At 42.5% G+C, this 245335-nt stretch overlaps 3 protein-coding genes and 2 long non-coding RNA genes across 13 annotated transcripts in view; 2 read left to right on the top strand and 3 right to left on the bottom strand.

Annotated features, from left to right (window-relative positions):
- Positions 1–28432: 28432 nt before the first annotated feature.
- Positions 28433–153872, top strand: CC2D2A (coiled-coil and C2 domain containing 2A). Of its 7 annotated transcripts, none has more exons than XM_043906156.1 (37): positions 28433–28590; positions 36025–36084; positions 38455–38538; positions 41125–41302; positions 59099–59187; positions 59518–59619; positions 65267–65368; positions 66087–66251; positions 69925–70087; positions 71746–71882; positions 73750–73881; positions 81781–81990; positions 83056–83162; positions 85876–86016; positions 86138–86294; positions 87501–87742; positions 90271–90448; positions 101698–101854; positions 106072–106219; positions 109304–109442; positions 112429–112632; positions 115899–115991; positions 118108–118199; positions 121650–121817; positions 124657–124762; positions 125113–125222; positions 126159–126255; positions 127722–127820; positions 132363–132539; positions 137002–137205; positions 139323–139412; positions 141135–141248; positions 143557–143691; positions 149154–149276; positions 150766–150824; positions 151640–151814; positions 153378–153868. In XM_043906156.1, the coding sequence occupies exons 2-37, from the start codon at positions 36046–36048 to the stop codon at positions 153564–153566; spliced, it is 4905 nt and encodes a 1634-aa protein (XP_043762091.1). In that variant the 5' UTR covers positions 28433–28590; positions 36025–36045; the 3' UTR covers positions 153567–153868. The 7 variants fall into 7 exon arrangements, with proteins under 7 accessions (XP_043762091.1, XP_043762092.1, XP_043762093.1 ...); XM_043906157.1 differs by having other exon boundaries at positions 41179–41302; positions 153378–153867; XM_043906158.1 differs by having other exon boundaries at positions 41121–41302; positions 153378–153867.
- On the bottom strand, positions 37805–39693 carry LOC122696324. Its single transcript, XR_006341735.1, has 3 exons — positions 39555–39693; positions 38905–39127; positions 37805–37923 (listed from the first exon to the last, which is right to left on the bottom strand). It is a non-coding gene; the product is annotated as an uncharacterized LOC122696324 (long non-coding RNA).
- Positions 153873–160785: 6913 nt separating the features above from the next.
- FBXL5 (F-box and leucine rich repeat protein 5) lies at positions 160786–215288 on the bottom strand. 3 transcript variants are annotated; one of them, XM_043906154.1, is made up of 11 exons: positions 215164–215288; positions 196077–196292; positions 193242–193337; positions 191758–191944; positions 189432–189614; positions 186596–186721; positions 182486–182634; positions 181698–181780; positions 180229–180954; positions 168432–168580; positions 160786–161577 (listed from the first exon to the last, which is right to left on the bottom strand). In XM_043906154.1, the coding sequence occupies exons 2-11, from the start codon at positions 196209–196211 to the stop codon at positions 161501–161503; spliced, it is 1911 nt and encodes a 636-aa protein (XP_043762089.1). In that variant the 5' UTR covers positions 196212–196292; positions 215164–215288; the 3' UTR covers positions 160786–161500. The 3 variants fall into 3 exon arrangements, with proteins under 3 accessions (XP_043762089.1, XP_043762087.1, XP_043762088.1); XM_043906152.1 differs by lacking the exon at positions 215164–215288 and adding an exon at positions 204480–204665; XM_043906153.1 differs by lacking the exon at positions 215164–215288 and adding an exon at positions 204480–204665 and having other exon boundaries at positions 182486–182631.
- A 12965-nt stretch (positions 215289–228253) lies between these two features.
- LOC122696145 lies at positions 228254–235084 on the bottom strand. Its single transcript, XR_006341697.1, has 2 exons — positions 234953–235084; positions 228254–228542 (listed from the first exon to the last, which is right to left on the bottom strand). It is a non-coding gene; the product is annotated as an uncharacterized LOC122696145 (long non-coding RNA).
- Positions 235085–243438: 8354 nt separating this feature from the next.
- Positions 243439–245335, top strand: part of FAM200B (family with sequence similarity 200 member B) — a 7743-nt gene continuing 5846 nt past the window's right edge. Inside the window, 1 exon segment of the mRNA XM_043906150.1 lies at positions 243439–243541. The gene's annotated coding sequence lies outside the window, so the exon portion shown is untranslated.

Raw genomic sequence — 245335 nt, 5'->3', positions numbered from 1 at the left:
GGTGGGAGATATGCAAATAAAACAAGGAATTCAACAGCTATCGTCTCTCCCATCTCATCTTCAAAACACCAGTGGTATTTGCAATCAGGAAGGGGTAAAAAAAATTTAGAGATACCCTGGGAGTGGTAATGGAAGTGAAGAGAAACAGGTTTCAGAGATTAGTCAGTAGGTCATTTTCTTAAATTCTTTATCATGATAGTGTCTCAGGACAAACATTTGTCGTTTTAGTTTTAACACAAGTAAGGGCACGGCTTTACATCGTAATAAAATATTGTTTCTCATGGGTTTCCCAGGTAATGAATTCTAATAAAGCAAAGCATATGACCACTGATTTACAAATGAGTTAATGGAAGGAGCGAACAGGAGGAAGGGAGGGCATGAGCAAACATCTGAGCAAATAACTGTCCCGTCTAAGTCTCACTCACCCTTTAGTTCCGCTGTTCTCAGTGTCAACACCGTTCCCCACTGACCTGCAATTCCTCAGACAGTCTCGCCCATAATACCCTCACGCCCACTCCCCTGGCCAATAGTAATGGTACTCCCTAGCTCTCTCTTTTTTTGGCATCCTGTCCATCCTCTATGTTCTTTGCTCATTCATATAATAAATATCATTCAATGTCTCTATGCGTGAATCATTGCACTGAGTTCTGTGACGATAATACAACACCAAGATGAATTTGGGGCAACCCCCGCCATCGACTTTCTAAGGAAGTAAGAAAGGAAACAAGACACATGCAGACACAAAAGCCCTAGAATTCTGGAAATAGACATCCTAAAAGATGACAAGCACTAAACTGGAGATAAAATACTTTGGAAGGAGTGCTGAAGGCAACTCCAAAATTGGGATGTGAGAGAAAAAACAACTAGGGAAATCTCTGCGCCCTTGGCCTGAAGTGACAGATGGGACTTGGAATGGCCAAAGCAGACGGAGGGCACTTCCAACAGAGGAAACAATGGGGAGAAGGTGTGAGAGTGAGGGCAGAGACCAAAAGAGGGATCCATAGGCCGTATCTGCAAGAGTCTGGAATGGCAGCCTGAGAACTGGAGCCTTTCTTCATAGGAAAGCGTGAAGCCCTGTGTGTTTCGGAGCTGGACACTACTATTATCAAGGGTGAAGTTTACAATGATCACGCAGCTGTACCTGTGGGCAATACTTCCTTCTCTCATCTTGCAGATCTATCTTGCTTTCATCCTTTGCCTCTGCCTGCCACGCATTTTCCACTCACGGTTCTCCTTCTGGTCTGGGAGGCCAAGGGCAATAAAGATTAGAGAAGAGAGATAAGAGGTGGTTTGAGATAGTCATCTGTCTCTAAATAGCAGCTGAACCTGGAATTCCAAGCTATAAAGTTGTGTTTTGTTTTTCTTTAAAGAAAAAAACAACAACCAGCCAACAGAAAAAGTTTATCTGGAGAAGAACAAAATACAGACCCTTTGGAGACTATGGGATTTGCTGAAGAACAAAATACAGGCCCTTTGAAGACTATAGGATTTGCAGAAGAAACTGAAGAGGGAGAAGTCACGGAAGACAGTCACGACCCAGAAGAGTATTATGTAATTTAAATTTTCTTCTCATCATGATCCTTTAATGCATTCATTTTTTGGACTCCATTTTATTTACTTATCTCTTACATGTTTCTTGCAAAGCCTATTTTGAGTTTTTAAACTGAAGTTTCTTTAGCTGGAGTCTTGGTTCTAGGCCAAGAAATGAATTTTATTTTGAAATATCTGGCAGGATTGTGATGGGGATCAGAGAGCTAAAGTGGGAAAGGAAAGGCTATTTTGGTTTTAAAAGGATAAACTTTTAAGCAAAAGCAGGTGTCTTTTACTCCTAAAAAAAAGTGACAGATACAATATATTCACTTTTCCCGATATTTGTGTAAAGAAAGAAGAACGATTTTGGTTTAAAAAACTCCAAGTCCCATTCCAGTCATTCTTCCTAAGAGCTGACTTGTAATGAATATGTATCAAGAAATGTTAGTTGACAATGTACTGTCTCTTTCCATAAAGATTTAAAGCCACTTGGAAAAATTGATAAAATACAGAAAGGACACATGGGTCAAAAGAACATGAGAACAAAAGGGCAAAACAAATAAACAAAAATGAAAGGATGAGATTAATACAAAACTGTCTGCATGAACATGCATGTACCTCCATTATACATTTACAGAACACGTGTGTTTCCTTGTATGGGAGTATACAGAAGAGTATTCCCAGGTCATTCATCATTGTGAATGATGTTGTTTGTAATGGGAAAAAAAAAAAAGATTCCATGAACTTTAAATATACTTTTTCTCAGCCGCTCAATGAAAACGATCATGGACATTTTGTATGTAAAATACATTTTAAATATTAGTTATTGTTGCTTTGGAGAAGAGATTCTCCAGTATTCCAGCCTGGAGAATTCCATGGACAAAGGAGACTGGCGGGCTACAGTCCATGGGATCGCAAAGAGTCGGACACAACTGAGTGACTAACACTATTTTTAGTTTATACCTTCCTTTCTCTCTCCTTCTGTAGTTCCACTATCAGTAGATGACATCACTACTCACCCTGTCACCAAAGCCAAAACCTAAGGGATATCCTGAATGTCTTCCTTCCTTTCCCGGGTAAATTTCATTCACCATAAGTGTTTATGGTTCTAGCCCCTAAGAGTACATTTCTGAATCATTGTAGCTTTCCATTGCCAATGCCAAGGTTTCATTCATACATTTACCATCTCTCCTCTGAACTAGTAAAAAAAAAAAACAAAAAAAAAAAAAACTTTTGATTGAATCTTGACCCCTGGCCACAATCCTCCAATCCATTCTCCAGATTAAGCTTGATCTGTCCTTCTATATAACATACATGGTCAGGTCACTCCACAGCCTGAAAGCCATCAATGGCCCTTCAATCTCTACAAAATAAACTGTTTCTTGAAACCTAGACATCATATTAAAAAGCAGAGAAATCACTTTGCAAACAAAGATCTGTATAGTCAGACCTATGGTTTTTCCAGTAGTCATGTATGGATGTGAGAGTTCAACCATAAAGAAGGCTGAGCACCAAAGAATTGATACTTTCAAACTGGGTTCTAGAGAAGCTCTTGAGAGCCCCTTGGACAGCAAGGAAATCAAACCAGTCAATCCTAAAGAAAAGTAACCCTGAATCTTCATTGGAAGGACTGACACTGAAGCTGAAGATCCGTTACTTTGGTCACCTGATGGGAAGAGCCAACTCATTGGAAAAGACCCTGATGCTGGGAAAAAAAATTGAGGGCAGGAGGAGAAGGGGACAGCAGAGGATGAGATGGTTAGATAGCATCACCAACTCAATGGACATGAGTTTGAGAAAGCTTCGGGAGATAGTGAAGGACAGGGAAGCCTGGAGTGCTGCAGTTCATGGGTTCACAAGGAGTCAGACACAACTTAGTGACTAAACAACAACAATTTGAATTTATTTATTTGCTACCTGACATGTATATCATTTTTCTGGTATTCATACCCAGTGTCCTCCTAAAGGACCACCTTCCTTCACATGCTACGTCTTTGAGCTTCTAGGTAGAATCAAATTTTGCAGTTTGTAAATCTCAGGCCTGATAAATCGAAGCATAGCATTCTGCTCATCAAAATAATTCATTCAGGTAACTCAAACAGAACTGCGAGACTTTGCTGGTATGTCTATAAAAGAGACTCTCTTTCTTTCCCATTGGGCTTGACCCTGTGAGACTGTAACAACCATATTACAGTCACAAAGCATGAACCACACGAGAACAGAACCATGCGCAGATGGTGTCAGAACACAGAGATAAAGGGAGAAATTTAAGATCAACTGGATCTTGATCCAGACATGTCTGTAATAGCCAGCTCTTCCTGTGGACTTTTCAGTTATGGCTGCCATCAAATGCCATTTCAGTTGAGTCTTATTGAGGAGAGTATTCAGTCATTTGAAAAAGATGTTATCCTTCCTAATATTATTGCAAACAGCCTTTAGTTAGGCATTAGACTCTTTGGGATCTAGCCTCTGCCTACTCTTTCCTGAATATTTAAAATTTAGTCACTTATTATGTATTAACCAGTAGGCAATTCACATTTTCATCTCAACCAATAGATTATATCATATGATATAAATGTGTTTTTAATTTCCTTTTTTAATGCTTCTTGTTGTGATAAAAGTCACATATATAAAAAATACTATCTTAATCACATTTAACTGTACAACTTGGTGGCATCAAGTGCATACACATTTTTGTGCAACTCTTAACCATCATCCATCTCCTGAATTTTTCACCTTCCTAAACTGAAACTCTGTCTCCATTAAGCACTGAGTCCCTGTTCCATCTCCCCATCCCACCTTCTATGCCCCTGACATCTACCAATGTGCCTTCAAATTCTAGAAATCTGACTATTCTAGATAACTTCTAGGTGAAAGTGAAAGTCACTCAGTCATGTCCAAGTCTTTGCAACCCTGTGGACTATACAGTCCATGGAATTCTCCAGGCCAAAATACTAGAGTAGGTAGCTATTCCCTTCTCCAGGGGATCTTCCCAACCCAGGGATCGAACCCAGGTCTCCGGCATTGTAGGCAGATTCTTTACCAGCTAAGCCACCAGGGAAGCCCAAAAATGCTGGAGTGGGTAGTCTATCCCTTCTCCAGAGAATCGTCCTGACCCAGGAATCGAACTGGGGTCTCCTGCATTGCAGGTGGATTCTTTACCAGCTGAGCTACCAAGGAAGCCCTATACCTCACATAAGTGAAATCAAACACTATTTTCTGTACCTGCTGTATATTGGAATGCATTTTAAGGTTCACTTAATATATGTCCTACAAACAGATTGTACCTTCTTTTTTTCCCTCTGCTATACAGTGAGTTCTCATTAACTATCTATTTTATACATAGTGGTGTATATATGTCAATCCCAGTTTCCCAATTTATCCCAAATTCTTGCAGATGGAGAGAGAAATAGTACACCAAAAAAATCCCTGTGACCATCCTGTGTGTTAATCAAGACTCTTAAGATTATAACAGACAGAATCCAGTTCAAACTGGCTCAACAACAGGGAACTCAATGAAGTAACATTAAATTCTCGAGCCATCTCTGGGTTCTCATTCATTGTCACCAGGAGTTCATGTCTCCCCATCTCACAGATGGGTTCTCCCCAGTGTAGATTTCACTATCAGGCCAACACCTGCCATTGTGACAAAGACAGCCACCAACAGCTCCAGGTTTGCATTTTGCAGTCTCAACGGAAGGAATATATACATTTTCTCTTTCTCTTTCTCAGTGCTCCTAGCAGAAGCTCTAAGGATGGCAGCCCTTTATCTCTGGTTGGTCCTGCTTGAGTCATGAGTAAGCCCCTTGATCAATGATTGGCTAAGGAAAGGTGGCGTTCCCACTGGCTAGTCCATGTCACAGGTCCATTCCTAGAGCGAAGGACAGAATCAGCCCCACCTGAGTCATATGGAAAATAAAGGCTCCAGGTCTAGAGCAAGAGAGCTTATTGATGGTCAGTCAAAAGCAACAGGTGGCCTCTTTAGGCTGATTTCAGATAAAATCAAAACCATATTTATTTTGTCTGCATTATACAAAATCAATCTGTTGCCAGAATGGCTTTTCTCTGAGATAATCTAACTTTGCTCCTTTGTCCATGGAATTCTCCAGACAAGAATACTGGAGTGGGTAGCCACTCCTTTCTCCAGGGGATCCTTCTGATCCAGGGGTCAAAGCTGGGTCTCTGGCATTGCAGGCAGATTATTTACTCTGAGCCACCAAGGAAGACTAGTATTTTGTCGGACTTGCTCAATATTGTGCCCTCTACAAACCTGGCATCTGAGATGATCACTCAGTACAGGCTGTCTTCATGCTAGCTCCCAGGTGACTTTCAGTGAAAGAATGGATTGCCCTCAATTGAAATCTTCTTCTTCCCCTCCAATCTTCTGATTTTTTACACCAATAGCCTAATATGTACAAAAATCTATGCAATTATCTTTGATAATTATAAAAAAGAAGGAGGAAAGTATCCTTGGAGATTAGTCTCTTTGTAGAATCAAAAAGAAGAGCCAGTAAACCCAATGCCTTCCTTGGCCGGCATAATAATAGCACTGCTATGGGGCGCTGAAATGTTATCCTAGTTCACAAACTGGTTGCATCACTTTCGTCATGTTTTCCTTCTTGCTTCTTGAGAAATCATCAATTGATGCCTAAAGGCACAAGCAGCTGCCATTTGCTCTGTGTCTTCTTTGTAACCGGTACCATCCTGGGTCCTTTTAACATTGAACCTTATTTCCTTCTCAGGAAAAGCAGTGCTTCTCCCACTTCCATCTCCCCCTCGAAAGAGCAGCATAGGATGGACATGTCAGGACCCTCAATGCTGGGATGTCGCTTAAGAATGACAAGAGAGGAGATCAAAGTGAAGGCCACCTACCACAGTCTCTATGGGTTCTTCTCTCCATTGAATGCTCCACTCAGCACCCAAACTAAAAGGGATTTCACTATAGAGAGGTCAGTGGAACAACTGGATTCAGAAAGGCAGGCAAGGTGAAAAGAAGCAAGCAGAAGCGTTAAGGTCCAAGCACTTGCCAGGGCGGGAACAATCACCACCCGAGGTCTGGAGGGGAGGGGTGTGACAGTAGACGCTGAATGCAGCAGAGAGTGGGAGACTCGGAAGAAGACCCTCCTCCAGGAAGCACGCCTGGAGTAGCACCTGGCCATGACTCGAACCAGGCAGAAGTGGGGAGGGAGCCAAGGCAGGAAACTCTGACCCTTCTCTCCTCCACCCTCCAGTCTCCTCTCTCTCTCCTTCCCCAGCCAAATCCAACAGCTCCAGGAAGTAAGGGAGGCTGGGCAAGGCTGTGTGCAGAGAGGGGCTTCTCGGGAAAAGAACTGTGCTAGGAAGGATAGACAATTGAAGAGGAGTCAAGAATTGGGGTGGGAGCAAGTGGAAATTAAACAGCACAGGATAATACACGTGGGGTTGGAATTCCTGCCCACTTCACCCCTGCTCTGTCATGAGCACACACACACCTTACTCCCTGCCTCTCAAGAAAACGTCACGGAGACCCTGTTTCATAGACAGATCATTGTGCTATGAGGGAAAAGCTCCATTCCTCAACTGTCTTCCTTTCATGCTGGTTAATATACTTCCTACTTCAACTGGTAACTAAGCCTGTCACCATTAGGACATGCTCAAGCGTGACCAAAATATTCACTGTGGCTAGACCGTGCAAATTTCAATTAGCAAAAGCTGCACCCACCACCCTTGCTCCGCACACGGGACAAAGACTGGCCCTAAGAGACTGGTGCCGGGTCCGTGGGTCTGGTTTAGTTCTGCCGAGGAGAACCCAGGCAATATTTTACCATCATCATTATATCGCAGGCTTAGAAAAACCAGGCAGCCTGAACGCCTCTTGGCTTTCTTCACCAGACGGTCTCTGCAGTATATACCTGCTCACACACACGTGCGCACATGCATGCGCACACACATACACACACAGCCAGGAGCATGCAGGACCACACTTTCCATGGGCTTCATGCGTCCCTCAATGTGGGACCAAGATCAAGGGTAAGATGTACCAAATATGTTAGGTGACCAAAGAGTTTTCTGGAGAAGAAAATTTTTTAAAAAAATGAAATTTGCCATGAGGATTGCTTCAATTCTGTGCCATGGTTTCCAAAAGACACACCTCTCTTCTTTCTTTTCTACATCAGCAATACTGACATTTGAAGACAGAGTATCTTCGTTCTGCGGTCTGTCTTGAACATCCTTGGACATGTAGCAGCATCCCTGGCCTCTACCCTGGGGTAGTAGGAGTACCCAGCTGCCTTCAGTAGCAAACAGTCAATAATATCTCCAGACACTGCCCAATGTCCCTGGGGCAAAATCGTCCCAGCTGAGAACTTCTGTACAGTACATTCACAGTGACAGTCTATTCAGTCCCCACAATCTGTTTGCCAACAACCATTTTCCAAATGATCTTTTTTTTTCACAGACATAAACAAGTGGCTGGTTACTATTTCAGGTAAGATACTGGCTCCCTTCTGAGAACCCCTAGCTGAACTGTATCCTGTCTTGAAAGCATGCAAGAAGCAGCCAGAGACTATGCCCTCATCCCCATTCCCTCTCACCTTAGCCAACATATTTCTTTTTTGTTTTGTCTAGGATACAAAACTCACAGAGTTTCCAACTTTGAAGCACATATTCTAAGAAAATAATTGATCGTGTGTACAAAGATTTAATTATAAGAAAGAGCCTGCAGCAAGGTTTATAATATGGAAAATTGGGAAACAGCCTAAGTGTCTGATGATAGAATCGTGGTTAAATGAGCTGTGATACATTCATCCAGCAGAATATATACAGTGTCATTAAAAGTGATGAGAATGGAAATGCCTGGGCACCATAAGATGTTCAAGAAATATTAACAGAACAAAGTAGGTTATGAGAGATTCTTTTCAGTGGTCATCCCATTTTTAAACTCTTCTCAGTGATTATCCCATTTTTACAGTCTGTTTGCATGTGCATAGAAAAAGTCTGCATCGAAAGTAGTTACTAACAGAGTTTTTTTTTTTTAATTTCTACCCATTTGATCTTGAACTTCAATTTTTATAATAAATATATTTTACATAAAATTTTTATATAAGTTCTTAGATAATCAGGGTCATCACACATGATTACACTTCCAAAGGATTGCAGAGAAAAAAGTCTAAGGAAAAAGATCTCGATACTATAGGCTGAAGTATGCATGAACACCATCTCTGAAGTTTTCTGGTGACACAGCTGCCTGTCCAATCCAGAGGATTCTTTAAAGCAAAAATAAAGCAAAACGATCCTAGTTTATATATATTTTGAATTATCCCACCCTAACTTAAACAGGGAAGGAAATGAGTCTTGAATTGACATCATTTTATTGTGTTTTTATTAGTCAGGAACTATAAATCCGAAGGGTTACCCACAGTATGAAGTCATTTAGAACCAAAGCGTTTCCTGGCTGGCAAAGGCGTTTATGAGCGGCCATATAAAGAAGCCTGGATTGTGGCTCAGCTCCAGGACCATCATGGAGGTGGCAGGATTTATGGAACTTAAGCCTTACTCAATCTGGTCAGAATTCCAAGCAATGATCTGAAATCACTGAATGCAGAAAAATCATAAATTCTAAGATGTTGCAGCCATTCTCTTAAATTACAGCACTATCTTTTACAAGATTGCTTGTGAGATACTTCCCCTGATGAAATAAACAACGGGAAAAAGCTGTCTCTATAATCTCTTCCTGCCACAGCTTCAGACAACATTCTTAGCATGGCAGTGCATCTCTATTATTACTGAAATTACTCTGAAACAAGGGCGTTGCAAGGATTTTCTGCAGAAAACCCCCAGGTTTAACTGCACAGTTGGTCCTTGCTATGTCCATTCCGCTTCAGCTGATACTGCGGGCTGATCGGAAGGGGCTCAAGCATCCAGGGATTTGGGCATCTGCAGGGCATCTGGAAACAACCCCTCGCTATACTGAGGAACAACTGGATTCAGAACTAAAATTAAAGTACAGCTGCCTGAAGTGTTCCCATGGTCAGATTATTGGCAGATCATAATCAGATGGTTGGAAGGTGAGGTGGTCAGAACCCCAGATACACATGCTGTTTAATCGCTCGGTCATGTTCTACTCTTTGTGACCCCACAGACTGTAGCCCGCCAGGCTCCTCTGTCCATGGGATTTCCCAGGCAAAAATAATGGAATGGGTTGCCATTTCCTTCCCCAGGGGATTTCTGGACCCAGGGATCGAACCTGCATTGGCAGGTGGATTCTTTATCACTGAGCCACATGGGAAAGCCCAAACCAGAATACATATACATCAATATATAAAGTTAAATACATACCCAAGAAGTCCTTATCCGCTTGACTCCTCCTAGGCATAAAATTCAGATTAAATTCAGGATGTCCAATCAAATCTGAATTTCTTCTAGTGCAACAAATAACTGTTTAAGAATAAACCAAACATTTACCTGGGTGCCCTGTATTCTTATTGCGTTAAATCTGGCAACTCGACCCCACTAGAATTCTTCTGCAAAGGCATGACATGAATCCAAGTGACCTTCAGAAGGGCTATGCATTAATTTCTCCTATAATAAGAAGCAGCTTTCCTTATGAGAAGGGATTCTTAGATTCCTGAACATCATCAAAGAGTCAGATTTAACTGAATCAGAAAGATGTAAGAAAAGTTGGATGGAAAGTCAGAAGACAGAAGCTCTAGTCCCGACTGTTGAGTCTTGCCCCCCAGGCCACAGATCTGAGACCTTACACCAAGGCCTCAAAAGTGGAGCCCAGAATCAAGATCACCTTCGAAGCTGACTGAGCCCCTTTGTAAACTAAGCCCATTATTAAAAGCCCCCTGATCATCACTAACAAGTTTCTGGTCTCCCAATTAAGAAAAGATGCCCACTTAGTAAATATACTATAGTGTCTCAACCAATCACCTAATGCCAAGCATCCAGGAATTTACTTTGTCTTGAGGCTATAAAAATTGGCCATTAACCCACGAGAACTGTCAACTCTCTCCGGTCTGTTGGGAGGTCAGCCCACTGCGTTCACAGTGCTCGCATCATCTCTGCTTTTTCTTCTTAATAAACCTGCTCCCTTCTGAAATGCTCTATATCTGGAAATGCTTTTCCAACCCGTGCTCGGACTCCCTCAGTATTGGCAATTCCAATAACCAGCTTTGCATGACTTTGAGACAAGCCCCCTAAACCCTGTAAGCCTGTTTCCATAGTACAACCAAAGCAGAAAATAAGTGATTACTGTCCTTTCTCTGAACTCACAGCAGACATTGCTAATCGATCACAGCATTCCTTCCCACTGTGTCCAGGGGCAGCCACAGAATACTGCTTGGCAAAATCTCCAGGAGGCCACCATCCATGGACAAGACTACACTCTTGACAAGAAATCCACTTGCCTTCCTTGAAATAAATGAGCCAGCTCCAGTGAAAATTCGGAATCCTTTGTGTTCCAAATTCAACCCTAAATGGCAAGATCATACCTAGCTTCATACGATTAATTAGAAGCAAAACTTGACAACTACCTTCTGATGTAGATTTTTTTTTGCCTTATTTATGTATTTTTTTTCGTAAACTTTTTATTTCGTATTAGGGTATGTCCAATTAACAATGTTGTGATAGTTTCAGATGGACAGCGAAAGGTCTTAGCCCTACGTATACATGAATCCATTCACCCCCAAACTTGCCTCCCATCCAGGCTCAACAGAACGTTGAGCAGAGTTCTGTGTGCTGTACCATAGGTCCTTGTTCGTTATCCATTTTAAATATAACAGTGTGTACATATCCATCCCAGCTCCCTGGCTATCCTTTACCTCCATCCTTCCCCCTGGTAACCATAAGTTTGTTCTCTAAGCCTGTGAATCTGCTCCTGTTTTGTAAGTTCATTTGTATTATTTCTTTTTAGATTCCACCTATAAGGAATGTCATACAATATTTCTTCTTCTCTGTCCAATGAAGTAGATTTTTCTTAACTCAGAGTAGAAGAAACGGTCAAGGAATCCTGCCTTGATCAGACCTTGTAGGAACTGTCCTTGAGACCTCAGTGGAGGATGTGGCATGTCCAGATTCCCTCCTCAACGTTGCCCTTGATTTTTCTTCCCTCCCTCTGCATTGACCTTGATCCCTCTCCCCTTCACATCTGTTTCCTTCTATACTCACAGGCTCCTCATATGACCCCTGGCTTCATCACCTCTGTGTGTCTTTTCTATGTTGCAGATTCTTCTTTCTCATCATTTCAGCCTCTTCTGGCCATTCCCGGTCTTGGGCGAGGTCATGGTATCTTTCTTGCTTCAGTGCCCGATCTCTGCCTGATTCTCTCCCCATTTCCCAGTTCAAATGCCCCAGAGGGAGGGTCTCACGGCTTAGCTGGTCCCTGCTTGCCAAGGGGCCAGTCTGGGGATTGGCTATGTTCTGAGTCAGAGCCCTCCCCTGGTCCAGCCAGCCAGGACTGGAAAGACCTGGAATAAAGCATGACTGCCTGGGCGAAACCCATCAGCATCTGTTAGTGCCTTTGTTTGTCTGTTTTTCATTCTTTCTTTTCAAAAAGGTCTGAAGGGCAGACACCATGATGTACATAACATCATAGGATTTCTTGAAGACCTGAGTTGACCATGTATGTGAAAAGTGACTGTTCTAACTGGTTTCTTCCAAAAGCAGGCCCAGAGGCAGGGACCTGAATGTAAGTAGCTTATGTGGGGGGTGCTGAAAACACCAATAAGGTAGTGAGGAAGCGATGGAGGGAAAGGAAAATAGCTCATATGTGTGTGTTACTAGGCAATGACCACAGTAGCTGAGAGAAGCTTGTTCCAGAGGGAAGCTGGGGAAATGGGAGAAAACACACAGCCCAGAATGAGCTCACCCCCAACAGCGCGGAAGCTGCAGGGTCTAAAGACCGAATCCCAGGAGTCCTTGGTGGGCGTTGCTTTCCCAGCACTTTGGACGTGCCCTAGTGGTGCTGCGGCACAGTGGATTCCTGAGGTTCTGCCAAGCCTCCTCCAATTGCTCAAATGGTCAAGAAACTGCCTGCAATGCAGGAGACCTGGGTTTGATCCCTGGGTCAGGAAGATTCCCTGGAGAAGGGAATGGCAACCCACTCCAGTATTCTTGCCTGGAGAACCCCATGGACAGAGGATCCTGGGGGGCTACAGTCCATGGGGTCCTAAAGAGTCGGACAAGATTGAGCGACTAACACTTTCACTTTCAAGCTTCTGGGAAGAGGCCCCCCAGGCACAGAGAGGGAGATAAGACAAATGAACAAGCTTCCTGAGCTCCTGAAGGTCTAAGGAGTAGAGGAGAGGCGCTGATATCACCTGCTGCAGCCCTCTGTCAACTCTCAAATCAATGTCACCTCCATGAGGGTGGGGAAACAGTGTCTGGCACATAATAGATGCTCAATACATATTTAAGGGATAAGTGAAAGAATGATAGAAACTTCTATATAAATGAATGTAATTATTATCGGGGCTATGTTGTGGATCCTTCTTGTTTGTTTGCCTTCTATGCTCCTTGGAAGAAAAGTTATGACCAACCTAGACAGCATATTAAAAAGCAGAGACATTACTTTGCTAACAAAGGTCTATCTAGACAAAGCTGTGGTTTTTCCAGTGGTCATGTATGGATGTGAGAGTTAGACTATAAAGAAAGCTGAATGCCAAAGAATTGATGCTTTTGAACTGTGGTGTTGGAGAAGATTCTTGAGAGTAACTTCGACTGCAAGGAGATCCAACCAGTCCATCCTAAAGGAGATCAGTCCTGGGTGTTCATTGGAAGGACTGATGCTGAAGCTGAAACTCCAATACTTTGGCCACTTGCTGAGAAGAACTGAGTCATTTGAAAAGTCCCTGATGCTGGGAAAGATTGAAGGTGGGAGGAGAAGGGGACGATAGAGGATGAGATGGTTGGATGGCATCACCGACTCAATGGGCATGAGTTTGAGTAAACTCTGGGAGGTGGTGATGGACAGGGAGGCCTGGCCTGCTGCAGTCCATGGGGTCACAAAGAGTCAGACACGACTGAGCGACTGAACTGAACTGAGCCAGTGAGGGCTTCCCTGTGGCTCAGCTGGTAAAGAATCTGCCTGCAATGCAGGAGACCTCAGTCTGATCCCTGGGTTGGGGAGATCCCCTGGAGAAGGGAAAGGATACCCACACCAGTGTTTAGGCCTGGAGAATTCCACGGACTGTATGTATAGTCCATGGGGTCGCAAAGAGATGGACATGACTTAGAGACTTTCACATCACACATAGCCACTGAAGGGATTAATAGGGTTGGAGATGGGTAAAGGGAGTGTTAACCAGGGACAATGGAACAGCAGCTGGTACCAGAAAAGGGCTGGCTTTTCACACCAACTCCTCTTCCATCACTACCAGGACTCAGACAACGCAGAAGAAACATCTTCCTCCTACATACTCTTCACGTTGTATTTTAATGACTTCTTTTCTGTAATCTTTGTATTCATTTCAGTTTTATTTTCAGCTGAATACAATGGTGATCAAGGGAGGAGGGGCGTATTTGTCTTCCTTCCTCAGTCCTGCATTCCCAAGAACAACCTGGAGCCGTACTCTTGCTTAACCCCCAACCCAGCCAGGTGGCAAACAAGACGGCAGCAGTGAGTGTGAGGGGACAGAACGAAGCCACCTCCACTGATAGCGGAGGTGTTTCCATGCAATCCTGCTTCCCTCCTTGGACATCACTAACCCGCTTGTAAAATACACTCACCAGTCACGAATGGGACAAAATACGGGCTTTCCCACCAGTGGCACAAAATCAAAGAATGCAGCTTGGATGTGAGGCTGAAACTAACTCTCCAATGGTCACCCCAGTGTCCAGACCTTGGGGAGCATTTGCCCCAGAGAATCAGAAACTTCTCTGGTCCTCAGAAAGGACCAAGGTCAGCTTCACCCTGGGTCAAGTTCATCGAACCCCACATTGTCCATACCGGCAAGTGGCCCTTTACACACAGCCCACTCCCAAGAATGACACAGAGACCAGTGGCTCATAGACCCTTGTCATCTCACCAGACAGAGATGTTCTCTCCCTCCGCCCTTTGGAGTCATTGAGAGATAGAGATGGGCGATTTCAAGCCAGTAAGAGACTCAAAGTTCTTGTGTTTCAAGATGGCAGGAACTTAGGGAGAGGGAGAAAACTGATGCCTTCCCCATGCATCTAAGGGCTGAAAATTTATGTCCTATCAAAAGAGCTGATCTGAAAACCTGTTTCTTCTTTAACTCTCAGTGAATGGATGGGAGCAAGTCCGCCATTGGATATGCAGAGGGAATTATTCTACAGAAGAGTCTTTTGCAATTTCTCTTTCGTCCTGTTACACATCAGTGTGTTTAGGTCTGTACAGAAACCACCAATCTATAGCTAGAATGCATCTTCTGTTCATTCCATCTCTCACACTAGTGCTGTTAGGAAACTCTGCAGTCAGCGTTTAGCACAGGAGTTTGAGGATGTCAAGACCGAGGCTCGAATATGCCAAAAATAAAGCTATTTCTTTGGAAATGTTTCTTCTTTCCCAAAACAGGGAGAAAATACACTTCTACTTTTGCTTCAAGGCTGACTTTGATGGCAGGAGAATGGAAAATGGCCAGCTTACTTTTAAGGGACTGACCTCTAGTGGCCAGCAATGATAACTCCTCTACTAGAAAACAAATTTTCTGACAAAATCCAAGAGTGAGCTTGGAGACACTTTTTTTTTTTTTAATGCCCAATGCTTTTATTTCTTAAGGAAGATAATGTATATTTACATTTTTTCTAAGTTTAATTTTGAAATATTCTAAAATATTGTTAACTATTTCAGATGCTCATGTATTAATACATTTGGGAGAAAGTTTTCAACAATAGTGTTTGACATAAAAATTATTCCTGACTAGTATTGATACCACTTTTTTTTTTTTTTTAGTTGGAGGCTAATTACTTCACAACATTTCAGTGGGTTTTGTCATACATTGACATGAATCAGCCATAGAGTTACACTTATTCCCCATCCCGATCCCCCCTCCCACCTCCCTCTCCACCCGATTCCTCTGGGTCTTCCCAGTGCACCAGGCCCGAGCACTTGTCTCATGCATCCCACCTGGGCTGGTGATCTGTTTCACCATAGATAATGTACATGCTGTTCTTTCGAAACATCCCACCCTCACCTTCTCCCACAGAGTTCAAAAGTCTGTTCTGTACTTCTGTGTCTCTTTTTCTGTTTTGCATATGGGGTTATCATTACCATCTTTCTAAATTCCATATATATGTGTTAGTATGCTGTAATGTTCTTTATCTTTCTGGCTTACTTCACTCTGTATAATGGGCTCCAGTTTCATCCATCTCATTAGAACTGATTCAAATGAATTCTTTTTGATGGCTGAGTAATATTCCATGGTGTATATGTACCACAGCTTCCTTATCCATTCGTCTGCCAATGGGCATCTAGGTTGCTTCCATGTCCTGGCTATTATAAACAGTGCTGCGATGAACATTGGGGTGCACGTGTCTCTTTCAGATCTGGTTTCCTCAGTGTGTATGCCCAGAAGTGGGATTGCTGGGTCATATGGCAGTTCTATTTCCAGTTTTTTAAGAAATCTCCACACTGTTTTCCATAGTGGCTGTACTAGTTTGCATTCCCACCAACAGTGTAAGAGGGTTCCCTTTTCTCCACACCCTCGCTTGGAGACACTTTAAAGATCATCTTTCTCTGTCCAGTTCATTTCTCAGTTACAGAAGAGGAAACAGCTATCCATGAAAGATCAGGAACTTGTCAGTGGTTGCTAAGGCCAGACTGGAGGCAAAGTCTTCTATATTTCATTTGGTTCATCTCCTCCCGTTGCCCAGCACATATTTAAAAGCTACCCTTCCATATATTCTGCAATTAATAGACAAATAAAACTCTTTCAAAAAACTAAAAATAGAGTCACCGTATGATCCAACATTCCCACTCCTGGGCATATATCTGGAAAAGATAAAAGCGCTAGTTCAAAAAGATATACACACCCCAGTGTTCATAACAGCACTATTTATAGTAGCCAAGGCATGAAGCAACCTAAATGTCCATCAACAGATGAATGGATAAAGAAGATATGGCATATATATATATGAATATTACTCATCCATTAAAAAAAAGGATGAAATAATGCCATTTGCAGCAACGTGGATGGGCCTAGAGATTCTCAAACTAGGTGAAGTAAATTAGAGAAAGACAAATACTGCTATCACTTATATGTTGAATATAAACAATGATACAAATGAACTTATTTACAAAACAGAAATAAACTCACTGACATAGAAAACAAAATTATGGTTACCAAAAGGAAAGGGTAGGAAGAGATAAATTAGGAGTTTGGGATTAACACATACACACTAATACATATAAAATAGATAAACAGCAAGAGCCTATTATACAGCATCTGCTTGCTAAGTTGCTTCAGTCATGTCTAACTCCCTGTGACCTTATGGACTGCAGCCCTCCAGGCTCTTCTGTCCAAGGGATTTCCCAGGCAAGAATACTGGAGTGGGTTTCATTTCCTTCTCCAGGGGATCTTCCTGACCCAGGGATCGAAGCCGGGTCTCCTGCATTGCAGGCAGATTCTTTACCATCTGAGCCACCAGGGAAATGGTTATTGTATAGCACAGGGAACTATATTCAATATCTTACAATAACCTGTAGTGGAAAATAATCTGAAAAAGAATACATATATATGTATACATACATACATATATGTTAGGCCTCCCTGGTAGCTCAGATGGTAAAGAATCTGCCTGCAAGGCAGAAGACCCAGGTTCCATCCTTAGGTTGGGAAGATGCCCTGGAGAAGGGAATGGCAACCCACTTCAGTGTTTTTGCCTAAAGAATTTCATGGACTGAGGGGCCTGGCAGGCTATAGTCCATGGGGTCACAAAGAGTCAGACATGACTGAGTGACTAACACTTATATATATATGTGTCATTGAATCACTTTGCCATAAACTTGAAGCATTGTAAATCAACTATACTTCTTTTAAAAAATAAATTAAATAAATAAATAAAACAACAAACTCTTATTTCAGGCAAACTTTCTATGACTTGCCATAAATCTAATTGGATAAAAGTGGTTAGATATTTCAACCCCCTTCTGGGTGGTAAACAGCTATAAGCTAAGAATTTTTTTTAATTATCTTTAAATCTCTAGTACTTTTCACCATACTTGTCACATGGCATATATTTAATAGATATAAATAGATGGGCAGTTTGATTTTAATTTGAAATTAGACATCAACCAAAACTGAAAGTCCCTTGCCTGGTTCTCCAATTAGCAAGTGGCAGATCTAAAGCTTGAGACCAGCGGTTCAGTTTTACACTAAAAGCCACCATCCCAACACCTTGCCCTAGAGCCCCCTGCCACTGAGGATGGCCTTCCTAAATTTCACAGAAGCAACCTTTCTGACTCTCTGAATCAACGCAGCTGATTCAAGAGGAGACAGTATTTTTCAGATGCTCAGGCAAAAGTTTTTGCCCTCGAATAATGACCCAATAAAAACAATCCTTCATATGTTGGTTCATTCCTTCAATCATTCGACATGTATTTTTTTGAGTGTTTACTATGTGTTGGGAATTTCCCTCAGTAATGAGAACCCACTGGGAGAGACTAAATGATGTCCCAGCCACCATGCTAGGAGTAAGCCCTGGGAGAATAAAGAAAGAAGGCAGTCTTGATACTGATGACAGAGCTTTCCCCAGGGTTAGTGGAGACGTCAATTAGGACTCAGCCCTGAAGCTTGCAAGCATAGATCGAAATTTTGAAGAATTTATGAATAAACCTCAACATCCCTTGATAAAATAACCCAGGTTGGTGGCAAAGAGAGAGAGTCTTCAGATGGTAAGGGGCAAAACTTGTGTTTCTTTTCCCCAACCATCATTCTTAGAATTCATTTGGTTTTTGAAGATCTAGCAAAGTCTACCAACACCATCATACTTGCTTCTGAAATTATTCTTCATCTCCTTACCCTTCCATCCCAAGCATGGGTATAAACCCTTTCTTTAATTTCCCACAGCCCAGATGAGGCCATATTGGAATCATTACAAGATTTTACTGAAGTCTCAGGAAAAAAAAAGAGGAACCACAACAGTGTTTTTAAAAGGTAGCAGCGATACATGGTGGCACCTGAGACCTGTGGGCACCCTCCAGAGGTTGGCCAGACTCCTGTAGGGTTGCTTTCCTGTCTAGCCCTGGTTAGGTGGCATAGGGCCAGATCTAAACTTCCCTACCACCCCAAGAAATTCCTCAAGTGTGCCAAAGCCCCTCAGAGTCCCAGCCCAAGACAGCAGAGCGGTGCATGATGACAAGAGTCTCCTTTCCCTTTCCCCCAAATTCCACCTCTCACCTCGTGAGAACACCAGCAGCTTCCTATTTACAGACGGCTTCTACTCCAGAAATCTATTCGCTGGACAGTTTTTTGGAATCAGCCATGCATTTCCAAAAACATCAACAGTTATTCAAATCAGAGGCAAGTCCCAAAAAGTGCTATTTATATCCTGCTCCATCCAAGGATATAATGGACCAGCTAAGGATGTTGGAAATGCAGCTCTCCAATTTGGCAGAAATCAGAATGCGAACATAGATGCTCCTGCGTGTGTGCTTGCTAAGTTACTTCTGTCATGCCTGACCTTTGCAACGCTATGGATTGTAGCCTGCCGGTCTCCCCACCCACGGGATTCTCCAGGCAGGAATACTGGAGGGGGTTGCCATGCCCTCCTCCAGGGGATCTTCCCTACCCAGGGACTGAACCTGTGTCTCCTACATTTCCTGCATTGGCAGGCGGTTTCTTTACCACTGTTACCACCTGGGAAGCCCACAGATGCTCCTAAGCACTCTCTGTATCCATATATCATTTGTAGCAATATAAGGACCCAGAGCCCCTACCAAATCTCCTGCATCAGGAGAGAAAGCGTAGTTGCCAGGGAACTGCGGTTGCAGAGACAAGAAAATTCTTGACCTGGAATCAATAGAGTAGTCATTGCTAAATTGAGTCCAGTAAACTCCCTCTGTTTCCTGAGTATCTTTAGCATTTGGGGAATTTGAAGGAAATGCAGTCCAATTCGTGGCACCGTAGGACATGAGAAAATAATAGACAGATCAGAGTGCAGAGTGAAACCGAATATAGTGTTTTTTATCAAGAGATATTGACAGCCACTCTTCTATCTAGTGATCCCAGCAACTCTCCTTGGACAAGACCTTGTTTCATTGAAGGATCATTTGAGCACCTTTTCTTGATTATGCAACTAAAGACATGGGGACACCCACTGCCCTGGGAAAAGGGGACATCACAGGATTTTCTGTGACATGACGGATGCTGTCCTTTCCAAGTGCCCCTTGCATCCTTGACATCAGTGAATAAATCTGCAAAATATCCTGGGGACAAAAGAGATTTAGACACTGACTTTCCTGCTAAATTTAGACAGCACTTAAACCTCTCTGATAGAAGGCCTAAACAGATACTTCAACAAAGAAGGCATGCAGGGGGCCAATAAACACAGGAAAGATTCTCAACATCATTAATAATGAGACAAATGCAAATCAAAACTACAATGTGGTATCACCTCACACCACTCAGTACGAGCATCATCAAAAAATCTACAAACAATAAATGCTGGAGAGGACTGGAGAAAAGGGAACCTTCCTACCCTGTTGGTGGGAGTGTAAACTGATACAGCCATTAGGGAGAACAGTATAAAGATTCCTTTAAAAACTAGGAATAAATCTACCGTATGACCCAGCAACACCACTATTGGGCATACACCCTGAGAAACCACAGTTCTAAAAGACAATTGTACCGCGATGTTCATTGCAAGACTATTTACAAAAGCCAGAACGTGGAAGCCACCGAGATGTCTATCAAGAGATGAATGGATAAAGAAGATGTGGTACATGTACGTGATGAAATATGACTCAGCCATAAAAAAGGAACAAACTTGAATCAGTTCTACTGAGATAGCTGAATCTAGAGCCTATTATATAGAGTGAAGTAAGTCAGAAAGAGGAAAACAAATATTGTATATTAACGCATGTACATGGAATCTAGAAAAATGGTATTTATGAACCTATTTTCAGGGAAGCAGTGGAAACACAGATGTAGAGAATGGACTTGTGGACCCAGTAGGGGAGGGAGAGGGTGGGGCGAATGGAGAAAGGAACATCAACATACATACACTATCAGGTAAGATGGATAGGTGGTAAGATGTTACAGTGTAACACAGGGGGCCCAGTCTGGCGCTCTGTGATGTCCTACAGGGATGGGAAGGGAGAGGGGAGGCTCAGGAGGAGGGGAGATACACATGTAATTATGGCTGATTCACTTTGTTGTATGGCAGAAACCAGCAAGACATTGTAAAAATTGAAAAACAATAGATAAAAAAACAACCTCTCTGATGGACGTGATGGCCTTAATTGGATTGATGAAGCAGAGGGGATACTTGGCACCCTGAGGAGGAAGGCAACAGGAGGAGAGGAGGCTGTGGGCTGGACTGGTGATGTGGGTTCCAATCAGAACGCAGATGCTGCGGGTGCGGGGAGGGGCAGGGCGGAGGAAGGGATGTAGTTGCTGATTTAGGCATAGCTGTGACTGAGCGCTAAAATCTCCCCAGAGGCTGCACCGTATTGGTGTAAACCACATTGGAGAGACCAGAGCTCTCTGCACCCCCAGCACTATTAACATTTCGCCACAGATCATTTTTCCAGCGGGGAGTTGGCTGTGGGGGAGGGGCCATCTTGTGCGTTGTAGTTGGAGGATGTTCAGCCACATCCCTAGAGTCAGACACGACTGAGCAACTCACACACACACACACACACACACACACACACAGGCGTCTACCCACTCGACGTCAGTAGCACCTTCCCCAAGTTGTGACAACCAACAGTGTCCCCAAACTTTGCCATAGGTCCCCTGGGATGGGAAAGCCAGCACTGGTTGAGAAGCACCATTTGGAGCAGAAGGCAACTTGGAAGCTGAAAGGTGAGGAATCTAGGTAGAGTGTTTGGACCATCAGACATATCAATGATGCTGAAGGCAAAACTGCTCCAACTTCCTGGAACCCTTCTCCTTGGTAACCGGCTAGATGCCTCTGCCCTCCCCCATCCACTGCCTCCTGGACACAGGACTACCATTTGATTCAAGTCAGAATTTAAGGACTTTGTCAGAATTCGTCCTCAGAATTTAAGGACAACTCCAAGTGAAAATGGGGTTTCAAGGAAGTCCTTCTGATAAAAACAAGCATTCTCAAGACACTATTAAGAAAATGAGACTCTCATGGGACTTCCTTCAAGGCGCAGTGGATAAGAATCTCCCGCCAGTGCAGGGGACACAGGTTCGATCTCTGGTCTGGGAAGATCCCACATGCCGCAGGACAGCTGAGCCTGTGAGCCACAGCTTCTGAAGCCTGCATGCCATGGAGCCTGTGCTCACAACAGAAGAAGCCACCGCAAGGAGAAGCCCCTGCACCCCAACAAAGAGGAGCCCCTGCTTGACACAACTAGAGAAAAGACCCAGCCCAGAAAAAATAAAATTTAAAACAAGAAGTGAGACTGCCCTGATATTTGTGCCCTAAGCTCACAGGTAAGACCAGTGAGATGCACTTAAGGGAAGTAGCTAGAGAAGAGGATGTAAAAATTGTAGGGAGGGAAACTTTTTGAGGCTTCCCAGGTGTCTCTAGTGGTAAAGAAGTGAAGTGAAGTGAAAGTCGTATCCAGCTCTTTGCAACCTCATGGTCTATACAGTCCAGGGAATTCTCCAGACCAGAATACTGCAGTGGGCAGCCTTTCCCTTCTCCAGGGGATCTTCCCAACCCAGGGATCGAACCCAGGTCTCCCACATTGCAGATGGATTCTTTACCAGCCGAGCCACAAAGGAAGCCCCAATGGTAAAGAAACCACCTGCCAATGCAGGAGACACCAGAGATGTGATTTCCATGCCTGGGTTGGGAAGATCCCCTGGAGGAGGGCATGGCAGCCCACTCCAGAATTCTTGCTTGGAGAATCTCTTGGACAGAGGAGCCTGGAGGGCTACAATTGATAGATTCGCAAAGAGTCAGACACAAGTGAAGCAACTTAGAGCTCAAGCATGCAACATTTTCAAAGAGAAAAATACTCAGACTAGAGCCCTAGTTTTCTCTATGTAAGAGCATCTCCAGTCATTTCACATTATGACATGAGTCTCTAAATAAATTTAATCTTACCGCATTTTATTCCCAATAGCTCAGACAGCTCTCTTAGGAAGTGGGAATGTTGTGAAATGAAGCAAATGAGAAAAAAAAAAGTGTTGCAATTCAACAAAGGTTGGAAATCATAGCCCCGGAGGAACAAAATTAAATGCTTTAATGTCTATAAAATAAAAATAAGCCACATAACCAATATATCTGAGTCAGTAAATGTTTCTCTCCATTTGCTATAGAAACAACAGGCTCAAATTTACTGGAGTTCGAGTTATATTTCAAGGAGAGATGTATATAGTTCAGTAAATTGGAAAATATAAATCAAATGTTGAAGAATGCAGTTTTATAAAATTTATGATTCAAAGGTGATTCTTCAGCTTCCAAGTTGAACCTTATTTTAGTGATGCATGTTCCCTTGTGAAACATTTTTCTTTCATGGAGAATAAATCAGCTACAAGCAAAAATATTTTAGAACTCCAAGACCCGAATAAGAATGACACATTTGTCTGAAGTTGAAATTGTGTTCGACACGCCCAGGTGTACAAGGCATACTTTAGCCATTTATTGACTGAAACAACGCACCACTGCAGCTTTTATCCGAGCCCTCTCCTGGCAGCATAATGCTTTCATCTCAGGTACTATCATTTTTCCATGTTTATTCTGGTGTTCTAATCTCCCAAAGGGGTTTCTAGTGCATCATGCTTTAGTGACATTACCCTTGAAGGCATTGAATGCATTATTCTAGTTTCTTTTAGGTATACATGTAGAAATCATGTGTCTCAGAGTCCCATGTAAAAAAATAATGACTAAATTTCATTCATCAATTCATTCATTCATTTATGTATTTATTTAAAGATATGACCACTACGGTTACTATTGATGCATAACAAATGAGCTCCAAAATGCAGTGACTTAAAAGAGTAATTTTATTATGCACATGGATTCCATGAAACAGTAATGTGAACAAAGAACTGGTTGACTAATCTCCACTCCATAATATCTGGGGCCTCAGCTGAGAAAACTTGAACCCTGGGAGGTCAGTCAAAGTTTAGGGGCTGGAATCATCTAAAGACTTGTTCAGGTGCATGTCTGGAGCCTTGACTAGGGTGACTCAAAGACTAAGACTGGAAATGTAAAATGGCTCAGCCACTTTGGAAAACAATTTGGCAGTACCACAAGAAGTTAAATATAGGATTACGATGCAACCCAGAAATCCACTGCTAGGTATGTATACCCAAAAGCACTGAAAATGGGGCTTCAAACAGTCTTGTATGTGACTATTTATTGTAGCATTATTCACACTAGCCAAAAGGTAGAAACAGTCAAGGGTTTATCCGCAGATGAACGGATAAGGAAAATGTGGAATATTACTCAGCCTTCAAAAGGAACGCTGTGCTGGTGAGGGCTGCAATGTGGATGAAACTCGGGAGCCTTATGCTAGAAGGAAAGCCAGACACAAAGGAACACACTTTGTGTGATTTCACTCAGACGAAATATCTAGAATAGGCGAGTTCATAGAGACGGAAAACAGATTAAGGCTACCTGGGGCTGGGGTGGGGTAGAAATGGGGATTTATTGTTTAAAATGTAAAGAGTTTCTTTTTGTTGTGTATGGGCTATCATCTTTTGTTATTCTGGCTGGTCCAAAATAAGCTTTGTTTCCTTTAAATAAAAAGAATTTGTAGTCAAATAATATAGTTAATATATTAATTTATTAATTATTTGATACAGATTCTTTTTTTTAAACGGGAGGATAATTGCCTTACAATTGCCTTAGTTTCTGCTGTACCCAGCGTGAATCAGCTGTTTGTCTACACATATCCTGTCCCCCTGGAGCCTTCCTTCCATCCACCCCCATGGCACCTCTTTAAGTCATCACAGCGCGAGCTGAGCTCCCCGGGTGATGCCGCAGCTTCCCACCAGCCACCTGCTTCACACATGGGAGGGTATGTATATGTGAACGCCACTAAGGAGTAAAGCATTTCTGTTGGGGTCATGAAGTCTTAGACAGCGACAATGGTTGTGCAACATTGTGAATGTAACCGATGCCACTCACTTGTACACTTAAAAACGGCTGAAATAGCAAACTTAACGCCACACATATATTCATAACAAAAATGTCTCACCAGGTACAAGCAGTTTTATGGACAAGTTCATAAAACAGATAATGTATGTGTGTGTGTGATAAAGAGAGAGACAGACAGAAGCAGAGAGACAGAGAAAGACAGGGAGAGAGAGAAAGAAAACATATCTGTCTTCCTTTTTAATGTTAGAATATGCTTTATTCTCAAGAACAATACAGGAAAAATAATAGGCCAAACTCAGTAAGGAACATTAAAGCCAAAAAAATCTAAATATGAGTAACAATATCCCAACAATTAGTTTTTAAAACATCTTTACCAAGTTTAGTGTATCCTAGGAATGAAAGAAAAGTTTGACATTGTCATTGTGATAACAACATTAAGAGAAGCCTTATCATGGCCCTCTGGAGTAAGTACTATTATTAACCTCATTTTACAAATGAGGACACTGAAACTTTGAGAAGTTAAGGAATTTGACCACAATCCCTCAGCTCTGAGATCCAGCATCCAGAGTCTCTCTCTTCTCTGCTCTTGACCTGCACTGGATATGGTAGATCTCAATAATTTCTCCTTCATGTCTTTCATCCAAACTTTTCCTAGCTTCCACCTCTCTGTGCCACCTTTGAATTTTTAAATCTATCTTTTACATCACTCATTTTCTGTCCAGCTCTCTCATCCATATGTTAACCCATCCTTTGCCTTAAATTAAAAAATTAATATATATATGAATATGACTCATACATATACCGCATTGCAAATCAACTATATCCCAATAATTTTTTAAATTCATGACTTTATTATTCACTTCTAAAAGCTCTAGCTGGTTCTTTTTCACTTTTTCCTGCTCTTTTTGACAGTATCGCCCTCTTCTTTCATAGTTTCAAAGCCTCCTTTTAAGTTCTTTAATGTTCCTTGTTTTTCTCTGATTCTCCATAGGATCACTGTATCATCAGACGTTCTTGGGTATCTATTGCACCCTCTGACTGTCGGTAGACTCCTGACTGTTTCCTCCTGTGTGTCTAATTTTGGATTGTGAGTTCACCTTGAGAAGGTTTTTTCGTCATCACGCAGTCGTGTCTGACACTTTGTGACCCCATGGACGGCAGCATGGGTCAGGTTTACCTGCAGCAATTTCGCCTGGACTGCTTGAAGGTGCGTCTCTCCAGAGAAGTTTTGTATCTGCCCTTGGGCACCCGACAGGAATACAGTAGCCTGAGCCCATTTTTTAAATGTGTCCCCTGGGGAGTTCTTAAATGATGTAGCATAAGTAAGGCAATTCAGGAACCTGGTGCAGGCCAGTGGTTATGAATTCCCCAGAGAATATTTCCCCTGCCACATGCAGAGTTGGTGAACCCAGACAGAGCAGTTTTCTCCTGGAGTCCCGGCACCCGCGCTGGGTCACAGGCCCTTTCAATTGAAAGACGTCTTTCAATTCTGAGGGTCTTCTTTACGTTACTTCTTTGACACATTGTACTTTTTTGTTTTCTTGACTCTCTTTCTATATAACTGCGAGTTGCATTTCTTAACCTGTGACCCTCTCTGTTTCTCTGTATTGCCTACCTAGACAGCATATTGAAAAGCACAGGCGTTACTTTGTCAACAAAGGTCCATCTAGTCAAGGCTGTGGTTTTCCCAGTAGTCATGTATGGATGTGAGAGTTGGATTATAAAGAAAGTTGAGCGCAGAAGTATTGATGCTTTTGAACTGTGGTGTTGGAGAAGACTCTTGAGAGCCCCTTGGACTGCAAGGAGATCCAACCAGTCCATCCTAAAGGGAATCAGTCCTGGGTGTTCATTGGAAGGACTGATGCTGAAGCTGAGACTCCAATACTTTGGCCACCTGATGAGACGAACTGACTCATTCGAAAAAACCCTGATGCTGGGAAAGATTGAGGGCGGGAGGAGAAGGGGACGACAGAGGATGAGACGGCTGGATGGCATCACCGACTCGATGGACATGAGTTTGAGTAAACTCCGGGAGTTGGTGATGGACAGGGAGGCCTGGCGTGCTGCGATTCATGGGGTCTCAAAGAGTCGGACACGACTGAGCAACTGAACTGAACTGAAAGGCAAAATACTGCTTCTTTCATTGAAGGAGCCAGACATGCCTGTACCTGGGACCTGTTATTTGTGACTACTCAGTTCCTCACGAAAATAATGTCCTGTGTTTTCCAGTTTGATGCCAGTGAAGGTGGGACTATACAATCCATGGAATTCTCCAGGCCAGAATACTGAAATGGGTAGCCTTTCCCTTCTCCAGAGGATCTTCCCAACCAGGGATCGAACCCAGATCTCCTGCATTGCAGGCGGATTCTTTACTAGCTAAGCCACCGAGAAGTCCAAGAATACTGGAGTGGGTAGCCTATCCCTTCTCCAGCGGATCTTCCCGACCCAGGAATCTAACCCAGGTCTCCCACATTTCAGGCAGATTCTTTACCAGCTGAGCCACCAGGAAAGCCCTGTACTTGATTAGGGCCCAGCTTAATGACCTTACTTTAAACTGATTACCTCTATAAAGAGCTTGTCTCCAAACAACGTCACATTCTGAGGTTCTGGGGATTAAAACCTGAACATATCTTCCTGGGAGACACAATTCGCCCAGCACACTGTAGGGCAAAACCCTGAGTCTCTCTGAAGTGCTGCTGAGCAGACCAGCTCCTGTCCTCATTCTGGTGCCTACCCGACCCACCCCACCCCTCCCCCCCCCCATACACAGATACACACACACACAGATGCACACACACACACAGATATATACACCCAGGCACACATACATGCACAGTCACATACACAGACACATAGACACAGACTTTTAGACGGACACACACACACAGATACACACACACGCATAAATACACACATACAGATACATGCACCCAGACACACACATGTACACACACACAGACACTCAGACAGACACACATACACATATACGGAGACACACACAGACACACAGATGCACCCACATACATATACAAAGATGCACACACAGAAATACATACACAGACACACACAGATACACATATACACACAGAGAGACAGACCCAGAGACACACGCAAACCCACACAGACGCAGATACACAGACACGAACACACACAGAAGGACCCAGATACACATACACACGGCCTAGAACATTTGGCGTGTGGCTTTCTTTGGCCTGTTCATTCCAGTCCTCAATCATTGCCTTTGCCTCTTTTCCCATTTCCTTTGCTTTTTGAGCCTTAACAGTGATCTCCTTTTTCAGTAAGTTCAGGGTGACTCAGAGAATAAGCAGGGTCATCTCACACGTTCAATTTTCTGTGTTTAACCAGAGAACAGTCCACAGCAACCTCAGGGAGCATGCAGATAAGTCAGACATCCTCACCCTGTAACAGGACCTTTCCTGATTCTAAGCCACCCATCTCTGAGCATCGCCTGTCATTGATCAGAAATGCCCGGTGACCGATAATGTAAGTGAGGGGGCTGCTCTGAAAATTTGGCCTCATTTCTGCCCAGGGCCCCCAGGCTCATTCTCTTTGTGCTTCTCCTGTAAGCTGTGCGCCTCTGCTCACCCTGGGTATGTGCCTCTCTGCTGGAAGTAACCTGTCGCTTTAAAAGAAAAAAAAAGGCTGCGGAGTGACCTTCCTTAGGAACGGGTTGCTAAGCGGGTGTTTTTGCTGAGACGTGGCTGCAGCTTCCCAGGGAGCAGCCCAGGAACCGCCCCAACACTCAGCCTTTGCCCTCCGGAATTTTTTAGAGGCATCATCAGGGAGAGCCGTCTCGCTCCACGTTCAACCCAGAAAGCGGGATCTGCAAAGTGCCCTGAAAAGTTCCTTAAGGTAAATCAGTTCTTCCCGGGAGCAGTGCTGGAGCAGTGGGGTCCTGCTGGCAGCTAGCAGGCTTGGAGCTCAGCCTCTCCCCGGGATGCCCTGAGCCGATTTAATGAATTGTAAATGTAGGAGTCCTTGTTATTATTTACGCTTTACTTTCTGAGATGAAAACATGGAGCGTGACTCGGGCTGCTTTGATTAGAGCCACTGCCTGGTGCCTAGCTTGCAGGAAATGTAAGTCCAGCTCATGACAGCCCCAGGGGAGAATGCCTTCAAAAATCTCCCTCTGCTTCCTTCCTGGGACATGCACGTCACCCTGTTGCATTCCTGTCTCCCGGAAGCACTGGTTGCAGGCTGCATTACTGGGTCTTTTCATGCCAATCGGTTCAAGGAGCGAAGTACTAGTTACTGCAAGCTTCACTTTCCTCAGCATTAGACAGGAAGGACCGCTACAGACAAAGGCTGACTGCTCTCGCCAAGAGACAAAGAATTCTATCAGCTGCGAATTAAGCTGATCCTTTCCTTTTGTTGCAAACAGGGGCTCTGAAACGCTATTAAAGTCTAAGGGGAAATCCATGGATGTTACTGGATGTTCATATAACCTTTTCTGCAAGTAAATCCAGTACCAGAAAGAAATCTCTGGCAAATGGATCTCCTCGAGCTTATTTAAGGAGTCATTCAACCAAACACGCATTGAACAGCACCAGGGCACCAGGCTTCAGCAAGGTGCTAAAGTTTAGAGTGTGCAAAAGTGGGCCAGACCGGGTCAGGAGCTCAGAGTTTGCTGGAGAGGTAGACCTATAAACAGATAATAACAGCACAGCGCGATAACTGCCATAGGAGACTTATGAAAGGCTTTGAGTGCTCAAAGCACAGCGGGATGACCCCCAGGGAGCGCCTGGGAGCACTTCGTTCATCCAGTGAATGCACTGGGCGTATATCACATCCCACAGCTCAGATGCAGTGTTTATATGTACTCTTTGGAGACCATATTCACTATATTGAGCTGATAAAATGATTCTATAAAGCTGCTTATCACTCACCTTTTACTCTAGGAAGCAGTGGCTGGAAGAACTTGGAGAATTAGGTAAAGAAATCAAACAGGGTATGTTTGGACCAGAGGTCCAGGCTTTAACAAGATAAGACAGAAAAAGCTAAGTGCTATCCATGGGTTGAAAAGGCTCACGGGCGTGAAGACAGAGGAAGGTTTCAGAAACACCCTAAAAGGAAACAGAAAGGAAGCTGCCCTGGGCCCAGCTGAGGTACGGGTGAGAAGCGTTATTCATTTCAGTGACTCAACGTTGAGAACCAAAGGTGGTCATGGGAGATTTGATGTCACCTAAGGTCTTTCTTATGACTCCATTCCCCTTTATTTTTTTTTTTACCTTCCCTATAACTTTCTTCTACTTTCCCCCTCTAGGATCACCTTTGCTTAAAAATTAACACTTTTCAGTATTGAGAGCCTGGTCCATGATGGGCAATTTACTACATATAGTCTATCATTTGAAAGAAAGTGAAAGTTGCTCAGTTGTGTCCAACACTTTGCGACCCCACAGACTATACAGTCCATGGAATTCTCCAGGCCAGAATACTGGAATGGGTAGCCTTTCCCTTCTCCAGGGGATCTTCCCAACCCAGGGATCGAACCCAGGTCCCTGCATTGCAGGCGGATTCTCCACAAGCTGAGCCACAAGGGAAGCCCAAGAATACTGGAGTGGGTAGCCTATCCCTCCAGTGGATTTTCCCAACCAGGAATCGAGCGAGGGTCTCCTGCAGGGCAGGCAGATTCTTTACCAACCGAGCTATCAGGGAAGCCCTGAGCCATGGAGATTCTATCATTTAACCCTAATAAAACAATCACTTATCTAGGTAGGAATTATAACCACAGTTTACAGATACAGAAATGTATCTCAGAGGGCTGAAGGTTTTGCTCCCAGATCACCTAACTGAATGAGAGCTGGAATTTGAACCCAAGTCCGTACAATTGTTTACAAAGGCCTCACTCTTTCTATAAAACCATGTCTTCAGTGTTCTGGAGTAGGGTGCATATATTATATTATCTTTCTTTCTTTCTTTCTGTTTTTAATGGAGACATTAGAAGATCGAACCTATTATGTGACCTTTTAAGCAGCCAAGTTTGAAATGCCTCGCATACAGCGCCACCCTTTTCGTTAACTTCCAGTACTTTTTCCCTGCGTCCTATATAACCTACCACAAGACAGTCTGGGTAGGACTGATCACTTGATGGCCCTCGGAGAGGGTCCAATTGTTTGGGTGAAGGTGTCAGTACGTTCCTTGAAGAATATCTTTGGTTTCCTGCATTGAGTTAAACTAAATAAATCAGTGACCTAAAGTAGCCAAAGTCCTTTCACACGGGGGTAGTGCTCTGTGCTTTTCAGTTGTAAATACTTCCAGAATAGTGGACTAAGGGAGACGAGTCACTGACATTGCAAAACAAGAGTGAATGTTGAAACAGACAGGTAGGGGGCTGTGGGGGAGCACTGTAGGGGTCAAGTTCTGAACAGGATGTATAATAACCATAACTGCGAATCGTGGAGCCATCCGAGCTTCACCTCAGGGCATCCCTTCATTGCCTCCCGTGCACAGAGGCCTCTACTGCTGGCTGGAAGTGCTCCTGCGAGCCCTAGTGATAAGGTACATCTAGAGAGAGCACAAATAAGGCTCCAGTGAATCACAGCTCTCATTTTGATGTTGCAGGAGGAATATATTATTAATGACACACACTCAATACGCATGATGATGACAAGCTGCCTATTAACGTTAGGGAGTATTGATTTGTTTCCTCAGCAACAGTGTTCATAACAAGATAAATTTTGATGTCGTTTGATTTCCTTGGAAACTCATTCAAAGGTAATGATCAGGAATGCACGAGGAGGAAAAAAAGTCAACCCCATTACATTTTTCATGTTCTGCTTCTATTTCTTTCATATGTAACATTTTTAACTTATGGAGGATCTTTTTTTAGCTACTAAAATACTGCACATTTCTTTTGTTTCCACTTCATAATTACCAGAGTTGCAGTTCAGAGAGTTCCCATGTCCTATAGCATTTTATGCTGATTGTCTGCCCTCTGGTTCTCTCTAGATTACCTCCTCACCCTTTTATTTTTCTTTTATAGAATTTCAGATGCTTTATTTCCCTTGAACTTTCTAACTCCGCGTTAGGGTCAAAGAAAGCTTGAGTGCTTCAGATGAGCTGCTTACATGACCAAGACCAGTTAAGATTCCAACTCCACAGCTATTAAGAAGGGCTTATAATATGTCAGCCCTGCCACTTCCCCTGTGTTCTCTCCTTTAATCTTCTCAGCAGCTCAAGGATGACAATGACGCGCCGAAGGGCTCCAGAATGTGGCCAAGGAAGACACGGCCAGTAAAGAATGATTGAGTCATTCATTCATAAACAAATGTTTATCATGTCTACTGGGTACAACAGTCCTAGGCTCTGGGGCTAAACAATGAGCAAACATTCCTGCCCTCCTGCAACCTGTGTTCTAGTGAGAATGGGCAGATGATAACAAATAAATATATATGTCAACTGGTGATAAATACCATGGAGAAAGAAATCTCTATAAGGTGGCTGGGGAGCTCCAAGGGGGTCAGGGGTGGACGGCTATTGTAAGCATTCAGGGAGGATGTCTCTGATAAAATGAAATGTGAGCAGAGCCTTGAGGGAAATGAAAGAGAGAGAGAGTCTGAAAATGCTTGGGAAAGCAAGTTCTAAGCAGAGCCAGTAAGACAGCTTGGAGCCAAGAAGATTCAAGTACAGATCTTACAAGGCCTTTTAGGCCATTGAGGAATTTTGAGCTTAACTCTAAGAGAGGGAGGTCACTGGAGTATTTTGAGCCGAGGAATGACATGACCTCACTTACACACTAAACAATTCACTCTGGCTTCAATACAGAGAATGGATTGTAGGTAAGTGAGGCTGGAAGCAGAGAGGTCAGGAGAGTGTCGCTCAGTCGTGTCCAACTCTTTGTGACCCCATGAACCATAGTCCATGGAATTCTCCAGGCAAGAATACTGGAGTGGGTAGCCTTTCCCATCTCCAAGGGATCTTCCCAACCAAGGGATCAAACCCAGGTCTCCCACATTGCAGGCGGATTCTTTACCAGCTGAGCTACAAGGGAAGCTGAAGTCAGGAGACTTACAAAAATGCCCTGAGAGACAACAGTGCCAGACCAGGGTGGCAACAGTGAGCCATTTAGAGCTGGCTGGACTCTCAGTATAATGTGAAGGTGAAGCAGGCAAGGTTTCTGATGGATTGATGTGTCGTGTGAGAGCCACAGGGGACTGAAGGATGACTCCAAAGTTCCTGGCCTGAAGGGGGAAAAGATGGAGTTCTATGCATTATAGCATGCAGTTGACACCACCCTTATGGCAGAAAGTGAAGAAGAACTAAAGAGCCTCTTGATGAAAGTGAAAGAGGAGAGTGAAAAAGTTGGCTTAAAGTTCAACATTCAGAAAACTAAGATCATGGCATCTGGTCCCATCACTTCACGGCAAATAGATGGAGAAACAGTGGAAACAGTGGCAGACTTTATTTTGGGGGGCTCCAAAATCACGGCAGATGGTGACTGCAGCCATGAAATAAAAAGACGCTTACTCTTTGGAAGACAAGTTACGACCAACCTAGACAGCATATTAAAAAGCAGAGACATTACTTTGCCAACAAATGTCCGTCTTGTCAAGGCTATGGTTTTTCCAGTGGTCATGCATGGATGTGAGAGTTGGACCATAAAGAAGGCTGAGCGCCAAAGAATTGATGCTTTTGAACTGTGGTTCTGGAGGACTCTTGAGAGTCCCTTGGACTGCAAGGAGATTCAACCAGTCCATCCTAAAGGAAATCAGTTCTGGGTGTTCATTGGAAGGACTGATGTTGAAGCTGAAACTCCAATACTTTGGTCACCTGATGAGAAGAACTGACTCATTTGAAAAGACCCTGATGCTGGGAAAGATTGAAGACAGGAGAAGAAGGGGACAACAGAGGATGAGATGGTTGGATGGCATCACCGACTCAATGGACATGAGTTTGAGTAAACTCCAGGAGTTGGTGATGGACAGGGAGGCCTGGCATGCTGCAGTGTATGAGGTCACAAAGAGTCAGACACGACTGAGCGATTGAACTGAACTGTGCATTATAGCAAGGAAGGCTGCAGGACATGCAGATTCAGGGTGATGACAAGGAGCTAGTTTCAGGCATTTTGTTAAGCCAAGAGACCGTCTCCCCAGGTAGTAGAGTGGTAAAGAATCCGCCTGCCAATGCAAAGGAAGTGAGTTCGATCCCTGGCTCAGGAAGATCCCTTAGAGAGGGAAATGGCAACCCAACCCAGTATTCTTGCCTGGAACATTCCAGGAAGAGAGGAGCCTGGCAGGATCACAAAGAGTTGGACACGACTAAGGGATGGAGCACACACACAAGCTAAAGGCAGGTGTCTGTCGAGCATGTGCATACTTGAGTCTGGAGTTCTGGGGACATGTGTGGGCCTTGGTCTAAATGTGGGAGTGTCAGTAGACAGACGGTATTTAGAGCCGAGAGACGAGACAAGCTCACCAAGGGAGAGAGTTGAGGGAGGCTCTTCCCCAGACACTGTCGCATGTGGTGCTCACCAGACCAGCAGGTTGAGCGGGAGAAGTGGTGGGCAGGAGGTGAACCGGGAAAGAGTGTGCCTGAGAAGCCAAGGAAAGAAGCTGCTGCTGCTGCTAAATCGCTTCAGTCGTGTCCGACCCTCTGCGACCCCATGGACTGCAGCCTACAGGCTCCTCCGTCCATGGGATTTTCTAGGCAAGAGTACTGGAATGGGTTGCCATTGCCTCCTCCGCAAGAAAAGAAGGTATTGCAAGAAAAAGAAGGCAATGGGTCACTTTCTTTACTCACCGCCTCTGATGGGGCAACTAAGCTGAGAGCTGAGGGCTGAACATGAGACACGGCGCGGCGATGCAGGGGTCCTCATGAAGAGGAAAAGCTAAAATGTCACATAACCTCCTTCTCCTCCTGCCTCTGTAACTCAGCTTGCCCCTTGCAAAGCAGATCACGTAGGTCACGTAGTCTCAGAAAGTGGGGACTCACCATACTAAGAACTGGAGCTTATCTCACCCTCCCTTGTCCTGCTCTTTGCAACTGCCCAGCCCCTGCAACCTTGTTTAATCACACCTGTCCGTGTAAAGGTCAGGTACCCCTCTCCCCATCTTGACTGCTGTTCCCACGCACGTGCAAAACCCCTTATTTTAAATCAGCCTATTAACAGCTAGTGTTGCCCACTGTAGTCTATAAAAACTCTGTCTATAAAAACTCTGTAACCCCTTTGTTCGGGGCTCAGAGCTTGGAGTGTTAACTCCTCTGAGCCCGCCGGTGTAATAAACCTGAGTCCTCCAACTCTCCGAGTGTGGTGTTTGGTTTCTCAAAGGCTGATTTTTGCAACACTCAGAGATGCTGGCAAGAGCACTGTCAGGGACTGCTGGGCCCAAAACACTGATTTGGAAAGAGAGGGTCTGAAGAGTTCCTCGTAGAGGGCTGAGCAATTGAGTGAGGGTAGAAAGAGACATGAAACCCAGAGAGAGCTTTTTTTAAGGAAGCAGCCTTTGTAAACAGATGGGAATGAACCCAAAAAGCAGGAAGAATGTATTATGCAGGTAAGAGGGGGAGACCGTCTGAATCAAGGTCCCGGACGGGGAGAGGGCAGAAGCAGTACCCAGGCAGAGACCCTTGTCCAGATAGGAGCAGGACAGGCCACGGGAGCTAGCGGAAGGGGAGGGGATGCCATGACTCAGTGGGATGGGGCAGGGGAGGGGAGAGGGCCTCTCTGGCCTCACCTCTTTGCCCTTGAAATGAGAATCAAGGCCAAGAGCAGAGAGTGAGGAGGGACAGGACGGTGGACATTTGAAAGGAGAGGAAAGTGAACATCACTCAAGCATGTCCGACTCTTTGTGACCCCAGGGACTGTAGCCCGCCAGGCTCCTGAGTCCATGGGATTCTCCAGGCAAGAATACTGGAGTGGACTAGCTGTTCCCTTCTGGAAGGGATCTTCCCAACCCAGGTCTCCTGCCTTGCAGGCAGATTCTTTACCATCTGAGCCACCAGGGAAGGGAGAGGAGAGGCTATGAAATAATCCTTCCGGAGCTAGATTTCCACCAGGGTCGTCGGACACCAAGGGCAGAACCCTCTCCTGAGACCCGCCTCCTGAACAGGAAAGCCAGCTTCCTTGCCAAGCTCGTGGGGACGGAGGGACCAGCCTCCCTCCTTCTCCTCTGGGGTTCATGTCCATCAGGCCTGGGGCCTAAGAATGCATTCCTTGGGGCTGGACCGTCTACTCAGCTCAAACACTTCCCTCGCCATCAAGGTCAGCTTCAGAGTTGTCAATAGTAAGAAGAAAGAAGTTTCACTGAGTTCAACGCCCCTGACTTCTCTTTGTTCTTTGCCTGTCAGGGAGGAGCCACCACCGAGAAAATGAAGTCCAAGGAAGAAAAAGTGAAAATAATTACAGAGGTGAGTGGTGGTTTAGATGCACCTGATGGATGTCTGACTGTGTGTATGCACAGGTGTGTCACACGTGTTGGTGAATGAGGAAGTTAGGCCAACAACAAGCATTTCTTGCACACCTACTGCGTGTGTAGGGCTTCTGCAATGGCTCAGAGGTAAAGAATCCACCCGCAATGCAGGAGACACAGGAGATGCGGGTTCGGTCCTTGGGTCAGGAAGATCCCCTAGAGAAGGGCATGACAACCCACTCCAGTATGCTTGTCTGGAGAATCCCATGGAGCGGAGGAGCCTGGTGGGCTACAGTCCATGGGGTCACAAAGAGTCGGACTTGACTGAGCATGCTTTGTCATCATTTCCTGAATTCCAACAGACAGTAGTTCTGAGTTACCACCTACAACAGGGCCCAGTTCTGCTGAAGCACCTGGTCTCTAAAAAATTCAACACGAGGGTAAAAATTATACATTATGACCACTAATAAAATCCCCACAGAGTCCTGCAATTTCTGACTCTTTTTGTGCAAAACATCATTAAACACTGTCTGGAGCAGAGGAGGAAGCCCAGCCCGTTTGGAGATTAGAGACCACCAATCAGGAAAGAAAGTATTCCTCTGAGTCTTCGCTTCTCTCTTGGCTCCAGAGCTCAGTAACTTGAGACCACGGAGGCAGAAATGGGACAATATGCTGTTTTCAATAGGTACTTCAACAAGCCTGAAGGAACCAGATCAGATCAGGAAGATTCACTTTAAGCAAGATAAGTACTAACAACTTACCTGCATCTACCTGTGTTCATTCATTCATGCAACAAAGACGGATTGTGCCTCTGGTCCCTGGCCCTACAACACTGAACAAAACCCTGAGTCCTCTTGGAATTGACACTCGGTCCAATCTGAGGTCCTATTGCACAGCTTTCCATTGATGGAGGATCAAAACTTGATTGGAAAGCCAAAAAAAAATTACGAAGATTTCTCACAAGTCCATTCTAAGTCAATAGAACTTTGACTTGAATTAAGAGCCACAGTTGCACGCTCAACATGAATGTCTTATAATCCAAGTTGGTGAATTCCTGGTAAGCCCTGAAGAAGAAGGCTTAAAGGAGGGTGGGGCTTGCACCCAGTGGATGTCAGATCGATCAGGTCCTGTAGACAAAGGACAAGCCCAAGCCATGCACCTTCCCTGGCTGGAACCTAAGATCCCCCCTCTGCAGTTAAGGTTCAGGTCTCCTCTAACCTGACGGCCAAGGACACTGATGTGTGGTTAGCACCTAGCCCAGCAAACTGCATGCCATTTCTTAGAAACCTTACATGATTCAAATCCATGCTTTGTGTTCCAAATTCCAGTAGAAGAACAGAAATTTTCCAATTTTAGGACAAATCTGTCAAATCTGGTATACCAGGAGAGGTTCTAGATTCATCTTGCAACCTCTTTTACACCCAGAGGTGCTTGTGCCCTGGTTTGAAAAACTCAGACTAGAAAACTTTAAAGCTGGGAACTGGAGAAGCTTCAGTTTTAAAAACTTTTGACCACAAATTTAGAAAGCATGACGTGGAAAAAAAAACCAAATTGGAGCTATTACAGGATGTCTCCCTTTTCAAAAAGACCTGCAAAAATTTCCATTAAGTCTAAACATCCATGGTGATTTCACACGTATCTTCATTACCCTCTACCTGATTGTATGGCTGGGAGCAGAGAAGCCCAACCCTGGAGACCCTCAGGGTGATTCTGTCTTCTTGGGCTAGGGGCTTCCATCTGGGTCAGAACATAGGTCCTGGCAGATCAACTTGCTGGTGGCCTTCATGACATTATGATTTTTGAGGGAAGTCACCAGGCACCTCTGTGCCCATAAGGCCTGGAACACAGTAAAAGTGAAAAAGTCACTTGAGTCATGTCTGACTCTGCAACCCCATGGACTATATAGTCCATGAAATTCTCCAGGCCAGAATACAGGAGTAGGGAGCCTTTTCCTTCTCCAGGGCATCTTCCCAACCCAGGGATCGAACCCAGGTCTCCCGCATTGCAGGTGGATTCTTTTACCATCTGAGCCACAAGGAAAGCCCCCTAGAACATAGTAAGCACCCAGTTAATGCCCCAGGCCTGAATGAGCACCTGGGGCCATGGAATCTCCAACACCATCCCATTGACCATCTTTCCGTTTGGATACAACTTTTCAAGAATGTGTCTGTTTGGAGCAAAGCAGATGGTGGCTGTGTAGCTCCGTCAACTGCCCCTTCACCACATTCAGCATTAGTGGGTGCAGGGTCCAGACCAAGGCGGTCATTGGAACACCCAAGAATCCCACCCCTCTTTCTTTCTTACTATTTTTTTCCCAATTTACATGTACACACTAAGTGACCACACTTCCATTTGCATTTTCACAAAGGAGTTTGTTGACGACAGTGAGGATGCAGAAGAGGAAAGACAGAAGAAGCCCTCGAAGGTTCCAAGACAAAAAAGAAAGAAGCAGGTAGGGATGGCAGAAGCCCGCGTCTGCCTACTGGGCTGTCGGTTAAGAGCCCACCGCATATGGAGGGGCCACGCGGCCTCCTGCGGGTACCAGCACTTGGGTTTCTCTGGAGGAGACAGGGATGCGGGTGGGTGGTCCAGGTGAAGGACCCCATGTGGGGCTTCATGGGTGACCCTCACCATGAAGCCATGGGCAGTGTTTGGAGCATCTTTCCCCTAAGGTTTCTCGCATCCCTGGAGAGAAGTTTAGAAATGCTGGAAAGAGGCCCTTCAGTACCGTCACTGTCAACCACAAATCGGCACTTGCCGTGGCTGCTTGCCATCTGCCTCTGCCAGGATTAAAGCATGTGCTGCTGCAGCCACTGACCTCCAGCATCCCCTAGAGGAGGTCAAGGTGGAGAGCAGACGTGAGGCGCTCTGTGCTCCGAGAAACTGGCAGGCGAGGTCTTTAGATAGTCAGATGTTCTCAGGAGCTGATTTTATGAGCCCACTTCTTATATCTCCTCATATCTAGAAAAGCAGTAAACTCCTTCATGGTGACGATTGTTTCTCATGACTAGCAGAAGCTTTACGAGACCAGCAGAAACATTCTACAAAAAAAAAAAAAAAATACGTGCTTGATTGCGTGTATCCACCCTTTACCAAAATCAAGAATATACCGTCTTTTCCCCCTCTCTCTTTGGAGCAGCTTCTCAGAGGTGCTGTCGCCCAGGCTGCAGTCCTCATTTTGGCCCAAATAAAACTTAACTGGCAGCTCCCAAATTGTGCATCTTTTTTTTTTTTAAGTAGACATCATCAAAGGCCATAAACTAAGATGTGCAGTAGATGGCAGTGCAGGATAACAAATCCTGGGAACTCCCACTTTCTCCAACTCCAAGCCCAAATTCCGCCTTGGTTTAAACCAGAGGCCAACCCCCTTCTCCCCGAGCGGAGTGCTGGCTGGTGGTCCAACCCCTGGCCCTGCTCTGCTTCAGAAATTTCCCTCCCTGGCTTGGAGCATCCCGGAGCAAGGTCCACCTTCTCAAGGTAAATAGATGCCCTTGCAAAGGAGTCGTCCCCTGCGGAGGGAGGCAGGAAAGATCTCGTGGAGGCGCGGTTTGCTCGGGAAAATCCAGATGCCAGCAAGGGAGGAGGAGGGAACGCCATTTTGAGCCAGCAGTCACGTGACGGGGCTGCCTGGAGGTGGGGGGGGCCAGGGAGGTGGGGAGGGCAGTGTGAGGGCTGAAGTCTGAACCCTTTTCAGCCTCCCCCCCTCACCCAGCACCATCCCATTGGGATAAACCGGGCCGAGGCGCCTCCTTCTCTGCTGGTGGATGGAGCGGCCGGTGGGGGTGGCGAGGGGAGGGAAGCGGTACCCGGCCAGAAGGCTGGTCCCCTGGCCAGTCAGGGAGGTTTAACCCTTCCTGCAGGGCCAGCCCGGGGCCAGGGAGCCCCACGGAGGCAGCAGATGAGCCAGCGCAGAAGCAAAGAGCTCAAGTCCCCAGCTCCAAGGCCACGCTCACAGTGAGCAGGGGTGACCAGGGTGGATGCGCAGCTTAGACTGAGCCGGAGGAAGGCGTGGGGATGCAGAGAAGGCAGCCCCAGGCGTGCGCTTTCCAGAGACAGGTCTCTTTCCTCCACTGCGCAGGAGCCCCGATCACAGACCACGTGCAGTCTTCCGGGCTTTGTGAGAAAGCTGGGGGAGCGTTTCTAACCCCAGTGGCACGTCAGAATCACTAGGGGATTTTTTTTTTTTAAATCAGATATCTCAGGTCTACTCCAGGACATTCATTTAAGTCAGAATGTCAGTGGTTTACCAAGTGCCTGATAGGTAGCAGCATCTCAGTGAATGGGCTTTTTGTTTCCCTTCGTTTACAGTGAGGAAGGAAGGTTGGCAGTTCACTAACTCACCCAGAGTCCCGCTGTACATCGGGGTTCAGAGGCCAGCCTTTGGCTGGTCCAGAGGCCATCACTCACTCACCTCACCTGTGGCCTTCATTGCTCCTTCTGCTCACCTGCCCACCCTCCTCTAAAAGTCTGGGGGAGGAGTCAGAAGCTGGTCTTCGCCTTAGGTTAACCCAGGACATTCTGACTGCTTCTTTCAAATGGGTTTCCCTGGTGGTTCAGTAAAGTATCCGCCTGCCAATACAGCAGAAGCAGGTTCGATCCCTGGGTCAGGAAGATCCCCTGGAGCAGGAAATGGCAACCCACTCCAGTGTTCTTGCCTGGAGAACCCCAAGGACAGGGGAGTCTGGTGGGCTGCAGTCCATGGGGTCACAAAGAGTCAGACACATACTCTCTCACCAAATGAGTTGAAGCTGGGATCAAGTAGTTGGATAATTATTTTTCTAGTTCCCTTTCCTTCAAATTTCTACAGAGCGCTACGCATTGTACCTAGAAAAAGTGAAAACACTCATTTTATTTTAGGGTGCCTGGGTCGCTCTCTCCAATAAGAAACCTCTTAGAGAAAGTCAGGATCACCACCGCTTCCTGTGGGGTGAGGAGGGTCTGACCACAGCGACCCAGGTGGCAGAGACCATGATTATCTAGATCTGAGTAGGATCGAGTCCTGTCCTTTTGCTAAGTGACCCACCTCATCCCGAGACAGGATCTGAGTCAACCAAAGCCCTGGGAGCCACAACCTCTGACCCTCTGCCCACAGCTGCCGGATGCCGGCCGCGAGGAAATGGTGTCGGAAAAATCCCCTGTGGACGACCAGCAGGAGCCGGGGCAAGAGGGCTCTGACACCCGCCTCCTGGGCATGACGAGCCGGCGGGGCGCCCGGAGTAAGTGTCTCAGCGTTCAGTTCATTCAGTATTTATCTGCTGCCTCCTGTGATTAGCACGGAGCAACACGGGGACTTGTCAGGGGGATTGTTTTTTTTTTGGTGCGTGTCCACCACCCTGCACAACACTTCACCCCAGTTCTGAGAGTACATTTCTAGGTTAGCATCTGTCTGGGAGACAGGATACAACCACAGGACATAGTTATATAGCTACAGAATTTTGGAAGCGCTCAGTGAAATAGATATGGTGCAAATAATCAGATAGGTAGAAATTCAAAGGCAGGTGAAATAGCAAGGCATATTTGTCAATGATGGGACTGGAATCAGATGTTGGAAAATCTGAGGATGTCTCTGAGGCTCTTGGAGACCTTGCCGCTTGAGGACCCCTTCTCTTACCCCTCCCCCAACCCCTCCCACAACACAAACACACTCAATTTCCACCCCAGGAACCATGGCCTGTATTTTACCACAGGATTACTCTTGCTCATCACAGTGGCCGTCGTTCATTATCGGCTCAATGTAGGGAAAATTATTACCCCTCACTTGTTGCTTTTAAAAAAAAAATCTATTTGCTTAATTATTTGGCTGCTTCGGGTCTTAATTGTGACATGTGGGATCTTAGATCTTTGTTGCAGCACGAAGGATCTCTGGTTGTGGCATGTGGGATCTAGTTCCCTGACCAGGGATTGAACTGGGCTCCCTGCATTGGGGACTCTTAGCCACTGGACCACCAGGGAAGTCCCTGTTGCTGTTTTTGATCAGTGGATTAGACCAGAGAAGAAAGTGTGTTACACTTCTTAGCTGTTACATAATTATTACTCAGCTGTTACCCTACTTCCCTGTAGCTAAGCTAGGGAGTAAAATACCTATTGGAAATTAGAAAACTTTTGGAAGCAAGCTCATCTGAAGTCCGACCCTAAGAAAAATGCTGTTCGCTTCCGAGAGCAATGACGCAATAGGACTGGTACAAACAACTATAACAGAACCACGCTTTAGCCCACGCAGCTGCTTCTGTTCCTGAATGCACAGAATTATTCATTACCGAAGGTTACAGTTTATCTTAGTGTGCGCAGGCTGCCCTAATATACTATACCATAGACTGGACGGTTCAAAAGCACCAAACTTTTATTTTCTCACAAATCCTGGAGGCTGGAAGTCCCTGACCAAGGTGCCCATGGGGTCAGTTTCCACTGAGGCCTCCCTTCCTGTCTTGTACGTGGCTGCCATCTCCCTGTGTATTCCCTCTGGTGTCTCCTCCTAGAAGGACACTAACCCTTTTGCATCAGGGCCCCACCATATGACCTCTTCATGACCTCTTTAGAGGCCCTATCCCCAAATACAGTCACACTGAGGGTCAGGGCTTCAACTTGTAAAAGTTGTGGGGACAGTTCAGTCCATAGCACAACTATGGAATATTTAATTGTTTTAAATATTTTTAAGTTCAAGGGGGGAAAAAATGTCAGAGTGTGTCCAGGAATAAAGGCTCTGTGAAAAGTGAATTCTTTCCTTCTTTCTAAGATAGGGGAGATAATGTTTCCATGTCACCACAGGGGTGATTGTGAGGATCAAATCAAAAAGAGGATGTACAAGCATTTTAAATAGTGTGTGCTGCCTTGAAGGTTTAAATAATATGCATTAGCATTCTAAACTGGAGATTGAAATGGCAACCCACTCCAGTATGTATACATATATCCATATATACATATATCCCCTCTTTTTAAATGTCCCTTCCCATTCACGTGACCACAGAGCATTAAGTAGAGTTCCCTGTACTATATCCTGGAGGAGGGCATGGCAACCCACTCCAGGATCCTTGCCTGGAGCATCCCAGGGACAGGGGAGCCTGGCGGGCTGCAGCCCACGGTGTCGCAAAGAGTCGGACACAACCAAGCAGCTAAACACACACACACCTGTGCTACACAGTAAGTTCTCATTAGTTGCCTATTTTAAGTTGCTTCAGTCATGTCTAACTCTCTGTGACCCTTTGGTCAGTAGTCCACCAGACTCCTCTGTCCATGGGATTTCCCACCCATGTCTCTGCAAACGGCATGATTTTTTAGCGAAAGGGATTTCCATCATGCAAGCATGTTTTCTACTCGACCCCTGTTCTTATTTTTCCCCAATGAAACTGGAAACATGACCTTATTTCCTATACTAACAACATTTCAGCTCATCTGTTAGGTTGTATATGTATGGTTATCAAAGGAACTTGGATATTCTCAAAGTAAATCTGATGTCACCAAGGCAACTGCCGAGAATCCTAAACATAGTACCCTTGGGGAACCCTATTCTTCATTATGAAGATTCAAAGCTACACAGAAGTAAAAAGTATAGTGAAGCGTATCTTATCCAAGGATTAACAAGATTTTGCCACATTTATTTTTCTTTCTGGTCTTTGCCAGAGTATTTTTAATTATTTTAAAAAAACATAAAGTTTTCCATCTAAATTGTTTTTCAAGATACAGTTCAGTAGAATTACCTGTATTCACTCTGTTGTGCGATAGATCTCCAGAACTAGTTCATTTTGTAAAATTGAAATGCTATCCCTGTTAAAGAGTAACTCCCCCTTTTGCCACCCCGGGGCCCTGGAAGCCACCATTCTGCTCTCTGCTTCAGTGAATTTGATGACTTTAGATATGTCTTGGGCTTCCCTGGTGGCTCAGTGGTAAGGAATCCACTTGCAGTGCAGGAGATGCAAGAGACCTGGCTTTGGTCCCAGGGTTGGGAAGATCCCCTGGAGGAGGAAACGGCAACCCACTCCAGTATTCTTGCCTGGAGAATCCCATGGACAGAGGCGTCTGGTGGACTCCATTCCACAGGGTCGCAAAGAGTCAGACCCAACTGAAGCACCTGAGCACGCACACACAGATACCTAGTATAAGTAGAATCATACAGTATTTGTCTTTGTGACTGGCTAACTTCACTTGGCATCATGTCTTCAAGGTTCATCCACATTGTAGCTTGTGACAGGGACCCCTTTTAAGGCTGAATAATATCCCATGTATAGACTACCCTTGGCTTATCCATTTATCCTTCATGGACTTTTGGGTTGCTTCTCCCTCTTGACTATTGCTAATAATGCTGTTTTCAACATGAACATGCAAATACCTCTTCAAGATCCTACTTTTAATTTTTTTTTGGATGTATACCAAGAAGTGAAATTGCTGGTTCCTATGGTATTTCTGGGCTTCCCAGGTGTCTCAGTGGCAAAGAATTCACCTGCCAATGCAAAAGATGTGAGTTTGACCCCTGGGTCGGAAAGATCCCCTGGAGAAGGAAATGGCAACCCACTCCATTATTCTTGCCTGGAGTAGCCCATCGATAGAGGAGCCTGGTGGGCTACAGTCTATAGGGTCACAAAGACTTGGATATGACTAAACACAAGCAAGAACCAATATGGCATTTCTATTTTGAATTTTTTGAGGAAACCATCATTACTGTTTTCCATCCTGGGTGCACCAAAATTTTACATGTCCACCAATAATGCACAAAGCTTAGAATTTTTCCATATCTTCACCAACACTGGTTGTTTTCCTTTTGTTTGTTTGTTTGTTTTTTAATAGTAGCCACCCTCATTGGTGTGAGATGATATCTCACTGTGGTTTTACTTTGTGTTTTTCTAATGAGTAGTGATGTTGACCATCTTTTCATATGTTTGTTGACGATTTGTATATCATCATTTCAGAAAGGCCTATCCTTTGCCCATTTTCTGATCAAATTACTTGCTTTCTTATTATTATTGTTGCATTAGAGTTGCTTACATATTCTGGGCAATAATCGCTTATCAGATATATGATTTGTAAATATTCGCTTCCACTCCACACTTTGTCTTCTCTGTTCACTGTGTCCTTCAAGGCACAGAAGTTTGAAGTATGTTAGCCTTTGTCTACTTTAGCCTTTGTCTATTTTAGTCTTCGTTGACTATGATTTTGGTGTCACATCCAAGAAATCATTACCAATCTCAATGTCAGAAGACTTCCTCTGTGTCTTTCTAGAAATTTTATAATTTTAGGTCTTACATTTATGTCTTCAATCCATTTTGAGTTTATTGTGTAAGGTAAGGGTCAACTTCATTCTTTTCCATGGGGATAGCAAGTTTCCCATCACCATTTGTTGAAGATACTGTCTTTTCCCTAATGAGTGATCTTCACATCCTTGTTGAAGATTATTTGACCATATCTGCCAGGTTTTATTTCCGAGTTCTCTATTCTATTTTATTGGTCTATATGTCTGTCTTTATGCCAGTACCACACTGTTTTATTTGCTGTAGCTTTGTAATGCTTTGAAATCATGAAGTCTGAGACTGCAATTTTGTTCTTCTTTTTCAAAATTGGTTTGGCTATTTCAGGGTCCCTTAATATTCCAGATGAATTTTAGGATGAATTTTTAATGAGAAAAATACCACCAAGATTGTGATAGGTATTGTATTAAATCTATTGATTGCCTTCAGTAGTATTGACATTTTAATGTAAAGTATTTAAAGTATTAAGCTTTCCAGTCCATGAATAGAGATGATTTTCCATTTATTTGTGTCTTCTTTAATTTCTCTCAGCAGTGTTTTACAGTTTACAGTGTGCAAGTGTTTCCCCTCTTTGGTTAAATCCATTCCTAAGTGTTCATTGTTTTCATGCTATTGTAAATGCAACCGTTTTCTTAGTTTCCTTTTTTTAGATGTTTCATTGTTAGTGTATAGAAACACAACTGATTTTTGCATATGCATTTTTTATGCTGCAACTTTGCTGAATTTGCTTGTTTCCACAGTTTGTGCATGCATAACTGTGTGTGTGTGTATGTGTATGTGTGTGTGTATTTGTGTGGAATCTTTAGGATTTTCTCTATATAAGACCATGTCATCTTATACCTGGAGGAAACCAGAATTGAAAAAGACATATGTTCCCCCAATGTTCATTGCAGTATTATTTACAATAACTAGGACATGGAAGCAACCTAGATGTCCATCCGTAGATGAATGGATAAGGAAGTTGTGGTACATATGCACCATGGAATATTACTCAACTATAAAAAGGAATACACGTGAGTCACTTCTAATGAGGTGGGTGAACCTAGAGCCTATTATACAGATTGAAGTTAAGTCAGAGGGAGAAATACAAATACCGCATATTAATGCTTATATATGGGATCTAGAAAGATAGTACGGATGCTTCTACATGCAGAGCAGCAAAGGAGACACAGATGTGAAGAAGAGACTTTTGGACACGTTAGGGGAAGGAGAGGATGGGGTGATTTGAGAGAAGAGCATTGAAACATACACATTACTGTATGTAAAATAGATAGCCAGTGGGGGTTTGATCCATGATGCAGGGAACCCAAAGCCAATGCTCTGTGACATCCTAGAGGGATAGGGTGGGGAGGGAGGTGGGGGAAGCGCTCAGGAGGTCACAGCATGCCTGTGGCCGATTCACATTGATGTATGACAAAAACCATCAAGATATTATAATGTAATTATCCTCCAATTAAAATAAATAAGTAAATATTTTTAAAAAGGCCATGTCATCTGCACACAGAGATAATTTTACTTCTTTCTCTCCAATTTGAATGCCTTTTGTAACTTATTCTATCTTGGTCTATTGGATCTGTTAGTACTCTAGACTGGGGAGCTTATTAGCAGCAGAAATTTATTTCTCACAGTTCTGAAGCGTGAGAAATCCAAGATAAAGGCACCAGCAGATAAGGTGTCTGGTACGGAGGGTCTCATTCTTGGTTCATAAGTGGCTGTCTTCTTCTTGTGCTCTCACATAGCAGAAGGGGCAAGGGAGCTCTCTGGGGTCTTTTCATAAGGGCACTAATCCCATTTGTGACAGCTCTACCCTCTCATGACCTAATCACCTCCCAAAGGCCCCACCTCCAAATACCATCGCACTGGGGATGAGGCGGGAGGACACAGCCTATGGCTCTTACCGGATGCTCGGGTCTGGGTTTGTAGCCCTGTGTTGAGTAGAAGTTGGGGGTGGGGGGGGGGCTTCCTCGCCTTGTTCCTCATCTTGGAGACGGTGCTTTCAGCTTTTCACAACTGAGTATAATGTCAGTTGTGGGCTTTTCATGTATGACCTTTGCCATGTTGAAGTAATTTCCTTCTATTCCGAGTGTGTTGAATGTTTTTATCATAAAGGACGTTGCATTTTGTCAGATGCTTTTTCTGTATCCATTTAGGTGATCGGGTGGTTTCTGGCCTTTGTTCTGTTAACGAGGTGTGTTACATTGATTGATTTTCATATATTGAGCCCTTCTGGCACCCCTCCCCAACCTGGGCTGGGACTAATAAAAGGTTCAAGAGGCTGTTTCTCATGACTGATTTATAAACACTACTTACCTACCTTTTTTCTAGGCAAAACCTCAGATTTAGTGGTTTCTCTATTCCAAAAAGATTTATGCCAAGGAAGTTGTGGAACTGTTTTAAGCTCTTATGATTTCATTGTATTTTTCTTCCTTAAACACTTACTTGTTCACCTGAACCGTCCTCCTCTCCCCCAGAGAGAGAAAAAGAGACAGAGGGAAAGGGAAGGAAGGGAAGGACAGAGGGAGGAGACAAATGATAAATCTGGCATCCTTGAACTCTGAGAGTGAAAGAGGAAAGAAAGGAAGGAAGAATGAAAGAAAGAAAGACAAACAGATCATAAATCTCTTCAACTCGAGAGAGAGAAAGAAAGAGGGCAGACAAACAGATGATAAACCTGACAACCTTGAACTCTGAGAACTTAATGTTCTCAGAGTGTGCTAAGCCAGGCAGTAAGCTTTCTGATGAGATTCCCATCAAGATTCCTCATTCTCTTTTCTTACTCCATTATGTTGCACAAGATTAAGAGAAATAAACATTCCAAGTCCACAAACATTCCCCGACAGCAGAGACACTGAAATCAGGCTCACTACTGCTTGTCACTACTTTTGGTCATGGGACCTGGAGCAACAACCTAGACTCCCTCAACTGCAGGAGCCTCGTTTATAAAATGGAGATCGTAAAAGCCTTGGCTTCATGCAGCCATCGTGACAATGAAATCAGATGATACACAGCAAGCGCCCCACAGAGGGCCTGGTACCTACATGGTCACCTTCTCCAACTGGAAGAAGAACTTCATGCTAAGTAACCAACACAAATATTTCCCTCTTCTGAGGGTGAGGGTGATCATACGCAGGCACTGTCTTTATATGCATTACGTTAACTCCGAGCAGCCCCGTCATCAGGCGTTGTTTTATAGTTTTGGAAATTCAGGTTCAAAGAGAACCAGCCGCTGTAGATGGTAGAGCCAAAACTGAAACTCCAGTCTACACACGTCAGGAAAATCCGTTCTTTTTGGTTTTGCCATTGCTGTTGTTGTTGAAGTGTCGTTGATTTACAATGTTGGGTTAATTTCTGCTCTACGGCAAAGTGACTCAATCGTACATATATATACATTCCTTTTCATATTTTCCATTATGGTTTATCACGGGATATTGAATATAGTTCCCACAAATTATCACATTGATACTAAATGAATTTGTGTTAATAATTGCTGCACTGCAGCCTCATTCTACACGCACAAATCTTAACTCTGGTCTTTAAAGATAATGGTCTACAGTTGCCCCGGGAAACTGCAATGCCGTCTGTACTTTGCTCGTGGTCGTGCTCTGGTTTCCCTGCGCTCACTCACCACCCAGTGACCACAGCCACCCGCCCACCGCCTCCTGCCAGCCAAGTGTCCTGGCTCTCTTGCTGCTGTTCACGCTCTAAGTCGTGTCTGTGACCCCACGGACTGCAGCACGCCAGGCTTCCCTGTCCTTCACCATCTCCCAGAGTTTGTTCGAACTCCTGTCCATTGAGCTGGTGACACCACCCAACCATCTCATCCTCTGTTGTCCCCTTCTCCCCTGCCCTCAATCTTTTCCAGCCTCAGGACCAGTCAGCTCTTTGCCTCAGGTGGCCAAAGTATTGAAGCTTCAGCTTCAGCATCAGTCCTTCCAATGACTATGCAGGACTGATCTCCTTTAGGATGGACTGGTTACATCTCCTTGCTGCCCAGGGGACTCTCAAGAGTCTTCTCCAACACCACAGTTCAAAAGCGTCAGTTCTTCGGCACTCAGCCTTATTTATGGTCCAACTTTCACATCCATACATGACTACTGGAAAAACCATAGCTTGGACATGCTCACTTAGGTCCAAATTTTTGACTTCCTCTTATAGGTCTGGCCTGTTGCTCAATTCTATGATCCCAGCTCCTGACCTTGAACCTATGACCTTCTCTATACTGTAGCATCCCTACAGGCTACTGCACTCCAAGTGTTGTCAAGTCCAGATTGTCTTCAGATACTTAGGTACAAGCATCCTTGATGATCTGGCATCCCCCACTGCTCCAGGCACATGCCCAGAGGGGCCACCTCCCTGATGAACAGCAGTATAAACACACACATTGAAAGGTTCGGCTTCTAATTGCTATTCAAACATACACATAATCAACGACATAGTCAATGACATTCCAAATAAAGATAGCATTGCGCTGAACGGGTGCTTGTTCCAAATCAAATAAACATTTAGGAAAAAAGTACACATTTCTGCCACAATTCCAACTTGCACCATCTCTTAAGGGAGGAGCTATCAAATGCTAAGTAGTTTCTTATGAACATAAATTTCTTCATTACTGACATCTGTTTTCCATTCATTCGTGTTGCTTTCTCTGATTAAAGCATCATTTCCGAGCCAATTTTTCAGTATTGATTGCAAATAAAGTTCAGAATCCAGTGAAATTTGATGCAAATGAAAGAAAAACAGATCATTTGTTATAGGCATAGTTTTTAAAAGTCACCAAGAGCTGGAAAGACTGACCCAGGAAACAAATGTTATAAAGTTCAGTACAAGACAAAGAGAACCACCCAGAGGAGCTACTCTTGGGAGTTGCCTTGGAGCCCAGCAGCTGGAAAAGGAAAGAAGATTCTAATAAGAGGATGCACACTGATGTAGGAAATGTCAAAAGTTCATCCACGCTGGAGTTCATGACCTTACAGGGTACTGGGAGGGGCGGTGAATTATTGTATTAAGTAAAATATTTACATAAGTAAAAATAAATAGTACGCTATATTTCATAACATTTTTTCCTGAATATTATGTTTGACATCTTAAAAGAAAAAGAAAACTTTCTGGTTGGGGAGACACTAGCCAATTGTTTAGAAATTTAGAGACAGCAAAGACCCCAGACTGGAGCATGCCTGAAATGCTAACTAACCAACCCAGAGCCTTACCCCTTGGGTCTGGCCAGTCGAATCCCAGGAAGCAAGAGTCCTCTGCCTGGATCACTGCAGGGCCAGGTACCCGGCAACAAGGGACCACCCCGTACCTTAGAGCCCATCAGAACAGCTCAAACTGGCCCGTCCTAACCTGCTTACATTACTTTGTCAACAAAGGGCTGTCTAGTCAAGGCTATGGTTTTTCCAGTGGTCATGTATGGATGTGAAAGTTGGACTGTAAAGAAAGCTGAGCGCCGAAGAATTGATGCTTTTGAACTGTGGTGTTGGAGAAGACTCTTGAGAGTCCCTTGGACCGCAAGGAGATGCAACCAGTCCATCCTAAAGGAAATCAGTCCTGAATATTCATTGGAAGGACTGATGTTGAAGCTGAAACTCCAATACTTTGGCCACCTGATGTGGCCACCTGATGACTCATTTGAAAAGACCCTGATGCTGGGAAAGATTAAGGGCAGGAGGAGAAGGGGATGACAGAGGATGAGATGGTTGGATGGCATCACCAACTCAATGGACATGGGTTTGGGTGGACTCTGGGAGTTGGTGATGGACAGGGAGGCCTGGCATGCTGCAGTTTATGGGGTCGCAAAGAGTCGGACACGACTGAGCAACCAAACTGAACTGAACTGAACCTGCTTGCCCTGCCCTGCCTTCTCTTTCCCTCAGAAATCCCACAAAAGCCGTGGTCGAAGCCCTCACCCACTTCTGTCTTCTCCTCCTGACCACCTCAATGCCTTTCCATGTGCCCTGCATGGCACGCCCTGCCCCCTGGCTACAGAGCCTCTCCTCTGTCTCCGCTTGTGGCCACACCTGACTGCCCATCTCTTAAAAGGACTCAAAGAATATTAAACAGACCCATCTTTATCATTGGGCTTCCCAGATGGTGCTAGTGGTTAAGAACCAATGCAGGAGACATACAAGATACGGGTTCGATCCCGGGATTGGGAAGATCCCCTGGAGAAAGGCATGGTAACCCCTTCCAGTAGTCTTGCCTGGAGAATCCCATGAACAGGGGAGACTGGCAGGCTACAGTCCACAGGGCTGCATAAAGTCAGACACGACTGAAGGGACTTATCACACACACATCTTTGTCATGAGTTATCAAGAAAGGCATCTTCCCAAAAACTCCGTCATAGCAAAATTTCTCCAGGGTCATCTACTCCCATTCTTTCTGCAATCTTGAACTTTCTCCTCTAACTGAGATCCCCACTCCCTGTCGACCCCATCCTTGTCGAGGTGCCCATGAACCACGCATTCATCTAGGGTCAGCGCTTCATCTACCTTCCTTGACCTTCAGCCACACCCCCCACACCTCACACTTCCCGTCCTCTGCAGTCAGCTCCTGGACACCACTCTCCTGGGTCTTCCTTCTCCCTCCTTGGCTGGACCTCCCCACCTCCTCGCAGGTTCCTACACCCCAGCCTCTAATAGTTGGAGCCCCTAAGCTGGGTGCTCAGCCCCCTTTCCTTAGTCAACATTCATTCTCTCTGTCATCTCGATACTTTCAATTTCAGCTTCTAGATACTGTAGGTATAACTGATCAGTCCCCGATTTTTGTCTCCAGCCTGGGACTCTTTCAGACTAAATGTGAACTACCTACTCAAAGCCACGTTTGCATATCGCATAAGACAGCTCGCATTTTAATAGACTTGTGGAAGTATAACTTGCATATCATAAAATTCACCTATTGTAAGTGTACAATTCAACGACGTTTAGTAAATGTCTAGGTCTGTGTAACCATCACTACGATCCGGTTTCAGGACATTTTCATCACTCCAGAAATCCTTGATGCCCATTTGCAACCACTGCCACCCCCAGCCCTAGACAAACACTGATTCGTTTTAAATATATTCCCACAAATATGCCTTTTCTGGACATTTCATGTAAACAGAATCGTACAATATGTAGCACTTTGCGTTTGACTTCTTTCCCTTAGCAAAATGTTTTTCAAGATAATAAACGTGGTAGCATATATCCACACTGTGTTCCTTCTTATTGCTAAATTCTGTTCCATCATCTGGATATGTGTGCATACATTTTATTTACATTCACCTGGTGATGGATATTTGGATTATTTCTAGTTTGGGGCCATTATGAATCATGCTTCTGTGAACCGGGTCGTATGATGAATGTATGTATTTAACTGTATAGGAAACTGCTAATCTGTTTCACAAAGTGGCTGTATCATTTCACTTTCCCACCAACAGTTTGTAAGAGTTTCTGTTTCTTCACTGCCTAAAAACAACTGATTTTATCCGTCTTCCACTGCAGCCTTTACAATGCATGTACGGTGCGATTTCATTGTGCTTTTAACTTGTATTTCCCTAGTGACTAATGATATGTTTCAGATGCTTATTAGCCACTTGTATGTTATCTTAGTAAACTGCCTATTTAATTTTTTACACGTTATTAATTGGATGCTTCATCTTACTGAGGAATTGTAAGAGTTCTCTGTACACTCTGGATACAAGTACTTCATCCGGTCTATAGTTAGCAAATATTGTCTCCAAGCAAATGTCTAACCTTTTCACCTTCTTTGTTTTATAATCGTGTTCAGTTGTTTATTTTCGGCTGTGCCGGGGTCTTGTTGCTGCATGGGCTTTTCTCTAGTTGCAATGAGCGGGGACTACTCTCTGGTTATGTGCAGGCTTCTCACTGCGGCGGCTTCTCTTATTGCAGAGCACAGGCTCCAGGGTGCACAAGCTTCAGTAGTTGTGGCTCGCGGGCTCAGCAGGTGCAGGCCCCAGGCTCTAAAGCACAGGCTAATTTGCTCCACAGTATGTGGGATCTTCCCGGACCAGGGATCAAACCCGTGTCTCCTGCGCTGGCAGGCAGATTCTTTACCACTGAGCCACCAGGGAAGCCCCCCTTTTCCAAAACAGAAGTTGTTAATCGTGGTGAAGTCAAATTTATCACTTCTTTTCTAGTGCGGAGTGTATCTAAAAATTCTTTGTCAAACCCAAGGTCATGGACATTTTCTCCTGTATTTTTTTTCGGAAGTTTTCTCTTTTCAGCTCTTCCATTTAGTTAGGTCCATGAACTATTTTGAGACAACCCAAATTTTACTTGGCTGAACCTGAGCTTCTGATCTCCTTCTTCCAACCCTGAGCTGTTTCTCCTACAAAACACTCTTGCAGTTTCAGAAGCTTTACCTCCTATTTCTCTGCTTGGAAGTCTCTGAAGCTTGTTAAAGCTGATCATGAGGGTGGGAAAATCCTGGTCACCTCCATCTCACTAGAGAAGACATTTCATCTTTTCTGTTGTTGCTAGTCATTCAGTTGCACGTCCAACTCTTTGCAGCCCCATGGACTGTAGCCCTCCAGGTTCTTCGGTCCTTGGGATTCTCCAGGCAAGAATACTAGAGTGGGTGGCTGTTCCCTTCTCCAGGGGATCTTCCCAACCCAGGGATCAAACCTGGATCTCCTGCATTGCAGACAGAATCTTTACCATCTGAGGCCACCAGGGCAGGATTGGAGTGGACTGGTGTGGGTTGCCATGCCCGCCTCCAGGGGATCTTCCCAAGCCAGGGATCGAACCCATGTCCCTCATGTCTCCTGCATTGGCAGGCGGGTTCTTTACCACTCATGACACCTGGGAGGCCCCAGGGAGAAAGATTTCATAGCTGATGCTTGAACTGAATTCTCTAAGCCAGTGCTCCCGAGTGGGTTGGGTAGAATGTGTATTCATACCCTGTCAGAGATTAACTGCCACAAAAACATTTCAAGCTCAGAAGCTTTACCTACTGTTTTCCTTTTAGAAATTTGAGAAGCTTGTTTGAGATGGTCACCCTAGTGTCTCCCACACAGCACCTGGCCCTCCTGATGCTTCTGTTGTCTTTTCCACTCTGGCCAAGGCAATGTGGAAGGCTCAACCTGAGGCGAAATGGTCGGGTCAAAGTGTATCTATGATGTTCTTTACCACTTTCCAGAGTCTCACTCAGGCCTGTTGGAAGCCCCATTGTCCTGCGAAATCACCACGATGATGCTGGAACACAGGCACAAATGGCCAAGCTGGTGGGGCTGGTCTTGCACAGACAGATGGTCCCTGTATCTGCTGGCTGATGCTGCCATGGTGAAGTATCGTAGATGGACGACTTGAACAGCAGACGTTGAGTTCTCACAGTTCAAGAGGCTGGGAGCCCAAGTCAGGGTGCTGGGAGCACTCCCAAGTCAGGGTGCTGGGAGCACTCCCAAGTCAGGGTGCTGGGAGCACTTCCAAGTCAGGGTGCTGGGAGCACTCCCAAGTCAGGGTGCTGGGAGCACTCCCAAGTCAGGGTGCTAGGAGCCCAAATCAGGGTGCTGGGAGCACGTCCAAGATTGTGGAGGGAAGATCTTAGAAGCCTGCCCACCTGTCCATAGAAACAAGGTCACATCAACTCAGAGGCAGTAGATGAGAAGATTGGAAAATTATTTCAAAGGGCAACGCCTTTTTTATTAGAAGGGGTGTGTGTTTTCTGAAGAGTAAAGTATCATGGAAGTGGTTTAGAGAAAAATGGACGGTGTTGATCGTTTGACGAAGTCTGTAAAGAGAGAGACGTGGAGTGCAGTGAGTGTGGGTGACGGGAGAAGGTGACACAGAAGATCTGGGAGCCACTCGCAAACATGAGGCTGATGAGGCTCTGAGGCTCACAGGTCTGCTGGGCAGCCAGGGAAGTGTTGTCGAATCTATTAATACAACCCCTGCTGCCCCTGATGAAAAACATCCCTTGGCTGAAGCATCCTTATTTCATACCAATGGACATTATGTATATATATTATGTATATACTTTTAACGGAATGTCTTGAAATTCTCTCACTGCCCATAAGCTCTTGCACATGCTCAAATCAAATCTTTCAAAATTCGAAGAATTATTTTCATCGCACTCTTTCAGCCTGACATCTCTCACACCTTCACATTCCTCCACGCATTTTCCTTTTCATTGATTTACTGCTACAAGGTGCCAGGTACAAAAGTCGCCATCAGAGTCCTTGCCATCAAGCAGGTCACATTCTAGCTGGGAAAACAACATCTCACCACCTAGTTGTACAGATCAGATTTAGAAATCTCTGTACCCTCCAAATGTCTTTCACTAACACCGAGTTTATTTTTAAAAATTGAGAAAGGACTACTTTTTACCCCCTCAACATTTTCCAAGACTTTTAAAACTAATACTTGCTAAAGAAGCCCCTTCAGTTTTGTTATTCAGAGCAGATGGTTTTTAAATAAAATATCTTGTCTCTTTTAAATAATATAAAATTATTCTAATGAACTCCATGTTTGTCGTTTTGTTGTTGCTTAGAGCTAAGTTATGTCCAACTCTTTGTGCAACCCCCATGGACTGTAGCCTACCAGGATCCTCTGTCCGTGGGATTCTCCAGGCAAGACTACTAGAGTGGGTTGCCATTTCCTGCTCCAGAGGATCTTTCTGATCCAAGGATCAAACCTGCATCTCCTGCATTGTCGGGTGGATTCTTTACCACTGAGCCATCAGGGAAGCCCCATGGAGTTCATTAGAATAACTTTATGAATGATATCTTGTCTCTTTTAAAGAATAATTCATAAAATTATTCTAACAATCTCCATGTAGGCAGCAGCTATTTTAAGTCAACTTGAAAAACTAGATCTCTTTTAAAAATAAAAGAGGAGGGATAGTAAATAAGCAAGAGTATTTTTTTTTTCATGTTCAAAGACATTGCTTCTTTCTGGGAGCAGAAGGCAGGGGGTGATCAGCCAGAGAGCAGGGGTCCAGTCTAGAAATCCTTTATCTGCCTAGGTGGTCCATTCACACTTAGTGACACTTAACCTGTGCCCACCCTGTGTGGTTGGGGACCGCAGAACTGAGGGGAGGAAGAAGGTATTAATGCAATAACCACACAAATACATAAATTCAAAACATGACAAATGTGAGACAGAAAAAGTCTTAGGACTCTGACATGGGGATATGATCCACCATGGGTAGATGGCCTTTAAAATGGGAAATGATGACTTGATTTTTAAAGTTGGCTTAAAAAGTGCCAAAGGCCTGTTCATGGAACTAAAGGAGATTCTTGTAAAGAACTTGAACCTCAGCCTGCACATGCAAGACATGACCTTTAAGATGATTATTTCAGGCCTTCCACCCGGCATGGAGGAAGCCTCCGGCAGGTGGTTGGCACCCGATGAAGTAGGATTTTACATCCTTCTGTCACACGAAAGGAAGCACACTTGGCCTCGGCACCGAGTGACTGGCTGCAGAAATAGCTCCCTCTTCTGCACAAGCAGAGGTGAGGGGTCAGCACGGTGGGCTCTGCCCGGCATGGCTTCCTCGCTCCCCACTAATAAAGCATCTTTATTAGCACCTGCTAATAAAGCATCCTGCCTTCTCTCTTCTTCTTTCACTTGTTAGCCTTCCTCCTTTAACAGGGCAGATGGCTACAGGGTCAGAAAACTCCTCTCTCCACACTCTCTCGCTCAGAAAAGGTTTTTCTCAAGTGTCAGCATCACCAGGGTAGACACACTTCCTCAGTCTCCATCTCGGGCGCTGGACCCCTTCCTGGAGCTCAACATGCAGGACCAGTACACGTCCCCATATCCTGCCGGCATCTCAGACTTGTCCCAGCTCCGATTTACAGAAGTCAACCAATCACCCTCCTCACCAGTACCTCCCAGGCTGGCATGCCTCCACTTTTTTCTCCCTCAGGAGCCCCAAATCCATACTTACCTCGGCCAAAACCTCAGACACCTTTGCCTTCTCTAAACTGGGGGTCCTCCAACTTGAGTCCGTCTTAAAATCACCCAGATGGCAGCTCCACCTACAGGTTCTGATTCAGTGGATCTGTCTGGGGTCTGGCCTGAGTGTTTGCTGGTCCACCAAGTGCCCAGAAGGTGCTGCTACTGGGGGAATTAATGCTTGCCTCGGGCTTCCCTTGTGGCTCAGCTGGTAAACAATCTGCTGGCCACGTGGGAGACCTGGATTTGATCCCTGGGTTGGGAAGATCTCCTGGAGAAGGGAAAGGCTACCCACTCCAGTATTCTGGCCTGGAGAATTTTGTGGACTGTATAATCCATGGGGTTGCAAAGAGTTGGACACAACTGAGCGACTTTCACTCCCCATCGTCACTGGGAACCACCGTATCATCTTCTTGCTGCCTCTTTGCAACCATGCCCACTGGCTTCCTCTTTATTATCCCAGCCGGGGTCTCTGCATCTCCACCCCAACCGTCCTGTGCCTGCAGCCCTGGGTGCAGGCCAGAAAATGCTGCTGCTCCTCCTCTGCTCTCCACGTCCTTCAAGGCACCCCACCACATAGAGAATATATTCCAGTTTCCTTCATGTGACATCAGAGACTCCCCATGACTTGACCCCAAACTCCTTCTGCAATCTTTTCTTCTACTTCCTCCCAGTAGAGCCCCCTCTCCTTTAAGTATCATAACATTCTGTTCCCCAAGCCTTTTGTTGTATTCCTACCCCTTTCATAATGGTGTAGAGCATTGGGGGATCAAATCCTAAGCATTGTACCTCCTGAGTACACAATTGTCGTTCCGGTCACCTTTTTGAAGATTTTTTAAAAATATTTATTTTTATTTATTCATTTGGTCTTGTTGGCTTTTAGTTGCAATACACGAGACCTTTCAGTTGCAGCATGTGGGATCCAGTTCCCTGAAAAGGGGTCAAACCCAGGTCCCCTGCTCTGAGAGCAAGGAGTCTTAGCCAGTGAACCACAAAGACTTCCCTTACTTGCCAGTTACTCCAGGGTCTTCATCTTCAAGATGCCTGGTGAGTGATCCCTCCTGGCAGGAATGGCATAAAGTTGATGAGAAGATGCAGTCAGTCAACACATTATCACAGAGCCTGGGACATAATAGCTAAACGACAGTTCGTGATAATTTAGGTATAGGTTTGTGCCAAGTTGCTTCAGTCATGTCCAACTCTTTGCAACCCCATGGCCTGTAGCCCACCAGGCTCCTCTGTCCATGGGATTCTCCAGGCAAGAATAGTGGAGTGGGTTGCCACGCCCTGCTTCAGGGGATCTTCCCAACCCAGGGATCGAACCCAGGTCTCCTGTGGCTCCCGCATTGCAGGCGGATTCTTTACCGCTGAGCCACCAGGAGTTTATGTACAGGTTTGATACTATGTACAAAATAAATGTTGTCTGTTCGATATAGCCCAAGGCTATGGCTTGAGCCTGTAGAAAAACTTTCTCTGATCGAAGCTATCAGTGCTGTTGAAAGTCAAACCCCAAAATTTAATCAATAGTCATTCATTCATCCAAGGAGCCTATTGTCAAATCAATAAATTCGAGAGCCTCTTCCCAATGGTAAATGAACTGGTGTGCTTGCGCCTTGAAAAATCAAGTGTCATTTGTTCAATTCTTAGTTAAGTCCATGTGTCAGCCCTGGTAGGACCGAGGTTGTCACTATCCGTCTTAAAGAAGCCAAGACACGTCCTTATTACATCAGATGGGGGAGGTTGTTCAGCTTTATCCCATGATGGCTTATGTGAAGTTCTAAATTTGCAAAATAAAATGACATTCTCTTATTATTTTTTAATCTAATCTCCCCTTGGGAAGAAAAAGATGTTGTTTTAAAGTAATTTTCTTGTATTGTTTTAGGCTTGCCTCCAATCCCTTCAACTTCCAGAACAGGCTTTGCAGAATTTTCCATGAGAGAACGCATGAGGGAGAAATTACAGGCTGCAAGGGTGAGAGAAACCGCAGGGATATTTTTCTCGGTGCCAATTACCTTGCTTCCAGTCTTGTCTAGCTTGATTCGTTTGCTCAAAACGGCGTGGATTTGAATACTGTTAAATTTGTTTTTCATGCTCTAAAGGTTAATGCAGCATTTAACTAGGAGCACAGATGCAAATTACACTTAAGAACAATGTAATGTCCTTTTTCTAAGCCATTGTTTTTACCTCTTAAAGAAGCATAACATGCGTATTTTACTGATTGATTTCCTCCCGAGATGGTGACTGAGGTTTTCATAGCATCACTGACATTACTTAGCAGTAATTTTCTGTTTGACTTTTTAGTCCAAAGCAGAAAGTGCGCTGCTGCAGGAAATCCCCACCCCTCGGCCCAGGCGCTTCCGAAGTCCCACCGAGAAAGAATCAGAGACGGAATTTGGCACGGAGGTGAGAAATGGGCCATCCCTACTTTGTGACCAAAGACAGTGACGCCAAATAGAAATGTTCCAGCAAAAGTTCTAGAACAGAGCTACGCACAGAGGGTGTTAAACACTCATTAATAATAATAGCTGCTATTTATAGGTGCTACTGGGTGCTAGGCATTTTGCCAAATCTTTTCCCCATGTTATCAGAGGCCCTTATCCCAACACCTCTATGAGGTGGGTACCATGATTTTCGCTCACATTTGCCATACGAGGTTCAGAGGGCCTGCCAAGCCATCCCCAGGTCACAGAGCACGTATGTGGACCAGTCAGTATTGGATTCCAGCTCTGTCTCATTCCCCGTGTGTCTCATGGGTCAGCGTTGCTGGGTCCATGGATCTTGCTGGGAAACAGAGAAAGAGATAAGAATAGAATCCAATTGTGGGGACTTTGAGCGTTACACCAAGGCGCCCCGATGTTTTTTTCTAAGCCATGGAAAGCAATGGAGAATAGGATCGGGTGGTGGTCTGAATGCACCGGGCTGACTTGTGTGAATCTGAGATGCTGGTGAGGCATCTCAGTGTGTTCCTCTAAAGATACACAGAGAGGAAGGGACCCGGCCTGGAGACACAGATTTAGGAAGTATTTCTACTGTGGTGAGTTTTGAAGTTTTGAGGGTGTGAATGACGATGGTCCTACACTTGGAGAAAAGCTGACAATAAAGCCCAATGAGGCAAAGAGGAAGCCGGTTAAAGTCAGAAAGTTGTATCAGCGATGTGGCTGAAGGACCAACACATCTAGGGTGGAAGAAGGAGCAGAAAGAACAACAGGGCACATGGCTCAGTGAAGTGTTTGCAAGTTTAATCCAGTGGTGTGTTAATGATGATGGTTTTGGTTGTTTTTAAAGTCTAAGCATTAGGGATATTTCTGGAGCAGTCACAAATTTCTTAGATGATGCCTTTTCTTTTTCTATGATGAGATGTTACAGATTTTCATTTACCTATATTCATCGCCAATAAGCCAGAGATTGCGTGATTACAGGGAAAGTTGCAGTCGTGCTCATGGGTTTTCAGAACACTCCGTCGGCCCCCTAAAATGGCTTTATGACAACTGGCTACTCCGTTCTACAGGGGACACATTTCTTTTTCTTTATTTCCAATTTATTTTCTTCCATGAGAACCATAATTGTAAGAGCCATAGTTCTAAAGTATTGGAAAATAAAGAAAAAGTACCAAGACTTTCTTGGTGAGCCAGTGGTTGAAACTTCATCTTCCAATGCAGAGGGTGAGGGTTTGACCCCTGGTTGGGGAGCTAGGATCCCACATGCCTCTTGGTCCAAAAAACCCAAAACATAAAAACAGAAGAATATTGTAATAAATTCAGTAAATTCAATAAAGACTTTAAAATAGTTCACATCAAGAAAATATTATTTTAAAGGAGAAAGTCCCTAAAATCCCATCATTATGACACAAACACTTTGGTTGTTTTGGTGGGTGTGTGAGTAAGCATAGGAGGGTGTGGTCTCCCATGTCTGGGTTGTCTGCACCTTCTTGATGGATAATCCTTTCACACAATCATGATAGTTCTCCCTTGTCCAACAGGCCATGAATGCGATATCCAAATCAAGTTGGAAGTTTTAGAAGTGAAAAATATACTCCCTTGGCTTACAGAGGTGTTTATTTCTCTTTGTGAACAGGAACTTGACCTTTTGTCTAACCGAGTGCATATCCCCTAAGAGCCATTCTCTGACAGTGAGGCAAACACCACCTGCCTTGCCCTCAGACCTGATCTCAGGTTTCCAATGGAACGTATCACTCACAAGCACACTTATTCATGTACATAGCTTAGCCCAGAAGAAGAATATAAAAAGCAGCCGATGTTGGGCCTGCGGGGCAGAGAGCACATGAAAATGCAGGTGCTGGACTCTAGCTGCCCAGCACTAAGTTCTCGCAATCTCACTCACCAGCTGCATGACCTTGGATGTCTCTGAGTGGTAAATATAACCCCCTTCCCCACTTCCCACCTCTTTTTTTTTTTGCTGCGTTGGGTCTTATTTGAAGCATGGAGGATCTTTTGTTGCAGCACATGGACTCTCTAGTAGTAACGTGCAGGCTGAGTTGCTCCACAGCAAGTGGGATCTTCAGTCCCTGACCAAGCATCGAACCTGCGTCCTCTGCATTGCAAAGCAGATTCATAACCATTGGACCACCAGGGAAGTCCCCTCGCCTCTTTAAAATAGGGATACAACCCAGAACCTGCTCCTTGGTATTGTTTTGAGGATTAAAGGAGTGCATACATGTCACAGGGTTTCACACAGTGCCTGGTTCATGGGAAGCCCTCCCTCCATAGTTAGTAGCTAGTGTCAGAGGCTGTAGGGTCAGAGCAAAAAGAAGAAGCCGCTTGGGAATACTTGGGTCAGGAATCTAAATCCATCAGCACAAACCTATGCTAAACTCTTGTTTCCATTTCACTTTATCCTCAGCAGATTTGTGATAAGAGAACAGAGCCAAATACTCATCTCCAAGAACATGTCAACAAAGAGGTGGGAATAACACAGAACATTTGACTCCTTGGTCTGCACTAGGCTTGACCAAAATGTCTCTGTTCTGCGGACCTAGTTCATCGTCCCAGGTGCCCCAGGTTCTGACCCCTGGACACACTCTACCTGTTGCCAGCCTCTCTAGGAGGCTCCTTCCTGCTGGGTGTCCAATGGGCTCTGAACACACAGCCGTGACAGTCACGGCCCACTCTCAAGGACCCCCAGTGGGGATGACAGACAGGTGATCAGACAGTGGGAGTGCAGGGTGGTTAAGATCCACAGTGGGTGCCTTGAGGAAGCCTTCGAAAGGGCACTTCCCTTGGAGTCAGGTTATGTAAACTATGAAGTGTCTTGGCTTAGGCAATGGTTTCTTGCCTAAGGCATTGTTTTCTTATCAGTGACTCAAAAACACAAATGGCAAAAGTATAAATCAATACACTGGACTTCATCAGAATTAAACACGTTTCCATTTCAAAGGAAACCAAGAAGAAAGTGAAACGACAACAAACACACAGAATGGGAGAACTTATTTGCAAGTCACATATCCTGATTAGTATCATGCCTGATACTGAGAGCATATGAAAAGTCAGAGCTATCTGAAAGACTTTCCAGATTAGGATGTCTTTAGGGAATTAAAAGTACTGACTAGTAGTTAGAAGAGAGGTCAGGGCTGGAGCTATTATATTTTGTAATTATGCTTTGGTAAAAGTAATGAGACTTGAGATTGTCTAGCTCAAGCTAGAAAAGGATCATAGAGCCTTCTTGGAGGTTACAACAAATTCAAGGATGAGAAAGAATTCCTAGCTGGACACAAGCACACGTCATCATAGGCATTCACTTGAAATTGAATATTATTACTTTAAGCTTTTATGAAGATATTATAGATGATAGTTCTTTAAAATTTAATTCTGCAATCATTTGAAATATATTTAATGGCTTTTCTTATGCTAATATAATTTACTTTAAAATATGTTGAGATTTTGATAAAAATTAAATTACCACCACTTTGATCAAGTCCATACATATCATAGTAAAACTGTCAATCTTATAATTTTAAAAGATACCAAAGAAATTATTGTCCAAACCTACTGTCCTTTCTGTCAAGCAAATACAGAAAGAGATGGAAAGAAACAGAAAGAATAAAATACTGATCTCCACCTACACATGTTTGCCAAGTGAAATTTTACCTACTTATTTTATTTTTTAAACTGCTAATGTTAGACTTTCTGCCTAGTCTTCTGTTTTATTATCAGTCTTTGAAAGTGAAAGTGAAGTCGCTCAATTGTGTCCGACTCTTTGCAATCCCGTGGACTATAGCCCACCAGGCTCCCCCAACCATGGGATTCTCCAGGCAAGAATACTGGAGTGGGTTGCCATTTCCTTCTCCAGGGGATCTTCCCGACTCAGGGATCGAACCCAGGTCTCCTGCACTGCAGGCAGATGCTTTAACCTCTGAGCCACCAGGGAAGGCTTGCCTACACAGAGTTAAGCCTCTCATCTCTCTGATCGGCTGACTCCTTGGCTTATTTATGTTTTCAAACATAAATCAGTCTCTGTCTTGGGCTCTAGGAGGTAGGGGATTCTGAGGCAGACAGGAGCAGAATGGCATCTTTAACAGTGGGCGAGAAAGGTGTAGCCTTGTTTTATGAGAAAGACTGAACTTAGCAGACCCTTAGAAAGCCTTCCTGACCTTTCCCTGGTGGCTCAGTAGTAAAGAATCTGCCTGCAAGCAGGAAATATGGGTTCGATCCCTGAGTCGAGAAGATTCCCCTGGAGAAGGAAATGGCAACGCACTCCATTATTCTTGCCGAGATTTCCCTGGAGAAGGAAATGGCAACGCACTCCAGTATTCTTGCCTGGGAAATCCCATGGACAGAGGAGTCTTGTGGGCTACGGTCCATGCAGTCACAAAAGAGTTGGACACAACTTAGTGACTAAACCACCACCACCAATTTTTAATGTTTATCCTTACATTACATAATACTCATCTGCTTCTTTCCTTGTCTTCAAAACAGCCACTTAAAATTCTGGAATTTACCAAGACAAATATTAACCCTGCATTGCACTGTGAAATTTATTCATTAGCACTGCTTCAACTTTTATATAATTGAATGCTAGTAGTTAACTATTTGGGCTTCCCTGGTAGCTCAGCTGGTAAAGAATCTGCCTGCAATGCAGGAGACCCCACTTTGATTCCTGGGTCGAGACAATGCCCTGGAGAAGGAATAGGCTACCCACTCCAGGATACATGGGCTTCCCTGGCGGCTCAGACGGTAAAGAATCCATCTGCAACCCAAGACCTGGGTTCGATCCCTGGGTTGGGAAGATCCCCTGGAGGAGGGCATAGCAACTCAGTCCAGTATTTTTGCCTGGAGAGCCCCATGGACAGAGGAGCCTGGTGGGCTACAGTCCAAGGGTTGCAGAGAGTCGGACACAACTGAAGCAACTTAATACGCACACACAGTTATCTGTTTAAGCTACTACTGCAAAATGAGAAGATGGAGGAAAAGCATTGAATCGTACATAAGTCGGAATTGTATGTATTCTCTTGATATCACGATAGATTGCACCCAACTGATGCCCTCATTTTTCTTCTTCCCATTGCTGGACATTCAGCTGCACTTACGTGGAATTTCATAGTGCCTTTAGCTTGCTGCTCCAAATATTTCTAGCTTTCATCACAGAATGTCTCTGGATAAATGCCTGAGGGGGCCCACTCAGCCATTCTGAGATTCATACAAAACTGAAAGGGCAGGGCCTGGGGCAACCCTCATCCACTTGGACTTATTGACAATCAGACATGGTTGACGCTCTTCATCATAGACTGTTTGGAGACGATCCTCTGTGAGCTGGATAATTTATTGATCTTTAGGGTGAAATAGCATTTCCATTTGGGGATTTATTGATTGTAAAATTTTGTATTCATCTAGTCATGAGAGAGACAGAGCTGAGGAAGAAAACAATCAGCCACTTTACCATTCAAATATATTTGTAAACATTTCATTCCCTAGAAATGGTGAGACGCATCAATGGTCAGAAGATAAGCCTTTTGAGGGTTAACGCTTGTTTTTTTTAAACATCCTCAGTTTCTTGATTTAAACGATGTATCTGTTATTTTTTTCCACTTGTATAGCTGGATAGAGAGGTACAAAGGACTCAAGAAGAAAATGACTCCCAAGGTTATTCAAGAGTAAAGTTCCACGATTCTGTACGAAAAATCAAGTCTAAACCCCCGGTGAGAAATCCTGTCTTTTAAAATCATGCTAGCTTTAAATTATGCAGGCTTTAAATCATGTATTTTATTGATTTGTTTCTGTGTTTCGAAAATGTTCAATGAGAGATAACTATACACATAGGCTGACTCCTACTGCATGAAATATGCAAGAAAAAAATATGAGGAATGATTCCTACTTTCAAATCCTAGAATCTTATGGAGAGCTTAGAAAGCTGCCTATTGTGGGGAAAGAAAAATGCCTGGAAGGGCAGGAAATGTTCTTGATAAACTGATTTGTTCAGCTGTGAAGTTGTTACCAGCTTTTATTATGGGAAAAAGTGAGATACTAATTCAAGAATTAAAACAGACCAGCAATGGTATTTTTTCAAAGTTTAACAAACTCTGTCTTGCTCATAATTGAAAGTATCTCAGCACTGGCCTATAAATCACTTTTTGGCATTTTAATCATCTTTTCTAAAGCTTTTAACTGCTGTAAATAATACATTTTTGTGTTTGTAGGAAGGTAAATAATTGCTGATTTATATTTTTTAAAAAGTAACTCATTAAAGTTACTTAACTAAGGAGGCCTGTCGTATCTGTTAAAGTTCATTACCATCAACAGGTAATGTGTTTAGGAAGTCTGGAATGCTCTTAGCATCCAGCCAGCTGTCAGTGAACTGCACAGAGCTTATCTCAGCCCAGATAGTCTGAAATTCTACTCCTTGCTTCCTCTCTGTAGGTTCCACCTGGCTTCCCTTCTGCTGAGGAAGCGTATAACTTCTTTACTTTCAACTTTGATCCCGACCCAGAGGAGTCAGAGAAAAAACCAAAAGCCAAACATAGACATGGAGCTAACCAAGAGGAAAAGGAAGGAGAGGAGGAAGAGCCGCCTGTGCAGGAAGGAGTAAGCAAAACAGTATTTAGTATAAAAATAGTGACGCGGAGAGGGAAGATGTTAACCGTGATGGTGATCGTGTTGGCGGTGATGGTGGTGATGATGGTGATGAGGGTGATGGTGGTGATGGTGATGGTGGTGATGATGGTGATGAGGGTGATGGTGGTGATGGTGATGGTGGTGATGATGGTGATGAGGGTGATGGTGGTGATGGTGATGGTGGTGATGGTGATGGTGGTGGTGGTGGTGATGGTGATGGTGGTGGTGGTGGTGATGGTGATGGTGGTGGTGGTGATGGTGGTGATGAGGGTGATGGTGGTGGTGGTGGTGGTGGTGATGGTGGTGGTGGTGGTGATGGTGATGGTGGTGATGGTGATGGTGGTGGTGGTGGTGATGGTGATGGTGGTGGTGGTGATGGTGGTGATGAGGGTGATGGTGGTGATGGTGGTGGTGATGGTGGTGGTGATGGTGATGGTGGTGGTGATGGTGATGGTGGTGATGGTGATGGTGGTGATGGTGGTGGTGATGGTGATGGTGGTGATGGTGATGGTGGTGATGGTGATGATGGTGATGAGGGTGATGGTGGTGATGGTGGTGATGGTGCTGGTGATAAAGATGGTGATGAGGGTGATGGTGGTGATGGTGATGGTGGTGATGATGGTGATGAGGGTGATGGTGGTGATGGTGGTGGTGGTGATGATGGTGATGGTGGTGATGGTGATGGTGGTGGTGGTGGTGATGGTGGTGGTGGTGATGGTGGTGATGAGGGTGATGGTGGTGATGGTGGTGGTGATGGTGATGGTGGTGGTGGTGGTGATGGTGATGGTGGTGATGGTGATGGTGGTGATGGTGGTGGTGATGGTGATGGTGGTGATGGTGATGGTGGTGATGGTGATGATGGTGATGAGGGTGATGGTGGTGATGGTGGTGATGGTGGTGATGGTGCTGGTGATAAAGATGGTGATGAGGGTGATGGTGGTGATGGTGATGAGGGTGATGGTGGTGATGGTGATGGTGGTGATGGTGATGGTGGTGATGATGGTGATGAGGGTGATGGTGGTGATGATGGTGATGGTGGTGATGGTGGTGATGAGGGCGATGAGGGTGATGGTGATGGTGGTGATGGTGGTGGTGATAAAGATGGTGATGGTGATGATGGTGATGATGGTGATCGTGTTGGTGGTAATGGTGGTGATGATGGTGATGAGGGTGATGGTGGTGGTGGTGATGGTGGTGATGATGGTGATGGTGGTGATGGCAGTGATGATGGTGGTGATGATGATGATGGCAGTGATGGTGGTGGTGATGGTGGTGGTAAGATGATGATGGTGGTGGTGATGCTTGTGATGGTGCTAAACAAAATGGAGAAAATGCATGAAGTGATTAACAAAGACCTAGAAGAATTAAAGAATAGACATTCAGAGATAAACAGCACTATTACTGAAATTAAAAATACTCTGCTGCTGCTGCTAAGTCGCTTCAGTCGTGTCCGACTTTGCGACCCCATAGATGGCAGCCCACCAGGCTCCACCGTCCCTGGGATTCTCCAGGCAAAACACCCTAGAAGGAATCAATAGCAGAATATCTGAAGCAGAAGAACGAATCAGTGAGCTGGAAGATAAATGGTGGAAATAATTTCTGAAGAGCAGAATAAAGTAAAAAGAATGAAGAGAACTAAGGATAGTTTCAGAGATCTCTGGGACAATATCAAACACACGTCCTAACTGAAAGCGTTGTGGATACTACATTCACATGACTTTCTGTAGCCCTGGACTTCTCCTCATAATTTGGGGAGTGGGGGCCTTGATTAAGTATGTTCACCTTTCTCTTGTAGGAAAAAAGAAAAAAATTGGAGCAATACAGTTTGAAGTTTTTTCTTGCTAGACTCCACACAAGGATTAGTATTCATTTCATGTACGAAAATGTCTGCCTCTCCAAGGCAAATGAAAGCTAGTACTCTCTCCTCTCAGCCTTACAAGTGAACAGTTTTTGTGCCCCATACCACACCCAAGCTACAACTCAGATTCTGTAATTGTGGGTGGGATATGTGAGACCACAGAAAACACACCATGAAAAATGGGCAAACTTGAATAGCCATTTCTCCAAGGAAGATATACAAATGGCCAATAAGTACATTAAGAGATGCTTAGCAGCACTAATCATTAGGGAAATGCAAATCAAAATCACAATGAGATACCGCCTTACACATATCAGAATGACTATTAAAAATAGATAGGAGATGTAGATAGGAAGGAAAGAAGGAAGGGAGGGCAGACAAGTGTTGGCAAGGGTGCAGAGAAACTGGTGCATTGCTTGTGGTGATGCAAGGTGGTGTAGCTGCTGTGAAAAAGTCTAGTGGTTCTTCAAAAATTTAAACATAGAATTAACATATGATCCAGCAACCCCAATCCTGGGTATATACCCCAAAGAATTGAAAGCAGGCACTCAGATCTCTGCACACTCCTGTTGATAGAAGCATTGTTTGCAGTAGCCAAAAGTAAAAGCAGTCTAACTGCCCATCAAGAGAAGAATGGATGAATAAAATGTGGCATATACAAGAGAATATTATTCGGCATCAAGGAAGGAAATTCTAACATATGCTAAACAGGGATGAACCTTAAAGACATTATGCTAAGTGAAATAAGCCAGTTATAAAAAGACAAACCTTGTGTGAATATTTTCACACTCACGGTGGATGCAGTCTTTCTGGTGGACCAACTGCAGGTCCTGGCTTCCTCTGCTGTCTTCTCTGAAGTTTTCTCAGCCTGTCTTTGCTCAAAGTAGTACTGGAACAAAGGCAGGAACAAAAAAGATCACACACTGATACTACAGGATATTTTCTCTTTTCTCCTTTTGAAGTTTGTGACATTCTCTGCCTTCAGCTCAGTACAACGTGAACCTGGGAGTTAAGCCCAGGCAATCTGAGCAGGGTATGGACCCCACACTTGGTGCCTTTCCCACGGGGTTAGTGCCAGGTGGAAGGTTAAAATATGCATAACTCATGAACCCAAGTTCTCTAAGTCATTGTCGAAGAATAGACACTCTCAAAGGAGGACACCCGCATTGAGATTTCACTTGCTTTGCTTAGCATATCTCTTCTGACCCTTCTGATTGTGGCATTTTCCAAGTATGTGAAATAGTGGGAAAAAAAGCATATTAAATAGGAAAGTCAGTGTCATTTTATGCTTTCTTTCAGAAAAGATAAAAGGAAAAGGTAACTTGATCTTAGGATATGTTGGTTGGTGCGTTTAATATCATGGACTGTTTTTATGTTTAATGTACAATTAATGTACATTAATTGTCTTTGGGACTTCCCTGGTGGCTCAGTCAGTTCAGTCGCTCAGTCGTGTCCAACTCTTTGCGACCCCATGGACTGCAGCACACCAGGCTTCCCTGTCCATCACCAACTCCCAGAGCTTGCTTCCCTGGTGACTCAGATGGTAAAAAATCTGCCTGCAATGTGAGAGACCTGGATTCGAACCCTGGGTTGGGAAGATGCCCTGGAGGATAGCATGGCATCCCGCTCCAATATTCTTGCCTGGAGAATTCCATGGACAGAGGAGTCTGGTGGGCTACAGTCCATAGGGTCACAAAGAGTCAGAGCCGACTGAGCAACTAACACATTCACTGTCACTAAGTATCTTTTCGGGATTGTTCCTTGATGTTCTTTAATGTGACGCAGGATGAGGAAGAGTGGTTGGATGGCAAAGATGCTGAGGATCTTCTCCTGGGCTTAGATCACGCAGCTGAAGACTTTGTGGCAATCAGACCTGCCGATTATGAAAGTGTCCACGTTCGGCTGCAGAAGGAGAAAGAGCTCCTATTCATACCCAGCAGACGGACAGGTACTTTTTCTCTTGGTCTTCCTGCCCAGATTCGGCATCCTCATTTTCCTTTCGATGAAATAGAGCTGGTGTGTAAAGTTAAAGTGAAAATGTTGGTCACTCAGTCATGTCCGACTCTTTGCGACCCCATGGACGATAACCCACCTGGCTCCTCTCTGTCTGTGGGATTTTCTAGGCAAGAATACTGGAGTGGGTAGACATTTCCTTCTCCAGGTGTGTAAAAATGCCCAATTTCCACAACCGAACCCAATTTCTAATCTGACTTAATAATCAAGAAACAGGTTCAAATCATTGTACTCATTCCTTCCCCCACTGTGTCCACAAGTCTGTTCCCTATGTCTGCATCAATTTGAGAGAGTAGCATGGAAACATACTCATTACCATGTGTAAAATAGGTCAGTTCAGTTCAGTTGAGTCGCTCAGTCATGTCTGACTCTGCGACCCCATGGACTGCAGCACGCCAGGCTTCCCTGTCCGTCCCCAACTCCCGGAGCTTACTCAAACTCATGTCCATTGCGTTGGTGATGCCATCCAACCACCTCATCCTCTGTCATCCCCTTCTCCTGCTTTCAGTCTTTCCCAGCATCAGGGTCTTTTTCAACGAGTCAGTTCTTCATATCAGGTGGCCAACATATTGGAGTTTCAGCTTCAGCGTCAGTCCTTAAATGAATATTCAGGACTGATTTCCTTTAGGAAATTGGTTGGATTGGTTGAATCTCCTTGCAGTACTAGGGACTCTCAAGAGTCTCCTCCAACACCACAGTTCAAAAGCATCTGTTCTTTGGCACTCAGCTTTCTTTATAGTCTGACTCTCACATCCATACATGACTACTGGAAAAACCATAGCTTTGACTAAGACAGACCTCTCTTGGCAAAGTAATGTCTCTGCTTTTTAATATGCTGTCTAGGTTGGTAAAATAGATAGCCAGTGGGAATTTGCTATATGACACAGGGAGCTCAAATCTGGCGCTCTGTCACAACCTAGACGAGTTCGATGGGGTGAGGGGTGGGAGGGGGGTTCAGGAGAGGGGGGACATATGTATACTTATAACTGATTCATGTTGATGTGTGGCAAAAGCCAACACAATATTATAAATCAATTATCCTCCAACAGTCCTTGGCGGGCTGTTGCTGCCTGTCGCTCCCACGGACCCCGCAGACCGTCAGCAAAGATCTGTTCTATGAACAGATCAAAGTGTGAGGAAGTAAATGAAGTCACGTGGACTCCAGCAAACTTTATAATTTACAGAGCACTTCCTCATCCTGCACCCCATTTAATTCTCCCAGGAGCCCAGAAAGATAGATATTTTCATCCCTTATGTATGAGAGAATAGAGTTCAGAGAAGAGGCTGGCCCAGATTCACTCCACTGATGAGGCCAGCAGCCTCCCCTCTGATCTGGGTACCACACACTCCTCTCGGTGTGTGAAGCCACTCGGGCCAGTTAGGTGTCGAATTATTTCATGATTCTCCAGCACAGTGCTGCAGGGAAACACATTCACCTTCCCCTTGGTCCTGCTTCTAGACATCGGTTTGGGGCATTTGCACTTTCCAAGAACCAAAGTAAAATCTCTGGTGGTGTCTTTAATTCACCAAACTGCAGCTTGAAATGTTTAGGTTGGCACTGATGTGGCTCGTGTTTATGTATGAACTGTCTAGTGCCTACATATAAAAAGCTTCCTGAGAATGTGCAGCCCAGGTACCTGGAAGACGAAGGCCTTTACATCGGGGCAAGACCGGAGGTGCCTCGAACCAACCAGAACATCATGGAGAACAGGCTGCTGACCCAGGAACCGGTGAGCTCTCAGCCCTGTTCCCGAGTGTAGACAAGGAGGGATTCACAGAGGGTCTTTATCCTGAGGGGCCATCACTGGGGGGTGGGGCTCATTTCCTTCTGAGGATGTCTGCAGACTGGTTCATTCTGTCGCTGTTTTGTTGTTGTTATTTTAATTTGTCCTCCATACCTTTAGTGACCCTCAAACATCACCCCTCTCCGCTCAATCCTACCTTTCCCAAGCTGGATTCAAGCTCTTCCTACTAAATCAGATATTGGCAAACCATTTCCCAATTCACAGAAATTTTTAATTGTCCCAAGATAGAATGTTCTCAATTGTTTTTCTCCATGGTCGTCTGTCTTGAAATTTTCACGAATACAATTTCCCTGGTGGTCCAGTGGTTAAGAATCCGCCTGCCAATGCAGGGACACGGATTCAATCCCTGGTCCAGGAAGACCCCACATGCCACGGGGCAACTAAGCCAGCATACCACAACTACTGAGCCCATGCTCTAGAGCCTGGGAGCCACAGCTACTGAAGTCCGTGTGCCCGGATCCTGTGCTCTGCGAAAGAGACGCTACCGCAACTAGAAGGGAAGGCCCAGCACTGCAGCTAGAGAGTAGCCCCTGCTCACCCCAGCTAGCGGGAGCCCCTGCATAGCAAACAGAGATACCAGTGCAGCCAAAAAACTTAAAAATAAAAATTAATTTTAAAAAATTGTTTAATAGAAAATGTTTTTCTTAAGCACTCCTGTGAAAGTGAAAGTCGCTCAGTTGTGTCCAACTCTTTGTGACCCCCATGGACTGTAGTCCATGGAATTCTCCAGGCCAGAATACTGGAGTGGGTAACCTTTCCCTTCTGCAGGGGATCTTCCCAGTCCACAGATCAAACACAGGTCTCCCGCATTGCAGGTGGATTCTTTACCAGCTGAGCCACAAGGGAAGCCCAAGCACTCCTTTAGCTTTTTCTTAAACATTTTTTTTTTATCAGGAGGGGGCTGAAAACTATATCTTAGTTCTGGGGAGCATTAGTGAAGGCTCAATTTTTTTAATTTTTTATTGGAATACAGTTGATTTACAATTGTGTTAGTTGCAGGTGGATATACATAAAGCCACTCTTTTTTTTTCTTTTAGATTCTTTTACCATATAGGCCATTGCCGAATACTGAGTATAGTTCCCTGTGCTATACGGTGGTGGTGGTGTAGTCTTTAAGTCATGTCCGACTCTTGTGACCCCATGCACTGTAGCCCACCAGGCTCCTCTGTCCATGAGATTCTCCAGGCAAGAATCCTGGAGTGGGTTGCCATTTCCTTATCCAGGGGATCTTCCCACCCCGGGGATCAAAGCCCGGTCTCTTGCATTGCAGAGATTCTTCACCAGCTGAGCTACGAGGGAAGCTCATGCTATATAGTAGATCTTTATTAGTTATTTATTTTATATATAGTAGTGTGTATCCCCTGGAAACCATAAGTTTATTTTCTACAGCCACGATTATATTTCTGTTTTGTAATAAGTTCATTTGTACCCTGTTTTTTAGATTCCACATAAAAGCAATATCATATGTTATCAGTCTTTCTGTGTCTGGCTTAGTGAAGACTCAATTTCTGACAGAAATAGGGACTTTAAAATGTCTAGGGAGTGGGAGGTGGCAGAGAGGTTCAAGAGGGAGTGGACACATGTATACCTATGGCTAATTCATGTTGTTATATGGCAGAAACCAAAGCACCATTGTAAAGCAATTATCTTTAATTTAAAATAAATAATTTTTTTAAAATAAAAGATCTGCGGGGCAAGGGGCAGGTGCATGAAATATGCGTGGTGACGGAGGATTTCCCCACAAACGCTGTTTATTTTTGTAAACCATTTTGTGTCCTTCTGCTGATCCCAGGGGAGGAGATGGTTTGGCGATGACGGCAGGATCCTGGCTCTGCCAAACCCCATCAAGCCGGCTCCTTCGCGCCCGCCCATGTTGACACAGGAGCAGGACATTAAGGCAGAACTGGAAACACTGTATAAGAAGGTAAACCTCCCCCTCCCGTTTTTAATACATGAATCTGCTTGAAAGTGCTTTGCTTTTTGAAGGGCTTGGAGTGATGAATTTGCAGTGTCCTATTTTGACTTTTCTTAACTAATTCACTCTCTTGCACATAAAGAGCAAACAGCAAGCCTGTTACATAAGACTGAGTCTCCTGCCCACACCGAATCCTTTCTTAAACCCTTTCTTTCATCAGCAACTGAGCTTCCCAGGTAGGAAGCGTTGGGTCAGTGTCTTTATTCCCATGTCCAGGTTAGCTGCCCCGATAGTTTTTCTTTTCTCTCTGTCGTCTCACACATACGGCAGGGTTATCTCCCCCACTGTCTCTGTATTATATCACTGGAGACTGTCTATCCTCCCAAATCCTTTCTTTGGTATTTTTCTCGGCTCTTAACCACGCTGCCTGGCTTGAGTCCTGGCCCTGCCTCTTGTTTGGCTCACTGGACCCTTCCTCTCTCTGCGCGTTTTTTCCTTTGTAAAATGAGCTTAATCATGGCAGCCGCCTACTAGGATTGTTTTGCAGATGACTGAAATAATACATCAAAGTGCTTGGAACAGGGCTCAGTGAGGGCTGATGCTGGTGTTGAACAGGCAGCTGCCTGCCTTCACTTTTTTCTTCCCCCCAACAATAAATGATTACATTTATTAGTTATCCTTTTTTTTAAATTATCAAATAAATATATTCTGGGGGAAAGAAGCTATATTAAAATTAAAAGAATTGCTAGGCTTTGGTTACATATTTCTTTAATGTCAGATACATTCTTACTAAAAGTTCAGATAAATCTATGAACATGTAGTGACATTAGAGATTAGAATAATTATTTTTTAAATGCTTCCAATTTGGGTCAACATAGAATGACTTTTTACTATGAAATCACTTCTAAACTTTCAATCTATGTCCCTTAAACAACATATCATGATTTTCGTTTGCTATATTATCATTATGACATTATTATCAAAGCTTACAACTTACACATCTTGTCCAGGACCACAGTTTCCAATATCCTTTTGCTTTAGTTTTGTACTTATGTGAATTTAATGATGCAATTTATGCTTTTTTACAATCTTTCTGTTCCTCAAGGATTTTGTTTTTCTTAATTTTTTAGCTGACAAATACCTTGTTTCTATGTCTTGGAGCTTCTGTGTTTCCTTGTTTTCCTAAGATATATCCATATGTACTTGGGCTTCCCTGGTGGCTCAGACATTAGAGAATCTGCCTACAATGCAGGAGACCTGGGTTCAATCCCTGGGTCAGGAAGATTCCTTGGAGAAGGGAATGGTAACCCACTCCACTGGCCTGAAGAATTCCATGGACAGAGGAGCCAGGCCGGCTACAGTCCATGGTGTTGCAAAGAGTCAGACACGACTTAGCAACCCACACCCACACACACAATCCAGTTGTACTTATTCCTTAAATTCTTGTGTATTAAGAAAGACCTGTCTTGTTTTTTCTTGTTTTTTTATTTTCTTCCTTCATGTTGAATTATATTGCTCTTGCTCTCCTGAAGTGTAGCAAGGATCGCCTCCTTCAGAAACTTGTGTAATTAGAAATGTGTAACATTTTGACACTTCTAAAGCCACAGAGAATAAGAGGATATAAGATCATCCTATAAAGCTCTAGAGCTATAGAGTTAGGTGATGAACAGAGAAGACCTGGACCCAAATCAGAGAGTCTGAGCAGAGTCTGGGTGTCTACTAAGTTGTGGCTTTGAGCAGTTCCCTTGACTGCTCTGAAGCTGTTTCCTTAATTAAAAAATCACCATCATCTCTACCTCATATGACCATTGTGAGTTTTGAGATGATGTATGTGTTTGCCCTTTTATTAAATTGTGAAATTCTATAAAATATTGTTATCAGAGACAAATATTAATGAGTGGCCACTCTGGACAGAAATGTGGACCCTAGGAGTGGATTTACAAAGCAAGCATAAACCTAAGCCCCAGGCCATGAGGGATTTACCATCTACTTGCTTTATGACAAAGATACATGATATAATTAGTGATCTAGACAGTATCAACTTGTACCTAATAATCCATCCATCTCCATCCATCCATCTACTTCAGCATGAAACACTAATACAATGAAGCACAAATTTATGGGCTAAAATTAGAAGATAGAAGAGTTATTACTATGGAGAGTAGGATCTTAAGGGAGGCCGTTAATCTTATCTGTCTCCTTCAGAAGTTCTGAGCTAATTGGGAAATGCACAGGAGTCAGAGAAGGATGCAGATCTCAGTTACAGCTAAGGGCGAGGCTGGATAGGAGAATGCGGCTTGGACCCAAGGCGGATTGGGCTCCCTGCTCCCTCTCCCATGAATTATGTCCCCCGTGTAGAGAGTTTACCATGTGGCATGCCTGCAGGGAACCCATGGAGCCAGTGAGCTGGCCCTTAGGAGACCGCTGAGTGAGGACAGCTAGATGCCACCAGTGACTCTGTCCAGCCAAGAACTTGGATTACTGGATCTTGGGCTTCAACTAATCTCCACTCAGACACCGTCTTCCTTCTCTTTGGGGAAGGAGCCAGTGGGGAGAGCACAGTCCTTCCTTCCAGTCCTTTTGAGAGGGGGAGCTTCCTAGCTTTGGGCAGAAACAGGAAAGTAGAGGAAGATAAGAGTTCCACTAAGAGGGGCTGGTCATCTTGCTTCACAGAGCAAAGAAGTTAGAGAAGAGAGAGATCTGAAGGGGCTGAAGTCTTCCGAGATCATTTCCTAGAGGGTTAGGCTGCAAACATAGCAAAGCCTGGAGAACAGGCCAGGCTTCTGCCTACGAAAGAAGCAAAGGTTATATTAAAGGAGTTGTTCTGTTTAGTTGCTAAGTCATGTCCAGCTCTTTTGCAAACCCATGGACCATAGCCCACCAGGCTCCTCTGTCCATGGGATTTTCCAGGAAAGAATACTGGAGTGGGTTGCCATTTCCTACACCAGGGGATCTTCCTGACTCAGGGATGGAGCTGCATCCCTTGTGTCTCCTGCATTGGCAGGCAGATTCTTTACCACTAGCACCAGCTGGGGAGCCCTCTGTCCTCTACTAAATTAGAAGAACTGTAGTAGTCAGCACTCTTTGGGTTGCAAGTGACAGAAACCCACTGCAAACTAGCTTAAGCCAGGAGAGAACTTAGTGACTCAGAAAGCTGGAAGGACCTGGGGATGAATCACAAAATGAAGGCGGGGCTTTAGGAGCCGGGACCCCGGGGCCAGGGACTCAGTGCTGGCAGTCTCTCTCTCTCTGCCTCTCTTTCCTCTGGTTCTCCTTGAATGGAGAACCTTCTCTCCTGTGGAATGGAGAAACTTCTCTCCTGTTGTAGGCAGTCCAGAATTTTCCATGGGTGAGGACATTGATAATGTAATCTCAGAGATGCCAGAGGAAAAGGATCGTCTCTTGTAGCAAGATTCCCATTATCAACACCAAGGACAAACTAGTCAGTTTTAAGAGGAACATACACTCCCCGACCTGATGTCCTGGAGACACACCCAAAAGATGGAGAATGAGAAAACTTCCCAGGGAAGACCAGAACAACAGCTGTAGAATCTACTGCCGGCTCTGGGCTGGATTCAGGTTCTGTTGCTATTATTTTCTGAGGGAGGGCAAATACATACATTTTACTTTAATTCCACCAATGATTGTTCTTTCTCTGTACAACCTTAAAATTTTTCTTTCATCAGCATGCAACCCGGCATGCACTGAGAACATCAACAGATAATCCACATGCATTGCCTCTGATAGTTTAGGTTTTCAGTTTTCCACCAAAGACTGAAGAATCAAACAATTTCAAAATGAAAACAATACACCTTAGAAATATTATTGGCTCAGCAGTAAAGAATCCCCCTGCAGTGCAGGAGCTGCAGAAGACTCAGGTTCAATCCCTGGGTCGGGAAGATCCCCTGGAGGAGGAAATAGCAACCCACTCCAGTAATCTTGCCTGGAAAATCCCATGGACAGAGGAGCCTGGTGGGCTAAAATTCATGCGGTCACAAAGAGTCAGACACAACTTAGAGACTGAACAATATTCTTACGAGGAATTGTTGGTACTTATTTCCTGATGGTTTTCAGTCTGCAAGAAAACCGATATAAGAGAAAGACAAGGAAGGAGGGATCCTTTTCTCCCTAATAGGAATAGAGTTGGAGTCTTTTGAGCAATCTTACTCGATGCCGACCAGGAGTCCTGGAAGCTTTTTCACTTGGTTGAGCTGAGATGAAGGTAGAGACCACCACCAATCATTTAAACATGGGCTAGTGCAGTTTTGGAGGAAGAGACACATGATAACATTATAAGTAAGCAGGACCATGGTGGCCTTCCCAGGTGGGTGGGGCTAGTGGTAAAGAATCCGCCTGCCAGTGCAGGAGATGCAAGAGACACAGGTTTGATCCCTGGGTCGAGACGATTCCCTGGAGTAGGAAGTGGCAACCCACTCCAGTATCCTTGCCTGGGAAACCCCATGGAGAGAGGAGCCTGGCGGGCTACAGTCCATAAGGTCTCAAAGAGTTGGACTGAGCACACAGCCCACACATAGGACCATACTACCAATATTACTTACTCATACCAAGCAGAGTACAAGACAGAACCTGAGGGCCACACTCTGAGTGAGCCCAGAACTCTGGAACCTGTGGTAAGAGGAACGGCAAAGCAAGAACCAGCAGGAGCCAAGCAGTTGCAGAGGCATGTTTCCATTAAGTCTCTGGATTGTTGCTCAGGGGCACAAGTCTTTGCGAGGTGGAAATATTTTAATTAATCCAGGTGGCCAGAGGGATCATAAGACACGTAGTCACCACCTGCAGGTTCAAAACCCTTACCACGATGGCAGGTTATAATTGAATCCTTTTACCCAAAAGAAAGAGAAAAGAGATGGACCTTTGTTGTGGCAGCATGATGGGTGAGGATATTAATGTCAGAAATAGGGCTTTCGGAAGGTACAAAATATTGGTGGAATGTGACCCCTGTGGGGATGGGTTTCCCTCCTTGTAAATCCAAAGGGAGATTTGACTCAACATATTTTGGAGCTACAATACTTTGGCCATCTGATGCAAAGAGCTGATTCACTGGAAAAGACTCTGAGGATGAGAAAGATTGAAGGCAAAAGGAGAAGGGGGTGGCAGAGGATGAGATGGTTAGACAGCATCACCTACTCAAGGGACGTGAATCTGAGCAAACTTCAGGAGATAGTGAAAGATAGAGTAGCCTAGTGGGCTGCAGTCTGTGGGGTCACAAAGAGTCAGACATGACTTAGCCACTGAACAACAACAACTGAGGTATAGTTGATCCATTTTTTTTCAAGCCTACCATATTTGTAAGCACATCTCAGTTTTACAAGAACATTTTTTAAAAATAAAAAAATCTGTGTGTAGGTCTTCTCATCAAAGATAGACTGACTTATTTTCTAAGAAAGAAAACTTATTGTTTTATGAAAATGGAGGGTATACCATATTGGAGGCCTGTAGGAAATCACAAATCCTAAATATAGATTAAGAGTCTACTAATCTTTTAGGGGGGAAATAAGTATGAAATTGAAAGACTAAAAAGAAATACACTCATATATCCTTACACATGAATATCGATACAAAGACGGTAACACAAAACCCAACAACAAATTTACTGGTAAATGAAGACTCATATGTGTATGTATTACTGTCAAATATTGGTACAATTTCAATGACTAATAGTAACTGAAAAGCAGATCACACTGTATAACAAGTGTGAATGCCTTTTTGTCCATGCATACATGCACATCCACACACATACACACAGTGTGACCTCCAAGCTTAGTCTGATGGGGAGAACAATAGGATCTTGTGAGCTAAGATTCTAACTCTGGAGTCCCCTCTCCTGCTTTCCATCCCTCCCTCTGCACATCTCAGGTTTATCCTTCCTGCCCCAGGCTATAAAGCTCATGTCCCAGTTTCCCCCTCTCAATCTACGGCTGCTCACAAACAGGTCCCACTACATGTAGGCAACCACTCATCTCCTGGAGTTATTGCACGAAGGTGGACCCCTTCCAGGGCCCACGAGTAGGATCTTGTGTAGCAGTCCACGGTCCCCTAACAGAATGAGTGAGGTGATATACATGAAGTACTTTATACAATGCGCTGTTGTTGTTCAGTTGCTCAGTTGTGTCCGACTCTTTGCAACCCCATGGACTGTAGCCTACCAGGCTCCTCTGTCCATGGAATTCTCCAGGCAAGAATACTGGAGTGGGTTGCTACTCCCTTCTCCATGGGATCTTCCCAACCCTGGGATTGAACCTGGGTCTCCTGCATTGCAGGTGGATTCTTTACCATCTGAGCCACCAGGAAGCCTTATACGATGCCTGGTGACATACAAAATGCCAGCTGAATCTTTATCCTCAGAGGTGGAGCCAGAGCTGGAATCCAGGGCTTCTGTCCCTAGTTCAGCATCGTTACATGATACCATGAAGAAGGTTAAATGGAGAGACTCCTGATCACGTTACCTACAGCCGAAGAAGGATGAAAGCTTCACTTCTGAGTAGAGTAGCTGCTGCTGCCATTTAACCTCATAACTTGTAAATAAAACATTCGGGCCACATAATCTTTTCAACCTAGACAGTATACTAAAAAGCAGAGACATTACTTTGCCAACAAAGGTCCATATAGTCAAAGCTATGGTTTTTCCAGTAGTCATGTATGGATTTGAGAGCTGGACTCTAAAGAAAACTGAGCGCTGAAGAACTGATGCTTTTGAACTGTGGTGTTGGAGAAGACTCTTGAGAGTCCCTTGGACTGCAAGGAGATCCAACCAGGCAATCCTAAAGGAGATCAGTCTTGGGTGTTCATTGCAAGGACTGATGCTGAAGCTGAAACTCCAGTACTTTGGCCACCTGATGCAAAGAACTCAGTCATTTGAAAAGACCCTGATGCTGAAAAAGATTGAAGGTGGGAGGAGAAAGGGACAACAGAGAGTGAGGTGGTTGGATGGCATCACCGACTCAATGGACATGAGTTTGAGTAAACTCCGGGAGTTAGTGATGGACAGGGAGGCCCGGCATGCTGCAGTCCAGGGGGTCACAAAGGGTTGGACACAACTGAGCGACTGAACTGAAGTGAACTGGCTGAATCTTTTCCAGGTAACATAAATAGCTTCCAGAAGTTCCTCTCCGCAAAGGGGAGGCTCGAGTGAAGTGTGAAACCACACATCCTGACTGTAGTCAGTGTCCATGACAAGGAGAGAACATGAAGACACAAAATCAATAAGGTCACCTCCCCGTTTTGGAACTCCCAACCTCCAAAACTAGGTTTCCCCAAGAGCAGCAGTAATCGACATAGAGTATCTTAGTAAATTCAATGAAGAAACCCAGAGGTTGATATAACACACTGTATACCGATTGAGCCAGGAAAGTTCCAGTGGAAATTTCCACTCCTGTTTTCTACACACTCGGCTGCCCCACCTCCCTCGGGCTCTGTTATTTTGCAGACTAATTTTCTTCTTCCCAGGAAAACAAGAGCCAGCACGAAGCTCGGTTCAGTAAGTTAGTCTCTGGCTGTTGTCTGCAAACTAAAAACTTGTCCACATGGAGAGAGTTTCTACGATCCAAGTATGATCAGTTTGGACTAGAATCTATGCTCTTCTCATTAAAAGAATTTCAAGGTCACCAGCTGCAAAAACCAAGAGTTCCAGGAAATGAGATAGTCGAATGACAAAGATTAGGGCTATGACTCAGTGGAGATAAACGCTCAAAGACCTAGGAAAGCAAGATTGAAGTGGTGTTCAGAAAAGGGCAGGCCCCGAAAGCTCCAGGGAACAGGACTGGAGCGTGGTCCTCCTGGCTTGATCAGGGTAGAAGGGACCTTGCGCCTGGCTTTCCCACTGCACATTAGATCAGGAACTAGGACGTGCCTGACCCTGTTTCCCCTACACTCTGCTCTCTTTGGCAGGCAGTAAAATACATCCACAGAAGTCAGCATCTGATTGGATCTGGGGACTCTCCTGGGAATTTCCAACTGGACATTGATATTTCGGGGTTAATCTTCACGCATCACCCCTGTTTTAGCCGAGAGCATGTGTTGGCAGCCAAGCTGGCCCAGTTGTATGACCAGTACCTCGCAAGACGCCAGAGGAACAAGGCAAAATTTCTCACTGATAAGGTACCTGTGATCTCTTGCGTGCCAATTGTTGATGGGGTTGGTTCTCCCGAGGAGCCCAAACAACACAAACACCTGTCAGGAGCAAACGCTCACATGCCTCCTTCATGTTCCCTCTGTCTAGGATGTGATGTGTTGTCCTACCTAGAGGCACAAGAAAGTCTAGGACAATGTATGTTTAATGTGTGCAAATTCAGTGGCACACGCTTGGCTTAGAGAACCATTTGTGCAAACCGAGCAAATGATCTCACTCACCTCGAATGGGTATTAGATGGAAGATGTGAGGCTACGTCTTGCCTGTGTGATCTCAGAGGCTGAGATGGTTCACAGTTTGAGGATCTCTTGGTCCTCAGAGACATTCTCATCATTGCATATTAATTTCCCCCAGTACGATACCTAAACAAAAGTCAGTTGTCTCAACTGATGCTCAAGGAAATGGCTATCCACATTGGATTTACTTCTAACGTGACACTGTCCCATGGAATATTCATGGATAGTCTTGATTATAGATAATTTTAGTCTTAGGCCCTGTTCTTAAAAACTTACTGCCCAAATAAGAGATACGGCCAGAATGCCTGCTCTTATGAGTCTGTAATTTTATGTTCTGTATCGCAAGAATATCATTCTGTGTCCAGACTTCAGAAGAGACTCCTTCTCCCTTGAAAGAAAATTTGTTTATGAGACACTAGAGTAAAGAAGTACCTGTCGTGAGCAGATGGGTCTGGACCACAGAACAAGAATGGACACACACAGTCCAAGAGGGAGGGGACATATGTGTATCTGTGGCTGAGATGGCAGAAATCAGCGCAAAATTGTAAGCAATTATTCTCCAATTAAAAATAAATAAACTACACAAGTAAAGACTAGAGGCAATATTTCTGTCAAAGTTCACTTCGGCGGAAACGTGGAGATGTCTGAGTGCTTGCACATCCCTTGCGTCATCCTAAATGAGGCCTGTCTGAGGTTGCAGGCATCATCTTACCCTGGAGAAATGGGTGGGTCCAAGCACATCAGTTGTGGTGAGGAGTAGAGCTTCTAACTCAAAACTTCAATCCACATTTCTTTAAGCTCCATGCTCTAAGAAATGCTGTTCAGATGGGCCTTAATCCAGCAAAAACTCCTAAGACTCTTGAAGCAACCCCCAAAACCATCAATGAATATAAATCTGAGATTCGGTGAGTAAAGTCTGTGATTATAACTGCTGCTTTTTTCCCTGTACTTGTTGAGAGTTTATTTTTTCAGTTTTTCCTGAATGCACTGAATACATTACAGCCAAATGGGCTTCCCAGGTGACGCTAGTGGTAAAGAATCTGCCTGCAGTGCAGGAGACCCAGGTTTGATGCCTGGATGGGGAAGATCTCCTGGAGAAGGAAGTAGCTGCCCACTCCAGTATTCTTGCCTGGAGAATTCCATGGACAGTGGAGCCTGGTGGGCTACGGTCCATGGAGTCGCAGAGAGTTGGACACAACTGAGCAATGAGCACTTTCACTGTCAAATGAAATAATGAGATATGTCCATCATATTAACACCAAATTTGAAGCCCAATAAAAGAATGAGGATGAAGGTGGGGGCATGGAGGACTGGGGAAAGTGGTTGGGGGGAGCAGAATATGATAACCTGCACCCTCTGTTGATGTAAACCAATATTACTACAGCCACCACTTCTGAGAGAGTGTCTTGTCCGGAAATGAACAAAGAGTTGAAAAATGCCCATGAGTTAGAACCCTGCAATTCTGCTTAAGACACTCCAAAGAGCTGTGGGTACCTGTACACTGGAGACGTGTGCAAAGGTTCCACAGTATCACTCACAAGAGCAAGAAGCTAGAAATAACCCCACACCAGAGTGAACCCATCAGCTTCAGTCTTAACAATGAACATCCATACTACAGTTAGGGTGACTGAATTAGACCTGCGTGTATCATGGGTAAACTAGTGTGGAATGAAAAAATCCAGTTGGAAGAGGGTACTCGCTGTGTGATACGGGTCATGAAACCTAAAGACCACGTGGAATGACACTCATGTCTTCCAGGTACACACACATCTGTGTCACATAGGGATAGAAAAGACACACAGGCCAGTTTCTTCCTCCAGGGAGGGAAAGAAGGGGATGAATGGAGAGGTCTTCGAACGTAACTCTAAACATTGCAAACAAACAAAAACCCTGAGTAAATGATCACTGAAGACTCAGATGATGGAATTTTTCAGAAATGAAGTGCTTTTTTTTTCAGGCTTTTAAGTTATTTCTTGAAGTACCTTTATTTATTTATTTTTTTAACTTTTTGTTTTATATTAGAGTAAAGGCCTCTCAAGTAAAGAATCTGCCAACCCAGGAGCCGTGGGAGACACCGATGCAGTCACTGGGTTGGGAAGATCCCCTAGAGGAGGAAATGGCAACCCACTCCAGTACTCTTGCCTGGGAAATCCCATGGACAGAGGAGCCTGGAGGCCTACAGTCCGTGGGGTCGCAAAGAGTCAGACACAGCTGAGCAACTGAGCAAGGATGCACGCGTAGCTGATCAACAAGGCTGAGATAGTTTCAGACGCACAGCAGAGGGGCTCAGCCGTGCATATACATGCTTCCGCCCTCCCCCAAACTCCCCTCCCATCCAGGCTGCCACATCACATTGAGCAGAGTCCCCTGTGCGTAGGATCTTGTTGGTTATCCTTTTAAATATAGCGGTGTGTGCATGTCCAACCCGAACTCCCTAGCTGTCCAAAAGGAGTCTTATTCTAGTTCATGGCCTTCTAGCTTTTCTAAGGTCTTCCAAGAGTCCTCAGTCCTGGCTACCCAATAACTAACTGGCTGTTATCTTCCACCATCTTCCTTTTCCATGATACCGATTGAATGAGCTTCAGTCCTTTATCTGTGTGTCTGTCTCTTGAGCTGAACTATAGACTCCTCGAGGACAGGAAGTAAAAGTGTTAGTTACTTTGTCGTGTCCAACTCTTTGCGACCCCATGGACTGTAGCCCTCCAGGCTCCTCGGTCCATGGGATTCTCCAGACAAGAGTACTGGAGTGGGTTGCCATTTCCTTCTCCAGGGGAATCTTCCTGACCCAGGGGTCAAACCTGGGTCTGCGGCATTGCAGGCAGATTCTTTACCGTCTGAACCACCAGGGAAGCCCCTTGAGAACAGACACCTCCTATCTCCTACATGCTTCTGAATCCCCTGGAATGACATCGGGTGCTTGCTCAAGAGGAAAAAAAATTGAATTAATTTATCTACTAACTAAGTAATAGCATAATGAAGCACATTTGGGTTCTGTATTGGGCTATTATTTGTAGAGGGGGCAAAATTAGGCATTAAATAATTCCCAAATACATAAAGTATTATTTTCATTCAATAAGAATGAAAGCATTTTCAAATGATGCCTCTACAAATCAAGCCAAAATTTTGCTAATCTAGTCAGCACCAAAAACTCGCCAAGGCATGTAGTAACATTACTTCATCTCCTAAATGTAGAACTTGTGATTTGTACTAACACAGACAGACTTTAATATACCAGTTGTTAACTGGTTCAGCAACATACTTTCCTATTTACAATAATTTAGTCCTTGAGAACTATATTTACTGGACCCTTTATTTTCACAACTTCAAAGCTGGCTGTTTGTTTAAGACTGCACAATATGAATGAGAATTTTAAGTGGTAATTTAGTCCAATTGAAGTCAGATTCTCCTAGAGAAAGCAAAATTAAATAACCTCTCAAAACAGACCAGCATCCTACTGACTTCAAGTTTGCATTCATGTTTTTGGTTTTCTAGTATGTAAGAAATGTCATAGTTATGAAATTAATTATACAATCACTGCAGTGTTATTAGTTTCTATTTTTAATTTGCAAACACACCTAAATAACTTTAAAATACATATCCATGTATTATATCTCCTAGGCAAACAAGAAAACTGCGTGATGCTGAACAAGAAAAAGATCGAATGTTGCTTAAGACCATCATAAAAGTCTGGAAGGAGATGAAGTCCCTCCGAGAGTTCCAGAGGTTTACAAATACTCCCTTGAAACTTGTTTTGAGAAAGTAAGCTTTTTTCAAACATTGTTTTATTGGTTTATAACATGCACAGAAAATGTATTTGCTGTTATTATTACTCTGTCACTTAATTTCAAGAAACACCTAGGGTGTTGTAAATTATTTTAAGGGAAAAAGTTGACCAGAAAGCCGATGAAGAAGCATATGAAGCAGAAATTCAGGCTGAGATAAGTGAATTGCTGGAGGAGGACATGGAAGAGTATGAACAGAAGATGGAAGCGTACAGAGCCACACAGCAGCAGTGGAAAGCCTGGAAGAAAGCCCAGGTCTGTGAACAGCCTTGAACAGAACTGCCCTGGAGGACAGGGGCGTCTGGGTGGAGGCAGCTTGGGACAGGGGGAGGGAAACTGGGCAGGCAGACTGGGGTCCCCTGCTCGCTCTTCTCTGCCTCCCCCTGGCCCTCTCACTGGGGCACAAAAGGATGAGAGGGCGAACTGGTTGATGCAGTTGTTGAAAATGTCACCCAGCCAGCAGATACCAGAGCAAGCTTTTTCCAAAAACAGGTCTCTGTATCAGGCTGTGGCTATCTGAGGGAGCAAATAAAGTAAAACACAGTAATCACTCATGAATGTATTGAGCGCTGTGCTAAGCCTTGTACACACCTTATACCATTGAATGTAGGGTATTGGTGCTTCTGGGTTTCTGTCAGAAAATTGTGTAACTTTGTGCACATGTCCCTGCAAAACTGAATCCAGGGACAATAAGTAAAAGACCACGGTGTGTAACAGGCCTAAGTTCATCCACCTCAGTTCAACTGACTCACATTTCTTCCTTTTCGTGGTTAAGTAATAGTCCTTTGTATACATGTACCACAACATCTTGTTTTTTGTTGTGTTTTTTTGGATATTTTACCACAACATCTTTATCTATTCATCTGTTGATGGTCATTTAGGTTGCTTTCATGTCCTGGCTATTGTAAATAGTGATGCAGTGAACATTAGGGTACATGAGGGGTAGGAAGGAGGCCCAAGAGGAAGGGGATATATGCATGTATATATATACTTACAGTTGATTTGCATTGTTATGTGGCAGAAACCAAAACCAAACTGTAAAACGATTGTCCTCCAATTAAAAGTAAAAATTAAAAAAAGATCAGGGGGACCTGCAGGGCCAGTTCTGCTCACAAGCCTTACTTTAATTTCAAGATGCATCCTTGGTCTTTAGAACTGATCACATGAATAACCAACTTCTTTAAGCTCTCTGTAGGGACCAGGCACTGTGATAAGTGCTTTCCAGGCGTGATCTGATTTCAACAGCTCTGGGGAAAAAAAAAAACTCTTATGATTGTTCCCATTTTGTGGATGAGAAAACTGAGGCACAGGGAGGTCAGATGGCTTCGTGAGCTGCCCAAGTGCACACAACTGATTGGGGTGAAGCTGGGTTTGCATCCCAGGCCTGTCTGATCCTGAAGACTGCTTTTCAAAGAAATTCCAAAATTTCTGCTTGAGATAAGTTTGCCTCTTACCCAACAGAGGGCCAGAAAGAAGAAAAAGAAACAGGAAGTCGAAGAACACCCCGCCGATGAGGAGAGGGAGGAGCCAGGCCCCGGGGAGGAGCCTGAGAAACCCGTCCCTCCCGAGCCCGTGGACAGGGCCGTGATAGAGCAGCAGGTGAGAGAGAGAGCAGCCCAGAGCCGGAGGAGGCCGGGGGAGCCCACGCTGGTCCCAGAGCTGAGCCTGGCAGGGAGCGTGACTCCCAACGACCTGTGTCCCAGGTGAGCAGATGCCCCAGCCGTGAATGGGGCGGACATGTGACGCGCACACACACATATGCACCAAGTGGAGTATGCGTCACCTGGCCAACATGGAATGACCAGGAGAATCCTAAACTCTCTATAGCCATATAGTAGCGTGGACCGTAAGCCACTGCAGGTGTTTGTCCAGATTTTGGCGATTCCCTATGATTCACCCACCCGGTGCATCCCCACTGGCCCCACGGGAGCTCCCCACCTGAAGCTGCCCGTGAGGAATGATCTGCACAGTGCCTGCCCGCACGGCTTCTGCTTTGGAGCCTTTATCCATCCTTTCTGATCACTGCTAGCACATGCCCTCTCCCTGGCAAAGTGGATTCCTACCCACTGTACCACCAGCGAAGTCCCCATGGTATGTCTTTTAAAGGGAAAACTTAGGTTTGATTTTACAGTCTTTGATGATGAGTCCCATTTTGACCAAAAATGTATATCTCCATCTGATTTCTGAGTTTTCACTGGGTTTGGGGACTATAAACCAGGTTTCCTTGAGTCAGTGATTATAATCCACCCCCTTCATCAGGCCATCAGCTGAGGGGGCCATGCAGAAGAAGGAGGTGTTTCAGGTCTGTCACTGGCATGAGGTTATTGGAAATAAGCTTTTTAAAAAACTCAGAGTGAAGTCTTTGGGGGTCTTGGATACTTCTTGAGATGGTGTCAAATGTTTTTTTTTTTTTTAATTTTTTTATTAGTTGGAGGCTAATTACTTCACAACATTTCAGTGGGTTTTGTCATACATTGATATGAATCAGCCATAGATTTACACTTATTCCCCATCCCGATCCCCCCTCCCACCTCCCTCTCCACCCGATTCCTCTGGGTCTTCCCAGTGTACCAGGCCCGAGCACTTGTCTCATGCATCCCACCTGGGCTGGTGATTTGTTTCACCATAGATAGTATACATGCTGTTCTTTTGAAACATCCCACCCTCACCTTCTCCCACAGAGTTCAAAAGTCTGTTCTGTATTTCTGTGTCTCTTTTTCTGTTTTGCATATAGGGTTATCGTTACCATCTTTCTAAATTCCATATATATGTGTTAGTATGCTGTAATGTTCTTTATCTTTCTGGCTTACTTCACTCTGTATAAGGGGCTCCAGTTTCATCCATCTCATTAGGACTGATTCAAATGAATTCTTTTTAATGGCTGAGTAATATTCCATGGTGTATATGTACCACAGCTTCCTTATCCATTCATCTGCTGATGGGCATCTAGGTTGCTTCCATGTCCTGGCTATTATAAACAGTGCTGCGATGAACATTGGGGTGCACGTGTCTCTTTCAGATCTGGTTTCCTCAGTGTGTATGCCCAGAAGTGGTATTGCTGGGTCATTCAAATGTTTTTTATAGGAAAAATAATTGAGCAATTTCACAACTGGAATGGGCCTAAATTCAGTTCAGTTCAGTCATTCAGTCGTGTCCGCCTCTTTTTGACCCCATGGACTGCAGTGCACCGGGCTTCCCTGTCCATCACCAACTCCCAGAGTTTGCTCAAAACTCATGTCCATCGAGGCCTACATTATAGAGATGTAAAAAGTTAAACCCACTCTCCCAGTTTAATGAGTACAGAATTTCTATTTGGGATGATGAGAGCATTCTAGAGAAGGATAGTGGTATTGGTCACATCACATTGCAAATGTACTTAAGGGCACCAAATGGTTTGCTTAAATAATGTTAACATGGTAAGTATTATGCTGTGTGTATATATATAGCCATAATATTAAAAAATAACACTCAAAAAACCCTGAGTATGTTTTGGATTTTTCTGCTCTCACCTTTTCGAATCCTTAACAGAGTGAGTTACTATTGACTTAAGCAATAAGTGGCATTTGGAGTGAGCATCTCTACAAATAAATAAGTAGACTTAAAGAACACTCTTGAAGGTGTTGACTTTTATTTTTTTAACTTCCTGGCTATAAGAATGATATGCTTGCTAGGATATCTCCTGTCTTCTACTGAGATTCAAATGACCTTTAAAAATAAGGAACTTTTCTTAGTTCCCTACAGCCAAAGAGCAGTGACTCACCGTCGGAAACTGTTAAGAAAAAGTTTGGATTTTGGAAAAGCTGACTTGACCCAACTGCTACAATATGCTCTGATATTTTTTTAGGATAAAACATCACATCCAAACATAAACCACTAGTAGCTTTTATGGTCTGAATTCAGTCCATTTGACAAATAATGTGATTCTTTTTACTTAAACTGCTGGATGCAAACATAAGGCTTACTTGGAAAAAAATTTAAAAGACTGTAGCACAGCGATGCTTGGACCACAGTTCTAAGTCACCTGTAGGCTTTCCAGTACCTCTTATTTCACATCACATGTACTATTATATCAAGCCCTGCAAGACCTGTGGCTGCCTTGGCTCAGTGAAGACTGAAGCAACTGGAGCGTCACCTCCAGGGTATCCTCCTCTGCTCACACCCTTGTGTCAGCCACTCCGCTTACACTTAGTACACGAATACTGACCCGCCTGCGGATGGTCTCACTCTGCAGGGTGGAGGTCTTGCGAAGGGAAGACGTCAAGAGACGCTCGCTGTTCCTAAAGGTGACCTTCAACAACAAGGAGGTGTCCAGGACAGAGAGCCGGCCGCTCGGGGCGGACTTCCGAGTTCACTTTGGACAGATTTTCAATTTGCAAATATTCAACTGGCCGGAGAGTTTAACGTTGCAGGTACCTTTTTAAAATTTTCTCTCCAGTTTTTAAAATTAATTTTTATTGGACTATGGTTGCGTTATAATGTCGTGTTAGTTTCTACTGTATAGAAAAGTGAATCAGCTCTATGTATACATGTTAGCCCCTTTTTCGGATTTCCTTCCCCTTTAGGTCACTGAAGAACATTGAGTAGAGTTTCCTGTGCTATACAGTAGGTTCTCATTAGCTCTATCTTATACATAGTAGCAATAGTATATGGGCTTCCCAGGTGGCTCAGTGGGTAAAAGCCCACTTGCCAAAGCAGGATACATAAGAGATGTGGATTTGATCCCTGGGTCAAGATCTGCTGGAGGAGGGCGTGGCAACCCACAGCAGTATTCCTGCCTGGGAAGCCCCGTGGACAGAGGAGCCGGTGGGCTACGGTCCACGGGGTCGCAAAGAGTCAGACAACTGAAGTGACTGTGCACACACGCCTCAATAGTGTATATATATATATCAGTCCCAATCTCCAATTTTTCCCACCCCATATTTTAATTACAGTCGCTGTCCCAAGAACTTTTGCTCATCACAGGTGCAAGATGGTTTTAAATTGTCCATTGGTTACACTAGTGTCCTGATAGATTCTCAAAGGCAATAGAAGGTCGAGGCACGTCTTAAGGTCTTGGCAGAAAAGATCTGTTACCCTGCTTGGCTCCCAAAAATGTTGGCAGAGTAACTGACCACAGTGCTCAAGTGTGTGTCTCAGGACAAGATGTGGGGGTAAGGGAGCAGGGAGAGTAGAGAGGTCTCTGGCTCATTCATCAGAGAACTTCAACCTCATGCCGTACCAAGATTCTGACATAATATACCAGAGAAATCAATTTCTGTCATCACAGATCATTTTAATAGGGGTGGTGGTACAGATGCTAGGATCCCCCCAAAATAAATCAAACTCCCAGCTAGCCTAAAGGCCAGCATTAGCAATATATTTATTTGTGTCTGTTATCGTTTTCTAAAGCTGCCATAACTAAGCACCACAAATCTGGTGACTTAAGGCAACAGACATTTACTCTTTCACAGTTCTGAAGGCCCTGAAGTCTGAGATCCAGGTGTCCGTGGGGCCATGCTCTCTCCAGAAGCTCTAGAGAAGAAACTTTCCTGCCTCTGCGGCTCCTGGTGGCCCCAGGTGTTCCTTGGCTTGTGGCAGCGTCCCTCCAAACAATGCCTCCATCTCCACGTGGCCTTCTCCTGTCTGTGTGTCCTTTTTTGTCTCTTACGAGGACACTCCTCTTGGATTTAGGACTCACCCTAATCCAGTATGAGTTCATCTGGATCTTTAACTAATTATACCTGGAAAGACTATTTTTTCCCAACTAAGGTCACATTCTGTGATCCCAGGTAGACATAAATTTTTACAGGACACAATTCAACCCACTGGGCTTCCCTGGTAGTTCAGTGGAATCTACCTGCAATGCACGAAATGCAGGTTCAATCCCTGGGTCAGGAAGATCCCCTGGAGGAGGAGATGGCAACCCACTCCAGTATTCTTGCCTCAGGAATCCCATAGACAGAGAAGCCTCGTGAGCTACAGTCCATGTGGTTGCAAAGAGTGGGACACAATTTAGTGATGAAACAACAGAAATGAAAAACAAGACAAAGTCAACCCACTTCAATGTCTGAGGCTTGCTGGTCTTCTGGCAAAGCCTCTCATGTTGCTGACAGATTCTGTTTCATGATCCTAATAGGCACGTTAATTAGGCTTGCAAATACACAGCACATGTACTGTTGTCTGCCATCTACCACCCATGCAGAAATCACTAATCCTTATCCACCACTTGTTCAGAAATTTCTTTTTTTTAAATTGGAGGGTAATTTACAATGTTATGTTAGTTTCTGCTGTACATCAACGTGAATCAGCTCTTTGTATACACATATCCCCTCTTTCTTGAGCCTTCCTCCCAGCCCCTCATCCCACCCATCTTCACTATCACATAGCACTGGGCTGAGCCCCCTGTATTATGCAGCATAGCTATTCCCCCAGGCTATCCGTTTTACATATGGTAATATATGTTTGTTGATGCCACTCTCTGAATTTGTCCCTTCGTCCCACCCTCTCCTTCCCCCACTGTGTCCCCAAGTCGGCTGTCTACACCTGTGTCTCTCTTCCTGCCCTGCAAATAGGTTCTTCAGTACCATTTTTCTAGATTTTATATACATGTGTTAATATACAATATTAGTTTTTCTCTTTCTGACTTACTACCCTGTGCAGCAGACCTAGGTTCATCACCTCACTACAACTGACTCAGAAATTTCTCATTCTTGTCCACCACCCTTGCCAGAAATGACAGCTGAACATGCTTATTTTCCCCCACTGAGCCTGGATATAACTTCAGACTCCTCCTCAACATGGTACTCCAGGCAGCCAATATTTATCATTGTAATTGACATTAAGTCCACAAATACAATTACAGCTGTGTAGTTATTAAAATATTTTTGTATTTCTCTACTTAATGATTGAGTACTGGTTACAGGTACAATTAATTGAGAGAATATTGTATTTTGACTGCCTAGAAATAATATTGTACCATTTGGAAATTTTCCATATGATTGCAAGTTTTATATAAGGGAAGGCTCAACAATTACCGGCAACTTCAGGAGGGTAAAAAAAAATCACCTTAAGAGCATCTGTTTATGCCAGTGCTATCAAATGCTTAACTTTAGAGGGTAACGTGCTTCAGAAAAGGTTCCGAGACTCTCAGAAATGATCATGTATCCCTTGATGACTCAACACCAAATTGCTTAATCATGGAGAGCCAGCTGAGGGTCTGATGCTGAGCCAGGAGTTTAGGGGAACGTTGGAAGCCGTTTATAAAGAGAATGTGTATGGCCCTGCCTGCGGGAGCTTTAAATCCAGCTGGGAGATGAGAGAGACAACTATTGGGGTGGCCAAAAAGTTCATGTTCATTCAGGTTTTTCCATACGATGTTACAAAAAACCCAAACGAACCTTTTGATCAACCCAGTTCAAAGAAATAACACCAAGCAGAGTATGGATACACAGGGTATGGAAGGGAACAGTGTCCACGGTGATGTTTGATTTTTTTTTTTTTTGCATGTTTCGAACCACAGGACTCAGTGTTTCCTAGCCAGGCTTGAGATCGGCTGCCAGGGCAACCCTACAAAGCAGAAGATCAGTCCACCCAGAAAGCCCAGGAGGGAGGGGATGAGGCTGGGGACCCACAGAGGAAATGGGAGGAAGGAATTAATTAAAGCAGCACTGCAGCTTGAGGGTTTCCCAGGCGGCGCTAGTGGTAAAGAATACTCCTGACAATACAGGAGACATAAGAGACACGGGTTCAATCCCTGGATTGGAACGACCCCCTGGAAGAGGGCGTGGAAACCTATTCCAGTTATTCTTGCCTGGAGAAGCCCATGGACCGAGAAGGCTGGCGGGCTACAGTCCATGGGGTAACAAAGAGTCAGACACGACTGAAGCGACTCAGCACGCACACACAAAGTCTTGAAAGAAGGGATTGGCGGGACTTGATGATGGCTTGATTTGTTGTCATTGTTCATTCATTAAGTTGAGTCTGACTCTTTGCGACCCCATAGACTGTAACCCACCAGGCTCCTTTGTCCATGGGGTTTTTCAGGCAAGAATACTGGAGTGGGTTGCCATTTCCTTCTCCAGGGGATCTTCCTAGACCAGGGATTGAACCCGCCTTTCCTGCATTGACAGGCGGACTCTGTACCACTGAGCCACCTGGGAAGCCTGTGATGGTTTGACTAGAGAGAGTAAAAAGAAAGAGCGTCAGAGTTGGTCCCAGGTGAAGAGTGAGATGGGACCTCACAGGATGGAAGCTGAAGCGGGACCAGAGTCCTTCCAGAAAGGTCTCGAAACTTCTGGATTCTGAAGTCTTTCCAAAATAAATGCTTCTTCTTGTTGTTCAGCTGCTCAGTCATATCCCACTCTCCTGGTCTTTCCCAAAAATGAAGTTTGACTTAGAAATAGAGAAAGCTTTGTGATAATGACCTTCACTCCTTTATCATGCACACCTGTCATGCCACCCCATACTCATCAACCTGACTCCCCAAAACTAACAACAGTTGTGTAATATTGCTGGGTGACTTTTATGCATCTTAGCGTTATTGGTTTTTTTCCTTATGAATCAGTCTTGTTGAGCTTTTATATTCCTGGCACGTGGACTGAGATAGGGAACTTTCCTTTTAACTCAGCTGACAGTCACTTGACTCTCTCTTCCAGAGTCTCTCCTGGTTTCTCTGGCTTTTCTGTTAGAACCGCACTCTCGGGGTGGGGACACCAGTCCTATTTGGAGATGTGTCCTGGATGACCTTCCTTCGTCTCCCCGGGACGAGGGGGAGAGAGAGTGAAATACCCAGAGGAGGCTTCCTCCCAGAAGCTCAGCAGGGAAGGGATCGGGGGTGGACAGGGGACCATGGTTTACTTTAGGGTGTGGTTGATTGGAGCACGTTTGTCAGCTGTGGGAAAAGTGGCCAGCCCAGAAAAGATTGATGACTTGGAAAATAAAAGGGAAAACTGGAAGGAGCGGGTGGGAGAGGGGAGGGAAAGAGAGTGGGAGTGTTGAGAGATGATGGGATGGAGTATCACAAGTGCGCCAATCAACCACACCCTAAAGTAAACCTGTCAACCCCCGATCTGTTCCCCTCCTTCCCTTCCCTGCTGAGCTTCTGGAAGGAAGCCTCCTCTGGGTATCTCCATTCCCTCTCCCCCTCGTCCCAGGGAGACAGAGGAGGGTCATCCAGGGCACATCTCCAAATAGGACAGTTGTCCCCACCCCAAGAGTGCGGTTCTAACAGAAAAGCCAGAGAAACCAGGATATTAATGAACCTGTAGTATCCCATAGGTTCATGAGAGGTGAATCAAGACAGACTAGCGGGACGTTCCTGGTGGCCCAGTGGTTAAGATTTCGCCTTCCAGTGCAGGGGCTGGGTGTTCGAACCCTGGTCGGGGAGCTAAGGTCCCACATGCCTTACATCCAAAAAAAAAAAACCAGAAAACAGAAACAAGATTGTAACAAATTCAAAAATGATCCACATCAAAAAAAACTCTTTAAAAAAATAATACAGAATAGGAAGCTCCTTTGAGTTGGGGGTGATGACAGAGAGGAGGGCAGGCCTCGGTCGCCCAGAGTCTTTTCAGGGAAGGAGGGGAGTCTCTGGGCGCAGGAGTAAACAATGTTTGATCCAACACTGAGGGGAAGTGGGGACATCAGCCTAACAGACTGAACCACGGCGTCCCCGGGGCTGAGATCTCAGGGCGGCCCCCGGTACCAGATCCACCGCTAGCACGTGAAAGCTAAGCCGTGCAGTGTTCTGTTTTGCTTTGCTTAGGTTTTAAGACCAGAGAATCACGACTTAAGACCGTGCAATATAAACTACTTCACGATGGACTCTTCTTTCATCTGTCTTAATGCCCCTACATTTTTCTAAGATTTGGCTTGTTGACACTATCCTAAGCACTGTTGTTAGCAGGTAAATTTGCACCAGAATGTTGACTTAAAGCCAACCTCATTCCAAATGCAGCAGAACTTAATAATAATCTCACAGAGTCCCAATTTGGTAGCAGTTGATCTAATTGCTATTCTGAATTCACTGCTGCCTTTTTTTTTTTTAATACAACAGGAATTTTTGAACCATTGAACGTAAATCAAATTATATTTCCTGTCTTGTTTCTTCATTAACATTTCACCTTCAAGCAGACACACACAAACACTCATTTTGCTTAGAGCAGTGCTTCTCAGTGAAGATAACACTGCGCCCCTGGGGGACATCTGGCAATGCCTGGTGACATTTTAATTATTACAGGTGGTGAGGAGCTGCTGGCACCTCAGTAAGCAGAAGCCAGCGATGCTGGTGAACACTATACAATGCACACCCACCACAGCAAAGAGTTGTCCAGCTGCAAAGTCAGTCGTGCTGAAGCTGAGAACCCCTGACGTAGAAAGAAAACAAAATTTCAACTTAATTATACAGAAAGCAACTTACAAATATTTATAAAGCCCAATGACTCAATGGACATGAGTTTAAGCAAGTTCTGGGAGTTGGTGATGGACAGGGAAGCCAGGCATGCTGGCGTCCATGGGGTCCCAAAGAGTCGGACACAACTGAACGACTGAACTGCACTGATGAAGCCCAAAGTGTCCACTCTCTGATTTTTAAAAATAGCATTCTATTCTAGCATTAAATAGAAAATAGACTGCGCAGAAAAAGACTGCGATTTTAAAAATATAGGGAGTCTTGAAAAGACAGATCTTACATATTAAAGTTTAATGTAAATAAAAGAAAGTCTTATTTTACAAAGCTTTTGTTGTTGTTGTTGTTTAGTCAGTAAGTTGTGTCTGAGTCTTTTGAGACCCCATGCACTGTAGCCTGCCTAGTTCCTCTGTCCATAGAATTCTCCAGGCAAGAATACTGGCGTGAGTAGCCATTTCATTTTCCAAAAGATCTTCCTGACCCAGGGACCCAACCTGGATCTCCTGCATTGCGGGTAGATTCGTTACTGTCAGAGCAAGCAGGGAAGCCCAAGAGTAGTTAGAGATACAAAGTCAGGAAAGGTTTAACTAAATGCTTAATACTGCATTTATGTCACCTTCTGAAGCATTTTACCAGCATAAATGGTATTTTCTGACTGTTGGTATGGTTTCTATCCCCTTAACTTGAAGTAATAGCAAACTTGTATTAGTCCCTCATGTTTTTAAGCATTTGAAACAATGTAGTTTGTTTTTTACCTCCTTATTTTTGGGTACCCGGAAATATAGATGATTTAACTCTAAATATGGACTATGCCATAACATTCCTATAGATTCTCAGAAGCTTAATGTCTTCCTTGATAAAAAACTAGGGTGTCTCAAAAAGACATTCTTACAAGTTAAAATTTAATTTAAATAAAAGAAATGCCTATTTCATAAAACTGAATAAAATCAATTGGCCAACAGGATTTAATTAGATATTTGGGAAATGTAATCATGTTTATGAGAAACTTTTGTGAACTGCAAGGTATTAGAAAAATGCACATGCTTGTTGCCAACTGTATGCCCAGATGAAGAAGAAATGGCATTTATACAGAAGGATAGAGGTTTTTCATCCATCTCAGCTAAGCTGCACCACTGCCTTCGTGCTGAACTTTGGGTAACATCCTCATTTTACAATGAGAGCAAAAGTCAGGGGATGTCACGCCCAAGATCAAGTTGCAGTGTCAGGGTTCAGATCCAGACCAATCGGACCACAAGGAGGCCACATCCTGTCCACCACACAGCCTTCTGCAGGCAGTGGGAGGAGCTGACAGTCCAGTAGGGAGTGAAACAAATCAGGTGAACAAATCTGAGAGCCAGGCAACTCCCAAGTCTACCATCGGTTCAGAGAAGAGAACAATTCCATCCCATGGATTTATCATCTAACACCTCGCTTCCAGTGAGAATTAACGTGCTCCATTCTAAATATATCAATTCACAGAAGAGAGGTGCTGAGCGATCAAAGGGAAATCAAACAAGGTCTCTACCCTCAGGAAGCTCACCCTTCAGTGAGACAGATAATAAACAAGGAATTTCAGTAGAGGGGATAAGCATTCCTGCAGGGAAAGCCCAGGGATTGGTGGGGGCATACAAGTAAGTGTGGGTGGGCATGTGACAACTTTGTGCAGTCCTCACACAGGGTCCGATACAGCAGAGCACCTTCCAGGGAGCTCAAACACCCTCTCAAAGTGGACAGTACACCCTCTCAAAGTGGACAGTGCACCCTCTCAAAGTGGACAGTGCACCCTCCCCTGGCCAGGAGAGCCAGTCCCTTGAGAATCTGAGCAACCAGAGAGTCAGAGACAGGAGGATCTCGGAGGGCTTTTCATCACAGCTGCCCATGCTAAAGACTGTACTTTAAACTTTTGTTCCTGTCGTTGTTATTGTTTAGCCACTAAGTCGTGTCTGACTGTTTTGCAACACCATGGACTATATCCCACCAGGCTCCTCTGTCCATGGGATTTCCCAGGCAGGAACACTGGAGTGGGTTGCCATTTCCTTCTCCAGGGCATCTTTCCAACCCAGGAATTGAACCCATGTCTCCTGCATTAGCAGGTTGTTTCTTTAACACTGAGACACCCCGGAAGACCAACCTTTGGTTTTAGCCATTGTTTATACAGCATATCCACGTTTTGTGGTTCTTTCATTTAGATTTTAAATTCTCTTTCAATCATTATTTCTCACCGGTCTGTCTAAAGTAATTATATTTACTTCATAAGTCATGGATTATGGTTATGGCTTTAAAAGATTTCTTAACTTTTATTCACCTTTCTGATTTTCCTTGACCGGAGAGGAAAACATAACAAAAAGTGAATGCATCCTGAAGTGAGACAGTGTTAGATTCACATCCCAGCTTTGTGACTCATGAGATGAGGGACCAGGAGAAATTTCTCCTCTTTGCTGAGCCCCACATCCATCATCTAGGATTGTGGGCTCTGATATCTTGCTTAATCTTTACCAGAAACCATCCTTTATAGGACTGTGGTTAAGATTAAGCACGGTATCAGACCTAAAGCTCTTAATGGCTTCACAGAAAGGCCTGTCTGGATGAATGAAAATTCAAGGAGAAGTACAAAAAGAATTTTAAAGAAAGAAAAATGCGCCATTCTCTCAGGATGAAACTTTATGCCAGAGAGTCCATAACTTAATGGGTCAAACCAAGGTGTCTTATGCAGTGAGCAGCAGCTTGCTCCATGTTCTTTATAGTCTGTGATATTATAAAACCGCAGGCTCTTATGAGAAGTTGGGATAAGCCAAAAAAATTGATCTTTCTTTTTCCATTAGAGTTCTAAACCAATAAAAGTATAGAGAAAATGCGATACAAAGAGGGGTCATTTATAAATTAATAGAGGCTTGAGGGACATACCAATCAATTGCAGTGTATGAAATAACTGTCATCTAATTCAAAATATTATACTAATTTTTTGAGATTCTGAAAGACATTTGAAACTTACTGATATTTGACATTATTCAGGAATTGCTGTGATAATTGTATGGTAATTATGCCTTTTTATATCCTCTTTTAGAAATACATACTGAAATATTTACAGATGAAATGATGTCTAAGCTCAGAATACTAATGAAGAGGCAAATAGTTGAGAACATAGACAAAACCAGATTGACAATAACTTAATGGTAATTGAAGCTAGGTAGGTGATGGGTTCATGGTATATTATTCTTCTAATATTACTTATATTTGAAACTTTCCTTAAAAGATCTTTTTAATATAGATAAAAATATCACCTATCTCCTGATAAAGATGAAGTTGGAGAGTGTGGCTTAAATGCGCAACTCATGGGCTGCCCACTGAGCCCTTGAATCAAGCAGGGGTGAGCCCTGAGCACTCACAGGCCTCTTGGTGCACCAGCCCGTTAGAGTAGCTCACGGTGGTCCTCAGTCTGGGGTCTTGGGTTCCGTTCCTATGGAGCCTCCGCCTTTGTCTCTGTCCCAGTGGCCCTTCCAAACTCAATCGGCCATGTTGCAAATGTGAGCTGGTGAATACCAGGTAGATGAGGCCAGGATAGCAGGCCACATGAATCCGTCCTTCTCATCCTTGGAAAAGAATCCACAGCACGACACACGCTGTGTTAGGGAGGGCGGGTAGCGAGACTCCACAGTGTCATCTTTGCACATTCAGGTGGTGAGTGGAAAGATAATCAGAGGGGGATCGATTACATCAGAAGAAAAACAGGAACATTTCATCGAGAGATGAATGGATAAAGAAGTTGTGGTACATACATACAGTGGAATAGTACTCAGCCATAAAAAGGAACGAAACTGAGCCAGCTCCAGTGAGGCAGATGAACCTAGAGCCCATTATACAGAGTGCCATAAGTCAGAAAGAGAAAAACAAATGTTCTGTATTAGCGTACACATATGGAATCTAGAAAAATGGTACTGGTGAACCTATTTGCACGGCAGGGATAGAGGTGAGATGCAGAGAGTGGACTTGTGGACACAGTACAGGTGAGGGGAGAGTGGGACGAACGAGAGAGCGTGACACACACACCATCACGGGTAAAGCAGCTAGTGGGAAAAGCTGCTCTACAACACGGGGGATGCAGCTCAGTGCTGTGATGACTTAGGGGGTAGGCAGGGGGTAGGGGTAAGGGAGGTTCAAGAGGGTGTGGACTTACGTACACCTGTGGCTGATTCACACGGATATATGGCAGAAACCAACGCAACACTGGAAACCAGTCATCCTCCAATTAAAAATAAATTTAAAATCATAAAAGAGGGAGCAGATATATGTATACTTAGAGCTGATTCACGCTGTTGTTCAGCAGAAACTAACACAGCATTATAAAGCAGTTATCCTCCAATTAAAAAATAGAAATGTTTAATTCGTAGAAATAAAAGAGTGAGATCTGCATTTTAGAAAAATGTGTACCAGCCAGAGAGGCTTCATGGAGAGAGACAATGGAACGTGGAAGGAAGGCAGCAGAGCTGAGAAATATTTTATCTTCTTAGCACAAAAGTGAAGTGACCCAGGAATACAGGGGAAGCTCGATCACTTGGAGCAGAGGGTTCGACTGAGACCGTATTGTATATTCGTAATCTATGGATGCCCTGGCAATGGGGCCTTCATCTCACGGTGATGGCATGATAATGAGACACACTGCAGTAATCAGCTTCAGAACTATAGGCGGTCCTGTTGACCCCATTTTGGGAGAAGGTCTGTGAAGGAGATAGATAGGGCTCAGCAACTAACAAAAAAAAAAAAAAAAATGAAGGTCCTAAAAGAAAGCCTTTGAGCGATTCACCAAGTAATAGATTTGACCCGATACCCTAGAGTACTTCGGGGTATAATGCTTTTCCTACTGACTTTGAAGTTGATGCAGATAATAAGCCATCTGGTGGTTTGTCCAAATTATCTCACCTTTCTACCTGATGCTGTTGCTCTCTGAAATAACTTGAACCAGGAAGAAGAGGAAGCCTATTCTCTAAAACTAACCTGTATTAGTTTGAAATAGAAGCACTTGCAGTACCCTGATGCTTTGTCATCAGCCTCTCTCCCACAGACGATTAGGTCAGGCAAGAAGACAGGATGCCGATAACTTGCCAAATAGGGTATGATCTGGTCTCCATGGAGACCAGAGCAGCACGACTCAACCCTCCACTCTGACGTGGATGCTCTGGACTAGAACAGTGATCAGCAGAGACAAAGGGGCTGGTTATCTGGGAGTGAGCACCCTGTGTTGCTGTTTTTACTTGGCTTTCTCTTCCCCGATTCCAGGTCTATGAGACCGCTGGACACAGTGGTACCACCTTGCTGGCGGAAGTGTTTCTGCCCATCCCTGAAACCACCGTTGTCAGCGGAAGGGCTCCCATTGAGGAAGTGGAGTTTAGCAGTAACCAGCACGTGACCCTGGACCATGAGGGAGTCGGAAGTGGTACGAAAGGCCTCAGCGGTTCACGGAATCACTGTCAGATTTGAACATCTGTTTTTTTTCTTCCCTTATCAGACAACCAGACAATTCCAACATTGCTATCAGAAGTTCAAATGAAAGCAATAATCACATATGATTTTTCGCAAAGTAATTTTTACACACCATGGGCGACCAGTAAATTCATGTAACTGTACAAGTGTAAAGTAGTTTGGCCACGTGAATTAAGGGCCTTTAGATTGCCTTTGTGGAGAAGGAAATGGCAACCCACTCCAGTACGCTTGCCTGGAAAATCCCAGGGATGGGGGAGCCTGGTGGGCTGCCGTCTATGGGGTTGCACAGTCAGACACAACTGAAGCGACTTAGCAGCAGCAGTAGCAGCAGATTGCCTTTGACACCTTAATTCAACTTCTAGGAATCTTTCCTGAAAAAATAATTTAAAATGAAGATAAAACTTTGTGCATAAAAAAAAAAAAGTACATCATAGTGTTATCTGTAAGGTGGAAAATTTTGAAATAAAATAATGGTAATGGGGATATTATTAAATAATATTCTCTCATCTCTCATTCTCTCATGGACTTTTTCACTCTGTCAACCATGTTTTTTTTTAACCTCTCTTTAATATACTTGACATCTCTTTCTTCCACTTCTGTATTCTGTGTAATTTCTTTAAATCAGTCTTCCAAATCATGAATTCACTTTCTGGCTATGTCCAGTCATCGAAACTCATCACTGAGTTCCTCATTTCAATGACTGTATTTTTCACCTCTGGAAATCCTATTTAGTTTTTTTTACAATCAGTTCTGACAACCTTGGGTCATTTTCTGGTACTCTCAATCACTTATTTTATTCATTCATTCATTCCTTCATTCTCTGTGTGTGTGAGTCGCTCAGTTGTGTCCAACTCTTTGCAACCCCTTGGACTGTAACTGGCCAGGCTCCTCTGTCCATGGCATTTCCCAGGCAAGAAGATTTTTCAGTATTCTGTATCTGGCATTCCAACACCTTTCTGCTTATTGGTCTGATTCTGTTTCCTCGCATGCCTGGTGATTTTTTATTGTGAGTGCATATCTGGATGCAAGAATTCCTTGAGTCCCAAATCTGATCACCAGTCTAAAAGTCTGGAGATCTAAGCTTTTAGTTCCAACTCTGTTACTGACAAACTGTGTGACCCTAGTAATCATGGAACCTCTTTGACTATCATCTTCCTCATTCATAAGAGGGGTCTAATAATACCTCCCTTAAATGTCTTGTGGGCTTATTTTGAAGATCAAGATGCAGTGTTCAGTATGAAGGAAAGATTTTTTTTTAAGTCATAAAATAAAATAAGTACACTTTATTTATTTTTATTTTGGCTGCACTGGGTCTTCATTGCAGCATTCCAGCTCTTCATTGCAACACACAGGCCTACTTACCCTGTGGTATGTGGGATCTTAATTCCCTGACCGGGAGTCAAACCCATGTCCCCTGTATTGGAAGGCAGATTCTTAACCACTGGACCACCAGGGAAGCCCCTGAAGGAAAGCTGTTTGGAAAACACAAAGATGCTATTATAGGGTTAACAGTGGTGTTGTTTTGTGTTAATATCAATAATATTAACTGGGACTCCAGAACAAGTAGTTCCTATGAAAGTGAAAGTCGCTCAGTCGTGTCCGACTCTTTGCAACCCCGTGGACTATACAGTCCATAGAATTCTCCAGGCCAGAATAATGGAGTGAGTAGCCTTTCCCTTCTCCAGGGGACCGTCCAAGCCCAGGGATTGAACCCAGGTCTCCTGCATTGCTGGCGGGTTCTTTACCAGCTGAGCCACCAGGAAAGCCTATGTTTCATGCTTAAAAATCTTTTCTTCTTTTACATGATTAATGTCCTGTCCGGAGACTTTTTGTCATTAATGTTGAATCAGTGGGAGCCCAGTCAGTGAGGCTTTGAAGTCTCTAGCATAGCTGAGTGACAGCATGTGAGGAGTGGTCAGTGCCTGCCAGGTCTGTCTGAGGCTTTGCAGGTTTTTCCTCACTTGACATGCTGTTTCTCATTCCAGGCATGCTCTCACCTGAGGGCCTTTGCATCGTTCTTTCTGCCAAGAAGGCTCTTTCCCAAGATACCTACATGCCTCCCTTCCGCTTTCTTCAGGCCTTTCGTTATTCAGAAGGGACCTCTCATGGAGCCTTCCTTTGCCACTTAACATTGGAAAGTTCAACCCCTGCCTCCTCCTAAAACATATATTTTCTAACACTTTTCATACTTTTTTCTCTTTTGCACTTACTACTCTCCAACATGGGGTTTCCCTGGTGGCTCAGTGGTTAAAAATCTGCCTGCAGTGCAGGAGACTCGGGTTGGATCCCTGGGTGGGGAAGATCCCCTGAAGAAGGAAATGGCAACCCACTCCAGTATTCTTGCCTGGAGAATCCCATGGACAGAGGAGCCTGGTGGGCTACAGTCCATGGGGTCACAAGAGGTGGACACAATTTAGTAACTAAATCATCACCACCACCACTCTCTAACATGCCAGCCTCATCTCTTATTTATCACATCTATAATCTGTCTTTCTTCAGTTCAGTTCAGTTCAGTTCAGTCGCTCAGTCATGTCCAACTCTTTGCGACCCCATGAACCACAGCACGCCAGGCCTCCCTGTCCATCACCAACTCCCGGAGTCCACCCAAACCCATGTCCATCAAGTCGGTGATGCCATCCAACCATCTCATCCTCTGTTGTCCCCTTCTCCTCCTGCCCTCAATCTTTGCCAGCATCAGGGTCTTTTCCAATGAGTCAGCTCTTTGCATCAGGTGGCCAAAGTATTGGAGTTTCAGCTTCAACATCATTCCTTCCAGTGAACACCCAGGACTGATCTCCTTTAAGATGGACTGGTTGGATCTCTTTGTAGTCCAAGGGACTCTCAAGAGTCTTCTCCAACACCACAGTTCAGAAGCATCAATTCTTCTGTGCTCAGCTTTCTTTATAGTCCAACTCTCACATCCATACATGACCCTTGACTAGACGGACCTTTGTTGGCAAAGTAATGTCTCTGCTTTTTAATATGCTGTCTATGTTGGTCATAACTTTCTTTCCAAGGGGTAAGCGTCTTTTAATTTCATGGCTACAATCACCATCTGCAGTGATTTTGGAGCCCAGAAAAATAAAGTCTGACACTGTTTCCACTGTCTCACCATCTATTTCCCATGAAGTTACGGGACCAGATGCCATGATCTTAGTTTTCTGAATGTTGAGCTTTAAGCCAACTTTTTCACTCTCCTCTTTCACTTTCATCAAGAGGCTCTTTAGTTCTTCTTCACTTTCTGCCATAAGGGTGGTGTCATCTGCATATCTGAGGTTGTTGATATTTATCCTGGCAATCTTGATTCCAGCTTGTGCTTCCTCCAGCCCAGCGTTTCTCATGATGTACTCTGCATATAAGTTAAGTAAGCAGGGTAACAATATAGAGCCTTGACGTACTCCTTTTCCTATTTGGAACCAGTCTGTTGTTCCATGTCCAGTTCCAACTGTTGCTTCCTGACCTGTGTTTCCTACTTGAATGTAAATTCCGTGAGGTCAGGGATTCCTATCAGTTTTCTTTGCTGCTGTCTTGGTAACTAGAATAGTGCCTGGCATGAAGTAGGGGCTCAAATAGATATCTACTGAACTAATGAAGGAGTGTCTTCACAGTAATCCTTAAAAGGGGGTGCTATCATTATTATTATAGTATGGGCTTCCCTGATAGCTCAGGAAAGAATCCACCTGCAATGCAGGAGACCCCAGTTCGATTCCTGGGTCGGAAAGATACACTGGAAAAAGGAAAGGCTATCCACTCCAGTATGCTGGCCTGGAGAATTCCATGGACTGCATACTCCATGGGGGGGTCACAAAGAGTAGGACACGACTGAGCAACTTTCACTTTCATTATTATTAACTCCATTTTATACATAGCGAAACTAAGGTTCAGAGAAGTTAAGCGATTTGTCCATGGTCACACAGCTGTTAAGTGGCAGAATACATATGCAGTTGGTCCCAGTGCGGAGCACATCACTGATCATAATGCTACACTCTGCTATCAGAGATACAGCTGAGGGGCCTACTGTGTCATCACCTGAAGTTCAAGGTTGTTGATTTGAATGATGTGTTCCATCCCCCCACCCCCATTTGTCTGCTCTCTGATTTGCCTTCTCACTAGCATGGGGCTCACTCCCTCTTTCTAAACAGCATCCTTTTTCATCCGCTGCTTCCTCAGGAGTGCCCTTCTCATTTGAAGCTGACGGTAGTAATCAACTGATTCTAATGACCTCGGGGAAAGTGTCCAACAGCGTGGCGTGGGCCATTGGAGAAAACGGAATTCCTTTAATTCCTCCGTTGTCGCAGCAGAATATTGGATTCAGAAGGTAACGTGCGGCTAGAACAGCCGGTGAACAAGGACAGCATTGGCGTTAGCACGATTCAGTGGGGAAAAGGCTTTGCAGTCTCACAGTCTTTCCTTTTATTACCATGTGCCAGTATTTTCAGGGTTTTGTGTGTGTGTGTTCTTATGATAAAAAGTAAAATGCTAATACCCTAACAAATCCCGGATGTTTGTCAGCATCAGATACACTGAAAAGCACTTTCCCCTATCTAGTCTTCCCCAGTATGTCTGTGAAGTATTTTCGCAGTTTTACAGCCGGGCAGAGTACATGGCATGTGTTGTTGCTGCTGTTCAGTCGCTAAGTCGTGTCCCCCTCTCTGTGACCCCGTGGACTGCAGCTCACCAGGCTTCCCTGTCCTGCACTGTCTCCAGGAATTTGCTCACGTTCATGCCCATTGCGTCAGTGATGCCGTCCAAACATCTCATCCTCTGCTGCCCTCCTGCCTTCAGTGTTTCCCAGCATCAGGGTCTTTTCCAATGAGCCGGCTCTTCGCATCAGGTGGCCAAAGTATTGGAGCTTCAGCATCAGTCCTTCCAGTGAATGCTGGCATGGCATATAGTTGTATATATTTGGCCCTCAGTCAGAGATTGCTGTAAAATATGGCTGATGTCGAAACTTCTGGGTGTATGAAAGGCCCTATTGTCAGTCCCCTTCCTTGACTGCTAGCTGTCGGTTTCCCTCAGAACAGCAGGAAGGGACTCACTCCAGACGGACGGGCCACCCCTGTTAGTGGTTGATGTTCATCCAGGCAGCCTGGACTCTGGAGCCAGGTGCCTGGGTTCCAGGCTTGCTTCTGTCAATCCCCAGTGGATGTGTCTTGAGTGGATCATTTTACTGTCGTGGCCTCAGAGGCTCCATAAAATGAAAGGACGTTTCTTTTTTTTTTTTTTAATTTATTTATTTTGGCTGCACCAAGTCCTCGTTGCAGTGTTCAGGCTCTTAGCTGTGATGGGATCTAATTCCCTCACCAGGGATCGAACCCAGGCCTCTTGCCTTGGGAGCAGGGAGTCTTAACCGCTGGACCACCAGGGAAGTCCCAAAAGGACTTATCTTGATCATCAAGAAGATACATTACAAGTCACACAGTGTCATTTCCAACACATGGAAAAACAGAGGAACAGGGTCGGTTTTGTTCCCTTTATGCCCTCGCCTTCCAATGTAAACACCTGGATCCATGTGATAATAACAATGAGGTCTTTCTCAGCCAGGAGCCTGGCAGCATTTCCAGGGGAGGCTTGTTTACGCCTTTATGTACAAGCCTCCTGTACTTTGTCTCATTGAGTTTCCTGCCGAGGTTAAAGCTCCAGCTCCTCAGGAGAGAAGGAAACACAGCGTGAGGGACGGGAGACACAGCCCTGTTAATAAAGGCCCAGCTCAACCATGATGACCACCTAGCCCCTTTGGAATTCAGTCGTGTCCAAAGTTGGGGCTTAAGTTAGTTGCATAGAGGTTTCTTCTCTTTGATTTTAGCCTCAGGCCCAAGTGGTCCCCAGGTACCTGGGAGGTGGGGCCTTTGGGGCATCCTACACCAGGTACTCTGGTCTGGATCCAGTAACTCAGGAGACTGTTGCAGAGACGCAGGGTCACATTTGCATTCCTTCTAATTATGCATCTTTTTCCCCCAGTTGTACTGAGATTTAATTGACATGTAACATTGTATAAGTTTAAGGTATACAACAAAATGATTTGATATTTCTAGATATTGCGAAATGACTTTCACAATAAGTTTGAGTAACATCCATTGACACACATTAGAGATTTTTTTTCTCCACCTTGGGCTGAGAAATTTTAAGATCTACTCTCTTAGCAATCCCCAAGTGTACAATAGAGTATTAGTAGCTACACTCATATAGTCATACACAGATTGAAGGCAGGAGGAGAAGGGAGTGGCAGAGGATGAGATGGTTAGATAGCACCACCAAACTCACTGGACATGAATGTGAGCAAACTCCGGGAGGTGGTGAAGGACAGGGAAGCCTGGGGTGCTGCAGTCCATGGGGTTGCAAAGAGACGGACACGACTGAGCGACTGAACAGCAGTAGCTATAGACACCACGCTGTACATTAGAGTCCCAGAACTTATCCATCTTACAACTGGAAGTTTGTGCTCAGGAGTGGCTTCATCCGTTATCCACCCCCCTGACCTCTGGCTCCACCAATCTTTTCTCTGTTTCTACATGTTTGGTTATTTTAGATTCCAGGTAAAAGTGAGATCATCTCACTTAGCATAATGCCTCAATGTCCATCCATGTTACAAATGGCAGGATTTCCTTCTTTTATGACTGAATTTTATATATATATATATATGTATATATATACACACACACATATCACATTTTACTTATCCACGTGTCCATTGATGGACACTTCGGTGGTTTCCATGTCTTGGCTGTTATAACTGATTCTGCAGTAAGCATGGGGGTGCAGAGACCTCTCCAGGACATTGACTTTGTTTACTTCGGATGTATCCCGAGAAGTCAGATCGCAGGAGCATGTGGTTGCTCTACTTTTAACTTCTTGAGCCTCCATGCTGTTTTTCACAGTGGCTGCACCAACTTACATTCCCACCAACAGTGCACAAGGAATTCCCTTCTCACATCCTTGCCAGCACTTGTTATTGCTTGCCTTTTATGACAGCCATTCTGACAAGTGTGAGGTGACATTTCGTTGTGGTTTTGATTTGCATTTCCCTGATGACTGGGCATCTTTTCATGTGTCCATTGGCCATCTGTATGTCTTTGGGAAAATGTTCATTCAGATCCTTTACCCATTTGTTAATCAGATTGTTTGTTTTGTCGCTATTGAGTTGAATGAGTTCCTCATATTTTTTGGATGTTTTTATGCTTTATTAGACACATGCTTTGAAAATATTTTCTGCCACCATTCATGCTTTTTTATTACCCTTATGACATATTTAATAGCAACCATCAGGTAAGGACAAATGGCAGAAGTCCTTCCTACCATCAGATTTTCCTTCACAGAGCAGGGCTGACCCTGTGGTCCTGTGGTCCTGATGCAGACTGCTCTGTGATGAAGTCTGTCTCAAGGAATCAACTTCTGTTTTCAGCGCTTTGAAGAGAGCAGATGCCATCTCCTCTATCGGCACGTCAGGACTGACAGACATGAAGAAGTTGGCCAAGTGGGCGGCAGAGTCCAAGCTCGACCCCAACGACCCCAGCAACGGCCCCCTGATGCAGCTGATCTCGGTAACGCGGCAGGAGGCCTGGGCGCACACCACTTCTCCACTCGGTGTGGTAACCACAGAAAGGGCAGGGCTTTTTACACAGGTCCCCTTTCGCGCTACGTTCTCCTAAGCCAGAGTGTGTAAGAACGTGAGGGCTGGGTTGAATGACAGGTTTAAATTCTAGCTCTGCACCTACTGACTGTTGGGAGCAAGACAAACGTGGTCCGAAGCCCGTGATGCCCTCACAGTGTCATCGGGAGGAAATGAGCTGCTGGGTGTCAGCCCCTAGCTGTCCACACACAGCATGCAGGAAGCACCAGGTACTGCTGAGGTTACGGGGCTTCCCAGGTGGCGCTAGTGGTAAAGAACCCTAAATGGTAATCTAAATAATCATCCAACCAGAAAACTAGCAAAACCACCATTTCTGAAGACACCCCAGTGCAGGAGAAATAAGCAATGCAGGTTTGAGCCCTGGGTTGGGAAGATCCCCTGGAGGAGGGCATGGCAACCCACTCCAATATTCTTGCCCGAAGAATCTCATGGACAGAGGAGCCTGGTGGGCTACAGTCCATGGGGTCCCGAAGAGTCAGGCATGACTGAAGTGACTGAGCACGCATGCACGCACGTTGTGGTTACTCTTACTTCTAACCTCCGTAAAACCCCTACGGAAAAGTTTCGCTTCGCCCCTTCCGTGGAGAGACACTGAGCTCAGCCTCTCGGGATTCCTTGCTCCAGGGCACGTAGCTGGTGAGGTCGCGGCTCCCAGTAGATGCGGTTTCAGGGCATTTGCTCTTTCCACGTCACCTTGAAGGGCTGATGGGGCATCTTCAGAAATGGTGGTTTTGTTCATTTTCTTGTTGGGTGATTAATTAGATTACCATTTAGGTGTCACTTAAATATTTTTGAGATAAATTGCTTGTATCTATCATAACATTCAAAATTCTTTCTTTGGTGAATTTATGCATAAAATGGCACATTAGTTAGTAAATGATTTCTCTTGGTATCAAAGACAGTTGCTTTTGCTCCCAAGTTCATAGTTTCCACTGAAACCTAATAAATAAGTATTTGATCCAGAAGGTGTCCATAGCAGCACGTTCTGTGATCACATTTCTTAGTTCATCGGGTTAACTCTAACCAGGATGAAAACTTTCATGTTCCTCTAGTGATTCTAAGAGAAGTCCCAAAGCAAGCTTCAGCTTATTCTGATTTTTATCTTTATAAAATCTCCTTCCAACATGATACTTAGTGCAGACAGAGCGTTACTAGAAAGAACAGGCCATATTACCTGAAGTGTAGCCTATTCCATGTAAAAGTCTCAAATTTTGTTTCAGTGACTTGCCCTAAACTGACAATATTTAGAGTGCATATGTCCCCTTCATTAGCTTTCCTGATGACTCAGATGGTAAAGAATCTGCCTACAACACAGGAGACCCAAGTTCAGACCCAATTTGGGCAGACTCAGGGCAGACTCCTGCCTACAATACAGGAGACCCTGGGTTGGGAAGATGCCCTGGAGAAGGAAATGGCTACCCACTCCAGTATTCTTGCCTGGAGAATCCCATGGAGGGCTACAGTCCATGGGATCACAAAAAGTCGGACACAGCTGAGTGACTAAATGCTTGCTCCCCTTCAGGTTTCTTCTTTTTAACTATTTGCTTCCCAGAGAAGGACAAAACACAGGGTTTGCCTTCCTGTTGCTGTTCAGTTGCTCAGTCACGTCCAGCTCTTTGCGACCCCACAGACTGCAGCATGCCAGGCTTCTCTGTCCTTTACCATCTCCTGGAGTTTGCTCAAGCTCATGTCCATTGCGTCGGTGAGGCCATCCCACCACCTCATCCTTGCCTTCCTGACTAGCCTCTTTTATGAACCAGGATTGTCACCGCAGGATCACCTTTCCCATTGCAAAGCCCCAGCAGATCTCTGCTCTCGGAGTCTCTGTCTCTGCAGGTCAAGGCTGCAGCTGACACAGCTCCCAGCAGAGGAGTGGACGCCTGGGCAGAGGGCAGCCCAGATCTGCTCGTCCCCTCTGGCTTGCTGAAGCTGTGCTTTTTATGCTGGTGCCTGGGTCCGTCTCCGGTTCACTTTTCCTAACGACCAAGGCCACCAAGTGGTGTCCAAGAACAAGGCAGCATGGCCGTGGAGCCAAGTGAAGCTGACGGACTGACTCTGGGGCCCTTGTTTACGTGCAGAGTGGAAGAAAGTGAAAGTGAAAGTCACTCAGTCGTGTCCGACTCTTTGCAACCCCATGAATCCATGGGATTCTCCAGGCCAGAATACTGGAGTGGGCAGCCTTTCCCTTCTCCAGGGATCTTCCCAACCCAGGGATCAAACCCAGGTCTCTCGCATTGCAGGCAGATTCTTTACCAGCTGGGCCACAAGAGAAGTCCATTTATGTGCATAAATATAGTCTAAAGATTATATTTTTAAAATGTTTTGAAATATATTTAAAATGTTGAAGTGTAAAAAATTAAAATATTTTTAGTAGTAGTAGTTTAGTTGCTAAGTCATGTCTGACTTTTGAGACCCAATGGACTGTAGCCTGCCAGGCTCCTCTGTCTTTGGGATTCTCCAAGCAAGAATACTGAGTGGGTTGCCATTTCCTTCTCCAGAGGAATCTTTCTGACCCAGGAATCAAACCCAAGTCTCCTACGTATTTTTTGCAGTAGGCGTTTGGTAACACACTGATATAACTGACTCATTTATCAGTCTGTTATATTTTCATAACACCTATTAGGGGAGCATGCATACCAGAAATGAACCATTTGCTTTTTATTTCTCTGGAAAAATGATTTGTGGTACTTTTTATAACTATTCAATGGATATAATAGCATCTCCCTCATTGCCATTATAGTTGACTGTGTTTTCTCTTTAAATGAAATAGTGGATGTTTCAAGTCTCTCCATCTAAAACTGTTCAACATTCAACATCATTCCCAAAAGCTCAGGGCCAAGTTTCCTTGGGTGACATCTGCCTGTCACCTAGAGCTTTGTATTTCCTGGTTTTCATAGGTCGCTACCAGTGGTGAATCCTACATCCCTGATTTCTTCCGACTCGAACAGCTCCAACAGGAATTTAACTTTGTTTCGGATGAGGAATTAAATAGATCCAAACGATTCAGGCTTCTTCTTCTTAGAAGCCAAGAGGTGCCAGAGTTCCGACATTATAAGCAAATTCCACTGTATGACCGAGAAATTATGGAAAAGGTATTTCAGGTAAGAGATTGCCTTAGAGGGGTTAATAAAATAATCAAATATTTACTGTGCCATTTTGTTTACTATTATATATATGTAGTTGTCCTTGCAGTGTTCTCAGTAGCAATATTGGTTTCTTCTTTATCGCACTTTACATAGTCTTTTCATTATTTTTCTTGAATCCAATGTTTAAATAATCTCTTTGTCTCAGTCTAATTACATCTAAACTAGGAAAAATTGGGGTTGTAGGGCTGAAGAATCTCTTAAGTGTTAGAGTGGCAAACGGTCCTGCCTTAGTCAGGAATTCAATGCCATTTTTTTCAAATTAATTTATTTACTTATATGGCTGCTTCGGGTCTTCGTTGCAGCCCACAGGATCTTCGTTGCATCATGAGATACCTTTCATTGCACTGCACAAACTCTCTAGTTGTGGCTTGAGGACTTAGTTGCTCCAAAACATGTGGGATCTTAGTTCCCTTGATCAGGATTCAAACCCATGTCCCCTTCATTGCAAGGCAGATTCTTAACTACTGGACCACCAGGGAAGTCTTTCAATGCCATTTTAATTCAATAAGTATTTACTAAGCACAAAACACGGTGGTAAGTGCCACTTGGAAGATAGATGGGTAGGATTTGAACAGCCTGGGTGAGGGGGCAGGAAGTGGGGAACAGGTCTGGTCAGGATGGGGCAGGCCCCTGGAAGCAGAAAGCCTTGGGGGAGGATGGGGTGGGGCAGGGAGCCTTTGAGGAGTTACAGGGAGCAGGCCTGTCTAGGGGGCGGGCCAGGGAAAGCTGGACAAGTTTATGTTTGATGAGGTAAAGAAAGAGCCACTAGAATTTAATATCAGTATGACTTCTTTTTTTTTTTTCCATTTATTTTTATTAGTTGGAGGCTAATTACTTTACAATATTGTAGTGGTTTTTGTCATACATTGACATGAATCAGCCATGGATTTATATGTATTCCCCATCCCGATCCTCCCTCCCACCTCCCTCTCCACCCGGTTCCTCTGGGTCTTCCCAGTGCACCAGGCCCGAGCACTTGTCTCATGCAGCCAGCCTGGGCTGGTGATCTGTTTCACCATAGATAATATGCATGTTTCGATGCTGTTCTCTCGAAACATCCCACACTCACCTTCTCCCACCGAGTCCAAAAGTCTGTTCTGTACATCTGTGTCTCTTTTTCTGTTTTGCATATAAGGTTATCGTTACCATCTTTCTAAATTCCATATATATGTGTTAGTATGCTGTAATGTTCTTTATCTTTCTGGCTTACTTCACTCTGTATAATGGGCTCCAGTTTCATCCATCTCATTAGAATTGATTCAAATGAATTCTTTTTAATGGCTGAGTAATATTCCATAGTGTATATGTACCACAGCTTCCTTATCCATTCGATCAGTATGACTTCTTTAGTTTGTTTTTTTTCACTGTCATTACTCTAGGAGGTGGGTCTGAAAAGATATTGCTGCAATTTATACAAAGAGTATCCTGCCTTACATTTTCCTCTAAGAGTTTTATAGCTCGTGGCCTTACATTTCAGTCTTTGATCAAATGCAGTATAATTTTTCATGCAGAAATTATTCTTGGAGAGATGTCTTTGGTTACTTGGTTCTTCTTTGTATCAGTTTGGACTTGTGATTATAAGTGATAAAAACCCAATTTGAACCAGCTCCTGTACCAGGGGAGTTTATTAGATGATGAAATCACAAAATCGAGCTAAGCGTCTGAGACATCTGAATGACAGGAGCTCGTCTGCCCGTCAGAGCCACCCAAGGAGTGCCAGGCTCCTTCTCCTTCCTGTGGAGGCTTCACGTGGTATGGTGGCTTCATTTTCCCCCACTGCAGACAGATTTCTCTGCTTGATCACTTGGTCACCAGTATCACCCAAGTTCACACCTAGGAGCCTCAGCCAGGAGAGAGAGGTGGGTCCTCTTGTCCCGAGTCTAACAATCTTGGGGACAGGGTCTTCCCTGGTGTCCAGTGGGTAAGAATCTCCTTTGCAAGGCAGAGGATGAGGGTTTGATCTCTGGTCAGGGAACTGAGATCTCACATGCCACAACAAAGACCCCATGTTTTGCAACTAAGACCTGATAATAAAGAAATATTTTTGATGCAGTCAAATAGGAAATAATTAAAAAAGAAAACAACCATCTTGAAGACAGCTCTTGAGCCACCCAGGCTGGGTTAGGAGCCACCCTGGGCATCAGCTATGACCAGAGAAGGACTGAAGGAGAACGTGGCAGCTCCCTGGGGCCCACATGGAATTTTCTTGATAGAAAACAGAGAGGAAAGTACCGCTGCCTAAGAAGAGAAAGCCAAAGGCACCCACTGCTCTCCTCCAAGTTGGTGACCCAGGTCGACTGCAACCAGATCTTAGTTACTCTTTTTGTAATTGCTTTATTTGAAATAGAAAGACAAAAATTAAGCAGGGGCTTTGGCTAAGTCATTTGGGTGAGCTTAGTATCTGGATCTACAGTGACTCGATTATCTCTATGGCCTCTCTTTCTTTCTGCGTGAACTCTGTAATGTGTAAAAACAAATAACGTATATGATGCAAGAAATTTAGAAAAATGGTACTGACGAACCTACTTGCAGGGAAGGAATAGAGACACAGACCTAGAGAACGGACTTTGGACACAGAGGGGGAAGGAGACGGTGGGGCAGATTGAGAGAGGAGATAACTAGTGGGAAGCTGCTATAAAGAACAGGAAACTCAGTCTGACGCTCTGCGATGACCTGGAAGAGTGAGATGCGGGGTGGGGGGAATGCTCAAACGGGAGGGGATGTATGCATACATATAGCTCATTCACACTGTTGTACAGCAGAAACCAACACAAATTGTAAAGCAATTGTACTCCAATTTTTAAAATAATTTTGAAAAAGCATTGTAACTTGTAACTACTTGTAAAGCAGTTCAATCATCTGTTTCCAAATCCTGGATGCTGCATCAGAGATCAACTCTGAACCTGAAGTTCAGAGGGAAGTAGAAGGAAGATTTAGAACCATCATTTGTGACTTAAACCACACAGGACAAATAATTCTCTAGTCTGGACTGTAGCCCACCAGGCTCCTCTGTCCATGGAATTTTCCAGGCAAGAATACTGGAGTGGGTTGCCATGCCTCTCTCCAGGGGATCTTCCCGACCTGGGAAATGAATCCTGGTCTCCTGCATTGTAGACGGCTTCTTTACTGTCTGAGCCACCAGGAAAGCCCAATCTCAAAGAAGGCATGAGAGAGTACGAGTATTTTAAAATCATAGAAGTATTGCTTCCTTTTAATTTTAGGACTATGAGAAACGGTTACGAGACAGAAATGTAATCGAAACCAAGGACCACCTGGATACCCACAGGGCCACAGTAGCCAAGTACTTCCAACAGGTAAGGAAAATCATTTTAAACAGTCCTTGTAGGGGACAAACAGGCAGCATCCTGATGTTGGAGACGGGACATCTCTATCCTCAACCCTTGTCAGCTCATTTTCTCATAATTGTGGTTTACTTGCTCAGCCGTGTTTGACTCTACTGCGACCCTATAGACTGTAGGCCACCAGGCTCCTCTGTCCATGGGATTTCCCAGGCAAGAATACTGGAGTGGGTTGCCATTTCCTTGTTAGGGAGTCCCTCAAAGAATATTCTAGAGTGGAAAATTCTAGGGTCACAATGGCAACATGAATAACCTCTCTCTTCCTTTTAAGACTAGACATAAAGTCACTTATCCTATAGTAGTTGGTAATCCTTTATGGCTTGCCAGGATCCTCTGTCCATGGGATTTTTCAGGCAAGAATCCTGGAGTGGGTTGCCATTTCCTTCTCTAAGGGATCTTTCTGGCCAGGGATCAAACCCACATCTGCATTGGCAGGTGGGTTCCTTACCACTGAGCCACCAGGGAAGCCCTTCTCATAATGACAGATATAAAATTGATTAGCAACTATCTTCATTTTTGTAACAGAGTTACTTGGTTCTCCTTTGTATTAGCTTGGATTCATGATTATAAGTGATAAAAAGTCCAATTTGAACTAGCTCAGGCACCGAAGGGAATGTATTCGTTGATGAAATGCTGAAAACACTAGGGCATGTCTCAGTTCATTATCAGTGGTTCTCTTAAGAGGGGTGTGATTACAAGACACTTACTTTCTAAATCATGATTTTTTAAAAAATATTTGAATGTTTGCTGTGGCAAAACTTGCAAATTTGATTAGATCCCATTTGCTTATTTTTGTTTTTATTTCTATTGCCTTGGAAGACTAACTAAATATAGAATTACCACATGAATGTGTGCATCTTATTACCTTTGTAATAAAAAAGTTTTATAAACCACATCCTCACTGCCCTTCTGCACTAGAAAATCAAAATATTCTTTTGTCCTTCCTTTTAATTAATTTAACTTGTAAGAAATGCTACAATGACTACAGTACATTTTCCCTAGCCAGTTAATCTACCCTGTAGCTCTTGTATAAAAAAAATTTATGACATTTAAGAGAGCCTCCATTTAAAAAATAATTAAGAACTTAATCAGTCTAAATAGGGGAAGAACTTAATCAGTTCTGAATGGGTGTGCTTCGAAGTCTGTTAGTCACTCAGTTGTGTCCAACTCATTGTGACCCCATGAACTCTAGCCCGCCAAGTTCCTCTGTCCGTGGAATTTTCCAGGCAAGAATATTGGAGTGGGTATCCATTCCACTCTCCAGGGGATCTTCCTGACCCAGGGGTCAAACCCAGGTCTTCTGCATTGCAGGCAGATTCTTGACTGTCTGACGCACCAGGGAAGCCCAAAAGTGGAAGTTCCAGTCCCTCAGTCATGTCCCACTCTTTGTGACCCCATGAACTGTAGCCCACCAGGCTCCTCTGTCTATGGAACTTTCAAAGCAAGAATACTGGAGTGAATATCCATTCCTTTCTTCAGGGGGATCTTCCCGACCCAGGGGTTAAACCCAGGTCTCCTGCATTGCAGGCAGATTCTTTACCATCTGAGCCACCAGGGAAGCCCTTGTGTGTTTCAAGACAGGTCCTATTTTTTTTATTTGTTCATTCATTTTTGTTGTTGTTCAGTTGCCAAGTTGTGTCTGACTTTTTGCGATACCATGGACTGCAGTATGCCAGGCCTCCCTGTCCCTCACCATCTCCCGGAGTTTGCCCAAGTTCCTGTCCATTGAATCGGTAATGCCATCCAACTATCTCATCCTCTGTCACCCTCTTCTCCTTCTGCCTTCAGTCTTTCCCAGCATCAGGGTCTTTTCCAAAGAGTCATTCATTCATTCAGCTAAATTTTCTGCCAGGAATGTGTCCAGATCCTGAGAATACAGCAGTGAACAAAATAGAATGCCCCTGCTTTAGGGAGCTTACGTTAGCGAGGAAAGCTGGTTGATTTACTGTAGGAAGGGGTCAGAGCTGTGATGGAATATGAAAGTGCCACCGCACCACCGTGACATTCGAGCAGAGAATGGTGCAGTTCAGCAAACAAGGACATTTAAATTAAACGTCTTTCTCTCCCTCAGGTTAGAGAATCAGTGATAAATCGTTTCCTCATTGCGAAACACCACTTTCTTCTTTCGGATTTGATAGTAGAAGAAGAAGTTCCCAATATCAGGTAAAGAAAATATATATTTTTTTGTTATTTCTTGTGTTATATTATATTAAATATTCCCTGTAAATGTAAGATTTTTATCAGTGTATGATATGCATTTGGCCCCCTAACAGTACTAGAAACTGGTAAAGCCTGATGAACGCCTGATGTCAGATTCTCGGGGGCTTCAGTTCGCACGTGTCTCACGAGACCCTCTCCATCACACTCCAGTGGACCCCACCTCCCCTCCCACCACCCCCAAGGGCACTTCCCCAGCCTTGGCCACACATGAAGTGTGACGGCATCCTTTCCAGCACATCGTCCTCCTGCCTTCATCACCTCCCCGGGCCAGGGTCTCCCCCACTCCCCGGTCACAGGGCAGTGGGGTGGCCAGAATTATCCCGCTGAGATTCTGAGCGGCAGGGAGAGGCCAGGTTCCAGCACCGCCGCCAGGAGGCACAGAGCTGCCCTGCGTTTGGTGGCGGGTGGGCAGCCGGGGAAAAGGGACATTTACATAGAAGTTGGGAATTGACTCTATTTGTTTGCTAGATCATCTCCCTATCATTTAGAATAATCCTCAAATGGTCTCAAGTCGAAGCAGACGCATGAAAGATGAGAGAGAACTTTCTATATTGGTGGGCTTGTGCAGTCCGTTAACTTCGTGACCCTTCCTGTGGTTAAATCTCTTGGTCTCCTGAAAGGGCTTCCCTGGTGGCTCAGCTGGTAAAGAATTCGCCTGCAATGTGGGAGACCTGGGTTCGATCCCTGGGTTGGGAAGATCCCCTGGAGAAGGGAAAGGCTACCCACTCCAGTATTCTGGCCTGAAGAATTCTGTAGACTGTATAATCCATGGGGTCGCAAAGAGTTTTTGCGCAAAGTCACAAAAAGTCTTTGGACATATGTCGCAAAGTCGTTGGACATGACTGATGGTCTCCTGAAAAGGCTATTTCCTACGCATGGACTTCCTCTCTACCACCCAGCTGGCAAGGAGACAAAATGCTGGTGCGATCCATGGTCGCCCCTTTTGCTGGCTTTGCCTCCATCCTCACACAGAAGGGAGGCTGTGCCCACAGAAGATTCATGTAAACCCTCTCTCTATTCCAGGCCCAGAGTCCAGTCATGGAATGTTTTCTTTTTCAATCATGAAAATTACGTTTTAGAATAGATGATGATTTTTCATGCTGTTTTTCCATTTCTTTTCTTTCTTTTTCTTTTTTCTGCTTTACTTTTCTGCATTAAGTTCTGAAGGCTCGGGGTATGTTCTTTCTTCTTTTCATTTTGGTTTGTTCTTGGCTTTAGATTAAGATATTTCTGTATGTAATGGTCCCAGCCACCAAGACGTTCTCATGCTGACTAAGGGGCCAGCTAAGTCTCGTGACAGGAGACGTCCCTCGGGGAGGAAGAAAGTGCTGAGGAAAGAAGGGATGTGCTTTGTTACAACCTCCTGGCAAAGCTTCTTCCCTGAGGTTCCCAAGTCTGGGTTAGGCAGGCGTCCTGGCAGAGTGATTAAAAAGATGGGCTATAATTTGTGACAGCATAGATGAACTTTTGAGGGCATTCTGTTAAATGGGATGAGTCAGAGAAAGATAAGATCTCTGGGATTCTCACTTATATGTGGAATCTAAAAGAGCCAAACTAATAAGAACGGAGACGAGACTGTTGGTCACAAGAGGCTGGGGGCAGGGGGGGATTGGGGGGATATTTAAGGGTAGAAGGATATAAGCCTGCAACCAGTAGATAAATAAGTCCTGGAGATCTAATGCACAGCGTAGTGATTATCATTAACAATATAAACTTCAAGGGCGCTGAGAGACTGGATCTTAATTGTTCACACCACAGAAAAAAAGAATAATTACCTGAAGTTACAGATAGACGTGTTGGCTAATGCTACCTATGGTGGTAACCATATTGCCATATATAAATGTATGAAACCAATCTACCATACACCTTGAACTTAAACAGTGTTATATGTCAACTACATCTCATTAAAATTCTAAAATTAAAATATGCGGCAAATCAAAAAAAAGGCATTTGCAAAAATGTAAAACAGTGTCACTCTCCTCACACTCTTGGTTTTGGAAAAGATGGTTATTTTTCACAATTTTACATCATGTTGTTATATAACATGCTTATTCTTGTCCCAAATGAGTTAATGGAAAGATATACGCAGATTTTCAAAGAAGAAGTTGGGCTGTCAAGTCAGGGTGATCTGAGCTTGAACCCCAGCTCCCTCTCCTCCTATTTAGGAGCCTCCAGCAAATTCTATCACCTCTCAGAGCCTCCAGTTTCTTCATATGAAAAATGGGGTAATACCCTCATAAGGCTTAGAAAGAGTATACGTAAGGCCCCTAGCACTCTGCTTGAGCCGTAGCGGTGCTGGTAACCGGTAGCTCCTCTGTGTTCCCTTAGAAGGCCCTGGGGGCTCACGGAACCACACCCCGGGAGTCCTTTGCGGGTTGTCTCCCCGGGCTGGCACACGCCTCTCGGAAGGAGGGCCCCAGGGCAGCCTGTTCTTCTGCACTCACAGAGAAGAGCGGCGTGAGCGTTGCCAGCCTGAGGCCAGCTCTGTGCAGCCGGCCTTGCTCGGTGGCTGTCGGGCTTAGCCATTCATCAGCTTCCCGATACGAAGTCGCCACGGTGCTCTCCTTAGTATCTGGGGCAGAATTAAACTCTGTTCCCTGGCCCTTCTGATTCACAGACTGCATTGCTTTCACCTTCCAGGAAGTGTTCATGGGTGTCATCTCAGTGAGAGGCAGAGACATAGAGAGGTAGAGAGACCCCCCTGCCCCTCACCCCCCACTTTCCTCCTGTCTCCATCCCCTCCTTTCTCCAGCATAATCACTGGCATCGTGACCATTGTCATCATCCCAACAGTCACTGTGTTAGGGCACCTGCTAATGCTAGACCCGTACTCAGGGGCTTTGTGTACACTCCTGGCTTAGTCCTCTCAACAACCCCAAGAGGTAGGTATTAATATTCCATTTTACAGATGATGAAACAGAGATGGCAAGAGGTGAAATGATTTGCCCAAGTTGAGCAGGACACACTGGCCTGGAAATACGGGCCCCGAAAAGTGGTAGAACTGCAATGAAGTAGGTCAGTGAGGAAGGTGGAAGGAGGCATTCGGTGTTGCGGGATTGGCAGGAGCAAAAGCGGACACTTGGCAAGCTCAGGCCACGTCTGAGGGGCTGGGGGATGAGCAAGGCAGAGGCCAAGCAGGAGGTGCAGGGTGGGGCCCAGAACCCCAGTTATCTGCCTCGGATCAGGAGCTGCTAAAATAATATATTCATCATCTATGCAGTAGGTCTTCCCCATCTTAGGAGAATGTCTTGACAATTCCCACCCCTCCTCAAGAAGACAAAGAGTTTTTCAGGGGGCCGTGAGGGACCTTGGGGCAGAGTGTGGGAAGGTGTCTTGTGAAGTTTCCCAATCTTTCTTTTCCCTGGAGTCCTAACTCTGTTCTGTAATCATTAGCATTTTGGGCCTGAGCCTTTTCAAGCTGGCAGAACAAAAGCGACCACTGAGGCCAAGGAGAAAAGGCCGGAAGAAGGTGACAGCCCAGAACCTGTCGGACGGAGACATAAAGCTGCTAGTGAACATTGTCCGGGCCTACGACATCCCAGTGAGGAAGCCGACGGCAAGGTGAGCGCCCTGCGCGCCGGCCTGGGATGGGAGGGGCAGGATCCCACCTCTTCACTCTGTGTTCACTCTCATCATTAACCCAGTTGCCACTCTGTGGGGGCGGAGGGATGGGATGGGGGTGAGGGAGGGCGTTCTTGATGATGTCAGGGCCCCGTTGGTTCCAAGCAATGGAACCAAGATGGCACTAGAGGTAAAGAACCCGCCTGCCGATGCAGGAGACGTGGGTTCAATCCCTGGCTCTGGAAGATGCCCTGGAGGGGGGCATGGCAACCCACCCCTTTCTTCTTGCCTGGAGAATCCCATGGACAGAGCCTGGAGGGCTGCAGTCCATGGGGCTACAGAGAGTCAGACATGACTCAGCACAGCACAGCACGGCAGAACCGAATCAGTCTTTAGGGTAAAGAGGGGTTTTGTTGGCCATATCTCACAGAACAAGAGGACATCAGATATGGTGGAACCACATGGGAGACTGTAAAGGTTAAGCTGGCGTCTTCAAAGGCCCTTTGTCTCTCTTGCTTGCTTCCTTCTGTGAATTTGCTCCATTCTTTGTGTGATGGAAGTGATTCATCCTCGCCAGTTCCACCCCCAGCCATCGGTTCCCCAAAAGGTCCTAACCCAGGTCAGGAGTTGATCCACACCTAGTTACCTACAGTCAGGAGTGGGTTCTCAGGGACCATCCTGAAGACGGGGGACAGTCCTCAGAGAAGTGGGTGAGAGCTGGGTAGATACCCCAAAGGTGCATATTCTAGATTCTGTGAGCACAAAACTGCGACTTCTTTGTTATCTGCTCAGAGAAAGGAATTATACCTACTGTATTTCATACACTGGGGCAATGGGGACTCCTCAACCATAGGGAAGTGTTGTATAATCGATTAGTTGTATCCGACTCCTTGCGACCCCATGGACTGTAGCCCACCAGGCTCCTCTGTCCATGGGATTCTCCAGACTAGAATACTGGGGTGGGTTACTGTCCCCTTCTTCAGGGGATCTTCCCTACCCAGGGCTCAAACCCGGGTCCCCTGCATTGCAGGCAGATTCTTTTACTGTCTGAGCCACCAGGGGAACCCAACTATAAGTAAGGTGAGCCTAAATTTCTTAGCCCTTTGGAGAGCAGACACAGAAGGACCAAGAATTACTTCTCTTTGCTGGTGCCCTTACCAGTGTGAGGAGGGAGGCTATACTTTATTGTACATTCACCGTGTTCTAGGCACTATGCTAGGCACTTTCATATCTATAATTTCACTTATTTCTCACTACTATTACTGTCTCCATTTTACAAAAGGGCGAATGGAAGTGAAGAGCGTGTCATGGCTTGCCCAAGGGCCTCCAGCTGTCTGACTACGGAACTGCCCTGTTCTAGCCTGGGCCTCTTTCCTCCCTAGGTTCTTGCCTTTAAATGATCTATCCACTGCCACCCCCCTATTATTTTGCCCTACTTTTTTCTTCTGCTAACTCTTCTACCCATCACAGAACACCTGATCATCACCAACTATTCCCAATGTTTTGTCACATTTTGTTTAGTAAATGTCTGTCTAAGCTCTTGAATCTGTGCCATAGCATTGCTTCCCTAAGTCACATCCCAGCCTTTTCATCTTGATCCCATTAAAGCTCAAATGTGGGGTGAAAAGCTGTTTTTTTTTTTAAAAAAAGAATAGGCAATAGGTATTATTTTTTTGTTTCTATGAAGTTTTTTAAGATTTAAACAATTTCATAAAAATCATTACAAAGAAGCATAATTGATCCTATTGTTTTACATTCAGTGTAGACTCATCAAGTCAGCTCAGATACCAACTCTTGCACTAAACCCACCCAGATCTTAGCCCTCTCCCCTTACAACTAAACTAAATAGGATTTTCAGTACTCTCTCTGCTCTCTTATATGCCATGCCCTCTAGTCTAACACATACCCCACCATATTATGACTATTTGTTCATCTAGTCTGAGCTAAAGTGTATCTCATTTGCCTTTGCAGCCCCAGAGTCTAACGGATTGCTAAAATATAGCAGGTACTTAACAGATGTTTGTGTAATACTGTAATTGACAGTGTTCCAAACAGGAAAAGGTTTTCTCTGGTAGCTGTCGAGTTGAATGTTCCACTTTCCTTGTCTCATAGTTTGTCTGAAACCCTTTCTGTGAAAAGGTAAGACACCCTGGTGGAAAGAGACAAGGTGTACTTTGCCAATGAATGTGAAATACTAGATACACCAGAAAATTCAAAACAAATACGCAAGTGGGTTGTTGGGATGAGGGGGAAGGGGTCTGGGAGAGGATCTCTGGACATGACCTTCACTTCTTCCTTCACGAATGGCAGTTCAAAGGGGAAAGAGGACAAGACTCGTAGATCCTAACTCGAGCCAGGAATCACTGACCACCTTTTGCCAGTGATGCTTGGCAGGCCCAGAGAGAGATGTCTTACCTGGGATGTGTAGCCCAAGCTTCCTGGAGCATGAAGGTTCAGAGAAGATACAGTGAGAGAGGACCTGAACTGGATGGACGCAGGGCAGGCTGGTTAGGCGGCTCAGGATTCTGCTTCTTGAGAGGGACTGCTGCTCTCAGTCATGGGGGAAGGCACCATGAGAGCGTAGAGAGAAGAGGTCCCTTTCTTCTATTCCAGCCAGGCATGCAGACCTGAGGATGGACGTTGGAAAGGGTCTAGTAGTCACCAGGTGAGGAGGGGGGACCAGAGCATATGAGAAGGCTTCTAAAGCAGCAACAAGCTTTGCAAGAATGTCTGCCGGGATAACTATTCAGCACCAAACATCTTTGGAGAAACCATCTGCTCAGTAACATAATTAGACTTTCCCCGTCATTTATTTCTTCTGTTCATTTTCCCCTCCCAGTAAATTCCACCAGACATCAAGATCGTCAAGGACCTACAGTGAAAAGCACGCGGCTTCTCCGACAACACACAGCCCAGTCCACAACGCCGACTACCCCCTCGGGCAGGTGAGACACCCAAGTGCTGGATCTCTGCTTAGCATCTTGCCCCTTGTGTTTTTAAGAATTGCCTAGAAAGTTCATAATCCATTTTCTGTCTCATTTTCCTTGGAAATATATTATCTAGACTCATGTTTTTCCTCTGCTCAGAACAAAATAATTCTACTAAACTGTTACAGACTGTTTTCTCTTGACTAAAAAAAAAATAGCATAGAAATTTATTAAAAGTATATGCATAAACTTCCAGTTTCTGCTTAGGATTTAGTGAGCTGAAAAGTGTTTCAATCCTAAACTGAAACAAACCAATAACAAAAAAATCCAGCTACACAAAAACTGTACATGTTCTTTTTTTTTTTAAGGTTTTAGTACGTCCTTTTGTAGAAGTTTCATTTCAGCGAACAATCTGCCATACAACTACTGCAGAAGGACCAAACCCCAGCTGGAATGAAGAACTTGAACTTCCATTTAGGTAGGCATATTTTCCTCATACCACAAGTGATTCCAATCAAGGGGGGAAAAAAATGGGAAAATGTCCAGCTTTTGAAATGTGGGTTCATTGCTAGGATACCCAACTCCGCTCCAGGCTCTGGTTCCTTAGAGTCCAAGCTTTCCACTCCCTTGACCCCACAGGCCCTACACTGATTTTCTTTTCTTCCCTCTCTCCCCAGCTCTGGGCCTTAAGTAATTTCAAACCCAGATCTCCTTCATTGCAGGTCTCCTGCATTTTGGGTTGTTTCTTTACCAACTGAGCCACCAGGGAAACAGAACTAGTTAAGTCAGAAGACAAACAGGGGGGAAAAAAAGAGAGAGAGAGAAACAGATACCACTTTTCTACATAGTAGAAGCAAAAAGAATGAGCCAAGTTCAAGGCCAGTGCTCAACCAAGCAGGTGCAGTGGCCTGGTCTGGAGCCATGCCGTGGAGAGGCCTGCTCTGGCCAGGCCCGGCGGAACTTAGAGCAGTTGATGTTGTAGCAGATGAACCTCCCCTCGGCCTTGGTTTATCGGTGGGGAAAGTGAGTGGGGGAGCTTCCCTGGTGGCTCAGTGGTAAAGAACTTGCTAACCAATGCAGGAGACACGGGTTCAATCCTTGGGTGGGGAAGATCCCCTGGAGGAGGCATGGGCAACCCACTCCAGTATTCTTGCCTGGGAAATCCCATGGACAGAGGAGCCAGGCAGGCTACAGTCCATGAGGTCACAGAGAGTCGGAGACGACTTAGCAACTAAACAACGACGACGACTATGCTATAGGGTCCCCGTGCTGGAGAAATCCTTTAACTGAAAACACTGCCATTAGCCCTCATTTCTTTGCTTATATTCAGGTGTTGGTCCTGCTTGGACATTTGAGTGCTCATTATTTCTCTTTTGCTCCTTTCGTGTCCTCTGATCGTGGTACGCATTTGCAGGGCCCCCAACGGGGATTACAGCACCACCAGCCTGCAGTCAGTGAAAGATGACGTGTTCATCAACATCTTTGATGAAGTGCTCTACGACGTCTTAGAGGTGAGCTCACGTTTTTGAGGAAGATGTCTGGACTTGTTTTCATATCCTCTACCTGCCATGCGGGTCCTGTCAGGGAGGAGAAATTTTCCCCTTATTGTTGTGGGCTCTGTTGGCTGGCCTGATAATTAAGCTGACACAAGACAGATTAACAGGGGGGAAAGAAGCCAACCTTTAATTTAATTTAACGTACAACCTTTAATTGCACGTACAGAAGTCTCATAGATACAGGATCTAGGAAGTGACCAAGGCAGACAGCTTTTATACCTTTTGGACAAAGAAATGATACATATGTGAAGAGTTGACAGGACAAGGATGTTTGCATTCAGTGTGGTAAATTAGTAAAGGCTAACGAGGCGTGTTTCTGCAGCCTCCTCGGCCCTGGAGTTCCTGTCTCTGGTGAAAAGGTGTCTCTCTACACAAGATGCAGGGGGGGTACCTTTCCCCAGGGTAGGGGCGGCTGTTATTTCCTGCTTTCTGGAGACTGCAGACAAAGACGGGTCCGGGTGTTCTTGTACCAGCTGTTTTTCAAGTAACTTGAATTCAAAATAATCAATATGCCACTTTGGCAGACCTGGGGGCAGCCCGCCCTGAGTACCATTGGTCCCCAAATTCAGGATGTTTGAAACCTGACATGTATGAATGAGGAACGGGAGGAGGGAGGAAGAGGAACAGCTTTTTTTTTAAAAAAAAAAAGTTGTATTTATTTATCTTTGGCTTTGCTGGGCCTTTGTTTCTCTGAGGGCTTTCTCTAGCTACTCTGCGAGGTCTTACTGCCGTGGCTTCTCTTGTTGCGGTTCACTGGCTCTAGGGCGCATGGACTTAGTTGCTCCACGGCATGTGGGATCTTCCAGGATCAGAGATCAAACCCGTGTCTCCTGCATTGGCAGGCGGATTCTTAACCACTGCACCCCCAGGGAAGCCTGAGAACCAGCCATTTTATTTCCAATTTGAGTGTCTGCTATGATCCAGGAATTGTGCTAATTATTAGCACATTGCCTTAGTTCTTTATAAGCACATTGTCTTTATTCTAAAATAACCCTATGAAACAGATTATTGTTTCTGTTGTTGTATTGTTTTTTTCTTTTTTTAAAAATATTTATTTATTCATTTGGCTGCACTGGGTCTTAGTTGTGCCATGTGGGAGTTAGTCCCCTGACCAGGGATTGAACCTGGACCCCCTGTATTGGAAGTGCAGATTCTCAGCCACTGGACCACCAGGGAAATCCCCAAAGTATTCTGTTAAACTCCCAATTTATTGATGAGGAAACTGAGGTCCAGAGAGGTTAAATGACTTTTCTAGTTTTTACATAACTATTAAGTGTCTCAACCAGAATGTGACTTAGATCTGTTTAACCTAAACCTACCATGCTTTCAGCTAAAATCCTGCTGCTTTCCTGCTGCCGAGTTACTTATTAAATGACTGTCTGGAGTTGTTAAACAATTACGACTTCCCACCCCTCCTTTAGGATGACCGTGAAAGAGGAAGTGGAATCCACACTCGTATTGAAAGACACTGGCTGGGGTGTGTGAAAATTCCATTCAGCACAATATATTTCCAAGCAAAGGTAAGCGTCTGAAGTCAGACTTCCATGGCAATGGGAAACTGATCGATCCAGTTTTCCTGTTACAGCTTACTTTGTAGAGGTATACCCTTAACACTGGGGCTTCCTTGGTGGCTTAGTAGTAAAGAATCCACCTGCCAACGCAGGAGATGGGGGCTCGATCCCTGAGTCGGGAAGATCCCCTGGAGAAGGAAATGGCAACCCACTCCAGTACCCTTGCCTGGGAAATCCCATGGACAGAGGAGCCTGGTGAGCTACAGTCCTTGGGGCCGCAAGAGTCAATTGGATACAACTTAGCAAATGAGCTAAAGCACCCTTAACCCTGAGAGAACTGATGTGCAAGGTCATTATTGGAAAGATAAAAGTCACTATATAAAGCCAGTTATCTTCTGTCATATTTGCATGACTTACTAAAACAATCTTCCTGCCATTTAGTAGTTCAGGTACTACTTTTGCAATGTGATAGCTTTTTTAACACTTAAACAGATGTGAAGAAGGTAGGACAAAGTAGAAACTTGTCAAAAATGACAGGAGTGGATAGATGCCTCAGAATAACTTGAAGAAAACAATCAGGCCAGCTGATGGCCCCTTTAATCACGTGCATTCATGCTTCCAGAGTCCTCGCTATTTCAGAAATGAACAACAGTTGACTCGCTCCACTAAGTGCCGTTCTTCAGAGTTTAACCACTTTGTGTGCGAGGATCCATCAGGCTAACAGTTCTTGAACGGCAGAGTAACTCTAACCTGGGACAGTTACAGGTTTTGAAATGGCTTTAACATCCCAGTATTGAATCCATAGCAACAGGAAGCTTTGCAGCCAAGTCGTGCTAATCTCACACAGCTACAGAGGAGACAGTTTAATTCCATACGTGATGACCACATGGAACAAATGCTGCCTCAGTCACAGCCTCAGGCAAGACCCAGAGCAAAACTCCAGTCTGAGAGACTTGAATTGGTTGGAATATCAGGAATCATTTGGCATTGCAATCTTCCCTAAACCAAAGGGACCGTCTACAGGTAATGCTGCAGATATATGCTTGCCAGAAACTCTACACGTTCCTCTTGGACTAGATTTGAAATGAAAAATAGAATTTAAAGAGCACATCATTTTGCAAATCCTACTGCCCATGTTACTTGGCATCACCCTAGGAAGGGTACTCAGAAGTAGTTACTCCAAATCCCTTCTCGATAAAGGAATAAACTTCTTTGTGTGTGTGTGTGTGTGCTTTATTTTTTTTTTTCATTTATTTTTATTAGTTGGAGGCTAACTACTTTACAATATTGTAGTGGTTTTTGCCATACATTGACATGAATCAGCCATGGATTTACGTGTGTTCCCCATCCCGATCCCCCCTCCCGCCTCCCTCCCCATCCCATCCCTCTGGGTCTTCCCAATGCACCAGCCCTGAGCACTTGTCTCATGCATCCAACCTGGGCTGGCAATCTGTTTCACCCTTGATAGTATACTTGTTTCAATGCTGTTCTCTCAGAACATCCCACCCTCGCCTTCTCCCACAGAGTCCAAAAGTCTGTTCTGTACATCTGTGTCTCTTTTTCTGTTTTGCATGTAACTTCTTCACTATATTTTGGTAACAGCCACACTCTGGTTGAGTCCCCTAGCTTGCTCCCTTTCCAATAGCTCTGTCACCAATGTCTTCTCTAAACTGCGCCATAAGCCAAGCTCCTCCCTGTTGTTGGTGCTGCCGCCCAGTCGCTAAGTCTGACTCTTAGCGACCCTGTGTTCTGTAGCTGCCAGGGTTCTCTGTCTGTGGGATTCTCCAGGCAAGAATCCTGGAGTGAGTTGCCATTTCTTTCTCCAGGGGATCTTCCCGACCCAGGGATCGAACCCGCATCTTCTGCATTGGCAGGCGGACTCTTTGCCACAGAGTTGTTTTGTCTGTTTAGTTGTGAGGTTTAATTAAGGTGACAAATAAACTAGTCGGAAATGCTATATGATATGTGCCTGAAAAATACAGTTATTTCTATTATTATTGGGATTCCCTGGTGGCCCACTTATTTCTATTATTATTACTGAATCAGAATTCTGTTCATTTTGTGTGGCTCCAAACCAAGACCAATGAATGATGGGTTCCAGGGAGGAACTTGGGTTTCCCAGGTGGCTCAGTGGTAAAGAATCCACCTGCCAATGCAGGAAATGCAGGTTCCATCCCTGGGTCCGGAAGATTCCCTGGCGTGGGAACTGGCAACCCACTCCAGCATTCTTGCCTGGAAAATTCCACGGACAAAGAAGCCTGGTGGGTGACAGTCCATGGGGTCGCAGAGTCAGACATGACTGAGCTACTGAGCACGCACTCACGCACTAGTACGGACACAACTGGTATCTAGTGTATTGAGGCCAGGAAAGCTGCAAATGCCCTACAACGCCCAGGCCTGCCTCCAAAACAGAGCTATCCGGTCCCAACACCGACAGTACCCAGGGTGAGAAACTCTGTCCTAAGTTCTTACACCTCAACTATTTGGAGACGGTGCCCATTGCCTCCTGGCTCATCTGTTATTTCAGCTGAAGTTTGTACGGCGCTGTGTTTACACTCTTCTCCCCCCTGCATCCTCTCATCCGCCTGGTGCAGGCTTTATGGACACTCCAGCAACGTAAACGTTAGTCAGTCAGTTGTATCTGACTCTTTGTGACCAGCAATGTAAACTTAGTCACTCAGCTGTATCCGACTCCTTGTGACCTCATGGACTGTGGCCCACCAGGCTCTTCTGTCTGTGGGATTCTCCAGGCAAGAATACTGGAGTGGGTTGCCGTTTCCTTCTCCAGGGGATCTTCCCCACCCAGGGATTGAACCTGGGTCTCCCACATTGCAGGCAGACTCTTTACCAACTGAACCACCAGAGAAGACCCACCAATGCAAGAGGAAAATAAACAAGAGCTTACTTCATTCCTCTCTAGAGAGCACAGTCACTGAAAGTTTCGGTTCTTTCTTTCTTCTGAGAAATAAATGTCGCAAAAGACTGAAATTAAAAATTGGATTCTTTGAAAATCTGTGAGTTTCAAATTCTAGCCCTGAGTAGTTCTGTGGCACCAGTCTTTCATAAACTTGGTTGTTTTGACTACAAAGGTGTAAAAAGTTCTGCCTTTTTGAACCTCTATGTAAGTTAGGTCATTTTATGTAAGTGGCTTATAATTCATTCAACCTGCATTTATTGAGCACGTCCTGTGTGTGTACACAAAACACTGCTATATATTGGAGAAGGGTGTTACAAACAGTAACACAATACAGGTTCTCTGTGCAGAGAACAATAATCTATAAGTATATGCTAAATATGCACACAACAAAGTCTGGCAGAAGTGTCAATGCGATAAATGAAAGAAGCAAGCTACATGTGAGGCTGGTGGGGATGACAAAACAAACCACAAAGGAGATGATATCTGACCTGAGCCTGAAAAATGATTCAAATTCTAAAATGTGGAGACCGGGAGCTGGGCATCCTAGCGAAGGGGACTGGCTGCCAGCTAACGCTTGTCAAGGGACAGTCATTTTAGTGTTTTACATCTACTAGTCCACACATAATTACCCTACAAAGCAGGTACTGTTATTGTTTCCTTTTCACAAATGCACAAGTTGAGTCACTTGGGGTTTAATCCAGTATTTGAACCCAGTACCTAGTGTGGGAAAGACTGAAGGCAGGAGGAGAAGGGGACGGCAGAGGATGGGATGGTTGGCTGGCATCACCAACTCCATGGACATGAGTTTGAGCAAACTCCGGGAGATGGCGAAGGACAGGGAAGCCTGGCGTGCTGCAGTCCATGGGGTCGCAAAGAGGCGGAAACGACCGAGCCACTGAAGAACAGCTACCACCTAGTGCTGGTTTCAACTTGCACAACTAGTACACGCTCTGCCGAGCCAAGCAAAGCAGGCAAGGAGAGAGAGCCTTGCTGAGGGGCGTAAGGAGACAAGCCTGGAGAGACGGGTGGGCCCGGAATACCAGTCTGAGCAGCTTCTACTGAGTTCATCAGATGATGGGGAGCTGACGCTTGCCTTTGAACTTCTATTGGAAAATCACCAGGATGCTTCAGTTCAGCTCAGTTGCTCAGTCATGTCTGACCCTATGGACTGTAGCACGTGTCTGACCCCGCTCTTTGTGACCTTATGGACTACAGCACGCCAGGCCTCTCTGTCCATCACCAACCTCCAGAGCTTGCTCAAATTCAAATCCATCGAGTCGATGCCACCCAACCATCTCATCCTCTGTCGTCCCCTTCTCCTCCTGCCTTCAATCTTTCCCAGCATCAGGGTCTTTTCAAATGAGTCAGCTCGTCACATCAGGTGGTCAAAGTGTTGGAGTTTCAGCTTCAGCGTCAGTCCATCCAATGAATATTCAGGACTGATTTCCTTTAGGATGGACTGGTTGGATCTCCTTGCAGTCCAAGGGACTGTCAAGAGTCTTCTCCAACACCACAGTTCAAAAGCATCAATTCTTCGGCACTCAGCCTTCTTTATGGTCCAGCTTTCACATCCATACATGATTACTCTCTCTCACTCTTACCAGGATGCTTACTGAGTTGTATTTTCTTCACAGATCGATGGAACGTTTAAGATCAATATTCCCCCAGTGCTCCTGGGCTACAGCAAGGAGCGAAGCGTGATGATGGAGCGGGGTTTTGACTCTGTCCGAAGCCTGAGTGAAGGCTCTTATATCACCCTATTCATCACCTTGGAGCCTCAGCTGGTTCCTGGGGAGTCGGTTCGAGAAAAGGTAACTGTGTACTCTCTGGAATCCTATATGAGACGTGGACAAAATGTGAGAGAGGCCTGCTAGGCTATGCTTTCGTAAAATTGGACTGAACAGATAAGCATCTTGAGCATCTTACTTGAACATCTATTACATTCAGAGGGGAGCTTCCAAACCATGAGAGACCAGGCCGTGACTGGGGCCAACAGGCCGAAAACCAGAGGGGCCTTTGCACTGGGCATTCTTCCCGGGCACTGACCTCCTGCTGCAGGAGTTTTAAGAGCCCTGTGGCCTTCCTTCCTTGAAATGAGATGGCGAAGCTGTCAGCGGCTGCCGTCAGTGGCTTGTCACTGCCCCACTGTGGCTGCAGCTGGCATTTCTCTTAGACCTCCAAGATGCAGGCTTAAAAATCCCTCTGAAATGCAAACTCAGCCTCTCTGTGCACTGACAGGACCCTGGCGTCCTAAACACACAGCAGCAGAAGCCACCACTCAGGGAGCCCCCTGCAGGTTTTTCAGGAGAGAGGTTCTTGCCCTAAATAGTAGGGACCATAACCTGGAATTGATTTTCTGCTCAACAGTAACTGCCAGGATTAGCAGATTAGTCTTCCCTCCACCATCATCCCATGCTGAGCCATAACACGTGATTTTTTTAAAAGGGATTTACTCATGGAATTGTCTAGAAAAATCAATAGTAACTCCTGAAACTCTTATTTTAACATCCCTACTTTGTCTTGGTAAAAACCAGAGTGTTTTAAAGTAGATTATTTCTGTTACTGAAGTCTTCCTCTTATTTCCTTTTTTTTCTTTCTTGCTTCTGATAGATGGGTGACATGCTTAAAAAGGTACCATGTATTTTGTTTTGCTGTTCATCAGTCAATGGTTATTGGGCTTTAATCACCTGCTTCTGTCCTCTGCCTCGTTATGGAAGCTGCTGGGTCCTAATGTATGTGTCATCCCTTGGCCAGGAACTACAGACGTCTGCAGTTCATGCCTAGTTGTGTCTCCGGGCCCATTTGATCTTGTCAGAAAGGTTCTTACTTAGCTCTGAATCTGGAAGTCACGTGTCAGAATGTCACCTGCATACGGGGAGCCACCTCCACCGTCTCCAAGCCCATAGAACCCATGAGCTGCTTCTTACAGAAGCAGTGTGGCTGTGACCGTTATTTCTGGCCAGTGGAGCTGCCACAGTATAGGTAGTGAAGGAGATGGGAAAAAAAAAAAGAAAACATTTAATTTTCTGTAAATATTCACATTAACCAAAAGTTAAGGAATTGAATCAGTTAAGAATCTTCCAGATTTCATGTTGAATCAATTGTGAATTTGTTGGTTCTACCTTTATTTGTTTTATAATAAATAGCCCCAATCCTTTTAGTATTTAGCTTTCGCTTGGCACTTCTTAGATTACCAACTTAGCATTTCTTGTTGTTTAGTTGCTCAGTCATGTCCGACTCTTTTGCAACTCCACGGAGTGTAGCCAGCCAGACTCCTCTGTCCATGGAATTCTCCAGCAAGAATACTGGGGTGGGTTGCCCTTTTCTTCTCCAGGGCATCTTTCCGACCCAGGGATCGAACCTGTATCTACTCCACTAGCAAGCAGATTCTTTACCACTGAGAAACCAGGGAAGGCCTCACCAGTTTAGCATACTACTCCTTAAATTACTGCTTCAGCCCAGTAAATGGTAATCCTGGTAATCTGAACAGGTATTAACGACCATTATGAGATACCTGTTAAACGTTCACCTTACGCATGCTTGGTGCAGAGAAGAACGCAAAACGACTCAGCCATGGGCCCTGCTTCCAAGAAGCACTGGCTATGGAGTCAAAATGCACAGCAGATATTCAGGTCCAAGTGGCAGAAGAAGTTTTATATTGGGTTGGCCAAAATATTCGTTCATGTTTTTCCGTAACAGCTTACAGCAAACCCAAATGAACCTTTTGGCCAACCCAGTACATACTTGTTTCAGCTTGGAACGCCAGCAGTCCGCGCTGACTCCAGATTTTCACTGTTCTCTCTGGACAGTGCCTATAGGTGCCTCTCTCTAATGCCTCCCTGGCACACGGCGTCTATCCCTATAGGATCTCTGGTCAAGTATTAATATTTTAAGCCCCTGATTCCTTATTAATGGTCTCCTCTAGATCAGAAGTCTCTTGAGGGGTCTGCCTTATATACATTTACCCAGACGGCCTCAAACCCTTTTAGACTTTCAGCAAATATTTTCAAATAATTGGATAAATGGATAAATATATAAATTAATGAGTATAAAGGAAGCAGGGATGAATTCAAAAGGGTGCTTTTCTTCACATCACCCTTGTTTCATAATTCTTGCTCTTTTTAAGGTTATGATTACTTCTACTCTAAGCGTCTATGACACACTCATACTGAAGTTTTATAAGCTCACTTTTTTTCATTGACTTATAAACTCATCATGACACCTGTTTGGTAGCTGCCGAGTCTTGGCACTGTGCTGAATACATGGTCATAATGACGATGCTATAATGACAATGTTAAGATTCAGGTGGAAGCGGACGCCCCATGAGAATACCCAGGACATTTTTGGAGATGCCTCCATCCTACCTCCCCCCAATTTCTTAGAGTACAGCCATCAAATTAGAAATGGGAACCACAGTCCAGCTCCAATATGAGAGAAGTCAAGAACAGTCCAAGCTCATGAGGGAGGGGATATATGTATACCTATGGCCGATTCATGCTGTAGAGCAGAAGCCAACACAATATTGTAAAGCAGTTATCCTCCAATTAAAAGTTTTTTTAAAAATCCATAACTTATGGAATAAAAAAGGAACAATTTTATATTCTAGGTCCTATTAAAAGTCATAAAATAGTAATGGGATATTTTGTGTGCTCTCATTCATTCATTCGGTAACACTTATTGAACACTTTACTATGTGCTGGCTAGTATCCTCGATACTGAAGATTAGGAAAAAAAAAAAACTAGATCAAAACAAAAATCCCTGACTTCAAGAGTCCTATTCTGTGAGGGAGACAGCATAATCAAATATATTGGCAGCTTTAAATGCTAAAATAAATAAAGAGTATGAAGGGGATGTCTGGAGGTATTTCCCTACTCAAAAAAAAAAAAAACAACAACTTTCAAGCACTGCCTGGAATGTAAACCTTACTTAGAAGTTGACTTTCTAGTAAAATTTTGTGTTTGTCAAAGTAAGTAATCAACCATACATAAATTTTTTTACTAAACAACAAAAATCTTGTCAGAACACTTAAATATCTGCTTTATTCATGCTACTTTTTAGCAACGCCTTTAAGGGAAAATGACACCATATGTCCAGAGACAAGTGAAATCTTCTGTTTCTTCTGCTTGAGTTACTTTAAAAAGTCTGAGATTTGGCTCATCTTGGATCAGAGAACCACTTTTAAAAGCATTTTATAAATGTTTAAGTATTATATATTTCACATTTCTAGTTCTGCTCCCTTTTACTTCAGGCTCATTACTGTTATTTATTACATTGGCTATGGATTAAAACCTTTTAACACATCCATATATACTTGTTGCTTCCCAGTGGCTAAGCAGTAAAGAAGCTGCCTGCCAATGCAGGAGATGCGGGTTCGATCCCAGGTCGGGAAGATCCCCTGGAGAAAGAAATGGCAACCCATTCCAATATTCTTGCCTGGGAAATCACATGGACAGAGGAGCCTGGTGGGCTACTGTCCATGGGGTCACAAAGAGTTGGATGCAATTGGGCACAGATGCATGTCTATATACTTATAAATCTGTTGTCCTTTTAACACGAGCTGCTTTAGCTTTGCACTTGAAATGTTAGGTTTCTGAGTCCCTCTAATACCAACATCAAAATACGTATAAAACTATTGCTTGGAGTCATCAATCAGAATTAGTACATCATAGCTTAATTTTTATGTGTTGCTTTATTAATCTGATACTTTCCATATGGCTGTATGCCTAGTGACTACTTTCTTGTTGTTCAGTCACTAAGTTGTGTTTGACTCTTTGCAACACCCTGGACTGCAGAACGCTAGGCTTCCCTGTCCTTCACTATTTCCCAGGGTTTGCTCAAACGCATGTCCATTGAGTCGGTCATGCTCTCTGACCATCTCATCCTCTGCTGTCTCCTCCTCCTCCTGCCTTTCATCTTTCTCAGCATCAGGGTCTTTTCCAATGAGTCAGTTCTTCACATCTGGTGGCCAAAGTATTGGAGCTTCAGCTTCAGCACCAGTCCTTCCAATGAATATCCAGGGTTGATTGCCTTTAGGATTGACTGGTTTGATCTCCTTTCAATGCCACTGAATATATTTTAAGTATTTAATGAGTCCATCTGATTTTTAGGTTATAAATATAATTAAATAAGGCTTTAGGAACACCAGGGCATGACAGTGTTGTAAGGGGGTCACCGAATCACACCCTGAAGCACACATTGAGTCCACGTGGACCTCGAGATCCCAACAGGTTCCACCGTACCTCCTATAATCATACACGTCTTTACTTTTGAAGTTTGATTCTCAGGAAGATGAGAAACTGCTTCAAGCAACAGAGAAGTTTCGAGCTGAGTGTGCCTTGAGGTTTCCCAACCGGCAGTGCCTTACCACAGTGGTCGATGTTAGCGGAAAGACCGTCTTCGTCACTCGTTATCTCAAGCCTTTAAACCCTCCTCAGGAGCTCCTTAATGCTCACCCCAACAACCCCCAGGCAACAGCGGTAAGCATTTCATTGAGAATCAGTGTCCGCGCTTAAAAGGTTTTAAAATTCAGTATGTGAAAGTCGCTCAGTTGTGTCTGATGCTCTGCGACCCCATGTACTGTATGTAGCCTGCCAGGCTCCCCTGTCCATGGAATTCTCCAGGCCAGAATACTGGAGTGGGTAGCCATTCTCTTCTCCGGGGGATCTTCCCAAGCCAGGGATCAAACCCCTGTCTCCCGCATTGCAGGCAGACACTTTATAGTCTGAGCCACCAGGAAAGCCCAACTTCAGAGTTTAAGTTAAATATTCATATTGAAATTTCTAGATTAACAACTTAAAACAATCTTAAACATTGGGTATAACTTCCAAACTAGCAGAAGATAAAATGACAAAACGGGGTAAAGAGAGTGAGGAAGGGATAAAAACACAGAAAAAGTGTGAAAAATAAAAAGCACAGAATAAGGTAGGAGAAATAGTCTAAATATTTACCAGTAATCACAATCAAAGTGAAGGGATTAAACTTTCCAGTTAAAACACAAAGACTGTAAAGCGAGATTTTTAAGAGAGTTTGTGGTGGAATTTGACACAGATTATAATATTTATACAGCGACACAAAGAGCCAAAAATAGCAAAATAATCCTGCAGAGTCATAAGAGCTCAGTGGGAAGATCCACCATGTCATACAGTCACTAAGGTAAAATCGTACCGATGCCCAAACGAAGAGAAAAATGGAAGAGAATTTAAAAAATCCAGAATAGGGCTACACAAATATGACCCACTCAAACCTGATGTATGACAAAGCTGGCGCTGGAAATTAGTGAAGGAAAAACTGACTATTACATAAATTGTACTGGGATCACTGATTTTACCTATGGAAAAAAAGATAAAAATCCATTCCTGCTTCACACCACTCAATAGACACACCACTCAGATAGACTGAGAACTTATATATGAAAGGCATTTTTATCCATAAGACCTGATATAGGAAAGCTTCCATGATGTCTCAGAGGTTAAAGCATCTGCCTGCAATGTGGGAGACCCAGGTTCAATCCCTGGGTCAGGAAGATCCCCTGGAGAAGGAAATGGCAACCCACTGCCTTTAACAAGCCAGAAAAAAGCACTGACTACAAAGAGAAAGAATAAATTTGACCACATTAAAACTGAGAACCTGACTTTAACAACAACAACAAAAAAACAGCACAAAGGAAATGAAAAGACAAGCCACAATTGGGAGAGGATATTTACAGCTTATGTAACAGACAAAGGAATAGTAACTAAAATATATTTTTTAAAAACTACAAATCAACTTTATTTTTTTCCATTTATTTTTATTAGTTGGAGGCTAATTACTTTACAATATTGTAGTGGTTTTTGTCATACATTGACATGAATCAGCCATGGATTTACATGTGTTCCCCATCCTGAACCCCCCCCCAACCTCCCTCCCTACCCGATCCCTCTGGGTCTTCCCAGTGCACCAGGCCCAAGCACTTGTCTCATACATCCAACCTGGGCTGGTGATCTGTTTCACCCTAGATAATACACATGAAAAACTACAAATCAACTTTAAAGTGTACAACATACTTAAATACAAAGTCACAGAAGTGGAAACATGAAGGGCCAATAAACATATAAAAAGACGTTCATCCTCCTTAGTAATTACAGAAATATGAACAACGACCACAGCAATGCACCAGTCTTGGCTTCTAAATACCACTGTCCTCTATGTAAATGCAAAGAGTTGGATACAACTTAGCAACTGGACAACAGCTATCTAAAGGGAACCAGAACTTAGAGAGAAATGGGTGCTCAGGAAAATAAAAGACAATCCTGGAGAGTTCTAACAGTAAGGGGAAAGGAAAAAGAAGATGAGGACATTTCAAAGACTCACAAGAGCCTTCTATAAAAGGCTTTCTTCATCTGTAAAAGATGGATAATAACGATAGTCTTCCTTGGGATGTTTGGAGAGGATTAAACGAGATAATATTAACACAACACTTAGTTAGCACTTGTGAGGATTCATTTTGTTCATATAAATGTCTGTGATACATGAAATTTTCTTGCAAGAAATGAGGTAGAGGATCCTGCTTTCTATTTTATTGGAAAATCAGTTACAGCTAATTTTGTTTAAACAGGAACTGGTGGCCCGATACGTGTCTCTGATTCCTTTCTTGCCCGACACCGTCTCCTTTGCTGGTGTCTGTGACCTGTGGAGCACTTCTGATGTAAGTATTCTTCCTCACAGACGTGCTGGCTTGAGCTGACTTCATGGAATATCAGTAAATGGCTTGCTTAATTTTAAATTGCAACACCCGTTAGTCATTATAAAAGTCTACACGGCCATCTGTTTAACAGAATGAACTAAATTCATTCTGAAGTACTTTTTTCTTCCTGGTTCAATCTACCCAAACAAATTAGTTAAGCAAATTAACTAATTATTTGTGCACACACACACACACACACACACACACACACACACCCCTACTTCAAATGTCTTAATGCTGATTTGTCCCCCCAAAGTTATCTTAACAACACCCCACTTTTATTCATAAAATAATCAAAACCACATTTTATATTACATTTGGAAATTGCATATCCCTTAATTTACGGGGGCTTCTTAAGGCATGTCATTGTTCATTAAGTATTTCTTGACCCCCTGTCACATGTCAGACACTGTACAGAGTTCAGGCTATGAGCAAAATAAACATGGCCTCTGACATCTTGGAACTTACAATCAGTGGATGCTAGCTACATAAACTTCCAAATGAGTCTTCAATGGTATAAACATGTATTATCACTGGTATTCATTTGGCTTCTGGATCTCAGGTACTGTGTTGGCATAAAGTTGAACTGTGATATACAACTCCCTTTGAAGGATGGCTCTAAAAGGAAGAAACTGAAGCACACTTTAAATTCTTTGTTCTCCAATATGTTTTGGAAGCCCACTGTTGACAATTTTAGAGATAAAATTTCACAACCTTAAGATACTTAAAAGAAGACATACAATGAATAGAAGAGCTATGTGCTCTAGAGCCAGACTGGCTTTCCACTTTCTAGGCATTGCTTCATCTCTCTGTGCCTCCACTTCCTCATCTGTAAAATGGGAAGATGAGAGTATGACCATCAAAGGTTTATTCCAGGATCCAATGTACTGACTCATGCAATGTGCTTAAAAAACAGTGTGGCGGCTGGGATGGGACGACAGGATATGAGCAGGCAGAGCACAGAGGATTTCCAGGGCAACGAAAATATAGCACATGATACTACAATGACCGATTGTCAAACCCACAGAATGCACACCACCAAGAGGGAGCCCTGTATGTAAACTATGGACATTAGGTGACTAATGGTGTGTCCATGTAGGTTTATCCACAACACGTGTCCCGCTCTGGTTGGGGATGTTGATGGTGGGGGAGGACGTTGATGGTGTGCATGTGTGGGAACAAGAAAACATGGGAAATATCTGTTGCTTCTTTCCAGCATTGCTGTGAAGCTAAAACTGCTCTAGAAAATAAAGTCTATAAAAAGAAAGTGTTAGCACAGAGGGAGCTATCATATTTAAGTTCAACATGAAAACTGAAACTTTGAAATTTATCTCCCTGACCCCACCCCATAATCGATTCTAGACATTCATGTCATTGAAATGTCAGAGAAAATAACATGTCCAACTAAAATTGGGTGTTTTTTTTTTACCAATATCTCTTATCCTTTATTTTTTTTTAAATTTTTTTTATTTTATTTACTTATTTTTTTTTATTAGTTGGAGGCTAATTACTTTACAACATTTCAGTGGGTTTTGTCATACATTGATATGAATCAGCCATAGATTTACACGTATTCCCCATCCCTTTAAACCACTTATCCTTTAAACCACTCATTTTAAGAGTTATACAGCCCGTCTAGAGTGAAGCAGCCAATGAACATGATTTTTCTTTCCTTTTGTTCAGCAATTTCTCGATCTCCTGGCAGGAGACGAAGAAGAACACGCAGTTTTACTATGCAATTACTTCCTCTCCATGGGAAAGAAGGCCTGGCTGGTGGTGGGCAATGCTATTCCCGAGGTAAGACCATTAGGCTGGTGCTCACCGAGAAGCTCATTGTCTAACATGGTGCTGTCATGTTCCAGGTCAGGGGCAGGACTTATTTTCATAACAGTTCCTGCAGCTGCAAAGAAAGTAGTCCAGAGATGCCACAGTAGGGTGTGACAACCAGTGATGAGACATGCCAGGGTTTTCAGGGTACTTGAGCCCTATACGTTTGAGGATGTTCTGGGCAAATCTGAGCCCTTTTCCACCCATCACCCCCACCTGGCTCTGTCCTCCCGCCCGTCTTAGAAGAGCTCTGACTCCCTCTGTGATCGAGTGTTATTCATGCCAAGGAATAAAGGGATCTGAAGAAGTGTGGCAGAGGTAGAGACCCTTTCACACCTGCTTCGTCCACAAGCAGCCGCTGTTAAGCTGGCAGGCGAAGCGGAACAAGGCAGATAACCACAGGGGCAAAGGAAAGAACGTTCACGCCATATACTGGTATCACTGGTTATCTTTATTAGACCAGAAATAGAAACTACGAAAATTTGTTTCCCCAGCCCACTGCAAATATCCCTAAATTGGGAGCAGGTTGGGGTAATTTGGGGGTACAAATCTTAAAAAGTCACATGGATTGAAGCAGCTTATCTAAAAAGTGTTTCAGAAGACGGGCCCCCAGGCTCTGGGAACCCTTGGTGACTAGACAGCACAGGCTGCTGCTAGACAGGTAATGTCACAGCTGAGTCCTAAGTCGCTCTCAGTCACTGTCTTCCAGAGAGCCTGGTACCAGGGAAAGAGGACAGGACTAGGAAGTGCCAAGGCCCGGGTTCAAGGCTCTGCCCACTCCTCACGAGCTATGTGACTCTGAGCCTCATAAAGAAAGTTGGGGTGATAACATCCCTCTTCAGGTTTTCAGTCCCAAGCCCACCCCTCCTTGGGTATACTCAACCGTCAACAGTTCATAAGTATCCTTTCACAGTACTTTCTATTCATTTATGTAATTATAAAAGTGTATCAAATACAATTTCCTGTATTAGAAACAGGAATTTTCTTTTTTTTTTTTGAAACAGGAATTTTCTAATTCTGTTTAGAATTTTCCTTCTAAACAGGAATTAGAAGTATTATTCAGATATAATCAGCCTTCTGAATACTTAAAAGGCAAACTTGCTGACTCTGAAAAGAACACCCAGTTACTATTTATTTCCATCAATAATCATGCTTCAGCCAATCTTAAGATATCTTGCCATTTTCAACACCATAGATGGACCTCAAGGGCACTATGCTAAGTGGAATAAGTCAGAGAAAGACAAACACTGTAATGTGGAATCTAAAAGCCAAAGTAAATTAACAAAATAATGAAACAGAAACAGAGACACAGATACAGCAAAAAACGCAGGTGATTGCCAGTGGTGGGGGGGTGGGGTGGGGGGACAGTGGTGAGGAGAGAAATATGTGAGGAGGGTTAAGTACAAACTTTTAGTTACAAAATAAATGAGTCACAGCTACTCATTATGAAATGTATAGTGTGGGAAATATAGTTAACAATTATGTAATGTCTTCATATGGTAATAGATGATGACCAGACATCATGATGATCATTTTGAAATGTACAGAAATAGCAAATCACTATATTGTCTACCAGGAACTAACATAGTGTCGTAGGTCAATTATACTCCAAAACAAAGAAACTCAGAAAAAAGATCAGATTTGTGGCTACCAGAGGCAAGGGATTGGGGAGTGGGTTGGAATTAGATGAGGTAATCAAAAGATACAAACCTCCAGTTGTAAGAGAAATTCTCAGGGTGTAATGTACAATATGCTAAAGATAATTCACACTGCTGTACATTATAAATGAAAACTGTTAATACAGTAAATGTTAAGGGTTCTCATCACAAGAAAAAAAAATTGTTTAGTTAAAGTTATATCTATATGAGATGATGGATGTTCACTAAATGTATTGTGGTCATCATTTCATGATGTATGTAAATCAAGTTATGTTGTACTCCTTAGACTTACACAACGCTGTATGCCACTTATATCAATAAAATTGAAAATATATGTATACCATTTAACTTTTAAAAAAAGATACGTTAGTTTAGTAACATGACCACTGTTCCTATTTGGTCACCATAACTGAAGTAGTTCCAGGTGCAAGAATTTTGCAAGAGTAAACTTTTGATTTTACTAATTCAACATAATCTAGAACTTCAAACCAATTTTCACCATTAGCCATGGGGTTTAGAAATTAGGTGTCCAACTAAAATAATGAACTGTCTGTGCAAACTCCTCTTGGCCCTACTTGCATAATTAATTGGAAACTGGTTTAATGGCTGTTTTCTTTCAGGGTCCAACTGCCTATGTGCTAACTCAGGAACAAAGTCACTATTTAATATGGAACCCCTGCAGTGGACATTTTTATGGACAATTTGATACCTTCTGCCCCTTAAAAAGTGTGGGCTGTCTAATAGGTCCTGATAATGTAAGTATTACCGTTTCCTCTGAAATATGGTTGGTTGACTATTTTTTTTAACAGACGTATTAATTTTAATAATATTTATGTACCAGAAAATTTGCATATATATGCATATGTATGTGTGTGTGTGTATCTATATATGTAAAATTGTTGCTGTTGAGTCGCTAAGTCACGTCCGACTCTGCGACCCCACGTACTGCAGCACGTCAGGCGCCTCTGTCCTCCACTATCTCCTGGACTTTGCTCAAATTCATGTCCATTGAGTTGTACTGGACCTGGTGGCTCAGACAGTAAAGAATCTGCTTGCAGTGTAGGAGACCCAGTTTCGATTTCTGGGTCGGGCAGATCCCTGGAGAAAGGCACAGCAAACCACTCCAGTATTCGTGCCTGGAGAATTCCATGGCGTGAGGAGTCTGGCGAGCTACAGTCCATGGGGTCGCAAAGAGTCAGACATGACTGAGCAACTATCACTTTCACCTTTCACACTCAATTAATTATTGAGTTGGTATTGGTAATTAAAGAAACAGTATCAAGCAAAGGTACTCTATAAGGCACTGGTTAAAAACATGAGTTATTAGATCTCACTGCCTGAGTTTAAACTCCAGTGTCAATGTTTACCAGTTGTGTATGCTTAGGAAAGTTTCTTAATCTTAAACAGCATCAGTTTCTTCCCTGGTTAAATGAAGGTATTTGCTAGTAAATACAAAGTAATTGTGAGAAGTAAATAAGATAATCAATACAAAGCAGCTAACACACAGTAGCAACCCTATGTTGGCTCCTGTGACTGTTTTTATAATCATCATCTACCTTAGTAATCTCTGAACTTAATGTCAGAAGAATCATTTGAACACGTATCCCCAATATATGTATTCTTATTTGTGAATTATGTACTTACTTATGTATTGATAAATTATTTACATTACACACAGAAGAATTATATCTTTCTTAAAGAGAAATAATTAGAGGGTCTAATATTTCTTCCTGTGTCACTGTGATATGCACCCTACTTTGAAGACCTCTGGTCTATGGGTTACTATCAAAATTAGAGATAAGATACATGGAGCACCCAGCCAAGTACCTGTCTGCCATAGGTATTCAGCAAATGGTAACTATTATTAACTACAGGTGTGAAAAGCCAAGTGCAGCATCCCGTGTGCATGTTACTATTTTTAATTAAAAGCATTTGGATAATCACAGATGATCTGCTAAGCTCCATCTACATGCAGAGAAGCACTCTAAGGTCATGTTAGTAGTCAGGCAGAGTCAGTGGGTACTGAAAAGCCTTTGAAGAATCCCATTCTCTGTCAGAATTATTAGTTCTCAGAACAATTACCGTATGGCTGACCAATTCACATAGAGCCCAAGTGCTGTGAGCAGGAAAGAAGCCTTCCCTCCTCTTCTGTCAAGACGAAGGGCAGTGGCTCACGGTGCCGGCAGCGGCTGGGAGGAAACCTGCTCGAAGCCTCGGTCGCCCTCCAGAGAGGACCCGCCCGCGCTTCACTCTCTGGGTCCGGCCCTCTGAACCCTCAGCTGCCTCTGCTCCACCACCTCGTTACAGACTGCCAGCCTTTCTCCTTCACGCCTTTGCCAAGAAGTCAGTCCTGTCCATCCATGTTTGTTTCCACTCCTGCTCCAACACTTGCCTCTGTTGAGTTTTCTCTTATCGTTCTCTGTCGATAGGCTCGGAAGTCCAACAGTCCTAAAATATGCTATACCCTAAACTACCACTGCCCCTCCTTGTCTTCCTTCCAAAATTCTTTAAATTCTATTTATAGGCCCTGCTTCCTCTTTCTCAGACTTCATTGCTGCTGTTAAGTCGTCCGGTCGTGTCTGACTCTTTGAGACCCCATGGACCGCAGCACACCAGGCCTCACTGTCCATCACCATCTCCTGGAGTTTGCCCAAGTTCATGTCCACTGCATCAGTGATGCCATCCAGCCATTCCATCCTGAGCCCTTTTCTCCTTCTCAGACTTTAATCCTTTATAATCTAGTCCTCTTCCCTGATCAGTCTACAGAAATAAACTCTGAGAAGTACCACTGTCTTGCTAATGGATAAATAAGTCCAATGGTTTACTCTCTTCACTCATTTCTCCTTTTCTATGGCACGTGACACAACTACTCACCTCTTCATGGTGGGGGGGGGGGGGGGGACGACAACTTGCCCAGGCTTGGTTTACTAGTAAAGGACTATTGGTTTTTATTTCTCTGCAATACCTTCTCAGGTTTCTGCCACTAACTCTTCTTTCCACACTTTGAAGTAGATTTTCCTGAAAATTCTATACTTAGATTTCTTGCAGAACACACTTATTATTAATTATAACTCTAGTTTATCCCAGCAAAAAAAAAAGTTATAATTCACTAGCCCAGGAATCTTTGGAACCTGAATTTTCAACTGTTTGCTAGACAGTGAGCTGCTGATCAAAGTCTCAAACTCAGGACACCCATAACTCATTTTTCCTTTATCTCTGAAAACAGCCCCTCCACCTGGCCCTCTCACTTCTAAGGAGGTCAGTCACTCAGATTCAAACTCCATAACTGTCCTTGAGTTTCCCCCTCCCCTACTTCCTCCTACTTCAATCCTATTAACAGATATTAGTACCAAGTGATATAGATACCACCCCTTCTGTTTTCCAGGTCATGTCATTATTATTTCAGCCTGCATGACTATAAATAACCAACTAAATAATCTGTCTCCAGTTCAGCCCATGATTTAGTCCATTGACGCCTGGTTCTTTCCGAATGTTCAGCTTTCCTCATGCTCAGAAGGTACTGAAGGCACCCCACTGTATATAAGTTTAAGAATAAACATCTCACCTTGGATCTAATCTGCCCTCAACTCTCTTCCCAGTGCTATTTCCGACAACTTTTCTGCACTTCCCCTACCCTACAGCCAGACTGTAATTCTTAAAAACCTTGCCCTCTTAAAACTACTTGCTCCTATCCCTGTCTAATCTCCAAAGAGCAAATAATATTCCTGTTAAAATAGAAGATAGATTTTCATTCCTCTGCTTAAAATACTCCAGTGACTTCTTGGCTCACTCCAAAGTCAAAGCCTCAACCTTTAAAATGGCCCACGAGGCTTCTACGATCTGACAGCTGCCTGGCCCCACCATCTTCACTGATCTCTTTCTTGCTTCTATGTGCTCATTCCTCTGAAGTCACTTTGTTCTCTTTGCTGTCCCTCAAACGCTCTTTGCATTTGCTATTTCCTCTGCATAGATGACCCTTCCCCTTACCAGACAGCTTCACTAATTCTTCCCTCACTTCATGTTCTTTCCAATGTAAACATCCGTGTGTGTGTGTGTGTGTGTGTGTGTGTGTGTGTGTGTGTGTGTGTGTGTGTGTGTGTGTAGTCAGTTATGTCCATCCGACTCTGCGACCCCCTGTCCATCCAACTCTGGGACCCCCTGTCCAGGGAAACATCCGTGTGTGTGTGTGTGTGTAGTCAGTTATATCCATCCGACTCTGCGACCCCCTGTCCAGGGAAACATCCGTGTGTGTGTGTGTGTGTGTGTGTGTAGTCAGTTATGTCCATCCGACTCTGCAACCCCCTGTCCAGGGATTCTCCAGGCAAGAATATTGGAGTGGGTTGCCATTCCTGTCTCGCCTCCAATCACCTCTTACTGCATAGCTTTCTCTACAACCTGAGGACTTCTGTCACATGCCTTACTCACCACTGTGTCATTAGCGTCTGGCACAGCTCCTGGTTGGCATATGATAGGCCTAACTACCTACCTGTAACTGTGTGCATGAGTGGTGAATTTGTCCCATTCAACATAATCGTCAGGTGTCTTACATTTAGTTCTAATCCAGTCGTGGATAAAGTTGTAAATGAAACAGAGTTTCTACCGGCACGTAGCAGCTAATGAGAAGACAGTGCAGACAAACAAGTACATGGGCTGTCAGATGATACGTGACGTGGGAGAGGGTATCACTGGCCCCAGTTCTGCACCCCTGCCTGTACCCACAGCCTTCGCCCTGTTACTTGGCAGTTGTTTAGTTGTTTAGTCGGATGGACATAACTGACTACACACACACACACACACACACACACAACGATCAATACGAACAGCAGTAATAAAATAGCTAACAGCTACTGAGTACTCAGTATGTACCAGGCATTGTTCTAAAGAGGTATAAATAAATTAACTCAATTAATCTTATGTGTAAGTTTAACTTGGCACAACACACTAAAAACTCATCCCCAAACTAAACGGCTTCAGACAATCATTCTCATGGACCTGTGAGTCAGCTGGGAGCGCCCTGCTTCAGAATGAGTTTTAATTCTGGGACTTGGGGCAGTGACAGCCGGCAGGGGCACGAGAGGGCGAGCAGGAACATGCAGAGCTTCTTCGGAGGCTGGGACACACAACAGTGACACTGCTATCCCTCTCTACTCACCAGAAGCCAAGAGCCAAGGAAATACATTTCTACCCTTTTAGTGGAGGGCTTTCTGGGTGGCTCAGTGGTAAAGAATCCACCTGCTAATGCAGGATATGCAGGTTCAGTCCCTGGGTCAGAAAGATCCCCTGGAGAAGGAAATGGCAACCCACTCCAGTATTCTTGCCTGGAAAACCCCATGGACAGAGGTACCTTGAGGGCTACAGTTCACGGGGTCACAAAAGAGTCGGGCACAACTTGGCAACTAAACAACTGCCAAGTAACAGGGCGAAGGCTGTGGGTACAGGCAGGGGTGCAGAACTGGGGCCAGTGATACCCTCTCCCACGTCACGTATCATCTGACAGCCCATGTACTTGTTTGTCTGCACTGTCTTCTCATTAGCTGCTATGTGCCGGTAGAAACTCTGTTTCATTTACAACTTTATCCACGACTGTATTAGAACTAAATGTAAGACACTTGACGATTATGTTGAATGGGACAAATTCACCACTCATGCACAGTTACAGGTAGGTAGTTAGGCCTATCATATGCCAACCAGGAGCTGTGCCAGACGCTAATGACACAGTGGTGAGTAAGGCATGTGACAGAAGTCCTCAGGGAAACATCTCAATCTAGTGAGACAAACAATGATCAATACGAACAGCAGTAATAAAATAGCTAACAGCTACTGAGTACTCAGTATGTACCAGGCATTGTTCTAAAGAGGCATAAATAAATTAACTCACTTAATCTTATGAGGTAAGTACTATTATCCCACTTTTATAGAGGAGGTATGTTTCTAATCACCAGGAACTACCTTATTTCAGCAATCTACATTCAATAGTAAAGTGCACCTCGACTGCGGATGTACAAAAATGTAAAAAACTGGCCCATGGCTACTACGTGATGCCACTGACTGTAAAACGCTTGTCAGTGTTAAGAATTAAAATATGAAAAAAACAAGAGAATCAAAATATGACAAAAAATGGGCAAGCTGTACGTCGTCTTACTCTCTCTCTGCTGCCTCTCTCTAAACACACATACATCTGCCACCATATATACTAATGTAGTCTTGTCTTTCTTAGATTTGGTTTAATATTCAACAATATGATTCCCCACTACGGATAAATTTTGATGTCAGCAAGCCCAAGCTATGGAAATCTTTCTTTTCAAGAAGTCTTCCATATCCTGGCCTTTCCAGTGTTCAGGTATATATATATATATATTTTTATATAACAATTAAATGTAGACAGACAGGTCTTCCCTGGTGGTTTAGATGGTTAAGAATCTGCTGGCAATGGAGGAGATGCGGGTTTGATCCCTGGTTTGGGAAGATTCCCTGGAGAAGGAAATAGCAATCCAATCCAGTGTTCTTGCCTGGGGAATCCCACGGACAGAGAAGGTTGGTGGGCTACAGTCCATGGGGTTGCAAAAGAGTCAGACACGACTGAGCAACTAATACTTTCACTTTCAAATGCAAAGAAAGGGAGGAATTTGCCATTGTTATACTGGGTAGCCAGATATTTTTTGATCCTTAATTCCACTCCTAGGTATTTAGTCTAGGATAATACTTCATTTTCAAACTTAGTTAAGCCCAATTCCCAATAAGAAACAGACCATCATATAATGAACCACTATACACATACATAAAAGAATAAATTTGATAGAGTCCTATGATCTAAAAAAAAAACCCCACAAAATATATTTTTCAGATGCTACAATGGTCTCAATTCACTAAATTAATTTCATCACAGGTTTCATGTTGAAATATGAAATCAAAATTCACGGCATGGTCCAGGAGGGACTCATTAATTTAGAGGGTACTGGACATTAGTAGATTATAAATAGCAAGCCTGAGACTTACTTACTAAAACTTTAAATTTGATAGCTATAGATACATACAAACTGTGTATGTAATATAAAATGTATTTTTTTTGCTGTGGATCAAATCTTTCCAAAAGATGTTTTAAGAAAAATCACTTTAAGAGAGATTCTTCATGGATACAAGGTAACATAAGAGTTTTCATAGGAAAACTGTTTGCAGAAGCCTAAGGATTAGAAGGACAGAAGGGGTAAATTATGGTATACACTGGAATATTTTATAGTAGTTACACAAATGAATCAATATTCATGAATCTTAGTAAGCACAGTAAAAGTATGTATTTGCTATCTTCTCTAAATATAATGTTAAAGGGGAAAATATGTTCACAGGATAAAATCACTAAAGTTTAGAAAAATGAAAAGCAGCACAATATATTGTTTAGGGATGTGTATATCTGTAGTTAAATCATGAACACATTTCACTACTTTGCCTGTCTCCACTGACAACGTAAACGCCACAAGGGCAGGGATTCTGTTCATACGGGCTACATCCTCTTCACCTGTATAAGCGCCTGACACACAGCAGGTCTTCAATACATGCTGAGTGAAAGAGTGCTGAGAAAACAAATTCAGATCATGGTTACTTCTGCGAGAGAAAGGGTAATAAAACTGAGAAAGAACTACACGGCACTGTATTTATTTGTGAAGCTTTGCTTAAAAGTAGATCTTGGCTACATTAGCATCTGTGATATTATCCTAACTCAATGAATTGAGTTCATAATTTTAAAAAAAGATTTAGAGAAGGATGTACAGCTATTAAAATAAACTGTAACTGATTCCTAAAAATTTGTCAACTGTCTTGTTTTTCTTTTATAGCCAGAAGAGCTTATTTACCAGCGCACAGACAAGGTGGCTACAGCTGAACTACAAGACAGGTGACATCTTGTGCAATCTGTAAATCCATGTGCAATCTGTCACTAGGAGTGTTAATATCAAACTACACAGTTCTCAGCCTGGGTCAATGTGAACAGCAATTAAGCTTTAATTCGTGTTTACAAAGCTCAGATGTGATCTGTAAATCCCGAGGCTCTGGCATCAGCATGGTGTGAGCCACAGAGCAGTGAAGTCCAGCACCGATAGCTAGTTCTCCAGAAACCTCCCCCCAGATTAGAGTTCACGGCATGCTATGCGTGAGTCCCATTCAGTAATCTCACAATCCTTGGCTTAAACAGGCCCATTTTGTCCAGTCAGTGATTCAGTGAACTTCAACTACTTTCTGAACCTAGCACATGGGATTAATAGAAGGCTGGTTAAGAGCCTGTTTGAGCCCCATAATCCTTATCATGAACCCTGCAAAACAGAACTTTTATTTTCCCAGTTTCACAAGGCTCAGAGAGGTCCACATACTTGTTGGGGGCTTAAGGGGCTTCTGAGCCCAGCCAGACCTCTCTAGTTTCAAAGTCTATGTGTCCTTTCTGCTGTCTCAGGCCACGGGAAGAGGTGCATGTCAAAGTGTACAAGATCACAGTGAGGCTTTTTATGGTATTATTACCAAAAAACACCAATTTACTCTCAACTCCAAATTTAAAATAAAGCTGTGAGATCCTGAGAACAACTAATTCCTGGAAGAAAAAAAAAAAAAAGAATCTTGTTTCTTCAAAAAGTTTCAAAATGCTATGCTTTGTACTTTTGTTTACAAGGGAAAAGTTAAGTCACCCAAAAAAATGGAGCATATTTTTTTTATAAACAGGATTGAAAAAATACTAAAAGAAAAAATCATGGACTGGCGGCCGCGCCATCTGACTCGGTGGAACAGATACTGCACCTCCACGCTGCGTCACCTCTTGCCTCTGTTAGAAAGGAACCAAGAAGACGTGGAGGAAGACCACAGAGCAGAACTGCTCAAACAGCTAGGAGACTACAGGGTAAGCAGAACATTTCAAATTGGAAACTGCTCAGTACGATGGGCTTCGGAATCAAAACGCCTGTGTTAGTTTCCACACTGTATAGATGAAGCAGCAGAGACTAAAAAAATGTAATTAAAAGTTCAAAGCTCAAGAATGAACCCACCATTAAATAGCAAAATGTCTCTATAAAACGGAAATATCACCATTTTTTTGGTAGGAGGATCCTGTGAAAAATATCTTTTATAAAGTCGCAAGAGTATTACATAAAATGAAAATATTTGGCTAAATCATGTTAGACTCAACTGAACATCAAGGTGAAGCCAACCATTCTTGAGCAGACTTTAAGGATATGATTTTATTCTGGTTGCTTTTTGTTGCTAAAAAAAAAAAAAAAAAAATTCTCCTTACGAGGCAATATATGTTCTCTACTGTCAGTAGTGCCCTGTGTTCATACCCTATAGCCAGATACTAAAACCTAGAAAGCAGTGGCAAACTCAAACAGTAAGCCTCGTTGGTCAAACAGTACGACATCAAGCTGGACATTTTAAAAATTCATTTCATTTCATTTCTGGCTGCACTGGGTCTCTGTTGCTGCACATGAGCCTTCTCTAGCTCCAGCAAACAAGGGCTACTCTCGCTGCGACGCAGGGACTTCTCATCGCAGTGGTCTCTCTGGCTGTAGAGCGCAGGCTGTGGGCACGCGGGCTCAGTCGCTGTGGCACACTGGCATAGTTGCCGACAGCAGGTGGAATCCTCCCAGACCGGGGACCATGTCCTCTGCATTGGCTGGCGGATTCTTAACCACTGGACCACCAGGAAGGTCCCAAGTTGGACATTTAATTCTACTCAGTGACTAAAACTCACCCTTTAAACTTCCAAGGCTAGGTTTCAGCTGGGATGCTTTCAACTAACAAAAAACTTATTTCAAACAAGCATGAGCATTAACAGCCTATGGGCTTATTAGGGTAAAAATTAGGGGCGAGTAGCTATTGGGGCTACACCACATGTCTGCACGTCTTCCCACTCTGCCCTCCTCCATGTGATGGCATCACCCACAGAGTGGTTTTCCTCATGGGAGCACTCACACATGGACACACATGGGCTGGAATAGTTGCTGGTAGGACTCACAAATGGACACACAATGCTCTGAGCAGCAGCGGGCATCCATATGCCGTTATTCCTTACAAGTTCCCTAGATTACATACCCTCTTTCCTATAGATCAACACTGAGGCCAGGGTAGAATGCATTAATCTACCCTGGTTCCTGGTATTGCATGGGTTTCTTTCTATGCAAACTCGGAGCTATGAGGAAGAAGGAAGGGAACGGTGGAGGGTGGCTGGGTGACTAACAGGTATCTTAAACATAAATTCAGTATGTTAGCTATCAAAACACTTGGCCTCTCTCCATTTTTTGTAATGCTAATATATAGCTGAATAGAAAAACAAAGCTAAATAAATGACTTTAAGACCCAAAAGGAAGACTTCCTATTTAGAACTGCACATATTTAATTAGGGGGAAAATACAGTGAAAACTTCACATTCAGCAATGATTAAAATGTTGGTTGTTTTGTTTTCCTGCAGTTCTCTGGATTTCCCCTTCACATGCCATACTCTGAGGTGAAGCCTTTGATTGAAGCTGTGTACAGCACTGGAGTACATAATATTGATGCTCCTAATGTTGAATTTGCTTTAGCTGTGTATGTCCACCCGTACCCCAAAAATGTTTTGTCTGTCTGGATCTATGTTGCCTCCCTTATACGCAACAGATAATACTTCCCTGTATGTTTTATATCATGTAAAATTTATAATTAAGAGAATATTTTTTTAAGTGCTCTTGATCTGTCAAGAGGAAAGAAAATACTTGCAAATAATGAAATAAAATTATCATGATTTTCAAAATGTGCAAATTTTATTTAGTTTTTCTGCCTTGTCTCTGCCACTCTGACCCTAAATTCAACTGTGACAGCTCAGAGTTCCTATGACCTTTATTGCTCTATGCTTTTGCACCTGCTCACCTTCTACTGAGAATGATCTTCTTCTTTGCCAGTAAGATATCCTGTGCTTTTAAACAGAAATAATTAATACTGTTACAATAGCCATACTACCCAAAGCAATCTATATATTTAAGGTGCTCACTATCAAATTACCCTTGACAGTTTTCACAGAACTGGAACAAATAACCCTAAAATTAATATGAAACCTCAAAAGATCCAGGACTGCCAAAGTAATCCTGAGGACAGAAACAAAGCAGGATTAGCAGCCCTCCCAGAAGATTTCAGACAACACTGGAAAACTACAGTAATCAAAACAGCATGGTACTGGCACAAAACCACACATACAGATCAACAGAACAGCATAGAGCCCAGAAATAAACCCACAGACCTATGGACAGCTGATCTTCAACAAAGAAGGCCAGGATGTACAATGGACAAAGACAGTGGTGGTGGGAAAGCTGGTTAGCAGCATGGAAGTCAATGAATTTTGCACACATACTCACACCATAAACAAAAATAAACTCAAAATGGCTTAAAGACTCAATCTAAGACATGACACCATAAAACTCCTATAAGAAAACAAGGTAAAACAGTCTCTGATTTAAATCATAGCAATTTTTTCTTAGATCAGTTGCCCAAGACAAAAGAAATAAAAAATAAACAAATGCGACCTAATCAAACTTATAAGATTTTGCGCAACAAAGGAAACCATTAACAAAACAAAAAGACATTTTTAGACTGTGGACTGGAGGAAAACATTTGCAAATGGTGTAAACGACAAGGGCTTAATTTCTAAAATCTACAAAAGAGCTCATACAGCTCAATATCAAAAAACCAATCTACTAAAAAACTGGGCCAAAGACCTAAAATAAGGCATGTCTTCAAAGAAGACATACAGATGACAAACAAGCACATGATGAGATGCTCAATATCACTAGTGGTAAGAAAAAGGTAAATCAAAATTACAATGAGGGATCACCTCACACAGGTCAGAATGGCCATCATCAAAAAGCCAGCAAGTTAATGCTGGAGAGGATGTGGAGAAAATGGAGCCCTCCTACACTGTGAGATACAAATTGGTGAAGCTACTATAGAGGGTCTTAAAAAAAAAAAGTAAAAGTAAAGTTATCATATAATCCAGCAATCCCCAGAAGAGATGAAAACTCTAATTTGAAAAGACACATGCCCACTTATGTTCACAGCACTATTCACAATAGCCATGACATGGCAACAACCTAAACACCCACCAACATGAATGGATAAAAAAGATGCGGTACATACATACAACGGACTATTACTCAGTCATAGAAAAGGATGAGATGCTGCCATTTGTGGCAACATGGATACACCCTGAGATTATCATATTAAGTGAGTCAAACAAAGACAAATATCACTTATATGTAGAATCTAAAAAATAAAATAAATGAACTTATTTACAAAACAAACTGACAGACACAGAAACCAAACTTATGGTTAGGAGAGGGGAAGGGAGAGAGGGATAAATTAGGAATACAAGATTAACAGATACACCCTACTATATATAAAACAGATGAAGAACAAACACCTACTGTACAGCACAAAGAACTATGTTATCTTGTAAAAACCTAAAATATACTATTCATCTGAAATTAATACTGTAAATCAATTATACTTCAATTTAAGAAAAAGAGGTATCCAGGGAGGGTAATTATGTCATACACCACTCAGGATAGAGCCCTCAAATTGGGATTTAGTGCTCTAAGAACAGACAGGAGACTTTACTTCACCTCTACACCATGCATGGATACAATGAGATGTCTGTCATAACAAACCAGAAAGAGTCTCCATGAGACACCAGATCTGCCAAAATCTTGACTCTGGACTTCCCAGCCTCTGGAAGTGACAGGAATACATGTTATTTAAGCCACCCAGCTTATGGCATTCTGTTTTAACAGCCCAAATCAACTAAGCAAGCCGGGTAACATTAAAAGAAACTAAATGCATGTACTGACATGGAAAGTGGTACACAAAATAGAAACATGTAAAACAGGATTTCTCAACAGCAGCACTACTGACTTTGCTTTCTTCTATGCAATCTCTCTTCTATGCTTTCTTCTCTGCAATCACCCTGTTTTTTCAGTCTTTTAACCTTCCTGAGGCTTTCAACAGCTAAGTCAAATACCTCTCTTGGCAAATGACACATTGCCCTTGAAAATATGTGGGTTATTTTCAAATATCTTTTGATACTGATTTCTAAAGTGAGAAGACTCCTTATGATTTCAAAACCTTTAAGACCATGAAATTTTTGCTCCTTGTTTTCATCCCTAGGTATGTTCCATGGTCTCCTGGTTCATAGTCTATGGGAAGTTAAATAGAATTTGTATCCTGATGTTGTGTGAAAACTGTTTAAATCTTAATTATGTTGAATTGGTTCATAGTGCTTTTCAGGTCTACCATATTGTTCTACTTTTCTATCTAATCATTCTATTCATTTTGGGGCATTTGATACTGAAAATCCAACTAAAAATCTTAATTTATCTACTTTAAAAATAATTGTTACAGCAGACCTATACGCAATTTTGTCCCATATTTTCCAGTTCAGCTCAGTTCAGTTCAGTCGCTCAGTTGTGTCCGACTCTTTCCAACCCCATGGACTGCAGCACGCCAGGCCTCCCTGTCCATCACCAACTCTCAGAGTTTACTCAAACTCATGTCCATTGAGTCGGTGATGCCATCCAACCATCTCATCCTCTGCCATCCCCTTCTCCTCCTGCCCTCAATCTTTCCCAGCATCAGGGTCTTTTCAAATGAGTCAGCTCTTCACATTAGTGGCCAAAGTATTGGAGTTGCAGCTTCAGCATTAGTCCTTCCAATGAATACCCAGGACTGATCTTCAGGATGGACTGGTTGCATCTCCTTGCAGTCCAAGGGACTCTCAAGAGTCTCCTCCAACACCACAGTTCAAAAGCATCAATTCTTGGGCGCTCAGCTTTCTTTATAGTCCAACTCTCACATCCATACATGACCACTGGAAAAACCATAGCCTTGACTAGACGGACCTTTGTTGGCAAAGTAATGTTATCATACTTCCATAATTTAAAAATGAAGAAAAAACAAGACAAGGATGCCCACTCTTGCCACTTTTATTCGACATACTATTGGAACTCCTGGTCACAATATTAAGACAAAAAAAAAAAAAAAAAAAAAGCAAGCATCCAAATTGGAAAGGAAAAGGCAAAAATGTGCTTGTAGATGACATGATACTGTATATAGAAAGTCCTTAAGGCATCACTAAAATACTATTCAAATAAATTAATTCCACACAGCTGCAGGATTCAAAATTAATATATGTCCCTCCTTAGTATCCACAGGAGATTGGTTCCAGGACCCTCTTTTGGACGCCAAAATTTTCAGATGTTCAAGTTCTTTACAGTTGGTTATATGCATTTGCAGGTTCTATACCCATGGATCCAATCAACCACAGATTGTGAACTCTTCTCCAACCGTGTTTGGTTGTATCCACAGGTGCAGAAACCACAGATATGGAGGGCCAACTGGACATAAATCTGTTGCACTTCTATATGGTAATAACAAACTATCAGAAAGAGACATTAAGAAAACAATCCCATTTATAACTGATCAAAAAGAATACAAAACCTACGAATAAACCTAGCCAAAGAGGTAAAAAGCTTGTACTTTTCCAAGTACAAGCTATAAGACACTGATGAAAGAAACTGCAGACAACACAGATGAAAAGACACACTGTACCTGTGAATTGGAGGAATTAACATTGTTAAAGTGGCCGTACTACTAAAGGCAATCTACAGATTCAACGCTATCTCTATCAAAATACCAAAAGAACTGTCACAAAACTAGAACAAACAATTCTAAAATTGAATGTAAACACAAAAGACCCTGAACAGCCAAAACAATCTTGAGAAAGAACAAAAGAAGTGGGGGCATCAGCTTCCTAATAATAAACAGACACATAGATCAATGGAACAGAGTAGAGTCCAGAAGTAAACTCACACTAAGATGATTAATCAATCTATGACAAAGGTGGCAAGAATACAAATGGGGAAAGGACAGCCTCTTCAATAAACAATATTTTGAAAACTGGACAGCTATATTATAAAAATAATCAAACTGGACTAGTTTCTCACAACAAATAAAAAATAAAATCAAAATTGATTAAAGACTTAAACCTAAGACCCAAAACCATAAAACTCTCAGAAGAAAAGATAGGCAGTATGCTCTTTGACATTGGTCTTACCAATAGCTTGGATATGTCTCCTCAGGCAAGGCAAATAAAAGCAAAAACAAGCAAATGCGGCTGCATCAAACTAATGAGCTTTCACATGGAGAAAAAAAACTCTCAACAAAACAAAAGGCAGCCTACTGAATGGGAGAAGATATTTGCAAAATAATGTACTTGACAAAGGGTTAATATCTAAAACATACAAAGCGCTCACACAACTCCGCATCAAAAAAACAAACCACCAAATTAAAAAATGGTCAGTAGATGACTTCCCTGGCAGTCCAGTGGTTAAGATCTTGCCTTCTAACGCACAGAGTGCTTGTTTGATCCCTGGTCAGGGAGGTGATCTCATATACCTTGTGGCCAAAAAAAAAAAAAGAAACATAAAACCGAAGCAATACTGTAACAAATTCAATAAAAACTTTAAAAATGGTCCCTGTCAAGAAAAAAAATATTTAAATAAAAATGGTCAATGGACCTGAATAGATATTTTTTCAAAGACATACAGCCAGCTGACAGATACATGAAAATATGCTCAACATCAAGACTAGGAAAATGCAAATCGAAACCACAATCAGATACCACTTCAAACCAGCCATAATAGTACTAACAAAAAGACAATAAATAACAAGTGTTGGTGAAAAGGTAGAGGGAAAAGAACCCTCATGCACTGTCAGTGGGACTGTACATTAATGTAGCCCCTATGGAAAACAGCATAGAGGATTCTCAAATTAAAAAAAAAAAAACAGCCATTTCACTTCTGAGCATTTACCCAAAGAAAACAAAAACACTAATTTTAAAAGTTAAATGCACTCAGTGTTCACGGCTACATTATTTATAATAGCCATGGTATCAAAACCACCTGAGTCGATGGAAAGATCTATGGATAAAGAAGATATGATGTGCGTGCATACGCGTGTGTGTTTGTGTGTATGGAATACTCCTTAGCCATAAAAAAATCTTGCCACTTGAAACAACATGGATGGATCTAGAGGATATTAAGTAAAATACACCTGACAGAGAAAGACAAACATGACATGATTTCACTTAAATGTGCAATCTAAAAAACAAAAGCAGTCTCCCATAAATACAGCAAACAAACCAGTGGCTATGGGAAGGGAGTGGGGGGTAATAGGGAAAGGGGACTAAGAGGCACAAACCCTGTTATATAATAAACAGGTGTCAAGTCATCATGCAGTACACTTGAAACAAGACTGTACAACAACTATATTCTGATAAAAAAAAAACTTAAGAAGAAATTTTAAAGCATCAATTATCCTCAATAATGAAACAGCAGTGCTATTTAAAAACTAAATGCAAGTTATGCTATCTTCCCATGAAACAGGTCAGGTGATGACAGAGAAACTGAGTTTCCATATGACAACGTGTTCATATACTGAAGTCAGTCTGGCTCAAGACTGCCAAGTCCTGTTCAATGGTTTTCTAAACATCATGTAGCACAGGACAAAGCAAAAGGGGAAACCCCTCAATTACCTCGAACTCCTGGAAAACCAGCTGCTCAAATTAGTTACTTTATAAAGAATAACATTTAAGCCAAGTCCCCAAATACCATTTAATCATGATTTTTCCCCTAAGTATTATCAAAACTTTTACTCCCCGAATAGGACAGGTTTCTGATGACATGGGGTATACCCTTAAGTCCTCCTGTGGTGACTCACGACTATAGTTACAGATGACTAATTTTACCATGCAGTTTGATGGGACTCACCCCAGAAGACTTATTTCAGTTTCTTTTCTTAAAATAGTCCCTAATGTCAACTTTTCAAACAAACTTTATTAAACACTTAAGGAAATAAAAATACAGTAACCACACAACAGTCAATCTACAAAATAAAACTTCTGACCCTGTTAACTGCTCACTAAAACTCAGATGTCCTCTTCAAGTTCTCTAAGGGAATCAGACTTTTAAAGGAGGCAGCTAGGTGCAGTGTTGCCACAAGAGGCGTGAGGACTTAATAAGCTAAGAGACACACACTCAAAGGATAAGATGGTCTGATCATTCAGCTGCCCCACCCTACATACAAGAAACTACAGGGGTTCCATCTTAACGTTTCACAAATGTTAGCAGCAATGGAATCAAAATGACAGAATCCTTAGAGGAAAGTGAAACTTCAGAGTCATTAGACATCCTTCCTTACAGGGGATCCTCTCTCAAGAGTGTTTAGTTCAAACGTTAATTAAACTGAAAAGCAGAGTGACGTCTCCTGATTTATATTCTCATCAACTGATTCTTCCTTCATTTTAGACAACTCTTTGTAGTTTCCCCTTAGCCTGAACTGGAAGCTGCCCACCTCTAGTTGGTATCTTTCCTACTCCTTCTCTTCCTCAATGAAACAAACAAACAAAAAAAATACTTGGGACCACAAGAAACATGACTGCAAGATTACCTCCTATTCTATAGCCTTTAGGTATTTATAAAATAGGATGGTATGCTGCTGATAGAATACTATACATAGCATGACGTAAACTTTAGTCAGTATGTGCCTTTCTGAGTAACAGGTCTCCATGCCAACTGTCATTTCACACAGCAAAGAAGATAAGCCTATGAATCTGAATTTTGACTACTGCACGATTAATTTCAAAGAGACATTTCAGCTCAACAAAATCAGGTATCTGTCTAAAACTACTTATTTGTCAGGGACACTGATTTCACGGGGGTTCAAAAGACCCATTTCACAGTAAAGTAACTCTGGACTGAGATTTGTAACACAATCAAAACACAAGAGAGATTACTTGGTAAAGTCCTCAAAGATTTTATTTATGTATTTCTTCAAATGACTGTGGGACTTTTAAAAACCCCTCCCAAACGTGACAAGTTTTCGGACGGTGGTGGGGACTGGGGTCTCTGAAGAAAGGAAGTACAAAGACACTGGTGCTGTGCCGGCTCAAGGAGCCAACACCAGGAAGCCAATTTATTTCACCATCTTAAGAGAATCTTACATGTGGGTATGTTTGAATTGGCCCTCTGGGAACTGTTCAAATTAAAGGAAACATATGGAAAAGAGACCGGTTTTCAAAACGTGCAGTCTCTGAAAATAAAACTTCAGAAATGTATGTCTGAAAAGATCTGTAAAGCTTGGTACAGTGTTTATCTATAAAGAGAACCAATTACCCATTGACTTCAAAACTCAAAATAATGTAAAAAAGACTTTAAATGGCATGGTATTAGTGACAATTTTTTTCAAAGTATTCAATTTAAAAGAAATCTGATAAAACTGTTCTCACCCTATGAAAAGATCTAATCCCTCTCTAAAACAAAAATATGATTTGCAAAGAGAAACAACACTGTACAATTCACTGGTAAATTAAGATTTCTGAGGCTGTAAGAAATGGGGCCAAAACAAGTCACACTCAAAAAAGGGATGGTTAACACAAGAAATGTGCTATAAGTAAAGTGCATGAAAGGAAGCCTGCTCAGCTAAATGAAGTAGACAAGGGTCAGAAGTCAAGGGTCATTCGCCAGAGCGGCAGCAGGCTCGAAAACCACACTGCAGGTTCTGGCATCCGCTGGCCGTGTCAGCATGTGGACCTGCGTGAAAACAGAGAAGTGTGAAAGGAGGAAATTCTCGTCACATAAAAGTAAGCCTGCTAGTGAAAGAACTGTAAAACACTGATTATTTTTACTGGTAATACATTTATAGCATAGAAATGAAATCCCACCATGAGTGTATAAAAATTTTTTCAGCACAGAAGTCACCAAAAGCAGTTTAACTTTAACTAATACAGGTAAATGAAAAAGAAGAAGGAAAAGAAATAATTTTGTTGGCAACAATCCTACAAACAAAAAATCCAAGGCGAGATAACTCACAGAAGCAAGACTGCCAGGCTAAGTGAACAATGGACCTCTTACACCATGAACATCCTTCCCAGAAATAGTATTAAGGCAAAAACAACCTCATCTGTAATAGATAAGCTAAAGAATCCGCTATTCAGCAATTACAATAAATACTACATTCAAAATTTATGTTAAAAATAAACTATGTAGACCTAGCCTTAACATGTTTGCCATATTGTTATTTAACATCTGTTCCCCAAAATAAATCATGTGCTATGGTTAAATTACTTTCCAGAATTAAGTATGCAATGAATAAATAATTAAAAACACATCTAAAACATAATAAAAATTGTGATTCAATTACAAAGAAAGCAATAAAACATCTGTGGAATAACTGATATTTTATTCCAATCACATTATGCAATTCAAGACACTAGACTAAAAGATGCATTAGGGAATGCAGCTGAGAATTAGAAAGTGTCAGAGAGAGCATGGCATATATTCAAATGTTAAGTACTCTGAATGAATCATAGTTTTTATAAAGGCAAGCAAATGTGGAAAAAGACATTTTAACTATATTGAAGCTTTTCAGTATGTCTGCACCATGAACAAAGTTAATTAGTTCTTTACTCATCAATTAGAACCAAAATACTTGCATTTGTAACACTAAGGACCATAAAAATATATAATACAAGAAATATAATTTTATTGTAGAAAATAACATTTTATAAAAAGGATCAAACCTGAAAAATCATAGTACTCTGGGATGATACCAAGACTTTAACTCAGAAAAATAGGCTAAATTAGTTTCATTTTGTTTTTTGAAGTACCAAACCATTGCAAAAGAAAGTGATTATGCTAATAGCAACGTAAGAAAGTAACAATTTGCAAATCAACACCCAGAACACACCTATTTCCCAGAATTTAACTATTCTTTGTATTCTTGAAATGGCAATATACAAAACAAGAAAGATTAATTTCTTAGGATATACAAAAAAGTACAGCATTCAAAAAAAAAAAAAAAAGTACAGCATTCATATAGCTCACTATGAAAATAATAATGTATCTTTAGGAAAAGAAACAAATGGGCTTTACAACCATAGTGGAACTATAATAGCTTATAATTTCATTTATCTCCAAATACTTATATTTAATTTTGAAAGTAATATTATGTCTGGATATGGGGAGCAAATAAGGGAATGCACAATGGTCTATCAAAGAGGACTGGCCTCAGGTGTATAATTGCTGAAGCCAATGATACATAGGCTTCACTGTATCATGTTTATATGTTTAAAATTTTCTGTAACTTTAAGTCTCAAATCATTTTAAATATAAAACTGAATTACCACAAAGCCTATTTTTTACTTAATCAAAATTAAAATGTGTTCTTCTAAAATAAAAAGACGAATGTGTCAAAATTTAAAATTCACAAAGCAGCACTTTTGTTAAGATTATTTTCTCTTAAAGTAAGACACAATCTAGCAATCTTAATCACAGAGTCAAAATGAAATCTCTTAGTGCGTGTTATCAGATATTCGAAACGCCCTAGGAAGGAATCCTCTGGCTTGAAAATCTTCTCACACTGACAACATTTGACCAGGTATTCCCTTTGAACACATTTTCAGCTTTAACTGATACTCCCCACCTTCCTTTCTGAGTCCGCTTCCCTTCCCCCTTACTCTGGTCACTGCTCAGCCTGCCAGTCGCTGAGGGGCACCTTTCTCGGAGACCCAAGGCCCTACCTCACTACCGCTGCCCCGCCCTGACACAGTCCCTGTGACGGAATGCTTATACTGGCAGCTTTTACAAAAACACATCTAACTATCATTTTCTCAGTGTATAATTCTAACTTTTCTGAAAGGGAGAAATATGAGGAAAGAGACATGGAGACTTCGGTGCAGTGCTCCAAAATTAAACTCCCTATAATACTTTAAAATGTCTATACTCCTATTTTCTTTAAAAGGACAGAAAGGTAAAGAAGAAATTTTATACTGAAATCAAAAGTGGCCTAGGAAAAAGTCCTAAGCAATGGCTGAAAGCAATGAAATAAAGTATCTACTGGTTTGCAAGAGAGACAATAAAAGGGAGCCTCGTAGGAGCCAAGTGGATCAAGGATGCCACTCAAAAAATTTGTTCTTTTCCAAACACAGGTATATTCCATTTAACTGTGATCTGCTTTACTGTACTTAGCAGATACTGCATTTTTCACAAACTAAAAGTCTGTGGCCACCCTGCACTGAGCTCGTCTACTGACACTATTTCCAACAGCATTTGCTCCCTCCTTGTCTCATGTTGAAGCAACAGCTGACTCATTGGAAAAGGCCCTGATGCTGGGAAAGATTAAAGGCAGGAGGAGAAAGGGACGACAGAGGATGAGATGGTTGCATGGCATCACCAATTCGATGGACATGGGTTTGGGTGGACTCCGGAAGTTGGTGATGGATAGGGAGGCCTGGCATGCTGCAGTTCATGGGGTCGCAAAGAGTCGGACACGACTGAGCAACTGAACTGAACTGAGCTGTCTCTGTGTCACATTTTGGTAACTCTCACAATATTCAAGCTTTTTCATTATCATGACATTTGTTATAGTCAGTGATCTTTAATGTACTACATGACTATTCTTCTGAAGGCTCAGATGATGGCTAGCATGTTTTTTTTATGGCTAGCATCTTTTAAATTATGTACATTGCTTTTTTAGACATAAAGCTATTGCACTTAATAGACTACAGTATAGTGCAGACATAACTTCTACATACACTGGGAAACCAAAATATTCATGTGGCTCACTTTATTGCAATGTTCCTTTATTATGGTGCTCTGGAACCAAACTTGCAATATCTTCGCGGAAAGCCTATACCACACAGTTTTTCATTGTTCTCGCCAAAACACAGAGGCCCAGTATCCTCAGTGTTTACCCTGGAGACCTGAGTCGCTTTGCTCTCAAAGTCTCAGGGATGGCAGTAGGGCTAATAGAGGAAGGAAAATGCAGAAATTAAAATACGTGCCCTACATTAGGTAGAAAATAACCCTTTCCTGATACCTGTCAGTTTCTCCTTATTCGTCACAAAGTTATTGCTCATACTGATATAAAATGGGCTCCCTTTCTCAAACACACACTAGGATATCTGTCTGAGTTTCAATGGAAATCTAAGGGCATAACTGTACTTAGCCAATAACTGTAACACTACCTCAAAACTACAACCCCATTGAAAGGTCAATGATATTCCAGATGGCTGATCCTAATAATCCATAAAAGTGGATTCATCCATGAATGGATTTTATTTTGTTGAAAGCCTACAGCAAAGCAAAGGTAAAGACAACCACTGTTTTTAAGTTAGTTTCATACTATTGGAAACAGGGGTGAACAGCAATTTCCAAAGCATAAAAGTCATAAGCAATGTAAACACTTAAGATGCTTCAGTATCAGAGGGCTGTTCAGAAAAGGGAATAAATGGACAGGAGAATAAACAGGCCACAGAAAAAGCGAGGTAGAATTAGAAAGAAATAGGACTAAGATATGCTGGGTTGCCAAGGATCTCTAGATGCACTTACATAGACATGGAGTTCAAAAGGTAAACACTGGACTTATCACCAGTAAATACCGATCTTGATGTGAGATTTAAAAAACAACCCAATGGTTATAATATATGAGGGCTAAGTTACAGTAGAGGATAATAAACAGAAAAATAACATCTGCATAATCATCAAATAAAATATTTAAATGCATGGTAAAAATAAATTTCATAAGAAAACGTTCTTTAAAATACTAGAAAAGAAGAGCTATAATGTTAGCTATCATTATCTTCCCAAATTTTTATTACTGAATTATTTGTTTTTCTTAGATTTTAAGCACATTATTTATGCTGTGTATCTGCACTTACCTTCACTTACCTTTAAAGTTCCTTTTAACTTAAATTAGAAACATAAGAGAGCAAATCATCTGAGACTGTGTCACCTACTATGAGCTAACCTCTCTTAATTCATAAACATACACTGAAATGCAAATCAGTACAAAAAGCTTATGTGCCATCATTGTTCAGATGTTCTTCAGAGCTCTAAAATTATACAATTCCATCTACTGCTTCTTAAACGACAAAGAATTTTTTAAATGTCAAGGCTAAGAAGTCTTCTTTATACTTAAATCTTAACTTTTTTGTCAATCAAAAAACAAATTTAAATGTCATGAAGAACAAAATTCAGAAGAACAAAAATGTCATTTTATGTCAATGCTTAGTATAGTGTCTTGCTCACAGGAGACAATGCTTGATAATTAATCTTCTCCAAAATCTCTGCTAAGGCTTAGGAAACAGAAAATTTTGCTTCATTTATCATTTATTTAATGAACATTATTTATCAGTATTTACTTCTTTTAGTAGTAACCTGGTAGTTAACTATGGAAATAAACTCTTGACAAAATGAATTTTCACTGTGTTATTCTCAAATATTAAAATAAAATGTGTTACCTGAATATGCCCCCTATTAGTCTAAGAACATGTATAAAAATATTGGCTACTTTCAAAACTAATAACAATAATAATAAAAAGGGAGCCATTACACAGTCACTAAATATTTACTATACAAGCTGAACTGTAATGAAAGATACTGGATCAATCCCATGTCATCTTGCAAAACTGGAAACAAGGCAACTTTATTTAACACTTTCTAGGTTGTCAAAATATCCTTTAAGGAAAAGACTGTTATCTGGAGTACTGCTTTAAGAGCAACTGGCTGGAACTCTGGAACATATTATAAATTCATATGACAAGTCACCCTGTAAATTTTAAAGGATTTCCATTTCCCCCAAATCATGCTTTAAGAAGCTGTAAAAGGAGACTTGGTATTCGATTATACAAGCACTGTCTATTTTGTTTCAAACCCTTTAAAGACAGATATGTTCATTAAAATTGGCTTATTGAAAATTACCACTTATTTTATAAAAAAAAAAAAAATCTTAACAAAAGAATTCAACAAACATTCAACAAAAGGAATATAGCACCTCCTCTGGAACACTTTAATATTTATATATTCAAAATAGGTCAAAATGAAAGAATTTCTAACATACTAACAAGTTTTAAAAAATATACATGCAAAAGAAGCAGGCAGGTCATAAAAATGAAGTGAAACCCAATCCCCCCACCAAGCCAATAATATCTACATACCCCAAAATAAGTATAACAAATTAGGTTCGAAGATTTATTCCCATAAGTATAACCTATGGTGAAATCAACGTAGACAAATCAAATGTATTACACTACCAATTAAGATATTTTTCCTACAAAAAATAATCGCTTATTGATTACTTCTCATAATACATAAGCCTTAGTAAATACAATGGTGAAACTACAATGACATAACTATACAAAAAAAATGAATAAGTAAAACTCTTCCCAAGCTCCCGAAGAAGCAAACGCACCACCACAGCACTCACACTTTCTTTCACACACTTAGCAGGTTGCAACCAATGTGACATTCACTTTCACCATTCTTATCATATACCACAGGCAGTGAAGAGCAAAGAAATGCTCCAACTTAGAGCTGCTATTTCCAGAACACAGGAGGTCATCTCCTGCATCACCAATGTGATTCCAGAAATCTCTTCCTATATATATATTTAAGAAAAACCTCATCTGAGAAACAGTAGATTTGCTAACTTCTCTGCCTACTAGGCTGCCATTCAAGAAGATACCATTCCTCTAAGTCTTCCTGGCCTCTGTCCAGTTCTCTGCCTGAGAGAAACTCAGTTGACCTTCCCATGATCTTAAGATGAAACTGGACTCTCAAAAATAACAATATATGATGTAAAAAGACACAGCAGAATCTGAACCATGTAAACTTTTCCCAGTTAGAAATATAGGAGGTTGATTTGCTTATGCTTCAGGATTTCTGAATTGCAGGGTCCACCAGCGATTACCAGATGACCAACAGGGCAGTGAATGTACTTTGAAAAAGCACATTAAACAGTCCCTCTGCAGGGTAGGAATAGGCTTAAAAAAAACATAACAAAACAAAACATCAAGAAATATTTACCTGATGCTGTTAAAGAAAGTGCAGGACTCCATCTCCAAAATACTATAGGGATTTTAGTCACATTTAAAGCACCTCAGTCTCTTCCCATTACCACACTCACCATCCTCCTCCATCTTCCAAGAGGTTTATCTGGAACCAGACTCAGGGTCCCTGAGAAGCTCACATCACCCAAGTCCTCCTTTTTCTACTATACTATGAAGCTTTCTTGCCCTATAAGAAAACTGACTACCATCCCTAAGAACTGGGTGTTACCTAGAACATCAGTACCTCTACCGTTAATGAGTGCTCTTTCACTAGAAGAAACTCCCAAAATTTTATAAGAACTTTAGTAATTCTACAAAAACTTGCCCCTCTGGATTGATTAAACTATTACATATTTCTAAAATCTGGTAGAATGGATAGCTGAAATCTCTCTCCATAAGAAAAGCTCACGTTTAGAAAAGGACTAAATCTCAAATTACAAAAATGTGTGGTAATTTGAAATCTAGAAAACACAACAGAAATCCTAAGTATTATCAGAACTGTTAAAAAGTGTTAAATCAACTCCTCCAAAATTATCTCATTGTTAAAAAAGGCATTACCGTTAATGTTGTCACAGTAGTAAAAGTATTCATCATTTAGAGAAGGACATGCTGAAACCAAGTCCTGCAGGCCCGCACCAGTTACAGTAAGACAACCAGAGAGATTAAGGTGCTCCAAATAAGGCAGCCCTCCTCCCAGAGTCAAAACCCTGCAAGAGAAGCAATCCAACAGAGAACAGATTAATAATTAAAAGACAGACTCTATGAAAACTTACGCATGTGTATGGTCCAATGGAATATGAACAGATCCTTCAGTCTGAAAATGAGGAAAACTAAAGAATTTCTATAAAACATGACAACTAACTTCATCCTTAGGTAGGACACTGTTCACTTAACAGAGACACTTACAAGGATATTCAATAAACAAGTCTTTGAAATTTTCTTTATAAGAACATGATAGTAAGTCAATTCTTACAGGAAGGAAATACTGAATATTAGAATTGTAACCTTCATTCTCCTACCAAATTGTCTAAGTAAAAATTATCAAGAAAATTACTGAACAGTTTGGTAGTTCCTCGAAGAGTTAGAGTCAGCCTATAACCCAAAATTACTATCCTAGGTGCATATCCAAGGGAAGTGAAAACACATGCTCATAGAAAAACTTGCAAACAAATGTTCACAGCAGCATTACTCATAATACCCCCAAAGTGGAAACAATCCAAATGTTCACCAATGAATGAGTGGATAAACAAAATTTAGTATAAATAGGACGCAGCTACAAAGTACTGATAAACGCTACAGCAGGGATGAACCTTGAAAACACAGTGCTAAATGAAAAAGTCAGACACAAAAGACCATATATTAGGTAATTTCATTTATACAAAATGTCCAAAATAGGCAGAAAAGACAGACAAAGTGGATTACTGGTTGCCAGGGGCTGGGGACAAAGAGGAATGAGGAATGACTCCTAATGAGTATATGGCTTCTTTTTGGTTTAATGAAGATGTCTCTAATTTGATGGTGGCAGTGGCTGCCAACCTTGTAAATATATTAAAACCACCGATTTGTACCCTTTAAAAATAGATTTAATGTGAATTCCATTTCACTAAAAATGAAAACATCAGGTTTCATGGCATACCTTAAAAGAAGTTTTTAAAACACTATACAACAACGGTAAAATGAGAAATTGACTACAATGACAATGGCAGAGCTGAAAAATATTAAGAGCAAAATTGAGAACATCAATTTTCAGTATGCAACAGCAAAAACTGGGAAAACTAGCAACAGTCCATCTGGACAGAGATATCAAAAAGCCTATGATACAATCAATTCAGTAAAAAAAAAAAAAGACAATTAGCATCATTACACAGGTACATGGAAATTAGGAAGTAAAGGTAAGTAAAAGTATGTAAACTATTGAAGTCAGAATAAACGAGGGAAATATTTATAAACTCAGTGAGAAACACTAATTGGACAAACGTCGGTATATACATTTTAATGTTTTGTCACTGCATGTTTAAAAGAAAAAACTGGTCAATCAAAAAGGGTTTATCAAGACCCCAATATACTTAAGAGATTTAAATGCACACTTCTCCTGATATTTTAACTGAAAAAGACTGATTCTTTTTCTTAAATCACAGATTCCCTGATCTCTACCGGAGTTTAACAACAGCAGCAGGTCAGAACCTCTGTATCTTCACTGGGCCAAGTAATTACAGACAGACATCTTTAAAGGAAGACAATGTAAGATTTACAGTTTATTGAATCTTTTTTTCCTGTAAAGTTGAATAGCTCATAATTAAAAAATAAAACAGCTTCTAAAAAGTGACCTAAAAGATCTCGGAAGGTACCTCAATGCACAGACTACCTCATGTTCTAAAACTTAAAAACTTTCAGGACGTTGAGGCAGACTGCATGGAATATAAAACTTCATATTACAAACACACTTCAGTGAGCTATATTTGCATTCACTCGCCTCACCGATTCTAGTGGGATAACAAAGAGACAAAAGTAAACAATTATACGATAAATGCTCTTCCGGGAATATAGTAAGGGTGGTTGTGGCCTGAGGGAGAGGGGGTCGCACACAAAGTGACATTTTAACTGGAATGGAAATAGAAACAAGCAGAAGTCAGCCAACACACGCATGTTACAGAGACAGCAAATGCATAAAGACAAGAGAAATACAGTACAGGCAGACCTCAGAGACGACTGCAGGCCAAGTTCCAGACACTGCAACAAAGCAGCTATCACAATAAAGCAAGCCATACAAATCTGCTTTTCTAGCGCACGCAAAAAAGTTACGTTCACATCATACTTAAGAGCCTATAAAGTTTACAACAGCAATGTCTAAATAATTACACGCATACCTTAATAAAAAACATTTTATTTAGGTTGTTGCAAAAGTAACTGCAGATTCCAATGGCCACGGGACTGGAAAAGGTCAATCTTCATCCCAATTCCCAAGAAGGGTAGTACTAAAGAATGTGCTAACCATCAGACAGCTGCATCCATCTCCCACATTAGTAAGGTCATGCTTAAAATCTTGCATGCTAAGCTTCAGCATTATGCAAACCAAGAACTTCCAGATGTCCAAGTTGGGTTTAGAGAAGGAAGAGGAACCAGAAATCAAATTGCCAACATTTGCTGGAGCATAGAGAAAGCTAGGTTAATTCCAGAAAAACATCCACCTCTGTTTCACTGACTACACCAAAGCCTTTGACTGTGTGGATCATCATAAACTGTGGAAAGCTCTTAAGGAGATGGGAGTACCAGACCATCTTACCTGTCTCCTGAGAAACCTGTATGCAGGTCAAGAAGCAACCGGTAGAATCCTGTATGGAACAACTGATTGGTTCAAGACTGAGAAAGGAGTATGACAGGGCTGTCTGCTGTCACCCTGTTTGTTTAACCTATATGCTGAGCACATCATGAGAAACGCCTGGCTGGATGAGTTACAAGCTGGAGTCAAGATAGGACGGAGAAATATCAACAACCTTAGACATGCAGATGATACCACTCTAATGGCAGAAAGCAAAGAGAAACTAAAGAGCCTCTTGATGAGCGTGAAGGAGAAGAGTTAAAGAGCCAGATTAAAAAAAAAAAAAAAAGACCATGGCATCTGGCCCTATTATTTCATGGCAAATAGAAGTGGAAAAGGTGGAAGTAATGACAGATTTCCTCTTCTTGGCTCTAAAATCACTGCGGATGGTGACTGTAGTCATGAAATCAGAAGACGACTGCTTCTTAGAAGGAAAGCTATGACAAATCTAGACAGTGTGGTGGAAACCAGAGACATTACTCTGTCAACAAAGGTCTGTATCATCAGAGCTATGGTCTTCCCAGCAGTCACGTACAGTTGTGAGAGTTGGACCGTAAAGAAGGTGGAATACCAAAGAACTGATGCCTTCCAACTGTGGTGCTGGAGAAGACTCCTGAAAGTCCCTCAGACAGCAAGGAGATCAAATCAGTCAATCTTAAGGGAAATCAACCCTGAATACTTGTTGGAAGGACTGATGCTGAAGATGAACTCCAGTATTCTGGTCATCTGATGTGAACAGCCAATTCACTGGAAAAGTCCCTGATGCTGGGAAAGACTGAGGGCAGAAGGAGAAGAGGCATCAGAGGATGATGAGATGGCTGGATGGCATCACCGATGCAATGGACATGAACTTGGGCAAACTTTGGGAGATGGTGAGGGACAGGGGAGCCTGGGGTGCTGGCAGTCCATGGGGCACAAAAAGTCGGCCGTGACTGGGTGAAGGAACAGCAACAGGCTGCTGCAAAAGTACCTGCAGATTTTGCATTGTTGAAATCTGCCATTTGACAATGGAATACTTTCTTAAATAAAGGTGGTTAACTTATACATCATTTCAATGCACATTTCTTGCTTTGTCTTTTTGCTAATGACTTATTGTGTGCATGTTAAGTCACTTCAGTCGTATCCGACTCTTTGCAACCATATGGACCACAGCCTGTCAGGCTCCTGTCTGGAGAATTCTGCACACAAGAATACTGAAGCGGGTTACCATTTCTTTCTCCAGTGGATGTTCCCAACCCACGGGCTGAACCCGCAACTCTTGAGCCTTCAGCATTGGCAGGTGGGTTCTTTACCGTATTTTTTTTTGACTAGGGAAATGATGTTAGACAAAAAGTAAATTCGAGTGATTTTCTTATTTGAGTTCAAAATATCATAAAGCAGTGGAGACAACTCGCAACATCAGCAACACATTTGGCCCAGGAAACGCTAATTAACGTACAATAGTGGTGGTTCAAGAAGTTTTGCAAAGGAGACAAGAGCCCTGATGATAAGGAGCACAGAGGACGGCCATGGGAAGTTGACAACCAACCGAGAGCAATCACCAATGCTGATCCTCTTACAACTACACATGACGCTGCTGAAGAAGGTCAACTGTTCTGCGGTCACTCAGCATTTGCAGCAAATTGGAAAAGTGAAAAAGCTTGATAAATGGGTCCCTCCTGAGCTGACCTGGAGAAAGCAATGGCAACCCACTCCAGTACTCTTGCCTGGAAAATCCCATGGACAGAAGAGCCTGGTAGGCAGCAGTCCATGGGGTCTCGAACAGTCAGATGCGACTGAGCGACTTCACTTTCACTTTTCACTTTCATGCATTGGAGAAGGTAATGGCAACCCACTCCAGTGTTCTTGCCTGGAGAATCCTAGGGATGGTGGAGCCTGGTGGGCTGCCATCTATGGGGTCTGCAGAGTTGGACACGACTGAAGTGACTTAGCAGCAGCAGCATGAGCTGACCACAAATCTAAAGAACTGTCCTTCTGAAGTGTCTTTTTCTCTTAATCTATACAATAACAAACCTTTTCTTCATCAGATTGTGATGCGCAATGAAAAGTGGACTTTATACAACAACCAGCGATAACCAACTCAGTGGTTGGACTGAGAAGCCCCAAAGCACTTCCCAAAGGCAAACTTGCACAGAAAAAAGATCATGGTCATTGTTTGGTGGTCTGCTGCCTGTCTGATCCACTACAGCTTTCGGAATCCCAGCAAAACCATTACATCTTTAAAGTATGCTCAGCAAATCGATGAGATGCAACAAAAACTGCAGTGCCTACAGCCGGCATTGGCCAACAGAAAGAGGGCCCAATTCTCTTCCATGACAGTGACCGACTGCGCATCGCATAACCAACAACTTCAAAAAGGTGAATAGGGCTAGAAGTTTTGCCTTGATCCACAGGGTACAGAATGGATGCTGTGTTAGCAGGCATGAAAACAACATTAATCTCACTGTAAACTTCCATCACTCTTGGGTGACCAGGTACATTGTCTCTGAGCAATATTTTGAAAGAAACCTTTTTTTTCCTGAGCAGTAGATCTCAACAGTGGGCTTAAATAATTCACGTTGTAAACAGATGCACTGTCTTCCAGGCTTTGTCACTTAATTTACAGAGCACAAGCAGAGTAGATTTAGCATCTTTCTTAAGGGCCCTAAGATTTTCAGAATGGTAAATAAGCACTAGCTTCAACTTGAAATCATCAGCTGCATTAACTCCTAACAAGAGAGTCAGCTGTCCTTTGAAGCCAGGCACTGATTTCGCCTCTGTAGCTGTGCAAGTTCTAGATGGCATCTTCTTTCAATATGAGGTGGTTTCATCTGTTGTTTAGTGTAGCTACTTTCATTGTTTACCTTAGCTAGATCTTCTGAGTAATTTGCTGCAATTTCTAACACCTTGCACTTTAACACATTATGGCTTCTTTCCTTAAACCTCATGATCCAACCTCTGCTGGCTTCCAACTTTCCATCTGCAGCTTCCTCACCTCTCTCAGCCGTCACAGAGTTGGAGATTAGGGTTTTATTCTGAGTTAGACTTTGGCTTCAAAGAATACAGTGGCTAGTATAGTACCTTCTATCCAGACCTCTGTACCTTTCTCCTTACCAATAACAAGGTTGTTTTGCTTTCTTATCATTCACTGGTTCAATGAAGTAGCATTTTTAATTGCTTCAAGAAATTTTCCTTTGCTTTTACAACTTGGCTAACTGGTGCAAAGGACCTAGTTTTCAGCCTGCCTTGACTTCTGGCATGCCTTCTTAACTAGGCTTAATCATTTCTAGCTTTTGATTTAAGGTGAGAGATGTGTGACTCTTCCCTTTGCTTGAACAATTAGAGGTCACTTATAGGGCTATTTACTGGCCTAATTTCAATACTTTTGTCTCTCGGGATGGAGAGAGACAGGGAAACAGTCAGTTGGTGAAGCAGTCAGAACACACACAGACAACATTAATCAATTAAGTCTGCCATCTTATATGGTTTGTGGCACCCCAAAACAATAGTACCATGAGAGATCACTGGTCACAGACCATCATAACAAATATAATAATAATGAAAGTTTGAAGAATTAAAGTGTAACACAGAGATGTGACGTGAGCAAATACTGTTAGAAAAATAGCACTGACAGACCTGCTCAATGCAGGGTTGCCACACACCTCCAATTTGTGTGAAATGCAATTATCTGCAAAGCATGATGAAGCAAAGTACAATAAAACAAGATATGCCTATATATTGGAGGAAAAGGAAATAGATAAGTATAGTTAAAGAAAGGAAGGTTCTCGTGTGTGTGTCATGTTTATATTTACCTATTTGATGTCTTTTATTTGTGAAAGGTGAAGATGGGAGGAAGTAAAAGATACTTAAAGAAGGTAACAAGAGATAAACTACAGGGGCAATCAAGGGCCAAGAATGTGAACTTTAATCAAAGGGCAGTTAGACTCACTGAAAGACTTAGATAAAGGAGTACAAACAAGTAATAAGAAATGCATTCTAGAAAGACAACTGTAGCCTACTTTTTATCACCAATGTCCAAGTATGCCAGGCACAGGCCTATACAGTAAAATACAAAATACAATCTCTGCCCTAAACCAAAGACAGAAACATTTAAACAAAGTATTAATAATACATGTGATAAGAAAAAAAAATTTTAGAAATATATCAAGTTAAGGAGATAATACAGATCAGGGAGTGATTCAGAGCAGTAATCTTTAAAAGAACAGAACAAAATCCAGAATTCATTGATTTTGTACAATTCACATTATCTGGTATTCAATCAAAAACTATTAAACATACAAAGAATAAAAAAACAAATTAAACAATAAACAGACCAATAAATGATAAAGATGATGAAATTAATAATGACTTTAAAATAGATTTTATGTTAAATATGCTCAAGGATTTAAAAGAAAATACAAACATAATGAAACAGAAAAATATCTTGTGTATTTTTACTATTTTGGTATGTTTTAATACATTTACATACATTGTGTATTTAGGTGTACGTGTGTAGGTATATGGGGGCGAACACAAGTACACCAAATGAAACTTCAAGACACAAAAAATACAGTATCTGAAACAAAAAGTACACCGAACGACGTCAGCAGTGACTAAACACTGTAAATCCAATTCGTGGACTTGAAGAACAACCAGATGAACCAAAATGAAGCACCAAGAGAAAAACAGAAACAGTAAGGAAGAAAAATAAGGAAAAGCAAAGTGTTACGAGTTGAACTGTGCCCCTTCTCCTCTGTCTTCACAAAGTATGTTGAAGCCTTAACCCTCGTATCGTAAGCGTGACTCCAGCTGGAAATATGACCTTTGCAGAATTAATCAAGTTACGATTAGGTCATTAGGGTGCGCCTTAATCCAGCAAGACTGATGTCCACACACACACACACACACAGATAATGCCATGTGAAGACGCATAAATACACAGACGCAAAAATGGGACGGCGTGTGAAGAACACCGAGGCAGAGACCGGGGCTACTGTGCCACAGCCCAAGCAACACCTAGTTACATAAGAGGTAGGAAAACTTAAGAAAAGACGCTCCCTTAAAAGTTTTCAAAGGGCGCATGGTTTGGCCAACACCTTGATTATAGAACTCTAGTCTCCAGAACTGTGAGGGAATAAATTCCTGTCATTTTAACCACCCAGTTTGTGGTACTTTGTTATGACAGTCAGGGAACTATTACAATCAAGTGACCTATGGACAGCATCAAGAAATCTGACATATATGAATTCCCAGCAGGAAGCAAGGGTTACAGAATAATGAAGAGAGAAAATCATGGCTGAATCTTGTTTTTCAATTTCATGAAAGCTAGAAACAACAGATCTAAGAATCTCAATAAGATATCCCAAGCAAGATAATGATGAAGCTATCCATATCTACACCAAGGCATACCATGTGCTAACTGCTTTCAAAACAGAAATGAAGTTTTTAAGGCAGCTTAAGGAAAAAACATGCATTACATACAGAAGAATGAAGATAAAAACTGAATACAATTCTCATAAATTATGCAAACTGAAAGACAATGGAACATCTTAAAAGCGCTAAAACAAAACTACCAACCTAGATTTCTATACACAGTGAAAATCTTTATAAAATCAAAGTGAAATAAGGAGCTCTCCAGACAAGAGTTGATAGAGTTTTTACTGTCAAAAGACTTACAGTGCGAAAAACTACAGAGGACTTGGCAGGGAAAAGAAAAATAATACCAAATGGAAACATGAAACTTTACAAAAGAAGAATGCCAAAAAAGGTGAAACAAGATTTGTTAATTTTTTTTTCTAAAATACAATTGTTCAAAGAAAAAATATTAACAATGTTATTATAGAGTTATATAGAAATAAAATATATAACAAAAACAGCACAAAGAATGGGGAGGGAAACAAGAGCTTACTCTTTGAAGATTCTTACATTCTTTGTGAAGTCGTATAATACCGTTTGAAAGCAGAAAGTGATTAGTTAAAAATGCACCTATAAAAGCATAAAACGTTCATTATAAATCTATGTTAAAGGGTACACAAAGTATAAAGAGCTTCCCTGATAGTTGGTAAAGAATCCTCCTGCAATGCAGGAGACCCTGGTTCAATTCCTGGGTCGGGGAGATCCGCTGGAGAAGGGATAGGCTACCCACTCCAGTATTCTTGGGCTTCCCTTTGTAGTTCAGCTGGTAAAAGAATCTGCCTGCAATACAAAAGACTGGCTTGGGAAGATCCCCTGGAGAAGGGAAGGGGTGCCCACTCCAGTATTCTGGCCTCGAGAATTCCATGGACTGTATATAGTCCATGGGGTCGGAGTTGGACATGACTGAGCGACTTTCATTTTGTACTGTGTATAAACAGGGCAACAATGGAGAAACAGACATAGAGAACAGACTTATAGACATGGGGAGAAGGGAGGAGAGGGTGAGATGTATGGAAAGAGTAACATGGAAACTTACATTACCGTATGTAAAATACAGAGCCAACGGGAATTTGCTGTGTGGCTCAGGAAACTCAAACGGGGGCTCTGTTATCACCCAGAGGGGTGGGGTGGGGAGGGAGACGGGAGGGAGGTTCAGAAGGGAGGGGATATTTGTATGCTATGGCTGATTCATGGTGAGGTTTAAAAAAAAAAAGATGTAACCTGTACCTATAACAATATAAAGGGAGATGAGACAGAGATGTCAAGAGTAGGGTATTTGTACATGATTGAAACTAAGCTGATTATCAAACTACATTGTTTTTAAGTTTCAAGGTGTTAATTTTATCCGTTAAGATAACTAAAAAAAAAAAAACTTTAAAAAATAAAGAAAATGGGGGGAAAGGGAATCAAATGGTATACTACAACAAACGAAACATAAAAAGAGGACATCACTGAGAAAATAAGGAACAAAAGCATGAAAGTCATAAGGAAAAGAAACAGCTATATGGCATAAAGTCCCCCTCATCAGTAATCACTTTAAATACGAGTCCATCAGATTCTCCTACCAAAAGGTAGTAATTAGCAGAAAACAGATTTTTTAAAATTTTAATCAAAAAATTTTAAAAACATGGATCCATCTATACACTCTGTATTACAGACCTCACTTTTGATGCAAAAACACAAAGAGGTTAAAAAGGAAAGCATGAGAAAAGACTTCCATGCAAAAAGCAACCGAAAGAGAGGACTTCCCTGGCAGTCCTGTGGTTAAGATGCCACGGCTGCACTGCAGGGTACACTGGCTGAATCTCTGGTTGGGGAACTAGGTCCAACCTGCTGCAAAGCGTGGCCAAAACAAAGTAACCAAAGAGAGCCAGGGGAGCTATAACATTGTGAAATGAAAGCGATTTTAAAAAGGTAACCTTTAAAAAGCAAAGGATATGATATATTAGCAAAAGGCTCACCACTCCACTCAGAAGATTAAAAAAATTATGAACAAACACACATTTAACAGAGCTCCAAAATATACAAAACAAAAGTGAAAGAACTAAGGGGAAAAACAAACAGCCCTCCAAAAACAGTTGGAGATTTCAATACCCCATTTTCAATAATGGATAGAACAATGGAAGAAGACCAAGAGTGAAAGAGAGAACTTGAACTACACAATAAACCGATAGCCCTAACAAACATATAGAGAACATTCCAGTCAACAGCAGAATACTCATTCTTCTCAAGTGCACAAGGAATACTTAGACCATGTTTGGCCACAAAAAAGATTTTAAAAGGTTTACTAAATTTTAAAAGATTGACTATTCTGTCTGATAGTCTACTTTTCTTGTCCTACTTCTACCATTAAATTGTAAACTCTATGAAAGCAAGGACTTTGTCTCATTTACTCTGGACTCCTATCAGTTGGAAGAGGGCAAGTCACATAGTAGATAATCATTACCAAGATAATCTAATTAAAACAGCCGCACTTTTTAAAATCTGAGCTGCACTCAAACTGCAGTTCCTAAGGTAGTTCCTGTGTCCCCCATTCCCCCAATGAATTCTTCCCTGAATTTAAACTCTGTCATAGCCTTATTGCCCACTATTCCCCAATATACATCCTTCACTACAACCAAACCAGAAAACCAAATCTCCTTTGAATATTCCCCAGAGTCCAACTTAATCTGCTAAAGACCATACTTAAAAGACAAGAGGGATTATTAGGCTTTATCCTGGATTAATTTTTGCTGTTTAACATGCCTGACACCCATTATTAAAGAGCCTGAGTAAAATTCAAGTTTATGACAGGGTAAAAGAGAAAACATGAAATCAATTTCTGAAGGCTCATGTCAGATAATCAAACAAATACTGCACACTATTAATGCTGAGAACAACTGTAACAACAAAATAACCTAACAACAGATACACAGCGTTTTTGTTGCTGTTTAGTCAATAAGACGTGTCTGACTCTTTGCGACCCCATGGACTGCAGCCCATCAGGCTCCTCTGTCCATGGGATTCTCCAGGCAAGAATACCGGAGTGCGTTGCCATGCCTTTCTCCAGGGGATCTTCCTGACCCAAGGATCGAACCCGTGTCTCCTGCTTGGCAGGCACTTTACTGTGGGCTCAAATGACCGCTACTGCTTGGAATGGTCTCTTCTCCTTCTGTCATCCATCAATATCCCTCGTCTTTCTTCAAAGCTCAAGTCAGGGTCCTCTTTTCATTACGTTTTCTGATCATTTGCTGCAACTGGATGAGAGGCCTCTCTCTCTCAGCCTCAGAGAATCTGTAATCCAACATCCCTTAGAGAATGTACACACATAATACACAGAAGATGTGTATTCCCTCTCTGTTACAAGTCTTAGAGGGTAAAAACTATCTTATTCAGCTTCACATCCACTAAAGCACCTGAGCAAATGTGTTGGAGGTATTTGCTAAGTATTTGTTAAACTTTTAAGTTCTTCCTCATCACAAACGAACTGAACTGACTGAAACGTCATGCTGAAGTTATATCATTCCAACAGTGCGATACAGCAGAAGCGGTTAACTCTTTCAGTTAAACAAACCAGCTGAAAGGAATGACTTAAATTCAAAAGTTTACACTCCACTGAGGAGAACACGTCCGTTTCCTAACACTCTGCAACTGATTACTCACCTGAGCCCATGGTCTGTGATCTGGTAACACCCAGACAGACTGAGAAACAGAAGCACACGCCCAGTCTCTTGGTCGGATTTTTCACTCCCAGAGTAAATTAAGTCTTTTTCCCGAAGCAGTCTAGTCCTTGGTGCTTTTCTACACAGAGCGGAAGACTCTGGGAGAGCTGACATAGTTCTTAAAACTGTTCCTGTACAACAGTATGAATGACCACAAAACGCAAAGGCCGGAGAAGCACACTGCTGTTGCCAGCAGACACTAGTCCTTAGTCCAACAATGTCCTTACTGTAACAAGCAGAGGAGGAACAACTGAAGTTGGATGCTGTTTCCATTACACAAAGACTTTCAACATTTCTATGTCTCCATTCTACAGCATCTTCAATATCAGCCAAATCTTCAGCATCTAACATCCACACATAAGGTGAAGTGAAATCGTCAGAAGAAATAGGCTTAGTCCAGGGGTGTTCATTATCTACTTCTTCTCCAACATCCTTGTTAGTTACATCATGCATACAGGCAGACTGCTTGGAGGACTGCATGGTAATGTCTTTATTTTTCCATGTAGTCGAAGTAACTTTGCTTGTAGAAGTTTTTAAAAGGCCACTCTCATGAGTTGTCAAAATTCCAAGAGCTCTAGAGATCTTCTCTAGAGCCACATCTGTGATTTTTTCACATCCAGATAGATCAAGATGCCGAAGACTCTGGCAGCAACCAAGCCAAGACCAACTGTTAATTAAGAGGTAACAAGACTATTCGTGAATATCGTTAAATTCTTCAAAAGCATTTATTTATACGTAAATAAATGGAAACTACAGGAAAGAGTTTAAATCTTATATAATCAATCAAACATTTACTGAATATCTATTGTCAAGGATTTTTTTAGATGCCGGGAACATGCAAAGATAACAGGAGTAACTGGGAACTAATTGCTCCAGGAACTAGCAGAGAATCAGCCTTAGCCAGGGAAGCACACACTGCCCTCTCTGCAACAGGAAGACAGGTACTGACAGAAACACTAGGTGGGGAAGTGCAGGGTGAGGCAGGAGGAGGAGGAAAGTAGCAGCGTTCCAGGAAATAAAGTCTGAATACAGCTTGAAAATAAGTGTCAGAACTTCAGAATAAGTACGAAGAGTAACAGCGAGCTCTGCCAAAGGGCACTGCGAGCCACACTGAAAACGAAAGCGTCTTCAGAACAGCCCCAGTCTACACCACTGCAGCACAGCTCAAGAGCCTAGACACGGGAGGAGGTTACAACGATGACAGGACGATACAAAAGTAAGTTTCGGGACCTAAAGACAAGAATGAAGAATTGCAGGGTGCCATCAAGTTATTGCCATAACATGACCAAAATTTGATAGCAAAAAATGATAGTATGATTCAGTGGCAATGATGCAAATGAAAAACTACAGAACAATTCTATCAATTCATAGTTAGAAATCATCAAATTTAAATACTCAAAAATAACCAACCTGTCAAACGCAGAATCTGAAATGTCAGTTTGGGTGAGATCCAAATGCTCCAAATTAGGACAAAGCTCTAAAATCTGCCTAACCTAAAAGGGGGAAAAAAATCACTGTGAAGATCTGCAGACGTTTAGTTAGGGTTAGAGATGTAACTTTTAGTGAACAATATATCCAGGACTTCTCAAACTTTTCTGCATGTAAAAATCACTTCAATTCTGCATTACAAATATATATTGTGATGAAACCCCAGAAAATGTTTTATTAATTTACGTTTTTAAGGAATACCCAACAAGATTCTGATGTAGGATGTCACAAGATCATCTTTTATAAAACCGTGATTTAATCTCATCTGCCCATCTTCCCATGCCTTACATATTATAAAGAGTCATGTACGACTTCCCCTGATAGTCCAGGGGTTAAAAATCCATGCCTCCAAGCCAAGAGGCCTGGGTTCAATCCCTGGTCAGGGAACTAAGATCCCACATGCCGCGGCAAAAAAAAATTTTAAAACAAAAAACCTGGGCTTCGTCATTTAACACCTGTGAAACTAAGTAAATTATTTAACCTCTCTTGGTCTCTGTTTCCTTTTCTATAATGTGTAGCAATGATATCTACGTACAAAGATTACTATGAGAACTGAAATGAAAAAAGAAGAAAATGGGCAGTGTATGCCTACCTATGGGAAGGCACACTCGTGGGTAAAGTTATTTTTCTCAAGCTTAGCAATAAGCAAACCAAATGGAGATCATTGCTACTTTTTCTTAACACCCAAGCTAGTGCAAAGTTGTACCTACCATTTTGCTGGAAACTGCAGAGCTGTAGGCTAATACTAAAGTTTTTACAGAAGTGCCAACATATGGTAGAACATTATGAATTAAGCCGTGGAGTAAACGTTTCTCCATTTGTGCAATGCTGATAGCAATCGATTCCTCTCCAGACTCTTCTAGAAAATGAATTCAAAAGTCTAAGAAGATGATACACCACTTATAATCAGGCTACTCAAGGAATCACTATATTATTAAATATGAAATACTTTTTGCTCTCCTTAAACTCCCTTATATATGCAAAGCAAATTTAATGGACGAGTTCTCATTAGCCAGCACTTAACATTTAACAGTTTTGATATCAACTGAAAAGAGACAAAGGGGGAAAAAAAGTTTAAATGGGAGGGAAGGTAGAAATTTTTTACATGATTCAAGGTTGAAGGTAATTTTCTTCTCAAGCTAATTAACGGAGGGAAGGTTAAAAATAACCAAAAAACGGGCCAAAGAACTAAACAAGACACTTCTCCAAAGAAGACATACAGATGGCTAACAAACACATGAAAAGATGCTCAACATCACTCATTATCAGAGAAATGCAAATCAAAACCACAATGAGGTACCATTACACGCCAGTCAGGATGGCTGCTATCCAAAAGTCTACAAGCAATAAATGCTGGAGAGGGTGTGGAGAAAAGGGACCCTCTTACACTGTTGGTGGGAATGCAAACTAGTACAGCCGCTATGGAGAACAGTGTGGAGATTTCTTAAAAAACTGGAAATAGAACTGCCATATGACCCAGCAATACCACTCTGGGCATACACACCGAGGAAACCAGATCTGAAAGAAACGCGTGCACCCCAATGTTCATCACAGCACTGTTTATAATAGCCAGGACATGAAAGCAACCTAGATGCCCATCAGCAGACAAATGGATAAGGAAGCTGTGGTACATATACACCATGGAATATTACTCAGCCATTAAAAAGAATTCATTTGAATCAGTTCTAATGAGATGGATGAAACTGGAGCCTATTATACAGAGTGAAGTAAGCCAGAAAGATAAAGACCAATACAGTATACTAACGCATATATATGGAATGATATGGAAAGATGGTTAACGATAACCCTATATGCAAAACAGAAAAAGAGACACATATGTATAGAACAGACTTTTGGACTCTGTGGGAGAAGGCGAGGGTGGGATATTTAGAGAGAACAGCATCGAAACAGATATTATCTAGGGTGAAACAGATCACCAGCCCAGGCTGGATGCATGAGACAAGTGCTCCGGCCTGGTGCACTGGGAAGACCCAGAGGGATCAGGTGGAGAGGGAGGTGGGAGGGGGGATCGGGATGGGGAACACATGTAAATCCATGGCTGATTCATGTCAATGTATGACAAAAACCACTACAACACTGTAAAGTAATTAGCCTCCAACTAATAAAAATAAATGGAAAAAATAAATAAATAAATAAATAACCCCAGTTTCAGGTACCAAAAAAATTTTGGAAAAAACATTTTGACTACCTAAAGAACAGTGCAAGTTCTTCAAAAGAATACAGGATATGAAGAAGAAAATGAACCACAGTAAAAATAATAAAAAAGTATCATTCATTATCTTACATAAATAAAAGGGACATGGACCTAGAAGAGATTTGAAACAAGTTAGGCTAGGCATAATGAATCAAGGAAGGAAAAATATCTTAGAATTCTTAAGAATTTAAAACTGAGCAAAGCTTTTGCTTTTCACTTAATAACTTCTGTAAGGCTTAGATGTTTAAAAAAGGATGCAATACTGTAACAACAAGTACCAAAACCAAACAACAAACAAAAAACCCAATTTGATATACGGAAAAAAAACACACTATACTAAAAACAATGAATTAATAATCTTATCCTATTGCTTTCTTGCAATCTAACTGGAATGTCTCTAAACATAAAACAGTTCAACAGGAGAAGCTGAGGAAGTCTCTTTTAACACAAAACTGAGTGCATCAGACAAAAGGAACTTAAGTAGAAAGAGTAACTCTGAATTTGTGACTAATGTTTCCATATTACAGATATTATTCTAAATTCTTCCTTTAGCCAAACATAAATGTGAAATATAGGGATAAAAATAACTTTTAGTGAACCCTATTTATTCTACTCTAATTTTATTTCCAAATGATTCTTTTGTTTCTGTGGTTGTCTCTAAATATGTACTGTTTACTATGAAATCCTAAGAAAAAGGAAACAAAACATCCTATGAAGAGTAATAACTTCTCTGCAAGATTAGTAAAGACAGCTAAGCTGAAAAAGTACTAACACAGATGGCAGATCCAAGTTTAGTCTTAGATGTACTACACAGCTAAACAGATATATTACCTTAGAAAGGCTCCACCATTATAACCTTAACCCTTCCCTTTCACTGTGAAAGAAAACAACAGTTGTCTCTTTGTCTATCTTTAAGAGCTGAGATAAACACATTAAGTTTGATAAGATCTTTAAAACTCAACATGGATATTATAAATTGATTTTTTTAGAATGGGTAAATCAAGTCTTCCTAATAGTTCAGTTGGTAAAGAATCCGCCTGCAATGCAAGATATCCCGGTTCAACTCCTGAGTCGGGAAGATCCCCTGGAGAAGGGACTGGATACCCTCCAGCATTCTTGGGCTTCCCGTGGGGCTCACCTGATAAAGAACCCGTGTGCTACGCGGGAGCCCTGGGTTCCATCCCTGGGTTGGGCAGATCCCCTGGAGAAGGGAACGGCTATCCACTCCAGTATTCTGGCCTGGAGAATTCCAAGGACTGTACAGTGCATGTGGTCACAAAGACTCGGACACAACTGAAGGACTTTTACTTCCCTAAGGTGATATAAGACTAAAGACTGTAACTCCTTGAGGTCTTCGCTCAAATTTCACAAGAGACCTTACTACCCACTCTATGGGAAATGATAACTTCTTTCCTCTCTTCCTGGCACACATCTCCATTCTTTTTCTCCACAGTACTTGATACTATCTAATAAAATACATATTTTGCCTGTGTTTACTGTCAGCAGCCTCCTCTAAATTTTAAGCTAAACAAAGCCAATGATTTTTTTCCATTTTGTTACCTATTAACCTCATGCCAAAAAAGTGGCTGCCACAGGGTAAGCAAATCACCAAATACCACTAGAATAGACCTCTTCCTTATATGACACCTTCAAAACATTTAAAACTATGCCATATTGTTTATTTCATAAAAATAAACCTGATACTGAAAGAGTCATCTCTGTATTTATAGTCCTTACTTTCCACAAGTTTAGTTCTTTTGCCAGACCAGCTGACTATAAGTGGGCAGCTTACAAATAAAAAATTCCTACAGGTTCAATTTTATGACGTATAAGAATATCTTATTCATCAATTCTTTCTTTTTACTACTTCATCATCTTTTAATAATCATTAGCTAAGATAATATCAAGACAGAATTTGCGTCTTTCTCCTCCATATTCCCAAAGAGCATCTTTCTGCACCTCTACCACAGCACTCTCCAATATGCACCATGATTAAGAAACTTATAATCTCAATTCTCCGGTCTGTGAGTTCTCTGAGTGCAAGGTCAAGTCTTAGTCACCTCTGAATTCTCCCACGGTGCTTAATGAATGCCTACACTAGTTTATAAAATCCTCTACCATTTACAATGAGTTCCCATATGTATTACCTCTTAATTCTACAGCCACCGCAGGAGGCAAGTGGCATGACTGTTTACAAATGAATAAACAGGTTCAACAGCTTCATGGTGCTTCCTCTGGGCCACAGACAACTCATAAATACTACTGAACTGATCAAATGAAGTGGCCCTAAAAACACACAGTAAACTGCAGAGCACTATAATGAGTGTATATTATTTCAATAAGGAAAAAAGCCATCATTTTCTGATTTTTTAGGTGTTTGCATAAATATAAAAGCATGTGGGAATCAAGCCTATACACAATTAAAAATTAAACAGAATTTTAAGTACACTTACTATTCTGTCAAAGTTTTAAAAGCAATAGGATTAAAAACACCAGTTACTTTAGAAAACACAAACTACATAAATCCTAGCACCTAAATACTTGTTAAATGTAACATTAATTATTAAAGCACTATGTAACAGTTTTAATTCTAAACATAGCTTACCAGATTCATCTATATCGGCATCTTCATCCCACTCCTGAAAAGCACGACTTTCATCTTGTCTATTCTTCACCCACTCCTCATCAGGTTCAGTATCAAGTTCAGCTGCAGGACCACTGTACCAGTCACCTACTCAACAAACAAACAAAAGGAACAAAGTAAGATCAGACTGTGTGCTTAGTCTCTCAACTGTGTCCGACTCTTTGCAACCCCATGGACTGTAGCCCACCAGGTTCCTTGGTCCATGGGGATTCTTCAGGCAAGAATACTGGAGTGGGTTACCATGCCCTCCTCCAGGGGATCTTCCCAACCCAGGGATCAAACCCATGTCTCCGGCATTGCAGGCGGATTCTTTACTGTCTAAGAGAGCAGGGAAGCCCAAGATTAGACTGGCTATCATTAAAAAAAAAAAAAAAAAAAAAACTTTTTTTTTTCTTCTTCTCCAAAAGTAACTTATTTATAATAAAAACCTCTGCACAAAAAAATACATGAGCTCTAGGCAATGAGCTAGCTATTGTTAGAAATACTCAACTGCGATTTTAAAAAGTACACTTAAATAAGCACAAAATTCAATTTCAGACACACCAAAAGAACTATTTCAAATAATTATCAATAGTCTTAACATGCAATTTCAGAAATCACTGAAAACAACCAAGCCTTTTTCCCTTGCTGTGGCTTCAACACTGGCTCCAGCAATACCTCCATTACAACAGCTAATAAACAGAAGGAAGCAAGACTTTCTATTCAGCAGTGAATTAGTCAGCAACTCAGAAGTAGGTGGGAACGGAAGTCAAAGGAAAAGAGTAAGGTAAACCATACATTTAAAGATCCCGCAGAATGCACTGAAATTATTTGACTGTGAAGAGACTATGCACAATTAAATTTCTGAACTCCTAACATTAGTACACCTATCAATAACTTAGTGCTTCTCAATCTTCAGTTCAGTTCAGTCACTCAGTCATGTCCAACTCTTTGCAACCCCATGGACTGCAGCACGCCAGGCCTCCCTGTCCATCACCAACTCCCGGAGCTTGCTCAAACTCAGGTCCATCAAGTTGGTGATGCCATCCAACCATCTCATCCTCTGTTTTCCCCTTCTCCTCCCGCCCTCAATCTTTCCCAGCATCAGGGTCTTTTCCAATAAGTCCATTCTTTGCATAAGTCAAAGTGCTAGAGTTTCCAGCTTCAGCATCAGTCCTTCCAATGAATTTTCAGGACTGATTTCCTTTAGGATTGACTGGATTCTAAGGTTAAGGATCTCAACCTTAGCACCAATGATATTCTGAATGGGACAACAGAGGATGAGCCATGGGGTCACAAAGAGTCAGACACAACTGAGCGACCGAAGTGGACTGAAATGATTTTATTCTGGACTGGCTAATTCTTCCTTGCAGAGGGCCCTCCCATGCACTGGGCGGTGTTGAGCAGCAATTCTGGCCTCCACTCAATGGATGTAGTGTAATACTCCAAGCTGGGACAAACAAGAATGCCTCCATTTCAAAACAGGGGACATTTCAAAACATCCCTTGGAAGGGGTAAAATCAATTGTGATCAAGAACAGGAAACAAATACCGTAAATAAATTAAATTAACATCATTTTTATTGGATCGAACTTTTTAAGTATATTAAAAACAGAAAAAAGCAATATACAGCATATACAAGATACAGTTAACATCACAGAAATCTAGCCTATCATTGTTTATATTTGATCTTTATATCAAACAGTACCTAATTATGTATTAATAAGTAATTTTTCATAATCAAAGATACAATTTAAAAAAGAATATTTGATATATCCAAACTTGCTTTATTTGACTTTTCACTTAATATATTATTATCCTCAATAGGAAAAGTTATTCCACATTAAAATAATAATTCTAATCATTTGGATTATATAAGTCTACCCAATATTCCAAATAGCTTAATGAAAAAAATTAAATACCCAGCAAAAGCCTATTTTAAAAGTGCTACATATTAATATAAAAAATAAAACTTTTAAAATTAGGTTTATAGCTTATATAAAATAATATGTATTTCCATGTCAAAGGGACAAATTACAGAAAAATTTTTTTTTAAAAATCAATGTAAATTTGAGGTAAATACTCACCTAGAAAAATTGTTTTAATTCAGTGACAGAAGAATAAATGCCATATTAGTTACATTTATACCATGACTGCATCATACACTCATGAAAACAAAATTTTCTTTCTTTATATAAAACTACCTTAGCACAATGAAATTAACTAATTCAAAACGGTTAAGTTATAGCATGAGGCATTACTAATCACAAAAAAATATGCTATAAACAAAAACAGATTCAGTTATCTTGAGCCACTTTCAAAATGGAAACAATACTGCCTCATTTTTAAATTTTATCAGATTAATTTATTAAAATACTCATCTAACTATTTAAAACTGCTCTGACAACCTATTAATTTTAGTTTTAACTTTCTGTTACGGAAAATTCCAAACGTAGTCAAAAGTAGGAATAAGTAGCATTAAACAAGTAGGATAACGAACACCTATGTACCTATCACCTATCTTCAACAATTATCAATGTTTTGCCAATTATTTTTCATTCCATCCCCAATTATTTTTTCCTAATTATTTTAAAGGAAATTGCACACATCACACAATTCACCCATGAATACTTAAGCATAGTTAGCTTTTACAAACCGTACACAAAGAAAGACCTGTAATCTAACGATAAAACCTAGCTTTTAGTCAACCTTTCAGAGTTTCCCTCTCTGGCCTTGCTTATTAATGCCTATATGTATTCACCTTAAAAAAAAAAAAGACTAAAATATTTTTAAAACAAATTAAGCATCTCTTTACCTACCTCTGGCCCAATGAACAGGGTAAAGATGCTTCCAGAGTGATCCAGTCTTTGCCAGCTGAGACCATTTAGTGCTCACTTGACTGCAGCGACATAATTCTTGAGGATTAAGATAACTGAAAATTGACACCATTACCTCAGGAGGAAGATGAGTTATACCTGTGGATTGTTCTGACACCTCTGCTTCTGAAATAAAAAAGGAAAAGTTTAACATTAAAGGCTACAAGAGCAAATGCAATAAGAAATTACAATCACATTTCTATAAGTAAAATCCAGTGCCTAAAGTCCACTCCTTCCTGCTTGCAAGATGTGAAAAGGAAATAACATGGATTAGAGGTAACATGGAGATGTTAAACTTGCTAAGGATCTGCAGGGTTAAACTATCATGGCCCAAATCATACTGCATCAGTGGAAGCTACAGTAATGAACACAGAACTGACTTCCTTTTACAAAGGCGTCACCAAAAAAAAAACAATGCTCACTTTATAGTATAAGAAGCATCATTTGAAAAAGGAATAAAACAGGTTACACAGCTTTAAGTCAGCAAGTATAGTCAGCCAGATTATGACATCTCCAAGGCATTTATAATGACATACCAACCTCACCATGTTTTCCGTTCATGCATGACAAGTATCTCCCTTGTGTTTCCTCTTTGATTTTCACATTTCTTCTAAGAGCTCGTGAAACCTGACCTCTTTAACCTTTAGGTGCCCTAATCTACTTATCCTATTTAAGAGCCAGTTGAGACAATATAATGTAAATATTTCTAATGCTGGTATACATTTTACCAAGGATCTTTTGTCAGCAACTATTACAGAAAACAGTCACTGGATATCCAATCACTCATAATGTATTATTTCAGTAGCAATATATCAAAGGAAAACTGAAAATGAGATATACAATAAAGAATATAAAATTAAAAAGTTTCAACAAAAAATAAAAAAGTTTCATCATTAAAGTAATGAGAAGAATCTGAATATCTTACACACTTGTCTTTCACAGAGCAACTTAAATAAAGAAATGCTATCATCAAATTACTTTAAACTAACCCTTTTTAAATGGCAAATATTTCAAACACAGCACAACTATAATTTACTTTGAAGGAATGGGAAAATTCAATGTAACAAGTATGGTGTTTTTAAATCCTATGTTATAATTACAACTAAACCAGACACAACAGGTCTTGGCTTGGTGTGTAAGGCAGAAGCTGTACTTCAGAGTGAAGCACATAAGCTTTATGGGTTTAATTACAGGTTAAGCTATAAAAACAATTTAGTTTCAACACGTTCAACATGCATCTCACCTACTTTGTGCCAAAAATAAGAGAAAAGGACCAATTTCAAAGACTTTGAAGCAATTTAAGGAATGTCATTGCTATGCTCATCTAGCAAAAGCAAAGGAATCTTTACTAGCCTAAGGATACCAACAATTTTATTTAATGATGTTTTAAAACACAGAGTTATTGAAGAAAAGAAAGAATAAAAATGAGGAAACAGTCTGTTAAGAAAAAAAGCAGGTATATTTTATTTCCATTTGTCATTTATTTTCTCAAAGTGACTATACACAGAAAAACTATGCCTCTCATACTCACTCCCCTGTGTATTTCTGCATATAAGCTATGAGAAAGGGTAAAGAAGAAACGATAAGCATCAAATGGTTTTGAAAACTGATTTAAAAAAAACAGGGACAGATATAAACAGCCACTGTGGTCAGTGGAGCTCAGAAAATTGGATGACCCTGCAAAAGTGCTCTATATATGGTAGTTTCCAATAATTCTGATTGGCAATAATAATAATACCTAGTATTATTGAAGTATTATTAAAATATTATATATAAGTAGTATTGATAGTTATTATTGCTAATCAATATTATTATTATTATATATAAACTACTTTAAGAAACACTATATTGCATGTGGCCCAAATAAATGAGCTGTATAAATTATCACTGGTGTATACTCGCTAAGTCTTGTCCAATTCTGCAACTCCATGGACTGTAGCTCACCAGGCTCCTCTGTCCATGGGATTTCCGAGGCAAGAATACAGGAATGGGTTGCCATTTCCTTCTCCACGGGATCTTCCCCACCCAGTGATCAAACTCATGTCTCCTGTATTGGCAGGCGGATTCTTTACCACTGAGCCACCAAGGAAGCCCATAAATTATCACAGACAACAATAAATCCTAAGAAACTATTGTCCTCAATTAAATTTACTATACTTGAAAAGAAATGGCTTCAATTATTTGTCAAACAAAATATTAAGTTCATAACAACAAGAAGTAAATGGCCTTGGGATGAATAAATCACCAGCTATCTAAACATATGTCTCACCTTTATCTGACTTTTCATCCACAGAGTATTTAAAAAACTTCTGCCGCTCCTCAGCTTGATTCCAGAGGCTAAGACCTCTAAGGAGTTCTGCAGTATCCTTCTGAGAGCAGTGCTGTGCAATCACTTTCTTTTTAATATCCTTAAGCTCTTCATAGGTAAAATATTCCATTAACATGGGCTGAAAAACCTAAAGGAAATACAGTACTCATAAGGAAATATGCTTAATTAGTTTTGTTTTAACCTACCTCTTTTAAAGTATTAATAGTTCAAGTGTAGTAGTATGACCACATATTTGGAAGGCATAAAAGTTGCTGTTAACACTAGAATACCACCATCAAGATCCTTCTTTCTATGGCTTTTTCAGTCGATTTAAAAGTATTCGACCCAGAAGGTCTCCCTGCATACACTGTATAATACATTCTTAATCATCCTCTTCTGGTGAGACATTTAAGTCAGTTAACTGTCTCCTGCCTCTACAGCAACTGACCTCTACCCAAGCAGGGGCCTCTGAATCATATGAGAATGGTACCCGGTGGGCTGGAACCAGAAAAACCAGAGCTTGATGACACCTTCACCTATTCAGTATTGTAGGAGATTCTCTCTTCAAAACAGATGCTGGGCCCCAACCTCCAACTGAAAGAATCAGAATCTTCAGAGGTGGAGTAAAGCGAGATTTTTTCCCTTTGTTCCGTAGATAATTTTGGTGTGCGTCACAGGTTAATAAACACTGCTTTAGTAACTCGGTGGTTTTAGAACTGGTTGCATATTTGCATTTTACAGTGATTTGGGGAGCCTTTAAAATATACCCATGTTAATATCTACTTTCCATATGATTTAACTGATCTAGAAAGGGCTTAAAAGTAGATTTTTTTTAATAGCCATCTGATTATAAAGTGAAGCCTTATTACAGTGAGAACCACTATAATACCTGATTTACAGCTGAATAAAAATCCAGTACCTCACAAAATATTCCCTCTATTCCTTTCCTGATACTCACCCCACTTTAGAGAAAAGAGAGAATGAGGAAGTGTTTTGCTCATCCATTCAGTGACATCCTAACAGGAATGAACTAGGCAGAAGGCTGCTAAGTTCAACACCACCATTTAATTACTAAAATCCACTACTAAAAAAAGACACTAAAAATGTTTAAACTTGAGATGAACACAGAAAACATTAAAAAAAATATTAAAATCTTCTAACGGTTCAGAAAAGACATTAGAGGCATAAAAAGTTAACATTCAACATGGTAGGTTCATCCACACAGTAAGACAATAAATATGTTTTGAGTAAATGAATTCATCCTTCATTCAATGAAAAGCAATGAGCTCTCTAAGGAGACAAAATTAACGCTTTTTTCCCTTGAGTTTTTCTTTGTTTTCTAAAATGTTCTAGAGGTTCATCTTCCTATGTATTATTTTGAAGAATCAAAATAACACTTTTTAATTTTATAGACCAAAATCACAGGGAGAAAAAATTATACTTACCTCCTCTTCCTCTTTCATGTGAGGAAGAAAGTCTCTTGTAAAAGCCTCCAGTCTCTCTTTCAGTTGTTTTGCATAATTTAACTGCTCATACTCATTCTAGAAATAAAAAATTGTATTCTATAAAAATTTTGCCTCCTAATTTATATTATATCTGATCCTATAGTCAGTTTAAAATGTTACTTGAAACTTCAGAAAAAAAAATTAGACTAACAAATACCAAAGTGAGCTCTGTACTTTTCTAAGTACAAAAGATGGCCTCAAAACATCTCTTTAAAGAATCTTGAAATCTTTTACTAATGTGATCTCCTACTTCTTTTTAAAAAGTCATAAAAAGTCTAGAAATAGCAAGCACTTGCTCAAAACTTCTACTGATTTCTAATGCATAGATTTATACATTCAATATGTTCATTTTCCTAATATACCTCTAAGCAGTCCACAAGAGTCTACTGGACTATATTCACTACAAAATCCCTTTAAGGTCGCCTAGTGTATCCTTCACTAAACAATCCAGAATAGCTGTTACATGACCCTGCAAAACACCATAAACACTTCTGAAGGCAAGGCTCTCACTGCAGCCTGAAGTAAAGCACTGTAATCCTGGACAACAGCTAAACTGTTCCTCCCCACATGAACTAAGATCGCATTTCCCTGTAACTTATCCATCACTACCTGTGGAGAATTTACAAAATAGTGAAACTGATAAAATGTGGGAACATTTTATTCCCTGCTGAGTCCTCTCTAGTCTCCTCCTTTCTGAACTAATTTATAGTCAACTGCTTCCTAACAGTCTACCCAATGTCCTATTCTCTCAGGATTTTACACATTTTCCCTAAGCATACTCAAATTTGCTTTTCCAAACCAAATTACTCTTCCAAGCATGAAGCCCAACTAACGCTTCCTCCTGCTAATCAACATCCACCTGGACTGCACAAACAAGTCACACTCGACTTGTCCATAATGGATCTCTTCATTCCCCAAGTCTCATCTACATTCCCTAGAAAGCCAAGCTCAGTTCTCAGTTTCATTTTGTTTCTCTCTCCTTTCCTCCCTTTATATGCAAGCACTGGTGGTAGTAGTCGCTGAGTTGGGAACAACTCTCGGGACGCCGTGGACATAGCCCGCCAGGCTCCTCTGTCCATGGGATCTCCCAGGCAAGAATACTCGAGTGGGTTGCCATTTCCTCCTCCAGGATGTTTTCCTGACCCAGGGATCGAACCCGCTCCTCCTGTACAGGCAGGCAGATTCTCTACCACTGAGCCAGCAGGGAAGCTGTTTGCAAGCACTACCTTTATCAACCTCATGTCCTACACTGTTCTGAAGTCTGTTCCCTCCCCTCTCTCTTTGCGAGTCACTACTTTAGTTCTGATCTTAATCATTTCATTGCATAGGCAATACATGAACATAATATGAATGCAGAGTATAATGAAGCATTTAATAAATACCACCTTCCTTCCCAGTACCTCTCCCTAGGCAATCTCCCACCTCCCTACAAGTGGCTACTATGTAATCTCCTACAGACTATTATGATCATCTTTTTATAACAACCATCCTGCTTGAGCCTTTTCTTTCCCTTCAATCCATCCTCTTCCCTGATGCACAACACTCTTCCTAGAATACAAACTTATCAATGAAAGGTGCGTGGTGGTCTGACAGAGCTGCAACTGAAGTCCATATTTCACCAAGCCAAAAGAGGGACAGAGGAAGATCAAATTTCAAATACCCTATAATAAATAAATATAATTAATAGAGAAATTTCTCTACACAATTATCCTAAACGATACCCAAATATATCTTTAATCTTATGTTACACAATTAAAAATTATTCTTTGTAATCAGCCCCATGGCCCTGTTCATTCTAAGTAACAATCTTACCTTTGGTGGTGGTTTAGTCACTAAGTGGTGTACAACTCCATGGCCTGTCAGATTCCTCTGTCCATGGGATTTCCCAGGCAAGAATACTGGAGTGGGTTGCCATTTCCTCCTCCAGGGGATCTTTAGGACCCAGGAATGGAACCCAGGTCTCCTGCACTGCAGGTGGATTCTTTACCAGCTGAGCTCTAAGAGAAGCCCATCTCACCTTTTGTCACCAGTAACTGCATCTATCCGGGCTTTCCTAGTGGCTCAGTGATAAAGACTCTGCCTGTAAAGCAGGAGGCCCAGGTTTGATCTCTGGGTCAGAAAGAGCCCCTGGAGGAGGGTATGGCAACCCACTCCAGTACTCTTGTCTGGAGAATTCCATGGACTGAGCCTGGCAGGCTACTGGCTACAGGGTAGCAAAACAGCGACTAACCAACAACAAAGAAGTGTGACAAAGATGCTCACTAAACCAGAGTCTTCTCAGGCTCCACCAAGTCTTCTCAACTAGGCTCTGACCTTGAGGTCTGTCCTTGGCCCAGTTATTCCAGTTTTAGCAAAAATCATCCAGAATCAGTTTATCCACCCTACTCCCACCACCTTCAGCATTTGATAACCCTCAAGTATCTATGCATCCTCAATATCTTGCCACCTTGGTCTATTCTCAGCAAAAGGCAACAAAGGTCAGTCTAGCAGGAATCTCCCAACCTTGATGCTTCCTCTTAGTAATTTTCCTGACCCTTAGCCGGTTCTCTGGCTTTCCCCACTGGTCCTTGTCATATTCTGAGTTCAGTCCAATCTCTCTCCCTGATTGCAAAACTCCACTGCAGTAATCCCCTGAAAAAAGTCTTCCTTACTGTCTTTAACAAGTGTCATTTTTTTTTAACACAACATTATTTGCTATGAAACACTAACAAGTTTTGCCAATGATATATCAGAAGATGGCACAAGCTGTGATAAATATCCATTTGTACAACTCACCTTAACATTCTTCAGACCCTTTTCAAAGAGGCTAAGCATCTCAGAGAGTTTATTGTCAGAATGTACATTATAAATGGTCTGGCTGCGTTGTTGAAGCAAACCAATAATGTATTCATTTTCAATCTGCTCGTGCATTTTGAACTCCTTAAAAGTAGCATACAGAGACTGCAGAAGAGCACGGAAATCATTGTTGTTGGAAAAGTTGGTTTTAGAAAGCTGGAAAAAATTTAAAAAGAAGGCATAATAAGTACATACAAATATGCATCAAAAGGAAATATTCAAATGCATTCCTATTTAGTTTTGTACAGAGCAAAACACCTCCCTTACACTTTGTTAAAGTAGAAAAGGAAATTCCTAAATTATAAGTTTTAATGGTATAATAAAAAGTGCCCCAGGCAGGGAAGATGTTGATTTCTGAAGGAAAGGATATATACACCAACAAATCACACAGTTTCTTTAAATATGAGATTAAACCAGACTTCCTCAAAACCTAAAATTCCATTACTCTATATCCCATATAGTAAACACAGATACTTCACAGAGTTATATGTAAACATTAAAGGAGCTGTGTTAGGATAAAGTGACACACTTTTTTCTTTGTTCAAATGCCCTATATGCTATTATACTACTTTTACAATATAAGAAATTCAAAAACTTTCTATTATAAATTGTTTTAACTTTAATATCACGATGAGTCTGATTTGTTCAGAAAATAAAGTACTGAGCTATTAGAACATTATTAGATAATTTTAGGAGAACTAATTTTTTTTTTTTTTTAAGAAAACCACGGTCAACACTTAGCAGTTTATATAAGGAACCATGTACTTTTCTAGAGTGGAAGCACTTGAGCAGTACAGTGTGAAAACCTTGTACATCAGGGCAAAAGAAAGTACATGCTCTTGAAGGAAAGGCTAAAATCAATGAAAATATAAATAAATATATACACTGTCATTTTCTCTAATTCTATTCAACAAGAGAAAATGACGATCCTGATATAATTTTATTTTTCTGCATTTAATGTCAAGTTAAATTCTCATGTTGAAAGCATACATATTATCAAGAAACTTGATTCAAGCTGAAGTTCAAAGTAATATTCAAACCTTCTGTTATCTCCACTGTCACATTCAATGCATCTTCTATGATGTCAATTCCAATTTCAAAACCCATTTTAAAAGTGAAAATCTGATTAGGTTAAAAACAACACAGAGTAAATGAAGAAGAAGCTACAAACACCATACTTCCTAGACTTGTTCTGCCAAGTCTGATCTAGTATTCTGAAAATAGAGAAGAATCCATGGTGTCTTAATTGCCTGTTTTGGGCAAGAAGACCAGGCTCATGACGCAGCATCAGAAAGATGACAAGACTCCTAAAGTAAGACTATTCCACTATATAATTTAACCAAGGATTTTCTGTGAAAGGCAGAGGAATGAGGCATAAGGGTCATTTACAAAAAAACAGATGTTAGCGTCAGATTCTCTAGGGGTGGTTCCCTTCTACTTGTCTATTAAGCTCAGTAACTCTGGGCAAGCTATTTTTCGCCAATGTCTTAGTTTCTTCTCGGTGTTAAATGGGAATAATAAAACTACCTGTACTTCACATAGCTGCTGTGAGATTAAATTGGTGCTTAATAATTAGCTATCATTACTTTGAAAATTATTCATTTTTATAAAAATTCATGTGCATTTTTTTAACTTTATTCAAATATTTAATGAGTAGCTATTATAAGCCAGTCACTATTTCTGGTAGTCGGGATAGCTCAGTGAACAAAACAGACATCTCTGCCTTTATGAAGTTTACATTCTAGTGATGGGAAATAAAATAACAAACTAACCACAATAAATAAATTACTTATAACAGGTGCTGGCAACTTTTTCTGTAAAGGGCCAGATATTTTAAGTTTTGTGGGGCATACCATCTGAGCAACTATTCAATTCAGTTTTTGTAGCGCATAAGTAGTCACATGAATCCGTGGCCATATTCCAATGAAGTTTTATTGATATTTATGGGCACTAAAATTTAAATTTCACATAATTTTTGCATGTCATAAAATATTATTCTTATTTTTTCCAACGACTTAAAAATGTAAAAACCATTCTTAGCTCCTTAGCCACACAAAAATAACTGGGGATAGAGTTGGTTAATCCAAGGTTGTAAATTTTCTCCTAAGAAATGTCACACAAAATTACAAGAAAATTCACTAGTGGCTAACCTCAGCAAATACTATCATGTGTCATTATATTAAAAGAAATTAAAAATGAGTGAGTAGAGATTGATAAGAGGTATAACAAATGAAAGCATTAATGATAACTAAAATTTTTTAAAAAAACAAAAGGATAACAGAAAACTAAATAATGATCTCATGTGAGTTATGGAAAATAACATCTTAAAAAAAGACATGCAGGAAGCTTCGCATATATCCTCACTGAACTATGAGAAAGTCTTTCATATTTAGTAACAAGCTCAGGTAAAGACCATGTCATGCTACAGGCTGAGAAGCCAAATTCGAGGAAAGGACTCTACGTGGTACAGAGTCAGTCCCGCAGAGTGGTTAAAGATGCTGACTGCAGCTAGGCTGCTCAGGTGTGAACCCGTCTCTGCCAGCTTTGTACCGCACTCGATTTCTTCCTCAGTAAAATAGGCCTGATGACATTAACTACCTAATAAGGCTCTTGTGACAATTTAGTAAGTTAATATATTTAAAGAACAAGGAATATAACATACATAATCCTACCTAGGTTTTTCTCTTATTCCTTATTCCTATGAAAAAATGAAAGTGAAAGTGTTAGTCACTCAGCTGTGTCCAACTCTTGTGACTCCATGGACCGTAGCCCACCAGGATCCTCTGCCCATGAGTTCTCCAGGCAAAGAATACTGTAGTGGGTTGCCATTTCTTTCTCCAGGGGGATCTTCCCAACCCAGGAACTGAACCCGGGTCTCCTGCATTGCAGAGAGATTCTTTACCAACTGAGCTATTTAGCCCAAATAAAGTTAGAAGTCCTTATCCTACCGAGCAGTTTTTCTCCACTTGAAAAGAGCAACTGTCTTTAACCAGATATCTAAAGTCAGTGCAGTGAAAAGAATAACCTGAGCATATACAAATTACCTTTTTAAAAATTTATTTATATGAATCATTTTTTAAAATTGCTTGCCTCTGCAAAGTTATTCAGTCATAGAGACTTGATTGAAACAAAACAATAAACATAGACACTAACAACATCTGGGACATACTGAGGCCTACAACGTGGTAGGTACTATACTAAATAATTTCATGTATTACTTAATTCTTAAGAACAATCCTAGTAAATTGATGTTACATTTACCATTTTATAGGTTAAAAACCTGAAGCTCAGAGAAAATAACTTATCCCAAACCATACAACTCGCAGACACAAAACAGAGACCAAGTCTCTGGGTTTGTGAGACCTGCTTACTTCCCACAAGATACCATTTTAGTCTCCATCATACAGCCATCTTTTCAGATCCAATGGAGTAAACTGTCAGAATGCTTGGTCTAAAGGACTCCTTCTCACTAAGGGGTTGATTTTGCCCCCAAGGAACTGATGGACAAGGTCTCTACTGCATCTTAGTGGGTATGGCAGGAAAGGACTAAACATCCTACCATGCACAGGACAGCCTCCACAACAAAGCATCATCTGGCCAAAACGTGACAGTGCTGCAGCTGAGAAGAACGGCTCCAAGTAAGTGTTTTTTCACCATGTTTAACCAGAGGGCAGGAGGAGAAGGGGACCACAGAGGATGAGATGGTTGGATGGCATCATCGACTCGATGGACATGGGTTTGGGTGGACTCCGGGAGTTGGTGATGGACAAGGAGGCCTGGCATGCTGCAGTTCATGGGGTCACAAAGAGTCGGACACGACTGAGCGACTGAACTGAACTTAGTACGAAATACAGTCCAATCTAGATACATACACTTCTACCAAATTTCAGGAATCAATACTTCCCTCCCTAACCTGTGATGTACTCTCATCATTTACTTTTCTCTTTCATGTTTTTAATGCTATTTCTCATCCACAAAACTGATTCCAGGACCTACAAATGGGTCACAGAACTCACTCTGAAAAACACTGTAGGATTATAAAAGTTCCAAAGTGACCTGTAAGCTTGTATCCTCTGATGCATGGCAAACTTAACACAGGACCAGGATACACAAAATAAAAAAAATAACAACATTCAGGCACATAGTATCTCCTATATTTTCAAAGAATTTATAACTGACTTTCTGTCTCAGACACTCTACAATGTAAAATCATACTTACAGACTGGCTTTAAACTGATTTGAAGTTGTGTGTCACTTAAAAAAAACTATGTATTAAGTTCAAAAACAGATACGAAAAACAGAATAACAAAAACTCAAATAACATTACCCCAAATAAGTTTTTACTTTTTCGTTCCTCAGCCAGATAATCCTTTCATTTGATCAAGACAGATTTACACTGAATGAAGAAACCTTAGTAATTATCTGCTCAAAATGACAGAAAAACCTATGATCCACTGATGAAATGTTCTGCATAAAATCATGTAATTAGTAATAAGGAGCAGAACGAGTAGGGTTAACGCAAAAAAAACCATTGGCTTCAGAAAGGAAAAAAAAAGTCCGAAAGACGAAAATTCAGCCTCCCCTAATTACTAGCTGAGTGAGTTAGTTTGGTAAGTTATTAATACTTAACCACTAAGTCTGTTTCCTCATCCTTAAATAAGGTCAATACTTGTCTCACAGGGCTCTTGTGAGGATTAAAAGTAAGGAAGTACATAATAAGAATGTGTTGAATTCCCTTTTATTTCCCCTCCTTAGCTCTCAATTCAATATTCTCTCCAATAAATCAATCTTCCCAATGTCAGTCAATAACAGTTTTTACAGGTATGCAGAGAAATAGAAAAACAAGGAAAACTAAATATATTCTTCATAAAGCTATACTCATTCAATTTTTTTAAAAAATAATCTATTCAAATTATTCTGAGCTTGTTTTCTCCCTAAGGTTTTGGTCTTAAGATGTCCTATCTTTATAAAATGATAAAATAGATGGCATAAGATTCTTATCTGAAAAACCTGGGCACTCCTTAGAGCCTCTGCCAACTGAACTTTTTATAGCTGGTCAACGTATAAGTCTGGAAATCTCTGTACCATGCACATCCTTACAACCATCACCTACTTTGCTCTCAGAAATCAATTCAAACAGGCTGTTAGCCCACTTCTGACCCTTTAATGTAAAGCTGACCAAATATTGCCCCCTTTGCTCCCACCATAGGTCATCTGGATTTCCACAAAGCACAAACCTTAGACTACCATCTGAAGAAAAGGAACAACTTCTCAAACGGCCAATACAAGCTACTACAGGACTAACTGACAGTAAAAACTCCACGCTCACTGGCAGAATTAATGCTGTTAAGTTTTGAGGATTAAGGAAAAACTGAGGTATTAGAATAAACTGGAAAAAGGATGTGACCCAATATAAATATTGCCTAAAATCATCCCAATTTGGAAGGTGAGTGAATTAGCAAGATTTCATAATAGATTGTCACAAAAAAATTTTTCAGAAACCATTCTGGTTTCATACAAAGAAAATTAAACTAGGACTCAGTATCCTGACTTGGCTTCCATTTGGATCCATCACTGACTACTTATGCAAACTTGGTCTAACTAATCTAAGCCTACACATCCCCAGCTATAGAACAAAAATATTTCTGCTTTTACCTAACTAAAAAGACTGCTATCTGGATAACAAGAGTGAAAAACTTTTCCATAAAGCCTTCTATAAATGTAAAAGAAAACTCATGAGCAAAGTATTAAATTAGGTACTATGCAGCACTATTTAAAATGGCTCATAACTTCAGAATAAATTATTCTAAGTCATCTAGCTTAAACATGTAAATAATGGGTGTTACTAATAAACAAACGAATGCTTCTAAAATACACCACACTTGAAAAGTCAATATTCAAAATAAAACTGACTTCTTTATAATTACTGAGCATTCAGAGACAACATAAAGAATACCATGAATTAACATATCTTGAATTAAGTACAAAAACTAGTTCTCATTTTGTGAGGTTTTACTATATGCTGTTTGGGTTGGATACCCCCTGGTCTATCCAACCAAAACATGGTAAAGGCAAAAGTTGAGGTGATAAATGAATAAAAACGTATAGTCCTTTGAGACAATTCAGCCATCATAAAATACTTTTTTCCCCTCTAGCTCCCAAGGGCATACTAGGAGAAATTTCAATTAACTATTTGCATCAAAAAGAAATCCAGATGTAGAATTCCTATGCATTTTTCCCCCTAAATCACCTTGTTCTCTGATCCATAGCTCATAAAAATTGGAATTTTTAATCTTCCTGATGAATATATACAACAATCTAATCAATTCAAAATTAGTGATAATTTTAATTTCTGCTATATCAAATTGAAACTGCTTTCAAGAAGGGACATCGAACTACCAAGAATCTTATTTGACTAAAATAGTGCTTTTAAAAAGGGCACTGTATTTTCAAAATTTGTTCTAACGTTCTCAAATCACCAGGTAATGACACACAATATTAGTGACTGACTGCTTCAAATTTTTTACACAGGGCTGGTCAGTCTAGCACGTAACTAAATAAAGTTGTGATCCTTAACTATTTAGGGAGGGTCACCATCATTTAGAAATCTGATGAAAGCCATTGAGCCCTCAGAAAAATGCACCAAAATTTTCAAAACGATTCCAGGTGGTCCTGGACTACCTCTCCCCAATCTATAATAGAAGACTTCAAATTCTATTACTTCCTCATTAACTTTACCTTTTCAATTTTGAGAAAGTTAAACATCCTCCCCAATTTTTTTCTTTCCTGCAACTGAAGGATACTGTCAGAATAACTAAGTTCAAAGGTCAGAGCAGGTAAACAGGTAAAAACACTACAGTAGGCTAACTCAAAAATCCGAAGTTATAGACTTAACTGACTACTTACCCACTTATTATGTTTCTCCTGGATAAGTGACTCTTACCCTTGGCTGCACGCTGGACTTTAAATAATACCTGATGCCAGGTCCCACCCTCAGAGATGCTGATTGTAGCGGTTAGGGCATCGGGACTTCTAACAGCCTTCAGGGTGATTCTAACGAGCAAAGAAGGTTGAGAACCACTATCCTAGACTACCCTGGTATTTAAACCTATATCTGAATCGTGTATTTTTAATTTTCAAAATGGAGGGAGGGAGGAAAAAGATGGTTGTGGATGCTTTTTTTAAGTGTGGCCTGGCACTGAACACTGAAGGCATCCTCCAACCAACTCACTGGGCTGTAAGAACACCTCTCTTCTCTCAACCGTGCTGTAATTTCTGAAAGTTCATCAAAGTTGACGTCTACGCTGAAGCATTAGAGGTCTTTAAGTGCTTTTTTGTTTGATTCACTGCTACACAAAGCATGATTGCCAGGTCGTCTCAGAATACCCGTAGGTGGACTCTCCCCAACACAAATGTTTGACAAAAATGCGGACTCCTAACACCGTTTGAAAATTATAGGCAAAAAGCCCTGGGATAGCTCCACAAATATGATTTTTGAGCTTTAGGCTGCACCTATTGAGAGTACAAAACGGCTCTCGCAGTTCCACCAACTTGTTCCCAGACCCTTTTATTTGAGCCCACGTAAAGAATTCCAGCAGAGAATAGCTGTCTCATAACAAAACCGACCTCCAGTAAACGCTCTGGACAATCAAAGTTGCAAGGGGGAAAAAAAAAATGACCGCAAATAAAAGAGTGAATGTTCTCTGCTTCGTAAGCCAAGAAACCTTTCTCCCAAATCAAGCCCCTGCAAAGCTGAGAGGGGGAAAAAAAAAAAAATGGGCAGACCGAGTTGGGAAGAAGATGCCTGCGGGGCCAGGACGCAGGTCAGGGGTTCAGAAGAAGGATGGATGGGTGATAGTTAAGGAGGCACGGGGAGACCCCCCCCCCCCAAAGCCGGTCGGGGCAGGGCGGAGGGGACAAGGCTGAAAGGGGAGGGGGTGCAGCTGCGAGGACGGCCTGCGCCGGGCGGAGGAGGCCCGCAGGTGGCCGGCCTGGGTCCCCAGGAGTCGGCAGGGGGCGAACGGGCCCCGCTCCCCCGGGGGACCCGGCGGGAGGCCCGACGCGGCCGCGGGAGCGCGCCCCCGAGGGCGGCGGGTGGCCAGGCCCTCGGCCCGGAGGGGGCCGCGCCGCGAGTTCCCGGGATCACGTCCGAGGCTGCCAGCCCGGCGGGGCGCGGGCTCCCGGGGAAAGCGCCGTGCTGACAGCTGCGCAGGCGGCGGTTAGCGCGGCGCGCGGCCCCTGGACGCTCAGGGCGCCGCGCAGGCCCGGCCCGCCCGGAGACCCGGCCCGCGTCTCCCCTCCGCCCGCGCGCTGCCCGGAGCCCGAGGCCCCGCAGAGCTGTACCTTGTCGCAGTAGAGCCCCACCAGCTGCTTCATCCGCCAGTGCGGGGCGGTGAAGACGTCCACTTCTTCGGGGAAGGGCGCCATCGCCACCACCTCAGCCGCCGCCGCCTCAGCAGCCGCGGCCGCCGCCTCTCCATAGACACCCTCGCCGCGGGGCAGAGGCGGCGCGCCCCCCTGCGCATGCGCCCGCCCCGTCGGCGCGCGCGCCCGAGCTGCCCGGCCGGCGGAGGCGCGGGGGCGCGCGCGGGCTGCCGCCGCCATGCGGTCCCTGCTGCACCACGTGACCCGACGCGCGGCGGAGGCTCGCGCTTCCACCTCCGAGCTCCACTTTCGTTCCTCGTCTGCCCGAGAAAGAAACCGTGTCTTTCCCCCTGTTTGTTTCCCTGTTAACGTTTCGCAACAGAAAAGACACGATCTGAGCGGAGAGAGTGTCGTCTCAGAGGCGTTGTCGGCGCTCCTCTTGGCCGCTGCGCCCACCAGGCCTTGAGGCCGAGGCGCCGAGTACAAAGGGCCGCGGTCGGTCGGCCCGGCCGCCCAGTTCGCCTGAGCGCCTGCGCTGGGCGCGCCCCGGCCCCCACGAACCGCTCTTCGCCTCCCGCCTTTCCCGGTGCCTGCTCGGCCCCCCGGCCGGAGCGCTGACCTCCCTGCCCGCCGGTCAGGGGTCCCCAGTGATGAGGGGAACCGGGCCTGGGGGGTTCCAGGAACTTGCGCCTCTCAGGGAAAACCGAGAGCAGGCCGAGGCCAGACAATGGCGGCCCCTGGGCTTGAGGGCGGGCGGGCGGGGAACCCCGGGGCTGGGGGCTGGGCGGGGACCACGCTTCGCCGCAGGGACAGGCAGGAGCGGAAGGCCGAGCAGAATCGTGGAGGAAGACTCCTGGGAGGGAAAATGTCTCCTGGGAATCAAAGGCGGGAAGACGCTTGAAGCTCAGAGATACCCGGTCAGGGTTGTCAGTAAGGGCCCTGGGTGCTGGGGAGTCGCGAGGGTAAATAATCCCAGAAAGTCGGTTGCGGGGAAAGAACCGCAGGACACATCCCTCCATTTTAAGCTGAGACTCAGAGAGAAAGGAGACTGCAACCAGGTCACTGGCAAGAAAAAGGTCAGTCTTTTCCGGACAGGTCGACTCATCCTGGCCTCAGTCCTCCAGGAGACCTAGGAAGACCCAGGTATGGGTCCAGATCAGACCTGGACTGTGTGAAATGAAAATACGGCCTGCCATGTCAATAAATAAGAAATGTTTTATGGCCATCAGCGATTTCTGGCATCCCAACGTGAATGAGGGCGCTCAAAATGGAATAGGGTGGTGGATGCAAGAAGCAGCTGCCACTCCTTAAGATGATCCAGGAAATAGGATTGGCCCCAGATAGCTGAGGGGTGAATTCAGTGAGCCCAAAGGCTGGCATCTTCCATACATAGCATGCTAAATTCCCTAACTTGTAGTTGAGTTTTCTTACCTCACAATAATCGTTCATGTTCAGACTGCCTGCTCCCTTTTTGCAAACTTGTATATAGGCTGACTCCCCCCCTCCTGCCTCCTTGGAGCGGTTTTGTCTGAGCTACTGAGATGCTGTCTCCTGGGCTTGGGTCCTAACTGCTCCCATCAAATAAAATAACTCTCTACTTTCAGGTTGTGACTGTATTTTTTAGTTGACAGCTGGTTGGTTGGAGGGTTCATGAGCATACAGAGAAATGGGAGTGAAAACAGGAAAGGTTGAAAACCTGGGGTTATGGGGTGTGGGGGTGTGTGTGTGTGTGTGTTCAGTCACCTCCAACTCTTTGTGACCCCCCATGGACTGTAGCCCATCGGGCTTCTTTGTCCATGGGATTTCTCAGGCGCAATTATTGGAATGGGTTGGCAGCATTTCCTCCTGCAAGGGATCTTTCTGACCCAGGGATCGAACCCATGTCTCCTGCATCTCCTGAATTGGCAGGTAGATTCTTTACCATTGAGCCATCTGGGAAGCCCTGTTATGTAATTTGCTTAATGACTATAAAATCCAGGAGAGCAAGAACCAGGTGTGTTCTGTTCAACCCTTACATCCATACTATCAGAGTTCCAAGACAATATAGGGGTTTGATGAATATTCAATAAATGATGGAGTAGAAGAATATAAGAACTTTGCATAAGAATGCTTTCATTTATTTCTAATCTTACTATGTGCCACTTACCGAAAGGCAGTATGAGCAGTGTTTGAGAGCACAGATTGGCGCTGAAGCTGGATTCCTGGTTTGAGGGATACTGCGTGTGTGACCTTGAGCAAGCTTCCCTAACTTCTCTGTGCCTCAGGTTCCTCATATATGTAATGGGGTTAACACAGCCATGAACTCTATGCTTGTGCCCCCCTCAAATTCAAATGTTGAAACCCTACTCCTCATGTGATGTTATGAGGTGGGCAGTTGGGAGGTAATAGGATTAGATGAAGTCATGAAAGTAAAACCCTAATACTGAGTCCCTAAGGAGCTCACCACCCTTCTGTGCTCATTTGCATGTGAAGACATGAGATGATGGCTTATACATAGTCTGTCTTAGAAATGAGAACAATTCTTGTATAATAGAATATAGAGAAGGTCCTTGATAGCTATTTCACTTTCTCTCATCCTCTCCCCCATCTTCATTCTTTTTAAACTCTACTATTTCACTACAGCTTTGCGTCTATATTTTCTGATATCCCCCGGAAGACATTTTCTTATTTTCCTTCTGTTTCTTTACCCTATTCTGATCTGTCACTCAAGTTGTTTCGAAATGTGGACGCAGACCTCAGGTCAACCAGTTACGCAGAGCAATGAGCTCCATGATACTAGGCAAATGGTTTTATCCTCAGCACTTAGAACAATGCCTGTCATACATACACTGAGTACTCAATCTTTGTTGAATAAAGAAAGAAGGAATGAAGGAAATTCATGGCATTCTGTAATTTCCCCATTTTGTGTGTTAGTCACTCAGTTGTGTCCAGCTCTTTGCAACCCCATGGACTGTAGCCCACCAGGTTCCTCTGTCCATGGGATGCTCCAGAAAAGAATACTGGAGTAGATTGACATTTCCTTCTCCAGGAGCTCTTCCCAACCCAGAGATCGGACTCTGGTGTCCTGCATTGCAGGCAGATTCTCACCATATTTTGTTTCACAATACCAATTTGTGTCTGTTGTTCACCAGTATACGCCCAGAACCAGGCACATTGAATAGGTGTTTAACAAACAAACAAAAAAAGGCATTCCACACAGTTTCACTGTAACCTAGACCCTGAAGCAGTGTAGTTAGCTGAACAGTAGTAACAGCCATATTGGACTGATCATTTCAGGGAATTTAAGATGATAAAATGAAAGAAAGTAATAAAAAAAAAAAGAAGTAATAAGTCCCGAGGGTCATTCTTCCTTTCAGAAGACGCTATTAACTTATGCACCGTGTGCTGAGTAAGGTAATAATTAATCACCAGATATATCCAGAATACATGATTGATTTACATTAAACTTTAGCCCTAGAAAGAAGACATTGATCAGCCTAGAATCATTTTTATGGGTTCCTGCAACTACAGCAGATCAGGAACTGCTATGAAGGTCAAGGTTATTGGCTTAATCATGCCTTTATGATTTCTTCTGACATATGAAAGTGAAGGAATTCTAACAACCATCTCCTCATAACATCACGTGAGGAGATTTCAACATCTGAATTTGATGAGGGCTCAAGCAGTGAGTTTATGGCTGTATTAACTCCCCTTTACACATGAGGAAACAGGCACAGAGAAGTCACAGGTAACAAGGGACTAGATAAGGCATAAAAACAGAGCAGCAAAAATGCACGGTGCAAAGTGCCCAGTGGACTGGGAACGCCTTTCTTTTTCTCATTCTCTCTGAGAACAGCATGCTATGGGGGAAAAAAATGCCAAATCATTCCCCAGTGACCTAAATGTCTGATGACATGAGGCCTCTTTACTGGTATTGTTGCAGTGAAAAGGAAAAAAGAGGAATGAGTTGGTTTTGGTTGTTTTTTTTTTTTTCCTCTTTCCTAAGAATAAAGAAGATAGTGAGCAGGCCTGATCACTCCTAGGTTTTACTTTGTTACGTTGACCATCTGATTCGAAGAGCCGACATACTGGAAAAGACCCTGATGCTAGGAAAAGACTGAAAGCCAAGGAGAAGAGGGCGGTAGATGATGAGTTGGTTAGATGGCAGTTGGTGATGGACAGGGAAGCCTGGCATGCTGTAAAGAATCGGACAGGACTTAGTGACTGAACAACAATCTGGAATCTGTGACTAAATTTCCTTTTCTGCCCCCTAAGTCTGCAGAAGCTATATTTCACACCTGTTGCCATTTGATTCTATGCTAATTACATCCTGTTTCTGGGGCTCACCTTTACAAACTACCTCTCCTAGTTTTTCTCTTTTTGCATTATAGAAAGGGCCACAGGGTTACCAGGCTGCCAGACTCAATTACTGGGTTACCTGACACCAGCCTGTGACTGTTATTGAAACAATGCAAGAGGAAGAAGAATACAAGATCCTGACACCTTTGTTCCTCCCCCCCTAATCTTATATAAGCCTCTGGACTCCTTGTGGAAGGGCCATGGGCACACACAGTTCTTTAGGCAGGAGCTCACAGGGTGTCCCCCTCACCCCGTCCTGCCCCAACCACTCCACCAGCTGAAGATTAGAAATAGAAAGCCACCTTTATATTTCCTCCAAACTCTGTCTCCATTTTTTTTTTAATTCATATTTGGTGGGCAGAGAAAGCCAAGTTTGGCAGCAACACTGTTTTCCAGCCCTGGTTTTGAGGGCCCTGGAGAGGATTACGAGTCAGGGAAAGTCCATACAAAGGCATTTATATTTAACTGTGTTTAACTGAGTTTAACTGAGTTTATGACACAGCACTTTTCCCGCCAAGCAGCGCGTTAGTTGTGAAAGTAAGCAATGAAAGGCCTTTGCTAACCCCAACGGAGAAGGAAATGGCAACCTACTCCAGTATTCTTGCCTAGAGAATCCTGTGGACAGAGGAGCCTGGTGAGCTGCTGTCCATGGGGTAGCACAGAGTCGAACACGACTAAAGCGACTTAGTGTGCGTGAATGCATTGGAGAAGGAAATGGCAGAAAAAAAAAGAAGGAAATGGCAACCCACTCCAGTGTTCTTGCCTGGAGAATCCCAGGGACGGGGGAGCCTGGTGGGCTGCCGTCTATGGGGTCGCACAGAGTCGGACACGACTGAAGAGACTTAGCAGCAGCAGCAGCAACCCCCAACAGTTGGAATCCCAGACCTAACTCAGTACCAGAGCTGATCCTTACTGTCAGTCAAAATAAGCAACTAAGCACGCGCGTGCACACACACATACACACACACACAGGCACACACATGGCAGGCTAGGTTGATTGATTTAGGAGTAAAGCTCTTAGCAGGGATGATGGCATTTTTAAAAGAAAAGATAGACACTGAGTTGAAATGTGAGGCCCAATGCTATGTTTTTTCTTTTTTCTTTTTATTTTCCTTTCAAATGCTGTATTTGCGCATGAAGCCCAGAATAGGAAATATACATAGGTCTGCACTTTGCTGCATGCTTTTACTTTCTGTCTTTTAACTTAAATAGCAAGTGCTATTGTTATTTTCCCATTGGTTTTCACTAAACAGAGATGAGTGGTTGTGTGTATTCTTTTGCTGGGGTGGTCAAAAGTAAATATCACAGACTTAACACCAGAAACTTTCTCACAGTTCTGCAAGTCCAACATGGAGGTGTCAGCAGCTTTAATCTGAGGCCTCTCTCCTTGGCTTGCAAATGGCCACTTTCTCGCGGTGTCCTCATGTGGCTTTTGCTCTGTGCCTGTGTGTGTCTGGCGTCTGTGTCCTAATCTCCTTCTCAAATAAGGACACCAGTAAGATTGCACCAAGGTCCACCCTAACCACCGCATTTTAACTTAATCACCCCTTTAAAGCCCCTATCTCAGAATACAGTCACCAAGATACTGAGGGTTAGGACTTCAATATATGAATTTGAAGGGAGCACAATTCAGCCTCTAACTCTACAGAAAGAAAAGCTTGTCATAAAAGGTACGGTAAAGGCTTTTTCACAATAAGAAAAATAATGGGAAACAACTGGATGTCTCTCAATAGAATACTGGATAGTTGATAAATTATGGTACATTGATTCAATAGATAAATAAATATGCACCTGCTAAAAAGTACAAGATAGATCTATATTTGCTGCTATGGAATGAAACCAAGGTGTTCCAAGTTAAGAGGGAAAAAACAACGGAGAGAACATTTTGTTAAGTATGTTCTCCTTTGTTTTTTTTTAAATATAGTATGTGTTTCTAGAATAAAACAGGAAAAAGTTGTAAGCAGGGCTCCTAGGATGAGAAACAGTTAAATGTTTTTTAAATATATCCATACCCTTTGGCACAGTTTTAATATTTTGCTATGTTCACCTATTTTCCTTATAGTTATAAAAATCTGTCAATAATAATGCATTTTAAGAGAATTTTAAATCAATAAAAATACTAACATGTTTGGTTGTATATAATCAGTAGCAACAGTTCTAGTTTCAGGTAGAGCCATTTCATGTTGTGTCAGTTGCCAAGTTGTGTCCAGCTCTTTGCACCCCCATGGACTGTGTCATGCCAGACTCCTCTCTCCTCTATCTCCCAGAGTATTCTCAGATTCTTGTCCATTGAGTTGGTGATGCTATCTAACTGTCTCATCCTCTATCTCCCTCTTCTCCTGCCCTCATCCTTTCCCAGCATCAAGGTCTTTTCCAATGAATCGGTTCTTCATGTCAGGTCGCCAAAGTATTAGAGTTTCAACCTCAGCATCAGTGCTTCTAGTGAATATTCAGGGTTGATATCCTTTAGAGTCGACGGGTTTGATCTCCTTACTGTCCAAGGGACTCTCAAGAGCCTTCTTTAGCACCACAGTTTGAAGGCATTAATTCTTTGGCACTCAGCCTCCTTTATGGTCCAACTCTCACATTCATACATGACTATTGGAAAAATCATAGGTCTGACTATATGGACCTTTGCCGGCAAAGTGATATCTCTGTTTTTTAATATGTGGTCTAGGTTTGTCATAGCTTTCCTTCCAAGGAGCAAGTGACTTTTAATTTCATGGCTGCATCACCAAAGTGATTTTGGAGCCCAAGAAAATAAAACCCATCACTGCTTCCACTTTTTCGCCTTCTATTTATGCTTACCCCAAAACTATATTCTAATCTGCCCTGCCTCTGACTACTCTGATTACACTGCCCTTGGGTCCACATCTATTTTTCCAATAGGAATGGAAGCCTCCTTGAGGGAAGGGACGGGTTTTTTATGACCTTGTAGAAATAGGTATGATAAAAGGTTAACTGAAAGCAACATGATCAAAATTGCACATGATCCACACCAAGCTTTTAAAAATGCATAGAAACGATTGCAAATAAGTGGCACAGAGTCTTATTAAGTCTCCTCTGAGAGACACAGTTACAGATGATTCCCTCCCTGCTCTATATGTTTCTCTTCTTTCCAGTGTTTTGAATGAGAATGTTTACTTTTGATGTCAGAATACAGAAATGACTATATTACAAACAATCTTACAGCAACTATATTTTAAAATACTTTTGAAAGGGGATTGGAGAAGGAAATGGCAACCCACTCCAGTATTCTTGCCTGAAAAATCCCATGGATGGAGAAACCTGGTAGGCTAAGTCCATGGGGTTGCAAAGAGTCGGACACAACTGAGCGACTTCACTACACTTCGAAAGGTGATAAAAGGAAATGCTGTGTATCAAAATGTTGGCACTGGCTTTTGGTGGTGGGACTATGACTGATTGGAGGAGAGGAGAGCTACTTTTTTTTCCTCGAAATTTTAGCAACCAATTTGTTTCCAAATTTTGTATTTGAAAAACAAAATTAAGGTTTGGTATTTTTTAAGATTTCAGTTTAATTAATATGGATCATCTTTAGATCCACCATTGTAGAGCTATATATCCGTTTCTTGGAAGTCCTGCTCTGCCACCCAGACATATAGATGCTTCCTGTACCTCTGCTGGAGGCCTGTGAGTGCATCTCATGCCACACGGTCCCATCTTCTGGAGTGGGTCTCTCCCAGTCTGTCACTAGGAAACCATTCCAGTGAGTTCTAGCTGAGTTCTCATCCTTAGACCACCAAGCCATTGTGGCACTTCCTACAGGACATAGACTCAGGACCCTCTTCACCAAGGCTAGGCTGCCCTGGACTTCCCTGGTGGTACACTGGTTAGGAATCTACCAGCCAATACAGGGGACAAGGGTTTGATCCCTGGTAGGGGAAGATCCCACATACCATGGCATAACCAAGCCCTCGAGCCCCAACCACTGAAGCCCATGCTCTGCAAGAAGAGCAGCCACCACAGTGAGAAGCCCCCGCACCGCAACTGGAGTATAGCCCCCACTCGCCGCAACTAGAGAAAGCCCCCGCCCCTCAACCAAGACCCAGCGCAGCCACACATCAATACAAAAGCAAGTAATAAAGTGCAGCTAGTTGCTAGGAAGGTGGGGGTTAGCCCCCACATTAGGCATTTTCCTGTCTGGTGGCCCTCTGTCCTCACAGTGAGTCTGTATCCATTTCTAGAACTTGAAGTTTGCATTTCTGGAGTACATTCTTGACTCAAAGAAGGAGGCAATGGATCGAAATGCTGGTGCTACTTTCTCTAGCCTTTTTTTCAAGTTGTGGAGCTCTCTCCCCTAGAGGAGGTTTACTCATGCCTCACAAGTGAGAAAAAGAAATGCTGGGACATATACAAAGGCACAGGAGAACAGAAGAGCTGAGGAGAAGAGGCATAAAAGATAGGACAGACATTAAAAGATGAGGAAGCGCAGAGTGGGGGAAGGATTAAAGAAAGGTAAAAGATACAGGTGGACGTAAACAGAAGAAAACAATAATCAAGATGCATTGATGGGAATTTGCTGTCTGGCTCAGAAAACTCAAACGGGGGCTCTGTATCAACCTAGAGGGGTGGGATGGGGAGGGAGATGGGAGGGAGGTTCAAAAGGGAGCGGATATATGTGTACCTATGGCTGATTCGTGTTGAGGTTTGACAGAAAACAACAAAATTCTGTAAAGCAATTATCCTTCAATTAAAAAAAAAAACAAAAAACAAAAGATGCACTGTGGTCAGGACTTCCCTGGTGGTCCACTGGCTAAGACTCTGTGCTCCCAATGCAGGGGGCCCAGGTTCGATCCCTAGTCGGGGAACTGGATCCCAAACGCCACAACTCTGAGTTCCTGCACTGCAACTAAATCCTGAGTGCCGGAACTAAGAACTGGTAGAGACAAATAAATAAATAAAATTTTTTAAAATGCATTGAGGTCTTAACATGTCCCAGGTACTTAAGTGCTTCACATGAGAATTGTCATGTGTAATCCTCACGACTACTACATGTGGAAGGTTCTACCATTTTTCCTACTTGATGGGAAAAGGAAAAGACCGTTTAGAGTTATTATTCGTCCAAGGTCATAGAGGTAGTGAGTGGGAAATCAGGAATTTAATCTCTGTCTTCCGCACCCTAGAACCTGTACTTAACCTTACACTGAAAAACAGTTTTCTCTCATCAGTTTACATCAACACACTAAACGCCTAACATGTGCTATTAACCTTTGAACAGGAGCCAAAGGTGACAAGGAAGAATATAGGCCACACCACAAACTACATAAGTGTCTAAATACAGAGTAGTTCAGTTCCTTAGATTATCTTTAGAAAAGACACAGTTTAGATAACGCTAAGACTATAGTTTGCTCCAGTAGGGATACTGCTGGGCCCCAAGGGGCCTCTGGGCACAAGGCCTTTCATGTCTTCTATTTCTTCATTGATAGGAAATAGCCTTCATTCAGGCACCATGACCTTCCCTGAGTTCCAAAGAGCAGATTCAAACAGTTGTTAATTGGGGAAGGGAGAGGATGTGAGACCAGGAGAAACCAACAATCAGGAGCAGCCTTGGGGCAAGGTCCTATTTCCCCACCAAGGGATGAAATGTTGTTTTTGTTTAGGTGCTAAGTCACATCCGACTCTTTTGCGACCCCATGGCCTGTAGTCTGACAGGCTCCTCTGTCCATGGGATTTCCCAGGCAAGATTATTGGAGTGGGTTGTCATTTCCTTCTCCAGGGAATCTTCCCAACCCAGGGATGGGACGTATGTCTCCTGCATTGGCAGGAGGGTTCTTTATCACTGAGCCACTAGAGAAGCCTCATGCACAACAATGCATGAGCTATTTGCAAATATTTGAGCTATTTTGCAAATATTATAACCCCTTCCAGGTGGGAGAAGGTAACAATTGACAATGGAATGCTGCCATGAGAATGTAGACCCCAGTTGGACCTGAAGGTTGATGATGTTGACTCCTACTAACCTCGCTACCAACTCATTAGAAAGATGTGCACAAGCTGATCATGCCCACTTTGAACAATTACTATAAAACTTCTCACTATGTTCCCCAAGTTGGGACACACAGTTTTGAGGGCATTAGCCTACTGTGTCCCCCTTTACCTGGCAAAGTAATAAAGCCACTTTTCCACTTCACTCAGAACTCTGTCCCCAAGATTCAATTCAGCCCCAGTACACAGAGAAGCTGAGCTTTTGGCATCAGTAGGAATATGGAGATAAGATGTGCACAGTGGTCCATAATGTTTCTTTGCAAAATTTCCAGAGAAATAAGAGCCTTCCATTTCCTAGACATACCTGTGTGTCACTTACCCATTCTTAATATTGCCAAGTCAACACCAACTCCAATCAAAGACTCTATTATGAGCTGACTTGCAGGATGGTGCAGTGTGTATGGCCCGAGGGAAAGGTGGTGACTAGTATCATGGGCAACTTGCTTCAGCTGTTTTCAACATGTAATGAGGGAAAGTATAACCAGTTTCTGGAATGGAAAGGAATGATAAGCTTCTTGTAAATTGTCAGGTTTGCATTCATTGTAATGATGACATCTGGCAGGTGATTGCTTAATCTCTGCCTACGCAGGCAGAGGTGAGTGTTTAGAGAAGTATCAGTTTGGTTTCCTTCCTCATAACCTAAAACACAGTTCAAAAAATATTACCAGGTGTATAAGACAACTCTCAGAAATTTAAATGCTAAGAGGTATATGAAAGTCCTGAAAGTGTTAGCCACTCAGTCGTGTCCGACTCTTTGTGACCCCCACGGACGGTAGCCTGCCAGGCTCTTCTGTCCATGGAATTCTCCAGGCAAGAAAACTGGAATGGGTAGCCATTCCCTTCTCCAGGGAACTTCTTGACCCAGGGATTGAACCTGGGTCTCCTGTGTTGCAGGCAGATTCTTTACCATCTGATCCACCAGGGAAGCCCATATGGATGGCAAGAGTTATATCAGCAGAAGGAAACAGGCCTGTCATATATACCTCCTTTCCAGTAGTCATGGATGGATGTGAGACTTGGACCATAAAGAAGGCTGAACACTGAAGAACTGATGCTTTCAAACTGTGGGGCTGGAGAAGACTCTTGAGAATCCCTTGGACAGCAAGGAGATCAAACCAGTCAATCCTAAAGGAAATCAACCCTGAATAGCCACTGGAAGGATTGATGCTGAAGCTCTAGTATGCTGGCCACCCGATGTGAAGATCTGACTCATTGGAAGACTCTGATGCTGGGAAAGATTGAAGGCAGGAGGAGGAGTGACAGAGACAGAGGATGAGATGGTTGGATGGCATCATCAACTCAATGGACATGAATTTGAGCAAACTCTGGAGTTAAAAGGACAGGGAAACCTGGCATGTTGCAGTTCATGGGGTCGCAAAGAGTTGAATGCAATTGAGTGACTTAACAAACCATACAAGCCTGATTCTCATTAATTGATTGGGTTTAGAGGGAACAACTTGGTTAATTCATAAAACATTGTCCTGAGATCTAATTCCATCTCTTGTGCCACACTACTGAACCCATAAACTCCAGAGCCTGTGTGCCACAACATAATACAGAGTCCCGTATGCTGAAACAAAAATCTCACAGGATGCAACAAGATTCCATGTGCCGCCACTAAGCGCAGATGCAGCCAAATAGATAAATATTTTTAAAAATAGTTAACTGACCTTTAATCAATCACTATTTTCTTTATAACTAGTTTACCTGTGATTTGTTCCATCTGCTTTTCTAAAACGTCTCTGCTAGGATGATTCTTTGGATGACTACAGACTTTTCCCCGTATGTGCAAGACTGTAATAAAACACTGACATATGCTTGTAACTGAACTGAAAGTATTCTTTAACAATAGAGAAAGTGTAAAGGTAAAGTGGGTAGTAATGTGGAGCCAGTTTCCTCACCTGTAAAATGCCATGAGAGTCTATACCTCCCAGGATATCCTGAGAATTACATGTTGTGTGGAACAGAGAGCCCAGCATAGAAACACTAAATATTAGCTGTCACTTTTGCCTATAAAATGAAGGGATTGGATAAGATGCTTTCTTTGGTCTCCTGCAGTTCTCAGTTTCTGGGACCCAAAAATAGTATCTTGAAAGATATTTCTTCAGGTTAATTCTACAGATTAATTTAACAGAAGAGAGACACTCAGAGTTAAATTTGGATGTTCAGTGACGTAAAGCACAAAATGTCAGTCAGTGGTTGAAACAAGATAGAGGCATTCTCTTTGTCTCATGGTATTAGCTATCTATTGCTGTATGACACATTACCCAAAACTTAGTGATTTAAAACTTTTGTTTCAAAATAAAATAAAATAAAACCTTTGTTTCACAGTTTCAGGGGATTAAGAGTTCCATAGTGGCTTAGCTAGGTCAATCTAGCTCAGGTTCTCTCATGAGAATACAATTAAACTGACAATCTAGTCACATAAAATAAAACAGTAAGGCATACTGACCGAGTCTGCCAGGAAATAATGAATAAGGAAGAGAAGGTTGTGAAATACTTACCAAATATAAATGCCCAAGTTGAGTCACCTTTAGGATGGGTCGAAATAAAAGGAATGCTATCATTCATGAAGAATCACAGATTTAAACATGTTTAATCTTGCCTGTCTCTAACTGAACATTCCCGGAAAATGAGATTTCCCCCCCTTTTTACACACAGTTTTACTATTTCTATGATCTTGCTCTTCAAATGTAGGGGTAAATCATGTACTGATGACAGCCATCAATCAGGGAAAGACTGACTATATACCAGCCACCACCTTATCTGACAACATTGTGAAGTAGGCTCTACCAACCCAATTTTACACAGGAGGGAACCAAAGCTCAGAGGTGCAAGTAGGATTTGAAGTCGTATCTCTCATTTTCAGGGCACCATGAGACTCTTTCCCCCTGTACTTTATTTCCTGTTAAACACAAGTCCTACCATGTAGTCTGCTGAGAGCTTAATTAGAAGAAGTGCAGACAGTGGGGAATAATATATGACAGAACAGGAGACAGAGTGCATACTGCCTTGAGATTCTTAAGCTAAGTGTCAGCTTACTGTTAGCTAAATTAATGAGAGAAGATCTGAAATAATAATTAAGAGTTAATGGTATGGTGCTGACAATGCAAGTACAGTAACACTTCAACCAGAGGGCTGTGGTGCCAAGAGTCCCTAACTAGCCCTATTCCTGATGATGTTTCTCAAAATATGGTCCTTTTGGAACTCAATTAATATCACACCCCATTCTTTTGAAAATCTGATTTCTGAGACTCACCTTTGAAATGTTGAGTTAGCATATTTGGGTCAAGGTCTCAGACCATATGATTTAGTTACATATGATTCCTATGTAACTAAAGTTTCAAAAATACTATTCCGGTTATTAGAAGACCCCGGTTCGATTCCTGGGGTGGGAAGATCCGCTGGAGAAGGGATAGGCTACCCACTCCAGTGTTCCTGGGCTTCCCTTGTGACTTAGATGGTAAAGAATCCACCTGCAATGTGGGAGACCTGGGTTCTATCCCTAGGTTGGGAAGATCCCCTGGAGAAGGGAAAGGCTACCCACTCCAGTATTCCGGCCTGGAGAATCCCACAAGCTGTATAGTCCAAGGGGTCACAAAGAGTTGGACACAACTGAGCAACTTTCACTTACTATGTGTCCATAATTAAAACTGTGCCTGTAGTTAAAACTGTTCTCAGACTTGATAAGGTGATTGTAGAATTCATGTAACTCATGGTATCATTTGCAAAACACATTGACATGATACCCAAAATGTAATATAGCTAAATTTGCATGATCAATTACTAGAGAAATGATACAGACTGTTTATTCATGAGTAAACAGAGCTGAGCTCAAATCTCTTCATAGTTATGTAACTATGGCAAGTTCCTGAACACTTCTGAGTCTAGGTTGTCACTTCTGTAAAATATTGATTATAATGTCTTGATGGGTTATTGTGGAGACTGAAGATAATGAACATATAATGCTTGACATATACCAGTGAGTGTGAGTAAAAGTTGCTCAATAGTGTCCGACTGTTTGCGACCTCATGAACTGCCACATGCCAGGCCTCCCTGTCCATCACCAACTCCTGGAGTTTACTCAAACTCATGTCCATTGAGTCAGTGATGCCATCCAAGCATCTCATCTCTGTCATCCCCTTCTCCTCCAGCCTTCTCTCTTTCCCAGCATCAGGGTCTTTTCCAATGAGTCAGTTCTCCACATCAGGTGGCCAAAGTATTGGAGTTTCAGCTTCAACATCAGTCCTTCCAGTGAACATTCAGGACTGATTTCCTTTAGGATGGACTGGTTGGATCTTCTTGCAGAGAGTCCTTTGGACACTCAAGAGTCTTCTCCAGCACCACAGTTCAAAAGCATCAATTCTTCGGGGCTCAGCTTTCTTTATAGTCCAACTCTCACATCCACACATGATTACTGGAAAAAACCATAGCTTTGACTAGATGGACCTTTGCTGGCAAAGTAATGCCTCTGCTTTTTAATATGCTGTGTAGGTTGGTCATAACTTTTCTTCCAAGGAGCAAGCGTCTTTTAATTTCATGGCTGCAGTCACCATCTGCAGTGATTTTGGAGCCCCCAAAAATTAAGTCTGTCACTATTTCCACTGTTTCCTCACCTATTTGCCATGAAGTGATGGGACCATATGCCATGATCTTAGTTTCCTGAATGTTGAGTTTTAAGCCAACTTTTTCACTCTCCTCTTTCACTTTCATCAAGAGGCTCTTTAGTTCTTCTCCACTTTCTGCCATAAGGGTGCTGTCATCTGCATACCCGAGGTTATTGATATTTCTCCCAGCAATCTTGATTCTAGCCTGTGTTTCATCCAGCCCAGCATTTCTCATGATGTACTCTGCATATAAGTTAAATAAGCAGGGTGACAATATACAGCCCTGATGTACTCCTTTCCCGATTTGGAACCAGAGAATTAAATTAAATGTGAGAATTAAGTGGGATTATATAGGCAAGGACTTTATAACAATGCCTGGAATATAACCAAAGAGCTTAAAAAGGAAGACTTTGTTCATTTCTGTTGTTATCCAACAAACACTGTGCGTCAGAAACTCCAGATTCAACATAGCCAAAAGTAAACTTGAAAGACAGGGGCAGGGGGTAGGGCATAAATTTTAAAAGAATGACATAGCCCGAGGACACACACAAACTGATTAGAATCAAATAGGCCCAGGATGGCAGACAATTCAACTTCCACTAGACCTTGAACCTCAGTAGATGCTCATTGTAACACAGAAACAAGCTAAGTGATACACTTACCAGTTCCATGACACTTCTGAGGCCGACCATCAAAGATCAAAATTGCCTTGTGGCCCAATTTCTAGAAATATTCACCCCTTCCTCATAAAGGGCTTTCCTGGTGGCTCAGATGGTAAAGAATCTGCCTGCAATGCAGGAGACCCAGGTTTGATCCCCAGGTTGGAAAAATCCCCTGAAGAAGAGAATGGCTACCCTCTCCAGTATTCTTGCCTGGAGAATTCCATGGACAGAGGAGCTTGGCCAGCTACAGTCCACTGGGGTCACAAAGAGTTGGATATGACTGAGAAACTAATACTCCCCAAAATAGCTGAAGTATGTCTCCCACTCATTATTCTATGAAATTACCCACTCCTATAAGATCAGATAACCCCATACCCTGGGGTTACCCACACTCACCTTATGAGATGGCCCACGTTCTGTCTGCAGAGTGTGTTTCTTTCTAAATAAATCCACTTATTACCTATCACTTTGTCTCCCTCTGAATTTTTTCTGAGATGAGACACCAAGAGCCTGAACTTCATTGAGTCCTGAGACCAGATGTGTGACCTCAGTTAAAAGACCTCGGGCTATTCCGGATTCAAAGCCCAGTCAGGGGTTTGGGTGAGTTCAAGTCCCAACCTGAGGTGCATTGTTTCAGACTCACCGTTTTCTCTGTCCTGTGAGGGCGCCAAGTCTCTGCATTCTTATCACCCTGGCTTTTGTCACTGTTCATCTAGTCACCCCAGCTAGAACAATGACAGCAAACAAACTTGAGTACAAGACCCTATTCTAAGGACTTTCAGTATAAAATTTTATCTTTTCTCAGAATGACTGGAGTGTAGGCACTATTATCATCCCTATGTTACTGCTGCAAAGAAACAACTCATTGGAAAAGACACTGATGCTGGGAAAGATTGAGGGCAAGAAGAGAAGGAGGCAACAGAGGATGAGATGGTTGGATAGCATCACCGACTCAATGGACAGAGTTTGAGCAAACTCTGGGAAATAGTGAAGGACAGGGAAGCCTGGCACGCTGCAGTCTATGAGGTCATAAGACTTAGTGACTAAACAAAAACAACAACTTTACAGATACAAAAACTGAGATGGAAGAGATGCAAAATTTGCCCAGGGTTATCCCACTAACACAGAATCAAGATTTTAACATAGCCAGTCTAGCCCCCAAAACTGTTATTTTATTTTTTACTTATTTTTATTTTTTGGCCACACCTCAAGGCTTGCGGGATCTAAGTTCTCCCACCGGGCCCTCTACAGGGAAAATACAGAGTCTTAATCATGCGTATTTCAAGGAAACCTCCTAAACCTGTTATTTTAACATACATGATACGGCCTCTAGAGATTTTTGAGTTATTTTTAAAGGTTTAACTCTGCATCACTTGAATATCTAATAAATTACACAGCCTTCTTAAACGCCCCCAATCCATCCCCTTCTCTACACACACTGACATAGACCTAGTTTAGGCTCTAGTATCTTCTGCTTGAATGACCAGTCTCGCTGGTTTTAGCTTCCTCTCATTCGATTCTGCCAAACCAACCAGTCAAAAGGCTTCTAAGGTAAATCTGATAAATAACTCTCCCTTGATCAAAAACTTTGACTGCCACCCCAATTTTTACCAAATAGGATGCAAATACACGTGTCATTCAATGAGGTACCTGGTGGAGGACCTCACAAACAATATTGAGTGTGTTACATTTTACTTTTATCCATATGACCATGTCTTTTTCCCCACTAAAGTGGGCCCTTTTTGAAGGTAAGGACACTGTTTTGTTCGTCTTTATTTAACCCATAAATCCCCAGGTCCCAGCAGAACCATAGATATGGATGAAGTCACAATACTGCTAATATGTGAATCCCAATGATTCATTGCCCCACCAGCATGTGAGAGTTGGACCATCAAGAAGGCTGAGTGCAAAAGAATTGATGCTTTCTGATTGTGGTACTGGAAAAGACTCTTGCAAGTCCCTTTGACAGCAAGGAGATCAAACTAGTCCATCCTAAAGGAAATCAACCCTGAATAATGATTGGAAGGACTGATGCTGAAGCTGAAGCCCCAATAGTTTGGCCACATGATGCTAAGGAACCAGCTCATTGGAAAAGACCCTGTTGCTGGGAAAGATTGGAGGCAAGAGGAGAAGTGGGCAGCAGAGGATGAGATGGATAGCTGGTGTCACTGACTCATGGACATGAGTTTGAGAAAACTAAGTGAGACAGATAATCAAGGACAGGGAAGCCAGGAGTGCTACTGTCCACGGGGTTGCAAAGAGTCAGTGACTGAACGACTTACTGACTGAACAACAACCAGTAAGTGCAGAATCTGTAGCTTCAGGAGAACCTGTCACCATTACTAAGAAGTGCTTTTGAGCCCCTAGGTGTGTTTCTCACAGTTCAGTTCAGTCGCTCAGTCATTTCCTACTCTTTGCAACCCCATGGACTGCAGCACCCCAGGCTTCCCTGTCCATCACCAACTCCCGGAGCTTGCTCAAACTCATGGCCATCGAGTTGGTGATGCCATCCAACCATCTCATCTCTGTCGTCCCCTTCTCCTCCTGCCTTCATTGTTTCCCAGGATCAGGGCCTTTTCCAATGAGTCAGTTCTTTGTATCAGGTGGCCAAAGTATCGGAGTTTCAGCTTCAGCATCAGTCCTTCCAATGAATATTCAGGACTGATTTCCTTTAGGATGGACTGGATGGATCTCCTTGCAGTCCAAGGGACTCTCAAGAGTCTTCTCCAACACCACAGTTCAAAAGCATCAATTCTTCGGCACTCAGCTTTCTTTATATTCCAACTCTCACATCCATACGTGACTTCTCACAGGCTCTGTAACAAATTCACTCTCTTTATAGTATGCCACTACCTCAGATAACAAGAGAGCCATTGTGTCTCTGCCTTTCTTCCCCTGAGTCCTGTATTCTCATATCATGAGCTTAGGTGCCAGGTTGTAAAGAATAGCTTTCTTCTTTGTGACCTATTGTTAAAGTGATCCCAAAGGAGGCTTATTTCAGCACTGTGTCTTTGGTGAAATAGCTTTTAACTGTATCCAGTTACAGCCCTCCAGCTGCCTGGGCACCATATTTGCTCTCAGGGGTCTGAATCCAGGAAAATTTGAGGTTCAGACACACTGTCATATTCAGAATCCCCACTTCACTCCCACAGTGGCTTTAGTGTTGATGTTCCAAGCTCAGCTTCTCTGTACACAGGTGCCAAATGGAATCTCAGAGACAGAGTGCTGGGTGAAGTAGAAAAGAGTAGCTGATTGCTTTGCCAGGCAAAGGGGGACAAAGCGGGCTACTGCCCTCAAAACTGTGGGTCCCAACTTGGGGGACATAGTGAGAAGTTTTATAGTTCCGTTCAGTTCAGTTGCTCAGTCGTGTCCAACTCTTTGCGACCCCATGGACTGCAGCAAGCCAGGCCTCCCTGTCCATCACCAACTCCTGGAGTTTACTCAAACTCATGTCCATTGAGTCGGTGATGCCATCCAACCATCTTATCTCTGTCGTCCCCTTCTCCTCTAGCCTTCTCTCTTTCCCAGCACCAGGGTCTTTTCCAATGAGTCAGTTCTTCTGACCAGGTGGCCAAAGTATTGGAGTTTCAGCTTCCACATCAATCCTTCCAATGAACGCCCAGGACTGATCTCCTTTAGGATGGACTGGTTGGATCTCCTTGCAGTCCAAGGGACTCTCAAGAGTCTTCTCCAACACCACAGTTCAAAAGCATCAGTTCTTCAGGGCTCAGCTTTCTTTATAGTCCAACTCTCATATCCATACATGACTACTGGAAAAACCATAGTTTTGACTAGATGGACCTTTGTTGGCAAAGTAATGTCTCTGCTTTTTAATATACTGTATAGGTTGGACATTGAGAGAGCCAATTTCTAGGTAGGTTGATAAGAAGTCCAGGGTCCCCAAGGAGGAGAAAGGGGTCTGGAGCCCTCAAGAAGGAGAAAGGGGTCTGGGGCTCTCTAGGAGTAAAGGACAGAGGTTCGTTTCTACATTGCTTTGTCTTAGTCAACATACTAATGTATCTTGCTAGAGGACATGTTTCTCCTTAACAAGAACCTTCTGACTAATCCTGTCATCTTAAAATATATATTATGGGAGTAGGCCTGATAAGATCTTTCTATTGTTCATTTTAATCTTGTTAATTTAAGATGTAAGTTATGGGACTGGGTCTGTAAGTCCTTGATAAGACTAGCTAAGGGGGAATTCTCCAATCCCCTTCTTTTTTTTTTCTCCATCCCCCTTCTGATGTCTGTGTCAGAAGCTTTCTCTGTCTCTTTTCTTACTTTAATAAAGCTCTGCTACACAAAAGCTCTTGAGTGATCAAGCCTGGTCCCTGGTTCCGAAGCTAAATCTTCTTCGGAGATCACGAATCTGACATCGTTCACTGTTAAGCTATCAACATGGTCAGCCTGTGGTCATTCTTCTAATAGGTTGGTGGTGAGGTAAGTAGGAATCTGATGCTGGGAAAGATTGAGGGCAGGAGAGCGGGATGACAGAGGATAAGATGGTTGGATGGCATCACCCACTTGACAGACATGAGTTTGAGCAAGCTCCGGGAGTTGGTGATGCACAGGGAAGCCTGGCATGCTGCGGTCCATGGGGTCACAAAGAGTCGGACACAACAGAGCGACTGAACTGAACTGAACTGAAGTAGGATTCAACATCATCAGCCTTCAGGTCTAACTGTTCTGGGGTCTACAAGCTCGTCGGCAGCAAAACATCATTAATCATGGGGGAAGAGGGTTGGGTATCTGCCAACTAGCTCAAATATATTGTTGTGTGTATCCACTGATGGGGAAATAGGACTTTGCCCCAAGGCTGCTTTTGATGGTTTATTTCTCCCTGGTCTTGAATCCCCTCCTTTCCCTAATTGACAACTGCTTGAATCTACCTGTTGGAAGTCAGGGAAGGTCCTGGAGGCTGAGTGAAGTCTGTCTCCTGCAATCAAAGAAGTGGGGGACACAGAAAGTCCTTGTGCCCAGGAGCCTCATGGGGCCCAGCATGGTGTCAGTCTTGGTCCAGCTCAATTATTTTTCCCTTAAGGTGATCTGTCTTGCATAAGTTACCTCCGTAAATTAGGTAAAACTTCCTACAAGTATGCCAGAGGTACCTAAAGTGATCTGAATCCCAGAATGCCCACAGGCGATGCCCAAGGTATGCACTCCAAGGTATATTTGTCTCACCCCTTCCCATGCCCCTCACCAATTCCACTGCCTAGAATGGAGCTTTGTTCATACCAGAGCCTCAGTCAGTATTTTAAGACATGGAATAATATTTGAAATTTTATGCCACTTAAGGAGAACTCAAGTTTATCTGAGGAAAGGAACAAAAACTAGAATGAAAAACTATCTGACCTTCAGTCAAAACGACACAGAAATCCTGATATTTAAAGGGGGAAAAGAAAAGACAAAACAAAAATGAAAACAAAAACCACGGGCTCTCAGCTGAGATGAATTCAGCTGTTGCTAAGACTATAGTCATCAGTATACATGCATCTATGTTCTCCAGAGGAATCTTCTGAAGAAATCTGGGTCACAAGTGAATTAATTGTTCACAACCACACGCCACACCCTTTGGTCTGAAGAAAGAAGTTGACTCACTTTCCTTATGGCCAATTGCAGTCAGAATTGCATCAATTTCCTGTTGACACACTCTTTTCTTTAAAAAAAAAAAAAAAAGAAAGAAACCATTTAACTATCTTGTTTCTGTATTGCAAATCGCTTTGGTTGATTTGACTTTTCAGATATTAAATGTATGAGATTTGTTGTTGTTGCTCTGATGACACTGCGGCCTGTTAGGCAACGTGGTATTAATGGAGAAAATTCACCCAGTTCGTAACTAGATTAGGGTTTTAAACATTGGTAGTGTTTTCAGCTTATTAAAGCTGAACATTTTAATGTGAACATTTCAACAATACTAGTACCATTACAAATTGCAACTATTAATCCTGAAAATCTCATCTTAGCCTTAATGGTTAGAATCATGGTGTCATGCAAAGGGCACTTGACTACATTTCATAGTTCTTTGTCTCTTTCACTAAACAACTACAATGATCATGGACAAACTCGATAACTTTTATGACAATCTATGAGAAAACAATGTAAAAGTGCCTAGCATAACACTTGGCATATTGCATAGGCATTCAATATCTGTTAAAGTGAAAGGTTTAACAGACATTAAACAACTTAGTCTTCATAAATTACGCACTAAGTATATATTTGACCCTCCTGTTTGACATGTAGAGCTTTCCGTGGTAGCTTAGCTGGTAAAGAATGCACCTGGAACGCAGAAGACCCTGGTTCTACTCCTGGGTTGGGAAGATCCCCTGAAGAAGGGATAGTCTACCCACTCCAGTATTCTTGGACTTCCCTGGTGGCTCAGATGGTAAAGAATCCACCTGCAATGCGGGAGACCTGGGTTTGATCCCTGGGTTGGGAAGATCTCCTGGAGAAGGAAATGGCAACCCACTCCAGTATTCTTGCCTGGAGAATCCACCTGGACAGAGGAGCCTGGCGGGCTACAGTCCATGGGATCGCAAAGAGTCAGACATGACTAAGCGACTAAGCACATTTGACATGTAGATGTGAAAAGACTCATCATTACATTCATATGAGCCTAAGCAAAGTCTCATATTGCCTCTAAATACAAGTCAAAAGTCATAATATAGTGCTTTAAAAAACAACAGTTCACAAGCTAATTGTGGACTGAAACCAGCAAATCTTTTTCATAGAAGATGCCAGAGAAATTTACTCAGAGTCTGAGCAAGGAATAGACCTATTGCCACAAGCACCATACTCAACAGTGGCCACTGTTATGAGAAAAAAAATTAATGAAGAGGATGTGATAAATAAAACAAGAATTGGTCAGGATATTTTGATTGCTGTCTTCTCATTAATTCCTGGTATAAGATGGTCAACTTAAATACACATTTGTCAGAAAATATATAGTATGGTATTTTTGAATTTGTAACTTGTAATATTTTAATCAAATGAATACAAATTGAACTTACATCATATTTTTTAAGCAATAAGAATAAAGAATGATAAAGTGAAAACTGTTCAACTGCTGGATCTGGGGTGTAAAAACAATAAGGAAAAAAATAGTTATTTTAAACAGCAAATTTTGACCTCATTCACGACACCTTCTAAAGCAGAAAAAAAGTACAATACAAAAGATTATAATAAAGTTTTTTTTCTCTTTTTGGCTACTCCATGTGGCTTGTGGGGTCTTAGTTCCTTAACCAGGAATTGAACTTGGCCCTTGGCAGTGAAAGTATGGGGTCCTAACCACTGAACCACTAGGGAACTCCCATAATGAAGATAATTTAATATGTAGGTTTATTAAATTGTCAAAGATATTTTTAAAATAGAAGCTTAAAATCTTCAAAACTAAAAATCTCCTTGGATGCAACGTGCTGAATTTATTGATAAGGAAAGGGGAAAAATACATCAAGATCCCATCTAAGCATTGTTAGTGATTAAGCCTTACTACTGTCATTAAAGCACACTGAGAGACAGAAACTAATTCACATGTTTTCTTACAGCATGTTTGGATATGGTGTGTATAAATTAAAATGTAATAAAAAATGCAGAGTGCTAACACAGTAGCTCATTTGTTTTACTACTGTGAAACACTTAGAAGCAATACTTACCACAAGTCCATAAAAATTTCAAAATCCAATTTGATGAAAATAAGCTGCATAACATTTTTAGTTTATTGGATATATACAGTAAGATCAGTTCAAACAGGATATGTTATGTTGTTAAAATATAACATCACACAAAATTGAATTAGATATATTTATTTTAGATAATATATTACTGGTAATATAAGTTTTAAAATATTTTTTATTGAAAATTTCAAATGAAAACAAGAATAGAAACAGTGGTATAATGAACATTGTCAGGCACCAATAATTATTAGCTTCAATAATTATCGACTAACATACAATATAACAAAATTCTGTTATCTGAATATGATTTTGGTAATTTCATTGAGGTGTTAAAGAACACAGGGATAGTTATTTTGATTAAATATTTAGTACTATTTGGTTGACTATTTTTTTCTAGTTGAAAAATAATTGTGATTTTGCAAACATTTCTGAAGACTATCTAAGTAATAACATGACACACATAAATGATATTTTCAGCATTCTCAATGAACTTTCTTTACAACTACAAGGATTTATTTCAACATATAAATGTATTTAAAGGTTCCAAAAGGCATTACTGTCATGGCAGTAATCACACAAGATATTAGTACTCCCCAGTTTTTCACAACATATGGAAAACAATAAGATATGTTGAAAGAAAGATATATTTAGTGGGGGGAATCAAACTATTTTATTGTGGGACTTTAGGGGAAGGGTCAAAAGGCTGGGAAGATGAGATCCAATATCCTTCTCCAGGCCATCTGCCCAGCTTCTCAGCTGCTGAAATTGAAAAAAAAGATATTAAAAAAAATATTTATGTATTTGACTGTGCTGGGTCTTAGTTGCAGCATGTGGAGTCTTTAGTTGGCATGTGGGAATCTACTTCCCCATCTAGAGACTGAAACATCACTGCCGGAATTGGGAGTGTGGAGTCTTAGCCACTGGACAACCAGGCACATACATGAAGGAAAGATATTGTATATCTAATATTTCTGGCACAAAATTTTGTAACAGGTTTATGGAGGTATCACTGACATACAGTGAACCACACATATTTAAAATGTACAGTTTGAGGTCTTGGCAGAAGTATAAACACAAGAAACTGTCACCTGAATAAAAATAATGAAAATCTTCCCCATCCCCAAGTCTCATGGTATCTTGGGTAAGCCCTCCTTCCTGCTCTTTCCCCTGCCCCTCCACTCCTGTCCCCACACCCCAGGCAATTAATGCTCTTTTTGTCTCTATCTCTTTAGTTTGCATTTCTGAGAATTTTATATAAACGGAATCATTTGTCTGACTTCTTTCACTCAGCATAATTATTTTTTAAACCCATCTATGTCATGGTTTGCTTCAATAGGTGATTCCTTTTTATTGCTGTGTAGTATTCCATTGTATGTTTTCTATTGGATACCAGTTTATTCACCTGTTATGGACACTTTGGTTATTTCCAAGTTTTGTTATTATAAAATGATAAAGCTACTGTGAACATTTCTATACAAGTTTTTGCATGGACAAATATTTTCTTTTGGGTAAATATCTAAGAACAGAATGGCTAAATCATTTGGGAGATGCTTCACTTTACAAGAAACTGCCAAAGTATTTTCCAAAGCGGTTGTACCATTTTACATTCTTTGTTGTTGTTGTGTTCTTCAGTCACTAAGTCGTGTCTGACTCATTGCGATCCCGTAGACTGTAGCATGCCAGGTTCTTCTGTCCTCCACTATCTCCTGGAATTTGCTTATTTCGTCTATTGAGTCAGTGGTGCTATTTAACAATCTAATCCTCTGCTGGCCCCTTCTCCTTTTGTCTTCAGTCTTTCCCAGCATCGGTATTTTCCAATGAGTTGGCTCCTCACATCAGATGGCCAAAGTATTGGAGCTTCAGTTTCAGCAAAAGTCCTTCCAATGAATATTTAGGGTTGATTTCCTTTAGGATTGACTTGTTTGATCTTCTTGCTGTCCAGGGGACTCCCAAGAGTCTTCTCCAGCACCACAGTTTGAAAGCATCAATTCTTCCATGCTCAGCCTTCTTTGTGGTCCAACTCTCACATCTGAATGACAACTGGAAAAACCATAGCTTTGACCATACGGACATTTGTCGGTAAAGTGATGTCTCTACTTTTTAATATGCTGTCTAGGTTTGTCATAGCTTTTCTTCCAAGGAGGAGCATGTTGGAATTTCATAGCTGCAGTCACCATCTGCAGTGATTTTGGAGCCCCCATAAAAGAAAATCTGTCACTGCTTTTACATGCTTTACTCCTGGCAATATTCTTTGTTCTGAAATCTACTTTGTCTAGTAACAATAGATATTTTAAATTTCTTTTAATTAGTGTTGCCATCATATATTCTGCAAAAGGACATTGCAACCGATTCCAGCATTCTTGCTGGAAAATCCCATGGACAGAGGAAACTGGCAGGTTACAGTCCAAAGGGTTGCAGAGTCAGACATGACTGAAGCGACTTAGCATGCATGCAAACACTATCACATCTCTTTTTGCCTCCTTTTTAACCTACATGTGTCATATAAGCAGCATATAATTAGGTCTTGCTCTTTTATCCAATCCAACAATCTCTGCATTATAACAAAGGTATAGAGCCAGTGGTTCTCAGCCGGAGGCAGTTTTGCAGCCCCAGAAGAATTTGACGATCTCTGGAAATATTTTTTTATTTTTTTTTAAATATTTTTTTATGGAAATATTTTTTTAATATAGTACACTAACGCATATATATGGAATTTAGAAAGACGGTAACGATAACCCTGTATGTGAGACAGCAAAGGAGACACGGATGTATAGAACAGTCTTCTGGACTCTGTGGGAGAGGGCGAGGGCAGGATGATATGGGAGAATGGCATTGAAACATAGAAATTATCATATGTGAAACGAATCGCCAGTCCAAGTTTGATGCACGAGACAGGGTGCTCAGGGCTGGTGCACTGGGATGACCCAGAGGGATGGGATGGGAGGGAGGTGGGAGGGGAGTTCAGGATGGGGAACACATGTACACCAGTGGCGGATTCAAGTCAATGTATGGCAGAACCAATACAATGTTGTAAAGTAAAAAAGTAAATAAAATAAATAAATGAATAAATAAAAATAAAAAACCAAACTAAACCTTCTAACTCCACCCAACAATGGGAAATCCTCTCATATCTCATTACTTTTGCTGGATGATCTATGTACTCCACAATGGGGAGTGAAACAGTAAAGCAGCTTAATGACTATGAACTGAAACAGTTATCTGTTGTGAAAGGAAAATATGAACTATTTGGAAATAAAGCTAATTGGTGACTTGTGAAAAAGATAGTAAGTAACATTTTTAAAATGTAAACGCCATTATTAGATGCAGGCAGTAAACTAGCAAGGCTGCAGATCAGTTTGCCAGAGTCTAGTGTGTTTTCTTTTGCCTGAAAGACTGGATTTGCTTTGACATTTCTTGCCTTACTCACAGATCTGCTAGTGATGAATTCTTTCAGCTTTTGCTGGAAAAAACTATTTTGCTTGTTTCTGAAGTATTTTCTCTGGGCATAGAATTTTAGATTGACAGGTTTCTTTCTAGTGCATTAGATAAGTTTGTCTACTGACTTCTCAACTGAATTATTTTCTAAATCTGATCTCACTGTCATGTTGGAAACAGTGCCCTTTTTCCCATTTTTTTTCTTTTTTTAAAAGATTGTATCTTAATCCTTGGTTTTAGGCAATTTGATTATGATGTGCCTTGGGGTAGTTGTTTTCCTGCTTCACATACTTGGGATTCATCAATCGCCTTAGATCTGTGGTTTTATAATTTCTGTCATTAAAAAAAAATGTTTAGTTATTTCTGTAAATAAATCCTTCAGGTTTCTTCCGCATCTCTTCGTCTCCTATTACAGGCATATTAGGCAGTGGTTCACAGCTCACCTGTTGGTCTTCTGCTTCTGGGCTTTATTTTGGATAGTTTTTATTGTAACATCTTCAGACTCATAAATCTTTTCTATAGTGTCAAACCTGCCATTAATCCACCCAGTGTTTTATATCCCACACACTATAGTTTTCATTTCTAGACGTTTGGTCTATCTCACATGTCTCTACTTAACTTTTTTAACATAGGGAATAGTTACAGTATGCTGTGCTTAGTCATTCGTTGTGTCTGACTCTTTGTGACCCCATGGACTGTAGCCCACCAGGCTCTTCTGTCCATGGGGATTCTCCAGGCAAGAATACCAGAGTGGGTTGCCATTTCCTTTGCGACCCCATGGACTGTAGCCTACCAAGCTTCTACAGGCAAGAATACTGGATTGGGTTGCCATTTCCTTCTCCAGGGGATCTTGCCAATCCAGGGATCGAAGCGAGGTCTCCTGCACTGCAGATAGATTGTTTACCATCTGAGCCACCAGGGAAGCCCCCCCAAAATAGAGGCAAAGTGTGTGCTCAGTTGCTCAGTCGTGTCTGACTCTTTGTGACCCCATGGACTGTAGCCCGCCAGGGTCCTCTGTCCTGTCCATAGGAATTTCCAGGCACGAATCCTGGAGTGGGTTGCCATTTCCTTCTCCAGGGGATCTTCCCGACCGAGGGATGGAACATGTCTCTGAGTCTCCTACTTGGGCAGGCAGATTCTTTACCTCTGCACCACTTGAGAGGTTACAGTATAATGCCTGCAAATTTTAACATCTATATCAGTTTCAATCGATTTGTCTCCTTACTGTGGGTCCTATTTTCCCACTTATTTGCATCTTTGGTAATTTTTGAGTGGATGCCAAGCAATGAAAGATTTACCTTTCTAGATGCTAGATATTTTTGCATTCCTTTTGCTCTGGCACATTAACTTGGAAACCATTTGGTATTTTTAGGTCTTGTTTTAAATACAAGGCTGAACAGTGCTCAGCCTAGGGCTAATAATTCCCTATAACTTGGCAAGACCCTTCTATGTACTCCATCCATTGCTCTGTGAGTGAGGTTTTTCCATTGTGTCTTGTGGGAACAGCCATTATTCCCAGCCCTCTTAGAGCTGGGGTCTATTGCTTGTAATACCTTCAGGTGGCCCTTTTCTTAGCCTCAGGTAAGTTCCTCACCTTTGTGCACTGATCAGTACTCATCTGAAAACTCAAGAGAGCAAGCATCTTTCCAGATTTCTAGAGTTATGTTTCTGTGCTGCTGACTCCTATTAGTCTGTGCTGCAAACTCTAGCCACTGTGGTTTCACCAGACTCTCAGCTCTCTCTCATACAACCTAGGGTCCCACCAAACTCTTCCTCTGTCCCCACAGCCGTGCTGAGCCTGGAGATTCTCTCAAGGCAGTAAGAGGGAGCAACCATAGAACTCACCTTGTTCATTTCCTCTCACTCAGGGTTCACATCCCTTATTGCCTGTTCTTCATTGCCTGGTGTCCAGTGTGTTTAACAACATTTTTTGATATATGTTGCCTATTTTTTTTCTCTTTTACTGTTTCTGGCATGGTTCAAATTTTTAACCGTTGTATCCCAGAAAAAAAAAAATTTTGATGCATTCAAGAAAACTATCCGGTTAGATTCATTTGCCTTCTAAAACTCTGGATCAGAAATTGAGTTGTATATACTTGGTAATTAAAGAACATGAAATATTACAGCTTAATTTTCATAGACACAAAAGATTGGGAGACATTAAATGTATGATTCTTTTTGATGAAATAAGACTGTCCACAGACTTCCCTGGTGGTACAGTGGTGAAGAATCCACCTGCCAATGCAGGGGATGCAGGTTCAATCCCTAGTCTGGGAAGATTCAGATGCCTCGGAGCAAGTGACCTGTGCCCAGTAACTGCTGAGCCTGTGGTCCAGAGCCCAGGAGCCGTACCTACCGAGCCCTTGTGCTGCAAACACTGTAGTCCATACACCCTAGAGCTGGTGCCCCACGAGAGAAAACCCTGCTCACTGCAAGTGGAGAAAGTCCGTGAGCAGCAACAAAGGCCCAGCACAACCAGAAAACAAATAAATTTTAAAAAATGACTGTTCATTGAAAAGCGGAATTACTATAATACTATTCACTTTCAATATTTAATTCAATCAAAACAAAGCAGACAGAGTTAACCAGATATGTGGAATTGTTCTTCTGCATCTCAGACTGGAATGAACGTACAGTGTACTCATCACATTAAATAAAATATTCCTGATTTTTATCTGTATTGTGTTTATTTGGGATTATTTTTCTATGCTGCATTTAAATATTAGTGAAAATATGTTTAATCATAACATTTCTCCCCTACAAAGTAAAGGCATCATTTCATGAAACTTTTACTCATAAATCTTCCTTCCTCTTTATCAGCTCATTTCTACTATATTAGAAAATGATCAAAGTAATGGCTTAAATGATAAATTTGTCATGTACCTATAGTCACTGTTTTTGCAAATTCCCGTCAGTTCACTGAGAGTTATTGAAAAAGAAAGCGGTGAGCTTGCCACTGTCATCCACTTCTACTCATCAGAAAGATGAAGCAACTCAAGATATTTCAGTGAAGTGTAACCAGGCTTGTAGAAGATTTTTCGCATCACTAACTTCACAGCATCTGTTCGGTTATGTAAGCTTTAGAGGAATGTAACTTCCCTCTAGTTTTCACTTCCTATATTTTGTTACATAACTCATTTTCTTCACATTGGGGTGAACTTGCAGATATTTATTAGACAAGTGAAAACAAAAATGGGAAACAAAGTATATCGGTACAAAAAGAAAGAAAGTGAACACACACAAATTACTTAGGACTAAATAACCAGTGACTATTTTAGGCTATGGGCTTCCCAGGTGGTGCAATGAATGGTAAAGACTCTACCTGCCAATGCAGGAGAGGTAAGAGACAGGAGTTTGACCTCTGGGCTGGGAAGACCCCCTGGCAGGAAATGGCAACCTGTTCCAGTACTCTTGCCTGGAGAATCCCATGGACAGAGGAGCCTGGCAGGCTACAGTCCATACGGTGGCAAAGAGTTGGATGTGACTGAGTGACTGTGTACGCACACAAACACACAGGCACACATTTTAGGCTATAAAGATTTTCTTACGTTCTTCCTATCCTGGGTTTACCAGGTTTTCAGGCTTAGGTTCCTGTTTAAGGCCCCTCTGACTATTGCTTTCACTCTCAAGTCTTAGCTATCACACTGGCAGCGAAAAAAAACAGAACCACTCACAAGAGTTGAAAGTTTACTACTGTGTATACTTTATACAGTTAGACATGTACTGTGACTTACCTTCTTAGTCACAAAATCTCTTCTTGGAACAGGCAGAAACGCCATCCTGACCACTTCTGACTTTTTTCTGATGCATGAAAATCTTCAGATGAAGGTCTGCATACCTGAGGCGAACAAGTGAAAGGGAGTATTAAGTGGAAAAAAGCTCTACTTCTATTAAGTTAGTTGTTTGGCCTTTAGCAAATATTTAACTCTCTAGGATTTAGTTTCAGTTCAGTTCAGTTCACTCACTCAGTCGTGTCCAACTCTTTGTGACCGCATGGACTGCAGCAAGCCAGGCTCCCCTGTCCATCACCAACTCCCGGAGCTTACTCAAACTCATGTCCATTGAGTTGGTGATGCCATCATCCTCTGTCGTCCCCTTCTCCTCCTGCCCTCAATCTTTCCCAGCATCAGGGTCTTTTCCAGTGAGTCAGCTCTTTGCATCAGGTGGCCAAAGTATTGGAGTTTCAGCTTCAGCATCAGTCCTTCCAATGAATATTCAGGACTGATTTCCTTCAGGATTGACTGGTTTGATCCCCTTGCAGTCCAAGGGACTCTCAAAAGAGTCTTCTCCAACACCACAGTTCAGAAACATCAATTCTTCAGTGCTCAGCTTTCTTTATAGTCCAACTCTCACATCCATACGTGACTACTGGAAAAACCATAGCTTTGACTAGATGGACCTTTGTTGGCAAAGTAATGTCTCTGCTTTTTAATATCCTGTCTAGGTTGGCCTTAGTTTCCCCACGTGTAAAAACAGGAATATTAGAAATGAAAAGACCACAGAGGAACACATTTATAATCCTTAATCATATACATTAGGACACTGTTTTCACCTCCTGATATGAATGCAATAGAATGTTTACATGTTGTACTCAGTCATGTCTGACCACTTGCAGCCCCATGGACTATAGCCCGCCAGGCTCCTTAGCCCATAGAATTTCCCAGGCAAGAATATTGGAGTGGGGGTGCCATTCCCTTCTCCAGGAGATCTTCGCAATCCAGGGATCAAACTCACATCTCTTATGACTCTTGCATTGGCAGACAGATTCTTTACCACTAGCACCACCTGAGAAACCCCAATAAAATGTTTATAAAACACCACATAAGTATTTTACCCCGATTCCTGAAAAAGAAAAAATTTTATTCTAGTCAATAATCTACCCTTAAATAGCAGTTCATGGGAAATATACTTGAAATGTACAGGCTGCGTGATACTATGAGGATGAAATCAGCTGCCAGGGTCCAGCCTCGGCAGGATCCAGGGGATACCCTCAGGATGAATGGCGTCAGCGAGAGAGAGAAGACATGTGAGACTAGCCTTGATAGGGCCAAGTCTGCGAGGGAGAGAGAGAGAGAGAGAGAGAGAGAATGACCAGACGGGGGTGTTTGCGGGGTCTGGCAGAGTCTGGCAATGCTTTATTTTTTACCGTGGCTTTTATACCCTAAATTAGTACATTACTAAGGGGAAGATAGTTTAACATTACATCAGCCTGTTCTTCACAAAACCAGGGTGTTTTCTGCATACTTCTTTGAGAGAGTCTTATAAATTTCTTCTGGCCTTGGGGCCTATTGACATTTTGTGACCTAGGTGAAAGCAAAGCTGTTTTCTGTAATCTATTCTTTAATGAACACAAAGGTCAGTCCTTTTGCAGAAGTTATCAGTTAAATTTATCTAAAAGGTTTATCACACAAAGACTCTGCAGCTCCGGTGAGGCAGCCCCTGTTTAGCATTCCTGGTTAAGATGAACAATTCTAAACTCTTATTTTTCTGAATCTTTAACTATAACCACTTGTAGAATAATATTTTTATGTTTTCTAATAGGGCTTCCTCACCCCCAAAGGGCTCTGTGCCTTATTAGGGCCTTTATGTAATCAGGTTCTTTATGCTGTTTTATGATTAGGGTATTATAAGCAATCATGCATATTAGTACCAAGGGCATAAGCGCATTTGCCAAACAAACTAAAATACCAGCAAAGGAGTTTAAATTAAAACACTCCTTTCACCCTGGATAATCTCATAAAATACCACCACCCGGGAAACTTATTGATTAAAGTTCTACATTGATTCTTATTTGGAAAGAGATCGGGGAAGGCCTTCTGCCTGTGTCACAGAAGTCTATTGAAGCAAGCATCAGAAAGACAGATATCATCTTTAAGGTGAGCACCGGGGGCAGCTTTTCTGAATCCCTGAAAACCTGATCCGCCTTGCCCGTCAGGTTTTCTCCCTCATGACCTTGTCATGGGTGGGATCTCGTGTGTCGGCTCCCGGCAATCAGCCAAATCCAGAATATGGGAAATTCACCTAGACAAATGACCCAATCTCTACCACAAATAAATGTCAATGAAAGAGAGGGGAAGAGAGCCTGTTATGTATTAAAAGAGACATAAGAAGCAGCAAATGAAATATACAGATAGTTTAGATCATAATTCAAAGAAACTGGTGTGAAAGATAATTTTTTTTTTAGAAAATTAGAAAAATCTGAACACTGGAGCATAGATGAAATGAGAGCTAAGATTTGCTTTAAACTAAATCTAACTGAGTGGAGCGTGATATGTGAAATGTGTTCATGTGGCCTGGGTTGTGGGAAGAGAGAAGGAAGAGAAACAAAACTGGTCTCATACTAACAGTGGTTAAAGCTAGGTGTTGGGTTGTTAGGCTCATTTCACTATTCTCTTTGAAAATTTTCATAATATTAAAAATACATATGATTTTCACATCTATCAACTTTATGTTTATTTACCTAATACATCACTAGGCCTTGTTGAAGATATGGAATGCTCTGAACTAAGTGCAAAATCCTAAGAACACAAAAAGACCAAAAAAAGTAGTCATTAAAAACCCAACTGAGGGACTTCCCTGGTGGTTCAGTGACAGAGACGCCTCACTTCCAGTGCAGGGGGCCTGGGTTCGATCCCTGGTCAGGGAATTAGATCCCACATGCTGCCACTAAAAGTTCACGTCTTGAATAAAGATCCTGCATGCCACAACTAAGACCTGGAACAGTCAAATAAATCTTTTTAAAAACCCAATTGAACTAGCTAACAAGTGATAATTCTATAAATGTTAAGAAAATAAGGCACTGATACCTACAAAATTAATACACCTAATTAGCCTGAAGAATGATCAACCCATGGACCATCTTTTTTCACCTAAACTCCATCCATAATACCCCCAAATCCCTGGTCTCATATTAGAAATGGCTTTTTAAAAGTTTCATTAGTTTGAGTTGCCTTCAAAAGAATTTTTTTAAGTCTTTGGGGCAAAAACCATTTCCTATGCTTAAACACACCTAGCTCGATTCTCCACATTTGACAACTTCAAGAACATACACATATCAGTTGTTAAACAATTTAATTATGGGTGAGTGGGAGAGTGAAAGTCACTCAGTCGTGTCTGATTCTTTGCGGCCCCATGGACTATAGCTTGCCAGTCTCCCCCGTCCATGGAATTCTCCAGGCAAGAACACTGGAATGGGTAACCACTCACTTATTCCAGGGGATCTTCCCAACCCAGGGATTGAATCCAGGTCTCCTGCATTACAGGCAGATTCTCTACCATCTGAGCCACCAGGAAAGCCAATTTTATTATATATATATATATTTACTATCTTATATATATACATAATTTAAAACAAAAAATCCACTTACTGTGTGTGTGTGTGAGTTGCTCAGTTCTGTTAGACTCTGCAACCCCATGGGCTGTGGCCCACCAGTTTCCTCTGTCCATGGGATTCTCAGGCAAGAATACTGGAGTGGATTGCCATTTCCTTCTCTGGGGGATCTTCCCAACCCAGGGATTGAACCTGGGTCTCCCACACTGCAGCCAGATTCTTTACCAACGGAGCCACCAGAGAATCCCAAATATATATATATATATATATATATATATGTATATATATATATATATAATTTGAAACAGGAAATCCAATTACTACAAGATATTAAGATTTGTTATAAAGCCATAATAATTAAGGGGTTTCCCAGGTGGTTCAGTGGTAAAGGATCTCCCTATCAATGCAGGAGCAGCAGGAGATGCAGGTTAGATGTAGAGTCAGGAAGATCCCCTGAGAGAGGAAATAGCAACCCACTCCCGTATTCTTGCCTGGAAAATTCCATGGACAGAGAGAAGCCTGGCGGGCTACAGTCCATGGGGTCGCAAGAGTTGGACATGACTGAGCACCAATGCACGTAGTATTAATAATTAAGACAATGTAATAATGGTCTAGAGATAGAGAAAAATCATAATTAGAATAGAGACCAGAAAGAGAACTGCATCGTAGGCAGACTTGATGTATGCCAGAGCTGCCAAAGACTATTCAATAAATAGGGCTAGGACAACTGTTATTAGTGAAGGGAAAAATGAAACTCTACATCCACCTCAAATCAAACATTAAAGAGAAAAATCAATTCCAGGTACATTAAGGATTGAAATGAAAAACATTCAGAAAAAAAGAATATATTCTTTTACTCTGGAGGTTAGGAAAAATTTCTTAAATAAGACATAAGACATGCCATTAAAGAATAAGTCTTACTTTCATTAAAATTAACTCCTACCCATCAGTAAGAAAAAAAACAGATAGCATAACAGAAAGGTGGACAAAGATATAACAAAAATTTTATTGATATAGAAATTTTAAAAATACATGAATATATTCAACTCTCCTTAGTTTTCAGGATAGTGCAACTAACATAAAAGTAACATTCCCTCTTATTCCAAGAGACTGGAGAAAGTCAAGTCTGACAAAACCAGGTTTGGGCAAGGATGTAGAATAAGAATTCTCACACATGCCAATAGGATTGTAAGTTGGTCCAAGCACTTGAAAATAATATTGGCATTACTAACTAAACTGAACTTATGCATAATCCCATCTAGCAATTCTAACTGTATTCATTTGCTAGGGTAGCTGTAACAAAAATGCTAAGACTGGGTGGTTTATTTATTTATTTTTTTGAGACTGAGTGGTTTAAAAACTGATTGATTTCCTCAGTTTTGGAGGCTAGAAGTCCAAAATCAGTTTGGTTTCTTCCCAGGCCCCTCTTCTTGCATTGCAGATGTCTTCTTCAAGTGTCTTCACTGGCCTTTCTTCTTTGCATGCCCATGTCAAGTGTCTCTCTGTATGTCCAATCTCATCTTCTTTTTTTTTAAATTAATTTATTTTAATTGGAGGCTAATTACTTTACAATATTGTAGTGGTTTCTGCCATACATTGACATGACTCAGCCTTGGGTGCACATGTATCCCCCATCCTGAACCCCGCTCCCCAATCTCGTCTTCTTACAAGAACAACAATCAGACTAGACTAGAGCACTCTCCACCAAAGGTCTCATTTTAATTAACTATCTCTTTAAAGACTCTATCTCCAAAGGCAGGCAATTCCTTAGATAATGGGAGATGTTGAGACTCAGGGCCTCAATCAAGAATTTTGGAGAATCCCAATTCAGCCCATAACACCACCTCTAGGAATATCAGCCAGAAAAACTTTTGTACATGTTTGAGAATGTTGATAGCATTTAGTTCATAATAGTAAACAACATAGCAGATAATTCAAATGTGTTGTCTTTCTAAAGCAAAATACTATATAGTAGTGAAAAGGAAAAGACTATAATTACATACAAGGGCTTCCCAGGTGGCACAATGGTAAAGGATCTACCTGCCAAATGCAGGAGCTGCGGGTTCAACCCCTGGGTTGGCAAAATCTCCTGGAGGAGGGCATGGCAACCCACTCCAGTATTCTTGCCAGGATAATCCCATGGACAGAGGAGCCTGGTGGGCTACAGTCCATGGGGGCATGAAGAGTCAGACACAACTGAGTGACAGCACACATAGCAACATGCATAAATCTGGATCATTCTTAGAAACAGTGTTAAATGGAAAAAAATTCCTTACAAAAGAATACATGCAAAATAGCTACATTTATAATAAGGTTAAAAAAAGCAAAGACACATTGCATATCTGGGGGATACAGTAGGTAACCTTATAATAAACTCTAAAGAAAAGCAAAGTAATGAATAACAGAAAATTCAGGATAGTGGTTTCCTCTGGGAAGGAAGGAGGGGGAGCACATTAAGAAAGAGACATGTGTGTGTGTGTTAGTCGCTCAGTCATGCCTGACTCTTTGCAACTCCATGGACTGTAGTCCACCAGGCTCTGCTGTCCATGGAATTCTGCAGGCAATACTGGAGTGGGTAGCCATTCCCTTGTCCAGGGGATCTTCCCGACTCAGGGACTGAACCCACGTTGCCTGCAATGCAGGTGGATTTTTTACTGCTGAGCCACCAGGGAAGCCCAAGATTACCTTGGTATTCTATTTATTAGTTAGATGTTCACTGATCATTGGAGGCCAACTGAGACCACTATGTTACCAACAGAAGCGATACTAACTTTGGCAGCTTTCAAGATTCTTTCTCTCCGCATGGAAATACTGGACCCAAGCAAATTCAACTCGCACACTGGGCATTTCATTCACCCTGATCAAAACACTTAAAATTGCATCCGGTTTCACACTAAGCTTTTGGGATACTTTAGAACACACTTGCTGATTCATGAAATAAACGGAGATGCAGCCTAGATGCTCACAGAGATAGCCCCAAGCCCTGAACCTGAGGTGCCCAGTGTAGTTGCAGGGAGAGGAGCTTGGCAGGGCCACTGCCCCTGTAAAGGCTCCACATGAAACAGACTCTGAAGGCTAAGCATACCAACTATTGTTGCTCTTTGCTTTTTTTTTTTTTTTTTTTGGTAAAGGTGAAAACCCTTCTAGATGTCCTTCAACTATCAACCCTGGTGCTCTGTGGCAACCTAGAGGGGCAAGATGGTGTGGGGTATGGGAAGGGGGTTCAAGAGGGAGGGAACACCTACCACTGATTCATGTTGATGTATGGCAGAAACCAACACTATATTATAAAAACAATTATCCTCCAATAAAAAAAAAACAACAAACAAACAGGTACTAATACAATACAGGTCTTTCCTAAAAGCGAAGTGGCCTAAAGCAAACTTTTAAAAGTGGGGGAGACCTGTATTATCAACCTGAAAAATAGTTGTCTGGTAACAAAATGAACTCTTCTTTGCACTGACTTTTTTTGTGCCTAAAAACGTGTTCTGTTAAACTATTCACAGGACAGAAATGAAAAATATTTATTTGTATACATTTTCTATCTATTTGATGAAATGCAGATTTATCTTAAAAATCAGTGAACTGCTAACCTAGAGACACAAACCTAAAATGATTATTAAAATAAGTCTTCCTAAATAAGTAAACTCCTTGGAAGGAAAGGACCAACCTAGATAGCATATTAAAAAGCAGAGACATTACTTTGCCAACAAAGGGCCGTCTAGTTAAGGCTATGGTTTTTCCAGTGGTCATGTATTGATGTGAGAGTTGGACTGTGAAGAAAGCTGAGCCCCAAAGAATTGATGCTTTTGAACTGTGGCGTTGGAGAAGACTCTTGAGAGTCCCTTGGACTGCAAGGAGATCCAACCAGTCCATCCTAAAGGAGATCAGTCCTGGGTGTTCATTGGAAGGACTGATGTTGAAGCTGAAACCAATACTTTGGCCACTTCATGCAAAGAGTGACTCATTGGAAAAGACCCTGATGCTGGGAGGGATTGGGGGCAGGAGGAGAAGTGGACGACAGAGGATGAGATGGCTGGATAGCATCACCGACTCAATGGACATGAGTTTGGGTAGACTCCGGGCGTTGGTGGTAGACAGGGAGGCCTGGCGTGCTGCGATTCATGGGGTTGCAAAGACTCGGACACGACTGAGCGACTGAACTGAACTGAAATAAGTAAACAAAGTAAATGATAGCTGTTGCTGTTCGGTCGCTCAGACCTGTCTGACTCTTTGCGACCCCATGGACTGCAGCACGCCAGGCTTCCCTGTCCATCACCAACTCCCAGAGTTTGCTCAAACTCATGTCCATCGAGTCGGTGATGCCATTCAGCCATCTCATCCTCTGTCGTCCCCTTCTCCTGCCTTCAATCTTTTCCAGCATCAGGGTCTTTTCCAATGACTCGGCAATTTAGAAAATCTCTATAATTCTCTTACAGAGACTGACAAAATTAGCATGCTCGCGTGTGGCCGAGTGGGGCGACCCGGCCGGAGGCGGCGGTTCAGCATCACCAGTCACCAACATCATCAATCACCAGCATCATCAACATCAATCTCGGTTCCGGAGCGGCTGCTGGGCCAGCTGGAAGGTCTGCTTGATTGGTACCAGCCTCTTCTCCGCTCCCATGGCGCAGGACCGGGTCGAGGCGAAGCCCGTCCGCGCTTGACAACAGCCAGAGACTGACCACCATCGGGGTCTCATTAGACGCTCGGGACTCTGGTCAGTCAGCCGCAGACAGCCGACCGTTCTGTTACCGCCGGAGCCTTCAAATATCTCCCGCGAGAAAAGGAACCACCGCGAGACAACCGCGAGAACAGGGCCTCCTCCTGGCTTCGCGCGTGCGCAGAGGGCCGAGCCGGTCCTCTGCCCGTTGCGGGTTGGATTTCTCTGGATGCAGAGGCGAGGCCGGAAGTGGTGTTTAGTAGGGAATGGGGGGCGAGGTACACTGGCGGTCGGCAGGTTCGGCGGGAGGCTCGCGGCGCTGGGTTGGAGGTGAGAAGGAAGAAAGGCGAACTCTGGTGGGAGTGATCCGGATTCGGCTGAAGGGAGACATTGCGGGGTTCGTTGGCGGGGGGCACGTTTCGGTTTTGCTCACAGGACGGATGGACGTCCACTGGAGGTAGGGAGCTGCGATCCGGGATCCAGGGGCAGTTGCTCTCCGGTCGGCTGAAGGGGTCAGACTGGGGTTCGTAGACCTTGTTAGCTCCCTTGAGATCTGGAGGAAACGGGAGTCTCCTGGGAAGAGGATTACATTCTAATCTACTTAAAGCTCATACCTGCAAAGTCCTCCTCTTAAGGTGAAATTGCTAATGAGTGCACGACAACAATACAGGAAACAAAAGGAGACTATCAGACAGAGACAGAGGGTAATTTTAAGTTACTGGTTATGAGACAAGCAGGCAGTGCCTTCAGGAAAGAATCACGCCTTAACCATCCTTTTAAAAAATAGGATGTTTTTTGACTGACACAGAGTAGAAGTAAAACTATAACCAATACGTGTGTACTCAACATCCAAGTGGAAAAATTATTATTATATATTTGAAGCCCTTGGTCTGCTCCATCCAATTCCATTCTCTTGTCTCTTGACCAAGGTCCCTCCCCTTTAAAGCACCTTTATGTTTTATTTTTTAATTACATGTATAGTGCTGTTTTGCATAGTTTTCACAGTCAGAAATGTGTATATCCTTTGGCAGGTTTCTTTAACTTAATGTAAGATTTGACAGTGTTGTGTAACTCTAGCTTATTCATTGTTAACATCTGAACAGGTGTGTTCCCTTGTATGAATATATCCACTATCCATTTTCTTGCTTTGTATTCCCAGCGCCTGGCACATTGTAAATCCTTACATGTTAGTTGAGTGGATAAATGCTGTGGCATTTGAGCTAAATCATAAAGAACAAATAGAAAGAAAAAAAAAAAAAGAACAAATAGGATTTTAAATGACTTAAGGCAAGAGAAGTATTCCAGGCACAGGGAATACCAGTCAGTATGAAAGCAGAAGTGTGAAAGTGTCCGAGGTATTTCAGGAACTCACGGCAGGCCCTGTAGGATTGTATGGAGATACCCGTTTAAATGATGTTATCCTGAAGAGATTGCACTGGTTCATAGCCAGTAGAGGTTTTTGAATTAGGAGCAATCTGATCAGAGCTGTATTTTTAGAAGATAGTACTCAGAGCACTATGGACATATGTCTAATAGGTAAAAATTCATGGCAGGTCATTAAAGACCACACCTGTCAGGCATCATCATAATGATCATTGCGTTAAGCTTGTAAGGCAATCATGCAGACCTGCTTAAAACCTTAGAACATTCTCCTGGTCCATTCACAGCACTTTGTAGAGGGTTATTTCATACCTTCTGTCAAGCTTGCAACATTTTCTACTTCAGACTCCCATTTAGTTGTTACCTTGTATCCTCTTTCGGTTAACAAAGGACTTCCACATGCTTTCTTCCTCACATTTATCAGGTCTGTACACTAATATACTATGTCTGCTGTTACTGTAGGTGAATTGTCTGAAGAGAGTGGGTAAGCCCTCTAGGAATACTTTTTGAATACAGCAGTATACACTGTTGCTCTGAAGCACAGCCGAATGGACTCCTAAAGAGGCTTTCCAGGTGGCACTAGTGGTAAAGAACCCTCCTGCTGATGCAAGAGAAGTGGGTTTGATCACTGTGTAGGGAAGATCCTCTGGAGGAGGGTATGGCACTTCACTGCAGTATTCATGCCTGGAGAATCCCATGGACGGAGGAGCCCAGCAGGTGGGCTACAGTCCATGGGGTCGACTG

The sequence above is a fragment of the Cervus elaphus genome, chromosome 6 (assembly GCF_910594005.1).
Source record: "Cervus elaphus chromosome 6, mCerEla1.1, whole genome shotgun sequence".
NCBI classification, from domain to species: Eukaryota; Metazoa; Chordata; class Mammalia; order Artiodactyla; family Cervidae; genus Cervus; species Cervus elaphus.
This window is presented reverse-complemented; position numbering and strand designations above follow the sequence as displayed.

Excerpts from the sequence above, each read along its gene's own strand:
- FBXL5 (XM_043906152.1), bottom strand. The coding sequence starts at position 204,563 with ATGGCGCCCTTCCCCGAAGAAGTGGACGTCTTCACCGCCCCGCACTGG. Across the intron at positions 191,945-193,241 it reads ACATGAAAGAGGAAGAGGAG|GTTTTTCAGCCCATGTTAAT; the intron begins GTAAGTATAATT and ends TATTTCCTTTAG. Across the intron at positions 182,635-186,595 it reads TGCCGATATAGATGAATCTG|AAGAGTCTGGAGAGGAATCG; the intron begins GTAAGCTATGTT and ends TTCATTTTCTAG.
- CC2D2A (XM_043906155.1), top strand. The coding sequence starts at position 56,468 with ATGGCCTTTAAAATGGGAAATGATGACTTGATTTTTAAAGTTGGCTTA. Across the intron at positions 90,449-101,697 it reads CGGAGAGTTTAACGTTGCAG|GTCTATGAGACCGCTGGACA; the intron begins GTACCTTTTTAA and ends CCCCGATTCCAG. Across the intron at positions 118,200-121,649 it reads GAAGAAGTTCCCAATATCAG|CATTTTGGGCCTGAGCCTTT; the intron begins GTAAAGAAAATA and ends TGTAATCATTAG.